The following is a 205,062-nucleotide window of genomic DNA, read 5'->3' on the forward strand; positions in this document are numbered from 1 at the left end:
TGCCTCCAAACTGATGGACTAATTGACTGATGAAATGGACAAAGCCATACAAAGTTCATGCATGAAAGAGCAAACTTCGCTTCTTAAGGATTGAGTTGGGCATTTTGGCCTTGGCCGTGTTTAAATTTGACCCGAGTGACAGTAGCTGTGACTCAGAGGCTGTATCCTTTGATGGGCCCATTTTAAGACCAACTGTGTCTCATGGAAGACTGCCCACTCAGAAAGCTGTTTCAAATGAAGCCAACAAGTCCATACTTCAATTCCTGGGCCACAAGGGCGCTTGGGGGCCTCACTTCCTTTTCACAAACCATGGAGGATGCACCCCACTGTCTGACACGGTCTAGCCTTTTCAGAGACTAGTTTCACGTAAGTTCGAGGAAGATTGCAATCTCTCAAGTGTCTAAACTCTTAAAAATTATTTAGTTTCAACACTGATGAAATTTCAAGTGATACAATTGTCAAAAAGTAGAAACATAAGAGGCACGTAAAGTTGTTGTGATCTCTGAAATAATAGAATAAGATACATCATGCAAGTTAGTTATTGAGTTTGTTAGTTAGCCTGCTAACAAGGCTACATTGCATGACACACTAGCAGGGGCAGGGACATGTGGTAACACCAATGAGAAATCCTCCTTGAGTTCAGATAAAATTGAATACAATTATTTGTATAAGTGTATTACCAAAAAATTCCATGTAAAAATGTGGGTGGCTGCGTGTTCTTGTCAGGTGACTCAAATGACCTGAACTGAGTTGCAAGAATTTTGCAAATGTAGCTAATAAATCAACACATTAAACACTGATTTCAGTATGTTTCTTTAATAATGAGAGTTAAAACATCTGATCTTTGGCCAACCATTTGTGCCACAATGAGCAATTCCCAAGGCAATTGTGACCAAACAAACTGACCAAAGTGAAGTTGATTAATCCCAAATGTGGGACAAATTGATCGTATGAATTTGTAGTTTCAGGCTGCACGGTGGTGCAACGGTTAGCGCTGCAGCCTCACAGCAAGAAGGTCACCGGTTCAAATCCCCACCTCGGCCGGTGGGTCTTTCTGTGTGGAGTTTGCATGTTCTCCCCGTGCATGCGTGGGTTCTCTCCGGGTACTCCGGCTTCCTCCCACAGTCCAAAAACATGCTTACCAGGTTAATTGGTCACACCAAATTGTCCCTAGGTGTGAGTGTGTGCGTGCATGGTTGTCTGTCTATGTGTCAGCCCTGCGATTGACTGGCGGCCAGTCCAGGGTGTACCCTGCCTCTCGCCCAATGATTGCTGGGATAGGCTCCAGCCACCCGCGACCCTACACAGGATAAGCGGTATAGAAAATGGATGGATGGATGGAATTTGTAGTTTCCCCAAACTCTGTGACACTACCTGTCTTGTTGTGGGAAAGTGGTTAAAAAGAAGCTGTCAAGTGAATCGGATTATCATTTGACTCCATTTATTGATTGTATTTGCTTGCTAGCTAGCTAGCTAGTGCACAAAATCAGCATGACTGACTTCTCTTTCCATTTGAGTGAAGCTCAACCCTGTTTGCTAACAACAGACTGGATTGATGTTTAAGGGGAAACCCTGGCAAGATTTGCGTCTGGTAAACTCATGATTGGAGTAACTTATTTGTAACTTATTTGTTCAAATTTAGTAAGTTAAAAGAAAACATTTTGACCTTCGAATAATCTTATTCCAATCTGGTGTGAGCACATATTAGACCAAATTGTCTCTTGCAGTGTAGTTGCTTTGCACACAACAAAAGACACATCCTTTATAGCCTGTGCGGCATCGCTAGCGCTCGCAGTAACACTAGTTATCAGCTCATCCAATGCTTGAAAATTGTTAAATTAGCATGCTACTTTTGGCAAATAATTAAAATGGATTTTATCAAACAGACAAAATAATGTGTAACAGTTAGCTGCTCAGGCTCACATCAGGTTTATAGCATTTGCTTTACTTGTCAGTCATCAGTTTTCCTGAGCAGTCAGAGAAGAATTTCAACTTTTGATGTATCTTTTCTGTGTACATCCCTCAGAAAACTCAAAGAAAGTTGCCTTTTAATAAAGTTCCTCTGATTCATTATTTATAATATCATAAGCCTTTATTTAATTTGCAACAGTGCAGTCAGTGCATTCACTTATGCAGAAATGTGATAATAAAATTTCACATGCTCCAAGGAGCTGTGGCAAACTTAATATGAAGTGACATTTTGCTTTGCTGGGACAATCATCATGGTAAATACCAGAAGAATATACTGTACTTCCTAATGAGTTTATCTCCAAAGAGCCGTGTCTGATACAAAACTAATCTCTGACTAATTTCCTCTGAGCACTTCACTTAATATGGCACCCTAAAGTTATTATTCCTGAATTTAATTTTGCCTTTTTGAATGTGTGCACTTTGATTTTTAAGGATGTGTGCGTGCAACTGAGTTCACTTTCTCCATCCAGGGTCACAGCAGGCAAACACGCCTGAGTGTTGCTGACCTGTGACTAACTGAATCACACAAATAGATTTAATGTGCTTCCCATCGCTCAGGTTTCACTATTACTCATACCAAAGCTGCTCCTCGGAGACGTCTTGCCGGGCAGGGCTCAGAGGTTAGGAGGGAGAGTGCGTTTAAGGAGAAACGGGGGGAACAATAAAACAAAGCTGTTTAAAAAAAAAAAAAAAAATCTACAACTTCTTTGAGATATTGTCAAGAACAAAAGATCTGCAAATACCATGCAAAAAATTAATAATGATAAATAAACGAATTAATCCAACACAAGTCTGCCATGCAGCTTCTGTCTTCCAAACCAGCCAAGCAAATGCAACACTCTTATAAATAGGATTATCAGGGATTTTCACAGGATTAGTGTTTACTAAAGCTCCTCAAAGCACCAAATTCAGTTTGATTAAATGCACCCAACGCTTAAAAGTGATTGGATTAAAGACTCGATGTCCTGTTCTCATCGATACTTTTATGTCATGAAACTATAAAGATTTTAGTGTAACATCAGACTATATTAGCAGCAAACTGACAAACACAGAACTCAAATGAAAAAGCCACTTGTTGGTGGAGAGGAAAACAGAGCTAAAAGAAGTTTTGGACTCACCTGTATACTATACATCAGCACAACCCTCATATCCCAAACTTTAAATAAGATTAGACAAAATTAGATAAGTTGCTAAAAAGTGCAATCAAACATAGAAAAGATAAAGATAAACTAATTTTTTTCTAAATATAGAAATGTCATGGCTGTATCCCTTAAAAATGTATCTGTATAAAACATGAAGGAACATTTGTTTAATGTAGGAAGTGATGTGAACAACCCCAGTCTGGATAGTAATGTTTTTGTTGTTTACACTTTAAACTGGATTTCTGCAAACATATAAGTGGAATTAAACAGCGCTCTGGGACATGTTGAAAATTTAATATGAAAGTGTAGCTTCCCATGTTTTATATTCAAAAAGAATGATCAATCTTTCTGATTTCAAATCTACCATAAATTTAAACTTAATCTCCATATGGTAATATTCAATTCTACTGAGCATCAAACAAATTGGAACCCTTTATTATTGGCTTCACTTTTAAAAACACACCACATCCATTATGTATAATTTGGGCCCTTGTGAAATGTAGCATGTTTTGATATTATCGACCAAAGTTTTAAATATTTTTTGTTATGACATACCAAAATATCTGTCATTTGAAATTAATAATCCAGCATTACAGGGATTAGAGCATGGATAAGTAAACTGTTTTTTTTTAACTGAGTTTTAAGACACACAGATAAATGTTCAGAAGGTTCTTCGGTAGAATAAGAGACGTTTTAGAACATACAAGAGAGAAAACAACAAGAAAACAAAACCAGAACAAGATTTAAACAAAGCTGTACAACAAGTTACAGATGGAAGAAACACAAGTTTATGTTTGAGGTAGTTATCATGTGTGCTTTAGAGGGGCTATAGAAGGATAAAAGAAAGAGATAGGATCATAAATAATTACAAGTGCACATATGAAACTTCTTTTTAGGTGTGTTCAAATGCTTGCATGTCAAATATTTGGAATAAAGCTTGTCTCACCTCTTTGGTTATAAGACAGGAAGTCTGGTTAACTGGGTCAGAAGAGTCTACATTTGGATCTGGACACCAGAAACAGGATTTTGTTTGGTATCCGCAGTTGGACTTTTGTAAAGGTTGTCGGGTCGTAAGTACTGTGCTTGACTGCTCTCTGACTTGAACCTGATGACCGTGGATGAGTTAGCTTCAGGTCATGTTTCCAGAAAAGAACAACAAAAAACAAAATCAGGAGTAAGTGTATGTAAGAGAGAGCGACAGGGGGGCTGATGGAAAGGTTGTGTTCCTGGGTGAATTAGGAATGTGTGTGTGTATGTGTGTGCCTGGCAGACAGCAGGTGTGGCCTCTATCACCGGCTCCTGACCCCGCCCACCTGTCCAGGGAATTGCCTGGCCGCCGTCGCATAGCAACCTCTTTGCTGTCTCCACGCAGACTCGGAGCTGTGAGGTTGTTGTTTTCCTAACCTGTGAGTGCACATGTTAAGAGAGTGTGTTCACTGAGGGAGCAGCGTGGAGGGCAAAACAAGACAAAGCCTTGAGTCAAAATTCAAAAAAGTTGTTACCTTTTTCTGCTAAGGTCCGCTTCAAACAGAACTTCCTTATTCTCATGTTTTATGGGAAGCAGCATTAGTAATAAAGCAGTTCGTTATACAATATTTGAGGCAAAGGCCTTTGTGTTTTATGCTAATAGCAGCTTTAAAAAATCTCCCTTGGCTCCTTTTCTCATCATGTTTCCTTCAAAATCAAAAAAAGACAAACTTTCCTCATTTTTTGCAAACTCCTCCATCTTTCTCCATCTTTGCTTTTTCTGCATACTCTTCTTGATGCTGACATCAGACATAAAATAAGGTTGCAAGCATTTGGCAAGCAGCCGAAGCCACGTGACGTGATACAATACGATGAGGCATCTGTCAAATCTGTCTTGTGCCTGAGAAGTTTTAATGTCGCCGTCACATCCTCTCATATTTTTCCGTAAGTTGCAAGACAAACAAATTAATGCGTATACTGCTGAGCCCTGGAATGAACTCCGAAAGCTGCATTTATGCAGAAATCTTGCATTCTCCTGTATTTTCCTCTTCCTCTTCCCTCACGGGCCCCAGACAACGGTTCATTTATACATCCTGTCGAGGCAAGTGTGTTACCCCGGCAACAAATTATATCAAGTTTAAAGTTTAATCAGCATCTCCCCTGCTAAGTGTCTTCTTGGCAGAAATAGGAAATGTGTTTTATTTCCGAGTAAGCTGACACCATTTCTTTTGGAAATGTCAAATCTGACTGTTTGATGAAAAGATGAAACAAACAGAGAAAAAGTATCTTTTCAGGAGGCGTGGAGTTGCAGGAATCAGCTGGAATTAAGGTCCTATGCTGATAGTTTTAGGAGTCAGTGCTTTCATGGGAAGGCAGTGCTTTCATGGGAAAAACTTAGTGCTGATACTACCTTTGTTGACGAGTTGGTGTGTGTATCGTGTGGCATGTAAATCATGAGTATTATGTTGTAAATTACCAGAGTGCATAAACGATACTGTGAGATAATGCTGATTTTCACAGCATATTTGTAGAGGCTGTATTTATCTGTGTTTTTTGTTCATTTTTATTTGTCAGATATATGAAACCACATAGGGTATTAATGTACAGAAAATAAGAAGGTTGTTCCCAAAAGAATCCAGAAGCCACTAGGTATGTACAAAAGGATGCCGCCTTTCAAATGCAGATTTAAATGCTCAAGAAACATTAAATTTAAGCAAATATCTGCTAATATATTGAAATTGTAAAAACAAAAAGAAAGAAAGAAAGAAAGAAAGAAAGAAAGAAAGAAAGAAAGAAAGAAAGAAAGAAAGAAAGAAAAGAAAAGAAAAGAAAAAACAACAACGAAAAATGACCCAACAGCAAGTCCATACTGGCACCCTTATCACCTTTTTCTTTAAAAAACAAAAACAAAAAAAGAGAGTGTAAAAAAAGAAAGAAAAGAAAAAGACAGGGTTCCAGTTTATCACATAGGAAAAACAATACTTTTCCTAGATCAGTCTACGGCTAACTGCCAATACGATTAGCCTAAATGAGCCAATCTCAAAGACACTTCCTCCAGTCTCCTATCTATGCTAGGGGTCTGGTTTTGCTTAATATTTAGTTACAAAGCAGGCATATGAAGTTAGAACAAGAGAAGCGAGCTGGCTGTGCTCATTAGAAGTAAAATCAATTCCTGCAAATGTTTAACAAATGATATTTCAAATTAAAATGAACTTGATTTTCTAAGATTTAGCTTCTGTGTAAAAGGGAGAAAGCTTAGCAAACCATTAACCTCTGTTTTTAGTTTTTGGCCAAGTGTATCACCTGTTAGCTTCACCCAATGACAAACGACCAAACAAAGTGAAGCCAATGTTCATCTTTATTTCATAAATGGTGATTGTCAGTCAAAGATAAAGGTTTGTAGGCCACCACCACATAAAGAACCTATCTCTTTCTTACACCAAAGTCTCCTCCTTGGTGAGAGTCGGGGTGGTTGTGCCTCGTTGACTCAGTGAGAGCAAAGTGATGTCGAATGTGTGTGATATGATGTCTCACTCTGGACAGGGGCAGCCTGAGTCCTCTCTGCGCACTGACTGATCACATTACTATTAGTGAAAGCTATTCTGTCAGGAGGAGAAGTTATGGCCCAGCGAAGGAGGCCTGAGGGTGAAACAGGCATCCAATGACAGGACGAAGGCTTCAGGGGGGATCCAAGGTGATTGGACATGAAGGGTTGTAGCTGTCCTGTTCAATATTTGGTTTAACTTGTAGAATCTTGTTTCCCATCCACATAGTAAAGTGTCGCTGTTTTTATCAGATGGGTACTTAAATTCAAAACTGAATTTATTCACCAAGGTAGGAAGGAAACTCATGTCATCTTGGACCATTAACCACCCTTTAGCTGGTGTTAGCTAAGGCTAACATTGGACTAATCCCTGTACCAGTTTTGTTAAGGTTATATGAGCTTTCACCCACTCACTAGATTTTATTTCCTTTCGAGGAAGTGGCTGAATTTTTGCTGTAGAGAGGTGACGAATCTATGAGTTTTTAAACAGACAATATTTTTATGACCTACAACCTGGCAAGCAGCAAACATTAACAGCATCTGAGCTTTCCACCCAGAGACTGACGTCAGAGGGAAACAGCCACTGTACCAATATGGCCACTGGTGAAAGGGCAGAAAATATCGCCTTTGCAGCAACACTCTCTAACAGATGGCCCTGCTGAATGTTTCCTCCTGCTATCTGAGTTATAAAACGCACTTTCTGGCTCACATGTATCAACTCTGCCCAGACCTCGTGATCTACGGCTTTATCCTTTGACATTTACCAGGCTGCCCTGTAGGCTTGAGCTTAATTCACGTTAATATATCAAGATTCTGGCTTCATCTAATATCAAGACACTAACATTATTCACTGATAGTGACAGCACATCCCTGTCCATGTATCATTTGACATCTGGATGTTTCCAGATGTCCATATTGGAGCAGGAAAACAAATTTACTCTAGCAGGAAAGAGGGCTCTGGTCATTAAATCAAAGTCCAGATGGTTTCCAGTCTCGTATAATTGAAGAAGAGTCTCTGTGATTGAATTAGGATGTCAGATGTATTATATGTGGATCATCAACATACAAGACCATAACAATGGTTTTAAAGGTCAGTAAACTTTAAAGGACTAGACAGATTTGTCTACCAGTTTTATTTATCAATACGTTAAATATTACCATCTAGAGGAGTCAGTGATCATGCTTAATTCATGCTTAATTCAGGCTTTGTTGGCTGCTCTGAGCTACATGCTAATATTAGCATGTTGTTACTGTAATACTGACTGTACAAAAAGTTAGTACTCTTAAGTTTGGTGTGTACAACTCAAGTTGGACATGTAAGCATTATGACAACTGCAGTATTAGAATACAGAGGTATTAAGTTTTTGTTTGAAGTCGAAACACTGGACCAAAAATTTGTAACTTGATCACTCTGCAAAACTGAGTGTCAGACAATAATGACGGGTCACAAATGGGAGATTACTACTTTGCCCCAAAGAATAAGCTACAAGGGTTAATAAACACAATATCAAAAGTTTTAGTTTTTGCCACATTCACAAGGATACATAGCAGTGAGACATCTATATCCTAACTGATTGCTGTGCTAATTCGCATGGAAATTTGAGCTATATCACAGGATAAGTCAGACAGAAATGAACTCAAGAGAATTTCAAGAATCACCAAAGTATCTTCTAGGAACTATGAACTTCTGTGCAAGGTCTCATCAAAAAAGATCCTAAAGTTAATGAGGTATCACCAGTAAAAGAAATGTCGCCATCTATTGAGCTATACTGCTAGCATGGCACAAACACAACGCTAACATTAATTTTCACTGCTTCCACTTAGTTAAGTTTTCTACTTGATGTACTTGCTTCTCCAATGAACACAAAGCCTCAAAAAATGAATCTATCCAATGAACTGAATGTTGACAACTTCTCTTTGGAGAGAGCGCCATGTTTGATAGGCGTGTGAACTCTATCTGACCGTGGATAAGCTGATGCACCCGGCAATGTCGCCTGATGTGGCCTTGCCAGATTTCTGTCGGTTTGATCAGCCTCACTGCTCAGTGATTCACAGACGCAGGGCATATTCCAGGCCCCTGTCTGACGTAGGCCACATCTTTGAAAGGCAAAAGAGGGGAACAAACATCTTTAGAAGTGAAGGATCTGAGGGATGCACCAGAAAGAGAAAGAGGGGGAATAGCGAGGGGGTTGTTGTTGAGAGGAGAGCTGGAGAGGTCGGACATGAAAGACAACAGAAGAGACGGTGTGTAATAGAGATAAAACAGGTGGATCTGGCAAGAGGTGTCCTTTTATCAAACAGTGGTACTTTACCCCAAGAACAACAGGTCAAGTCAACAAAACATGCCTGTCAACATTTTCCTCCTTCCTTCACAAACACTTCAAACTGTCTGATGCTAAATATAAAGCTACAGGCATCAGTGAGTTAGCTTGGCTTACTACAGCAGAAAGACACATGGTAGACTTGGCTTTTGTTGACCTCTACTTTTCCAGCTAAATTAAGCTGGAAAAGTGAATCCAGCTAAATTAAGCTAAATTAACTTAACTGTTGTAGCTTTAATCTAGCAACCTGTCCTGTAGGTTCAAGTCACATGATCCAAAAATCAAAAAACTAATCTAATCTAACAGTAAATGTGTTAATTTCCTATCTTATGGCTAAGCTAACTGGTAGCTGGTTGTAGCTCTTGGTATCAGAATATCAAAGCAAAATTTTCCTTTGGCTCTTTTTGACAAAAATGTTAAAATATGAAAATTAGATGGTGCTACTCTCACTATCTAACTTGTGAGACTAATCCTAATAACTTGTCTTGTTTTTTTTGTCCCTGTATGCTAAGCTGCTCACTAACTCTTGGAGTTGTAATTAGCATATTTATCTGAGTATTGACAATATTTCTGTCTAAATGTTTGCATTGAGCAACCATACTGTATTCATTAAACTTTCTGTAAGACTTTCCCAGAATAAAGAATTTTATCATTATTTTCTTTTTCAATGCAATTTTTTATTGTGATTGGAAAAATCAAATACAGCTAGTTAAGAGAAATTTTTGAAAATAACTCAAGGTATGCCTTAAGCCCACAAGCTGTTCAGTGCAACAGGTGTCCATGCGAATATTAGGCACTGAGTAAATGTAAGACATCATCACACCTCACTCATCCAAACAAGATCTGATCCACCTGATCTCTGAGGTGTCAGACGTTGAGCTGGTGTCTCAAAATATAATTCTAGCGCATTTCATTTTGTGACTCATCAGGTGGGAGCAGCTGGTTTGAAGTTGCAGCTGGAGAGTCACCCCTTGGAGGACACCTGTTCTCTATCCATGACCTGGATGTAAACACAAACACAAAAGCAAGTACACAGTTTTTCCAACTAACTTCATCAACTTAAATCCAGTATGTCAATTTTTCTTTCCCTTGTGGAATTCTAATACTTTTTTAGATAAGGAAATGTTAAAAAGATAAAAATAAAAAGAGATAAAAGATTACCGTGGGGATGCTACAGTTTGGCTCTCTACCTCCCTCTGCTGACATTTCACCCATTGCTTAAAAGAACACCTGGACCAATCCACATATGACAGACGAAAAGATCATACTACTCCAAATACCAAACTTCTATCAAAAAATGTCAATATAACACCGACTGTCTCTACTTTGACCTTGATACCCCGCTACATTACAATGCTCCTGGGTTTCTCACCGCTGTGGAGGCTGTTAACAGGAGCCCAGCTTGGCTCAAGTTAAGGAACATGGCTCCATCTTGTGGTTGTAAGCTGTTACTTCACAACTTTTCTGGCATATATATGTTTCAAGGTTGACAGATCATATTTATTGTATCTTATTATAACTGCTAATAGAAAGAAAAAGACAAATAAACTGCCAGACTATACAAGTATAAGTTTTAAAGAAAAATCAACTCACAACACTTCGTTTGTACTTATATTTAATATTTAGACATGGGGCAACAGCCATTTTTACAGCACAATTTGCATAATTTATCAATACCTCCTGTATACAATCACGAAACCATGACAGTAGATTTTTTTCTGTTTACTTACAAGTGAAAAACCAGACAGGTTTTACAAGCATAATCTTTGTACAGTCAGCATACATCTTTAATAATTTTATTTTCCCTCTATAACATTTTGTTCTATATCTTTCTCTACCTCGTTCTTATTTTTTTCTTTAATAATATCTGGACACAAAAATAGTATGAACCACCAACGAAACATGCAACATCCAGTGTGAGCACATTTAAATTCTCCTGCAACTGCTCGAGTTGTTACGATAGATTCAGTGTAGTTAGACTCTGGTAAACCTTTTAGTGTTTGGTGTAAAGGGTCAGGTACATGTGGGAGACAGACGTACGCTCGTTCCTCGGTCTATCCACTGTACATTGATCGAGAGGAAAAACAAACGTCTGCTTACTTCTATGACACACCTTCTTTTTTGTCTGCTAAAAGACCTATTGCTCCCCACACCTCAGTATAAAAAAGCTATGTATTTACAAGGTTGGAATAAGAGAGATGGCATCTTTCAGTGTGTGTTTCTGTGTGACCGTGTGTGTGGGTGTGTGTGTGTGAGCGTGAGATTTTAAAGTTTCTAGACAGACGACACTTAAAAGAAGAGATAGTGACATGCATGGACTTGGTATGAGGATGCTTCACGAACAAGCACATGGGAATAAGAATGAAGCAAATTAAATTCACTCACTACAGTTCAGGTAACATCCACTGGTTACGACGCTGTCTAGTTTGGTCATTTTTTTCCACAAAGGGTGCATAAAAGGGTGGGGCAGGAAGGTGTGTTCTTTTAGTGAAGTTGGGGATGTGTGGATTTTAATTTTTTATGTATGTTCGTGCAAGGGCGAAGAAGTTAGTTCTCTGAGTTTCAGGCCCTCTAAACGTTGTAAACAAGCACTACTTTGTGTAAAAAAGCAAAAGTTCTTTTTTATGTACAACTGATATGTACTGTAAACAAATATAATACAACATATGAAATAGTCTCACAAGCAATAAATTAAGAGACATAAAGCAGTACAAAATAACAAGGTAAAATTAAAGACTGGAAAAAAACACAGCAGTGCATTGAAACTTTCTTGGATATCTGGCGAGTCAATCTGCAGTCACCAACGTTGTTCAGTAGATGTTGCATAGAAATCCTTCAGGTGTTTTGTGTAATTTCTTTGCCTATTTGACCCCCATACAAGCACACAGGATGCCCTCACATAAGACAAAACAGGTTTAAAAGACACAAATGTTGAATATGAGGTGGACGCAACGAATATGAGGGAAATAAACTTAGTAGCTTAGTAGCATTGTTGCATCTTCAGATTCTAACATATATCTTTGTCACATTAAGTCACTCTGATCTCATCAACCCTCTCTTAATATCTCATCTTGTTGGCGGTTTTACATTCTAAGTAGGAAAAAAGTGCATAATACGACAAAAGCACATGCTGGGGGGGCGAAACGCACTATGGGGACAAAATGCGTTGTGGGGACGAAACAAGCTGTGGGGACGAAACGAGCTGTGGGGACGAAACGAGCTGTGGGGACGAAATGAGATGTGCTTCAAAGAAAATCAAAGATCTCACATGGTGAACATGTCACATTCTATCGGGGCATTGTGGGTAAATAAAACTCTATGTCACAATCATCAAGACTCGATTGTCAGTGTAAAGATATCTATATATTTATCTCTATATAATCAATATCCAGCTATGACACTTCACTATATACAATGTGAACCTTAGGGGTGAGTATTTTTTCATGTGCAGATCATGTGGCACTGCATTCCAGACAGGTAAACTCATGCGCACCATAAATAGCGTCTAATTCATATATATTAATAAAATCTTTATCATCATTTTATATAAGTATTTTGGAGAAAAAAATGAAGTGAATGAATAATGCTAAGCAGGATTTTTCTCTTCCTCAAACTGTTAGGTAGTTCATTACAAAAAATATGCTTGGTTTGAGTTTGATTTCATGTATGTAAATAATAAAGGAGGAGTGAAATGATAAATTTCTTTGTTTTTTTTTCTAAATACAAAAATAAATAAGAGGTCTTCAAAATTTCTCTCCCAAAATGCTTTGTGAATTAATAAAACTCTGTAATAAACTGATGAGTCAAATCTGTCATGGATAAAACATCTAAATAAGTAAATAAGAATCTACAAAGTGTGTCCATTCCCTGTACGATTGAATTTTTCTTTTGTGTGTGAGCTTTGTTTGTTTATCTGTGTGTGTATGTTTGAGTGTATGTGTGAACAAAGTGTGTAATACCTGGTTGATTCCATGCGTCATCTCTGAAATCAGCACCTATGCTCCCCTCAGCCTCGCCCTCTCCTCTATACACCTCACTTCCTGTAAACTTGTATTTATTTCCTGTAAACACACAACTACTTTCCCTAGACTTTCAGCGTGACAGAAATCATCATCAAACCTGTCCTTTCAAAATAAAAGCCACCTTCAAACTCTCACTACATCCAAGGCCTGAAATAAAGACTGAAGAAAGAGCTTTTTTGCCCCAAAGCCCATTGAGAGTGGATCAGTTTTACAGATTTTGACCCCAAATATCTCCAGATCTGCATTCTCTCTCTCTTTTTTCTTTTCGTTTTTTTGAATCGAGTCTCTTCTTCTATGAGTGGATCTGGGCAGTGCTGGCGAGCAGCTTGTGCCAGCTCACCACTCGCTTACGTAAGTCGACTTTGTCAAGCCACACGTAGGCCTCCCCGATCAGGGTCTTCTTCATGAACTTGCCTCCGTTGGACACAAGGAACAGCTGAAAGAGAACAGAGAGAAACTCTTACAGGGCAAAGACTTGAAAAGAAATCCGAAATACTGGGCTGGAGACCATTATTAGCTGACTGCAGCCAGGCAAATACTTGGGTCTGATTAGTAAAAACCTTAGAGCAGTATTGTTTCATTTTCTATGGCAAAGTGATGCTAGTATCAAGGAGTCTGCTCCTTTCCCTCTATTTTTGTCAAACTGGTGTTTTGGAAAACATATATTTTAGCATAATAAATACAAAGTGGTTTAAAAATCTGCAACATTGTTATTTTACATCCATGTTTAAAGATGCTATGAGGAGGATCTGTTTGAATTGCACTCCCTCGCCACCTTGTGGCCCGGAGTCTCCGCGCACTGTCGTAAATTACTTTCAGTAAGGCAAGTGTTTGTTTTGGAATGAAATGGAGATCAGATCAAAAAAAAAAATCATTGTTCCAGACAACTATTTAGTGGAAACGACACAACAAGGTAAGGGACTTATCAGTGCAGTTACGTAGCGTTACAGCAGCCGGCTATATGTTAGCAACATATGTAGCCCAGTGCTCCGAAGTATCTGTAGGCTAACATGACAACAAGTAAACACTGTCAGTTTGTAAGTAGTTTAGTACCCGTTTATATCTAGCGCGGCTGGCAGTCCGGTGCTCTAAGACATGTCTGTAATGTGTAACATTAGTGAATCCTGGTTAGCAGTCATCTACCAAGCAGAACTATCGTAACGTCACTCCTTACTTTATAGATAGACTCTCAGTTTTGAACAGACAACTGCAGAATATATTGGTTCTGATAATCTCATTTTAAATTGTGGATTACAATCACGCATGTATCTAGCAGGAAACCTTTGTCAAGATTACTTTCAAACTTCTCACAGCCCCTTGAAAACAGGGAAAAACCCAGTACCCCTCTTCAATAAGCACCAATAACACTTTATTATACCTTTGTTTTTTTGCCAAATTTGCAGGAAAAATGTTCTGCTAACTGTACTCCACACTTTCTTCAACACAAACCCTTTCCTACCTCAGCTTTTTGTTGTATTTTGGGGGGTTATTAAAAATCTTATGAGATTACACCAATAAAATCCTTTCAAAGGCCTCCCACTTTAATCTTATTAAGTGTTGAGTGGGTGTTAATGGATTGAATTTGTGAATATAAAACTGAAACTAGCTTCCTTGTATTTGTATTCACAAACAAAAATATCAACAAGGTTGGTGTCAGATTTCTCTAGATGTTGGATTTCCTCAGTTGAACACACTCTAATTTGCAAACACTGAGTCAAGTTGTGTTTTCAGGCGTATTGGAAAGAGGTTTTTTTAAAAGCTTTTCTGTTCCTTTTGAGGATATTGAGCAATGAGAAGTGAATTCTAAAAATCTGGCTGATAGTTCTTGTTACGGCTGTGTATATGGATATTTTTATTCTTACCTGGATAGCGTGTCCTGTTGGATTCATGCAGAAGCGGAAGGTCTCATTAAAAGATGGTTCTCGGTCATGACGACACACTCTGGTCTTCTTCTTGATGATCCTTTTCTGAGTGGCAATGTTCACCACGTAGAGCTTCACATACAGATCTGTAAAAACACACACACTTGTGTTATGCTGACACTAAACATCTGTCAAGCACACTCTTGCTGAAATGGTTGATGATTAAAAATCTAAATTGAATTTCCTCCAATACATTTCTAATATAAGACTCATGATTTATGAAGCTGGGAGGATTTTTAGTTGTGTTTCCACATCCTGCCACCAGAGGGGGTAAGACTTGCACTATAACTCCAGGGATTTTTGGACGCCAAGTCTTTGAGCATGTGAGAAATGTCTAAAGACACGTGCAAACATCAAAAACAGGCTGAGAAACAGACACAGATGTACAAACTAATGCTGTGTTATGTTGTCATTCTTTAGAGAAGCTATACGCCTTGGAAATCTGTGTGTGCAGAGCCCATCTGGAGAGAAATGCAAATCACACAAGTGGCAGGCAGCTTGTGTATGAGGGTGTAAATATTATGAGAGACGACGAGGTGGGTGGAAATCTACATTTCACCATAAGATGGAAAGTATGATTCTGCTATGCATGAGGTTGACATGACTGGAAAGTGAACACAGAATGTAATTTATATAGTTTGTTTTTCTGTAAATCCATAAATCTCTTAGTAAACATGATAGAATCTGTCAGACTCTTGCCATTTCATCTGTCTTTAAAAAACACTTTGAGCATCTATCTGTCATTTTTGTCACTTTGTGTTTTGTTGCACATCTACAGAACATAACTGGAGTGCTAGTGTTAACTTGTCAGATTGTTCTTGAGAGAAAAATCAGACAAGTTGTGCCCTCTCTGGACATGTGGTTGGAGAGATTGTGGCCTTATTTCACATTGGAATCGCAAACTTTTAACTTGCACTGCTGTTCCCATTGTTGATGCTGTTGAGGTTCCTGCAGAACCCAGACTGTGTGGGCTGACCGAGGTCAACTGGCATCATTGTTCCTCTATAGAGCTTATTTCAACTGTTCTGCAGTTCTTACCTAGTAGGCCCGACTGTAGGGATGATGAGGACCTTCAGGAACCCTAAGGATTATCATCATTTATTCCACTTCTTTAACCCCAAATGACGTGCCCTCAGCATGCTCCAAAACTCATCAAACTGCCCAAAATTTGAGGGCCCATTCATCCTCAATTGTGGCTTTAATTTTATTACCTCCATCAAGGAGGTTGTGTTTTTGGGAGAGAATGCCTGTCTGTTAATTTGTCTGTCTGTGAACAACATAACTCAAAAAGTAACCAACGGACCTTGATGAAATTTTCAGGAAATGTCCAAAATGGGATAAAGAAGAACTGATTACATTTTGGAGGTGATCCAGATCACTGTCTGGATCCATGAATTTTTCTTAAGGATTCTTTCTCATCTCAAGACAGAGCCGTTTTCACCATATTGTATATAACTCCACGATAAATGGTCAGACTGCTTTGTAAATCAATACAAGACAAGGTCACCATAATTTCTGACAGATGCAAAAGTACGATCCAGATCCTGGCAATATTCTGGACACTAAGATCCAGAATATGAAACACGTACTGGGTCAAACCTGCAACTAACACTAAATTGTGGCAGACAATCTGCTAAAAGGGAGTATAACATTAAAGTAGAACTCAAGTGTTGCATGATGATCACAATATGCTTGAGTGCTTTTCTAGTTCCGTATTTATTCCTTTTTTATTTGAACTTTCTGCTAACTGTACCATTTTGTGGGCAACATGTTACGACTGAATTTCCTCCTTGGATAAATAAAGCATTTTTGAGTTATGCTGTCTGCTTCTTTCCAAGACAATGCCAGCTTTTAGCAACTGATCGTGACTTCTGAGACACTGCATCTAGAAAATCTCTACAGCAATTTTCGGCATGTCAGATGGGCTTTTTTTGTTTTCTTGCAACAATAAGTGTGTGGGCTTTTCCAAGCTGTCAAACAAAAGGCAACACCCAGTGTGATGTCTTTGATACTGATGTTTGTGGGGTACTTCAGTGAAAAGAACAACACATTACCTGGCAGATGGTCTGGAGACTTGAACTTGTAGGTGATGTTACGACACTGAAGAATCTCCAGGACCAGGTGCTCACCCTCTGTCTTCACCTCCTTCTTCAGAGCAATCTTTATCTCCCCCATCACTTGGGATTTACCTAAAAAGTCACATTACGTCATTTTACACATTCAAACACTGGGTTTGGTTTGTTTCAAGTTACAAAAGCATAAGTATGTACATCAAGACTACAGATGATCTGCATTTCCTGCACAAAAGGACTTCACTTCCTCTCAGTGTCTCTTTAAGTCTCTTCTTGTTTGTGATAAAGAATTCTTTTGTACATCACTGCCCTCTGCTGGACACTAAAGGTACCATGTTAACTCCATTACCCCCCTTGAGAATAATTTTACTCCCATGGTAAGTATTTTTCAAACAAAGCCTGCAGGCAATCACACTTATTTCACAAAGACGAGAGGAAATTATGAGGAGCTCAGCCTGACTTCTCGTTTCCTTAGAAACTGAGAGAAAATAACAGTCGTGGAAAGCTGGGTCAACAACACCGCTGCGCTGGTTCAAGTGTTTGTCTGATTATAACTCAGAGAGAAACACAGTCAACCAAAAAGCCAGAGGACAAAAGAGAGCAGATGATATAGAGAGGAAGATCAACTGCAGGTAAGAACAAACGTGCTAACAGGTACATCTGTGTTTGTACGAAGCTCCAGTCTCACACTTTGACTGTGATATCAGAACGCAGGTTTTTCTAGCTTTCTATGATCATTTTTGCACCTTGCATTAGTCATTGTCACTTATGACTCATAACTTCACCAAGAGGATGAAAAATTGAGAAAAACTAACAGAGAGAGATGGATAAATATAACCTTTAAGTTATTCTTAAAAGAACAAATTCACGTGGCTGCCATTTCCCTGTGAAATCATGTGGGAAGTGTGGGAAGCTAAATGCTACCACGTCATGCTGTGCGGTCCCAGGTTTCAAAGTCTAAAAGCCAGCAATTTATATCTTTCAGCTGAAGGTAAAACTTAATGCATGTAATTAAGCTAGCAAGCTAACGTTAGCTGTGTTACTTTTTCTTTAACATCACTGATATTTGAGGTCACTGGAGCATTAATACAAGCATACATTAGCTGCTAGTTAGCCAAAAGTTCAATGTTTTAAGTACTGTAGAGGTAGATATTAGTGGTTCTCTGTACAATATTATTTACCTCATCCACATCCATACATCCTTTTTTGACTCTTTTGAGTGTTGTTGCATTTTTTTTTTGTAAATTTGTGGGCTGTTTTCCAAGGAAAGTGATGTTACAAAGTAAGATTTTGCCTTTAGCTAAATCTTTTTTACAATGCACAAACATCCTGACCTGAAATCTCATCAGAAAAGTTAGGTTTGGATCTGATCTTATGTGACACACTTAGGTGATGAAAATTTCATAGAAATTTTAAGTATAACATAAAGCAACTAGCTTCAAATGTTAAACAGAAGCAACTATTAAAAAGAAATCCACAGAACAAACAAATAAAAACCTAAACACAAACGTTTTAACTGTGTTTCACTGTCTTAAGAATTACTGTTGCTTTTGTGTTTCTATCTCAGTCAAACAGACCAATACTGGGAGTTTGTGATAAAATTGCCCAAAAAGTTTTTAAGTTTTAAATCTTTAAGATTTTGAAAGTGATTTTCTTTATCCCTGAAGCACCAAAAATGAATGAATTAGTAAACAAAGTGTGTTACCTTTTTATGTGTAATTCTTATAGCGATCAAGCTAAGAACATGTGATTCGACTACTTTCAGTGTGCTGTCAATCTGACCTTCCATGTCACCGTGTCCCATCGATGATTTCACGTCTGTGCCGTTGGGGATCTTTCCACTAAAAAAACAGGGAACAAATTTTTTTTAAATACAGATAGGAAACTGAAAAAACTGAAATCCAAGCAAATGTTTCCATCTTTAATTCAACTGACGAGTCCAAAAAAAATGTCTTGTTACAAGACCTCAATTGCGTGACAAGACCTACCAATGGGGTAAGAAAAAAACTATTTATTTAGCTTCTTGCTTTAATATCTTGACAAAAGACATTGTTCTTCCTCAAATTAAAGCTGATAAGGCATTTTTGTTTAAAATAAGAAGCAAACACCTGTTTAGATTTTAGTTGATGCAGTGTTATCTGGGGTTACAAAGAGGTGGAGAATTTCCAGTATAGTTCAGGAATGTTTCCTGAACATTTCCATGGGAATTTAAGCTTGAAAATAATGGGAATTTTCTAGGGGGTTTTGCCTTTAGCTTATATCAGTTTTTCTGGAAAATTCTAGGGAAATTTTGGCTCATAAATCCTAGAAATTTTCAGGGTTTTATCTTATTATCAACTTGATTTAGAAATATTGCGTTAGACATGTTTGCATGTGTGTCAGTTAATATCTAAACACATTTATGACCAGGTCAATGCAGTTAATATAAATTCCCAAAAGTTCTCGATGAAAGTTTCTGACTTTGAAAATTCCAGGAATTTTGCAACCCAAGTCTTAACAGTAGTTAATAGTATGTAGCATGTAGTTTTTTGTTTTTCTGGAGAGATCCTTTAACGTTCAAAACCAAGCTCAGGTATTTAATAACCCGACTCACAATCGTGGCACCTGGAAGATAGCACTGTCCACCTCATTCATCTCTCCCTCTTCATCCAACAGGCTGTAGGCGCTGCCGCTCAGGCCGCTGTCTAAAGAGGCAGCGGTGACCGGGGCATCACTGGATCTGTAGCCGGACCGCGCTGTGCAGAAATCAACCACACACATCACGACAAAGAGACAGGAAGAAAAATTGCACAGTTGCCTGGTGCAAAAATATAAAAAACCAGAGGCAAGAAGCATTCATTTATATCTGCGGCAACTATAATCCATCATCATCAACTTGAAATAATTAATGTCACAGTTAAAAGGAGAGACTACTGAGAGCACACAAGACTGGTTTACGATGAAAAGCACAGAAACGCTTGCAAGAAGCATGTGAAGACTTTCTCTCAGACGAAGACCAGACAGATTGAACTCACATGTAAAGCTTTAACAGGAGACAGACAAATAAATCCAGAGATATATCACATAGATATGTTGATGCAAACTAAACAAGAGGCACGTAGACAGTTAGTTACCTAAATGACCTGTTAGGTTTAACATATTCAGTTTTAGTTTAGTCACAGAGTGTGTTTTTTTCTTATCAGGATGAGTTTAGAGGATGTTTTTAGTGTAGTTTTTTTAAAAGTGGTTTAATTCAGTTTTTTTTTTAGATCTTATTCTTTGAAAAAACATGTTTAAAAAAGATTACATTTAACCTTTAATTTCCAAACAGCTGATAGGGATGTGTGGTTGAGTATGAATGATGTGAGATGCATTGATGTGGTGCAGAAACAGGATTCATTACAGCACGTCTTTTCTCTCCAAGCCTCTCAACACGCTCCATCTTTGCAGAAGCTCACTAGCACCAGTCTGATGAAGCCACACGGGAGTCATGACACAGCAGAAGTGAATCACATGACACTCTGCGACAGTCATTTCCTGGTATTAGTGAGCCGTGTTGGTTGGCCGTTAAGAAAATCGTGTTTCGCTGCATGAATCTGTGGTAATGTGGGTGCAACTTTCTTTCAGCTTGTGAGACTCTTTCTCTTTCCTGCAGGTGTGCGTTAGTAGGATCGCATCCTCTCTTTCTTTCACTCTCTCTTTCTCTCTTCGCTCCATCTGTGCTTCAGTCACACGACAGAGAGGGGGGACTCTCTCACCTCCGATGCTCTGCGGCCTCTCTTCTGACACGGCTTTCCTGAGGGTCAGGTGTCTGCCGTCTGCTCTGCTCCCTTTGGCCGACACGAACGACGACGATGGCAGGGCCGGCAGCCAATCGGACTGCGCTCTCTGAATGGTGAGCACGCCCACTACGCTGTGTCTCTGGTGCCTCAGAGAGAGGCGGCCTCTTTGGCCTGAGGGGTGTTTGGTTTTTTTGTTTTGTTTCGCAGGTCACATGTCAGGGGGGGAGTTTTAAAAAAGATGGAAGGAGGGAGGGGAGGAGCAAGATGGAGATTCAGAGAGTGGTTTGTCTTCATCATGGCAACCAGCTTGACTGTCAATCACATGCAGCCACAGTGTGCAGTGCACATTGGTGTGCAGCATCTACTGAGGTGCATTGTGGGTCCGGTAGTTTAAATCAAAAAAAAAAAAAAGGGGAGGGGAGGGTTAGTGGACTGCATGCACAGCCATCTCAGTGAGGAGCTTCAGTAAAGCTGGTAGTTGTTGTTTTTTTTAAACTTAAAAAAAAAATTAAATTAAAAAAAGGAAAAAGGGATAAAAATAAAAAATCAAAAGGGGTTGCAACTTTCTTCTGTTTCAGAATCTAGGTAGGAAAATCTCTTCTTCCTGCTGAACTTTAAGTCGACTCATCAAAACACATTTATATTTCTAAAGCGTTCTCTTCTGATTTCATAGAACTGTGTTCTCTAAAACAGTTGACATATTTTGCTGATTTCTTCCTTTAGGATTAAATTAAAACATATTGTTTTTTTGTTTCGGTTTTACTTTTTTCACAGCCTGTCATTCATCGTCTCATCTTTCATCAAACAAATGTATTTACGCTACAACTTACAACAGCAGCACCTCACTGTAAACAAAGTTAAAGCTTCTTTTCTGGAAATGGCTACATATTGTGGATATTATGTCACCTTTTGATTTTTTTATGTCTGGCTGTTAAGGTTTTTTTGCTTATTAGAGGTTTTTCTTTAAGCAACCATTTTTCTTCTTTGGACTGAGTGTAAAGCTCGGAGTGATAGAGGTCAAAGACAGTGAGCTACAGTACAGGTGGGATGCTGCATTTCACATTACTGACTCCATACAGAAGAGAAGCGGTGAGAGCTTGACGCACTGTGAGTACATACAGGGAGGTTAAAACAGGCGAGGGGGAACCGAGAATAGAAAAGGAAACTGAAAGTTAGAAAAAATAAATCACTGAACAGAAGGTAGAACAGATGAAAGTGAGGAGGCCATGCTGCGTGGGCTTTATTTGCGTCTTGGTTTACTTGGCTGGAGGCGTTGCTGCGGCTGCGGCTGCTGTGCCTGCTGCGGGGCATCGCCCGCCGCTATGGCAGCGCCTCGGCCGCTTCCAGTGCCGCCGTCCTGTTGGTGCTGTTGGCGTGCTGCGCTTTTGCTGGAGCGTGAAGCGCCGTGCGAGCGAGAGTGTTGGCTGTGTCCGTGGCTGTGGCTTTGGCTTTGGCTCTGGCCCTCGGACGAGGAAGGCTTCGATGTGCCGGGGCTACTGTGAGATTTCTCGATAGTGGGGACCTGCGTGTCTAAAACAACCAAATTACAACAAAAAAAGCTAATTAAACTAGCTTATGTGCTTTAAAAAGCTGTGGCTTTTTGGCAATTGCCTAATTAACACTATTATATTAAATTTGAAAGTTATTACTCTAAGTTAGGGGAGCATTCAAAGCCTTCCACGGCCATGTTGCCCTCTGTGTTAGGGAGGAGAGAGGGAAGCTAAGGCTAGGCCTCTGAGCTGGGTGACAACATGGCAACCAAGAAAACAGACCATGGGAAAGCAAAAAAGCATGAAGCTTAAGCTGTGACTGGTATGCAAAAAATGTGAATAAAGAGGTGCTGGGTTAAAGAAAGATTGCAGAAAGAGAAACAGGTTGACAGAAGTAGAGACAGAGAAGTTTGAAGGAAGATGAGAGGAGTAGAGACAGGAAGAGAAGAAGAAGAAGAAGGGGAACAGAAATGGTGGAAGCAGCAGACGTGTGTTAGTGGGTGAAAATCAAGCGGGTGAGGGGATTTCATTGTGTCCTACCCTTGGCAGGATCAGGAAAGATCCCGTGGCTCCGGCTCTTGATGACAGAAGATTTCGGGGAGTCCTGATTGTCGTGTGAGGAGGCCGCCGTTTTGGGGGAGGAGTGCTGGGAGGAGGGTTTGGAGGTGTGTCGACCCTGGCCTGAGTGGGAGCGCCTGTGGTGGTCGCCTTCGCTCTGCTCCTTCAGGGGGAGCCAGCGCGGGATGTTGTCCAGCTGGGCTGTGTTTGACAGATCTATGAGGACCTGAAGGAAAACACAGAAGCTTAACAGGCATGTGAATTAAAAAACAAAATGTTAGCATCTGAAAAAAGAAGGTTAAAATAGCTTTACCTCTCCTAGGAAATCATTGGATGAACACTTGTCGTAGTCCCACACACTCACTTCCAGCGTCTTCTTCCTCAGCTAAACAACACACAGACACACACAGACACACACACACACACACACACAGGTGAAGAGCCAGTGCATCCTCACAGAGGCCTATTTGTTGAAGTGTGTAATCAGTTTTTCCCAAAGGAAACATATGATCTGGGTTGAAAATGGGAGCAGACAGCTTACAGAGCAGACAACAGAAGTCCAGGAATTGGTTCTGAATGATTTGAAGCCAATGACTCTAAATTAGGATCTGAAATGATATAATTAAATCCCAATGGCATATCCCATCTGCTCTGCTGAAACCAATGGACGGAAGCTTGGCAGCTGCCAGCACTGAAAAGGCAATATTTTCTTTATTGGACCACTTCATCATAACACACTGTTAGTTTCTTTCTCTTTGCCTGAAATAAGTTGATTCATGTGAAGTTACAGAGCCAGCGCTTCTGAATTTACTGAGTTATTAACGCTCCAAACAACAAACGACAAAGATTTCATCAGGAATGTGACCTGAGTTTAATGACAGTGGTTCAAATGCTGCTTCCTTGTCTGATCAAACTGTCACATGAAATATCCTATTGAATTTAATGTATGACATTGTAGGATATGGAATCTTAGTTAATAAAATACTTTCAGTTGTTTTCAGCCTGGATATAAACATTGTTTGTATCAGAGAGTTAAGGCCTGTCTGAGGTTCTCAGAGTCCAAGTTGGTATCTGAAACTTTCTTTCCATTATGATGTACTATGTCTTTATGCATCTTATAACCGGTATATTAATTTTATTTTTATATACTCATGTACAGGGCTTGACATTAACTTTTTTGCTCACTAGCCACTGTGGCTAGTGGTTTCCCAGAGTAACTAGCCACTCATGATTTTAACTAGCCACAATTTTGTTGTTGGATAATAATGTTTAACATAAATAAAGTGGATGATGACATGGTAAAGTTTACTTGATATAGATTTACAACCATTTTAAATGTAAATGACCCCTTTTCACTCTCAAATAAAGACTACATAAATCAGGTATTCAGCTCTGAAACGGTTGTGCTCCTTAACTATGAAAATATGAAGACTATTGAGACAAACTAATAAAAGGAGAAGTTAATAATTGCATTCAATTAAAGTTATTAAGGTTGAAGATTAATTGAAAAGATGAAAACTAAACTGAAAAATTAACTAGAAATACTGTCTGCTTAAATATTTATTTACATCAGTAAATTTTCATCAATAAATTAAGTACCATATGTTCTGGACTAAGTCACTCTGGAGTATAATCATACATTTTTTGAAGTCGTATCAGTCAAAAAAATGTGTCATGAAGACAAAAACAACATATACAAGTCACACTGCACTATAAGTTTCAATTATTTAGAATGATTTGGTTTGTTGACAGTATTTCCAGAGTGAATTGTTTACGCATAACTTTAAAAAATGTTATTAGGAGCTTTAAATATTGTTCCTTCACACCTCATATCTGTGACAAGTTTCTCCTCTCTACGTGCACTTCTCGGCGCCCATCCAGATGCCATTTCAGAAAACTACAATTGAATAATTCAACCAAAGTGGCTAGTAGGAGTGACGGTGTTACCCGCCACAGCTGAAATTCACCCGCATTTGGCGGGTTGGCGGGTGTTAATGTCAAGCCCTGCTCATGTTGTCTCAGTGTATCATATTGTTAGTTACCCTGCAATTATTACCCCTACTGTTAACCATGTGGTAGATAAGTTTGCACGCCAGACCTGTGATAAATACATGTAACACTTCATACCTGCTCAAGGAGGATGTTTTTATAGATAACAGTCTGGTTCCACTCTGGGTTGACACTCTTCCCAGCATGTTTGGACTTTCTCTTGTTTTCAGCACTGTGGGAAAAACATTACAACAAGATATACTTGGTTAACGTATTGCACAAGCCTGGCAGCTTAATGGACCACCATCGTGTGGCAAATACGATATGGTGGAGTTTAAGGCACGATGAAGGACGAGGATGTCCGTGATGCACATTGTTTGGTATTAACAATGTATTAGCCTACGTGCATGGGCGGCAGGGTGCAATGTCAGGGAGAGCTGCAAAAAAGTCCATTTTTGTTGACATTGAGTTGTTTAGATTTGGGGATTCATAAACAAATGAAACTTTAAGCCAGTATGAAAAAAAATATTTCTGATCAAATTTATATTTGGCTTAAAGCCAATTTGACATGCTTTTACTTAAAGAGGGGGTATTGTACCATCCAGTATTGATGCATGGATATAAAATAACAATGCTGGATGTATGTACTAAATGTGTGTAGATCTTCAAACTGCTAAGCTGCTCAAACAGTCGATTCTAAATACAGCACAAGATCTTAATGCGTCTTGCTGAAATGATGAGGCCTCAAACACAAAGATATGCCAATAGTTCTCCCTTGACTGGCCTCCAGAGGGCTGGCCAATCAGAGGGAAGGGGCTTTATAGAACAGGGAGCCTTAAAGAGACAGCAACTAATACAAAGCGTTTCAGACAGAGGCTGAAATAAAGGTTTTCTAAAACAGAGAAAAGTTGGGTCTATTCTGGCTGTTAATCATGTAAAGCTACTCTCAGGAAACCAGTAAGGCCATCATATAAAAGAGCACAATACCATCTCTTTAATAACATAAAATAGATAGGACTGTAGTGTCAAAAAAGTTCTAATAAGCCAATTTTAACTCAGAAAATGGGCTGTTCTGACATTGCTGGCTCTGTATTTCACTTGTTTAAAAGGTCAAATTTGTAATGTAGTGGCAGACTCAATGAAACAGACAAAATGGATGTTTTTTGCATCGTTAGATTAAATATTATAGGCTGAAAGTTAGTATTAAAGAGTTTTTTTGGTACAGACAATACTGCATGATGGAATGGGTTTGGCCTGTAGAGCAGATAATGAGAGTGTGTAAAGAACGTGGTGGGAAATCAGGAGTACACTGAGATGTTAGGGGCACGATATCGCACATCACTGAGGGATTTTAATCACAAAACAAGAACAAACTAAAGGATGCCGGGCTTAATGTTTGGATTTCAAATTACAATGGTTTAGAACAAAAACAGACCATCTCTCAAAGAAACACAACAGTTAGCTGGGGGAATGTGAACTGTCAGCACAGGGGACTACATGTTTACATGGGAAGAAATGGAAGATGTTATTATTTGGGGGTTTATCTCTCTAAAATGCAATGTGACAAGACTACACCTTAGGGTGAGTGGAACATCATGAGAGTATGGGGACCAAGGGGAGTGCACAGTTTAAGGGGGTTAGTGGAACTGACTTAACAATAAGCCACCAGTCAATTAAAAACAACCTGGACGTTTTGACACCTTCACCAACCAAATTCAACCAAAACAAAGTGCCGAAGTGGGCAAGTCACATACCTGGCATTCTGGACAACCATGACCTGACTGAGGGGGTCCAGCATGCATTAAATATAAAGAACAACATACAGAAACAATAGTCAGAGGGGGAGTGGGGGGTCAAAGAGAGTCTGTGGACTGTGAGTGTGTGTGTGGGGAGGGGGAGGTAGTTCACTCTTGGTCAGTTTGGTGTGGGTTTTACAGGTTGTGTGGTCAGATAAAGGGGCCAAAGTCGGGAGCTGTGGTGTGCTGCAGCGGTGAACTGAACTGTGCTGTAGTGTCTCATGAGTAGCATGTTTGTGCTGAGAGGGCTTTCAGGTGATGTGACGCATCTTTTGGCAACCGTTGAAGAGCTGCAAATGACCACGGCTCACTGGTTCAGCAGTAGTAATCCTGATAAGAATGATCCAAATGTTGAAGGTCAGTTTGCTGGACCCAAATTCAGATAAGTGCTTTTTAACCCTAAAGGTTTATGTTTAAAATATCATACAGCGATATGTGGTCACTTATTTGATAGGGACAAAATCCCTTCCTTTACAACCCCAAAATTTAGCTCATGAATGACACAAAAAGGTTTAAACATTAATATCTATGTTTTTTGTTAAACCAATTCAAAAGCTTTACAACATTCATTCCTGTGATCCAGCTCTCCCTTCAGATCAGGGTTATACTAATATAGAAACTGGACATTATTCTCATCATACATAAAAGCTTTTAATAACACTAACTTAAGATTTGTTCAGTCAGGAAACAAGATTGCATTATCTGTATTCATCAAAATTAATAACCCAAATGTCTTTTGGACAGCCTGATTTCAAGTTCCAATTAAATCCATTAGCTTTATCAGTTAGCTTGCTAAAAATGCTTTAGCACTTAGTTTACTTCGAAACAACTGAGTTAAGCTAAACAGGTTTGAAAATACAACAGCCTTTGTACACAGAACCTAACCTTGTTTGTGCTAACATTGTTTATTAGCTAGCTAACGTTTAACTTTTAATAGCACCAATGCTATCAATAAAAAAAACTGTGTTAGCGTTCTACCACATTAAGTTATGTTTGGTCACGTTTAACCATGTTACATTAATTCACGTTCAGTTAAGCAACGTTATGTTAAGCCCAGGTATACTAAGCCAGGTCACCTTAAGTCATGTCAAGTTATATTCCAAAAAAATAGCTTAAGTAATGTCACATTAAGTTAAATGGTATCATGTTAAATAAGTTCATTTAGGATTTGTTTAATTAAGTTAGCTCACACTTAGTCATGTTACATTGCTTCACCTTAGGTCAAGCCAAGTCATGTCAAGTCACGTCAAGTCACGTCAAGTCACATTACCAAAGTTAGCTTACATCATGTCATGTTAGTCTAGTAAAATTAGTTGTGTTAAAATTAGTTACTTCAATTGTATTTGTGTTAATTTACATTAATTCGTGTTACATTAAGTCATGTTACGTTAAGTCAAGTCACATTACGTTACATTACATTACATTATGTGACATTACACTACATTACGTTACATTACATTATGTAACACTGCATATGTTCAGTAATGTAACATTGAGTTATATTATATAAGCTGTTAAGATTTATTTTATAGAATCCGGAGAAGTAAGTGTTATTTATTGTGTGCCGATTTTAACTTTCTCAGCCAGCTGTACGTTATACTACAGGTCTCCTGCATTGTTGCCATTAGATCTGTGATGCATCTGAAAAGCCACTGCATAGAGCACAGCCAGTGTTCTGATAGCTGTAAGCATGTCATTTATACACATGTAGCATATACGCGAGTATCTGCTCACATGTTCTTGTGTGCTTGTCTTGGTTAATGTGCTCAGCTCACCTAAAGCTGTGTAAAACCCACAGTGGTGTTTGAATCGTGTGATAAACTGAGAGCCTGTGAGATTGGCTGCTGGAGAGCCCACAGCTGCATTTTATTGCTTTTATCTAAATGATCCCAGGGAAAAAAACCCTTCTCTCTCACGAGAGAGCTCATACAGCGGTGAAGGTGGAGGAGTCAATTGCATTACAGCACAATCACAGAGAGAAGGGAGCCCTGGCTTACAAAGGAGTGTAGATTGTATTGCAAGTAAATATGAGTACTATTGATTTTGACTGCACTCACACGTACGGTAAAAGATCCATCAACAGGGACAAGAGCAACATAACAAGTACATGAGCAACTTCATATCATTTACATAATGTTTACGTTGTTCAGGGGCAGGGAAGAGATCCTAAAGTGCCTGGACATATGTTTTAAAACATCTGATGGATGTGCTGTGGAACTTTAGCCAAAGAAAGGCCATGTGCTGCACATTGAAAGATGTCATGATAAGCCAAAATCAATTATAAATCAATTTTAAAATGAAAGAAAATAAGGTTTGAGCTTCCAGGAGCGGCTGCCTTTTTGCCTGGATGTCAATGGAAAAACTGAACACTATCCCTTTACCTCTGTCTCTAAAAGCGCCAACAAAAAAAACAAAAAACAATAAAACAACTATATGTACACCTCCTCCCTCTTATCCCATTTTGTACTCTTTTGTTCTAATCTGACCCTGTTCCCATTTGAGCTATTCAAAGTGTGCACCCAGTGTTTGGAGCACACCCTTGACTCACCCTCTCCCAGGTAGGAGATACACCTTAACAAATGGGTCAGAGTAGCCATTGTTGTCCCGTGGGGCAAGGTTTCTGGCCTGCAGGACGTGAACAATCAAGTTGCCGAGCTGCTTGTCATAATGGATTTGAAGCTGGAGAAAAAAAGGGAAAAAACATTTTTATCATGATGGGTTCAAATGCATTTGAGATAATGCAAGAATTCTTATTGCACAACAATAAGAAAAAAGATATTTTACATTACGGTGCCTAACGTAACGTAAAGTATTACATTATGTTGCATCAAGTTACCTTTCATTACCTTACATCATGTTATGTAACCTTACCACAAAGGTACATATTGTTACTTTATGTCATGTTATGTCATATTATACTTCGATATGGTGCAATACATACAGAAAATATAATAAGGTACGTTACTTTATGTTATGTTACTATTCATCAGGTAACATTACATTATGTTACTTTACGTCAGTTATTTTATGTCACCCTGTGTTACCCTATGTTAAGCTACGCTACATTTGACTATGTTATGTTACCGTACTTTACACAATGATACTTTGTGTAACTATTTACTTATTAATACTTTACTTAATACTTTACATAACAATAATCAATGTTGCTTTACATAACAATACTTAATGTTGCTTTACGTTAAAATATTAAAGTAAGGTAACGTTTTACTACTTAACGTTACTGTATGAAATGAACATTATGTATCCTGTCACCTTGTGTTTCAGTTCAAAAATATGCTAAGCTTGGCTTGACTATAGCACAACAAGATATGATAAGGTTATAGGTGTTGGCTTCATGGTACAATTTTCACGCAAGTTTCTTTTTAAGACATACACAACCAAGAGCATATTCTTGCACAACATAGGCTCAGATAGCCAGGATATGATTTCATTAACAGGGCATAGTAAGAAGAACTTGTCTGTTTTTCCTGCACTACACCTCCCTACCTACCTTCTTGTTTCAATAACAAAAAGCTTATTTTGATGCAGTAAAAAAGTTCTTCTGCTAGTCTCTGACAATATAAGAGTAAGTGTAGACAGCCCAAGTTAAACATGAATACATAGAGAAATAGAGCGTTGAGTTGATGTAACTTTGTCTGTGTCATCCCTCTCTCTCTCATAGAGTCAGAGTTTAACACTTAAAAGAGAGTCTGTTCTAAACTTTTATATCAGAAATATCCACATTCACAGAGGTCACTGTCAGGTTTCACAGACCTGTATCTCTCCAGAGATTGGATGGGATGGGGTCTTGGTTCCCTCTGCAGCCTGTAGAGAGATAAAAGCAACATGTTTATGCAGGCGGCTAGCTGTAGGAGGTCCTTTTTATAACTGGTGGGTGTTCATGCTGTACAATATGTACTGTGCGGAGCTGTGCTTAGGAGAAATGAAGCTAAAATAGAAATTAAACTCTCTGAACTTATACATCAGTGCATGTGTTGGAACATGAAGATTGCAGAATGAAGTGGAGGTGTTTTACCTCACTAGTACTTCCACAACCATTGGCTAAATATAGAATTGATAATGAAGAAATGATTCTACATGTGGCTGCACAAATGGTACAGGGAACAAGCTGAACCTGGTAAAAAAAAAAAAAAAGGGAAAAAATGAGATCCTTTGGACTCACCTTGCTGCTGTGGCGTTTCTTGCTGACGGAGGGGGATCCTGGCTGTCCAGGACTGGAGGTGGCTGAGGTGGTGGCGGGTAAGCCAGAGGAGGTGGAGGAGGGAGCCTGCTGCTGGGACACTTTCTGCAGCTCAGCTGCCAGCTGCTTGGGGTCCACACCTGGAGACCTGGGCGGTCTGTCACCTAGAGTGGATGAGTCACATCATGGTCATTGTTGCCTTTATATATGTTTATAGCACATATCACACATTGGTGTAGATATCACTTCTATGGTTTTGCATATCTTTGACTGAAACCATTATGTTTAGCTTTTTTCTCTTTGCTTTTAGAGCTGTGTTTTTAGCCCTGTTTCTGCAAGTGCCTCTATAGCATCCACTCAATAAATGCATGAACACACAAAGGAAGCTGTATTTTGGGGCACTTATACTCAGGCTTTAAAGAGTGGTGCTTCTTTAGAGAACAATCGACTGTTCCCAGTGTTATTCAGATAGAGAGGAAAAATAGGCCACAAGTAATGCACAGACTGAACGGGGGAATAAAGAGAATTGTAGATGAAAATGATATTAGAGGAGGGAAAAATAGCAGAAAAACAGGAGTTAATTTAGAAAATCTGACTGCAGAGAGAAGATGACGGGAAAGTGGGGAGGGTTGCAGTTGCAGAAGTTCACCTTTGCTGTGCTCCTGGAAATCCAGGTGCTCTGTGCCTTCAGATTCAGCCAGCATGTTGAGATCACTGAAAGACAGGAAGACAATTATGTTGTATAGTTACACAAAGGAAGGACAAAAAGAGAACAAAACATGGATTGTGAACAGGCAAATGTGGAAAAGTGAGAAGGTTTCAAGATCACTTATAAAGTCCTCACAGTGCCTTTAATTAAAAATATTAGAAAGATATAATCTGGTCATTTTTAAATAAATTTGTGATGAAGGACACTAGGTGATTTAACTCATGACAGTGCCAGGAACAAGTAGAGAGGAGCATTTGATGATATAGAGATAGGAAATTTGAAGATTAGATTATGGAGAGATGGCAATAAGATAAATCACAGAAATGAAAGATCTAACAGAGAAACAGAGAGTCACTCACAGTCTGACACACACTTCTGCTTCATTACACGGCTGTCCAACAAGTCCTTGCACTTCTTCGTAGGTTTTCCCCGTCAGTATAACACCGTTCCACTCCAGGACTTGCATTCCTGCAAAGAGAATCACAAACTTGCAGAGTTGCACACAAACACAACTGAGGAAATGATCAGCAGAGAATGTCATTTCTTCCAAACATCAAACCCAAAGCAAATGAAAGAGAGCTGCTGGGATTTATGGGATTTAGGGGGGATACATTTTGACCAAATCACTGCTCTTTGTTTCAGGGAAAAACATGTTCTGGTTCTTTGCACTCAAAGTGAATCAGACAGAGAGCCAAAACTAGAGACATGAACGTTTGTGACAGCCTCAGCGACAGCTGTGCGACAAAGCTGCTTGTGGAGAAATCAGGCACAAAACTGGGTTAAAATTAACTTACGAATAGAATCGTGTTATTTCTATGACACATCTTTAATATGGAAGACATTTTGAAAAGATGCCCTGTGAAAAGAACCAGTGTGAAAAGAGGACCCAATAAGATGTTGATGATGCATTAAAAGCTCAGCACAGCACTGCAAGCTCACTGCAAACACACCCTGCACGCTGGCAGGACTTACACCGATTGAAACAGCTCATCAGGAGGGTCCTCTGTTTGCGACGATACTCTCGAGCTGCAAGGGAAGCTACTGTATTATCACACTCCTCGTGTTCATCACATCTTGCCCACTCAGTGACTTGTAATCACGTTGAGTTTTGAGCACAGTCATGAAAAAAAAAAAACAGACACACTTTGTTTCTGCCAATCTGTGACGGAAAGCCCGTCAAACCTGACAACATCCCTCCACGTTCACACCACGGAGGCTAAGACACCATGTTCCCACTGCAAAGACCGAAGCACTGCTCAGCCATTCTGCTAAGTGTTGATGACGGGGTTATTGGTGTTATTATGGGTGCGTTTTCCTCCAACTGAACAACACCAGAGATGCATTTTGACATGATGTCTTTAGCAATCATTTGCAGCTTCAGCCTGGTATTGAAAGGGTTTGACACTGACGCTGGCCTATAAGTAGCATTTATCCTAATCTTTTCATTTGAATACTTCTTTAACTGCCTACTACAAAAGTAGAAAAACAGTGACGCAACTGGCATCAATGTAAAAGGATTAAAAAAAAGAGTATAGAAAGAGAAACAAGCGAGAACAGAGAGTACAAAAAGATTTGCCAGCCCTCACCAACACACATCTCACAGCAGACAGATGGTTAGCACACTACGCAGATCTAAACCAGGCATTTTTTTCTCTTTCCCTATTTCATCATCTATACATCACCAGAGTGGCAGCTTCGAAAAGGCTCAGGCCACGGCTTCACACAATGTCCGACACTCTCGGTGTGGCTCAACACAGAGATTAAAAGGGACTCTGAGTAGACAGATGGACTGGGAGGGTGAGTGGGTTAAATGTTCCCAGACTCCCCCTTGTGAAATCAATAACACCTCATGAAATGTGTTCCTGTTAATATACCACACACAGCAATTTATCCTGAGGATGTGTCAGAGAGAGGTGTATAAGAGTGAAAGCACAGGCCATATATCTTAAGGTTAGCCTGTAATCCAAGCAAGGTGATGTGGAGAAGGATCTAGTAGTAGCTATTTAAGGTTAAGCTACTGTGGGGTGAAAGACAGGTGCAAATATTCAATAAAAAGCATTTACATCCTCTTTCTACTTTTTCCACATATTAAATATTTAACTATGAGGAAATAAAGTCTAATGTTTGGATGATAGGCTCCTTTTTTCCCTTTTTTTCTTTTAGTTGTTGTCACCTTTTTATGCAGTGAATCAAATGGAAAAGTAATAACTTTTCTTTCTTTTTGTTTTTTTTATTAAGAAATCCAAATTTCAATTGTAATGGATAAAAAAGGGTTAAAAATGCTCATTGGCAGGCTTGGTCATGACAAATTTCAAACAAGGGGCAAAATTAGTGTTTTTAACAGAGCTAGCATCCCCCTGTCTGCAGCGTATGCTAAAACTAGCTAACTAGCAAGCCAAGCCTACTCCAAAGTTAACCTGTTCGTCGATTTTAAAGCTAATTTAGCATTCAAGTCTGTTTCAAAATACAGTTCTTTTATTCTGTACACAGTTTTTATCTGTTTTATCTCCCTCTACCATGATTAAACACTACTAGGACAACAGATAGCTTACCTTCTAGGATCTTTCCGGTTTGTTCCGCAGCTCCACCAGGCAGGACTTTGGCAACATATGCTCCAATATCTCCATTACTCCCAGGGACCTCTTTCCCTCCAACTACACGGATACCCAGACCATTTCCTGTTCAGGACCATAAAAATGCCTGGTGAGGGGCTTTTTAAGTATTTTGCTGCCTGAAACATGAACAGTGAGATTTTTTTAAAGTCAACTCAGAGGTAAATGCACAGTGAAAGGAGAAAAATTATGAAAGTAATGCACTAAAAACCTAGATACACGCACTCAAACCTATTAATTATGGCATTGAGTTAGGTCTTAAATAATATTATTGATGTGTGACAACAAAAATGTCCCACTATAGCAGCTACAGCAAGAGATAATGAACAAGTACAAGCTAATGTTATGTTGTGCTTCTATTAGCAAGCTAGCTATCAAACATACGCTACAAAGAGTGTAGATTCTTCTTAACTGCAACCTTTATCTTAAAAAAGAAACAAAACTTTTTTTTAAACTAGCAACTTGACTACTTTTATTACTTTTAGTTTTAACCAAATGAAAAACTAAAAGCCTTTGTAAAAACATTTACCACCAAAGGGAGCTAGCTTAGCAGAGTAGCCATATAGTCTATTTCTTTAAGCCTGAGTAAAATTTGAATTTAAAGCTTCAATTTTTTTTCTAAATGAATGCACATAGTTTTGGTTTCAAAACATATCATAAAAAGATACAGAGGTAGTAGCATGAGAGAGTTAGCTCATGCTAATTTCCTGTATCTGTGGACAATAAAAAGTTTGTTAAAACCATTTGTGATGGTTTTATGGTACTGCAGTGGACACTTTGCCTAAATATGCATAAAAAAATAGTCTCAACCCCTCATAGTTACTGCTCTCTGCCTTTGGTATTACACGATTTTAAGATAAATGTAAACTTGTTAAGTGATCATCCACATAAAACACTGGAGCAATTATCAGTCTCCATGGGTAACACATAAAAAGCATTACCCTGACCAATCATCTTCACTTTTTAAAGTATAAAACTCATTACAATGGTTACACATGAGAGAACAAAATGATTGAAGCAAAAAGATTTGGTTCACAACTTGGTCCTAATCAACAAAAGGCTTCCTTTGTAGGCTGTTTGTTAATTACATCAGATCATCCTGAGTGTGAGAGATACGCCATTTTGAGCATGGCAATGACTGATGAGCGTGGAGAGGAGCCAAATCAAAGGAGGGAGCCAGGAAATGAAATGTCTGCCTGCTTTGAGCCTGGAGGAATGGTGTGATGGAACGTAAAGGCTCGGGAAGTGACTTGTGAGTTTCTTGAGATCTGGCATGAATATAAAGTAAATAACATGCATGAAGCAGAAAAGTCATGCTCTGTGGAGGCATGCACTGTAAACCTGATGAGACATTGTGATGAAGTTTAATGTGTGCATTTTAGTTGTACTTACTTCTTCCTTTTTAAAAGAATGTGAATCTATTATAAGATTTAATTTTCAAACAGTGTCTAAGCTGTAAACAGCGCATATTAGATGCAGTCAGTAAGCAATTGGGTCAATAAATCTAATGCATGCATCACAGTCAATAACACATTAGCTTTTAAAACATGCCTCTTCTGAAGCATATCATTTCCTCTCTTACTGCATGCAGCTGATGTTGAATGGAAAAACTGCATTAGACTGTGGAACTTACCTGAGACACTGCGGTCTTTGAGATCCCGCTGCAGTTTGACCCTGAGGTGAGGGAAGGGGTAATATGGGCCTTTTCCCTGTGGCCCATACACAATGGTGAGATGTCATGTATGTTCAAGGTAAATGGGAAAAGGTTAAGCATGGATTCTTTGCAACAAGGACATATATGAGAGATTTAAGATTACTGCGTTAACATGTGGGCATACATACCACATAAATGTCCAGGTGATTGACAGTGGGTGCATGCATTTCATTACTGAATGGTACATGTCAGTAGTTTGCTAGTGTCTGCATTTACGCTACAGTGTATGTGTGTGTTTGCTTTTTTCATGTTTCACCTGTCTCTTCTCATGTCCGTTCTCTGAGCGTCCATCTCTAGGCTTGTCAAACCAGTCTGTCTCTTCTCGCCGGAGGTGGTAGGCTTCAAGGATAAAGAGAGGTACTACTTAAGATCAAGAAGAAGAACCTAAACCCTTTCCTCTTACCATAAAGGAGTGGGATTTTCAGTGTACAAGATGCATGCTCTAAAAAAAAAATTCTTCAAGAAAATTCTATCCTACTAAGTGATTAGGACTAAAATATGAGTAAAGAAAGTGCCAAGAGAAGTATTGAAAGCTTCAACTTGTTGTGAAATCAGAGAGGATGCCAAGCAGCATGTTTTCACATGTATAGTAAAACAGAAAAAAAAGTGGTTTGTGGGTAAATTAAAAAAATATTAGCATATTAGCAGGGGGTAAACCAAATTTTATGAATATAAATGTTGGGTATATGTGTTTTAAAATAAGTCTTGAATCACAATTATGAGAAAATGTAATGTGTTTCTTTTGAATAATACAGTACAAAATGTAACTTTTAAAAATATGAGATGATAACCCAAAAAGTTGAAAATTGGTGTGATTTCAATTTGGAATGTCATTCAAATTTTAAATTTAGCCCAACATTTTGCCTTCATGTTATGGTGATGTAAATTTCACTAGTTGTGCAGGTTAATACGTTAGCTTATGAATAGCTAAAGAACTGAACTAATACTCTACCATTGGTTGCATCGTCTCTGTTCAGAGCCATCAGGGAATCACTTAGAGCTAGAATCAAGGCACATGGATTTACATCGCAAAGTGATTGGTTCCATATCAATGTAACATGTAGTTATGCAGGGATCTTCACAAGTTGAAAGCACAAAGACCAACAATGATAGTTATCAAAAACTTAGTAAAAGTAACACTTTTCTATCTCTATTAATGAAGCCCTGTTTCCTTCCTGGGTACTAAACAGATGGCTGTATTTCATCAAAACGTGAATTTATGCAGTATACTAAGGTTTCTATGGGACAAAATATAAATTCAACATATGCTGCTTAAAAATAAATCAAATGATTACTGGCTGTTATCAATCAAAACATGTCCAAAAGCTTCAAAAGAGGAAACTGTTGGATGTCAAACTTTAAGCAATAAAATCAAAATGTCACGTAGGGATTAGACATTGTTAAGTACAAATTACAAAAGCTGTGTCATCCTTTTGATGACAGCTTAAGTACCATGCTTTCAGTAACAGAACAGAATTTAAAAAAAAACAAAAAAAACAAATGAAAGCCTAATATTTGCTCAGGGAAAAGCATGCCCTGCTGATGTTATGTGTTTGTGTCAAATAAGTCAAGTTAGTGACAGCTTTAGAAAATGCAGCATAAACACACTAAGTGGAAGGATTCATTGGCGTGAATATATTCCATGCAACATAAAGTCAAACATGCATCACAGTACAAACAAGCAAGTATGAAGACAAGATATGCAAGTTCAAGTTTTATATTTATTAAACACACACTTCTCAACCAAATATCATGCAATTTAAATGTACAATAAAAGCCCACTACATGCTGACAGAAGAATGTGTTCAGCTTTTTCTATAGCTGTAATTTGGATTAAGTAATTAAACTGTAGTAAATAAATAATTAAATTGTAGTAAATAAATACAACCACAAACATATTTATATTCTTAAATATACCATAGAAGAACCAACATGATCCACTATCCGCGTAACACATCTACAACTGTAGAATCCAAATAGTTTGAGAATACTACACATTGTATGTGGATGAGGCACTTTTACAGTGTATCATTCAGTGCTCTTAATCTGATCTAAATTTCAAGGGATAATTAAGCAACATATGCCTAAGTCTTGTATGCTTAACAAGCAGAATCTATAAAAGTTCAAAACAAAAGAAAAGTCCAAAGACATCATGCTCTAAACAAAATGGAGACGGCCAAAAGTAAGCATTTGCTATCTCTGTGAGGAAACCTCCTACATACTGACAGTACCACGGTGTCATGCAGGAAAGTAATTTGATTGAATATTATACAAGACCAGGAGTGCGAACAGAAACAGAAACACAAGCATGCAGAAAGGTATACATGCACACTATGTCTGAGCTAACTGACCAAATGCACAGTCACCAAGAAACAAATGAAGATACATTAACGACAATTGAAGTTAAATAAGACCAGGAAGTACAAATGATACATGCAGACATTCGACAAACACGGTAGTGAAGCGTCATGGACAGAAGAACTATATTCAAGCAAGAAAATCCATAACTAGACAAAGTCATAGATAAAACATAAAGAAGGAACAGAGAGGAAATATGCCAGGTCCGTTTTTTACCTTCACTATCTGACATGGTGCCCTGAAGGTCATCCAGAAGCACATACCCCCTACCCCTGGTTGGCTCTTCCCTGACATGTTGCTGTTGCTGGGAATCCTGCAAGGACAGACAGGAACCAAACTGGTCCCTTGAATCAGCTGAGATTGGCGGCAGAGGACCTGCTGATGCACGAGCCATGCCCATAGGTTGCCCAACAGGGCTCAATGGACTCTCTTCTTCAGAGTTTTGGGCCACTATTGGTATCCTGCCACGCCCACTTTGGACAATGGGAAGGCTTGTTGGTTTGGTGCGACCAGAAGGGGTCTGATAGCTTGTTACATCTCCAGATGCTTCACCGTCTCCTTTAAGCCGAAGTGACGAGCTGGAAGGGTCCCTTTTGATAGACAAGTCCAGGCCATAACAAGATGTGGGTCTAGATGAAGGTCTTGAGCGACTACCACTGGGATAGGCAGAGTCTAACCCCAAACTCTGACCCAAATTTAAAGACCCAGCCAAATTGGCACCCAAGGTAGAACCAAGATATTTCTGTTGCTCAGCAATATTCTTACGGAGGCCAAAGGTGATCTCGTCCTGCATCAGCCGGCTGGATCTTGGGGATGCACTTGTAGACCCAAGATAGCTTGTATAGTCTGTATCCAGTCCTCTGCTGTCAGTAATAGAAGAGTACTTTGAGGAGATCTTCGGGTCTACCAGTGGAGCTTTATGTTTTTGGTACAGCATTGAAGCTGGAAGTTGTTTAGCTGCCTGCTTCTCCAAGGTAAGACGGCTGATGCTGTACTTGTCTGTCTTTGGATAGTGTCTTTGGGAATAACTTGATATGCCAGAGCTAGGGGTATAGTAGTGCTGGGACAGACCCGTCAGTTGTTCTAAGTTTTCTGTCCCCCCTGTGCTTCTTCTAAACTCCTGCTTTAGCTGTTGCTTCAGGAGTTTTAATTCATAGGGCTCCTCCATTGTATCCTCTTCATCAGGGGTCTTTCCATAAGTGTGGAGTCTAGAGGTTGACCCAAGATAGTCAGTTGACCCTAGATCTGCAGCACTCCGGCGCAACAGCTTTTCTGCCTTGGCTAGTTCCCTCTCAGCAAGACTATACGATGAGGAAAGGCCTGTGGAGCCCTTGGCCAGATCTGCAGCATCTTCTAGCAACATGTAACTCCGAGGTGTGTGGTGATCGACATCTGAGTAGTAGGAATCAGAAACAGCTGACATGGGGCTACGAGCCATACTTCCAACTTCCAAGGCTCTGAGATCAAGGTGGTTTCCATATTTGTCATACTTGACTCCCAAATAGGCTGATGATGTGGGGTCAGGCTGGCGGCTAATGACATCGTACTTAGTTGCATCTAGCTCTGAAAGGAGGGCTGCTTGTCTAGCAGCCTTTTGCTGCAACAGGAGCATCTGGTGGTAACTCTGCTGCTGAGAGCTTGTGAGCGAAGGGACAGAGGAATAGAGAGAATGGGACTGGTAGGACTGGGGAGTCTGGTAGAGAGACTGCTGGTATTGGCTTTGAGGGTATTGGTACTGGGAGTATTTCCCATATTCATGCTTTGTTTGAGGTGGAACAAAATCATCCAGTTCGGACTGAGGAGCTGTCCTGGGACGTTCAAGACCGTGATCTTCAATATCTTCATCCTCACCATCTCCAAGCCCACCTCTACTTTCTCGGATGTTACTAACCTCACTGTCTGACATGTAGTCTCTGTCCTCTGCAACGCTCTGTAAGTAGGCCCTTTCCCTTTTCTCACGTTCAATCAAGAGGGCATCTTTCCTACGATTTATACCCATCTCCAAGTACCTGAGCTTGGCATCAATCTCTTTTTCCTCCTCATCTAGCTCTGCCTGTCTTTTGCGGAGCTTAGAAGACTCACGCTCCACAAGGTCTAGCTCACGATCAATGTCTTGTAGGATTTTGGCACGTGCCATGTTGGAATTGCGGCACATTCTTCGGCGGGCAGAACCAGTGGGGTATGCCGTTTGGCCACTGGTTGTTGACTCATCTTCTGATGGAGGATTGGGTAGAGTCCTCTTCACCTTCTTTTGAGTTCCTGTTGGTGTGCTGCCTGATCCTTTTCCCTGTGGCAAAAGTAAAATGAAAATTATTAATATTACAGTAACTCAAACTGCTTTCTAGAACTCCGAACTCCTTTTTTTTTCAAATTTCGTTTAGATGACATATTCTCTTTTTAAGGAACAACTCTCTCTTAAAATTACTGATTAGCCTTCAAAGTCAGTGCCAGTGTTATTTCTTATTTTAATGGAAGTAAAGGTATTGTTATAAAGTACTTACGGTGTAGCTATCCCCATGCTGGGTGCCAGATGTTGCTCTCTCTTCGCCTGTTGGACTCATGGGCTTAGGGTCAGACATGGATCTCTGCATTGCTTTTGGCCCCCTAGGACTTGATGGAGATGCATGAGATGGATCCCCACTTCCTCTTAGCTTTTGTGGGCTTGTATCACCAAGTGATTTATCATAGGACACAAACTCCATGGATTTGCTTGGAGATATACAGGGGGATATGGGTGAATAAAGCACTTTGGGAGACTTTGGAGGGGCTTGAAGTGTGGAGGATTCAACTTTAAGATTTGGAGAGTGACTTATTTCTAGAGGGTTGGGTCGTCTCTTTGGTGAAGTCCTTTCAGAGTCCGACAACTCCATCCTTGAGTCCATTATTATGTTCCCTTCTGAATCTGTTTGAATCGATATCTCAGTGTGAGCTTGAAGAGACATGTCTGACTGCCCACCCCTGTCACCCCTGGCAGTGCGTGGCCGGCTTTGTCGACTTCTGCTTTGAGCCTCCCATTCATCTTGATCCTCATCATCAGTCTGCACACAACTGTCAACACTTTTTTTGGCACTTCGCTTTTTTCTCCCTGCTGTGTAAGCTTTACTGACTGCTTCATCCTCTTCATCCGTCTGGCACCCACTATCAGTGATCTTTCTGGCCAGCACTGTGCCATCAGGTCCTATGACAATTGCCTCCTGCACACCATGCCCCGGAATGTCCCCACCTGGGTACATCTGACGAAGCTTCTGCTCTTCTAGTTGCAGGCGCAGCTGTTCTTGGAGTCTCTGAATCTGCTCAAGCTGATGCTGCTGCTGGGCAAAAGTTTCTTTCTGCATCATAAGATGAGCCTGTCTTTCCTCTTCCTGTTGGGTCAGGATCTGCTGCTTCATGGCCTGTAGTTCCTCTAGTTCCTTCTGTACTAAAAGCTGTTCTTGTTCACGGAACCGCTGAATCTCATGACGCTCCCACTCTAATTCCTCGGCTAGGCGCTGCTGTTTGAGTTTTTCCATCTCTAGCCTCTCTCGCTCTGCCATGTACTGGCCATCCCCTGGAACCATGGGAGAGGATAGAGCCTCTAGTGAAGCAGCTATAGCCTCTAGGGATGCATCAGTGTAGGTATCAAGGGATAAGGATGCTGTTGCTGTGTTGACAGCAGGAGCAGTAGTAACCCCTCTGGATATTTCCAGATTTAGTGGGGCATCCCCGATCTCCTCTGTTTCAGTTGTGGAGATGGTTGACAAGAAACTGTGAGACCGTGTAAGAGGCAAGTTTTGGAGATTTGACAAAGACGGCATGGTGTCGCTGGTGTGCATACCTGACAGTGTGTTGTATGAAGTACTAAAGATTGATCCAGGTTGAGTGGTAATAGCATATGTAGAAGGTATTGGTGCACATACAGAGGAATAGACCACCCCATTTGATGATCTCAACACACTGCTTGTACCAAAGAGTGTACCAACAGCCGTCGTGACTCTGGCTTGGGAATAGGGTGGGATTGTCATTCCAGCGTAAGTCCCTTTCTTTGAGTAGTCAACAGCTTCACCTGTAAGAAGTCAAAAATATCATTTGAGTCCAGTGATTCAGACTGATTAGGGTTGAAGTAAGCCATGCCATATCCAAATCATGAAAAAAGGTGAAAAAAGGAAAAAAAAAAATCTTCAATGTTGATAAGTGTAACAAGCATACACAAGTTGTACAGTAATAGCATGCAGGCACATGCAAAAAAGTGATAAAAAATCAAATGTCCATGCAAAACAAAAAACCAATGCCAAAAAACATACAAACTTAGCCATGAATGAGTGGAGGCAGTTCAAAGTGACATTTAAGTGACAGGTCTGCGATGTCACTCCACTGACCTGCATCAGAAATCTTTGCAGAGGTAAGATCTACTGCACCCTCTGTTGTGCCACTGAAATTATAGCTGTTCTTACTCTTGTAGAAGAACAAGCCAGCTTCAGCTAGGTTAGTGTCTGACATTGATGGTTTAATCCCGCCGAACCCTCTCATGCCATAAGATGATCTGTCGTACTGGTAGTGATCATCACGATATCCAAAACGGTCTTCAGGCAGAGGTGTGGTTGGTTGCTGGGTGGTGCAGCTTCCTGCAAACGGCAGCTTATACACAACATCACAACACACAGCTCGTTTTCCTGCAGTCAGATCCACTGGTTTGCCATCATCATCTGTTACAACAGCTGTTGCCACTTCTGAAGAAGAAGCATCCACTGACACCACCGTATTGAATGGTTTGGTTGTGCTAAGGTCAACAGCTCCTGCCACCGTGGGTGTGCCCACATTAAGTCCATTGGCAACACAGCCTGCAATAGAGGTAGGGGCGATGGTCACAGGAGTTGGCTGGAAAGTCCCTCCACCTGTGCTTGATCCAACTGAGAGATTGATAGGGATCTCTGTAGAAGCATTAGTTAAGGGCTGAGAATCAATTGGCCGATAAATGATTTGAGAGACAGGCTCAAATGCCTTGTTCTTAGTTAACTGCAGGGGCACTGAAGATACTTGAGCAGTGTCTCCATTATCACACTGCTGTATCGTAGCAGAACAGGTCACAATGGTGATGCTATCAGTCACTATAGAGACAGTGGATGATTCTGCACTGAGGTTGACCACAGATGGCTGCACTGCACTGTTCTGACGGCTGACATCAGCAGCCAAGGACTGACGTCTTGAGTCTGGGCCAGCAGACAGGTCAACACCTTTCATGTCAGACTCTGGATCTGCTTTCATAGTCCTCAGATCTACCACCTCAGATGGTTGGAAAGTCTGTCCATTCTGTGTTGACACTTGAGGTTTGGGTTTTTCCATTGAGATTGGTACCCCAGTTGCCCTTGGAGCTGGCACTGGTGGTGGTGTCTTTTCGTGAACAACAGAGACCGTGGTCCTTTGAACCTCTGTGGTGACCACCTGAGAGATAAGGTTAGGCATAACCCCAGTAGGCTGTGCTGAGGCAGATATAGCTTCAATTATGTGACAAGAACTGGACACATGTTTCTCTGGACCACAAATCTCTTGGCTCTCAATGGATTCTGTGACACGTGTGTATGCCAGAGGCACTCTGGTTGTCTGAGGAGGGGTTGTTGGTTGATGCTGTGGGTATGATTGTGGTTGGGGCTGTGGTTGTTGATAGCTTTGGGGCTGACCATGATGTGCAGGGGATGCTGGGCCAGGGCTTGTAGGAGCTTGAGTTGAGATAGTGTCCACTGGAGAGCTGGGCTGAGATGGCAGTGTGATAACCACATATGTGTCACGAAGATTGCTGGCATATCTTGGAGAAGACGGAGACTTTGGTGAGGGTTGAAACGGCTTAGTCTCAGTAGAAGGACTCAGATTTAGAGCTACATCACAGGGCCCAGTGGGAAGTGCAGTAGGTCTTGTTAAATGAGGGGCATGGGCAGGTGAAGAAGGCTGTGAGCCGGGCTTTGGAGCAATTGGTGGTTTCACAACATGTCCTGGTCCAGTAGGCTTTGGGGGAACAGGAGGAGGGACGTGAGGTTTATACATGGGTGTGACAACTTGTCTTGTAGGTGGTCCTGCAGCTGTGGTTACTGGCACCATCTCTGGCTTGACTGAAGTTGCTGAAGCCTGAGGTGGAAGAGGAACTGGAGGTTTCCTGGGAAAAACTGTGGGCTTTGGTGGGGTGGGAGGAGGCAGTGGTGGTGCATTAGATACTTCAGATTTTTCCTGAGAATTAGCCCTACGCAGGATGCTTGGCTTTGGGGGCACAGGTGGGGCAGTTGACACTACACTAGGAATACTGGGTGTATACTGGGGGACTGTAGGTAAGGGTGAAACACTGGCAATCACATGGGCTGATGTCTTTGGAAGTTCACCAGATAAGTCAACAACATCATCCTGGGATGCCTCGACTGTGGTCTTCAGTGGCTGATCTGATAAGTTCAAAGGAGGCGTCACAGGCTCAGTTTCTGAAGCCCCTGTAGTGTCTGATACTTCACTTATCCCCTCTTCTCTTTTAACAACACTCTCATCATCAGAAGACAACTCTCCTGATGAGCATTGTGTCACCCTTAAATCTGGGATGGGGTGCAGTGCCCGTCGAGATGCAGCTGCATCCACTTCTGGCCCCAGCTGAGTTGGACTTGTTCCAGGAGTCAGCACCCTTTTCATAAGTTCTTCATAAGCAGTTTCAGCATCCAATAACGGCTTCCCATCTTTATCTAATGTGACTGTACTGCTCTCTGTGAAGGTCCTCTCAGCAGGTTGCAAAATGATTGCTGGGTTGGTGGTATCCTTTTTAGGTTGCATTTTTTGATATTCCTGCTCAAGCTTTTGGAATTCTTTTCTTTTCTTTATCATGTCTTCATAAACTTCATCTGGAGATCTCAGCTTTTTTGGCTGAGCAGGAACAACAATCTTCTCTTGCTCCCCCTGATCAGCTGTTGAGTTGTCAATAAGTGATGTATAGGCATAATCTTCAATTAGCATTCCTCCATAAAGAGTTTCTTTTTCAGGTTGAGGCTCCCCTTTTTCAACTGTCGGAGACGTAGCCCTTAGCATGATTTCCTCATAAGCCTCATCAGCAGATTTCAGAGTCTTTTTCTGTAAATTATCAGTGTTCTGATCCTCTGTTGGGGAGTGGAGAGACACTGATGTTGGCAGTTGATAGGTTTTCTGAACTGCTGCTATCTTTGCAGCATGAATTTCAAACCCTTCAGGGTCTGATTCAATACTTGGAGAGAAATCAGAGCAGGATGATCGTCTGATCTCCTCCATTTCAGCTTCTTGTCTCAGTTCTTCAGTCGGTGAAGCATCTTCGATGGGGGACAGGTTGCTTGGCGGTGTCTTTTGGTGATCTCGCCTTCTCTGGGCTCGGATCTCATCTTTGTCTTTCTTTGATTTCTTTCCAGAGCCTTTCTGCTTTTCTTGCTCCCTTAAGAGCTCCTCTTCTTCTCTTAACTCATCTTCTTCAGAAGAGTCTTCAATAGTTGGAAGCGTCTGTCCGGGCTGTCTGTGTTTGGCTTTCCTGTGTTGTTTACCTTCACCAGAACGAATGTGGCTGGGACTACTGTCGCTATCCTCATCAAGTGATGACAGGGATGTTGGGGATGTCCCTGGAGTGAAGCTTGATGCGTGAAGACTTGATGACCCCTCACCTCTGGATCGATCATCAGGAGAGTCTGTGAGGCTTTCGATTTCTGCGTCTCCATCAACATTTGGTATTTGTATTGGGCTGCTTACAGTGTTCAGCTCCATAGTTTGGAATTTGCGAGCTGCAGTACCAGTTTCCTGCTCTTCTCCTTGCGTCTCTGGCCCTTTCTCTCTTTCTTCATCAGGTTTATCCAATGATCCACTGATTTGCTTTTGTTCTTCATCATCTGGACTGATGGTGCTTTTCTTGGTAAGTCTTCTGACTTTTCCTGATGTACTTCTCTCTACTGTCTCAGTTTTTTTCTGTTCCATCTGTTTTTTCTCATCCTCTCTAATCTTTCGCCGAATTACATTTTCCTCGTCAGATGGGGAAGCATCCTCATTCTCACTCATTTCCATTATTTGTTTTCGGATAAACTCCTCATCATCCCCTGACATGGGGCTCTCTTTCCCAATGCTCTCACTGCTCTCATCCAGAGAATCTGCTCTGGTTTCCATGGGTACAAGGAGCTTTTTCTTAGTTGGACCTTTGGTATTCTTTTCAGAGAGTTCTCTGTCATCCTCAGAGCTAGGTGAGTCAGGTGAGAGAGGCAGGACCTCTAATTTGCGCCTGGTTTTGAGGGTGTCTGTTAGTTTCTCCTCTGCTTCTTCTGGTTTGGTGCTTGCTTGGGCCTCGAGGATTGGAAGGACGGTGCTTTCCAGCTTGGCTAGGTCTGATGGGCTGGTGAGACTCCCCTCCACGGCAGCCTTTCCAGTGTCTTTCAAGGTCTCCAAAACTTTCACCTGTGGGTGCAAATGAGACAGTGAGTATTTTGGTAAGAGTTTTATTTTGTTGTAACAATTAAGAGTACTGAGAAATTAGAGCCATGTAGTAGATGATGAATTTAGATACCTTTAAATGATTTATAGATCACTACTGAAGCTAAGAGTTTACAACATTGACTACAACTCATGCTATGAGCTACAGTCACCTCAGCAGCAGCATCATCATCAGTGGGCTTTTCCAAAGGCAGACCTTTGGCCTCCTCTTTTCCCTCCACATCTAGAGTTTCTTGCTTTTGTTCAGTGTCCTGCTCACCGACTACAGAGACTGGGGTTTCAGGTTTTTCTACAGGAGCAGAAACTACCGACACAGATACACCTTCTTTTTCAGAAGCTGTTTCTGATACTTCAACCGTATCTAGTGGTGGCTTCTTCTCTACATTGTCATTTTTCTCACTGACAGTGTTTGTATCTTTCTTTTCGTCAGCAACAGGTTGGGACTCTTTCTCCTCAGATACTCCTTGTTCTTTGCTCTCTGCGACCTCCTCCTGTTGCTTCTCATCACTGCCTGCCAGAGCTGTCTCGCCCTTCATCTCAGGGTGATTTTCAGCTGTATCGTTTGTCTTTTGTGAGCAAACCATCCCCTCATCCTGGATGATTTCCCCATCAGTGGCTTTATCTCCCCTTTGTGTCTCACTAATGATTTCTGGGGGTGACATCATTCCTGCATTTTCCATCCACTCCTTACCACTGACCTTTCCTTTTTCCTCTAAATCAGGAGTAGCCTTTTTCTGTGATTCATCATCATCTGCTAGTGTCTCCTTTTCTCCCTCCTGTGCTTTATCCTCTGCTGCAACAGGTTTCTCTGTTTCCTCTGACTTTTCAGGCAATGATGTTGTCTCAACTAAGCTTTCCTGAGCAAGTGTTTCTGTTTGTTCTTTTTGAATCTGTATCTCCTCTTTTGGGATTTCCTCAGCGACAGCTGGCTCTCCGGCTGCTTGTGATTTTTTCTCCTCTATCCCAGTACAAACAGTCTCTGTCTCAGTCGAGGTGAGGGCTGCACTTGATTCTGCCTGATTAACCTGCTCCTCCAGAGGTTTCTGGTCATTTGCCTTCTCAGCTGTTTTCTGTTCAGCTCCCTCTTTTTCAGTTTGTACCTCAACAATCTTCTGTGAATTAACATCCTTTTCCGAGGCTTTGCCATCTAATGATACACCCTCAGTCCCTGCCTTTTCCTCATCTTTTTCCTTGCCAAGAGCTTTCTCTTCTACACATGCATCTTCAGGTGTAGTTTTTTGTGTTTCTAACTCATCTGATTTCCCCTCATCAACTCGCTCAGGTACTTCCTGCTTAGCATTTTGCCCTTCAAGAATAACATCTTCAGATACTTGAGTCTCAACAGCATTCTCCTGTTTTGTTTCCTCTTCAACAGGAAGACCAGGAGAGGACTTATCTGATTGGTCAGGAGGAGTAGTCATCATCACCTCCCCTTCATCGATTTTATTGGGCTGACTTTTGTCCTCTGGAGGAGCGGACTCCGCCTCTTTTTCCTCAACTTTACTCGCCTCACATTTCTCCTCTAAAGCAACACTAAGCCCCTCCTCTTTTTCCTCAACTTTATCATCCTGACTTTTTACCTCTGGTGGAGAAGACTCCTCTTTTTCCCCAACTTTACTCGCCTCACATTTCCCTTCAGAGACAGGACCAAGCCCCTCCTCTTTTTCTTGAATATTTTTGTCCTGACTTTCCGCCACCAAAACACTAGGCTCCTCCTTTTTTTCTTCAATTTTATGAACCTGACTTCCCTCGTCTGAGGGAGTAAGCTCTGCCTCTTTTTCCTGAACTTTATGGACCTGACTCTGCTCATCTGAAGGAGTAGGCTCTGCCTCTTTTTCTTCAACTTTATGGACCTGACTTCCCTCCTCTGAGGGAGAAGTCTCTGCCACTTTTTCTTCAATTTTATGGACCTGACTTCCCTCCTCTGAGGGAGAAGGCTTTGCCTCTTTTTCCTCATCTTTATGGACCTGACTCCCCTCATCTGAAGGAGCAGGCCCTTCCTCCTTTTCTGTGACTTTACCACCCTGGCCTTCACCCTCTGATGCTAAGACAGGAGATTTGTTTTCTGACTCTTCTGCAGGTTTTTCAGATTCAACACGATTTTCCTGGTTTGGTTGTAGTTCTTGTTTTTCATTGTCAGGTTTAGAGACCTCTGCATTGTCCAAAGGCACTGCATTTTCTGCAACTTTATCTGATTGAGGAGGCAGAGGAGCTCCTTCCTCTGACGGCAGCTTCTCTGTTATTGGTTCTTGTTCTACTTTAACCTCTTCTGCAACTTCATCCTTAACTTCAGGCTCTGCACTGCTCTCCCCAGGTTTTGTATCAACGTCTGTTTGCTCCTCATTCAGAGCCTTAACTTCTGCATTTGATTGAGTAGTTTGAGGTTCATCAGTCTGAGGTGGCTTACTCTGCTCAAGTTCTACCTCTTCTATCTTTCCCTCCTTAATATCCTCATCTACTTTTTGATCAAGTGCAGCGGGGACCTCCTGTGATAATGACTCTGGGCTCTTGGCAGACTCTTGCTCAGTTGAATTTGTTGTCACTTCTGGAAGCTTCTCTGGAGCTGACTCTTTTTCTTCATTATCTGTTTTGGGAGCTGCAGCTTCACTCTGTGGATTTGGCTCTGATTCTGCCTCAGCAGGGGCTGTTGTCTTGTCTAAACCTGTATTAGTCTGGAGAGTTTCCTCCTCAGCCTCCACGGGGAGAGAAAGGTTCTCTGTCACATTCTCAGAGCTGCTCTGCTGCTCTTGCTCTGCTGGGATTTCAGTGACAGGTGAACTCTGTTCTTGTTGGTTGACATTAGACGGCTCTGAATCAGGGAGAGAAGGCTCCTCTGCCCTTTTCTCAGAGTCATTTTGCTGCTGCTCGGCTGCTGGGATTTCACTCTGTGTTTGTTGATCAGCATCAAATTGCTCTGTCTCAGGGTGAGGACCATCCTCTCCTATTTTCTCTGAGCTGTTCAGTTGTTGCTCGACTGCAGGGACACCGTCTGCTACACTCTCTGAAATCGGAGCTTGTTGCTCGGGATGAATTACAGGCTCTGACTCTGCTTCAGCTGCTAGTGACTGTGTTTGTTCCTCTGACTGTGGTGTTTCCTGAGGAGGAGTTTCAGTAGCAGGGGCATCATGATCTGGGGGAATGAGTGCACTATCAGGTGTGGGGGTGGTTGCAGGTTCTACCTTGGTCTCAGGAGCAGGTGGGGCTGGGTCAGCTGCTTCTACTACAGGTTTGCTATCTATAGCAGCAGGGGCAGGGGTGGGGGAGGGATCAGGTGGTTGCTTCTTTGGGGACGCCATTGCTGGAGGTGGGAGGTCTCCCAGCTGACCCGACATGGCTCTTTGGGTCTGGCAGTTGAGGCAAAGCCATTCTTTCTGCAAGACAAGGGGAAACACAAATCTTTAGTTATTAATACAGAAACTATTGTCCACTTATCATAACACTTTAAAAACGCAAATAATGAGAACTAAAAAACAGTACCTGAGTACAAAGTCAGTTATGTGATACAACATGTTTTTTCATATTATAAATGTCACTGACAAGGCACTAGTGTAGATTTTTCCATTTCATGAAAGCTTTCGCATTTACAGGACTGAAGAGTTAGACCTATGAATAATGCATGGTAATGGGACGGGTTTACAAATGCGTGTCAGAGAGGGTTTGGTGGCCTGGGCAGACTTTTCATGTTGAAGACTTTATATAAAGACAGTGTAAAATGTGTTTTTTTGTTACTTTGAGACATGATTGCACAAGTAAATGCTCTAAATATGATCAAATCATGCAACTGGTGTACCACTTGCAAGATTAGTAATAATGATGATTATGAAGATTAATGTACGAGCATTATTTTCCTTCACACTTGGTCATTTTGTGTTAACTACACTTCATTGTATGTAAATTAATTTTCATTTTATTCATTTATATAAAGTTGTGTCAAACTAGCCTAGCCCTCATGTCAGTTCTTTGGCATATTCTTGGTTTTTGATTGTTTGAAAAGTTGTTAATTTATAGAGAATCAAGAGCTATTTTTGGACCTTCAAAATACTTTTGTAAAGGAAGAAAGCATTAATGCTTGGTACCAGAAAAATGGGCATATAAAACTGCCGTGACTGTACACTGTACACTGAGCTGTTTCAATTTATATAACAGAAAAGCCTCAAAGCTAGGCTATTTTGCCGCTTTGTATTCTAGGTACAACCTTACAAGGACCATGATGAGAAGTACTCAGGCTGAAGGCCCTGTAGGGCGCTGGAGGGATTTTTTAAGAGCTGCATCTATCATTTGAGTCGAGTAACGAGAATTTCATTGCTTTAGGTCAAAACAGAACAGAAGAAACCAATATGTTGAGATTTCAGGGAATAAATGAAGCTGTAATCTCCTTTAATACACTCTCATATTCAAGTTGTGGACAACAAGCCAAACAAACATAAGCATTCATCTTTCTCACACGCCCCGGGCAGGAACACAAATACAGCAGCTGTCAGAAGAGGTGAGAGTCAGCATGTTTTGAACCCGACGTAAAAACCTTATTTCAGATCACACCGAGTGCTCGAACATTCCTCTGTGACCCCTTTCTTGTGAACGTCTCCGCCTGGCTTAGCAGCGGGGTTTAAGCTCAAAATCGGGTTTCAGAGAGGATCGCAGCCTGCATATTAAACCGTGAAGCAGACAAGCCACTTCTCTTCAAGCACAAAGAAAAAGAAGGAGACAGGAGGAGGATGGGAGAAGACGATTGAGGGAATGTCGCAGCAGCAGTGAAGTCAGGGTAAATAAGGCATGAGCTGGCCTGTTTCAGACTGTGCCGACACAGAGGGGGCCTACTTTTAGAGAGGGAACGACAGACCTGCATACGTATCTCTGTGGCATGTACCCAACCATAAAGAGGCATGAAAAATGTTTTGACAGTATGAATATTTTAAAGTGTTTATAAATTCAAGACTCACGAGACAAAAGAAATAGTGAGGAAACAGAAAATTTTAGGGAAAGAAGGCAGCAGACACGGATGCCAGGTTTCCTTCAGAAGTGCAGGTTGGCTGACGTTAGTGAGTTATATTCCCAGCTTGACAGAAATCCACTTAATCCACAGACATGATGATGGGTGCAGTACAGATGCCAGAATTCTGTGTGTTTATGTGCACGGAGAAGCACGCCTTATCTACATGACCCCTCGCGGTCCATTCAGTCAGGCTGGGTAGACTTGAGATAGGAGTTGCGCCAGTGTGACGGCTCCATCAGTTAAAGCAGAAGGAGTAGGCCCTGAGAGCTCGAGAGATGGGCGCAGATATGAAAAAGCTGCGAACACACTCAATCAGACAGCCAGTCATCACTGACATTATCGACATATCAAACACACCCACTTAAAGCTTTTACCACCCCATCAAAATCACTTGATCAGTGTGTAAAATTCTCACTTTTTGAGTCAAGGCAGACATGTTAATCTAATTCTCTACTGCTTAGCTGCCACGTCCAATGTACTGACATGTTGATCACCCTAAAAGATTATTGAGTCATTAAGAGTCCTCCTGGCTTCATTTAGCAGCACGAAGCAACTTTAGCAGCTCTGACATCAACAGCCAGAAACTAATTTCAGAAGTCTGTACACAGTGAGCCCGTGTTTATCTCCCCAGGTAGCCTGGAGTATTTTATGCCTCAGCAAAAAGCTGAAGCCAAAGATGCCGTGCCAGTTGATACAGCATGTTCTCTCTGTCATTGCTGTAAAGCATTGTTTAACAAGGCTCTTAGACGAGTGACTTTGTTGACTATCAATCAATAATACTGTCAATAAGTCTCCACTTGCTATCGCTTCCAGCATACAAATTAAGTCTGATTTCTCTGTGCAGGCGTACTTTTCAGACTTCTAACAAACAAAACAAGCACTCAGGCCCTCAAAAATACTAAACTACCAAAGCTCTGCAAGCGCCTCATACTGAGATGTCTTGGTAACCTCTCATAAAATTGGCATCATACAGATGTCCTATATCTTTTCACTGATGCTCGCTCTGCTCTGTGTGCATAAGGGTCTTTCTGATGTTCTCCCTGCATTTGCTTCTTACGAATGCACACCACAGATTCTCCTTTTAGGCAGTGTCATATTGTCACTGATCCCCACTTTGTTCCCCAGCCTGGGAGACTTTGATGATACTCTCCCTGCCTTTGCTTTATATGTACATCTTCATGCCAGCTTTCTGTTTCATGCTGTGTCTGAGTCTACCAAGTGTCCTATGTATTGTCAGTGATGCTCACATAGTTCTGTACCCATGAAAGTCTTTGCTGATGTTCTCCCTGCCACAGATTTTCACATCTGGACATCTTAACTCCAGCTCCTCCTCCCTTTGATGCTCATCTTGTTATGTACTCCGGGAGGTACGGCTCTCCCTTCCTTAACTTCCACACATGAAAAAGAGTTAACGTGCGCTCTCCCCACCTCAGGCTTTTGCACATGGAAGGGCAGGGAGTGCTCAGAACAGAGCCAATTATAACCAATAGCACACAGATAAATTATTTAACGTGACTGGTCTTGGCTGAAGTGTTTGGAGTAGTTTCTTATTGACACAAATTTGAAATATCTGAGTACAGTTTGTCAGACAAGAAAGGGTCTAGGAAGAAAGGAAACACTTCTACAGTCAAGCAATGTGATATGCAGTTTGTGCTCCAGATGCACTAAAATAATTTCCACAAAAATAAAAAATAAAAAAGCTAAATTCATTTTTCTGACAAACCAACTGGTAGCTGTTAGCTTTTCTAGCCAAAATAAGTCTTTTAACCTTACTGTTTTTGCTTAGTTTGGCCCTCTGTTCTGGTTCACAGGTTTTTCTTTTCTACTAAATTGAAAAATCCACTTAATAGATGCTGGGAAATTTCAGTCTGTGTGGAAAAGGATGGATTAAACTGTCAGAAGATTGACTTAACCATATATAAAGCTCCTCTAATGGCCCTGCTAAAATGAATAAACAGATTAATTGGCAATGACGATCATTATTTATATCCCTGTTTATTACGAGGACTGATCCATCAGAGAGGATACTCGAGGAATCTCATTTATTATGTGAATGAACACTAACAAGACAGGTATATTTTTAAATAAAATCTTAGTGCTACAAGCCTTCAAATAACCGCATCCTGCCTGTGTGCCTTTCTGTCTGCTGTGATGAGTTCTGGGAACAGGAGTGTGGATGATTCATAAAAGCAAGGGGGAGTCACTCGCTCACATTTCCATCTTACAAGGACGTTTTCTACCAGCACATGTGCACGGATACCAAACAGGTGACACATATCAACACCCACAGAGATGAGTCTGTGACGGTGTTGATGACATACACACACTCAGATGAAAGGCATGAAATACCTCAGAAAGAAATGTCAACTTGCTCTCTCCTCCCACGTAATATTTCTCAGACAAGTACAAACCAAACGTGAATGATTAAAGACACATAGGGTGTTTTTTACGACTTATCTTTCATCTCTCAGCTTCCCATCCTATCAAACTACCTCCAAGGACACATAAAGAAGACAAACTCAAACCCACAGATAGCCGGATATTGTAACCATGTTGGTTATTGTTTCCAACAGGGAGTTGGAGCATTGTGAAGGTCGGTACGATTCTTTGATTAAGACGAGGGATCCTGTGAGGGTTTTAGTCGTCTAAATTTAGTCGGTGCCTGGCACTGAGAGTGGGAGAAGTAGATGATCTGAAGGATGGGACAGATGGATGAAAACACATGAAATGATGGAGAAGGTACAGGTGGACGGTGTTTGAGGATAATAAAGTGTAAGGATGAGGAAAGGGGACGAAAACAGAGATAGGGAGAATGACGTAGCGTGGGAATGGGTGAAGCAGTAGAAGTTAAAGAGCTTAATGGTCATTGGAGGTGACTCAACACCTCTTCTTGCCAACAAGCTTAACATTATCACCCTTCAGATCTGTGAATCAATTGCCAGGAACTCAGGAAAAGCTGCAGTTCCTGTTAGCTGCCAAGAAGGACCTAAAGATGTTACAGCACTTTTAGAATCAAGTGGTAAAGCTGCACTAAGTCTACTCAAACATTTGTATGCAGAGCCGTTATTACGCAAGGATTTTCCCTGGGAGGCTTTCGGTCAATGGTTCGACATGGAAATGAAAGAACAGTCTAGCTAGCTGTCTTTGGAGCTTTTGAGTCCTGTTGGCTAAAACTTTGTAAATATTTGTTAAACATCCATTAGTGAAACAGGGCCATTTTTACTAATGGTGGAAAAATATTAATTAGCAATATACACAAGCCAGGTAGCTCCACTACCATTCACCATGTTAATCGCTGTTTATGCAGAGCACACATGCACAATTCAAATTTGGGGGATAGGGGTTTGCCAGGCAGTTTCCTGTACATATGATGCTATGCACCTACCTTGATTTCATGGTACAGTTAGGTAATTGGCCAAGTTTTGGCAGTTGTGTATGCAGCTAACACTGAAGATTGCCAGTTAGCATGGTTACTCTAAACTCCAAAGCACCAGTTGCACTCGAACAGTCACAAATGTGCCAGAATTTAGTAGAACATGAGTCTGCGTTGGAGTATCGCTTCTGACAACCGACCTTCAGAACAACCGACTTTAAGAACAACCGACTTTAAGAACAACCGACCTTCAGAACAACCTGAAATTTTTATGTTACTAAATGTTTTAATCCAGAGTTTAAAGGACACAAACTCATCTAAATGTTGCTTTCATCATAATGTGTGCACATCCGTATGATGATGCAGGTTGTAAAAGGGTCTATATTCAACACGTTTCTTTCCTTATTTACATATTCTCCACCAAAAACACCCCGTCTGTTCAACGAAAACCAGAAAACTCATATTTCCCTTGATTTTATTGTGGTTGGCAACCAGCATAAATAACCACTACAACCCCCCTATTATTAAATAGTTAAACAGCATTAATGAAAATAAAATATAAGGCCTGTTAAAAGTCTTTTAATTGCAGCTCTATTCATAGACTGGTGTCCTTTATGCAGCACTGCTGGAGTCAACCTCTTGTGTTAAAGCTTTAGCTTCGTCTAAAGTGAGGCAGTCATTGCCCTTTTCTCATTGATGAGCATTGCTGAGTGGCCAACTTAATTATAATGCACTTGACTCCAAGACAAACATAACAGCATCAGCTCCTTCGCAAGCCAAAAAAGATCTTTGTCCTAATAACTGTCCCGCTGTTGTAAATGTTCCCATCTCAGGGTCCAATGCACTGCATGCACTCCCTCCCAGTGATCCATGCTCGTGTGTTGATGTAAGTCTCATTTGAATCATGAAACTAAATGGTATGTGAGCCTTGATAGCCTTGAGGTTAGAAAACTGGGCTTCAGACCAGGAGATTGTTGGTTTCGATCCAGAAATAGGCAACAACATTTGAGGAGGTGAATTAACAGAATTCTGCTCACAAAAGGCCTCAGAGAAGAGTATATTTAACCCTTGGCTGCTTAGTAACAAGAGGACTAAGCTACCATTAGATCATTGACAGGAATGTGTGTGTGTGTGGTGAAACTAAGCTTGAATGAATGTTGATGATCCAATTCTGTGTAAAAAACGTTCCTGTTCTCCCTTGACAAGTGTCAGGCTATTTGGCTCCGTTGTGAATTGATATTCCCCAGCCACGTGAGTGACAAAGTGCCAGAGGGAGAAGAAAAGGTGTGTGTTTATGTGTGTGTACAAGACCCGGTTTTTAAATTGGATGTGACATAGGGGAAGAGGTGTGAGACAGCGGCTGTATGCGCTCCGAGCCAAGGGATTAAGGAGAGATGTTTATTTCGGGGTATTTTCTGACCACATCCATGTTTATCAGCACATCTGTTGCCATTTCTTACACCTATGTTCGAAGAGATGTTTCAACAGTTAAAAGTTTTTATAAAGTATCTTCTGATCAGATTTTTAAACTTTAACTATTCAATTTTTCCACACAAGAGAAGCAAAGACACTGGTTCAAAGAATCACAAATTCTTCTTGTCCAACTCCACTAACAAATTACAGAAATACTTTTTCACCTTACAGACTAACACAAAATCGATGCACCCACAGAACTCAGACAATGCCAGGTTCAAATCCAGGCCACTTTCCATACTAAAAATATCTCGTATGTGTGAACATACATCAGATGTTCGTCGCTGACAGTAAACTGTGCCTATAGGTGCTGTTAATGTGACTCACAGGCGTGACTCACAAGTGCAATAACAAACCACAACGGTCAGGTTGTCATCGTCTGCACTGCTTTGGGCAGCAAAGGCTAGCACTCAGATCCTTTTTGGCATCCCTTCCTCTCCTTCCTTGTCTTGACTCCACTGTTTGACTTCCTATTTTTTTTTGACGAAGGATCCGGTCTCTTCTGTTCTGGGTCTGTTTGTTTCTCACTTCACAGCTGTTTGGGGTTTTTTCAGACGTTGCTGTAGGTTAGAAAGTGTTTTTGTACACCCACTCTTCCCACATATAGAAGTATATAAATAAAAAGGGGAAGCTTGTGACTAGGATCTTCTCTATGTGTCTTAAAGAGGCGTGTGAGGAATATCTGTTTTGCATTGATTGCAGTGACTTATGAGGCCAGAATTGGTGAAAACATGACTCTCGCCAAGGGATGCTTTTGTTTTGGGGAGCAGTTCTTTTTAACACTACTTTTCTTCATTCTTCTTCAAGATAACATATTGCAGGATGCAAAGCAATAAGGTGATTTATCTATAAACAGTTACGTACTGCTACTGTCTGAAATTTGACAAAAAGCAAACTTTGGAAACTCAGGTTGTAGCATGGTTTAGCACAAAGCTATATTTACTCACAACCCGGTGCTTCAAGGCATGTCCATAACTTGTAAATGAATCCTGGTTATGTCTTACCAGAACTCATCTACCAACTCCAACCTCACCAAAAAGAGCTAACGTAACCTAACTCTTCATTTTATTGACAGACTCTCAAGTTTGAACAGACCACTGCAGAATAACTGCTGACTGTGAGTTGGAATGGACATTATCACAAACAGATTAACCCGTGTTTTAGCCCATGCTCTATCAAACTCCTGTTTAGCTTTCTGTCCTTTTTCTTTTTGACAGTACAGTTCCAGTGCCCGCTGATGCCACAAAATTAATCATCTAAGGGACTTTCGGTCTACATGCCATAATTGGATTTATGTGATCCAGGAATATCTGAGCTGACCACGGATACTGAGAAAAAGCATTTAGAAATAACCAATTTTGGCTCATAAAAAGTCCTCTCAGAGCCTTTAAAAAGGACTAAAAATACAAAAAATGCTAATCTACTCTCCTCATAGATGTTTCCCAATGTGCAGAAATGTTTCAACTAGTTGGACCCATTACTTAATACAGGCGCCACACTTGGCCGCACCCATTCAACAGTGGTTTTCAGGGAGGAAATAAGCGTTGCACACTTGCTTTTAACTCACATCATTGACTCTCCTGACAGCGCTAAAGCCCGTGTCAACTATGAGAGAGAGCAGCCACGGTCGGGATGTAAATACAACAGCCTGTGCTAACTAGATGAAGCCGGTGCCAGAATGTTTGTGTTTTCAAGTGTCTGCGTGTCCTTGCCTCTCCGTCTCCCCAGGCCTTGAAGCTGGCACACATGATGCTCTTGGCTCTCTTCCTCCAACCTTCTGGGCACTAGCTTTGCTCTGTGGCTAAAATGTGGCCCTTGCTAAGCATTCAAGCACCAGTAAATTAGAAATGGGATAATTGGCAATCATTGTGGAGTGGAGCCCAAGGGTGAGCTGAGTAAAAAGGAAGAGACAAGGCTGTTTGCTGAGCCTGAGGACAGCTCATTTCAGTCGTGACAATGACAAAGCACTTGTCATAACTTCATCACGTGAAGTGTAAACAAAACTGTAACCTTAAAGGCTGTGTGTGCATTCACTCATGCAAAATGTTAATATTAAAAGCACAGTTTAGTCAAATGTATGCTCAGGTATTTTCCCTGCCAAATCAAGTGAAATCCTCCTCCAAGAGACAAGCCAAGCACACAACAACACCTAAATGTCTAAAAATAGTATCCATCTCGAGCCTTCTGAGGTGGCCGTGGGGGGGACTCTGTGGGTTGCCTGGTGTGGCAGAAATACCCTTTTTAAAAAGCAGAAAATGTGAAAGAGAAAACACAAAAGAGATGAGAAAAGAAGAGAGAGATAAAGAGAGAGCGGCCCTGCAGTCGCTTGTGTTCTCCCCTTTGTGCATGGGACTATTTTTGTACACTCCAGCCTCCAGGGCGAGTGATGCCGAGGCTGTGAGGCAACTGGACTGTATGGGCCAGAAACAGACTAACCTGAGTCTCAACAAACAGACAACAAATTAGATATTACAAAAGTAATTGAACTAGATGCAGGATGTGAATAATTAAATAATTATGCAAGGATGAATGCAAACAGTATGCTCATATTTTACTAGATTATACTAACGGCTGTTTGTGTACACACTGTGTTCATGTGTGTTGTAAATGGCCATAGAGCAAGGCTTTATCTGCCAGTGCAGACTCTGGAGGGTTTAGACTGCGAGTGAGTATTGTTATTCCAAGGGCACAACTACAGAATAACAATGAGGCAGGAGGACATAGGAAGCACCATGACTTGAGCATGTGTTAGCATCTCAAGCCCTACAGACAGGAGGATATGCAGAACTCCCAACAAAAATGTGGCGGCACAAATATATGTAGCTACATTTGGCTTTGTAAGGTGCAAAAGCATAGATAACTCCTTGGACTACATAATGTAGCCAGATGACAATATTAAACAAACAAAATTTTAAGGAGCCCTTTAAATTATCTATCTTTTTACTTAATCTTTTACTTTCTTACTTTATCTTATTACTTAAAATGCTTTTTGTAAAATGGGAGTGCAGGCGCTCTGATGGATTTTAAAGTGTAAATAAGAAATGACCAATAGTCTAGCACCATACGTTTGACCAACTAAAGCTAGCTTGAACTATATACTCTCCTATTGGCCAGATTTACTATCGTTAAGAAGTAACAACCTGTTACATTTGCTATATCTAAAACCACGTAGTAGCTAACACTTCTGCACTCCGACAAAAATATTACCGAACCATAACACAGACACAAATCCAGAAAAAAACATTTTCCAAAAGAAAAAAGTGCTGTTTTTTTTCTCTATTTGGTGCTATTCCTGTTTATCAAACAAATAGCTAGCTAAACAAGCTAGCTGAGATTTGTTGGTTAGATAAATTAATGGACTTTACGGTGATAACAAAATGTATAACATTCAGAATCCAACAGCTAGTCTCATTCAGTAAGGCCCCTTCCATTATGCTAAATGTGAGCTAACAGAGTTAGCTTAATTTTTACCATCTTATGTTAATGCAACAGGAAAAATGAGCACAGAAACCATAAGAAAAGCTTGTTAAAGTGCTAAGGGGTACTTTATGTTCTACTTTAATAAGAATTTTACTCTGTTTTTGGTCTCTTTATAATTGACCACAACACTATACATGACAGGATCAAAGCCTGGAGGATGTCAATTGAGCATCATATAATACTAAGCTTCAAACAGGGAAAAATGCAGCAGTGACTCTGAATGTGATAGAGATATTTATTTAAAAAATGAGACATAGGGTTTTTTGTGAAATAAGTTTTTCAGGGTCTACCTTCCTGCTTGGATTCTTTGAGTCTTGCTTGTTAGGAAAGTGATGCTTCTCCCATTTTACGTAAGACTTCTCCGCCAAGCACACTCATTACTGATAAGGCCAACATGACATGGAGCCTGAGCTACAGTAACATTTCTGAGCAGCACTAGGCACAGACACACATTTACAGACTTTCCCTACATCAAAGTGGGAACGAAACTGAGAAAAGCAAAGGGGTGGCACCACCAAGGGAGAGTCTGGCACGGAGACAGGGAGGTGTTTAAAAGGAGGATAAGCAACAAAAAAAAAACACTGGCATTAAGTGAGTCCCCTCTGGGCCTTATAAATACAGAGAGATTAAAGGGAAAAGAAAATGAAGACAGAGAAATGAAGGAATGAAAGAGACATTCTGGGAAAGGGTGGCCCAGAAAGATGCAGGGCCGTGACAGAGAGGAATGGAGAAAGAAAGAGGAAATCCTGAAGACACCCAAGTCTAGAAAGACATGGCAGGCTTCCTGTTGCCCTTTTAATCCTTTTAGGAAGAGGAGATTACGTCTACTTTCACACACGTGGTGATACGGTGTGCTTACACTCAGCCTCTTGTATTTAAATGTAATGAAGAACTTCTTTGGAATGATCCTAAAAAACTGCCTCGTGTGCACACAAATTCACAGATATTCAAAGTCATTGACAAGCCTTTCAGAATAAAAGCTTACACCAGACTACATCAAACCTTACTCATTGCTTATAAAACATGCTGTTCAAGCTTGCACAAACACACATCCCCTCAGGTACACACGCTCTGACCCACTCCCGTACGTCAGCAAATGAACCCCTACTGACATTATGACAGCAAATGACACAGAAGCGAGGCACGGTACGTGGGGGATGGATGACTCAACCCAGGTGTTGTGTTCGTGTCTTCAATTCTACAAGGTGCTGCTGCTTCAGATTCAACTAATAATCCAGTGCAAATTCAGTTTTATTTGTTCTTGGTACAAGAGCCTAAAAATGATTCATTACTCTTGTGTCACTATTTTGCTGAATCATGCTTTAAAACAAAACGAAGCTGACTGTTCTGGCTTTGAGACAAAATGGTATTTCAAAGATGAAAATATTCAATTAGAATATTTCAGGCTTCAGCAACCATCTATTTTAGTATGATTACTTTTTTAATTAAATGCTAAACAAAAACTTGGAGATGTTACAAGAACATTAGTTTTAGATTCTACTGTAAACAAATGGCAGCCATCTTTGATGCTAAAGTGGCAGGGGACTTTATTGCTAACAGCGTCCAACTTGCATTAGGATATAAAAGAGCCAAAATACTATCCTGACTTCAGCTTTGTCTTGATTAAAAAAGATTGTATTGTGTAAATTTTACATTTTTATGACAGTACATGGGCAAAGATGATGATATTAGCATAGATACAACTATCAGCAGTCTTTAGCTTTTAGAGATATTCATGTTTTTGGTAAAACTTTCAATCTTGCAAAGTACACAGGAGCTAGCCTGGAGTGTAAGTCTTAGGATTAAAAACAGCTAGCCTAGCTCAGTGATGAAACATATTACCTGGCACACCCATTATAACTAGAGGAGAACATCAAATATGGTCTGTTAGGTGTAAAGTTATTTCACAGAGTCATGGAGTGGTCCTTTTTTATACTACCAAGCTAAGCTAAGCTAAGCTAAAACTACCATTATAGCCTTGCTGCATGTTTATCAGACAAAAAATGATTAAAACAGCCTTCTGTGCTGTACATAATACACATCAAGCTAGAGTTAAAAGTTAACGTATCTTAGCATATAGCCTAGCAACTGAGGCTATATGCTATATATGCTATAAGAAAAACGTGAGATATTTAATATTACCTCCAGTTCTGTTCAATATAGTTGGAGCTTTAACGAAGGAAAGGAAATAAAACTGCTACAAAGTCTCTCTTACAAACATGTAAAATCATGTTTTAACAATGCATCCTAATTCACAAAAACATCTATTAGGGCTGTTTACTGTATATTTCTTTTGTGCATATAAAAAATGCCAATAAAAATAATGAGGAAAAATTAGGGCTGTTTTGGGCTAACAAGTGCAAATGCATTGCACCAAGTGATGGAAAAAATCTTATTTTATCTGTTATATAGCTTTATAATGTAAGCTAGGCTCAGTTGGCTAAGCTAACCCACCAGTAGTTGTAGCCTTGCTGTATGTTTGATAAAAACAAAAATGGTTTGATTTTCTCTTCAAATTCTCCAACAGGAAACTATTATTTGTATTTTACCAGTAAATATGTTAAACTGATGTGTCAGTAAAGTATGTTTACATTTTGATAAAGTAAATATCTGTAAATGATAGGTCTACACTTCCTGTGTATAGATCCTCACTCAGTCCTGAGGGCATCAGCGAGCCAGAAATACACAGCAAATTACTTAAGACACACTTAAACCACCGGCTAACACGTGAAGCCTAAATAGACTGTAGATTGACAAACACGTGCCCTGATTCGCATGACCATGTTAACAGGATACAATCAACACTGCAATGTAGGTGACCCACGAGTTCAGCCAATCTTTCCATGCATGACTTTGATTTCTAACCAATGATACAGATAATAACTTTGCATGGGATTTCATGTAAGGATATCATGTAAAATCTATTACAAACCCTGCATCCTAAAGTACCTGTTGGCATTCATCACTGTAAAATACTGATTCTTCACTAAAGTGCACCATCTGCTCTGTTGATGTGGACATAAATTTGTGGCGATGCTTCTAAATGAGACAAGACACCAGGAATTGTAAAATGCCAGAAATTATTCCCAATAACTCAGGAGAAAAACACGCTGGAGGTGTTTGTTTTCTACCTCATTATTAGGCAAGCTAAGCCTGTGAATGAACAAAATCTGATCCATACAAACACTTTTTAAGAAAACTTTCAATACAAAGAACTGCGGGCACTCTGTCCATGAAACACGTTGACACACAAGTAACAGGCAGACTATCACGTTTCAGAGTCAAGTGTCAATTGTTTGAAGTGCTTTTCAAAGATGAGACATCCATTTCAACAACCTAATTTATCTTGACATTTCTGGCTGCCCTCTTCTCTAAAGAAAGCCTGATAGTAATGAGTCTGACATTTTAAAACACAGCATAACCTGACCACATCCATTCATTGGTGGTAAAACATGCGTGGATGTCTTTACAGCGTGTTTAGAGGAATGTAATGCATGCTAAGATCTATAGCATCATATCTTCTCTTCAGAGCACTGTGCAGGATGCTGCTCCCTAAAATCAGAGTAAAAAACTGGCACTGCTGATGATTCTGCTGTGACCCATTTCAGTGAAGCATGTAGAGGACGTGTGAGTTCTATTTATATGCAACAGAATGCATATGAGGTGTTTTTAAAGAGCAGGGAGCTTTAAAGGAGGTAAAATAAGGTTTCTTACCTCTCCTAAATGAGGAGTTGGGTTAAATCCACACTGGTTACACACTTTCTTCTTACACTCGGTGCAAAGGCAGAAGTTGGGCGTGTCTGCAGAACCCACGTTCAGATCCACATTACAGAGAGGACAGTTTTCCTTGGTGGTCGAGGCTGGTGCAGGTGCTGGTTCTTTGTCCTTCTTCTCCACTGACAATGATCTGGGAGGTTTCTTCAATCTGGCTGGAGGGGTGTCAGGAGCAGAGTCTGAATCAGGAGGAGACCCGGGAGGAGAGAAGGGCGAGTCAGGTGGTGATCCAGGGTCAGAATCTGGAGGGGAACCTGGTCCAGAGTCCGCCGCCTTCTCCTCCTCTCCTGTAACGATATTAGTGGCTGAAGTTAAGAGTGAGGACCCAAAGCTGAACATCTGAGAAGCAGCTGCGGGAGGTTTCGCAGCTTCCGTCAGTCCCCCGAAACCTCCAAATAACTTTCCAGCGACTGACTCCTCCTGCTTTGGTGCAGCCTGAGCTTGAGGTTTCGAGGAGTCCATCAAACCACCTAACCCTCCAAAGAACCCTCCGGCAGCTTGGGTGGCAGCAGCAGGAGGTTTAGCCACATCTGTTAAACCTCCAAGACTGATACCTCCTAACCCCCCAAAGAAGCTGGACTCCTGTTTGGGTTTAGCTGGAGACTGCTGGGGAGTGGACTTCTGCTGTATTGGGCGACCAGTCTTTGGGTCAATTTTAGGTGAGCCCCCCATCGAGGAGCCAGGGGAAGAAGGTCCAGGAGAGGTAGCACCTGGAGATTTCTGCCTTGGCGTGGTCGGAGGCGTCAACCCTTGGTCGGTGGTGCTTTGCTGCTTTATCAGCAGCTTACCAGGCTTGCCCGGCGCCTGTCTCTGGGGGGAGGGTGGGGCTGAGCCCTGTTTGGGTTTCATCATGCTGGGGGGATCCATACCTCCCATTGCTCGCTGCATCTGGCAGTTCAGACACAGCCACTCTTTACCCTGTGCAGAAAACAAGTGATGGGTTAGGTTTGACTGGAACATATTTCCACACTGATATGAGCAGAGACATCAATAGCATGTGTAATTACAGTTTGAACACAGCCAGGGAGGCAGAACCAATTAAAGCTCTACTATAAACATTTTGTTTGGCGTAAAAACAGACAGAGGCATGGACATGACTAAGTGTTTCAAATGAGCTAAATCCTGTTTTACCAAACAAATTGCTCTTTTAAACATGAGAAAATTCAAATCCAGCAGTTTGCTAATCAGTCGAACAAGGAAACAGGACAGTTGTTATTAAATGTCTTAAAAATCAAATAAACAAACTGTTTTTCTCTACATGATTGTTTCATTCCAGCTATAAAGCTAAGTCTGCAGGCTAAAAGGATAATGGGCTATTCAACAAAATGGGAGCCTTTTATCACCAGAGCAATTTATAAATAAAATGCATGAAATCACTTTTACATGAAGTGTATTGTTGAGCAAAAAGTCGGTTTTTAACATAATTAAAAACTACCGGATAGTCCAAAATAATCACATCACCCAGCAACCTACATCTACATTTTACCATAAAACATGACAATTTAAACCCTTCCATCCATTATCTTTGCTGCTCTTCTCTTTTGGAGACTATCCCAGCTGAGATTGGGTGAGGAATGGGAGTCACCAGCCAATCACAAGGCTAACATGAAGAGACAGACAACCACACACACACTTTCACCTACAGGCAATTTAGAGTGACCAATCAATCTGATGAGCATGTTTTGAGACTGCAGGGGGACGCCTGAGTCCCTAAAGAGAACCTACACATTCAAGGGGAGATCATGCAAACTACAAACTGACCAGATATTACAACCAGGAACCTTCCTTGAATGAGACAACTGTGTTATCTGGAGCATCAGATCTTCCAGAATCAAAGTATTTTTGCAATCCAGACCATCTTTTCATCCAATCTATCACTTGAAACATCTTTTTATAAGAATTACATAATATTTTAGCACCCATGTTTCATTATTTTTTCTGTACATTTTATGTCATTGTGACCATCTCGAGAATATGTTCATGCTGTCATCTCAGACAATATGTGGCTACTTTTTAAGCATATCCCACCTTTCTGCGACAAACTAAGCCTTGCTACTAACAAAAGGAGTGAGCAATAGTAAACAGAAATGAGAGAATTTCAATCCAGATGACATGTCTGACATACCCCCCAAAAAATTAAGGAAATTTTCTAAAATTTCTTCTTAGAAAAAGACAGGAAAACAATATTATTTTTATTCTGGCTACAATGCTATGAATAATTTATTTTTAGAAAACGGTTTCAAGTTTTGCTGACAATTAGGATCACTGTAAACTTAAGTAAGTTAGTTTAAGTAGTCAGTTCAGACATCTGGAGACTGACATATTGTCTTTATGAGGGATGCATTAATATGATCCTGGTATTGGATATCCACCTCATTGGGTTAATCCACTGGGCAGATCCATTAGGCTCATCTATTCAACAGAAGTTTCCCAAATATCAATGTATCAACCTCATATTAAGGAATAGGGGACGTTACACTAACTCTGGATACAATCCAATTAGTATCAACATTGGCTGAAACCAAGCGCAGGTATCAGGATCAATATTAGTATCAGAACTTTCAAAGTGGATCTAGGACATGCTCACGGCTCATCTCTTAAATGCAAACTCTCTGGCCCATATTTTCAAAGTTAGCAGAGAAGCTATACCCTGACTTTTTCAATGCTTTGACATATTGTCCCTTAAAAAACGTTGTTACACAACAGAGGTCTTTGTTGGGTGTTAAAAAGGCCAGTGTTGATGTTTTGATTGCTATCTAGAGCAGAACAAATGACTATTTTTACTCTGATGCTAAAGCAGACATAGCTGTAACAGAAACAAGTGTTTACTATGAAGACATGTAACTCATGAATCAGAATTTAACGACTGTTGACATTTATCTATGCAGTAACGAATCCCAAAAGAAATCTTAAGCAGAAGGAACCAGTCACTACACTGTGCTGTAAGCAAGGCCCACCAGCGTTTGTGCTCCATGTGTGACGGAGCGTCCTGACTGGCTGGCACAGTATCTTCCTGTGGCCATGACATGAGTCACCTTGATCACCACATTCCCCGGGTCCATATGGTCCCTCTGTTCCTCAAATCATGTGCCACTTCTATGAGAGCTAGGCCCTCTGTCAGCCTCAGAGGATGGCAATATGCTGCTAATAGGGTATGATGGATCCAGATAAAAATACTTTAGAATTTGGTGTGATTCATGAAATGTTGCTTTTTTCTGTGTTTCACAAAATACCAACCTTCAGTAATCTGTTAAAATGTAGATCACATGCCTTTTTTTTAAACAAATTTCAGTTAATCAGCCTCTGGCCTTAGATATTTGGAATGTTTCATGAACCGAGTACACTGACAACTTAATATGTGACCTAAACATGGACTACCATGTGTTAAGACGTAAATATCAGCCCACCCAACAAGAGACCGGTAATTAATTTGAGTACTGGATATCTATCCCTCCAAAACAGCTATTAAAAATGCTGACATCAATCTTATTCTTCTGGAAATCAGAACAAAAATGAACTCTTGAAAACTTGAACAAAGAAATAAAATAAAAATTAAATTAACTGTCTTACCGCTGAGTCTGGGGGGCTGAACCCACATAGGCTGCAGACCTGGTTCTTACACTCCGTGCAGTTGCTGTAATTCGGTGGATCCTTAGACCCAACATTTAGTTGGGTGGTCTTACACAAAGGACATAAACCACCTCCAGGCTTCCCAGGCCCCTGCTGACCTGGAGGCCCTCCACTCTTAGCTGGCTCTCCAGGATGTGCCCCTGGTGGTCCCTGTTGTTTTGGTCCAGGTTGTCCAGGTCCTTGTTGAGGTGGGCCACCTTTTTGTTGGGGAGGTCCACCCTGTTTGGGGCCTTGACCTGGTGGACCTGGTGGACCTGGTGGACCTTGGCCAGGTTTGGGGCCCTGTTGCCCTGGAGGTCCTTGGCCTTGCCTTGGACCTTGTCCTGGGGGCCCTTGCCCAGGAGGACCCTGACCTTGCCTCGGTCCCTGCCCAGGAGGACCCTGACCTTGCCTGGGTCCCTGCCCAGGAGGCCCTTGGCCTGGTGGGCCCTGCCCTTGCCTTGGACCCTGTCCTGGAGGCCCTTGTCCAGGTGGACCCTGACCTTGCCTGGGTCCCTGCCCAGGGGGTCCTTGTCCTGGCTTTGGCCCTTGACCAGGAGGACCCTGACCCTGTTTCTGAGGTGGTCCTTGTTGTGGTCCCTTTGGTCCTGGCCCTTGCTGAGGGCCCTTCCCTGGAGGCTTCCCTCCTTGTTTAGGATCAGGTGCTCCTCCCTCCTCCTCATCTCCAAAGAGTCCAAACTTCGGCATGTTGACTGTGTCCCCCATGGAGGAAATGGAGGAGGAGACAGAGGACGTCATGGAGGACACAGCACTGAGGGGGTTGGCCCCACTGAGGAAACTGGAGCCAAACATACTGGAGGACTTGGTCTCTGGGTCTTTAGGCTCTTGCCGGAATCTGGATTCAAAAAGGCTGAGGGAGGAGGGGCTACGGCCTGGTGTGGGCTTGCCTGGTGGTCCCTGATTGAAGGCGTCTACAGTTCGACTCTTACTGAGACCTGCAGGGCCCCTGGAGGCCCCTACCTGCTTGGGACTCCGCTGGGCATCGGATTCTGATGGTCTGGAAAAGAAATACAAAGAAAAGAGACCCATTTTTGTTAGTCCTGCTGTTTTCAACAATGTTCAATGACTAAAGATTATCAAGCATATGATAAAAGCAATAGGCCTCTTATTAGCTTCTCTTTCTTACCACACTTTTCCTTTAATTTGTCAAATTTGTTTTATTTTGTGAAATACAGTTACTTTAAACCATGAAAATATACTTCAGTAGATCTACTCAAACCAGCAAACACAGTTGTAAGTCCATTGTGATCACGATAAACATAGGTGTATAGTTGTTACCAGAAATTAGAAAAAACATTTGACAAGTCTATTCAGATTGTGTGTGTAAATTAGTGTGGTAGAAATTCAGCTCACTGTGTAGTTTAAGTTATGTGTAGATTTTAAAATGCATTTGCCATTTTTCAGTTTTCCAGCTAATGCTAAGAATACTTCCCCTCTCCGGTGCCTCTACTGTAATAAAAGCAGAGACCATGGCATTAGCCCTTTGTAATCTCGGGCCCTTTTCAACACATCAGTGAGCAGAAAATGTGTGGCCAGCAGCCCTCGGGTCAAGCTGACAGGAGAGTGAATACCGCTGAATGACATGGAGTGTAGATCATTGAGATTGAGAGGGAAACGCTCGGCTCAGCGGGGGTAAGCTGAGACATCTTTGTTAGCTCAGGCTGAAAGCGGACAAACACAACCTACACACAGGAAAAAGTCAAGGGATCCTTGGGGAAATGCATCATGGGACTAATGGGCAGATATATTGGTTTAAGATAAATTACATTCCCGAGCAATTAAGTTTAATACAGAAATGATTACTACATCTGATTATGTTTTTTTTCCAATGAATGCTGGGTAATAAGAGCCTATAAGTAGAGGTGGTGTAGTGCTAATCCGCTGCAGCTTGATTTCAGCACCACGGACAGCGACTAGTCTGAGTATGACAGCAACAGAGGAAGAAATCTGACTTTAACATCTAAAAAAGAGAAAGCAGCAGAAGGGGAAGTCTATGTGTGATGACATTAACGCTGCTGTTCTATTTTTAGTCATATTAATATTGATGCACCCCTCCCCCTTCCCCCTGCTCTGATATAAATAACAATTCCACCCCAGATGGAGCCAATTATCTGTACAACACATTTTTTAAAACACATCATGAGCAATTTTGTTACAATAGAATTTCACAACATGGGCACTTTAAGTCGGATAGGACACTGTTTTCACTCGCAGCTCTGTAACATCTTGTATTTTCCTTCATTTAAAATACTAAATCTGATGTTTTATTTTTGGTTTTAAAGCAAGAGATTGGAAAAAGACTGATAGAGGTGGCGTAAATGTTGAGCAGGGTGTTGAAGGCGTCGTTCAAGGAAAAAAAAACACTAGGCATGACAGATTTTCTTACCCAGCAGGCATTTCGAAAATCTCGCACAAGTATTGGAGGTGTGTCTCTTACGCTCTGATCTCACACTGATGGTAACATTTCACCATTACTGGTCAATTTCAGGCATTCCTCTCTCAGAAAACCCACATTTTCAAAAGACTTACACGGGAAATAGCAGGTTGACAATGTTCATAGCTGCTCCTTATGAATTCAACACTCATGGCTAATAATAGAGCTGAATTAGAAAGATTTCAATCTCTTTCTGTCATGAGATCTTATTAATGATAATCCATTACAGAGAGCTATAAGGATGTATCCGCGTCTTGATGCGGTTGGCAGGATTAAAAAAATGGGCGTGAACGATCCACCTCAGAGCATCTTTCAAATGCTACTTCACACCACCACAACACATCCATCTAGCACCCCCCTCCTCACGTATCACTGCCTGGTTTCTGTGGGTGTTTAAAGAGCACTAGAGAATTAGAGGAGAAAAAATGCTGGTTAAATAGCCCTGCCTTCGTGCAGCTGCTGCGCCTCCAGGCTGCCTGCCTTGCGCCCTTGACATCGCAGCAGCGAGCTGCCTCCTCTGCTCCTCGCTGAGTTCATCCAGGTTGACCGGAGTCCCGTCGGAGACCCGCACGAAGCCGCCCTTCCCGTCCGGTGCCAGCCCCTCCGGCAGCCCAGACGGCGGCCCTTCGCCTCCTTCCAGGCTCGCTTCGTTCCCCATGATCGACCCCTCCCGTTCCCCCTTGTATTCGGATCAATTCACGATCCGAGACGTCTTTGCGCTTTTATGTCCAAAGTGTGCAGCGAACACGGTGTTCCTCGGTGTCTCGGAGCATCTTAGACGGTGGATGTTGTCAGGTTACTTCCCTTCCCGGTGTTGTCTCTCCATTTCCCTCGGTGCTCCTTGTTTTTCTGTGTCGCGCATCTCTGCAGCTGTACACCACCGCTACCACAGTTTTCCGTGAGGGGGTCTCTGTCTTAATGTTGCTCACAATCACACGGGAGGGTTTCCTGTGCCATTTCAAAATAAAACTACCTAACAGCTGACATTGACGCAAAAATATACACTAATTAGCCTAAATGGCGCGTGGCTGTTTCGAAGGAAAAAGTCAAATCTACGACACTTCTTTACCCCACAATAGCTTGACGTAAAAAGGAAATACGCCCGATAAATTGAACAATAATCGATTGGAATGGCTGGTTTCACGGCTTCGCCTCAAAAATTCCAATCCTCCAACATTCCTGTAAGACTCCCTCATTTTTAAGGCTCAGGTATCCGAACCAAACGTGTACTACTTCCGTTTGTGTCCTCATAAACTTTGCTGCATTGACGCAGGTTCTCCAGTAGCCTCGCTGTTTTTCCTCCCTTATTGCGCATGCTCCGCCCCTGACAGGTGATCAGACGACATCAGCAGAGGAATAAATGTTTTTAAAGGCGACTAACTCTGCTTAATGTTTCTTTGGAATGATTGTTTAAAGGTATGTTTTGAAGACATGTCAGGTCAGGCTCTTTCTGCATTTTGTCTGGTCTTTACTTAGCTTTTTAAGTTTTTTGCACAATTCCTCAAGGAAAAATTCAAGATACTGCTTGTAAAAATATAGATGTATGAACACACCCTTCACACATGTTGCTTTTATAGATTATGTAACTAGTTTTACTTCTGTTTATATTCTTTGTATATTCTTCTTTGTCCACCCTTCTTGTGTGAAGAAAAGATTGTTGGTATAAGAACCCTTACACTGAATAAAATGAGTGTGATACGGAAGCCAACTAATGAAAAGACAACACATCGCACCCACCAATGTAACAAAATGAAATATCATTACTGCAAAACCTGCTTGCAGCGTATACCGCAGTTATCCATCTGCACTGTACTTAAAATATGCACAATCAGTCTCCAGACCCAGCTTGTCGGATATTAAAATACGTCAGTTCAGCTGTATGTCAAGCAGATGTGTTGCAATACGACAGTGCTCGTGTTGTCTGCGGAGCTCTGGGGCAGATGTGTCCTATATGCACCCAGTTCACAGCTCTCAGTACCTGGGTACAGCTAGTGAGAAGGACTGGATGAATGTTGACCCTAAATTATCCCATCCCCTTTGACCTACTTCTTTTTCTTACACCATGGGAAAGATTGTGAGTAAAAGCATAAATGATCATGTGATACTGCTGGTCATCATGTAAACTAAATTAGATGTGATGACAGTTCCTGCTTGAGGGCTGTTAGATACCAATCTGTTCTGTGTGCATTTGCTGCTGCGTGTTGTAGTTCCCACCATAAAACTGTACTTCTTAATGCTTAACAAATATAGCAGATTTTTTTGAAAAAACAAAACAACATTCAGAAAACTAAATATATGTATTTTATCATGGATTTTTTTATGTAGTTAAATTAACAGTTCCCTGACAACAACTACTTTGACTCCTAAAATATGAAGCTGCTATCAATAAGCTTTGTATAAGGATGGCAAGTTGGATGGGAAAGCTATCTTACCTTTTCCAAAAGTTAATAGTTCGGTAAGAATAAAATCTGGTTTGTCAAAACTGTAGATCAAATGTTGTGACTATCTTTGAATATTTAAATATAAGACTACTGAAAACCTTCAGGGAAAAAAAAAGATGTGTTAAATTACTGGCCTTCAGTGTGAGGGTGCTTTGTTTTTTTCCCACTTTGGATGGAGACAGAGCAGCTGTTTGTTAGCTAAGCTAACTTATCTTTCTACTGGCCTTAGCTTGAATAAGGTTTAGCATTAGCTTATTGGCCAGTGTCTTAATCTGAACATTTAAAATCACATTTTCCTCATTCTTGCCTCAAACCCTTGGAGTGCAGATTCTGTTTAAAGCTGTCTCACTCTTCCCTCACAGCCTCCTTCTCCACCTCCTCTTCACCTTTGTGTATGTGTAAGAAGACATGACTCTTGGTCTCTGTCTACAGTGATAAACGATGGTAGCGTTGCCATTGCTCTGCTCCTCCTCTTCCTTGCACCGAGCACTGAAGCATGGCCTGATTGTCTACGCTGTGAGCCGGAAGCAGCCGCACATGCATGCGCCCTCTCCTTCTCTTTCTGTGTCTCACCCACACATTCACATCAACACACACTGACTGAAGCATCCAGTCATGCAACGCGAACGCATTCACCCAGACAGACAGACACACTGACTGACTGGCAGACTGTCATACAGACACAGGTGTAAACACAATTCAAACACAGGCCTAGAGACAAGCTTCCTCTGAGGCATGTGCCAGCCTCCACACACACAAAAAGACAGATGCAGACACACACCTGCGTACAGTGTAAATACACCAGTACAATGCTGTCAGGGCCCTTCAAGCATATTTCTGTTATTAGCTCAGAAAAATAGACTGTTTTCTGCAATTAAAAAGTTGCACAAAAAGTTCCAAAATAATGATGCATTCAATTACTTCATAAGTTTTTACTCAAAGTGTGTTTGACATTCAAAAGTAATGGTAGGTCCAAAAAAAACCTGACTTATGAAACGATTAATTCAGGTGGAAAAGTTAGCTTGTGTGAGATGTACAGATTTTTTTCTTGGTTTATTTGGGCTTTTTTTTTAATTTTAGAGTTTAACTTACCCAGATTTTGGACAAAATCTTAACTGTATGTGTTGGAAAAATGAAGCCAATGCTTAAGTGTGACAAAAAAAAAAACTGTAGTTCCATGAATGTCCACTTGAGGCTGGATCCAAAAGCCAAGGAAACCCCACAACAGCCCACACAAGTAAACCCATTTTAATAGCAGAATTTGTCGCATGTACAACCTGATACAAAACAAGAATAGAGTTGGTTCTGGTATGTTGTGGCCTCCGGGGGATGATAGGGGGCATGGCCAGCTAGCCCAACAAGCAGGCATGTTGTAACTCCCCAATTTTACCCTTTATGAGCAATTCAAGTGTCATTTTTTCCTTTTAATATTTTGGAAAAACACACCTCTTTGCAGATAAAACTTTGCTTTTCTTTCCACAGAAACAGTTTGCAGAAATGTCCCAACATCCCAACAGACCAGGACCAGTTGAATGTTCCTGTGTCTTCCATCTACTGAGGAAAACTATTAAAAAAAAACTAAGACCTTCATAGAGTTATTGAAGTTTTAACTGATGTTGCCTTAGTTTCATTTTGCACTAAAGTGAGAAAAAAATAACATGATCAGTTTCTTGTATAAAGACATTATTCGTATTTCAAGAAACTTGAAGAGTTATTTTTTCCTATTCCATTTCCTTAACATTTCAGGCATTATTATTGTCCTTTGATATCATGAGATAATGCATTTTCTAGACTTTTCAGATGAATGTGGCTCAAACTTAGTCTAATGAGACAATCTTTCTAAAATTATAGACACTTGTTTAAATTTCAGTCTTTGCAGTGTGCATGTTTTACAGTCTATGGTTTGAACTTCAGTGATGAATGGTTTTCATAAAGCTTGTTCTTTGTACCATTAGACAAGTACAAAAAATCCTTCAAAGGTAATGGAGCAGAAAATCCAGAGTAATTAAATACCAGGTTATAAAGAATGCTTTAAAATTGGATACCAGTAAGAAAAGAAGTAATTAGTACAAAAATACTTGTTACCCTCCATCTTCTGATGTTGCTTAGCCTCTCTTCTCACCATTTACTGTTTGTTTGAGACATATTTGTGCCAGTGTAACCTGAGTCCGGTAACCAGATAACACTCTCCGCTCTGTGTTCATTAAATTTGAATACAAGGCAGGGGTTAGGGGCAAAGACACTTAACAAAAGCATTACATTTACTCAGCATATTGACTTAAAACTCATCTTTAAAGTACTGAAACGGTCATCCTAAGCATTAAAGCCACAAGTTTGCAACCAAAACTTTTGAGGTGGATAAAAGCTTGTGTTCCTGTGTGATACGGTTAAGAACTTGTCCATAAACCCTTCCCTTTTAAAACCTTTTACCCCTTCTTCTTAGTATAATATAAGTGATTATTATTCCAGAAACAGACAAAAAAAGACTTACGTACCTTTATTTTTGATGTGCCAGAAAGTGTATCTTGTGTATCCTTGGGGTAGCTTCCAAGTGACGCTGTACCTGCAAGTGACGTTTAATTTCCTTCAGGACCAAGCTTTTCTCATCCCTATTAGCAACCTGGCATGCGTCTAATTCCCCCCCTCAACGCTGGTTTCTCCCGAACAGCAAGACACTAAGGACTAAAAATACTTTTAAAGTCGCAGCTTCCTTTCCTTTACTCTATCTTACTATCTAGTGTCTTCATGTAGGTGCACGGGCACGCTGGTAGGCGTGCTTGAGTGTACCTGCTGCTTACACACACACAGACGCACTGGCACACACACAAACCCAAGAGATCCCTCTAATCCTCTTTACCTCAGAGATAGGCCAATCACCACTGCTCCACGCCGTAAGCTGTGTTCCTTACACACACTGCATGACGTCCTGCTGTAACTTTCTGCTATATTAGACAGTAAAGTCTGGAAATCAAGTGGAAGAAAAACACAGCAAACAAGCAGAAAAATGGTCCAAAATCAATTATTCATGCTTTGCCAAACTACATTTCACCCTCAGAAAAGTCCTCAAATCTGCTCAAAAGAAGCCTGATAACACCACCATCTGTTAAATCCAGCAAACACAAACAACTGGAGTGGATTAGACGCCTCAAGGATGTCACAGAAAACATATATGATCTCTCTGCAGTGTGATGAATAGACTGAGTTTCTTTCTCACAGCTTCCTACTCTGAGTGTGAGTAATGCTCCTCGCTCCTTGGGGACACACAAAAGGCGTCTGATTCAGAGAGTTGACACAATGCCGCAGTTATACAAGTCTCTTTTCATTTGGTACGAATACAAGGCAGAAAATACAAAGCATCGAGAGAGCAAAGTCAAGGACGCATATTTTTGCAGTGATGTGACGAGAAGCCAGGATTCTGTGAAATGCTTTAAATTAAGGGTGTAAAACTTGCAGGCATGGGCTCATAGCTAAGTCACGTATTATGAGATTTGGTTGTCTAGAGGCTTAACCAGTACTTGTCCTCATGTGTATCTCTTTGTCATGACTGTTGGATTTAGAAAAGGTCATGTTGAGATCACAGCAGTCCAAACTACTGCTCAGAAATCCTGGGATTCAATATTTCAAAGGTTAAAGTTTTAATTTTAGAAAGTGAGAGTTCTGAGAGTCTTAGTGTTTGCAGGATGTACTCTGAGGAAGTTGTTTTGGTGCGTGGGTGATGGGCGTGGGAGGACTTAAACAGGTAACATGACCGTTAATTGGATTTACAGGCCAGCGTCTAGATCTCCAAAGCCATGAGTCCGGTGCCTGGTTGATGTGAAAGCAGCATGGTTTCATAGCAGGGCTGTGCGTCTCTCTGATCTGATGGCCTGATCCATATCTCAATATACAAGTACAAGAGAATAAAATGAAATGTGATATAGCTGCTGATTCAATGAGGTTCAAATTGATCATTTAATCTAAAATATGCCAGTGTTGGATTTTGCTGTTTCACCAAAGGAGATCTGTGGAGCTTTCTTTGCCTTTTCTGCAGGAAGCATATGGTTGCTCTAAAGTGCCATACAAAAGCAACTGACATCTATAAGCTTTAATACAAACCAAGAGAGAAATGAATGAAATGTGGCAGAGCAACAAACCGCAGTTCCTTGAGTGTCCACTTGAGGCTGGCTACAGAAGTACCAGATATGTCATACACCCACAATGTGCAATCTAAAATGTGCAATCTAACGTTGCGTACCCACCGAAAGAGCGAATTGAGTTGAGAGCGAATGTATTCGCGTGTCAAGTGAAATCGTGCCACGCTAGACACGTGAGTTTTGACGCTGGTACAAGTATGCAAAAAACGCTCACCGCTTGCCGCTGCTTCGTTGCACGAAAAGTCCGCCATCATCATGTCACCGTCGAACATGGCTCTGATCACCACCATCGCTGCTCTGTACCTGCTGTCGAGAAGTCAGCTGCGGGCTAGGCGCCGACGTCGGTACTGGATGCATGCTACCCTATGGAGACGGTGTGAGCTCGGTGAGTTCCACCGTCCCTTGCAGGAGCTGCGTCTGGACGACAGCCGGTTCCAGTGGTACTTCAGGCTGACTGTTGCCCAGTTTGAAGACCTTCTATCCAGGGTTGGTGCCAGGATCTCCCGCCTGGATACCAACTACAGGCGCTCCATTCCAGCTCTCATGTCTGGTTTAATCTTATGTACTTATTCTATGCCATAGCTGTGCCACAGTGGCCTACAACAGTGTCCACATTGCAGTGGAATACACCACCTAAACACTAGTTGGCAGTGCAATTTCTTTGCTAGTCATAAACTGAGTTTCTGTTATGCTCATATTGCAATTACTTAAAACAGGAAACAGAGGAAACATCAGTGGAGATGAATCAATGTGTGTGTGTGTGTGTGTGTGTGTGTGTGTGGGAGGGGGGTAATGAATATAGGGAACATGCTCTCGAGTGGACTAATAACAGGGCTTGCAGTCTGTGTGGTTACAACAAGAAGTCACATTCTTAACAAGCTGCACTCAAAGGCTTCAGCAGGTGCCTGAAGCATAGATTTAACACAGAGGCATCAATTAAGCTTTAGTCTTAATATGCTGCAGTTAAATTTGTTGTGTCAGGAAAACGTGTTTTTCCCTGCTGAATTTTATTGGCAGCATCATGATTGTTTAAATCAAAATTATGCGGCAGTTTATGTTTTGGTGTGCGTTGGTGTGAACAGGGTTGGTTGCATCATTGTGCTCATATCTGACTCCTGCCTGACATTTTCTTTATGCATGTAATTATCTCTGGAGAAATATGACATTTAAAAAAATCCATCAAAAGCATTGTATTGCCTCCTCATCTCCCACTCTCTCTCTCCCCACCTTCTACTTTCTTTTTTTTCTTTGTGAGTTGACATCAGCCAAGATCTTAACTCACACTCCTCCAGGGTCTGATGGGCTGATTCATCAATAGCGGGGCATGACTTGGATGAGTCCTTCAGAAGAAATAAAATGAAGCTCTGGGGTTAAAATATAATGACAAAGAAATGTGAGTTGAAATGCCAATCAAGTCAAGAGCACCCCCACAGTTCATAAAACATTCAACACACACACCTGTTGTCAAGGTAGTGCGTCAGTGGCAGTGACGTCATCTCTTTGCAACGAGGGGTTTTGTCCCCAGAGATCATGTCATCTTCACACAGATGAGTCACACAGAAGGTAAGTTAAAACCTCTGCACCTACATACAAACACACAAATATGAAGCTAACAAGGGGGTTATATAAATACTCCAAAGCCAACTGTCTCTTTAAGCCTCTGGGAAATACTCCAAATACAGCTTCAGCTTTAATTAAATCTTTCTGTTGGCTCGTTACGTTGCTAAAAGTAACGTTTGGACCATGAAAGCTTTGGCAGTCCTTGAACGTAACCCTGCAGCTCTGAGTGAATCAAGACTCTCTCCAGAGACGGACAGGAATAGGTCATTGATCACCTCATCAATCCCCAGCAATCAGTGAATGGAGAGTGTGTGAGGTCAAACGGCTGGGAGGTACTTGATATCTATCTACACACAGACACACACGCACACACACAGACACACACGCACACACACAGACACACACACACGAGTCTGGTTATAGTGCTGTGTGAGGTGCCTGCTTTTATGACTCCTAACCTTGTAGCTCAGTGTTGAGGAGGCGGGTTCCCAGACATAAATCATCAGAGCCTCTTAGAGGCAGACGGGGAAACAGCGCTCCTGAGGGTACTGTATTTACTTTAATTCATCAAGAATGATACAAGCATGGGAGTGACTGATCATAGTATGTGACAACTAAAGTACACTTAATACTGAGAAGCTTTTCTTTCATTCAAACTGAGAATGAGCTGAAATGTTGGAGCATAAAAATACTAGCATCTGGGTCAAATCATTGCTCAGTTATTACTAGGGCTGGGACGATATGCTATTATCAGGATTCGATTATGATTTTTAGGGTGCCGATTCAATTGAAATTGTGATTTTTCTAATTTTAGGATTTTTGCAATTTTTGGTTTCCTTAACACCCGACCATGTGAAAAAGTTAAATGATAATGATGATGTCTACAGACTGTATCAGGAGCCAAATTTTCCCTTAAAATGGCCATCACATGAGTCAGGAAAAAAATCATTTCACCCTCTGCTGAAGAAAAATGGTAACTTTTTCCAATCCAGTTTATAAACAAAGACTGAAAAAGAATTTAAATTTGAAAAATAGAAAAATCTTTTTTTTGTTTGTTTTAGTTTGACAAAAAAATCACAATTTTGATCTTGTCAAACAAAAAATCCTGAAATATCGATTCTCGATTTTTTCTTCAACCCCAAGTTATTACCCAACTGTGTAATATGCTGGATTCTAATTGGCTGGACGTGTGTCGTTTTTTCTTCAACTGAAATATTTCCATGGTAAAAGGACTCAGATTTTTTTTATATAGTGTCAAATGTCCACTAGGGGCTGGCTGCAGAAACACCAGAAACCACAAACACATCCCTCTAAAAAAAGAGGATATTTAATCTAAAAGTAAACATGTTTGTAGCCTTGTTTAAAAAAAATGTTGGTTTTTAAAGCTCGTTTCCATTAGCACACACTTTACAGGGTAAATTTTCATCATAAATTCTTGTTCTTAAAGTTAGTGAAGTTGGAAATTAGAAAAAGGCAGCTGGTAAGCTGGTACAATACAGCTGTTAGCTAAGAGGCTAAAGGCTCACCTTTTTGCCTGATTCTAAACAAGCTAGGTTGTGCTCAGCATTTTCAGTTTGGGCTTCAAAACGTCATATCAGAAACAAATGTGTGATGTCACAGAGTTTACAGTCTATTGTTTGCTATCAGTGAGGAGTTATTCAAAGCACCTAGAGAAACACATTTAGAGCCCACTCTAGTCACAGTCTTGATGTCATCCATCATCCAGGAGAGCTCGTCTGCATCAGGTCCCACCCACAGTTGTCATGGTTTCCAGGAGGCTGCCACTCACCTGCAGAGTTCACAGTTAGCAGATCACAGTGCGCACACGTACAGGGCTACATGTGGGAAAAAAAGAGGACAGGAGGTGAAAAAGATGGAAATTAAAGCAAAAATTCTGTTAAATCATCAAAATCTGTGCATTTAATGAAATGTGATTAATAAGAGGGTGAGGGGCAGCGAGTTCAGCAGCAGCAGCAACAGCAGTGTGCTGGTGTGTGTCGTCCTGCCAGTGACCTAAATCTCCTCCTCTTCTTCCTTGCCCACTGATTTTATTTCCCAGAATCCTTTGGGCTAGCTCCTGGGCAAGTAGCAATGAGTCAGAGCTTCTGCACAGAGCCGACTTTTAAGAGTCGTGAGGAGCTCTGGGTATGTAAACACATATATATTTCACCTTCACACACACACACACACACACACACACACACACAAACACACACGCACACACACTAATATATATTTAATATCAACTTCTGTATGTTGCCTGCAGTCTTTAGCAGCACATATTCACACATTGAAACACACTTGGCCATACTGTAAACAGTGGGATATATTTAATGAAATCATTTTGAGCCACTTATTTCTGATTTGTTCAAATAAGAATTTAACTTCGCACTACCTGACCCCTCAGAAGGTTAGAAAACACTCTGAAAACTGTCAAACTATGATCCTGTGTCTCACCACATTAACATCAAGTCTGCTGGCACAAAATCCAAAAGGTTAACTGAGGGTGGCTTGTCCATCCTGCAAGTTGACATCCACATTTCCTATCCCGATTACTATTGCTCCTGTGGAGTGGCTGTATGCTATTTTAATCTGAAACAGACTGCATCCTCATGTATACAGATTTTTCTAAAAACATGTTTTTTCATCAGAAGTGTTTGGATATTTTTCTGTCAGTACTATTTTCCTGAACTCTCAATTACTTAACTTACTTAACTAATCTGAATACTACAATCTCAAAAGTAAGTGGTCAAAAGGTCTGTTTAGTTTAAAACAGAAGTACATCGTCGGCGTACGTGTCCAGCATCTTCCTAAGCACACAAGAATTATGATCAGCATTCTTTAAACAATGTTCAGAGTCAAACTATTAACAATTTCATGTTAGTATTTTTGAGATATTTATTTGTCTTCATGCTGCAGTGTATGCTGAAGACCAATGAGGTCTCTTCCTTATCATATTGTTAACCTCGAAGTATTCAGCAAATTTGAATAATTGGTAATTAGTCATGTTGGCTGAAATACAAATTCCTATGTGCAAATTCAGAAACCGCAACTTTTTTTCAGTTCACAAAATGACTTTGAAACACCTTGGAAGGAGGTTGAAAAAAACTTTTTTTTCTCAAAGACCTCAAACTCTGTTTACATGTGGAAGAGACATTAAAATGGTGAAAGCAAACTATGGTTTCAAAAATATCCGCACACATGAGGAAATAGCAACACAAATGTAACTTCATTTCCTATGGGCTCAGTTCAGTAAAGGTTGTGACTATGAATGAACCTGTTAATAGTTAAGACTATTCAGACTACACTCATTCGAAATTAGCCCGAAGACGACACATCAAATGTTGACACTGAAAATTGTTTTCGACCAACAAAAACACATTTTTCAAATTTGATGCATTTTAGAGTGGTTGTTTTTGCAGAGTTGCAGCTTCATTTATAGTTATCATCTGGTTGAAAAGAAAAGGAGATAGAGATCAGTGTTAAGCCGAATTGATGAAATGCGTAATGGGATAACTCATGACACATTTAAATTGCTTAATGTACATGTTTACTGAAGCACCAAATGTTGGGGGGGAAGGAATACTGTTGCTGAAGTGACTGCTGTAAAAAACACCAAACATAAATGTAGCTTTGAGCTGCAGATATGAAAGAGAACAATACAAGAAAAAAAAAGACCTAAGACAGCTAAGAAGCTCCCCTGAAGCAGAGCAAACACTAATAAAACCCTCCAACATAATGGTCAAGACAAGCCCTTCCCACAGCTGAGGATTTCAAGATACACACACACACACGCATGCACACACACACTCAGGACATCCAAGGACAGTCACTATGGTAACAGGACCAGCAGATTCATAACATTGGTGTGAAGCTTGAGGGCCGGGAACATGATTACAGGCCTCTAATCACTTCAGCTGTACTGCACGCACACACACTCAAAGTTTGGGGACAGGGGGGATTGTGTGTGACTGTGAAAGGAAGCCATTTTTGTCCAAGTGTCACAACATGTTAAGATGTAACGGCTTTTAATCAGACCTCAGAACAAGCCTCTGAGGGGCTTTGAGGAGCTGGTGCATGGAAAGTTAGACAACAGTTACCTCTAGTGGAAATTTGGTGGAATTACACTTTCTTTTGTAGGCCACGGTTTAGTTGAATACATTTTTGACAGCTGAATGGAGAATTTGATATGTCACATATGAATTAATTTAAAAAAGAAAAGAAAAATGAAAAAGGACGTGGTACTAAGCTTCAAAATATACAAAACCACAGTCAACAGAGAGCTAACCGTCAGTTAGCAAGCAGGAATATGGAGATTGATACCTTTTTAGCTAGCAAACATGACCCTGTGAGCCATTGGCATGCACAGGCTTTTTAAAGGACAGAGGCAAACACGAAAAAAGGCACATACAGTACATTCCCGCCACTTTGGCACACATTTTTGCCTCACAACAAGAGGGTAGTTTGGTGTGTTTTGCCAACCAAAAGGTCACTTTAGCTCGTTTTTCAACAAGTGGAACAAAAAGGGGACACTGCCACTTACCACCACGGTGTTACGATATTGCTAGACGGGCAACAATGGACAGGTTGTGGTCTATGGTCACAGCAGTCAAGTCTGCGGGGGCTCCAGCAGAGGGCGCTGTCGTCACACACAAAACAGTCAGTCAACAGAAGCTGCCAGTATCACTGATTGTGTTAACGTAGTTAAAAATGCAAATAGCCTGACATTTTTGGCGAAGAGTGACAAAAGATTATTAATTATGGGAAGTGGAAGCATTAACACTGCTATATGCACGCTCAGTGGTACAGGGACATGATTTTAGAAACCAGTTACAGCTAAATTTATAAGTAACAACACCTGTGCTGTTCCTGACAGCCATGCCATGTGGTAATATCTGCAGAGGAAGAACTTAAAACATTATGTATCGTCCAAATTCATCTAATGAGTCAAAATAAGTCTGAAACACTTTGCTTTTGTCCAACAGAAAACATCAACAGGTATGTAACAAACTACCTCTGATAGAACTGTCAGTCTCTAGCACCAGTATCTGTAATGTACCCCTAGCCTGCTAAGCTAGGTAGCTACCTCTCTCAACTGAAATGGTTTAAATATGACAGAAATATTAGGCACAGCTGGATTAGTCAAAGTAGTGCTTAAACCTGCCTCATATAGGATGAAAAGTTGTTGTTAGCCTGAATAAAGCTGCCTGAAGAAGAGGGCTAAAGGTAGCTGCCAAAGCAAAAACACTAGCATACAGATTTAGCTTGGTTACAGGCCACATTCCTGTAAGATGTTACAACTTAAAACGTGGTCATATGTACTGAGGTTCTTTGTTTATGGTAAAATGTTTTTTTTTTTTTTCACTTGAAGAGAAAGGCAGTAGCAACTCAGACTAAGATTATGTCATGTGGTATCCAGCTAGCAGGGTGTCACGTTGGGCCTCCCTACCTGTGTCCTCTGGAAGCTTCCCCTGATGGCTTCATGCAACAGGCTGATCACAAGTAAGTGGTTTCTGTTTGTTCGAGTTTACACTAGGTACAATTTATCCTCAGTCAAGCGAAGTTGAGACGGAACCCCTGATCCCAAATTCACTTATATGCTCTTGGTTAAAATCAGTTTTATACTACACCCTTAGCTCTTCATAGTTTTGTCTTTGTTTAGGTAAGGTAACAAAAGGTAGGATAATCTTCTCTTTCCTAAAAAGCCAGTAGTTTCCTGAATATAGCATTACCTTTCATGGGGTGATCCTGCAGTTACAAAAATAGAGAGCTGGTTTCCCTGCATTGCTGCATTTTAATGGGCTGTGTCCGAGGTTTCTTTGATATCACATCCTGGGACTGTCAGGTGATGTATTTCCTTCATTTCTGTCTGGTGTGCTCATAAAACCTAGTCAGCTGGTTGTTATGGAGCAAAAATTAATTATAAACTCCATAAAAAAAGAGCCTCATTTCCTCCTTAGACCTTGTGGTAAAATCTTTCTTCCGTCACACTGCTTACAGGAGAGAAAGATGCGGAAATCATACATTGGACTATGTGGACAGTTTGAAAATAATGTGTTTTTAAAAAATCCTCTCAGCAACACAAGGAAGCAAAATGTGGAAGCTGATGCTTTAATCCAAACCATATCTTACCACCATCTTGCTGTCAATATATCACTGTTATGTCATAAAAAAACATTCATCTGAATGTGTTTCATAAACCTAGAAGCTTTAATGAGTTTTCACTGGGCAGAGTATAGAGTCATGTCTTTAATTGGAACTGACTTAATGACATCATTCTTAATTGAACACCAGCATTATATAAGGCCCTTAATTCTACAAAACAAATGTCATCCTCTGGCTTGTATTTTTGTCACTGCATCATACTGGAAAAACTTGGCAGAGCTCTCACTTTTCAAAAAGACAGGTGAAGTTATTCTTTATTCTACAAAGTGACTGTAGTGTAACTGAGAGATGTACTCCTCCACACCGAGAGAGGGTGTTCACGTACGGATATAGGGACCTTTCCACTGCAATCACCTCTTGTCTTGGCCAGAGAGTGAGGCAGTGAGTGAGCAGATGTATGGATGGGACTATCGAAGGAGGAATTTGATGAGCTATTGACCATGCAAGTGGAAAAGAAGCCCGTAATAAACAAATAAATCGGTTGGCAACAAGGGGGCTGTGAATGCAGATAACGGCACGACGCAACAGCCATCAGTGTGATTTACAGTCCAGTCGGCGCTGGTGGTCTCAGCGGCGGATTAATAACCAGTCATAAAGAAGAGAAGAGGGGGGCTGTGTTGCAGGAGGACGAGAGGGAAGGTACTGATAGAGGAAGGAAAAGAAAGGGGGAGTGTGTGGAAGAGAGTGGGGGCTACATAAAGCCAGAGCCGGGATCATGAGCTTCGCATTGCCGTACGGATCGCTGTCAGCCCGGCCGAGCCCCAGCAGACGGTCCTTGGACTGGGAACACGAGCGCCTAGCAGTGCGAAGGCTTTCCTCACCCAGGGGTCTTGATCTGCTCACTCCACCTCCTCCTCCTCGCCGGCCCTCAGCTATCCCCGGCTACCTGCTGCCACCGTACCAGGAGCAGGAGGAACAGCTCCACCAGCAGCAGCGACTTTCCTTGTCCATTGGCTCAGAGGCCTCCCTGGCTCCACCGGCACCTCCACCTGTGGGCACTGCCCCACCTTGTTGCCGCCCAGTGGGAGTCATGCACCTGCTGCGCCTGGGTCTTCTGGCCTTTAGCTGCCTCTTCTGGGCAGCCGGCTTAGCCATCTTCACCCTTGGAGTTTGGGCACAGATATCCTTGGCTGACTTCATGCTTCTGTCTGCCAATCGCTACCCAAATGCCCCTCTCATCCTCCTGTCCACCGGGGCGGCTGTCACCACCTGGGGGTTCCTGGGTTGCCTCGGTGTGGCTGCAAATCTACCCTGCGTCCTCAGGGCTTACGGGTTCTTTCAACTCGCAGCACTTGTTGCTGGTTTGGCAGCTGGACTCTCAGGTCTCTTCTACCGAGAAGACATTGCCGGGGGATTTCGCAGTGGTCTACAGCGAGCGGTGGCCGGCTACACTGAAGATGAAGGCCGTGCTGATGCATTAGACAGTCTGCAGAGAGCCCTGGAGTGTTGTGGAGCTGAAGGTTGGCGTGACTGGCTCACCTCGGACTGGGCTATCCAGCACATGAGCTTCTTGCCCACTGAGAACGGCAGCTCAGTGTCCTTACCAGACAGCTGCTGTGTGAAGCGCAAAGGCTGCAAGAACCGACCTCTTCTGCCTGATTACGTTGAAGAAGTAGAGGCTGCAGGAATCCATCCACACGGCTGCTTTCGTAAAGTCTTCAGCATGGTCAACGACAATGTCTTCCACATTGCTGCTACTGTGCTAGGATTGGCCTTTACCCAAATTGGAGGCATTGCTCTGGCTTGTCTGCTGGCCAACAAAATGGCACCAAGACAACGTCGGCGCGTGGTGGCACACTAGTGGTTAAGCTATATACATTAAGAGTTAAGTACTTGCAGATAATATGATTTGGAATTAACTTTGTTCTTAAAGAGTTACTAAGTTGCAAAGTTTGGTGTCTTATTTTTCTTGTCAGTTTTATGCATGGAAAGTGTACATTTACAGGCGTAAGAAGGATGTCAAGGCTTGGATGGGCATGACAGCTAGTTCTTTTAAAGATTAGATAAATTTGTACTAAAGAACTGTTTGACAAATACAAGGCTGAAACATGAGAGCTTTGAGTAAAACGTTTCAGACTTTTATTGAACAATTTGTCAGCAACTTTAATTAAAGAGTTTTAAAATCAGACTTCAAGCTAAGCTTAAGTTTGAAACTAAATTCTGAATGAAAATTATTTTCAGTTTATAGATTAATATACCAAAATTTAGAGACTAAACAATTTGATATCTATGGGGGCAATTTCAGACATCATATGATGATGAACAGGAATGTAACTGTTACAAATAATGCTCATCAACTTTGCAACTCTAGTTCTCTAACCTTGCCTGTCTTCTGCACAGTGTCCAGAATTGTTGATTGAGTTGAGCAGTTAAAGCTCCTGTGAGGGTTTTCTGATATCTTTTGACTTTGGCGCCCCCCTGTGGACAAACTGGAACCTGCCCTTCCGTACTGATTTTAACATACTTTTGTAATTTTTTTTTTTTTTTAATTGAATACTCAAAATACCAAAACTTAAATAATGACTGTTTGTTAAAAGTTAATTTAAATTTTGTTATCAACATCTACCCTCCTGCAGGAGCTTTAGGCTTTTAGTTTTAGGCTTCAAAATTACAAACTAGAAATACTTTATCTTGTCAGTTGTGTTCCCATTTGCTTTGGGAGCTTACAGAGAGGTCACAGTACTAATTTCAGATGTTTAAAAACACAGTGAAAATCCCCTTACAGGAGCTTTAAGTCTGTCTTCAAAAGTAAACTCTAAAAGTGGGCCCAGTCGGATCAGACGGCAAGACTGTGTATATATAAACAAGTGCAAGCAAGTACAATTCAACTTTTTTCTGATCTTTGATTATCCTTTGTTAAATAACTGTGTAAATATAATGCATGAGCCAATATGCTGCTATAAATAAAAAGAACTATAACCCATCAACACATGGAAAATGATCACTGAGACCCTTTTGAGTACCTCCTTCTGTAACCTCAACAATGTATGCACAGAAATGTTCACCAGCAGTTTTCCACTTCCCATGATTTAGTCTGCCTGTGTTCAGCAGATGTTCATATCTACATCACTGAGTCTTCCCATCACAAAGACTACTCCCTGCTATGATGGTGCTGTTAAAAAGAGCTTAATAATCTAATGCTGTATGTAGAACGTTTTGCTATTGATACACCTGGAAGGCTGTACAGTGTTCATTTGCGCTGTGTAGAGATGCTGTGAGATATTAACTGCTAAAATGATTTCTCCCAGGTGTCTTTGTGTTGCTTAAGTTTGTATATTCTGAAGCACAAGTTGTTTAAAATCAGTAAATGTGAAGGAAGAAAGATGCTAACATAGGCTGATAGACTGCAAGCATGAAATAACGAGTCTGGATAAAATGTGAATTTCATTCCCTCATCGTGAAACTGAAGCTGACTTAATAAAAAGCTCTGGGAAATAAGCAATTTGTTTGTTTTTGTTGGATATGGAGATGATTTTACTGTTATCTTATGTCAGAGTCCTGAATTTAAGCTAATGCTGATAGTCGATAAGCTAGCATGGCAACAAAGAGTAAAAGAAAACACCAAGCTTAGTTTCTTTACATGATAACTCTTCAATATTTTGGGAACTATTGTTTTTCAAGAGTTGTAGGTCAAATGTAATGCTGCCAGAGTAGGTGTTTGGTAAATTAAATGAGTTTATGCTTCACTTCATTTTGTAGTTATAGCATCATATTAGCCATAAAGAGATGCATTTTATTTACGCTTTAGCAAAATCACACTCTCTCTGAATGAACAGCTAATAGTACCAAAACTCACAGGAATTAACTTATAGTTTCTGAATTACAATCAAAGACATGAGATAATGCCATTGGCTAGTTGACAGCAGCTAGCAAACCTGCTCTATTTCTCATTTATGCATATCTTGATGCTTAGCTAAGCTAGCTTGCCTAAAATCTGGTGTACAGACATGGGACACCTCTTTATATCCAAAACAAGATCAATAAGTTATGTTTTCTGTAACCCTTCCTTTAATGAATTATTCTATTTTAAGATGATAGAATAATGATTGTGTTGAAAACTGAACAGATGACTCATTCAAAGCTACGTGCTTTTCCAGAAATTACATGTCACATTAAGTAATTTACTGTGTTTTCTGCCCATAACCATCAGTGCAAACAAGCCTGACGGAACTGTAAGATGGTTGTATACACTCATCTGTAATAAACAGAAAATCTTTGCTTTATTATTGGATATGATATTGATCAGACACAGGGAAATTGAATGTCAAGGTTGGCTGTCTTTGAATATTTCAAATACTGTAATGTAAAAACATGTTTGGATTCTGGTTTAAGTATAAAGCTTTCTTCTCTAAAGCAAAAATAAGAGCTGAACATTTCCCCAAACCTGACAGATGGAGTGTTCAAACCGTGTGCTGCATTTTAAAGACTGGTAGCAGCAGCTCTGGGTCTAAGTTTTATGATAAGGCCTGTGCTGGACGTCTGCCAGGGCGGTAAATCTTTGGCACTGGGATTGGTCGAGCCTCACTGGGACCTCTGGCCAAGTATTTCTAAGTTATAGCTACCTGAATGACATCTTATATCCACCACCTGAGACTACGGTGATTAAATCTGTCCTTGAGTGGAAGACGGCAGACACAGATATCACTTAGCTTAGCTTGATGGAGCACAGCAGCCTGTCATGGTATTGATTAGTTTATGGAGCAAAAAATCATCCTCGGCTCATATTGAATGATATGGAATGAAATATATTAGTCCTACTCTGGTGTGTATCAGTGTTAAAGATAGATAGGCTTTGGGGGCTTTGGCCTGTAAACAGCAACTACTACTTTCATGACCTTATTATTTTATTGATTAGCCTACATTGTGCTCCAGTGGATGCTTTCTGTCTGATTACACTGTCCTTGTTTAACCCATTTCGCCGGAGGTAGTTAAATCCCCAAAAGCTGTTTCAGTATGAGCAGTGGGAGATATAAAAGCAACACCTCAAGGGCGGAAAACCACCAGGGTCAAGTGACTCAGAATACCTGTGAAAACTATTTTTAGATGGGTGCTTTTATTGTGTAATATTATTGACTCAAACCTGCACTAATACTCACTACAAGGGGAACAAAACAGGGAACAACTGAAAACATTAGCTCTCTATGGTTCAAAAACACTTCCTCAATTTAAAGGGCAGATAGTTTTTTGGGGGGAAAAAAAAGGTAATTTCAAGTCACAACCTTGTAAGATAAAAAGAAAAGAAAGAATCACTTTGTTTAAAAATCACGGAATTAGCTCCATAAATCGACGAACCTCGATTAAAGGTTATGACAAATCCTTCAAAATAAGAGTTTGATAATTGGCAAAATAAAGGTTTTAATTAGTAAATAAATACGTTGTGTCCCTTTAATTGATCAGCTATTGTACTTCCTAATATAAACATGGCTTTAGGGTCTTTAGACTGATGGGTGTGTCTTTCAAGCCTCGCTGTACCTCTTGAATCTGATAGCAGATCCTCCTGTTTGGGTTTTGGCAAGCAGCGTTTAGAGGAATTTCACATCCCATTGTGTAAATGTGAAAAGCCTTGAGATAATTTCTGGAGATCTATTCCATAAGATTGGCTGTATTTTTTGTGGACAAGAATTTCCAGCGGACACGAGGAAAAATGTAAACCAGACTTTTTCACGTTGGTTTTGTTTGAGGAAACGCATCCAGGAGGAAAATATAGGCCTTTACCCCTTCTCTCCGCCTCTTTACGTCTGCCCTACATCTGTCTCCTTTTGGTCCCTTGTAGTCTGCACAGTAGCCTGTACTCTGCCCCACATTTTAATAAGCGATCCTCGCCACTGCCCGCTTGTCCGTTGCTGCGTAAGAGTCGACGCGCTGCGCTTGGAAATGTAGCTCTTTTTTTACGCACGATAAGGTTTCCAAAATGGACTTACGATCCGAACTTCTCAAGTCCATCTGGTACGCTTTCACATCGCTGGACGTGGAGAAGTGCGGAAAAGTGTCTAAGTCGCAGTTAAAGGTAAGCAGAGAAAGTGTTTTTATAGTGGGGGGATCAGGAAAGTGACTCAGACGGGCAGAAACTGATTCTAAAAGTGCTTCTTTTCTCTATTCAGTGTTATAATAGCTGAAAACAAACTCAAAACCATGTGGTGTTTTGGAATGCGGTGACATGCTTAATTGTGCCTTGAGAATCAACGTTATAATCACAGGAACTGTTCACACACAGACACCCTGTAATTCCATACATTTTAAATATAAGACTGCCTCTCTCAGACACGTAGCCAGGTCATTTAGGAGGTGAGAAAAGTCTCGTGCTAAAGCTCAAAGTCCAAAACTTTACTTTGTGGCCCAGTAACACATATAGTGACATAAGACTACCAGGATCCAAAATAACAGGCAAGATAGGAAGCAACAAACACATTATCCTGCTTTCCTCTCAGTGAGTGTTTCTTTCCAGTCATGTTGCCTCTTGTCCAGTTCATACATGCCTGACTGAGCTCCCACAGGAGAGAGAAGAATCCAGGGAAATAGCAGAAATCTGTCCTGACATGCTTTAAAGCCATCTGCTTGTGCAGGTGTTTGTGTGTGTGTGTGTGTAGATTTATGACAAAGTGTGGGGTGCAAAAAGGAATTGTTTATATATATTTACATTGATGTGTCCTTTTTGTTCTTCAGGTTCTTTCCCACAACCTGTACACAGTGCTGAACATCCCACATGACCCTGTGGCACTGGAGGAGCACTTCCAGGATGACGACGATGGGCCAGTGTCTAATCATGGCTACATGCCCTACCTCAACAAATATATATTGGACAAGGTACTGTGACTGACTGTCGCTCAGCTATTAGCATTTTAGAGAACCTTATTAAGATCTTTATAGTTGGCCAACAAATATGATTTTACATTTAAAACATAGATATGAATTTTGACAGGACTGATGTTTTGTGCTGTGTACAAACCTTTAATTATGAGTCACGAGTACAGTCATGGTCTCAAACATCTTCTTACAACTCCACTATAGTGCAAAATGAACCATTTGTCAAGTTAAACTTCTTATTAGCATAAGTAAATAAAAGAGAAGCTGTCTTGTTATGCGAGATGAATATGATCCTCCATTTGTCAACTTTTTAGCTTTATTTTTGGCCATTTCTCATCTAATTCTATTGCATTTTGCCACCTAATGAATACAAAAAACCTTGCATGTTACTTGTTTGTCCATTATGTGTTGCTGTAGAACAACAGCAGAACAAGATGGCAGCCTCCATGGATTTGAACCTACTCCTATTGTAGATACAAAACACTTATTCTAAGATGTCATTAAACAAGTTTTATATTCAAGTGATTGTATTGTAATTAAAAAGTACTTTTAAATACTTACATAATGCTACAATTTTGACAAGTCTGACAATTTAGAATTTGGACAGGGTGAGCAAAGCCAACTCAACAAAATGCTAATGGAAGCTAACATTTTTCACACAGTGTCAACAGGCAGTAGTGAAAATGTGACAGACTCCTTCACATGGATTTAACTAATGTTTTATGGGGTTTTGACCAATCAGAATCAAGTATCATGTGACACATGTTTCAAGTAAGTGGAGTGATTACAGGTGATAATATCAAGCTGAGGCAGTTGTATTTATCTGATTCTGAGCAAGCTGCTGTTAAAAAAACAAGTATTGCATATTATCCCGTGATGTAGTGCTAAATTGTTGTCCAGGAAACTATTCAAGAGCCAAAGAGTGATTTGTAAGTCAGTTAAAAACATACACTTTTCTACTGCTGTGAACAATCGAGAGAAAAAGAAGCGTATTCATCCACTGGTGAAAGTAGTGTTCAACAAATACATTGTTCTTTCAGTACGAAGGACATTTGACAACATTTATTTTAAGAAAAAGTATACATATTTCTGTAAGACAACTTTGATTACTCAGGTGTTGGGTATGAGAAGTCATACAGGACAGGGCTTGGTGGAGTGTTTTCACAGTAACATTCTGTCTGTTTCAGTCAGATTTTGATCAAGTGTCATGAAAAAAAATGCCATGAATGCGAGAATTTTCCTGTCTCTCAGGTCAAAGAAGGAATGTTCGACAAGGAGAAGTTTGACGACCTGTGCTGGATGATGACCCGGAAGAAGAACTTCAAGGGGGTACCAGAGGGGGCGCTGCTTTCTGAAAGAGACTGTTTCAAGCTTTTCTGCTTATTCAACCTCCTGTCTGAGGACCGCTACCCACTGGTGACGATACCAGAGGAGGTAAGAGATGTGGGAAACAGGAAACAAGGTGACAATTTAACTTCTGAGTTCTTTAAATGCGTGTGTGTGAGGACATTTACTCTTATGAACATAAAATACAAGAATTTTGATAACTAAAATGAAAATAACAGTCAGATTTTGAAAAAAAAAATCTTAATTTCTTCTCCGACATTCTTGGATCAAAAGAATAAATAATACAGCAATAAGCACAACGTTCTAATTTGATGCCTGCATTGATAAAAGAGACATGTTGTCGTCCTTATAGCCCGGATTTGTCCCACAAAATCCACATTTTTAACACTTTTTTCACAGCAGAGAAGAAGGCAAGTGCAAGTAAGTGAGTTAATGAGTCTCTTCCTTCCTGCACTTCCTCCATAATTCTTTTGGTTTCCTGACCATAGAGATAAAAATAAACTGCTTCGTGCTGTCAGTGGAGCAGAGTTCCTTCTCTTGTTAATGTGTTGCATGTTTCATACTGATATGTAAGTCATCACACCCAGTCTCAGAAACCAGAGTATAAATCTACTGATACTTTTTTAGTCAATATCCGTCTTTCTTTGGGATTTTTAACACTATTCGGTGTTTGAATCCTTTTCAGCTGGAGTATCTTCTCAAGAAAATCTTGACAGCGATGAGCCAGGAGTGGGATGAGAAGCCCTTGAAAGACATAATATCCCAGGATGCCACAGTGCGTGACGAGGGCATGTCTGTGTGGAGCTTCCTGGAGCACATGAGCGCAGGTCGGCTGCTGAGAGTCACCAGTGCTGAAGCCTTCAGTCTGAGTCTGGATGAGGTTTTTCTGGAGATGTATCACAACGTCCTGAAGAGGGTGAGTCTCTGTTCTCTCTTGTTAACTCCTGTAATGTTTTTTTTTTCTCTTGCCTTCAATTCTTCCCTTGTTTTCAGGGTTACATGTGGAAAAAGGGGCATGTACGGAGGAACTGGACCGAGCGTTGGTTTGTGCTGAAGCCTGCCTCCATGGCTTATTACGTCAGCGAGGACTTAAAAGACAAGAGAGGGGAGATCATACTGGATAAGAACTGTGTGGTAGAGGTTGGTGAGGAAATGAAATGTAAACACTGCATGTATCGTGAACAGTGCGTGTTGTAACCAGGCATCTTACAAACCTCTAATTATGAGGCTGAAACGTCTGAAACTTGTGTCGTCTCTTTGTTTTAGCCTATCCCTGACAGAGAGGGGAAACGCTGCATGTTCTGTGTGAAAACACACAATAAAACCTTTGAGATGAGCGCCTCAGACCAGAGACAGAAGGTGGAGTGGACTCAAGGTGTGTTGGTGTGTATAAATGTTCACATATAGTGCAGTGGTTTTTTTATATATTAAAGAAAAATAACTTCAGTCTTTGAGAGATGTTTTGATGAAAACTTTTAGGATTCATGTCTTTCTACTTTATGTGTCAAAAGTAAGATTTAAGTAGTGCTCTACTGTGAGAGCAGGGGCAATAATTTCACTCTATAAAAGTCTCAAACAAGAGCAGAGAGAAAATACGAGGGCATTTAATTCACTGAGACACTCCAGAAAACTTCAAACACACACAACTAATGACTAAAAGTTGAGTTTAGTCCTAATTGACTCAAGTTAGAAACTTGTTCAGAGGGAGCCCTAAAAGAAAGCCCTGAGGTTTATGTTACAAGTATGTTGTGTTACATTTAAGACTTTAGGAATCATACGCCTGAATTTAAGAAATGTATATTAATTTCATTACTAGGAAAGCACTCAGAGAGCGCAGACCTCAACCAAGCAGATTGTGATTCTCACGAAACACTTTAGTCTTACTTTAATGTTATACTCCCTTTCAGCAGACTGCCTGCTACAATTTGGTGTTAGATGCAGCTTTGTACGATAATTTGTTACCTAACAGTGTTGAAAATGATAATGACCCAGTACAAATTTCATATTCTGGATCTAAGTATCTAGAATATTGCCAGGATCTGGATCGTACTTTTACATTTGTCAGAAGTTATGGTGACCTTGTCTTGTATTGTTTTGCAAAGCAATCCGACCTTGCAGTTACAAACACATATGGTGAAAACAGCCCTACCTCACAATGTACAATGATACAGAATCCTTTAAACAAGTCCTGGATCCAGATGATGATCCAGATCACCTCCAAAATGCAATCAGTTCCGTCATATCTCATTTTTAAAATTTCCTGAAAATTTCACAAAGATCTGTTGTAGGTGAGTTAGTAACATCAGTGATACATCCCACAATGCAGCACTGTTAATAAAACTTGCTGTTTATCACCAAGGAAGGTCTCAACACAGTACATAACTGTGAAATGATACAGTAAAACTTTGTAGAATCCTGGTTAAAACAAAAAGTCCACAGTAATTTACTGCGCCCGTCTTAATTTTCCAGCAAAATTTAGAACCATAATATTAAACTGTGAACATAACAGATAACGCATACAAAGTGATAACACAGTAAAATTACATTGAAATGTCATAAAACTGGAATTAATACCAACAGATAGTCCTCACAGCATCTTTAAGATGGCTAAAAATTCATTATTCCTGAAGATTATAAAACAGGGTTTTGCTCACCCTGTCAGGATTCCAATGAACATATCCACCTGCTCACAATACCACAGCCCCTAATAACACAGCTAACATCAAGCATCTTGTGTCTACCTTATTAGAAATTTAAGTTCTTTTAGGTAATTATGAAGAGAAGAAGTCACACCAGATATTGAATTAACACTAGTGTGTGTTTATGTGTGCGTGTGTGTCTGTGTCTGTGTGTGTGTGACCTCCCCAGCTATTCAAACTGCGCTCCGTCTCCAGAGTGAAGGCAAAACCTCCCTCCACCAAGAGCTCAAACTCAAGAGGCGGGTCCACAGAGAACACAGCCAACGGGAGCGAATCAGGAGCTCCCGGAGCAGCTGCAGCAGCCGCAGCAGCCAATCAGATGACTTGAATATCCAAGAGCTGGAGAAGATGGAGAAGGACAAGGATAGACAGGATCTAGAGATTGAAAGCATCATACAGGTGAGAGGAACTCAGTGAGGGGATGATGAAAGTGAAATCAAGTGAAGGGAAGTTTTCATGTTGGGTGGTTCACGTCTTGCAGCACGCACGTGAACTGGAAACCAGGAGAAGGGAGGCTGAAGAAAGAGAGAGGAGGAAACAGAAAGAGGTGCAGATGGAGTTGGAAAGACAGCTGAAAGAAGCCGAGACGGTAAGACAAAGCTTTCCTGATTATTTACAGCTCCTGGAAGCAGATTCAGTGTCCAAACGAGAGAGGCTAATCTCTGAACACAGCACAAAACACTGGCCTTTTAAAACTCAACCTTTACAGAGTTTTTATGGTGGAGAAATGGTTCCTGGAAAAGGTGATTCAGGCATAGGTCAGTTCTTTCCACCCTAAATCATGTGTGTATGTGTGTGTTCATCCAGTTGAGAGACAGTATGCAGGCTGAGATGCAGGAGAAGGACAGAGAAGCCGAGCTGCAGAAGAAGAGGATCCACGAGTTGGAGCTGACGCAGCGGAAACTGGAAGCTGCTCTCCACATGGAGATCCAGGCTCGACTGGAGGAGGAGAGAGCCAGGCAGGAGCTGGAGAGGTAATACACACACAGACTATAAACCACATGTTTACAGTCTTGACACTGAGGTCACTTTTTTTTAGATTTTATTTGGAATAACATAAACTTACTGTCCAAGGTACAGTCATGATGACTTTTCATGTCATCCATCTTTTCAGTTTTCTTCGATACTATAAAAGAAACAAAAAATGTTTCAATGTTTAGAGGCATTAGAGGGAACTTTGATTTTCCACTTTCTATCACTCCCTAAACTTAGTTTCTTTAAGACTTAACCTCTTAAGACCCAACGTCCACATATGTGGATACTAAATTTCTGCCTCTCAGACCTATGATAGTTCTTTTTTTTATTTTGACCTTTTAGCCACGTTTAGGGACACTGCCCATATCACCTTTTGGTGAAATCCCAACATTACACCCATTGTAGTTAAAAAAAAACTAACATATTTAAGTAAAATAACACTACTAACAAAAAACTAATAGAGAACTTATAACATAAATAATCAAACTTCCCATACAAAGACCAAATTTTGCTATTATACTTATTAGATCTTACTTATCCCAAATAGCAAGGTTGATTAAAAATTTCACACCAGACAAAAGTTCAGGTCTTGAGAGGTTAAAGAGAAGGTAATGCAGAAGGTAATCCAACAGCACCAAGAACACTTGTTGCTGTTGGTTTTATTATTGTCTTGCTTGCGGATGAAGCCCTGTGTTCTGGAAAAGTGTTTGTTTTTTCCACTTTCACCCCTTAAGTTTTAGAGTAAATCAACCAAAAATTGTACACTTTAAGACAGCTCTTGGAAATGATTTGCTTGCAATGAGCTACAGCTCCTCCAGCAGCTACCAAAACCAAATGGTTGGATGTCTGATCAGGTGCAGTTAAATATGCAACAGTCAAACCAAATGCTTTCCCCGGGGTTGAGCTTGGTATCCTTAAGGTTGCAAAATGAAAACTCAAAATTAACATGTCTTTGTGTTGTTGTGTTTTTTTTTTTAAATCAAAACAAAGCAAAAATTAAAAGAATGGTTTTTGGAGGTGGGTTGGGCTGCACACCTGTGTGGTGGGTGGTCCAGGTTCCATCCTGAGCCCCTTTCCTCCATGTTGTTCCTTCACTCTGTATCAGTTTCCAGCACTTTTCATTGTCCTGTCCTTTAAGAGTGAAAGTGTAAAAGCCCAAAAAATAAAACTTTTCAAAGAAATTAGTGCTTAGCTGATTTTGATTGAGGGTTGCTGGTGTGGTCTTGTGGTTTGGTCTTGTGCCCAATTCGGTTATAGCCTTCAAGCAGTCTTTGATCTCTGTCCACTATCTAGTCTCCCCAAAATTAAGGGACAAAAAGTCAAACAATATATAATTTAGAACAAAACAACAACAAAACTCTTTTCATTAAAGCTCCAGTGAGGAACTTCTGATCTATGCTGCTTTTGGAGCCTTTTGTGAACAAAGCAGTATTTCAGCAACGGTTCCAGGTTTTGATCATTTTAGCAGTCAGTTAACAGTGGTTGTTGTTGATCATGCTTTTGGGCAAAGAGGCTCCAGTGTTATTTAATGTTTTTTTATTACCAGTCAGAAACTCCTCACAGTGCCCCTTAAGTTTGTTGGAACAGCATTTCCCATAATGATGTCAAATGATCTGGTTTACAAAAAGATTATTTTTTAACCTTTTTTTCACATTTTGGAGAAACTTAAATTATATACAATATTAGTTCTGCATAACCATTTTTTTTTTACTTTTTTTAAATGTAGAAAGAAATATAATGGACTACTTTTTACTACTTTGATACTTATGAAAACATTTTGACATAGGATGATCTTCTGACTTGACGCTGATTTTCTCTATGGTTTCTTAGCAGATTCATAAACATCTACTTGTAATTGTTTGATACAAAACTTCACTACAAAAGCGCAAGTTGAAGCTTATCTAAATCTTTTGGAGCAAATTTCTGCAACTGGATGCTTCCTTGGTTGGGATATCTGAGTTGCTTGAGATACTTCTAACTCTAACATTTATTTCCAGGTATTTACAAGGTGGCTGTAAAAATGGTTAAACTATGATTACAAGTTCTTTACTTTGAGTCAGCTCTTTCTTCTCCTCTTTTTTCTCCTCTCCAGGGCATTGCAGGTGGAAGAGGAGAAGCGCAAGCAGTTCAAGCTCCTCCAGGAGCAGCAGAGATCGCTGAAGAGCCTCAGCACCATACAGGAGGCTCCAGATGGCTGCACAGATGAGGACACCCCCTCAGCTCTTCACTCTGCCTCTCAGGAGCTGCAGGACCTGCGGGCATCACGCCAGAGGAGCCACCAGCGCCTGGAGGTAAGTCAGAGACTGTGAGCGTATAAGTACTTTAAATGTTCTCTGAAACCCCTCCTGATAAACCAACTGTGATTTTTATTTTTCTAGGAAGTACAAGAGAGGCTGAGGAACGCGAGTCAGCATGTGCGACACTGGAACGTCCAGCTGAACCGCCTGATGAAACCCCTCTCTCCTGGAGGTGCAGTGTTCTCTGAATCTAGCTTTTCTGGGTCTTAAAGGGACAGAGCAAGACACTGAACCCCAGATTTCTCCCTCCCTTGGTCAGACGTGTGTGATGACATTTGTTTGTTTTTGTTTTTGTTGTAGAACGTCTGGAGCACCGCCTATCATCAAAACACATGTGTCCCAAAAAGGAGGGCGCGCTGGCGAGTAATGAATTCATCTCGAAGTACAAGATAAGACCCGATCCAAACCTGCAAATACCTGAAGGTAACGAGGAGCAGCTGGAGGAGCAGTTGGAGGCTGTCAACCTGTCAGATGGATTGGACGACACGCTGGGAAAAGCCAACGGACGAATGTGATCTCCAGGGGATCAATCTTTGGAATCTACAAGTCCAGACCTTACAAAACAATATTTCTATTGGTTTGAAGCAGAGTGACAAGTGCTCTTTGTATTTATATGTTGAAATAAACACGGTGATGAAGAGTTTGGTGAAAAAAACTCATCTGGTAATTTCAACTGAGATTTACAATTTTGTACAATAAAAGTTTTATTGATTAATGGTAATTTTTTTTGGTGTCATCTATCTTAACTGTTCACGGGTGTTTCAAATTACATTTTCACTCTTCTACACTTTACTTTCATGGGGTTCTTTGACCATTTAAAGATTTCAAAACCAAATATACATATTTGGAAGTAATAAGTGAACCAAAAACAATGCAGGAATCAGTATTCTGGTTTTAAATTTTCAGAAAAAAATATGTGCAGAACTTTTATTTAAGGAAAAGGAGCAAAATATGACTAATTGTTGTATGAAGAAATAAAAACTGAAAAAAAAAAACCTATAAAAATTTTTTAACATCGTATGTAATGTTTATCATATAAAATATATGTTTTTAGAAAAAAAAATACTTCAAAAATAAAATATTACAGTAGTAATTTAGTAAAACTGTTTTTGTTGTATAATTTTAACGATTAAAAATGAAATATCACATCCTGTAAGTGACGTAGCACGTAAGACGTCATACTGACCAGGAAGAAGAAGTAATCATCACAAACAAGATGGCTGCGCCCGTAACTGTGTCATGCAGACAGTAGAGGAGCTTTTTATCAGGGATAAAATCCAGTTTCTGTCGGTGGATGATCATTTTCCGGGTGGATAATGGGTCTGTTTTGAATCCTGGAAACAAAACTACAATAGTGGTTCGCCATGTTGGCAGCAGCAGCCTCTAGATGGAAGGTCAGGTCCTCTTTGGTCTTTCTGGGCAGGAGACTTTTGACCACCCAGGATGAAACCCACCTCTCTCTCCCGGACAGCGAGCCGGAGCCCTCCAAGAATCTGAGACCCAGGAAGGACCCCAGCAGCTGCTCCGTGTTCCTCTTCCCCGGCCAGGGTAGCCAATTTGTGGGCATGGGGAGAGGACTCTTGAAATATCCGAATGTCAAAGAGATGTTCACGGTGGCTCAGAAAATCTTGGGGTACGATCTGCTGGGTCTGTGCCTGGATGGACCCGAGGAGGAGCTGATGAAGACGGTTCACTGTCAGCCGGCTGTGTTCGTCACCTCTCTGGCTGCGGTGGAGAGGCTCAACCACGTTAACCCAAAGGTACCTGCGTGAGTTATTGAGCACAAAACCTCTGATTAAAACCCACCCTTACCTTCTCCCGGGTTCATGTTTCCACTCTTCCATTCACAGGCCGTTGAAACATGTGTCGGTGCTGCAGGTTTCAGCGTTGGAGAATTTGCTGCCCTCGTTTTTTCTGGCGCGATGGACTTTTCAGAAGGTAAACAAACATGTTTTATTAACTTCTACATTACCATGACTTTCCTCTGTTAAAGCCAAGATGCCACACACACACACATCCCTCTTTTCCACAGCTCTGTATGCAGTTAAAGTTCGAGCAGAAGCCATGCAGAAAGCTTCAGAGCTGGTTCCTAGTGGGATGCTGTCAGTCATCGGGAGACCCCAGGCTCAGTATAAGTACGCCTGTCTGCAAGCTAAAGAGCACTGCAAGAGCCTAGGGATGGAGGAGCCGGTGTGCTCTGTGGCTAACTATCTGTTTCCTGATGGCAGAGTCTTTGCAGGACACCAGCAGGTATGACACTGCAAATGTACAGGTATATCTCAATAAAATCCAAAGTTGATAAAATAACAGTCATATTACTGTATATGAGTTTCTGAACTAATCAACTTTTCCACAATACTCTAACATATTGAGATGTACTTGTGTATTCCACATACACGCATGATTAACATTCTCTACAAAATGCAGGTAGACATGCTAAAATTGTGATAAAGCTGCTCTAGACTTATCTGTTTCACTCGGTTGTCCTCTCAGGCGTTAGATTTCCTTCAGCAAAACTCGAGACGCCTCCACTTTGTGAGGACCAAGCCCCTCCCTGTCAGCGGGGCGTTTCACACCGAGCTGATGCAGTCAGCTACTGAGCCTCTCCGAGAGGTGCTGAAACAGGTGCAGGTGAGTCAGATCTTACTTTTCTTGACTTGTTATTTATTGTAAGTAATATTACAAACTGAAAAAACAGGCAATAATAAGAGTTGCTGTTGCAGTGTGAAAAAAAATCGCTCTTTGATAGTTTCTAACCTCATGCAAAGTCTTTTATCCAGTTTCTTCTCAAAGGAAAGAGTTGAAAATTAAGTCTTTCTTCTGTAACCATGTTCAGATCCGTCGTCCTGAAATTAACGTCTACTCCAACGTTGATGGCAAACGCTACATGAACGAGAGCCACGTGCGCAGGCAGCTGGTGAAGCAGCTGGTGTCTCCGGTGAAGTGGGAGCAAACCCTGCACGAAATCTTTGAGCGGGCGCAGGGGACCAAGTTCCCTCACACCTACGAAGTCGGCCCGGGGCGACAGCTCGGTGCCACGCTGCAGAAGTGTAACAGGAAGGCCTATACGTTCTACACAGCTGTGGAAGTCACTGGTCACGAAGAGTGAGGTGTTCACTCTGTGATGATCTGTCAGCTCCTGTGGTTGCTTCTTAAGGTCCTTTTGTGTAAATAAACGTTTATTTTTATACATGAGACGACATCATTTCTTCATTAAAAGGTTTATTTGCATCACATGAAAAAGCATTTTCAAATCCGAAAACAGAAAGTCCAGCTCCCTTTTTAGTTATCAAACCAGGTCACATTTCATTTGTATAAAAATGTTGCCTCTTAAACCAGTAAGAAACTAATCTGCATACAAAAGACTGCAAACCAGCAACAGTCCGGTCATAAGAAACAGGCTTTTAAACATTAATACAACCGTGAACCAATATGTCACTGCTACAATAAGCTGGCCAACTCCTCAGGCAACACTGTAACACCAATTGCAAACATTTTAACGCCACAAATTTAGAACAATTTACTCCTGTTTCCAGTTAAATTCAATACCACTTTTAAAGATAGCAAAAAAAGAGAAGTCAAAGTAAACAGCAGGAATTAATCAGTAGAAATAATCAGTTGCAAACATTTTGTAAAAGGACCCTCTCATGGCCCTCTCCACTCCACACACAGTGCACCCAGAATGGTCACTGCAGCCACCAGTGCTGCTGTCACCAGTGCTCCTCTGGTCCAGCCAGTGCAGGTTACTGGTTTCAGACTGGAGACCTGCGACATCAACAAACAGGATTTGTTGAAAGTGTTTGTGGTTTGTGCTATTATTCCAGTTTATTCACTGATTTCTCCTCTGCACCTCTACAAAACCTCAATAACACAACAGAAAAGCAAATATTACCCATGCATCTGCTCTGAGGATGCCCTGCCCAGGCATTGAGCTCTCTATCCAGGCCTTCACAGCTGCAGACAGACCCTGGAAGCCTAGAATCTGGCTGTGGATATCCCTAAAAAAGAGCAACACAAGTTTTACAATGAGCCAAATAAAGACAGTAGAGATAAGCAGAGTAATATGAAGAAAAAGCATGTCAGTGGTTTTTTTTTTTTTGTACCGATAGATGGTCCTGGTCAGCGCCTGAACAGGTCTCAGCATGTGCAGAGGAGCTAGTGGCCAGTTTGGGTTTCTGCTGGCCCACTCCTGGTCCAGCTGGTCTCCAATTAAGGCCAACTGGTGGCCTACGACTCGTGCAGCTCTGTCGTTAATCCTGATATGACAAAAACAGAGCATTCTAACATAGATATCAGTAACGGACATTATTTCCCAGTACTCTGGTTTTCTGATTGTGTAAATACTGTTTTTAATGGATATATAAGTGTTATGCTGGGAGTGATTTATTTCCCGTACCACAAGCGCCCTCTGCTGGGCAAAATTGAATAGTTTAGTTGCCCTGTAATAAAAGCAAGTAAATTATTCTACACTGTTTTTTTGGTTTGTTTGTTTTGTTTTTTGTTTTTTTCTTTATGAAAACACTAGTAATCCTCGAGAGAACCTATATCATAATAAACAAACACAAACATTGAACATAAGTTAAAGTGACTGCATAGCACTTTTCTAGCAAGACCACAGCTACAATATTCATCTGTGTGGTATGGCAGAGCTATATCACAGTTAGAAAAATTATTGCTTTCTTAATTTTAATGTATTATTTGTCTTATTACTGCTTGAAAATTGGTTACAAAAGACCTGATATTTTTCTGTTACTATCCAAATTAACAATGTGTAGTGTCTCTGCCTGGTTCATTGCTAACGGTAAAATGGACAGGACAACGTATCATTGCATATCCACTTTTCTGCCCAAATGTGGCCACTTATGGATCAAGAAAAAGCAACATGGTGCTTGCAGTTTCTCTCTACAGTCAATTCCCCTCACCAAATGATTCAAGCCTCTTGTTTATTTGTTTTTTTTTGTTTGTTTGTTTGTTTGTTTTTAAGGGGAGAAGGAGTGACAGGAACTACTTCCTGGTACACAGTGTTTTGATGATGAACTTATGACACAGCATTAAAGGCCTTGAACTGTACCTGAAGTTCACACTGAACGCAGAGCTGGTCCCCGCCTCACCAGGTCCAGCCTGGAGGGAGACCGCACGACACAGCTGTCTTGTTTGTTCCACCATCTTGTTTACTGAAAAGAGAGCCAATATTATGCAAATCACTCATACTATCACACCTGAGAGAACACAGCTTTTTTAAATATGCAGAACTTATCCCATAACAGCCTTGAGGTTTGTGACTGTTTATAGGTCGTCTTTGTTGACCTCCTAACGTCTATAAATGTGCTGTGTAAATATGAGATCATGTGACCAGGATAGGTAGCGGCTGTTACCGGGGAGAACGTTCAAGTAGATAAAACAGGCTCTCCCAGGTAAGAAGAGATGACATCATCTGTTGGATTAAGTCCAACAATAGTAGCAAACACACTACTGTACGTCCCACCAAGAATGTTACCCCTCAGACCTAAACACATGACCATGTTTAGGAACAGTTTGTGCAAAACAGTGTACATATTATCTACCTGCATGACTGGATTTATGACTGGTTATTTTCAGTTTCATGCGAACAAACAGGTTCGTTGAATGCACCTGTCTCCAGACAGTTCCTGTTGTACCTGAGCTCATGTGCTATCATGCAAATGCTCTATTTCCATAACTCAAATCATCCAAACTGCCTAACAAAAGAAGTAAACATCATTCCCTCTTCGAACTTAGCTCTAACAATTTGTTTCTGAACAAATTCCCAGTAATTTTAATATTGAACAGGTGTAATTTCAAAGATTAATCTTTCAAGTATTTGTGCTAATTTGATGAGAATTTTCAAAATACAGCTTTTAATGCAAGAACTTTGATTTTTATAAACATTAGTTACACAATTATATGCTTAGGTTTACTTTTAGAGTATTAGTCATGTTAAAACTCTAAATCTTCAGCCATATTGTCATAATAAAAGATGAAGTCATTCCTCTCACTCAAAGCAAACAAAGGTCGTTTTGAAGATCACATATTGTTTTACATTGAGCCTCTGGATATGATATATCATTAACAACGCCTCAATGTATTTTTGGATTATTCAAAACACTTGTATTCTTTTGTTGTTTTTCTATGTAACATATTTAACAGATATAAATGCTGAAGCCCTGACGGATAGAACAGGTGCATAAACATTCAAAAGAGAAAGTAATAGCTCACCTTGTTTTAAGATTAATTCGGACGCCGCCCTGTAATAGAAATAAAGGCAACATGATTTAAATGCTTTTGAAATTTAAAATCATGAAAAATTTGGACGGTTTTTCCTGTACTTACAGCAGCGTCCTTTAATCCTGGTGCTCTCAGGTAACTGCCACAGACAAGATTGGACACGCCTTTACCTGCTGCTTCCAAGGGTTGACCACTAGGAGGCGGAAACAGCCATACTCTGTCAGTTTTTAACATTTTTTTTTTTTTTTTTTTTTTTAAGCTGTGATTTAAATATAAGACTACCTTAAAGCAAACAGTTTTAGTTTCACTAAACTTTTGTTTATTTTTTTATTTATTTTTTTCTATCTTTCTGAGGGTTCATGATTTTTTTCCCTTTATTTTTCACTGTTAATTATATTTTCAAAACACTTACAGCAGTTTCTTATTCTGTGGGGGGGGGGGGGGGGGGGGGGGGCAACTTTTTGGTCGTATTCTAAATATCATACTCACGTACAGTAATAGTATTGATTTATGTACAAAAAAATACGAGACAACCATAACGCAAACCTTTTGTAGTATGGTTATGGTTTCAATGAACTGAGTTTTGGGTGCCCTATTTATGAACTAGAATTGTCTTTAATTGACTGTCTTCTATTGACAGGTTTGTTTGTTTTTTTCTTATGGATAACATATTCAATTTAGGTGTTTGTTATGTAGATATGTATTCTATGTACAGTCCTGCACTGACCCCTGCCGGTACCCTTTAACATCCCAGAATGAGATCACTGCGTCCCTCGTTGCTAGGTAATTTTCCCGGAAGGACCAAACTTAGAACGACGTCGTTTAATGTCTGAGACATTGCACGTTAATAATCTGAAGATATTTTAATTAGTTCGTATAAAAGGGTCGTCGAATGTTTATGTTTTAATGTTTTACAACCCGAGGCTTTTATTGTGAAGAGTATTTTGACCGTGGTGGGCGTTGTCAGTGTGTGCCGCTTCACGACGCCGGGATCAATAAATGTAGCTGTTAGCAATAAAACTGCTAACATGAAAGGAGTTTCTCATTGTTAGGTGAAGGTGTGGTCGCTGCAGACGGGCTGTCCTGCTGTCTTCCACCATGGATTTAGCCAGCCAGAAGACACTTTAGTGAAATTGCATCACTGTCAGGGTGATGTCCGCCCAGCCTCTGCAGCAGTACGGGGAGGATTCAGCAGCCTGCTAAACTGAGCCAGCCCGGCTAGCTGATGCTGATGACTGGCTATTTCCTGACATTGATTTGCAGGTCGGTGACTTGCCACGATGCATGGTGGCTGCATATCTTTTTCCTTACCTTTCATTGTTCTCATGGGGTTATTTATCTGCTTGTTTACCTTTTGCATTGTGCTCCACCCTAGTGGGAGGCACCATGGCCGGTAAGGTGAAGTGGGTGACAGATATTGAGAAATCTGTGCTCATCAACAACTTTGAGAAGAGAGAATGGGTGCAAGTCACAGAAAACGACGACTGGAATTTCTACTGGTAGGTGTCTGTCTTTGTTAGAGCTGCATCTTTGGATAAGATATCATGCAAACATCCTGTAAAGCATCCTGTTAAGGAGTGCTGCTCTTTGCTCGTGTTAAAGTACTAATATTATGGTCAAGTATACTAATGATCAACATGTCAACCTACTACAATCCAACTAAAAACATAAAAGTACTAGTAATTATAAAGAATGTCCATGCAGCCTGTTGGGATAAATTACGTTATCATTACATGTGTATCAGGGCATGGACACCAGTCCACCCCAGTGGTCGATCATGACTACATCTGCATGCTTTGCAGTTATGAAGTGTTGTCCAGGAGTTCCAAATGTAAGGATTTGATCCCTTTTCAAAGTTCACAACATAATTAATGATGTATTTTATCAGGATGTAGCTTGGATGTTGAAATATAGGATTATTTCAGTCTATGTGGGCGTAGCACAATTATTCAAATGAAAGCAGCTGAAAGGATTAGAATTTAAATCACTCTCAATCATCTGAAATGTTGCAGAACGGCAGCTGCTTTATTGTCAAGGTTCTTAGAAGCCAAAAGGGAATAAACCACAGGTCAGATTCTTATCAGTCATGAGTTATTGAACCAGTAAAATTAAAACATTGATTTACCTTCTATAACAGGTGAATTTAGTCCCTTTCTTGAAATCTCTACATAAAATTCTCTTATCTTGAAGTAATAAAGCTTGTTTACTACATGATAACAGCATCCTATTATCTTTTTAATCATTTTTTATTTCGGGGTTGCAGGGGGCTGGTGCCTATCCCAGCTGTCACTGGGCATAAAGCGGGGGTACACCCAGCGCAGATTGCCAGTCTATCACAGGGCTCACATGTAGAGACGGACAACCATTCATGACATATTGGTCATCAAATCTGAGTCACCAATAGACTGCATAGGTTTACCATGCAAACACCACACAGAAAGGCACCTGCCTGATAAGAAAAGTGTCATATTGATGAATATGGGACAGGATTTTTACTCACCAACAATCATTATTTACCAGTTCCGAAACCAGCCTGAGGCGGGCACTTAAGTTTTTACCACAGTGTCAACAGGCAGATGTGAAATGTGTCTGACCCCTTACGGTGAAATCACAGCATGTGAGATAACATGTTCACTTGGTCTCTGGCATCACTTTTGCTACTTATTATAACTATTGTGGGTTTTCAGCCAATCAGAATCAAGCATTTTAAACAGCTGGGATATGAAACTTGATTAAAAAAAACATATGTAAAGACCTTGAGGAAAAAAAGTTAAGTGTTTTTCTTTTGATGAAATTACTGAGTTTAATTCTGGCACCAGACTCCCTCGATCTACATAATGTATCCTCAGTGTTACTCCTGTGCAGGATGAGCATCCAGACCATCAGAAACGTGTTCAGCGTGGACACCGGCTACCGCCTGTCAGATGACCAGATGGTCAACCACTTCCCCAACCACTACGAGCTGACCAGGAAGGACCTCATGATCAAGAACATCAAACGTTACCGCAAGGAGCTGGAAAAGGAAAGCAGTCCGCTGGCAGAGAAAGACGAGAACGGGAAATACATTTATTTAGGTATTTGTCAAACACTTCACAAATCATCCAAAGTGAAATCTAAATTTGCTCATCGTGTTTTATATTCTCTGCAGATTTCGTTCCTGTGACGTTCATGCTCCCGGCAGATTATAATCTTTTTGTGGAGGAGTTTCGTAAAAACCCGTCCAGCACTTGGATCATGAAGCCCTGTGGGAAGGCCCAGGGCAAAGGCATTTTTCTCATCAACAAACTGTCCCAGATCAAAAAGTGGTCCAGAGACAGCCGCACCTCCACGTGAGTCCTGGATCATGTCCTAACACACAGCCAAATCGCTGCCTGTGAGGGAGTTACTGAACACTTCAGCATGGTGCCACATTTTATGTTTCTTTTTTTAAAGAAGCAAAGAGCTGCTGCTATAGCTCTGTGCTACACTCAGTTATTGTAGAAGCACATTCTAGTTAACAGTACATTCCCCTATCTGAGGACAGTGAGAAATACTTCAGCTGTACTTTAAATCTGGGTTGTCATCTTCTTTCTTTTTGCCTCCAGCTTCGTGGCAGCAGCCAGTGGCAAGGAGGCCTACGTGATCTCACTCTACATCGATAACCCTCTGCTGATAGGAGGGAAGAAGTTTGACCTCCGTCTTTACGTCCTGGTGACCACATATCGGCCCCTGAAATGCTACATGTAAGCCCAAAATTTTGAAATGATCAATGTCAGTATGAGACGAATGAACGCTTTTTGCACTTCACTTTCCTGTGAAGAAAGTTTTGTTCGTGTTAAATTTTACTTCCCCTTCAGGAAAAAGGAAAAACATACTTCTGAAATGGAAAAAAAAATGTTTCTGCAGTTTTCTGTTTATCACTTGACACCCACCCCTCAACACCAGTTTGAAACACTAATAGTAAGAATATTAAAGTAGTCAGTCTTATCACTGCTAGTCTTGTTTGCTTTTGTTTTGTTGCTAATATAGAGACATGAGTATTAGTTTTAGTCTGTTTATTGTATCTAAAAATATCCTCACAGCAGCTTTAAACCTTGGTGATAATGCATTTAACCATCCTGACATTTAACAGTTCCCTGGTTTGATCCTTAGGTACAAGCTCGGCTTCTGTCGGTTCTGCACAGTGAAGTACACACCCAGCACCAGTGAACTGGACAACATGTTTGTTCACCTCACCAATGTGGCTATCCAAAAACACGGGGTGAGTGGAACTGTTAAGTGTGATAACTCAACAGTAATTGTTGTTATAACTTTGTGATATGCTGACTTATTTTGGATGTTAAAGGGTTATTCCACCAAATTTTGTTTGTTCCACCTGAAAAAAGGAACCCTGTGATACAGCAATTCAACACTAAAAAAGCTTATATGTTAGCCATTAGCATGAGTCAAGCTCTAAAAATACTGGACCCAAAGTTGCTGAGACGACTCTTGACTTTTTACATAACTTTTCCAAAACCAGTTTCCCTCCACTGACATCACTGATTTTTTTTTTAAAGATGATGTTTTGTTTCTCAAGGCGGTTTTGCAGCACAACAATTTCTCAGTACCAATTCAACTGTGTATTTTTGACACAGGATGACTACAACCACGTCCATGGAGGCAAGTGGACGGTCAGTAACCTCCGGTTGTATCTGGAGAGCACCAGAGGGAAGGAGGTGACCGGCAGACTGTTTGACCAGATCCACTGGATTGTTGTGCAGTCACTCAAGGCCGTAGCTGTGAGTCCACACACACATAAAATATTTATTTACTTACTTACTTTAAAGGACTCACAAATCACATATAGGTGTGTAATGGATTTTCAAGTCACACATGAATAAGAGCTGTTTTAGTACTCAGGAAGTCCACCAGAGGTCTCTGTTGCTTTAGGTTCACATGAGCAGGGCAATCATTAATTCTTTGTTTGTCTTTGTTTGTCTTTTGTTAGAGCTTGTTGACCTTGTTTTCCATGGGGCAGGGTCAGCTCCCTTCGATAGCTCAGTTGGTAGAGCGGAGGACTGTAGTGGTGTAATCAGGTATCCTTAGGTCGCTGGTTCAAATCCGGCTCGAAGGAAAGTCTTTTCAAACATCAAGCCTATGATAAAACAAGTGCAATGTGGTTTTCTAACCTCTAATCAAAAGAAACTGTTTTTATTTATTGAGAATGATATGAAATATGTGTGAACACTCATTTCAGATCAGCTTGTAAACAGTATAATCCTAATCCTTAATTCATAAACTCAGAACACACCACTTGTTTTTTTTTAACAGTATAAACGGCGTACATGTCAACTCTATAAATAAAATCAGCAGCAACTCATTTACCAGGACCAGTTAATGCATCAGCACCATGTTTTTACTTCATATCCTGACACAGAACTATGAAACAAGAACATTTAACCTCAAAAGAGATTAAGTTCAAAACATAAAGTAGGATGAATTAGAAATACCCAAGTCATTTGGATTATATCTATTGTGCTTTAAAATTCTTCGCACTGCGTTCACCTCAGTTAAAAACAACAACAACAAAGCAGACATGCTGATGTGCAGTGAAAGTTGTTCTTTACTTTGTTACTTTTCAGGTTGTGTTTTTTGCATTATGCTCTTGGTTTTAAACCCACAGCTGGAGAAACACCCTGACGTGAAAGGTGCATGCAAATACACACTTCTGTTTTTAATGCTGCTGTCTGACCGACTTCCCCTCTCAGGCCTTCACAGACTTTGTGAAATAAACACCTCACCCACAGGTGTATTTTTAGCCTGATAGCTTTTTTTTATCTTTTAATTATCTGTGTAAGGTGTTATGTCTTGAGATCAGGTGGTTATAGGGGTTGAGTATGATTCTGCTTATTGGCCAGTTAATTTGAGATGATGATTCGATGTGACGTGAGTAAACAAAGTGTCTTTAATATCGCGTTTATATTTGAGAATGAAACTGTTTTTCAGAGGTTTTGTCCAATCAGAATCAAGTGTTTAACGCTGCACAGCAATAATAACTTTAGGAGTCATCATCTTGTTATTATGATCTGTAATGTAGGTTAATTCCTCCTCCGCTAATCTACCCTCTTCTCTCTCCCAGCCCGTCATGAACAACGACAAACACTGTTTCGAGTGTTACGGGTATGACATCATCATCGATGACAAGCTGAAGCCGTGGCTCATAGAGGTGAGTAATTTGCCTCAGAGTTTGACTATGAATGACCCTGTGTGTTGTAATCCTGCCTCATTTTTGAAGTCCCACATCCAGCCAAGCCCAAAAAAATACTTACCATGCTTACACAGTGACTCCTCCTGTGTTTAGCAACTTTAAATGCCCTGGAGGTCGATCTTTGTGTGTTGAAATCAATGCTGAAGGTGTGTCAAATACAGCTCTTCAACTGAGCATGGGCAAAGGGAGATACAAACTCTTTCCTCAGAGATTCACGCCTCACTCATCAAGTTTTAATACTTTCTGCCACATTTAATTGCTGTGCAATGGCTTGCTTGGTTTTCTAGGCTAGGTCTGAACTATTTCTGCTAACAGACACCAATCCGATCTATTTTGGGTGATAGAGAATTGGTTGCAGGGCATGACTGGTCCACAGTGAGCAACTTTGTAGAATGTGTGCTACAAACGCAGTCAAGAACTGCCTCTACTTATTCCTGCCAGAATATCTGCAGTGATGTCTGTGAGCTCTCAACAGATATTATCTGCCTCTCTCAGGTCAACGCCTCTCCATCGCTCACCTCCAGCACCGCTAACGACCGCATCCTGAAGTACAACCTCATCAACGACACTCTCAACATCGTCATGCCCAATGGGGAGATCCCAGACTGCCGCTGGAACCGCAGCCCGCCCAGAGAGGCCTTGGGGAATTACCAAGTCCTGTGAGTGATGAAGAGATGCTCCACAGACGCCACATACTGTCACATAGATCCTACATTCCTCCATTTCTCATATCATGCCCTTCGATAGCTCAGTTGGTAGAGCGGAGGACTGTAGTGGTTGATCTGTGGTAATGTGGGAGTCACAGGAATCCTTAGGTCGCTGGTTCAAATCCGGCTTGAAGGACAGGCTTTTAAGTTAGGGGTGGAGGTGTAGTTGAACAAAAAAATCAAGGATTGAGTTTGAGATCTAGACATCTACCAGCAGCAAGAGCTAATTGCATACAAAAGTAGTCTCACAGCGCGATGGTTTACCTCAATATGTAGACACGAAAAAAATTTTTGGGCTCACTCTTAAATGAAGTGTTGGTGTTTGCCTCCTTGGGACCAACATATTTAGCCACATTACAGGACAGAAGCCCGGTAATTCAAGATTCTGCCTCCCATAGTACTTTTGAAAACCAGTTATCAAACTTTGCCTTGGGCTGCATGGGGCATCACCTTCGATAGCTCAGTTGGTAGAGCGGAGGACTGTAGTGGTTGATCCATGATCAAGTGGGCAGCACAGGAATCCTTAGGTCGCTGGTTCAAATCCGGCTCGAAGGAAAAGATTTTGACTCGGCGCTGTCGCAGGGTAGGCTATACTTTGGTGAACAAACATTTGTAAAAATGTAATTTCTTAAAAACAAAATCTCTCAACAGACAGAATGTATTGTTAGGAATTGGACTCTTGGTGACCCTCACAATAGGGGTAGTGGAGACCAGTGACCGCCTACTGTAGGATTACATGAAAACAACGATTCAAAAACAGACAAAAATGAACCAATACAGGCCTAAGATACTTACTTTAACTGACTTGTAGAAAAGTAGACTACCTATGCACATCTTGCTGTGTTTCCTGAATTACCTTTCCTGTTCTGGTACTGTCAGTACCCTGGTTTTGTCACAGAACAAACTGTTTCTGTTTGCATGGTTTTATATAAATGACACCAATATTTTGTTTATATTTTATGGTAATTCATAAAATACGCAAAAAAAAGTGAAAAGTTTTGGTTTTGAAGGCTGCTCTTTTGCAGATTTAGATATTTCTTGCTGTCTTGACACAAATGCCCGAGATAGAGAATAGCACCCAAAACAGGAGATAAGCTAATGTGATGGTAGCTACAAAATCCCTGCTGAGTGGACAAAATGTCTCTCCTTCGAGCCGGATTTGAACCAGCGACCTAAGGATTCCTGTGACCCACTCACTGCATGGAACACCCACTACAGTCCTCCGCTCTACCAACTGAGCTATCGAAGGGAGGGTGCAAGGGTCAGGAACTCATTGGCACCACATTCTAAACAGTGCTAGCATAATAGCGAGGGTAAGCACTCAGCATGGGTCTATTGTTTAGGTAAAACCCCTTTGTTTACATTCTGTGTCACTCATTCAAAAACAAAGAGCCAGCAGTTGCAGGAATCCCCTCTCCACCTGATTCCTCTGCCTCTAATCCCTTCAGGTATGACGAGGAGCAGGCGCAGAGCGAGAACGCCGAGCGTGAACTGCGGAGCCGCTCAGGTCAATCCCTTGGGTCGAAGGGTGGCAAGGGGAGTGCAGGCGTACGACCTGCTGCCGCAACCTGGAAGTGAGATGATACAGCTGACTCTGAAAGACTTCCTGTACATTTTTACAGAGGCCAAGAGTTTGGCACAGTGGTTAAAAAAAGAACCACAGACTCTTTTTATAGCCAAGTATTTGGAGGACTGGACCGTGGCTCTTCTTTACTCACTGAAGGTACAAGGGGTGAGAACTCTGCTCAGAACAGGAGGAAAATCAACATTGTGGAGTTTAAAGGCCTGAGTTTGAGGTTTGGTGGGTGAATGAGTAACTAAAAGTGTTACAATGCTTCAGTTGTTTGAAGGAGGGCTGCAACTAAAGAGAACAAGAAGATTCTTTGCTGGAAGCTTTAAGTGAAGAACTGCAACCTCACAAGTGAAAGCTCCCGTCATGACAAGGGGGATTTCAAGAACTTGAACTATGCATGATATCTGAGTCCTGACACTTTACCTTGACCCACCACAAAGGTGCTAGAGCGAAGGGAATCTCTGATAGAAAGTGATGATGGAAACAGAAATAAGAGATCAGCTCTGATACAAAGGGTATAAAGATATAGTTTACTGATATTTGAAGTACTAAATGTATTAAGAGTTTAATTACATTTTTTTACAAGTGCATTATTTGGATGTATGAGCAGATGGGGGGTTTCTTTGACATGATTGTAATAGGTGCTCATTGCACTTTATATCTTTGTTTTTGCTTTAATATGAATATCACGTTTGAGTTGGACCATATCTACTGCACATTAAAATGTTAAATAATATGTGTTGAGGATGAATGCAGCCTGAGCTTTTACTGTCTGTTTCCTGCAAATGCTGAAATATTCCAGAAGCTTTAAGATGGATCTATGTGAGGCTACATTCCTGCTTTGATCTGCGTGTCTTAAGTTGTTTTAGGACATGAAACACTTCTTTTGAGATCCCTCTTTAGATGAAATGTATCCTCCTTATTTATTGCTAGTTTTCTGTTTTCAATCTAATCTTTACAGTATGGAGTTCATTTTACAAAACAGTCAAGAGTAGAATGTGAAAAAAGTATGTTTTTAATATCAGGGAGCACCGGCCCTTTAAAAGTATCTTTCAACCCCAGGTCTTTCTCTGATATAATCAAACTAATATCTATTTACTGCTGTGCAGATCTAAATGTATCTTTCTTCAGATCATTTAGGCTTTCACACCAGTAAAAAAAAGAAAAAGGTTGTATGCATGTGGTTAAAGGCCTCTATTTCTGCAGGTACCCGAGTCTTTTTCAGTTCCTTTCATACTTTCAGTTGTTTTATTTGTTGTCATGTTATGTCATGCTTGATGTATTTGCATGAGTAAGCAAACAGCACCACTTTAGTTTGCAGATAATGTGCTTTATTTGCCCTCTCTGTGGTTTAACATTTACATTTATGTGACCTCTGAAATGATTAACCTTTGCATTTTTCGAACTTTGTTTTCAAAAAACATTTACTGCTTGGTTATTTTATTTTAATTACTCTATAAAATACCTTATACATGTGCTTAGTGAAAACATTTAACTCCTTCTTGTAGAACTTGAAGAGAATTAAAACGACCTCTCATTTGCCGCTGGACCCTGCATGGCTCTTTCTGAGGCCCATGCAGGGCCCTAGACCTCACAGTGGGAACCAGGACCTCCAGGTGCCTCAGTTCGAGAAACTTTTCAAGGGACATGACGTCAGGCAGCCGCGCCTCTCCCCGGTTTACGTAAAGCGGGACAGATTTTACTGCTACGACACAGGAAGTTACTATGTTTCAAAATAAGGTTTCGACACGTGTTTTAATCGTTGAAACTGACAAACTTGGGTGGAGTGATCTAGTTGTTTTGCCTATGATGCAACGAAATATTTAAAGCATAAAAACTTAATAAAAAGAGGTTTAACAAGCGCAATAAAAATGTGAGATAAAATAAAATAGTATAAATAATTAAAAAAATAAAACAACGTAATAAAAGTTGAGAAATTGTTCCAAATTGGAGCAAAAGATAAGAGTGCTCTGATAAGAAAAAGTCTCAATGATTTGTAGAAACTATTTACATTTTTTTACACGCACGGTCAGGTCAAATAATTATGAATGAATGACTTAAATAATTGGGATGTGCTCTGTTGAAATGTATAAAAGTCATACAATAAGATTATTGGTTGAATTGTTTAAACAACATTTTGAATAATCATTACACATCCAATTAATTAACAATCCTAATTCCCACGTTTTTAAGATCAAATATATCTTTAGACTTGTAAAGCACAAGCACACATAGAATCAGTTAAGTTGTCATAGATAAGGAGAAATTAGCTGTTTAAATTATTCAAAAACAGTTTTTCTACAGAAAACGGATCAAGTAAAATATCAGACTTTGAGACCAAGAGCGAAATGATTTTCTACCGCGTCATGTCTTATTTTGAAAATCTTAACCGGATGTTCTTCACTGTACTCAATGTAGCTGACAGCCGTGTCAGTCCATCGATAGTGCTGCTGCTGGGCAGAAAAACGGGTGAAAAGACGTGTTAACTAGAGAAATAACGCCTTAACATCACGGAAAACTTCAAGAGGCGTTTAACTTTGACAGGTGAGTTCAAACGAAGACTTCTACCTTTCACACAACAACTTTTTTTTCTAACGGGGCTGCGGCAAATTCGTTCACTAAGTAAGCTAAGCGCTAATGTTAAAGTGAAGTTACTCTTCGATAGAAAGGCGATGGAAGTTGTGCAAACCTCAAATTGTTTCCTTATAGTGGAACAAACACCAATGGCAGTGTTTGGGGTTTGAAGTGTGATTTAGAATCAAAGTTTAGCTTGCTCACTATTGACTGAATCTACATCACGGTGCTATCTGGTGTTTAAAGTCCTTAGACTCAAGGAAGCACACTTATGTCGTAGTTGGTTTGAAGAATTTACCTCTGGTTAGTGTCGTACTTTTATTTGTTGAGAATAATGAATGTTCATACTGTTTTTAACCCCGCAGGGGGAGACTATAGTGTTTCTTTGCATGGAGATAAAGGGCGGGGCAGGTTTCACAAGTAAAGATAACCCCTGGTCCTTCATATCATCCTGCTGTACATTGTATGCTTTAGCACTATTGCATAATTTTGCCTTTCCCAAGCAGAGAGGTGTCTGACTTTCTGCTGGCTGTCTGCTCATGCTCCATGCTCTCACCAGTCTGAGTTCAAATTTGCGCAGTGCCAGCCAGGTGCCAAGTCCAGTCTTCACTGCTGTAACTACATTTAACCCAGGTCACACACAGACACAGAAAGACGTTCCTCTTCAGAGACAGGTAGTCTGTGGATATCGATCATCTGCAGCCAGTCACTGTCAACATGACGTGATTAACCATGTGAAGCAGAGAACATGAGACTTCCTGAGCATGATTAATTGCTGTGATAATGTCATGAATCATTGGAAGTTATCAGTCATACAAACTGGAAAGCACAGTCTCTATCTGTGTGCTTTGTTAGGGGAGTGCTGTTGTTAGGGTAAAGCAGTAGTGAAAGCTCCTCTGGTTCCTCTTTTTTCTTTTTGGTGGGGGGCATGTGAACTGATTGCACCGTCACACAACAGAGCTAAACTTAGAGTGGGTATTCCAGTCCTAGCTGAAGACACTGCTTTCCATTTAGAGAGATCTATATAAGTAAGTTCATCAGGCTCTCAGAAATTGATACACGTGCTGCCAGTTGCCAGTTCCAGCTGCCCTATTCCAAAAATGGCATATTATTTCACACACTGATTAGGCCTGTCACGATAACAAATTTTGCTAGATGATAATTTTCCAAAATATTATTGCAGATAAACGATATTATTGTCAGTATTATTTTGATATTATTTTTTTTTTTCATAGATGTAATTATGATAAATGGGATAGTAAAGTGAGTACACCATATCAAAAGCAAGAAACTTTAATTTCTTAAGAGTATTTAACTGTAATTAAAAGGTCAGGATCTTTTAAATAAAATAAATTTAACAAAAAATATAATAAATTTAACAAACAAGAAAGAGAAAAAATAAAATGAAAATGAAATGGACTCTCTTTTAGAAAAAAAAATACATGTCAATGAAAATAATTAATACTTATCAAAAACAATAAAACATAGACCCTGTCTCTAAAGAAGAAAAAAAAACAAAAAAAAAAACAACAACAATAAAGACTAAAGCCTAAATAAAAGGGAGTTTTTACAGTTCCTGAATTGTTTGTAACATGTACTTTTTCCCAGTCAATCCGTACTGTCTGTCAATTGTTTTTAACATTTCTGGTTTTCAACCGTACTGAAGGGCTGCATTTCTTTGGCAATGTAGCTGTCTTTTAGCGCCCACCATTTGGAGCTTTTATTTTTATTTACTTTGCCGACCAAAAGCCTCAGTAAGAGCTGATTGTCAAAGAACAAGGCTCCGCTGCACCTCCTTCTTCTTCTTCTTCGTCGCCACTATTTTCAAACAAATGCGACATATCAGCTCGTTGGTGTTCATGAGCTCACACTTCGTTCATTCTGATAAAAAAAAAAATATTCCCACACTGGGACTGTGGCAGGCAGGTTAAGAACCGTATCTTTCGTGCCATCACTCATATTAGCGTGTTTCCTCCTTACCCCTCAGGACGCTCGCTTCAGCTCTCTCCGTGTGTACGTGCGAGCAGCCCTGTCTTCACCCCAAAGATCGCATTTTTGACAGATGCTTACTCCGCTATAAACCCGCTAAATCCGCTATAGAACCTATGCACCCCGATGTTAGGAAAGATAGACGTAGTGAGCCATCTTCTCATTCAGCCTCTTTGGTCGAAAGGGAGGAGGAAAACAAACATGCATGCACGTGTCAGTTTATCGAGGCTGGCAAACTTACTGAGGACGTTATTATTTATCGTTCGGTTGATTGATTTATTGATTATCTTGACAGGCCTACACTGATGTGAACACTGCCAGAACTTTAAAGAATGACTTACAGCTGATATTTAGGGTTTGAATAGTGGTTGGCCAGCTCTTAATTTTGGCTTTTTATTAGCTGAATCATTGGTGGCATTTACTGTCCATAATGACAGATTTCTTTGTTCAAATATGATTATGTCTCTCCAGAAAGCTAGAAAGCTAGGCCTCTTACACCACAATTCAGTGCCTATGCACTGAAAGTATGATATTTTTGTCTCAGATTGTGGTCTCACCTTGCCTTACAGCTTTCAAGGCACAGCTCACATTTAAGCACCTTTCCCTGAAAATTCTGCAGGTTTTAAACGCATCACATGACAGAAGACCGTGCGTGCAGGACGGGGAGCTTCCACAGGAAAAAGCTCCCATCCATTACGTCAGGATCTCCTCTTCCCTGTCATGTAACGCTGAATTTCCCTCCATTATGTGCCTCTCCATGCTGCTGGCCTGTCCAGTGGAAAACGCCTGAAAGTGTGGAACAAATGCCATTGTTTCTGTCAGGCTGCAAGGCAGACTACAGCTGACCTGGTGTTGATGGCCTCATGGTTTCATTGTGTTGTGTTTTGGAGCCTCTTAGCTGCAGCGTGAAGCTGTGTTAGTGATCTCTAGAAGGCCTGGAAAAGGTGGCAGTGGAGAGAATCCACACTGGGTTCCTGTGAGATCAGCAGTCCTGTGCAGCTGTTGAGCTCACATGAGGAAGGAGGGCAGAGGTGATTGACTGACGGGGGGGAGAAGAAAAAAAAACAAAGTCATGACCTGCGATTGCCATGGAAACCTTTGACCTTGATCGCAGCTTGTTTGGGAGAGCTCAAGAAGAAAAAGACGCATTTCAGGATTTATCGCTGTCACACTGTGAAACTGCAATATCGCAGGATAGATCAGCTGCAGCCCCTGCCTGTGAAGATTGGCTGGCGTTTTATGCAACAAAGAGGGAAGTGGAAACTGATGAAAAAAAAAACACCCCTGGTCAGATTCGCAATTTTCATGTGATTAAGACATTAAGACGTTGACAAAGTAGAGCTCAAACTGAGTATTTTTAAGCATTATGCAATCACCTTCCTCTTTCAATCCCTATGATTAGCATTGTGTAAATGAATGGAGTGAGTCTAGTGTGCAGCCAGTTCTGCTCCATTTAGTTGTCCAGTTTGGAGTGTGACCATCAACTTGAATTTTAAGCTTTAACGCCAGGAGATTGGTATGTTTCCGGGTGTCCCAGCTTGATTTTCCAGCCACTTAACATTTCAGAGACAAGAATGCACGTGCCTGTCTGTCACGTATGACCTCATCTCCGTGTGAGTAGAAGCTCGCTTCATGTTTTCTTGGAAAAGAATGACTTCTTTCAAAACATTTCGCATCTTTATAGTGTTTCTTGCAGAATGTCTCCTCATGTAGGAGCTTTGTCTACAGCGATAAAATCCCCCCATCTAGGCCTGTCACGATAATCAATTAATCGATGAACCGCATGATAAATAAAAACGTCCTCGGTATGTTTGCCAGCCTCGATAAACTGACACGTGCATGCATGTTTGTTTTCCTCCTCTCTTTTGACCAAAGAGGCTGAATGAGAAGATGGCTCACTACATCAGGGTGCATAGGTTCTATAGCTGATTTGGCGGATTTATAGCGGAGTGAGCATCTGTCAAAAATGCGATCTTTAGGGTGAAGACAGGGCTGCTGGCGCGTACACACGGAGAGAGCTGAAGCGAGCGTCCTGAGGGGTAAGGAGGAAACACGCTAATATGAGTGATGGCACGAAAGATACGGTTCTTAAGCCGCCTGCCACAGTCCCAGTGTGGGAATATTTTGTTTTTTATCAGAATGAACAAAGCGTAAGTTCATGAACACCAACGAGCTGATATGTTGCATTTGTTTGAAAATAGTGGCGACGAAGAAGAAGAAGGGGAGGTGCAGCGGAGCCTTGTTATTAGACAATCCGCTCTTACTGAGGCTTTTGGTCTGCAAAGTAAATAGAAATAAAAGTGCCAAATGGGGAGCGCTCAAAGACAGCTACATTGCCAAAGAAATGCAGCCCTTCAATACGGTTGAAAGCCAGAAATGTTAAAAATGTTTGACAGACAGTACAGATTGACTGGGAAAAAGAACATGTTACAAACAATTCAGGAACTGTATAAACTCCCTTTTATTTAGGCTATAGTTTTTATTGTTGTTGTTTTTTTGAGTTTTGTTTTTTCTTTAGAGACAGGGTCTATGTTTTATTGTTTTTGATTAGTATTAATTATTTTGATTGACATGTATTTTTTCTCTAAAAGAGAGTCCATTTCATTTTCATATTTTTTCTCTTTCTTGTTTGTTAAATTTATCATATTTTTTGTTTAATTTATTTTATTTAAAAGATCCTGACCTTTTAATTACAGTTAAATACTCTTAAGAAATTAAAGTTTCTTGCTTTTGATATGGTGTACTCACTTTATTATCCCATTTATCATAATTACATCACTGAAGAAATGGAAAAAAAATCAAAATAATATTGACAATAATATTGTTTAGTTATCATAATTACAAAAAATTTGTTATCGTGACAGGCCTACACGTGCCCGTCAGTCACGTATGACCTCATCTCCGTGTGAGTAGAAGCTCGCTTTATGTTTTCTTGGAAAAGAATGAACTCCTTCTAAACATTTCACCATCTTTATAGTATTTCTTGCAGCATGTCTCCTCATGTAGGAGCTTTTTCTTCAGCGATAAAACCCCCCACCCTCCCACACACACATGCACACACACACAGGCACACACGTGGCTTTGAAAGGTCATCGGCCTCTCATGTGTGTGTTACTAAGACATGACTCAGGTCTTCTCATTTTCCAGCAGTGGAGTGGAGCACAGTTCATCTGCTTTTAATAACACACTCATCGATTTTTGCTAAGCCTCATTTGTGCTGATTTAAAAACGACTCGTGTGTTCATAAAAGTAGCTGTATTGGTGGAAACAATGTGGGATCTTGCGCAACATGCCAAGTTTCAGTTTCAGGCACTGAGGAATGCATTTGTTCTCTAACATGAGTGTTGTCAGCAACTGAATTCCAGTTGCTTATCAGTCTTTGGTGATACCAGTGTTGTCTTTGATTATGTAATCACTAAGAGGTTAAGAGCCCAAACTTTCTGCAGCCTTGATGAAATCATGTTTTTCTTGGCAGGGAATGCCGTCGCTTCAAATTCGACAAACACCCTCCTAAGTTCTCCGCATATTCTCATGTTTTTTTTCTTTTCCGCGTACACTGGTTGCATTTCTCCGAGTCCCTCTGTGGAGTGATGGAGTGAGTGGACTTCAGACCTGGACTTAGTCAACAGCATTGTTTACAGTTCTGGGTCAAGCCTGGTTCAATTGTTCAGCACAGCCCTCCACGTTGAAGAGAGCCAAGGGTGTGCAGACGCTTGTTCCTGTTTGCTGTTGATTACATCAGGTCTGTAATCGAGCTTTTGTGGTCAGAGAATTTCCACAGGCATTGTTGTGATGGTTTGTTTTGGTCCTCTTCCATACACCTGTATCCTCCTGTTTTCATTGTAATTTCAAATAAGAAACCCATAACTCGATCTAAAGACTAAAAACCAGCAGGGTCTTGAGTAAAACAGACATTTGATACAGCCTTGTACCTCCAGATGTATGACTACATTTGTCACTTCTTTGCTGCAAGCTTGTGTCAGTATGTCTTCAGGCTTGTTGCCATGTTTAGAACAGATATTTCTGTCTCGTCCCATGTGTCCCTCATGTCCCTCATGTTTCCTCTGTTACGCTGCAGCAGGGATTGTAGAATGAAGAATTTGAGCAGCTGGTAATGAAATCAAAGAAGAGACGAGAGGACAACATCCGGCTGAATGATGTAAAAAGAAATGGGCTTCATATTCAACCACGTGCAGCATTTATCTTTGAAACTCGTCACTTATCTCTGACAGCCTCTGCTTTTATGAATGAGTCCGCCCACTCAACACAGTCATTTTAATGGCAAGTGGAGACTCAGTGGTGCTGCTGTGGATGTGGACAGTGTGCATGTTGTGTGATGTCCTGATCACAAGTACAGTGCTACCATGACTTACGAGTTTCCTATCTAACAAGTTTTTCTAGACTTTTTTGCCACAGTGACCGCCACAGCAGCCTCCCAGCACCCTCCCAGCACCCTGTGATTCACTCATTTACTCTAAGCAGTTAGCTCTCTGTGAAAGCATCAGTGTTGTGCTCACATTTGTGCTTTCAAATCAAATCAAATCAAATCAAATCAAGTCAAATTTATAAAGTACTTTTCATACAAATAAATGTAGCACAAAGTGCTTAACTTGTCTAAAAACAATCCTTACCCATACCTACCCCCACCTAGACCCCCCGCTGATATTTCAGTTATTTTGCAAAACTCTCGGACTTCAATCAAAAGAAAAACCTAGAAAAAGATGGGACAGTGTGTGCAACTGGGTGTTTTAGTGACACATTCTTAAAGGGAGGATGAATAAGATCCAGTTTGTCAGTTCAGCCCTTCTTGTCCACCTCTGTCACCATCATTAAGTCGCCTGATCTGAGTTAATGCTGGACGTCATACTTTATAAAACCAGTTTACAGATTGATTTACGGATACAGATTGCAGTACAATCACCTGTATTGTTTTTAAATGCAATTATCTGTGAGTACAGTTTTCTTATTTAAGATAAGATAAGATACAGCTTGTTGGTGACTGCACACACACACCTTTGTTTGTCTGTTTGTTTTTTTGTTTTTGTTTTTTTGTTTTCTTGTCTGAACTGTTTATGTTTATTAATTAATAATTATCATTTTTTAATGAGGGTGTTTTCCTTCTCCTCCTTAAGGTTTTCTCTTGTCGACTATTATTTTCTATATCCTTTCTTGTCAGAGGGTTTTTTATTTTGCTGTACTATTAATATTATAACTATTGATTTGTGTTTTTTTTCCTTGGCTCTTATTCTGTTTTTTTTTCCTTCTTTCTTTTTTTTGTATGTTGTTGAAGTGGGTAGGGAACTGTTAAAAAAATTACATTTGTAGAAAAAAAGTTTTGTTTGTGATCATTGAAAACTTTAAATAATGTTGTGAAAAGAAAAAAAAAAGATAAGATAGGATACAACTTTATTGATCCCCAGAGAGGAAATTATTTTATATTATATTTTTAAAAACATGTAAAAAAGATATTGTGGTGTTTTTGGGGGGGCCCAGAACAGATTAATGGCATTTCAATTCATTTCAATGGGGAAAATTGATTTGACATACAATTGATTTTGAGTTACGAGCTCCGTCACGGAACACATTAAACTTGTAAATAAAGGTACCACTGTATCAGATCATTCATGTTCGCCGTCATTGAGAACACCTTGCTGCAGAATGCTAATGCATCAGTATAATGGTACTTATGGTACACTGATGTGGAACAGCAGCTGCGCTTGGCTTTATTAGAACACGAGCGCAGCCAGACACTTTGCAGTAATAATATCTGCTGTACAGCACCCTACGGTAACTCTACAGGGACATACAGTTTTGAAAATGGGCAATAAAAAAACACATGGGATGTCTGTTAGCTTAGCATTAGCAGCTCTGTGACTTCAGTGGCAGCAGTGTGGAAATATATCACACTAGTGACATTTCATTATGAGATGCTGCTGGTCCACATCAGTGTACTGTATGTTATATGGACACATTAGCGTTCGACAGCAATTTGTTCTTAATGATGGCTAACATTAATGATTGGATGAAAAGATCGTCTAAAATAACTATCACAAATCAGTTAAAGAATGCTCAGAACAGCTCTGATGGATGGAGATCCTTCAGATCAGGATCTCTCTAACTGGTGTATAATGTATGCTCTCCACTCACAGTTGTGGATATTATCAAGCCTCTCATTCATGAGGAAGTGGAGTAAAATCAAACATGTGCTTTCCTCTAGAAAAAGTCACCAACAGCATGTGTTTGTGCGCCTGTGTGTGTGTTTCACTGACCTGACTGTAAACTACAAACACAGTTAAAGGGAGAATTGTTCTCCAGCTAGCAGTGACCACAATACCACCCTCTGTCCAAGTGCTGCTCCCGGAGGGCACGGGCCACTGACCAATGTCCAACACACACACTCACACTCGCTGACACACACTCAGCACCGGCCCTCATCCTCTGGCGAAGCTGAAAGAGGCCCAGTGTGTTCACACTTGGCTCTAAAAATCGTCTCCTGTGATCTGATCAGCAGTGACCAGCTCTTAATTAGAGAGAGGTATTTGAACAGAGATAATAAATGTTTAATAACACTGTCACACCACCACTAACACCACTGCACTGGAATCCACTCAGCTTCTGAACTGACACTTCATTCCCCCAGAGAGAACAGTCCTGAGACACAGCTCTTTATTTTTCATCTGTTTGAGAAGTTTTAAACAACAACATATAGTTTTTTGTTTGTTGAGAAGAGTAAACACATTTCATGTTAGAATCATGGTGAGCTTTACAGAGGGATTTTCCAAGCGATAAGGATGGAATGATGGGAAGACAAATGGATCGATGGACTGATGTCTAGATGCTACGGATGTCCTGTTACAGATTTTTTGACTTTTTCACTATATGTTTTGCCGATACTGATCTGATACCAATACCTTTTTCTTATAAATCCTGTACTCTGTTGGGTAATTCTGTTTTAAATAACGAATCATATTTGTTGTATAACAGTGAGCCCTGTTGGTACCTCCTCGAGGAACACTCACTTTACAAATGTTGCAAGACGCAGTTTTACTATCATTTCTTTCCAAAGAGTAGTCCCAAGCAGTGGACATGTTTGCGACGTGGTTTGATTTACAGCAGTCGTAAAGCGTGACACGGCTGAAAACTGGATGGGTCCTGATCATGTAACAAAATCCGATGCTATCCAATCCTCCAAAAATAGCCATATTGGGCGCCGATACCGATCAGTGTGTCAGATTGGGACATCCCTAAAAGATGGATCGGTAAATAAATGGATAGTTAACTCAAATAACTGTTAGATAGATAGATAGATAGATAGATAGATAGATAGATAGATAGATAGATAGATAGATAGATAGATAGATAGATAGACGGACAGATAGATGGACGGACAGATAGATGGACGGACAGATAGATAGACAGATAGATAGATAGATAGATAGATAGATAGATAGATAGATAGATAGATAGATAGATGGATAGATGGATAGATTCGGATTAATAGATAGATTCAAAAAAGATGTATTGACACATGAATAGAAAGATGGATAGATGAATTGATTGACAGAGGGAAAGATGCATGAAAAAACAGATGAACGGATAGACTGAATGACAAAAAACAGATGGATTAATGGAGGAATTGATGGATTGATGGATGGATAGGTGGAAGGATAGATGTATAGAGGTCTGCATGAGTGATTGGACCAATGAAAGGGCTGATGGATGTGCAGATGGATAGATGTATGAATTAATGGATTGATGGATGGATGGAAAGAGAAAGAGATTGATGGATAGATGAATTGATTGACAGATTGATGAATAGATTGTCTCTTTGTTTCTCTCTTTGACAAACTTTTCTGGGGAAACTTCAGCGTGTTTCTGAAGCTGCTGTGACCTTCTGGTCTGACGTCTTTTCAGCAGCGTTGGTTTCAGACATCAGAAATAACTCAGTGTTAGTCAAGCTGCGTGCTGTCAGTCCTATTGTCTGCATCAGTATTAGTTTTATAACCTGACAAAACCACCTCCTCAGAGTTATAAATCCATCAACCAGTGAATATTTCATGTGAATTTAATTGATTGATTATTCATATTGATTCATCATGACGTGCTTATGCTCAGTCGACTTGAGATGTGCTTCCCAGACGACTCGCTCGATGACTTTCAGACGAGTTCTGTTGTCTGCGGTCTGCCTCAGCTGGATGTAACCACAGTCTGAATATAAAACGCTTCTTAAGAGATACTGGATCTGAACAGGGGCCAGTCAGAGCTGAGGAGAGAGGAGGACGAAGAGTGAAGAAGAGGATGGAGGAATAAAGAGGCTGTTGAGTCTGAAAATGATGGGCGTGAGGAGGGGAAGAGGGGGAGAGGAGGACAGAGGAGCGACTGTCGCGCCCGTTGAGAAGGAAGCGGAAGCTGCCTGCTGTGTGCTGCTTGACAGTTTCTTTTTCTATGTGTCAAAATCTCTCACACACACACACACACATTGTGTATTTTAATTGAGCTGGGACTCTGCGTACCGCCAGCGGTCACTGTGGTTTCAGTTTGGTTTGTGTGTCGAAAGGTCATAAAACGGATGAAAACAACCACTTTCTGCGAAAATTACCAAACCAGTTCACACACTTTCCCCTCCTTTTTTCATTTCTCTCTGCACCTCTCCTCTAAAGTTTCACCTTCTTATCAGCGTGACAGAGAAACTGAAATATCTAAGGAATGTTGTTGTGACTGATTGTGTTCTAACCTTAAGACAAGTCAAGGGAGTTAAAATCCTAATTTTTGTTGAAAACACAAAGAAATGAGCTGCTTTCTTCCTGTCCTCACTCAGGCCCTACACATCGAGTGTAACTCAGGGCTGCAGAGATGTCAGGCTCTTACGATGGCTCCATGATTGATGTCTCCAGTGACAGCTTCTGGGAGGTCAGTTCTAGTTAAGTGCGATCTTCGCTATAACTAATAAGTTTGTTGTATCCTCTGACGACGCCGTTTCTGTTTTCAGGTTGGGAACTACAAGCGAACAGTAAAACGCGTTGATGATGGCAACAGACTCTGTAATGATCTCATGAACTGTATCCACGAGCGTGCACGCATCGAAAAGTCGTACGCACAGCAACTCACAGAATGGGGGAAGAGATGGAGGCAACTCATAGAAAAAGGTAGATGATAAAAACTTTTACATTTAAAGTGAAGTAGCAGCTTTAATCTGGAAACATAACTGAGCATTGTCGACTGATTTTGTCCTCAGGCCCTCAGTACGGTACGTTGGAGCGGGCGTGGTCAGCGCTGTGCACCGAGGCAGAGAAGGTGAGCGAGCTCCACATGGAGGTGAAAGCAGCACTGATGGGAGAAGACTACGAGAAGCTGAAGAACTGGCAGAGGGACGCCTACCACAAACAGATGATCGGCGGCTTCAAAGAAACTAAAGAGGCTGACGACGGCTTCCGCAAGGCCCAGAAACCCTGGGCAAAGAAACTCAAAGAGGTCAGATTCTGGTTGCACTTTTTAGGTGACATGTTTTGAATCCACATGCAGCATATTTCTTAAACCCCAGCTGTTAATCTCACCCTTCAGTTCACATGAGTACAGAGCACTGACTCACTTCTGTTTTCCCTCCATGACTACCTGCTTACTGAATACAAACACTAGCCACAGAGTGCCGAGGTGGCAGACAGGCTCTGTATCCTGTAGTTCTTTGACTGCCAGTAGAAGGGAAGGAAACACCGGAGGCGGGATAAAAAGAAGCCTACAGGGTTACTGGTTCTTCTTGCTCCAAATTGGGTCTGTTTACTTCCTACGGCTGCCTTTATTTTAGCAGTCTAAGTGTAGTGGATTATTAGCGTCTGAATCAGATGTGCTGCCAAACACCAGTGTATTCCATACCAGCTTCCACAACGTGTTTACTTCATACCCTATTTTTAGTTTTGTAGATTTCTGTCACAGCCCAAAGGCTTCCTGTCTTTAGTATCTCCTTCCTGTGCTCTGTTTTCCAACCTCAAACATCAAATTTCCCAAATTTCTTGTTTTGATGTAAGAGGTTGTCTACCAGCTTCTGTGACTAGAGTGGCATCAAAAAAACAATCTGAATTCAAATGTTTTCTATAAAGTTATTGCATGTAAATTTATTATATGTAAACAAGTTCTGTTCACATGCCGTTGTCAGAAACCCAAAACAGCTTCATTCAGTGAAACATCAAATCACTTTCAAGTCTAAAGCATGAAAATGTTGGGGATCAAGCAGAAAAAACCCAACCGTGTGAACTGACAACGTTCAGCAGGATGCATCTGTCTCAAACTGTTTAATTTCATCATGGCAATCAAATGTATTATATCATCGTTAAATACTCGTCTATGAGGATATTTTGACACTCCATATAAAGTTTAATATCCACGAACATGTTCAGCTTAAGGTCTCCAGTTTGCAGCGTCACTCTTTACACTGTCACACCGGGAGCTTGATCAATCAGAAATGTGTATCTTGCAGATTCTGCACCCCTGTAGTCACTCACTTAGAGATAGACTGATATGGATTTTTCAGGGCCGATACCGATACCTATTGTTTGTAATCAAGGAGGCCGATATTTGAAGCGGATATTAATTTGCAGTCAAAGTGTAAATATTGGTGTCAAAATTTTGAGCAATACAAACTACACCACTTAACTTCATTCAAATACCTTTAAGCATGAGTTTATTAAACAGTTTCCAGGCTCAGCAGCATGTTTTATAAAGTTAAATGAAAACATAAAAAAATAAATAGGTAAAGTTTTCTACAGTTAATAAAGTTTTCCAAGATTTCAATGCAACTGCAATAACTGTGATAACTGCACTGCTGATTGGCTGTTACCCAAGCCATGGCTCTGCTTGTAACCAATCAGATGGTACTGTGGGTGGGACAGTGCTGGGGACTGAGCAGTGACTGCAGACTGCGGAGCGGCTCCATCAGAGCAGGAACAACACAGTTTTAAATTTGTTTCTTACTGGCTATCGGATTAAACTAAAGGCCGATATGCCTCAAAATGCCAAACATTGGCCCCGATAATCGTCTCGGCCGATAATTAGTCTACTCTCTAAATCCCTACTCTCATTAAGGCTGTTTCAGGGTCAAATTTATCACTTAGGAACTAAATTTTGACCCTAGTTCCTAAGGTTTAAAAGCAGATAGTTCAAGGGGAAATTCTCTCTGGTTAAAAAACGCAGATGACACGTCACATTCAGTTTGCGCTGTTGAGGGAAATACACCACTAGCTACAATGCTGAAGAACCACCTTGTGCCCTTATGCACTATTAATACACTGAAAAATTCTGAGTTTAAAGTTTCATTTGCTTACAAAAGGAACACAGAGTATGGTATGAGAACGCTGCGGCTGTCAGCCATGTAGCAGGAGGACAAGTGAAATCTGTACAATTCACATTGCTGCATGCAGGAGAAGAGGATTTTTGTCCTCCTACGAGACGCACAACCTCAGTAATGACTCAATATTTCTATTGCTTTATTTTTGCCCCAACATCACCAAACTTAAGAGTGTCCACATACAGGTATTTATTTACTAGGAGCAGCTGAACCTTGTGCAACCTCCATCCTCCTTGCACTCATTTCCTGTGTGTGCATTGTTACCAGGGGGGCGGTGACATCCTGGCCTTGTCATCAAGCAGCAGGGACAGTTTCGTAGCCACTGCAGCGATTTATTGATGGACCAGACAGACGAGGGCAAGTGGCAGAGGGCAGAGAGGAAATGAGGCTAATTAACTGGTCTAGAAAACGAGTTCCTGAAATGTGTGACACGGGCTGCACGTCAATAATAGGCAGATAGAGAGTGACTCACAGTCCTCAGCTCTTCTGTCTGACAGGGCATGGAAATTTAGTTTTGAGCACACTGAGGAGAGGCACACTCTGCTGCCTGATAAATTTGATTATAGAGTGCAGGCTGTTGTCTTTGGATTTTAAGTGGCGTCTACTTAGTGACATCATGGTTTGTTTAATGGGGACATGGCTGCTCTGGCTTTAGCCCAAGATACACCCTGCTCTACACAGGACGCTCCTTAAATAGAGCAATCGTGCTGCAGTTTGCTTCCCTAAATTCTTCTGTTCTTTCAACATAAACAGAAGAGGAGGGGTTACTTCCTGTTGTCATAAATGTATCACGTAAAAATTAATTTAAACCTCACAAGTTTTTAAATTAAAAACTGATTTGGATTGTTGAAAATATCACACTATGAGGTGGCAACATGAAGTCGTTCAAGGTCTTCAATGAAAAGAACTTCCTTTATCTGTATTTTCCTTTTACCGTTTGTATCCACAGGTGGAGACAATGAAGAAGTCTTACCACTCTGCGTGCAAAGAGGAGAAGCTGGCAGCCAGCAGGGAGACAAACAGCAAGCTGGAGAGCAACAACAACCCTGAAGCTCAAAAGAAGCTCCAGGAAAAGGTGGAGAAGTGTCAGCAGGAGGTGCAGAAGGTAGGGTTTCCTCTGGCTGACAACCTTACACTTCACCTCAGATTGAAGAGAGTTATTATTTGAGACTCATGGAGGTTGAATCTTTAAACTTCAGGATTTTTATGAATAAATTCTGAAAAGTTAGGCTTTATTTGAGCTACTTCCATCCTGTCTTTCTCTACCGATGAAGCCACACCCCTCAGTTTTGAGGTAGCTGGAGGGTTTCATACCTCACTGGATGAACGTTTTTACTGTGATGTAATTGTGACCTATTTTCTCCCAGACTAAAGAGCGCTATGAGAAATCCCTCGAAGAACTGGACAAAGTGACCCCACAGTACATGGAGAACATGGAGCAGGTGTTCGAGCAGTGGCAGCAGTTTGAAGACAAACGTATCCGCTTCTTCCGAGAGCTGCTGCTGGAGGTGAAACAGCACCTGGACCTCTCAACCAATCACAGGTCAGACAGGACACTATCACGCCAGTGGATTCATAATCTGTGAAAGATGCTTAAAGTGCAATGCTTTTTTTTTTGTAGATTCCAGACAATCTATCACACGCTGGAAGACACAATCTCTGCTACTGATGCTGAGGAGGACCTGAAGTGGTTCCGCTCCAATCAAGGGCCTGGCATGCCAATGAACTGGCCCCAGTTTGAGGTACTTAAACCTTTATTTATAGTACAAAAACCAGGCAAATAAAGGAGAAGAAGAGGCAAATATTCAGGAAGGAAGAAACCTTAAGAGTTTGGTGCGAAAGATGCTTGTCATTCCTGACATAAAGACACAAAATCACAACCTTTATCAAATTATCCATGCTCTGCAGCCTTTGCAAACTGTGAGAACAACCAGTTCCCAAGAATGAGGAAATTGTGTAATGATTCATCTGAAAAATGTCAAAGGAAAAACACAACAAAGCCAGCGCTGCTATAAATCTGTTGCAAGAAGCCAAAGAAGGAGTTATAGCTCAGTGTCATTCTTTGTCATTCTTTGTCATCCAAGTATGCGACGTGGCAGCAGGGCCAGAGGTGGCTCTGCCCTCACACTGACAGACGGAGAGGTGTATTTATGTCGCCCTCCAAACAGGAGGTTAAATAAGAACAAGAGGAGAGGAGGGCACAGAACGAACTGCATGTGCTTGCAGTGGAGCAATTTATAGTGCTTTTTTTTTCGTGCCTTTGCAGGCGTTGCTGCTTCTTCCACGTCCATCATTACATCATTAGCAGGCTGTTTTTCTCTCTCTGTTTTTGGAAGACTTTTAGAGGAAAGAAAAGTCTTAACTGTAACGAGATAACATCAAAAGAAAGAGCAGAGCACTTAGATATCCAAATGAAACTTGACCAAACTGGAAAAAAAGAACCACAGCACTAATTTTTAATGACACTACCCGCTCTCATTTCAGAGCGTCGCCTCTCACACACTAACAGTTTCAGTTTAGGATGTTTCATCTGAGTTAACCCTGTTCCACACGTGCTTCCCTTTCCCCATGTCTGACAGACTTTGGACTGGTCCCATCCTCGCTCCCATAAGAGAAGGTCCATTGTAGTGAGTTCTGCATGGGAGGCTGTTCTTTTCACAGCAGCCATGGGGAGAGATCCTGTTCTGTTTTTTTTTTCTCTTCACAATAACACCCTCACTCCTCGCTGCTTCCATTTGTCTGTGTGTGTGTTTGAAGTGGTTTTTAGTGTTTCATTCACAAAGAATATTAAGAAAGACAAAGAAACACATTGCTTCCTACTTCGCACAGTATGGTCCTGTTACCTCCTCACAACAGGATGTTTCAGATCTTTTCCTGGATGCCACAGTTACTAGAATATCTCTGAAAACACACTTCTGTCTTTCTCCTCTGTTCAACCTTTGAACTCTGACCCCTCAGTGGCCCTCTCACTCTTGATTCTGTCTGTGTGAACCCTGTGGTTTGTCACACGATGCCACGACGGCTTGGGTCGAAAGCCATGACCGAATTCACAGCCAACCATGTGGAAGCTTGAGAGGGCTGAGAGATCAGACAGGCTTTTTGGAAAGATCACACTTACACTAAGCTGCTGTGTCTCTTAAAAGTGTTTCCTTGTGGTGGCTCTCTGAGGTCAGAGAGTTTGAACACAGACTGTGTAAACCATGGACGTAATCTTCGTGATGTCACCCGTTGTTTTCTTAAGAGGTGTTATAAAGTTCAAAGATACTGAGCCTTAGGCAAAATTCGAACTCAACCTAGCTTTGTTGGAGTTTTTATGAGGTAAAGACCTGGGCTTTTATCATCTTTGCCGACAGAGCTTTCCCTCAAACTCACTGAAGTTTGTCTCACAACGGATTTGCTAACTCAATTGCAGGATCTGAACCGTTTTATGCGAAGCGTAGCCAGGGTGTAGAGCAGTTGTTGCGGTCTGTCGTGACCATTTTCTCGTGACTTGGGCTCCGAGGTTTAATCCTAAAACTAGAATAAGAAAAAAAGCCCATGCCTCAATGATGCCACAAATCTTGGAAATCTGGTTATAGATACCTGACACTACTTCAGGCTGTCTTCTTGTTACAGGGTGTCCGCGGGGTCTTAAAAAGTATTAAACGTTGATAAATCAATTGTGGGAAAATTAAGGCCCTTAAAAAGTATTAAAAAGTCCTAATTATGGTTTTCTGAGGTATTAAATTTCATTGGTGTTCAAGCTTTGACTCCAAAAGTATCCATGAATATTTCTTTTCCTCCTTGCAACTGTCCCCTGATTGTGCCGTTAAGCATTTGGCCAGTGAAGTTGTCAGCTATTGGACCTTGGCAAAATGGACATGCAAGATTTCACACAATGATCATGCAAGTCCATCTAGATTGCCACAGAGCCGCCTGCTTTCATGTCATCAATAACGTGCCAGTGGTGGACACAAGAAGCTATTGGACAGCAAATCACACAGTCTCAGGCACATTTCTCAAATTTTGATAGTGATGAAATAAGCATATACCCTGTGTTAATAAGATCAGCCTTTCTCTGATACAGGAAAAAACTTGTACAATTAATTACTTTAAAAATAACCAGTTGGGAAAAAATAAACGTAAAAAAATCTTTTTTTTCTCTTTAATTAGCTCAGTGTGTATGTGGTTAACGGTGTTTCTGCAGCCAGCCTCAAGTGGACACTCAGTGAACTGCAGCTATTAGCACATCCCTATCAGCTTTGCATTTCTAGACTGAGGCCGCCACTTTGATAAAGCCATAGCCTACCTGGCTGACAAGTTGAGCTAATTATGCATAATTATTGGCCTTAATGATACCAAAAACAGATGTGCAGTTGTTATGTTTGATTGTGAAGCCTCAAGTGGAGACTTGCCCCCCACTCAAGGGGGAACCTCATGGGGTGCAACCTAGACTGCTAGGCCATCTGTGCCCAATAAAGTCCAATTTTTTTCTAAAACACGTTGCATCTTGATTTTAAACCCTGTAAGGTTTCCAATTCTTGTGAGCTAAGACACCCCAAAAAGAGCCATGGTTAAAGATGGTGGAAAAGGTTGATTTTTTACTTTTTAAAATTTACTAAATGAACTTTTTTGGCTACCAAACTTAGGGGCTGATTGACTCCTGAAGCTAGAGCTTGGGAATAGTAGCTTCTATCACAGTAAGATTTGGGAAGATACTAGAAATTATGGTTTGAGAATCAAGCTCTGGCTCATAAAAAAAAGTAATGCCAGAAAAAAGCTTTTGGCAATATTAATGACAATGCCTTCTTACACCCCTTCTCTAAGAAGTACCGTCCAGTTTTCAGACAGTCTCTTTGGTTGTGCTCTGGTGGAGGTGAGACTGACCCTGGGTGCTGTATTTCTTCCAACAGGTGACGGACTCTGCACATGGCTGTGACTGTTCAAACACACATGCATGTACAGTTTTGAACTTCAGCGTCTTCAGCAGACCCTAAAGAGTGTTAAATGATATGAATTGAAGTGTGTGTGTGTTGCTGTGCTCCTTCCTGTCCCCCTCCACCACTACTGAGAGTTTGTTTTTAAACCACGCAGCCTCTAATGTGTGTATGTGTGTGTGTTCACCAGGACTGGTCCATAGATCTGAACAGAACCCTCAGCAGGCGAGAAAAGAAGAAGCCGTCCGAGGGCGTCACTCTGACGGGGATCAGTCAAACCGGGACAGATCAGCCTGTTGCGCCTGCAAAAACCAGCAGCAGGTAGATCCCTCATCCCACACAGACACTCACTCACTTACTTACTCTCCTTCATCCAAAGATAATCTGCACATGGTCGTAAAGCATTACATAAGTGGGGCACTGGGCGTGACGTTTGGTTGTTTCCAGGGGCAACGGTAAACATTTAGTCACAGTTTGCTGGGAAAGAATTCATCCCTGCGAGTCTGGAGTAGACTGGTACATAGTTGAGAGGGAGCCAACAAGTTTTGTGGAAATATTACTCACTGGAAAAGTTCAGAGTAGACTGGGAAGTCAAACACATGCACCTGGAGCTAAGAAACATGTTTTTATACCAGTTTTTGTCCTCTGGTGTAGAATGAGGTGATTTAACTTGACTTGTGTCTCAAAAACAGTCAAGGTTTAGAGCCTCACGATGTATAAGTAGGAGCTCTTAACCCCTTACTGCCTGAATTAATTAACAATTATAAAAATAGTTTTTTTGTGTGTGGATCTGATAAGATCTTTGGTGTGTGTTGAATATGAATCAATAGATAATAATGAGATACAAAAGTTATTTCAGTGGCATCAAGACCTGATATGGTATGTCTCAAATTTGTCACAACAGGCATCAAGGGGTTAATAACACTGTGTATTCTTACAAAGCCCTGATAAGATAAAAATCCCCCTCAGAAAAATGCAGCTTTAGTGTTGTGGCAACAGCAGTGAGGACGCTACAGCGACTCATGGAAACAACAGCAAACAGCTGATCAAGATTTGACTTCTCATGTGCTCACATGGCGACAAACCACACCAGAGAGTCGGATTAAGTTGCTGATACCAGTGCCCAGGTTGGCTCGAAAGAAGAGCTGCTTAATTGCTGGAGAAGTTGTAACTTAGATTTCAGGATGTGTTGGGTTTGCACAAATTAAAAGGAGTATAAAGAGGAGTTAACAAAGGGAATGTCAGGCACGGGAAGCATTTGACCTCCGAACTTTGGATAATTGACTGCAGTGGGACTGTCTCTCCCCCAAACAGCACTTACACTTCATTTTATGGGCGTGGCAGGGATCTTGAATCTTAATAACTGTGCAGACACACGGCTTAACTGCAAGAGTTTGGATTCTTTGATGGCAGATGTATCACTTTCCTTTATGAGGTCATAGTTTTATTATCAGATTTGCTTTTATTGACTGAAACCCTCCAAAGTTACATTACACTAGACTCCCAAAGGAGAAGTGTGTTTGCTGTAATCACTCTCAATCCAGGCTTAACTCAGAGGAGCATGGCATGACTACACAAACAAAGGCGTTTACATTTCTAGCTGCTGATGTTCATGGTCCTAATTCTCTGTAAACAGGGCGTAGAAATGCTGCACTTCCTCTGATACAGGTGGAGCGAAGCTGCAAGGGTTTGTTCGATGATGCGGAGAGTGAGAACAGCAGGAAGTAAAGCGGCTGCATGTGCTTTCTACAGACAGATTTTCTTCATTTGATGTTTTCAGAGATTCGTATCAATTCTAAACAATTTGATTTTAGCTGAAGCACTCAAGTCTGAAGAGTTCAAATTGTTTTTGTGTCTGTGTTTGGTCTAACAGAGCTGTTTTATGCTCTTACTGACGTCCCTCGTGCTTAAGTAGCCTGTCCTGTCCCAGAGTTTATGTCATAAAGCACTTCTTTGTGACACTGTTTACAATCAAACAAATTAAATTATTTATTTTTATAAAAAAAAGAAAAAGAAAGAAAGGGCTCCCAGGATTCTTAAGTCTGTTTTGCACTTTACCATTATCTATGTGTGCATGTCAACAAACCCATCTCTCACTGTGTCCCGTGTTGTCAGCCTGACTGTGCCTAAAACAGCACCAGTGGGCTCAAACCCCTTTGAGGATGATGATGATGACGAGGACGAGGAAGAAGAGGAAGCGCCCATTGAGCAGCAGACCACAGTCAACCACAACAGTGTGAATAAAGAGGAAATAAAAACGTTGGTGAACAGGAGAAAAAAATCAATCCTCCCTCGCCTTTTATTTCATTTCCATCTTTGTTTCGGGGGGCGTCGTTTTTGTGCTGCATTTCTCTTTTTCCCTCTCATTCACTCAGTTTCCTTCTTCCTCATAACCTTTTCCTTCCTCCCTCAGGTGGCCGGTTGTTGTCTTTTTTTTGCTCTGCATGGTCACTGGATTAGCCTCACACACATAGGCTGTGTGTCTGTCTGTCACCTAACAGTGCCATGTCTTGCAGAATTAAAAGTGGAGCGCATGGAGGCGCATGTTGTTTGGCTTAATGAAAAATGTCTTACAGCCAGATCTGAACAGATAAACTCCTGTAAAACTTTTTTTTTTGGCATCTTCTTTATTCCCATTTGGATTTGGTTAATTAAACACTTTAAAAGCAATAATTTACTTATCTTTTGATGGTGTTTACCAGCTCAAATATTTGAGCAATGAGCAGATCTGACTGTAAATCTATGTATCTGTGCAGGTGTGCGTTTGCTGTTTTTCACCATTTCCTCTCGTGTTTAGGTGGCGCCCTCTGCTGGCCATTCAGGCTTCAACCCAATCATGTATTCCCAACATTGATTCGTCTTGCTTGGTCTCATGTTGCGGTTTTTACCTTTCACATGTCATGTTGTTGTTTTATGTTGCCGTCCCTCAACGTTGTGTGCACTCCGCCTCGAAGCTCAGAGCAGCTTTCAAATCACTCGTCACGCTGCCTGAACTGAATGCTTGCTGTGTAGCGCTGATGCCACGTGTTGGCATGTTTTCTACTCATTTAGAAGTAGAACGATGTTTTCAGGAGAAATCACAATCCCTGGATTCAGAAATGCACTTCGGCCTTTATTTGATTGCTTGATCTTTGTTGTTATTTTCTAACTTTTACTCTTTGTTCCCTCTTTTTTCCCATCAATGTAAACACAAAAGCCATGAAATAAACCTGAAAAGGCATATTTCTAAGGAGATGTGTTTCGTTTGTCTGTTCAGTGCGAGCAGTGTAGAGAAGACTCCTGACTGGTCGGATGAAGACACAGGCGGTGCAAACCCTTTCTCCACTAACGGTGATGGGAATCCATTCGAAGATGAGCCAGCTTCTCCGACTGTATCTGTGCCTGTCAGAGCTCTTTATGACTACGAAGGACAGGAGCAGGATGAGCTGAGCTTTAAAGCAGGTAAGTGTCGCATTGTCATCAGCTAAACCAAAATACTGGATTTAAAGTTTTCAACTCATCCTCTTTTCTTTTTTTAAGGGGACGAATTCACTAAAATTGGTGAAGAAGACGACCAGGGTTGGTGCAAAGGCCGACTCAAGGACGGGACAACGGGTCTCTATCCTGCTAACTATGTCGAAGACATCCAGTAATCAATCATCACGTGAAGGAAGGAAGAAAGTGTTTTGGGAAATGACAGTGTGGCTGGAAAACTGCCTCACTTTAACTCTGTGTTGGTAAAGACTGGACTGCTGTGGGAGACAAACAGAAGAAGAGTCCAGATTATGATAAGGACCACTTTAGATATTCTCACTTGCCACAGACTGGCCCTCATTGAGACTTAGTTAAACATGAACTACAAGTTTCCACTTTCAGGTGAGGCACATCAGAAAAATGCTGTCAGTGTAAGAAATCGTATGTTACTTCAAATCCCATTTATGCTGTTACAGAATAAAAGATTTTCAAGTATATATTAGATAAGAATCGTAGAAATTTACGTGTGAAGTTATATTTTGTTAAAACACTGGGATGACGGCCTAACAACTCGTCTAGCAATGTTACATGCAGCCTTGTTATGCAAGCCACTATGGATCCATGAAGGGAGATGACCCTCTGTGCTGTGCCTGTCAGAATCTAAACTATAAATGTTTGAGCTTCTTGGACAAACAAGACCCTCAGATTGAGTAGGGTTTAACATGATTTTTCATTTCGTGCTTACATTGGTCTGCCATTATTTTCAGGGTTCTGTTAATAGTCTCAGTTCATTCACTGTTTTTGTTACTTTTTAAGGAGTAATGGCGACCATTAGAGCCGAATCCTGGCATAGTAATTTAGTCCACATTGGGTATCTTCCTTTAGTCACTGCCATTGAATGTATAACCACTGATTGTATTTCCTCACATTTTGATTGTTCACTTTTGCATTCACTGACGAAAAACCATCTCTGCTTTGTATTTTTTAGATCAGGCTATTTTTCATGCAACGTTGAAAGCTTCTCACAGAACTTTATGTCACTTGATCACCTCGTTTTCATCCTCTCAATTCTGAAATGTCAAAGTACGGGAGAATATTTTACTATCCGTTATAGCAATAAAAACCACGGCCAGGTATTGTCACATACATGCATGTAAATAGCCTGAAGACGTATTGAAGCAAATTGAAATCAGATTCTATGTAGTTGGATATTGATGATTGTTAATTTATGATGCCACAAGTGCTTTTATTCTACTCTTGTTAGAATGCTGTGACTGAAAATCAGTTTGTATAGTAACCGAATATTTTATGGCGAATATCTCTTGAATCTCTTATTTTGCTACCCTTGTAAATATGATTTTCTTTCCTCTTCAAAGAGGGCCATACTTAGTGAATTAATCAACAAATACCATGTGAATAATTCTTAAGAGCTATCACATCATTTTTTCAATCAACATTAATTTCATCAGGTTGCATGTCTTGCATCTCCAAATTCATAAAACGCCCCACAATGACAATAAAATCAATGAAAAATGCTAACGGATGCCTTTTACTGCAGCGCCACAGGAAGATTTTTGTTTTGCATTTTGTAACCTTGAGAAAAGGAGATGTCTTGCCATGTTTTCAGGGCATGCTGTCGTTGACACGCAGCAACAGATGTACTTGCACAGTGAGTTTGTAAATGTTGTCTCACAACATAATGAATAAATTTATTGGAAAACATTCAAGTTTTGTCTTTATGTTCTAGCTATCTGCTTTCATTATGTAACAAGAAGCTTATTCAAAATTGCAGTAGGCAGGACGTTTTAATGCCTTATTTATCTCATTAGTAAAGTTTGAGGATTTTATGGCGGTATATTTTGGTGATTTATTTGGTCTCACCAGTAGGTCCCTTACTCAAAGTGATGTCACATACAGTGAGATCTAAGTTTTTTTGTGTTAAACCCAAAAAGTTCATGTTGCTTGAACAGTAAAATCTCAAAAACTGTAAAAGATTTTTTAAAAATCAATACATATCAAAAGATGGAAATATTTGTGAATATCTAAAACCCAAGATGATTCATTTGTATCTCAAAATTAAAGCAGTTTTGGGCAGTAGTGCTGAAATCTTCCATTTATTTTGATAAGAAAATAATTCGTTAAAATGCTCAATATTTTAAAAAGTAAAAGGGTTATAAATTTGAAAAAAAAAAAAAAACGCACTCTTCATCTGAACATGCTTAACATTATAAAAGTTGAGTAAAAATCAGAAAAACACTGTGAAGACTGTGAAAGGTGCCCCAAAACCGCCTCCAACGTTAATGTTCTAATGGTGCGCATAAAAACTACACCACCCAGAATGCCTTGCTACAATAACATAACCACGGGTCGCTTTCATCCAATCAGAGCTCGTGTGTCACGTTCTCCAACTGACGTGTCGCACTGGGTTATTATTCAGGAAAAACACAGCTGTTTTTCCTGCTCCTCTTCTAACCGACAGGTATTACCCACGGACTGGACCATGTCAGAGCCCAGCAAGCAAGATATTTCAGCCATTTTCAAGCGACTTCGCTCTATCCCCACGAACAAGGTGAGGAATGAAACGGGACTACTGTGGGTGCTCTCTTTGACAAGGAAGTAAGCTGAACTAATGTTTGACACGTCGCACTGACTAACGCTAGTGCTAGTTCTAACCTAGCCTAATTTACCAATTAACTCAAACACAGTAGTACATAAAACAGAGGAATAGAAACATTGACACAACTTTTATGTCAAACAAACTCAATTTGTGACATCTCTGAAGAATTACGTTTTAGAAAATGACGCACTTTCTGGCCAGGTGGTTGACAGCCCTGCTAACCAGCTACAGTAGACAGCTGACATTAGCCATATTTGTTGAGAGCTTCATTTCTGTTTGTTTAAAACTTCTTCGACGCCCTTAGTCCACTTATATAAACGTATCACACCTGGACCTAAGCCAGTGCTGTAATATAAAGTGCAAAATTCATCCCACTATTCTGACAGCTGTTATATGGGAAGCATATTTCACATGTTATCATGAGTTTCATTCACTTTTATGTGGATTAAACCTGACAAGGAGCTCTGACTGTGTTCACTTTTACATTTGGTTGGAAGTTTTGATCTCAATAAAGAGGGAGTCAGGTTTTGACTTGAGTGTTATTTGTGTGATTACAACTTGAATGACTACATTAAAACAAATTTTGTTGTTTTTTTTAAATTCTGCTTTAGGTTTGCTTTGACTGCTCAGCCAAAAACCCAAGCTGGGCCAGCATCACCTATGGTGTTTTCCTGTGTATAGATTGCTCTGGGACACACAGGTCTCTTGGGGTGCACCTGTCCTTCATCAGGTATGTAAGGACTTATTTCTGTACTTATTGTTAAAATAACCAGTTTCTGAGTATCAGTATCAGTATTAGTATCAGCTGATACCAATGCCCAGGTCTTGTCCTCAGTAATTAGAAAAATAGACTGGTTCATCCCTTATCTTAGCAACCAATTTGCATCAACTTAAAATCACCTCTTGAAAACCCTGAATCAGGAGTCAAGAGCTACATTTGTCTCAGGGTCAACATTTTTTCAAGCAGACACTGTGAGGGCCAGTTTTTTTTTTCATGAAGCAAATAAAAAAAAATTGTATCCCCAAGTGAATTTTATTCAAAATGTATGTTAAATTTTTAGTATTCATCAGTTGACTCATAGTAACTGTTCTAGAGTTAGCCTCCAGGAGGCGATTTTGATATTTCAGGTTTCATATTTGTGAGACTGTCAAATTGTCCATCAGCGTTAAATTCAGTGTCACGGGCTGTAGAGAACAGCAGCAGGAGAAAGACCTTCTGAAAATATTCAAATCCTAGAAAATGTCACTCTCATAGAGCCTGAAGTAGTAAGTTGAATCAGAAAAGCTCAGCTGTGATGAAGAATGGACAGATAATTATAGTTTTATAGTGCCAACTTTTGGAACTGCTGCACCTGTGTGTCTCATCTGCAGCAAAACTCTTGCTGCTGCTAAAGAATTTATTCAGGCATCACCCCAACACAAAACATGTAAGCTTAGAGGAGTCAAATCCTGAACTGTCAGAGGCCCGTCAGTCAGAGTAAAATTTCAACTATGAAATCTTAATACCTAAAAGAAAACATCCTGATTTTGTGTTTCACAGATCCACAGAGCTGGATTTCAACTGGTCCTGGTTCCAGCTGAGGTGTATGCAAGTGGGAGGCAATTCCAATGCAGTCAGTACACAAAGAGCAATTAGCAGAACAAAGCAACCAACAGTGTGCACATTCAGTGTTTCTAAATTTGCTTATGTTTTTGCTCAGGTTGCATTTTTCAATCAACACGGCTGCACGTCCAACGCGGCAAACACCAAGTACAACAGCCGAGCTGCCCAGCTGTACAGAGACAAGATAAAAACTCTGGGGACGCAGGCCACCAGACGCCATGGCACAGAGGTAGTTTCTTAAATTTGTTTACAATTATTTGCATAAATTTTTAAGTCGTGCTCATTTTTCTGCTCGTCTTCTGTGCAGTTGTGGCTCGACAGTCAGGCTCCCCTCTCCCCGACATCGCCAGGCGATAAGCACGTTGATTTCTTCAGTCTGCACTCACAGGTAGAGAAGTATTCTGTCTTAGCACATGTGTTTTTCCTCTGTTTGACACCTGAGAAGTGTCAGGATTAGTGATTTCACCACCTGTGTTTGTGTGATGATGCTTCAGGCTGAACCTGACCTGAATCTGAACATGGCCAAGATGAGTCTCAGCTCCTCTGTGTCAGAGAGACCCTCAACCCCAGAGGAGGACAGAAATGGTATAAATTTACTCACCTGCTGTGTTTGTTGAACTACCACATGTGTTGCTCATGCGTTATTTATTGCAGGTAACTCAGAGGAGGGTCCCAGTGTGGATATGCTGAGTGTTTCTCCAAAAGCAAACCCAGGTAACAGATTTGGACCAAAAGATCTTGTTCCTTCTTAATCTGTGCTTATCCAAAGGAGATGTAACCTTTCTGTTTTCTGATCTCTCCAGATCTCCACTCCCTCCTCAAGAAAAAGCCAACTGCTGCCAAGAAAACAGTGCGTGTCTATCACATCCTTTTAAACCTGATTGCATTTCTATTCAAACATTTTACATTCATGGGTTTTACAAAACATGTCTGTATTTTAGCTGGCTTCAAAAAAAGGCGGTCTTGGCGCTCAGAAGGTTAGCGGTAAAAGTTTTTCCGAGCTTGAGAAGAAAGCTCAAGCTGCTGACAAACTCCGGGAGAAAGAGGAGAGCACTGCTGCTTTCAAGAGGAACTCTCAAACCGAGGAATCAATGTCAGTATCTGATTTTTTTTTTCTGTTAGCTGCTGTTTTCTACCTGCGGTTATGATTTTCAACTCTTTTGTTTTTGATTCTTTCCCTCAGCGCTCCATCCCTGCGACTGGCCTACAAGGATCTGGAGCAGCAGAGAAAAATGGAGGAGAAGAAGTTGAAGGGATTGGAGGGAAAGAAGAAAGAACAAGCGGAGAGACTGGGCATGGGGCTCGGCATCAGAGGGTATGATGATGATGATGATGATGAAGAGGAGACATTAACACTTTCCTCTTCTATGTTTCTTGCTCTCATCATCGTTCTGTTTCCTACACCTCTCTGCAGCGGAGTGTCTCACTCTGTGACGTCGGACATGCACATCATCCAGCAGGAGACTCCTGTGGGGGTCAAAAGCAACAAAGGGCGACGGTTTGTCGATGATGAGGATGAAGAAGGATCCTTCATCTCCCGGTTAGATGACAGAATTACACATTACATCCCACACACTGTTTCATCCCTTTACCTAACCTTCTGAATTTCCCTCTCTCAGGGTCTCGTCTCGTAATGATGAACCACCAGAGTTCTCTGATAACTTCTCCTCGAGGTGGGATGATAAAAATGAGGGAGGAGGCTGGATGAAGGAGAGCAAGAAGCCAGAGCCAGACTTTTACCTGACCTCTACAATGTCATCACTGGATGACAGGTACTTAGTGTTCTGTAACTGCTGCACTAAAACTCATGACTGGTTTGTTTTTTCTTTATGCATAAGTACAAAGTTCTCTGTAACAGGCTTGAAAGGAGCTGGAATTATCTGTTATCACATTTCTATTCATGGATATTTTAAAATAACAGTAAAATATGGGCTACGAGGTCTCAAGCAATAACATACATCAATCATTAAAATAAAACCAACATATGAACAAAGGAGCTATCAGCTGTTTGAGACTGGAAGACTAAAAATTCCCCTCTAAGACTTCCTCTTTTCAGAGTTTACAGCTTTTTCTTTGGGTGTTTCTTAACAGTTGTCACATCTCAGCATTGTTTTTTATCAGGCCCACATCTAGAAGAAAAGCAGAGCTCGCCCCAGAATCTGATGAAGCTCAGAAGAAGTATGGAGCTGATGTGAAATCCATCTCCTCAGACATGTTCTTTGGGAAACAGGATAACTCTGAGGTGTCTTACTCTCTCTATACATTAGCACGCATTTTTCCATCCATTGGGGTAGTTTAGTATGTTTTTTGAGCCAGGAGGGCACTTAAGCGTGTGTTGTGGCTCTAAAGTGGGCACTTTAGCGCACGTTTTTCAACAATTTAGCCTGCTTTCCACTCTGTGCCCACCACCGTTTAAAAGCATGACACTGACACGTTTTTTTATTGTATCTGGACTCTAATAAAAATTTCCATGTTAATCCTGATACCATAACTATTAGAACTGAAAACTGTTTTTCTAATCATGATGTAAGATAAGAAGAGAAAATACCTTCAATTCATCCCACAAGGGGAAATTTACAGATTTACAGTTGCAATACAGTACACTAAAAACTACAGTAAAATACTGCACATTCATAAAATATAGAGCTTTAATGTTAACAGGACCAAAAGTTACAGGTGATTATAAAGTATTTTTATCGAGTCTGTCTGTGACAGTATTTACATAAACTTGGAGGACAACTTCCTATTATAAGAAAAATAACAAACTATATGTTTTCTATGCTTCAGTACGAGGCCAAAACACGACTGGAAAGATTCTCTGGGAGCGCTTCTATAAGCTCAGCTGACCTCTTTGATGAGCAGAAGAAACAGACAGGTAACAAACACCTCCTACAATTGCACCAAATCTATTGAAGGGTTACTGTAATGGCCTGAATATGAGACCAATGCCCCTTTTCATGTTTTAGAAAAAAGTATTTTGAAGACCAAATCTTGTTTTCATGTAAAAAATAACAGTAATTGGAGAATAGCATGACATCACCACCTATCTCTTCCCACATTTCTTGCCCTGAAACTGTCCTTTCAATATCTCATAGTAGGGTCATTACGGTTATTTTGGGGGTATTTTAAAAGCCTCAATGTTTTCTTTCCTTCTTCTTAACTCTCTGTGTCTGTCTTTTATTCATAGCCAGCTCATACCGTCTGACCAACGTGTTGCCCAGCGCTCCTGACATGTCGCAGCTCAAACTGGGAGTGCGCTCAGTTGCGGGAAAACTCTCTGTCATGGCCAGTGGCGTAGTTAGCTCAATTCAGGTCAGTCATGAAAGAAGGCACTGCCATGGCAAAATAATATAAACAGAAGTTTTAAGTTTTAAAACTGTACTCTCCTTTTTTTCCAGGATCACTACAGCTCCTGACTCATGATGGGCGTAGTCTGTGGTTCGGCGCCCTCATACCTTACCGTCCTCTGTTTTCAGAGTCTGAGAAGTTTCCTATGAGTGGTTGTCACTCGTGAGTTTAACAAAAAAGAAGAATGATCAATCAGTGCTGTGGACAAATTTGTCCTAAAGTGTACCCCTGAAATAACCCTAAAGACATCTCTGTTTAGTTTTACATGAGACAATGTACATAAACCAGAAGGCACAATATTTCAGTACAGCTGTATTTCCCTGCTGGCACCTTAAAGGTAGATCTATGTGTATAATTTAGACATGAAGAATATTGAGTTTGCAGTTTATTACTTTGCTTTGCGGTCTTGGGGTTTATATATTTAGAAATGCTGTATGTAGCACAAGGTGTTTTGAAGGAGAGGTTTTCTTTTTGTAACGAGGTCAGAAGATCCTAAGCAGAGATAAATGAGTTGTGAGTCTTTAACTGTTCCTGTTTTTCTCATAGTACTCTGTGGTGCATTGTTTTTGTGTTTCAGACATTCCTGAGGGTTTGAAAGTGTCCTTTCTGTCCCCCAAAGTGCACTTATGTTTTCACTTTCACAGGACCAAAAGCTGATTAAGTGGCCTTGTGGGGACTGGATTTAGATTTATAAAGTGTACTGCCCCATTAGCATATAGCTTTCATTGTTTTTCAAACGGCTGTACTTTGCTTTTTATCATTATTTTCGTTTAGATGCATGGATTTATAACACTTACATTTGTTTAGCAAATAAAGCTAGCTTTTGGTAGCATTCAATAAGCTTAGTTTAGCTGCAAACATGTACAAACAGCTGCCCTTTATTTCCAAAAAGGACACATCCACTGACTAACTCTGTAGCCTGGTGTCCTGCTTAAGAAATTGAATTAAAAAAAAAAAAGTTACTCAAGGTCGATTTTGCTAGCCAGGACAGAGTTAGCTAGAGTTAGTCTTCATTGCCACAGACAGTATAATACTAAGATGTTTTTTCAGTGACATCAGCTTTTGGTGTCTGAAGAGGTTTTTTGAAAAACTGCATTGCACCCCCTATAAGACAGCTTCGTCTTTGCCCACAGTTGCACAAATTTATGCTGAAAAAAATGAAATCTGCTTCTGCACAGTTAACATAAAAAATAAGCTATTTAGCCTTTGGAGCCTGCCTCAAGTGGACACTCATGGAAATGCAGCTTTTTTTTTTTTAACATCTTCACATTTTCTTCATTTAACACGGCAGGTTCCACTATTTTACTGCCAATCTCAAGCTTTTATCCTAAGCTAATCAGACACGTAGCTTTGGTATAAAATACAGGCATTAGGAAGATATGAGGCGTTCAGAACACAGTTTCCATTAAAGGAGTTAATGGAAACTGGATTTAAAAGCACTAAAACATTATACAAATTAAGACTAGCTGCACTATGTGTCACATTCCGTTACTTTTCTCAATCCCATAATTTGGAGTTTAAGAGGTTATAATGATTATTGCAGTAAAGATGGTACCATGCCGAATTATTAATGGGGTGCCTTTGATGTTTTGCTTTAATTTGTTGCTACTTATTGTTGGAAATTTTGTTTACATGTCTGAGGTGACTTTCTTTGTTGTCATCTTTGGTGTTTAACTGGACAACAGGTTCGTTGAAGTCAGATAAAATGTTGTGGTTGGACCTCTCTGTAGCAATCAGGCCTCACTTTGAAACCGAATGTAAACAATCTGTTTGGAGCCTTTGAAGTGGCATTTGTTGTTGCTGGAATATACTGCCAAGTCTTTGATCAAGTCCAGTTTGGCAGAGCTGGAAATTTGGCATATGTAGCACTTGAAGTGGTGCTGAAGTTTGATAACAACTTTAAAGTGGCAGCGACCCTAAAACTGCTTCTTGAAATATTCAAACCGTGCATATTCCTGAGTGCTCTTAACACTTCTCAGGAGTCTGATAAAAGTTGTAAAACATAACACACTAAAAGAGGGCAAAGTAGATCCTTTAATGACCAAATGTTGTTTATTCCATCACTAAATGCCTTAGTCCAAAGAAGTCTTATTCATTTGCCCTTGTTGCTCTGAAGCGTGGAGTCATCTTGTTACCTTTTTGCACATAATTTGCTAGAAAATGCACGTGGCAGCTTTTGCTTGAATGTACTGAAATGCAATTGAACCTTTTGCCTCCAAAAATTTGTCCATGTTAGTTTTTAATTTTGTGAATCTTTGTATATGATTTGATCTGATTTGTTGATGTCTAGTATCATTAAATGTTACTTAAAAGAAAGCAGCTCATGTAATTGACAGGGCTCTGTTAGTTTATCGTATAAAAGAGATCATGCACAGTTGTTAAATATTAAAGGAAAAACTGAAGTGTTCACAAAAACTGTGAAGCTGAAACTTCAACAAAAAATGCTGTAAAAGACTTTGAAAAAGTTTTGACATATTTTGACACTTAAAATGTAAGTTAGATTTTGGAAACATGAGGAATAAATGGCTTATGCGTATGCTTGTTGTATTGTCATTTTGTTTCCTAAACTGTAAAAACTTGTGTTTTCCATATTGTAACTACAAGTGGTAGTTTATACAAAAGGTTGTTAAAATTTCAGACTTTCAGTTCATCTTTTTTGTCTTTCAGACTAGCAGTCCTAAATTTGAAGAAAAGGAAAATAAGGATATTTGTCAGTTCATAAAGATATGATGGAGGAGATTTTTGACAAGTTGTTTTTATAGTTTTGTGCGGCAACACTTTTTCAGAATAACCAATTACTTTCTGATGTTATCTTTCTCTGTGTCTCCACCTAAAAAAAAATCACATTCCTCAAGTAAATTAAGTAATTTATCTCATTAGATCAAGAAAAAGGTTGTTTTCACGAAATAATGAGAAATTTTTGTTTTAAGTTTCCTGCTGATCTAAAAAGAGAAGAGAAAATGAGACAAACGTTTCCATTATTTTAAGAAAAGTATTTGTTTTCTGGGGCTTACAAGAAAAGTAAGATGAGTTCTCGAGTAAAGAACTGAAATGAACTTATCTCAAAAATGCTGAGAAAATGAAATATATTTAATCATGACCTTTTAAGGCATCTGGCTATGGCAGTAATAGGCTTCCGTAATTACTGTTGATAAAGCCACATTCAGAGGGGGAAAAGCTGGCAGCCGCTTACGTGGCTGGCTGAAGCGTTCAGGGTGCTTCCAATGCTGTCGGAACTTTGAATATTCTGGACTGAGAACAAGTTGTACCTGCAGTAAATTGACCAGAAATATAAGCAAATGTATTCAAATCAGTGTGCGACTTACGAGGGAAAATAAGAACATCTACAGCATAAAGTCTTATTTTTTAATAATCAATTTTCAACAAGCTACTTCGCATGAAGTATTTGCATTTTCGAGCTGAAGAAGAGCACTGGAACGCCGCATTTTCCCAAGGGATAGTAGAGCCATTTAAGGATAGCGTAAAATACGACAAACGCAACATATTTGGCCATTTCTCTGTTTTCATTATGAACTTCTCTGTTGAAAAGCTCTTTTATTTTACTGTACATCGCCTTGGAAAGAAGTAAGACTCTTTTTTTATGAACTGTAAGGACATTTCATCGCAGTAAAAGTTGCGAAGAGAACCAGTGTGCGAAAATGTCTACTGAAGTGAAACAGAGGAAGAAATCTCAGAAACAACGTGATGAAGTGACAGAAACTTCAAACAACAAACATGAAGATAAACCGGTGAAGACAGAAGCTGAAAACAGCGCAGCAGCTCAGAAAACATCGTCATGTTTGGACATGAGGAGTTTAATGTGCTTACTGTCGCTTTCAGCGTGTGGAGCTTTGAGCTGGTGAGTCGAGTATTACAATTTGTGAGATGCTCTTTTTCATGTACTGTGTTCTTTTACTTAAGTTTCTTACTGTTTGTTTTCAGGATGGTGTTACAACAGAATGAGAGGTTCTCCCAGATTGAGGAAAAGTACAAGTTCTTACACGGAAAGACTTCGAGTTTGTTCGACATGGAGGAAGAAGTGCTGAAAGTTTCCAAAAAGGTGCGTTTATGGAACAGGTCTTGAACTGATTTCATGGATGGGGATTTGAAAACGTACACAAATATCACTGTTTCAATTCAGTTTTGTGGATAGCTTACAGGAAAGTATATTTAACTTATTGTCCATTGGTTTGCCTATCTGTAATTCTGATACAACGGATGCCTTTGGAGTTTATTGCCCACAGTATACCTGGGTCTGTGCCCTTTATGATAAGTGTTTTTTTGATATTCATGCTTCTGCTCCTAACATTTTCAATAATTTTATGGGCCATTCATTTTTTGTTTCGTTTTTCAACGTCAGACCTGAGTTAAAATTCTGTAAGAACAAAGTCTAAATTTTTAAAAACATAATTCTGAAAACAGAAATCAGGATTCTGACTTTTAGCTTAAGGTGTAAAGTAAAATTGGGACTTTAAATTCAGAGATGCGTGATTCAAGCCAAAATCATTTTTTTCTCTGAGTGACATTCTTCTAAATTTTTGTTCCCACACTTATTACTTTTTTCTTGGAAATCTGAGGGGGAAATTTGTTTTGATGCCAGACTACGGGGAAAAAATCCAATGTTTTTAAGTTACTGTACATTTCTTTAAATGTTCATTCAAAAATCAAATACAGCAGAGATGGCTAAGAAACAAACAATGGGGAAACCAATAAGTAATAGAACAGCAATTATGAAAAAAAATATATTGTGAAAACCAACCAACAAACAAAAAGAAAACATAGTAGATTACAGAGTTGTGTACCTTTTTGCCCAAAGCTATACCATTCAAAATTTCCTTTTTTATGTTAGCCTAGCCTCCAGTTCTTGTTTTCATTTGCTATTTAGCCCCTTCGGTACATTACAGTGACTTTTGCAAAACAAAAGTAGCTCATATACTTAATTACAAAGTCAAACTATGTTTGTGTTCTAACAATATGTAAAGTTGTTGATTTTTTTTGGGATTTGGCTGAAGTGATGTTCACTCTATGTTTAAACACAAGTGTAGTCCTAGAAGTCATTAGTATTTTATGTTCATTGAGTTTTGTGATTTTAGTAGTTCTTTAAATTTTTGACGTCTCCTTTTCTTTCTAAATTCTGGATATTTTTTCCTAATTGGCCAAATTAAGAAAATCCTTAAAAAGTGCAACAAACAACTTCCTTGTTTGTTTTTAACGCAAATTCCTTAAAAATATTTCTCATAAATCCGCAACTCGTCAGTTATGCATCACTCCTTCATCTGGAATACCCTCAGAGTGACCTCCATGAACAGTTTACAGTTCACTTCCACTCTATCCCAGCATGCTCTCTGTCCCCTGCTGTATCTATCATGTGTGCATGAGGATCTTAGAGCCCCCACAGAAACAGCCCTCCTGTTTTGTGTTGCGGCTGCAGCTTGCCGCCTCTGAGGATGACCTACAGGAGGCGCTCTCCACCGTCTCCTTGGCGACACGACTCCAGCAGGACATCTCCGCCCTCCACTCTGCTGTCATGGCGATGCAGGATGACGAGAACTCTGCCTCCCGCGACCTGCAGACGGTCAATGCCCACTTCCTCAATGTGACTGAGACGTGGCAGGAGCGCCTCGCTGTGATCTCCTCTGACCTCACCGCGCTCAAGGCTGAGTCCAGGGAGGCCCACGCTGGAGCCACAGATCGGGTGAACGAGGCTGAGCGGAGAGCCGGGACCCTGGAGGAGAGGCTGGAGGAGCTGGAGGATAGCACCAGGAGGAACGCTCGAGCTCTGGAGCGCACGGAGGAGGACGACGCCAAGCGGGCTCAGGATCAGCTGGACTGGAACACAAAGCGGATCCACAACCTGGAGGTGCAGATCAGCACTTTGAGTAAGAAGGAGGCGGAGCTTAGTACTCAGCTGGAGGAGCACATTCCAAAGGCGCAGGAGTGTGAGGAGCACCTGCCACAGGTTGAGGAGGCTGTACGCTCCATCCTGAGGCTGGGTGGCGATCTGAGCGCAGCAGAGAAGCGTCTAGAGGAGGTGACACTACAGGTGTTTGGGACTGAAGACAGCATGCTGAAAGCTCTGAGCGAAATCCTGGAGATCAGGCAGGAGCTGGACACACTGCAGGCTCAGAACAGCATCCTGAAGATGAAAAACGAGCTGTCCGTGGTCAAAGAGGCAGTGCGTGAGCTCACCATGGTGCTGAAGGAAAGTCGGGTTGAAAGCCAGCAAGATGCTCTGGAGGAAGGAGGCTGGAAAAACACTGAGGAGGAAGAGGAGGAGATACCATGGGAGGAGTGGGAAGAGGATGACGGTACAACTCAGCCTCCTTCTGACGACATCACTCAATGATGTCAACAAGGGACAAGGAGTGTCTCAGAAATCTGTGCCAGAGACAGTTACAGCTCAGTTTGAATGTTTTTCAAGATGTGCACCTCATTTTTCCTCCACAAACTGTGACTATCGTAGCTTTTGAGTCCTTAAAATCTGTATGAGCTAACGTCCATGTTCACCTTGCAAAATTAGAAAGCACAAAAAGCAAAGAATCAGAATTTCATGACGATAAATCACATCAATCAGCCATAACTTCATGATCACCTGTCCTATTATTGCATAGCTCCCCTTCTCGTCAACTCAGGGCCAAAACCACCCATACCTGATACCGAAACATTAGCAGCTGATCCTTTAATGGAGGAAGTTGTGGATTTGGCCTCCTTGAATCAGACTTGTTGACCAACATTTCATACAGATGCTCCATTGGATTAAAATCTGGAGATTAAGGCGATTAGTACTTGTTGTCATGGTCTTCCAGGCCACCTTATTCCATCACATCTTTAGTATTTACATTAAACATACAGTAATTACTCCAAAGCCAGTCATTTGCACTGAAACTGGTCTGCAGTAATTTGTGTCTGTCTTTATAAAACCTCATTAAACTCAACTAAGGAATCAATTGGTTGGTCAACAACAAAAAAATGTTGCCAATCTATTAAGATAACAGAAACTCCATAAATTTCTGCTCTGCTATTCATTCCTTCCTTTTTTTATTTGTACATTTGAAAATGTTTTTTTTGTCACCATCTCTCCATCAAAAATGCATTTTTATGACATCATCTTGTGCTCATGAAGTAGTAGTGTGCTAAAGAAAGCCTTAAAGTTTGAGATATAAGTATTAAAGAAAAGAAATTATTGAATGTGGAACAGTTTCATTCTTGAATTGTCAGTATTTTCTGTTGTAGAGGATTACTTTTGTCATAGTTGTATAGCTTGTTTTGTTTTTTGAACAATGCTTTATTTTGTCCTTTTTAAACATGTAAACTGTTTTACCACATATTTAATAAAACTAAATTTTTCTAAAAAAAAAGTTTTATTTTTTTTTGTTTTTCTATGGTTTCTTGTTAGTGTACTTTTAGCTTCTACAAAGAATTTTGAGTTGGTGACAATATTGGCGCCCCCTGTGGACAAAATTTATAAGTCATACAGAAGCTTTAACATGGAGCTTCTAGCACCAAATATTATTCCAAATAACTCACCAGAAATTTCATGTAATATGTAGATTCCCCTTAACACAAAGTCGTAGCTGTTTTTTCATCCGTGCACTCGCTGTATGTTCCCTTTCAGTGTGAGAACATCCAGCCGATGCTGGAAGATCTTGGGGTTCAGCGGGGGGCTCTACAGCCTCGTCTGGAGAGTTTGGAGCAGGACGTGAGCCGGCTGAAGGAGTGGTCCTCGGGTCTGAGTGAAAACCGAGCTCAGCTTCAGACGAGGCTGACGGTGCTGAGAGACGCTGTGGGACAGATTGAGGAGCGCACCTCGGCGATCACGAAGGACTTCAGCAACAAGGTGTGTCAGAAGTTATCTTCAGTTTTACACATACAGGTGACAAAATAAAACCAAAGGAACAAAAATTAGGAATTCAAAGTTTTTTCTTTTTTTTCATTTCCAAATAAGCATAGAAGATGTCAAAAATATCTCACAGTTGGTGTTAAATCTTGAGATGTGTCATTTTGCAAATTGGACCAACCTTACTTTTACTTCTTTCACTAGTTATCTGAAAAGGTTTTTTCCCCCTAGCAACAGAAAAAAAAGTATGTAGCACAAAATGTGTATCTAAAAAAATAACAGTCATCATCTTTAGATAAATATATAAATAAATAAATATTTTCGTCATTAATTCAATGGGATTTATCCACCTTTATACTATCATTTAAACCAAGTATTGTTCTTCTGTCATCCTCCTGTAGGTGGCGGCGGTGAGGACTGATGTGCGCAGGATGGATGGCCTGCAGTCAGAGCTGGAGTCTCTTCTCTCTAAGGTTGGAGAGCTGGAGGAAAAGACAACCCAGGTGGAGCGCAGCATGATCAAACGCATCGGGGACGTTCTGGCCAACAGCATCGACCGAGTCTCGAATCTCCGCTCTGCCTCTGAACGCAACTCTCAGGCCATAGACCAGCTCCGCAAGCGGGTCCCTGAACTCACCGCGGCTGATGCACAGATATCTGAGCGCCTCAGGGAGCTGGAGAGCGGCCGAGCTCGAGTGATCAGAGCGGTGACCTTTGCTTCTGACCTGAAACCAAAAGTGACCTCTATCAAAAGAGACTTTGGGGCGTTTGAGCCACAGGTGTCAGATTTGACTCTGCGTATTGGAAGACTGGCAGAGGATCTGAGCAAGAGAGAGCAGGAGATCGCTGAGCTCAGACAGACATTGGCTAACCTCACAGCAGTGGAGGGAGATTTAAGTTTAACATCGAAACAGGTGAATGAAATTTCTGAAATATCGGATGCACACTCATGAGACACATACAAGACTTTTTTTTAGCAGTTTATTCATTTTTTGAACCATGTTTGAAATTTTTCTGCAATAAAACTTTTATTCTGAAAACCAAACAATAAGTGTTATTGTGCAAGCTGGTGAGTATGATATTTCGGTTTGTTCAGGCCTCCTGTATATCTTTGTCCAGTAAGGTTTTATGATTGGTTGAAAATGTAGTTAATAATGATTCTAATTTCACGTTTTCACCTCAAGTTCCTAATTTTATCCAAAATTCTTTTGGTGTAAGTAGGCGTTTGAAAGGACACATCACAAAAATACAAATCAATGCGATATTTTGTGATTTGAAAGGTTTAAACTTTAACAGTGGAGAAAGTATGGAAGCTCTAAAATGTCATGTTATGTGATTTTTTTTCTTTTTCCATTTTCTGGAGACGTAAGTTTCTTTGATTTTTTTTAAAATAAATATTTATTTTTCTTGTGACCATTAAGAAAACAAACCTGCTTGCTTTCTCTAAAATATGATATTTTTCAGACAATCAAAAAATCAAATTAGTAGGTTGATTGCTATCATCCAGAAAATGGTGTCAAGCTGCCTTTTTGCTGCTGCCCATATGTTTGAGGTAGGTCATCCTATTTTTGTACGTCTTTTTGCTTTTTAAACCACAAAAAACATTAATTTAATACTTTGTCAACAGTTAATTGTATGATTATCTTAGGACATGTGAGAAAGACGAAAATAATCATAATAACTTGAAAAAACATGGTTTCTTTTCAAACAAATTAACTCTTTATCTTAAGAAACATTTAGAATTTTTCTTTACCTTGACCCTTTAGGGCTTCCATACAAAAGCTTCTTCAGTTAAGGGTTTGTAGCCAAACAGAGCCTCACAACAATGTGTAGTCTTTCAAATATCCTCCAGTAAAATAAATGTCAGTTTAACACAGTTGTGTACCTCAGGGTCTGTTTGGACACTAATGTGCAAAGCTAGGCTAAAGTAATCCCCCCTTTATTTTTTGGCTATGCTAAGTGACAACTGGTTTTGTAGCAATAACTCAACCTGAACATTTTTCTACTTCAAATAGAACGAAACTTTTTGTTAACATTGTTTGGACAAAAGCACCTCTTCACCTTTTGTAAAGACTTGAAATTCTAGTTTGTTGCCTTGTCAGAATAGCTTCTTGTTTCTGCTAAAGTGGTCACGCAGCAGAGAGACCTCAGGCATTTGGAAGGGAGACGCATTTCAACACAACACCTGGAGAGAGAAGCCAAACACTTCTACACCTAAGGGGAAAAATTACATGTTGTATGTCACTGTGAATACATTTGTTTTTATCAGTCAGTATCCTAACTTTTAACCTATTAAATATTGTGTTGTGTTTGAAATGTGACTCCTCAAACATCTCTTTCGCAAAATGTGAATGTAATTATAAAGCCATATATCACCCATTGTGTAACAGCTAAAGCAAAACAAAGCAACAAATCACACTGCAACTCCAATAATAAATTCCCACACAGTTCAGGGTCAACAAGAGTTTTATTCTCATTAAAAAAAAACAAAGTGAGTAAAAAAAGGAGTGCTCAACTAGAGCCTGTTATTGCATTTGGTGTGTTCAAGAACAGCATTTCAAACACAAAAAAAAATTAGAAAAACTACAGTGCAGAGTGAGATTGAATTCACAGATCAGCAGTCCAGCTCTGACTCACCTCCTCTTTTGCTACTAAAATGTGCAACATCAACCATCAAGTTTGAGATAAAATCTTCATGAAAACAGAGAAAAGTGAGGTACACACTATGCTAACGGCGGCCATTTTGCTTGACGTGATGCTTGGGTAAGTGGAAATTTCACTGCTTCAAACATTAACTTAAAAAAACACAGCCCTACTTTTCAAGATGAAACTGCATATCTGTTACCCCACCATTTTCATAAACGGCTAGTGTTAGCATCCTGCTACTTCCTGTTGAAACCTTTTGCAAGAAATCTATGCTTTCTTTCCTTATTGTGTAGTGCTAACAGTGGTGTTTTCAAATAGCTTTTTTCTAGTTCTCCATAGTTTGGAAGCAGCTAAATGCTAGCCGTTAACTAGCGAGTAGCTCGTTTGTAGCTATACAAAGAAGACCCAACACATTGAAGGCTAACACTTTGCCGTTTTTTGTATTCTTTGTCTTTTAATGCTGCTGTAACCTGAAATTTGAACAAAGGCTGCAAACTGTCCAGTCTTTTCAATTCCTGGCCGATACCCTGAAACAAAAAGTACAAAATTGTAACAGCTCTGAGCTCCCTGTTTGAGTAAATGTCCGCCATGATAAAACCGACCAATCGGCTCTCTTTGGTAATCATTACTGTTCATGTTTTGGTTTCTTGACGTCACACCTCTGGTTTAGATCCCTACTTTCCCTTCTTGGCCTGGGTTTTGGATAAACCTGCTAGTGTCTCTGTGGTGCTCTGAAGAGATTTCTGTAGCGCAGCAATTGCTTGATCGTGGCCTTCTAGCTTGGCCGCTTTAGCTTCCAAACTGGCCACCATGGTAGTCAAGCTCTGCAGCTGCTCTGGTTTGACTTTGCCGCTGTCCTCCAGAGCGACAATTCTCTTCTCAAGGTCGCTCACCTGTCCGCTCACACTTGGGTCCTGGGAAGTTTGCTTGTTCTGTTCATCACTTAGAGCAGCTACGCTGGACTTGACCTCCACCAAACTGTTCTGCAATGACTCCTTCTCCTGCTCCAGGCTGGATTTGACTTTCTCCAGTGCTTGTCCCTGTGCAGTCAGAGTGCTTTCATGACTGTCATATTTGCTGAGAAGTGATTCCATTCTTGTGCTAATGTCAGATACTGATGCTACAAGTGAATCTCCACTCTGCTCTGCTGCTTTGACTCGGACTTCCAAGTCATCTGTCGTTTTCTTGACCTGAGCAGCATTTTCGCTCGCCTCCTTCTCTACTTTACGGACAGCATCAACCACCTGCTCCACACTGCTCTCCAGGACCTCACTTTTGTCTTTCAGAGTCTGCACTTCGGCCTCTGCCGTGGACAAAGACAGCCTCAGACTCCCAACGTGCTCTTGTGTCACAGACCTGACTGATTCTACTTCCTGAGACAGAGAGCCGATTTCTGTGTTACGAGTTTGCAGCTCATCCCTGACTGCACCGATCTGCTGCCTGAGAGAATCTGCTGCTGCGTCTGAAGCCTCTGAGGCAGTTTTGATTTCAGCTACAGCAGTGACGATGGCAGAAAGCTCCTGCTTGATGAGTGAGGGGTCCTCCATGCCACCCAGACGGGCCTTGAGGTCTGCCAGCTGGCTCTGTGCTGAGCCCTGAGCCTCCGTGAATTCAGTGATGCTGGCTTTGATGGACTGACTCACCTCGGCCAGTCGCTCCTCTACAGTTTTCTCCAGAGATGAGAAGTCACGCTCTCTGGCCTCCTTCACCTCACTGATCCCATCAGAGAGATCCCTGAGTAGATTGTTCTGGAGCTTCTGAAGGGCCTCCTCCACTCTCCTTGTCTCTACCTCGCCCCTCTTCATCCGGGAGACAGCGCCTTCTAGCTCTACCCGTGTGATGCCGAGTGATGACTCCAGGCCGTCCACGACACTTTGTAGAGACTCAACCTGTATGACAAGACAGCAAATGACTCAACTTTAGGGTGCAATTTTGAATCAACCAACTTAACTTCTAAACTTTTATTATATCATCGCAAGAGTTGTTCTTTCAAGATGGATAGAATCAAGTAAACGCACAATTTTCCCGCTATACAGGTAGAGGCATAAGCAATCAATCACAGACAACATTTGAGTCAGATCACAAAGTAGATCACAGATAAACATCCCTAGATCTTTTTCTAAAGGAAACAGAACAAAGGAAAATAGACACTTAAAGCATCTCTTATGGCTAGTTTTTTAAATCTATTTTGAGTCAGGAAATTTTAGCTAAGCTATGCTTCTATTAGATTTAAGTAACGAGCAACCATCACTGGCACTGTTAAGAGTGTTGGGATGGGTAACTATGACATCTGAAACGATACGGTACCGATGCCTGGTGCCTGGCAATCAGTACCGGTACTCAACAGTACCAGTTTTCTGTACTTTTTTGTGTTTATGTAGTAAAAAAATTTCAATTTGTTTAATTATATATATATATATATATTTTTTTTTTCAATTGAACATATTAATTCTTCAATATATAACCCTGCAATGCTGTGTTCATGTCCAGCATGGAAAATTGCCGACTCTTCCACTCCCTCACAGTAACAAGGATGCATTTAGGTACCTAAACATGGTACCTTTTGGTTTTATGTGAAGTAAGTACCCATCCCTAACCAGGTTGTTACCTTTTCAGAGTTAAGCTAACCCTGGCCAAGGTATATTTCTCTTAAACAAATATAGCTAACATTAGCTCAATTGGTCAACTAGCCAAAATAGTGGCTACTAATTTTATCCACCAGTGGCTGTCGAATCAATTGAGTTTTTTTCAAACTAGTAGGTTTTTTTTATGTATCACTACTTTGATAATGAGTTTTTTTTGTTGTAAAAAAAATAGCACATGTCAATTCTACCATGATGTAAAGCTTGACAAATTTAGCTAGCAGACCAGACACTTAGCTATAGCATATCTAGCTCCACTTCAATAACAGATTACAAATATAATGCCACACCCTCTTCAGCAGTTCAGTGAACTCATGCTAGCTATTATGAAAAGTTCTTTAAGTGAGTTATTAAAGTAAAGTCATGTTGGTGCCAATGATTAGCTTGTCTTTGCACATCATTTACACATTTTCTATTGAAAATAAAATATGTAGGGTAAAATATATTAAGTTGGTTGTAATATTTGAAAAGTTATTGGAAAATCATGTTTGAATGATCATTCAAAGCTGTAATTTCAAGTTTGAATGTGACACAAGAGGACTAATTTAACAAAGTTATAGGTTGCTTCTATACATTTGCATAAGTAGAGGTGAGTCATCACTACTTGAGTGGAGGTATAGCAAAGCAGTTATCCTACATCCTGAGAGCAAGTTTGACCATTTACATGAAGTTTATTGATTTAAATATGTTAAGGACACACAGAAAAAGGGAAGTCAGGTTGAGATTGATTATTTGGTTTTAAGTGACCATCACTGAGCAGAGTAACCGTTTGCAAATAAAGAACTTAAACTACTCTTTTTCTTCAAAGGGAAATAATATTTACCTTTTTCATTACAGTCGATGTGTGTAAGTAAATAATAGTTTAGGACAGTGCAAACTAATCCTTGCCTGCCTTATCAGAACACTCAGGTAAACTCAATCACTCAAGTTTTCTCAAACAAAAGGAGATGCTTTAATTTAAAAAGCTGTGACTTAAGTATGCATAAAAATCTCCTTTAGTGTTATGGATGTTTGCTGTGTGAAAAAGCAAAGAAAGGTCTTGAATTTTATCTTGAGGGTCCACCAAACCTGCCCAACCCCCCACAGGAGGGCACAACCACAGAACACTACAAGAACTGTATGTATGCAGGGTTATGTAATATAACAAAACAAAGTGATACACAGGTTGCATCTATACAAAAAGAAGTATTTTTGCCTCACTCAGAGGTTTGCAGAAGAAAGTTTGTGATGACAATGTCAATCATCAAGCCTTACATGCATCCCCCCATTGATTCTCATCATTTTACACCTACCTGTTGAACCACACTCTCCATTTTGCTGCTCAGCTCTGCGCTCCGTCGTGCACTCTCTTCATGTTTTGCGCTCGTCTCCCTGACCTCCTCCACCACTTGTTGTAAATAAAAAGCAGCAAACCCTGCAGCTCCTATCAGTGCTAAATAAAACACAGTGGTGAAGACGAGCCCTATGCAACTCCCTGACCGTGGCCCCTGGGGTACGGGGCCACTCACCCCGTTACTGGCGCTGCTCTTCGGGCTTTTCTTCGACACATCCTCAGGACTGGATGCGGAGCTCTTCTCGCTCGAGCTGTTCTTGTTGCGGTTTTTCGCAGTCATGGTGAATGAGAGCTCGCTGATGTGTTTGTGATGAGAGGGGCAGAGAGTGAGTGAGGGCTGCTGCTGCTGTTTTCTTGCAGTCGTGGATGGAGAAGGTTTGCAGTCCAGGCCCCCTAGCCGGACCGGCAGCGTATCAGGGAGCGCGTCGTGTCTTTCCACGGGGGCTTTTCGCGCTGAGGTATGCGGATGGGGGCTGTCCCATGTAAAACTTCGTGCTTAGTGAGGGTCCACTTTAAATGACCAGGAAATGGCTTAATGGATGCAACTTTTGAAACTTTGATAACTTTTATTTCACGCAATAAGTCAAACTCATCATTGGACTTTGCACGAAACAAAACTGGAGTTTCTTGTGCGTCAAGGGTTCCGAGAACTTTTGCGCATTTAAAAAACAACGTGAAATCCTAATATAAATAAGCGGAAGGGGGAAATGTAATAGTGAAGCAGAGAGAGAAACATGATTTTATATATAAATGAAAAAAAAAAAAAACTTAAATGAACAATTACAACAAGGAAGGGGGCAAAACTTGCACCTAACTTGCAGCATTGACAAAAGTCTCTCACTGTCTTTTTTACTGATTCAAAACTAGTGTTTTCATTTTGTCCAGCCGGTAACAGATGGCGTGACACTTCCAGAAAAACTGATGCAAACTGTGTGCAAGCGGTTTATACCGGCTTAGATCGGCGCAGGGAGGGGCTGCTTATTCTTCTTCTTCTTCTTCTTCTCCATCTTGCTCCTCCTTTCATACGTGGCAGCAAAGTCTTCACAGCCCCGCAGGCAACAGTTAAAGACCAGTTCTACTTCTCCACGTGGAGAAACATCACAACCACAGCATCTGTAGTGACGATTGAATACAGCGTTAAAGTCGTTAAACAACAGTTTCAACTCTAAAAGAGGGATTTATCTTAATATATCATATTTAAAGCCTGATCCTGTTTATCAATTATACATTTTATTGATGCTATAATTGACGTTGCCATGATCTAGTATTCCATACATTAAGATACTGTATGTCGTCATTACGTCCCCTGACGTGTTTAGGGAAATGATGCATTTTCATGAATTTATGCTAAATCTTGACACTGTGTCAAAATGAATAGAAGTTGTCAGGCAAATCCTATTTTCAAGATTTTTTAAAATCATTTACATATATATTTATTAATTTTAAGTTATATTATTTATCTTTTTTTTCCCCCTTTTTTAACCTTGTGGAAACGCGCTTTCATAATATTCTCGCTGAAAAAAGGAAGACTAACAGAAATCCCTCTAAGAAAAGGAGTACTTGCCTTTAAAAAATAAATAAGAAAATAAGAAAATAATAATAATAATAATAATAATAATAATTAATAATAATAATAATAATAATAATAATAATAATAATAATAATAATAATAATACATGGTGGCAACGAGCTTCCATACTCTTTAAATAAAAAGAAATCCTTCTCTTTCTTTTTTCTCCTTTAACTTCTTTGTTTGAACACTAGAGGTCACTAAAGCAGGGTTTTATAGTGAGAGCAATCTGATGACACCTTGATGCCAAATACAGTAAACATTTTGCACTATGTCAAAACAATAAACTTAATGTCTAAATATAAAAAAGTTTGTATCAAAAAGCAACTGTAAAGTAATTTGAATGATTTAATATTAAAGTTAACAGTTTGTCTATCTATTGTTTTTTTTATTTTCTAAATGGGATTGTAAAGGGGCAACCCGTATCCTACAAGATGTAATGAGCCATATAATGGGGATTAAATCTCACTTGAGGGTTTTCAAATAACCAATTTTTTAAAAATATATATACAAAATAGTGGTTTGAGTACAAATAAACAGTTAAAACGGACTCAGTAAATGTGCAGGCATCACAATTGCTGTTGTGGTGCAGCACCTCTGTTTATAAAAAACACTAACAATTCTGGAGTCTTCAAAGTTAACTATTGTCATGGATTGTTTGTTGCTGAGCTGCTCAACAATATGTAGTCTTCATTGCCATAATTTTTGATTGCATATTTTCAATAGATGACAACACAGGAGTAAAGGCAAGACAGTGTAGCACCAGGGCTCTTCTACTATGGAGCCACACTGTTGTAATAACTGCAGAACACTGTTTGGCATTTTGTTGCTAAAATATGGAAGGTCATTAAGTCAGGTTATGGACAGTGTTTATACATGATTTTGAGCCAATGCAGTGATTTCAATTACAAGCATGTCCATTTTCAAATGTAGGGATCAAATGTGGATTTCTACCATCAAGTACTGGTTTTCAGCTTGATTTGTTTCATGTTGTGATTGATATTATGTGGGTGGTGAAATCTCCATACTCTCTTCAGTTTTATGCTGAGGTAATTTCTAAAGTCTGTGAATTATTTGCTCACTCAGTCTCTGACAAAATGGTAAACTTGTTCCATCTTTTGTGTTTTGTTGTCACTGCTGTCCAAACTATACCCTGACTTTAAATTTACTTTGACTATACATCTTTAATCGAGCAGTTAAAATTCTATACGTTTCCTTTGCAATTTTTTTAACTAATCAAAGGGTTTGGAGAATTTTAAAACCATAAAAGTCTGTTTAAATTCATATTTTTCACTGTATTGTAGTTTTTGTTCTCCATTACTACTTCATGACTCCCCAGGGGGGCGCTGCTGTCAATAAAATTGCACTTTGGGTTGTAGGGCTGTTTGTACTGTGAAGATAATCCGATATAGTTGTGTATTACTTTGTGACTGTCTTGAAATTAACAAATTGTAGCATGTTACCCATGCCATACGCAATTAATCACATAGCCAATCTAGAGACCCTAAGGACTACTATCGCTAAGTAAATTTTTGTCGTAAAAATTCCCAGCAGACCCTGAACGCACCATGACGCTCCGCCTAGACGCCGTGACAACAGACGCTGCTGGTCGGACGGGCCGTCCAGGTGTACGGGGAGAGATATCGCAGAGGTCTGGACCGTTTTGAAGCCTCATCATATCTGCATGAAATGGCCTAACGTGATATGCTTTGTCTACGAGTCCGTATGACCCTCGGACGTGTGAAATGCCGTCACCCCGCCCAACCGCTGCCTCATCTCCGTGGGAATGAAGCGGGAACACGGTTAAGATGAAGACTGACATAGGGGATAGAATTTGAGCTGTGTGTTTATACCTCGAGAGGGAGAAGCTAGCGACTGGGCTAGCCTACTAACCCGGACTAACCCTCGGATATCCCAAACGTGCGGACATGGCTGGGCTCATCAAGAAGCAGATCCTGAAGCATCTCTCCAGGTCAGTGTCTAGCATCGTTAGCAGACACAGGCTGGGACAGGGAGCGGAGAGGACGACGGAGCTGTCAAATAGACAGTTAGCTTTCACCAAATACCAATTTAATGTGTACCACCCACAGTGTGTTATTCACTTGACATGAGTGTTATCGTCTTTGCTTTGTGTTCGTTAAGTTAGATCATATTGTTAACACTGTCTGTCAGGCTGTCAGTTGATGTAACCCCACTGACCTGAGACGTGGCTAGCCGGCTAGCTGGCTAACAGCGGGTTAGCTGGTGAGGGCTAATCCCTGAGTACTCGTCTCAGCAGGTTGGACGAGTCGAGTGGGTGAGCCAGATTGTTTGAAACAACAATCTCAGCCTCCCCCTCAAGCCAAAGCAAACGTAATGTCACTATAAGCTGGTAAAAAGACTGGGTGCAACATAGATGATATAACTTAGGGGTAAATGGACTTTAATTTGACAAGAATACCTGGATAATTGTAAATGTGGTGCGTAGGCTTGCAGTGTCATGCGCAAAGACATACCCGAAGAGATCAGGTTTGTTTACTCTGCTATAAACTATGTGGTGTCTGTGACTCTTTGCCCTTCTTTAAAACAAACAACCAACAAAGCTATCAAACTAAGAATAAACAAACCTGGCACTGAAAGTCAAGCAGTAAGCTATTAAAGAGATGTGAGCCCAAAGATATGGAAGCCCTAAGTGGACATGCATCAATACAATATATTTACTGCATTCTCTTAAAATAATGAGTTTATTTCAACTATTCTCTCAAAATAAGACCTCAACTTATCCCTCGAGTTATCTGGAGACAAAAAAGTGTGTTTCCCTTTTTCGTATTAATTAACTTATTCTTAACAATAGACACCCCACCTCCCCCCTTCATGTAACAAGGTGTAGCTATTATATAGGAAAGCAACATTATCGCAAAATAAGGTAATGTCTCTATCAGATTTTTTTTTACCCTGATCTAATTTTTCTGATCTGAAACATGGTTTGACACTTGATCACACTCTGCCACATGTTGTGATCAGTTTATGCTAGCTTATGTGAATTATCGAGAAGAAATTGTCTTAAATCGATACAAATTAACTTAAAAATGCCTAGATCAAAAGCTGAGATTGGGATCAGAACGTCAAGAAGAATAAAAATAAAATACTTTGAGCCCTCAAGGAAACAAGTGGAAAAACTTTTTAATAAAATGAAATAAAACCATGGATGTATGTCAGCTTAGGGCTTCCGTACATAGAATGCCTAAGCTTGATAAACTTACAGTTGGGTAACAACACACCATATGAATATTCTCAGCAACACTGTCTTTTCTTGGAAACAGATGATTCTAATTTTTCTCCATGATGTGCTTAATGAAGCTACCACTTGCTCTGTGAAGCTCCATTTATTTTTACGTCTTGCTGTTAAGGGCAGCCTTCTTTGCATGCATTATTTATTCTTTCCACTGGACCTCAAGAGACTTTCAATGGACTACTTCCTTGTTTTGTTCCAGGGGGAACTGTGTTACGCTTACGCACTAACCTGGTAGCGACATATCTATCCATCACGTAGGAGAGTATAATAATGAGACGTGGACAGCAGAGGGTCTATGAACGACAGCTGTCTCTGTGAAAGCTCATCAGTTTGTAGGTGGACTGGTTTGTGGGATGATGAAGCACAAAGCTGACTCTGCTCACCGTTTTGTGATTAATAGTTAGTCATAAAAACTTTATTTTGCTCAGGATTGCATTGTCCTTTCACACTCTTACACAACACAGCAGCTTCAATTTGTCTGCTGCCTGTGATCAGCGTGCCCTTCCTCGTCCTGGTGTGTGTGTGTGTGTGTGTGTGTGTGTGTGTGTGTGTGTGTGTGTGTGTGTGTGTGTGTGTGTGTGTGTGTGTGTGTGCGCGTGCGTCTCTTTGTAGATGACTGTGCATGCCCCCAGCAGCATTAGCATCAACACTGATAGGAAATGACTTGAGGAATTGTGATGTCATCTGCCTTTTTGGATCAGTATCTGATCATCTGCTCATCTGATTGGTGCAGAAGCTGACTTGCCAGCCTATCAGGCGCTATGATAAGCAGTGATGTCATACTGATAGTGCTGACGTCTGGTGGCGTATAGGTTGCACTTTCAGCTATATTCCACACGCACTCATCTCGTGCTTACACAGCTACAGGTGATGTTTAGGGTGTCAACATGTCAACCCAGCCTCTGTAGCAGAGGACACACTGCTGCTGCTCAGTGTGTGTTTGTGTGTGTGTGTCTGGTATCCTCACAGTTCATTGACTCAGAAATCTGCAGTAGATGTTCCTCTTCTTGCAGAGACAAGTGCACTGAGGCATGCATGACATATTAAGCTAGTAGAGAGGGCCTTTTTGTGCACAAGAAGGATCATTGTGTTTGGCTGTCCAACAGCAAAGATGAGTCAACAGAGCTGATTGGTCGTCACGTTTATGTCCAGTTTAATTCCTTAACGTGACTCAGTGCTGTAGATTGAACTCAGGTAGCCCCTTGGGGTGATTTGAAGATGAGGAGTGTTTGTCTGGTTTAGATCATCGACAGGACCATGGCTCACAGCCAGACAGAGCTCCCATTACACACACACACACACACACACACACACACACACACACACACACACACACACACACACACACACACACACACACACACACACACACACACACACACACACACAGGTGGACACAGACGTGGCTTGACACAGTGAGGTTACATTCTGCCTACTTTGTTCACTCACAGAGAGAGATTTCACAGGATGGTGTGAGGTTGGGCTGAGCCGCAGAGCACAAACATTGAGCTGAGAGATTCTCTTTCAAACATCCGTAGCTGGTATCATGACGGGTAGGGATGGGTACCTAATGAGGTACTTTTATAGGTACCAACCGACTTCTGTCTATAGTACCGAGTACCAATCCACATAAAATTGAAAGATACCATGTTTAGGTACCTAAATGCATCCTTGTGACTGTAAGGGAGTGGAAGAGTAGGTGATTCAATGCTGGACACAAACACAGCATTGCAAGGTTCAATATTGAAGAAGAAATATATTAAACTGAAAAACTTTGAGATTTTATTATAATTTGACATTTTTACCAGGTAAACAAAAAAAGTACCGAAAATTGGTACCGCTGAGTACCGATACTGATTGCCAGGTACTGAGCATCGGTACTGTATTGCTTTGAATGTGAGAGGTACCCACCCCTAATAAGGGGAACATGAGGACTTGTGATGAGCGCCTTTTTAAATCCATCTTTCAATTAGATTTCCAAAAATGGTAAAGACAACGTTCCAAAGCTCAGGAGACACTTTTGGTTGTCTTAATTTGCCTGACATAGAGTTAATAAATAAAATATGTAATAATTACAATTTTCACACCACAGGATGCAACATTTACACTTAAAGGGCCAGATGCCACATACGAGGAAGGGCAGAAAAGTAGTAGCCTGACTAGCAAGGAGTTATGCTATAGCGATGGAATTTGGCATTAAATTCAATATTTTCTGACACTTGCAACATGGTTTACTTTCAGATTAACTGACGCTGATGAAGTATTTGAAGACTTTCAAAAGTAGAACCAGAGACATTTTGAGAATATGGATAAAATTTGGCACTGTGGTATGTTATCAGATATCTGTAGAAAAAGGGGTTAACCTCCAAGGACATGAACGCAACATGGTTGCTACTTGCTCCAGCTTTATCAACTGTGAAAAAGTGGGCAGCTGGATTCAAGAGGGGTAGGGAGAGCCCTGAAGATGACCCCAAGGTTCGGACGTCCTGCCACAGCAACAACCTCTCCAAAAAAAACATCAATCAAAAAATAAACAATGCCGCAAGTGTCAGAAAATGATGAATTTAATGTATGTCAAGTTTCATCTCTATGGCACAAATCCTTCCTAGTCAGGCTATGAAGTTTTCAGCCCACTCTTGTATCATGTGTTTTATCCCTTCAAATGATGAAAATGTGTTTACGAAGCAATAATTGGATGAAGACAATCCATCAAGAAACGTCAGTTGCCCTTAAATTCCATTCAGTCTGATCTTGCTAGAGCTTGTTTTTAATAGTGTCGCCTTTACACCCTCTATCGATGGCACATGAGCCCTCTAAACGTACCTCTTATAGTGAAAAGACCTTCACCTTTGTCCTACAAAGTTAATATGTACTAATTAATGTCACAAGTCCCGCCCAACACAGGAATGTCCTCTGTCAGAGGTGGACAGGACCGAAGATACTTTAAGTCCTTGAGAGATGTCTGCTTCCAGAAAAACTCTGAACTTGAACCATCCCCCTTAGTAAGAACTCATGACCCGAGAGATTAGCTTTATTGTCAGGCTGGTATGCAGGGTCCATTTTGTGGTTTAGCTGGAAAGTTGGATGACAGAGCCATGGTATTCTTACTTTCCTAATTTGTAACATTTAAATCAAGGAGTTTGTTTGCATCCATTCATGGGGAGTATGTTGTGTTTGACAGATGATGTTGCTTTATAGCAAACATCCTGTAATTGGAACCAGATTTAAAGGGTGTTTACCAAAATATTTAACAAGCAAGTGATTATTTCCTGAAAACTTTTAAAAAATTCTTTTCAAGTCAAGTTTTTATTTTTTATTTTTAATAGGGATGACCCAAAGTAGCTACTAGTATGTGGGCAAAAAATGTAAATTCTAGACTTACCGACATAAGCCTAGAATGGACATTATGTTCTATGGAAACACCGGCAAGGCGAAATTGTTCCTTATCGAAACTTCAGAAATATTGCTTTTATTTTGCAAAAAAAGTATAACGGAAACGCAGTTAGAGTCTGCAAACAAACAGTGTCATATTGCCTCCATAAGCACGGCTAACGCTAACAGAGCTAGCACCACCAGAGAGGAGCAGAGGGGCATTTGTGAGACACTGAACACTGAGATTTTTTGGTCATACCTAAAGAGACTTCTGGGACCTCTGTGAATATTGGCGTTTACTTGGAAGTTACACCCTTATGATTTCATCCTTTAATTGGTCGAGAATGTTACAGACCCATGACTTCAGGGAGACTGTTTTATTCTGAGGCGGCTGAGGTCGAGCAGCGAGGATCATAACCCAGCACTACAAATGCAACCTCCATTGTGTGCACTTACTTCTCCACCAGTCTTTACTCCTCGCTGTGGTGTGGGAGACGAGTCCATCTCGATCCTACTTCCACTCTCCACCCTGCAGTAGCTGCGTAATGATGCACCACAGCGATGAACTCCACTCATCCCAGAGTTTCTGCTCACTGCTGGTGGGAAGGCTATTACGGCATGAGTCATGACTGAGTGCCTGGCTGTGGGTGTCTCATCAATGTGGAGCTGTGAAACACTTCTCTGTCTGTTTTTCTGTGTGTGTGTGAGTGTGATGGAGGGCGACATTTGCTCAGGGTCCCTCCAGGCCCCGACGTCCTCTGCTGCCGTGTCGCAGAGGTCTCAGATTGTTTTCTCCTTCACTCCGACCTTTTGACTGTCTCCTCTGGGTCATGAATATTCCAGGACTCCGGTCTGCCAGTAGAAACTCCTCACTTTCGGCAGGTTGCCTGTTGGTGTTGTTGGATTGTTGCTCCCATTGACGTGTGTGGAGGTGGTTTTTGGAGGAGTTTAGATGTTTTTTTCTGGTGTGTGCAGGTTTTCTAGACCAGATATAACTCAAGTTCCAGTAATACGTGCTCCCAGATTATGCAGTCTTTCATAACATGTTTTTGTTTCAATATGTCAAATAGCTTCTCAAGTCTAAAAATCCATCAAGTCCTATGCGCCTTAACGTCCTTAAAAGGAAACTTTTAAACCCTTCGTCTCACTTTTCAATTTCCAGTTTCATGACTCAGTGAATTTTTGCTCCGCAGTGCCCTCACACCACCCAGCTGCTGAGATCCAAAGGAGAAATAAATCCGTTAAATCTCAGATGAAATCCCCGAATTCATTTTTTAGAGATCAACTGACTGAAGATATTCCACGTTTTGGTTGAAACAAGCCTGACATCGAAGTGTGGAAATCAGGAACTCTCGATCACATCACGTATTTGTAGCTGTGCAGCAAAGAAAAAAGGTGCGCTTTGAGCTCGGCTCTCAAAAAGTTGTGACATCTCAAGTGAGGAAGTGGTTGTTTTTCCCGCAGATAAGAACCTACAACTGAAAGATGCTGTAACCTTGGAGCACCTGAACGCTCTCATGGCACAAAAACCAATCCCATACGAAACAACAAAACTTTAAAACGAGTTAAAAGAGGAAGAAGCAGAAGTTCAGTGGAGTAGCTGAAGCATGAGTTGTTCCTGGGAAGTTAAAAACAGTCTAAATTTGTTTAAGGCTTGCAGTTGAAGAAAGTAGCATCCCAGCACAGAGCTGATTTGTTAACCAAATTTAAAGAGCGAAGGAAGACACCTCAAATAGAAGCTCATTTAAAGCTCCTGTGAGGAGGAAATAAGACAACTTGAAATACACACTGATGCCTCTATATGACCCAGAAAAGCAAACTAGACCAAAATGACAAGATGAAAATTTGTGTTCTTTGTTAATGTTGTTGCTTCTCTGCAAAAATTCAGATCAATTAACTTGTCAGAAAGTAAAAGAATAGTATTTTTTGTCAAAAAACACAACTTTAACCAATTAAAGAAGGCCCTGATATTGTGAATGAGGTTAGCCTTCAAGCAAGTGGACTGGAATCAGACCCAACCTTTGACCTCTTTCCTGCATGTCACTCCCAACTCTTGCCAAGTTTCCTACTTAATAAAAAGTATTTTTGGCCTCACAAGAGTCATAAATCATGCCAGGAAAGCTCACCTTTCCTTCTTTCAGGAACCAATTGAATTTTTTCGCTTGCCCAAATAGTAGAAGAGTTACGGTATTTTAAAGAGCCCTAAAATAAGAAGCTTTCATCAGTAATTGCCCGTGATTGGAACATTGTTGCACATGGGTTCCAAAGCAGAACCAGACTACCCTAGAAAATGCGCAAAAGCTTGTTTTCTCTTCTTTAAAGAGCACCTTGAATTTTTTCGTTGGCCCAAGTTGTTGAGGAGTTACGGTAATTGAAAGAGCATTGTGAAACAGTAGTGACAAAACTCTTGATGGCTTTTAAAGAGTTTAAGGCACAAATGGAGCAAGAAAAAACTGCTTTGATGAAAACAAAAAAAGAAAGATGAACAGCTTTGTCCACAGGGGGCGCCAAAATCAACACAAACTGAAAACTCCTTACAGGAACTTTATGTTTCTCATGCTTTTTTTTAGCTAAAGTTGAGTCTATGCAATCAGTCAGTTAAAACAATAGGCAAAATTGGCAGACATCATTGGCCTTTAATTCGATGTGCTTCACACGTAGATGTGCTTCACACATAGATGTGCTTTTTATTTTTAGGCTGTGTTGTTTTATAGTTTCCAGTTGATTTAGCAGCACGCCCACACTGCAGGCAGTCTGCCTCCAAACACCGCAGTGCTGCTGTCCTCAACGGGAGAGCAGCTGAGGAGAGAAAGCCAGTGAAAGTCCTTGAAAGCATCAATATTCGGTCACTTTTGATGATATTTGAGATGCTAAGAAGTTTATAAAACGAAATAAATGAGCTGCACTCACAGGGCGTCACTTTGTGCTTTAGTGTGAGATTTTCCCTGAGCAGAGTTGTCAGGCTTTATTTCTTCTGTGTATCAGCCTCATTACACCCTCCTGCCGACACTGAATGAGCTCGTGAAGGATTTAAAGCCTGATTTAAAAGTCACATTCTCCGTTTTTTTGTTTTTTTTTTTGTTGTCGAGCCAAGTCTGCTGCTTGGTCAAATGAGCAGAAGCAGGAAAGCCTCATTCTCACCCCCCCAGAGGAGCTCTGTTTCCAGTTTCTTTCATCTTAAGACGCTACTTTTTCTTCATTCTTCATTCTTTCTGTGCGTTGCTAAAACAAGCCAGTTGTCCAGCGTGAGTCAGTTGTGCCTGCTTTCTTCAGCCCGGCTCTCCTTTTCGTGGCACTGATGTCATCAGAGTGTGCCACAAATGCAGCGTCAGAGCAGGAAAAAGCTGACAGTCTCATCGCCTTAGCCTTTTTCCATTTCCGGAGGTGGTTTTTAGAAGAAGCTAAAAGATCAGATTACATTCCCAGACTTCTGGAAGTCAATTTTTATGGTTTTAATAATGGATTCAAATTGGTTGAAACTACCTCACCCGCCTGGAGCTCGTCCTAATCTCCTGTGGGCCTGGATTTGGTCCGGTGATCTCCACACTGCTGACTGGAATAAAGGCTGAAGAGATGAAAGGAAAACAAAAAAATGAGTGTGTGAACTCAATCCCCTCTTACTCCTGGAACCCCCGTGTTTGTAATGTAGCTTATTTAGCCTTGATGTTTGAATAGCTGACGAGCAGCGTATAGTTTGATCACTGTGTTTATTTATTTATGGCTTTAGAGGAAGGAAGGAGGAAGCAAGAAGTAACCCAGGGGAGACATAAGGAGTGAGAGGAGCTAGCTGGCTAGCTTGGTGATACTTGATCAGGAGCAGGGATGAATATTTCACTGGGCACACGGCGAGAAAAACACTCCTGTGACTGTGTTTTTCAGCTTCTTGGTGTGTTGGTGCTGATTAAAGCACCTGTCGCTGATATATCACCTTAGCTATAAGTGTGAGAAGGTGTTTCGTGTCTTATTCTTTATTTCCCCCTGCTTGGAGTTTCTGTTGGTGATGCCTGCCACTCCTGAATAATTCACACACATGTTTGAATTGGAGGAGAATCTGCCAGGAGAAGGTGTTGATGGGAAATAAGTAAGAATTGGACAGACTGAATCAGTCAAGGCGTGGGCAGTTGGATCACATATAACAGACGGATTCAGTCCGTGAACACCTTGCTGTTTCTCCTCAATCTTGACAATCAAAACGTGGACTGTGAAAACAAAGGCTTGTCGGAGAAGAACAATATTCGGTTACTGAGTGACTCCATAATGACACATCACTAGTATGCGATATTTGACATGAAACTTACTGCACAAAATCGCAACCGTCCAGCACAACTTTGAAGTGGTTCACTCCACTTTCCTGGATCCTCTTTCCTGTACAGTCTAAAGGAAAACATTGTACAATTTTCTCCACTAACGTATTAAATACCTTTAATAACTTTGCAGCTCAAATATTACACTATAAAATCATCAACTAGAAAAGTACTCAGAGAGCGCAACTCTTTAGTCCTACTTTAATGTTATACTCCCTTTCAGCAGACTGTCTGTTACAATTTGGTGTTAGTCGCAGGTTTGTACGATAATTTGTTACCTGACAGTGTTGAAAATTATGATGACCTAGTACATATTTCATATTCTGGATCTTAGTGTCCAGAATATTGCCAGGATCTGGATTATACTTTTACATCTGTCAGAAATTATGGTGACCTTGTCTTGTATTGTTTACCAAAGCAATCCAAACATTTATCGTAGAGTTATATACACATATGGTGAAAACGGCCCTATCTCACAATGATAAAGAATTCTTTAAAAAAGTCCTGGATCCAGATCACCTCCAGAATCTAATCACTTCTTCTTTATCCCATGTTGAACATTTCCTGAAAATTTCATCAAGATCCGTTGCTTACTTTTTGACTTATGTTGCTCACAGACAAACGGACGGACAAACTCTCCCAAAAACATCACCTCCTTAGCGGAGGCAAATATGTTACAACCAGAGCTATCAAACAATTTTTACAATTTTGTGCCTCTGGAAAGGATTGGAAACCACACATAAGTAAAGATATCGCAGGTTGGAGCAGAACTTGGTTGTCCATTAGAGGACTACAATCCTTGTACATGGGGCGCATGCCTTAACCATTAGGCCAACCAGCTTTCCAGCTTTGTAAGGCCCATGATGTTTATTGTTTTGGGGATGAATGACTTCTAAAACACATTTTTGGTTACAAAAGGGACACCATAGCACTTCCCTAAGCCCAAAGACTCAGCAGAATTAGCTTTGTGCTAAGTTGAGTTGAGACAGATGTTTTTGTGGTTTTCCCACTATATTATCAATCATAAATAAAATCCTAGAGAGTTTGTTTTTACTCCTACAGTTAAAGTGACCATGCCAGGCAAGAAAGTGGAAGATTAAGACACTCAGTTGTAGATTTGGACACCAAGGCCTCTGGGATTTCTAAAGGACATAAAGTCGCTGAGAGCATTCCAAAGAAGCTAAGCAGGCAGCCCAAAACTGTGCCAAGATATTTAGTTTGCATCCCATGTACAGAGGCTGTAGCCTACCATAGCAATTGCTGGTTTGACTCCCTGCCACGACTCTTCACTGCATGTCCACCACTGCTCTTTGTTTCCTATCTCTCTTCAGCTGACCTATGAATTAAAGCCCAAAAAGTGCCCCAAAATTAGCATAAAAATTAAAATCAATAGCAGTGACCTGTGTGTTTTAGAGGTCATCTCTTTTACTGTAACTTAAACATAATAAATTGGCTGAAATAATTCATTATGATACAGATTTTTAAAAGTTTGAACATGAAGTGTTAAAGAAATGCTAACTTGTACCACTGTAAAAGGGATGCTAATTAAATAAGAGTGAATATCAGTGCTGCTTTCCACTAAATACATGGTCTTCCACAGTAGCTGTAAACATCTGTTGGTCTTCATTATTTCACAACATCCCCTCAAGAAGTGCTCTGCAGGCTTTATGATGCAGTTACTTGCTAACACTAGCCTAATTGGGTGAGCCTGTATGCTTAGCTTGTGGTGGTCGCTCAAACTTTAAGTAATTTTGTGATTTTTTTCACTTCTGTTGTACACAAAGTGCATGTCACTTCTAGCGATGCTGTTTGTTCTGTCACAGTAGTTGTGGGTAGCAGAAAGACACTGCAGCCCCTTTATTAAGGTGTGTGGTAAGGGACAAATAGCATGCAATTGAGAAAAATGTAAAGAGCATCACTACATTTTGCAACATTTCACAAGAAGCAGTGGTTAGGAGAAACATTTCATGAGCAGGCTGAAACGTGTTCCAGACTCTGCTGCAACTGAGCTGTGTTTGCGAGGAGAGATGCACAGAGACAAACAAGACTACTCTGTCTGTCTGAAACCTCCCGTTGTGATTAGCCATATAAATCAGCAATTTTTTATAAATTTCAGGACAGAGTTCCTGAAAAATTCTGGAAATTGTCAGGCTTGTGTGTCTGTGAATAAAGACGTAAGATAAGGAGCCACAAACAAACATTTGGAAAGCTGAGACCTGTAACACACTGTTATAGCAGGAGGGAGCTCCTGATCTCAGCTTTCAAGATCTTGCATCAGTTTTCTTGTGAGTGTATGCCATTGTTTATACCCCTAAGTAGGCTACACATTGTTCTAGTATCACTGCTGAAAATCAGATCTCAGATTACCACTAATGCCCAGAGATTTTGACTAATTTCCCAGCACTTTAATGAGTTAATACACTGAGGACTGCGTCCAAGTTAGCCTCTGTGAGTACTGTGCGTTAGCTGTGTTACTCTGAGCTTTGATCCGGCCCTATTTACAGATAACGTTCTGTTAAGTGTACGTCAGATTAGCTTGGTAACGAGATTAAGCCTGCCTGTGCTGGACTGGATGGTGTGTTTAAAAGTGAGTGAGTCTGCAGTGTTTTTTACACCTCTGTGAAATCAATGCTCTCCAAGTTTTTCAGGAATTCTGCTCTGCTGAGAAACACAGGTCAATAAAGCGCGAGGCCCCTCTGCTAATGGATAACTAATAACCAAACTGTGAAAAGACTCAGGTCATTGACATTGAGTTTGTGTGTGTAAGTCTGTTTACTAAAGGTAAAGAGTGAAAAGACTAAACACACAGAATCACTACAACATACAGAGACGCCGAGGTTATGTCAATATTGAATTATGGCTTGAATAAGAATAGAAGGCAGTTGCTACATTTAGCATGGTTTGATCCATTCATTAACTGCATCAGATTGTTTTGTGCAGATATCTGGGCAGAACCTAGTTTGGACCTAATCTGGACGTCTTGTCCGAACCCAATTCAAATGTTATTCCGATGTCTAGTCTGAACCATAGACTGTAAAAAAAAATGGACGTCCGCTTGCTCGGCTCGAAGTGAGGTTTCCACAAAAACTGCTCCCCCTGGTGACTGGCTGCACTATAGGTTGAAAAATCTGGCTTTCCAGCCATTCCAGATGGGCTGTGGTCAAACTTTAAAAAATTAATACTCCTCGTAGAAATGTTTCTCACGTCCGATTGCTGTGGTGATTTGAAGATATCATTTGGCTGTCTTGTATCCAAGTTCTCTTTTTTTCTGAAAAGTTTTGTTTTCATTATTTGTACGAGGTTAAAAATGAGGCTTTATGTAACGTTTAACGATGATTGACAGCTGCCGTTCTCGTGTGTTTTTTTCTGGGGGCTGTAAAATATGTCGGGAGGTAGAGTCAAGAAGTGATTAGAGTCGCCAAAGAAAAATAATTATTATTTTTGTCACCCAGCTCAACTCAGATTCTCCCAGAATCCCTCATCGTCTCTACTGCACAGACTGGCTGCACAACTGCTGCCAATGGCTGCGCCTGTGACGGGGGTATTTTGGCTTCAAAACCCTGCAATGATAAATGGCGGAGGCACGCTGTCCACTCTATATACAGTCTATGGTCTGAACCCAATCTGAACCTAATTTGGACGTCCGGTCTGTCTTGCGTGTTCAGTGTTGCAAGCTGCATACAATGGTTTTGTTGTCTTTATTTCACAAACTGATTGCTCTCTAGTCTACTGCTTTCAGTGGTTATTAGTGTAGAATATGAAACTTTTTAAAGTTAGAATCATAGCATGGGAAGGCTCTGTCTCTGTTGGGAGCAGGTGAGTAGCCGTGTTACTACCGTAAACTTGAGAAGTATTTGAAAAAATAATCAGTTGGAACAAGACTTGAAATAGGCCACGCCCCCTATCATTGGGGTTGGAAAATTAGGTGGTAAATCAAGCCTGATATTGACTAAAGTGTGGCCAACTTTACAGCTCCTGTGGAAAGCTTGCTTGCTTGTGTTGATTCTGGCGCCCCCTGTACTCAGAGAAGCAAAACTGCTTTCTTTTCTGATCAAACCAAAACTCTCACCTTGTTGGAGCAAGTTTTTGCTGTTGTAAATTTAAAAAATGGCTGTTTCCAAATGACACCTAACCCCTGACAATGGTTATGGATGTAAAAATTTACCTTAAAGAAAACATCTTTTTTTTTCTGATGGTCTTGTTTACTTTTTAGAGTCAAATCTAAATATAGCTGGACTTTTCAGTCTTGTCTTAAAAAAAAAAAAAAAAAAAACTCCTGACAGGAGCTTTAAGGTCAAACTATGGTAACAAAGAAAAGCAGTCGATGAAAATGCTCAGGCTGAATGTAGTCATACATTTCCATCCTTGTTGCTAAGGAAAGTAGATGTCAGCAGAAGTTTCTAACAGTAAATTACAGGCTTTTTTTGAGTCTGCTATTAAGAGGATGCAAGTTTGGGTTTTAAGTATGACTTATTCAAAACGCAGTGGTTTGTACTGGGTAAAAAATGACCCTTGTATAAACAATGCTGCCAGTTATGCATGGAAGCTCGATTTTAAAACATGAAATACAAAAACTAATGAGTGTGTTTTGATTTGGAAAGCAGCCCCTCTATTCTCATCCCGAACACAAAGCAACAGTCGGGGGTTTGTTCGGCCGGCCTGTCACTCTGCCAGGAGCCTGTTTCTATAAATATCCCCAGGCTCATAGCTGCATTTTGTGTCCTTCCATCTGTGTCTTGTAGGTTTGCTAAAAATCTGTCCCCAGACAAGATCAACCTGAGCACGCTGAAGGGGGAGGGCCAGCTGACCAACCTGGAGCTGGACGAGGAGGTTCTCCAGAGCCTGCTAGACCTGCCCACGTGGCTCGCCATCAACCGCGTGGGCTGCAACAAGGCCGCTATCAGGGTGAGACACACTGTGATGTGGACGCTTTGTCTTATTTAAGCAAAAAATCTCATCTGCCCATGAGGCTAATATTAGCCTGTTAGCATGGCTTAGCATAGAGGCTGGAGCAGCTATCCTGGCTAACATGTTACAGTAACTGGTTATTACCCTGCCACTTTAGCAGCTGCTAAAAGACAAATTTCTTTACTTTCTGATAGAGTCAGGCTCATTCTTTTCGATCCTTTCAACTCACACAGATATGATAACAGAGGTAAAAATCACAAAACATTCTCAAAAAATATCACTATGTCGTCCTGAAAATGATGTATAAAACTGTTTTGGATTGTTTTATCCTCTTATATTGAACATAAAGTACAAAAACGCAGTGTTTATCTTCTAAACTTGTACCAAAGAGCTAATGCATGGTTACAAAAATAAAGTAGAATCCTATTTTACATGACTCATAATGAATTGCTCAGACTCTGGCAGTCGTCAGATGGCCCTGATGTGTAAGAGCAGCCTCAGACACACCCTGGGAACAGTTAATGGAGCAGCTTCGTGACTGGACTTTTATACCATCCAAGGTCCATGTTCCACCTCCTCTCTTCCTCCTCCACCTCCTTGATTTTCTCTTCCGTCTTCCTCTTCGGTGGTCTTTCATCCTTCATTCCAACCCTTCCTGTATTGCTCCTATACAATCTTCAGACATTATTTACTTTGTGTCATTGACTGCATGTGTCACACTGCGGTATAATACCTGTATTGTTACAGTAAGTGTGTGTGATTTCTCAGGCTCTGGCTTTGAGCCTGTTGCAGTGTTTAAAGTCTGGTGACAACTGTTAAAAAAGAGAACAGAGATTTGTATCTCACTTCCTCTCATGGTGGATCCCCATCTCTGCTGCAGAGAAGCCAAACTGCCTCTTCTAGCCAACCTATTTACATAAAGAAAAGTTGCTTTATTGATTTCCCACAAGATCAAATGCCCGCTTTGATGACTCAAACTGTGACAGGCCTGAGCTCCACAGAAAAAAGGTGAATTAGATACTCCTTAATTTAATCATGTTTGTGAATCCTGAACACTTCATGTTCGATGATGTCTCAAAGATTGGCTGGCTTTCGAGGACAAAAACTGCAAGTGACCCGAAGCATTTAATTTCTTCAGTCATTCAATGCACACTTGAATCAAAAAGCCACACGTTAAGATTTAACTGAGCTGACATATCAGCTGCCTCGCTTGTTTGTGATGTAGTTATCAGAGTTCGGTTTCCTTTTGAACAATCAGGTAGACTTTTTATTAGTGGGGATATTGTGAAGCTGTGAAGCTAAGCTGCTATCTTTTCATTCACAGATACCATGGACCAAATTGAAGACTCACCCAATCTCTTTGGTAAGTTTGAACAACCACACCGTCTAATCACATTTTGCACAACTAATACCAAAAGATGCCACAATCTTTTTTTTAGTCTTCAGCAATATCATCCAGTTTAAGTGTTACAGAGAGTTAATGAACAGAGCAAAGCACGCGCCAGACAACTGTTAGATCTAAACTGATTTCAAAATTGTCAGACACCACAAGCATGAAGACAATTCAGACCGACTTCTGGCATTACACTCTGTGGATCACTCCGTAAGACTGCTGCAGCACACACTTAAAGTTTTGGGTTAAGGCCATGTCCACGTGTAGCTGGGTATTTGGGGATATATTTTTATACGTTTATGCTCTTCATCCACACAAAACCTCAGCTTTGCGTCACCAAAAAGGATGTTTTCTAAAAACTCTAGTCAAAGTGTAGATTTTGGAAAACTTTGGTTTCAAAACCAACAAGGAGGGGATATTCGTTTGTTGTGGAAATACCTGGCTATGTGTGGAAGATTCCATGGATATGATGATTCAAAGAAGCTTCAGACTTCAAAAGCCAAACAAACATGGGGGGCAATCAGCAGCGCCAATAACAAGGAAAGAATTTGGGTAAATAATGCCTCAAGCTTCTTTACGTTTGCTTGTAAGCTGTGCCATCCAGCTAACAGCACTTCCCAGTCTGCCCTTCTCATTGGTTATTACGGATATTCTGTCAGAGGCATGTAGTGACAATCCCAGATCAAGGAGGATCTGACGTCACACTGACTCCAAGCTTTTAGGACATATAGTCAGTTATGATGAGCCCCTAACCAGTTCACATCCCCCAAATCACCCAAGGTGGTAAATCAGGCCCTATTGAGACTGCATTCTCCGTCTCCAGCTTAATCATGATGGCAATCTAAAGAAACCTCAAGAGCAATCTTTTCAAGCTTGTGTGGAGCTTTATCAAGCTTCTCCAGCAGCTCATTCTGCACCTGCCTCTTCAGTCTGGCTCTTGTAGGAGAGCGTCTTGGCCTCTGAGGTGTCTATTTTTCACCCCGTGAACAGTAAGTTTCGTAAAGACTGTGTCATGGCAACAAGCTTCTCCGTCATAATGCCACGTTACTGAGCAGGGTGCAGGTGTCAGGCTGATTGACTGCCAGGCTGGTCCCAGTCCCCTGGTAGCTGTAGGTCCCAGTTCACATCTCTTATTATTTCCACAACAGAACCTAGAGGAAGAAGTAGAGAACAGGCTGATGGTGGTAAACATGTAAATAAAAACACATAACCAGGAGCAAATGTCTAAACCAAAAGCCGTCCTGATGTTTGGTCTTTGATTGGATTGCAGACCCTGGATAAAGTAGTGATGGAGATGAGCACCTGTGATGAGCCTCGTCCCCCTAATGGCCCGTCTCCCATAGCAACAGCATCAGGGCAAAGGTAAGAGTGTCTCCTGTTTGTCTCATCTCCTGAAACAGCATCTGGCTGATTAATCCTTCAGTCCTCCTGGCTAAACCACGTCTGGGAAAAATCTTTGGTGCATAACCTTTCCTTTGCCTGTGTCCGTTCATCTGTTGGTCTCATGCAGCGAGTACGGCTTTGCAGAGAAGGTGGTCGAAGGGATGTCCCTTTCCATCAACTCCATCGTCATCAGGATCAGCGCCAAGGCCTTCAACGCCTCCTTTGAGCTCTCACAGCTGCAGGTCTACAGTGTTAACACCAGCTGGAGCATTGGCGACCTGCGCTTCACCCGCATCCAGGACCCTCAGAGGGGAGAGGTCAGGATGTTAATCATCTTTATACTTAAATCATAATGTCACTAAAAGCTTTGATAACCAGTTTCATCTTTGCTTTTGGGTTCAGATTCTGACGTTTAAGGAGATCAGCTGGCAGATGATTCGCATCGAGGCAGACGCCATACAGAGCGCCGAGCATGAGATGCTGAGTGCTCCGATTCGGCTCATCACGAATCAGTCGAAGATCAGAGTCACGCTGAAGAGACGGGTTAGAAAACACACTAACACATGAAAATAATGAAGCAGACTTGACAATGAAGCAACTCTAATTACCAAACACTTGTGTGCTTTGTTTGTATAGATTTGTGTGATGTGTGCTTCAAGTGCTCTTTTAAAGTCAGGAAAACACAGTTAGCTTCTATAAATTAACCTACAAGCATCGTGTTACATTAAGAGCAGCTCTCAGGCTACCTCCCCTTGCATAATGCATGCTCACACCGAACGACTCTGTCTGACACAGATTAAGGACTGCAACGTGGTGGCCTCCAAGCTGATCCTGATCCTGGACGACCTGCTCTGGGTGCTGACTGACTCCCAGCTCAAAGCCATGGTGCAGTACGCCAAGTCTCTGAGCGAGGCCATGGAGAAGTCAGCGCAGCAGAGGAAGAGCATGGCTACAGAAGACCAGGTGCACACACACAGACACACACACAGACACACACACAGAAAAACATGAATCTTGATTCCTCTCCAGTTTCCCTCCTCCCCTCCTCGCCTCTCCATGCCCTCATTTCACCCTCTGTGGATGCACAATGTCATGGTCTGATAGTTTGTCCTTGTGTGCATGAATATCATGTCTGCCCCTCTCTGTGCCACTCTGTCTCTGCCATATGGCGTCTATCTGCCTCTACTCACTGTGTCTCTCTTTAAAGCTGTAATTTTCTCTCAATCTGCTTTATTTTTCTGCTTTTCTAACAGATACGTTTAAATTATGTACACCCATTCATCCCCCACACGTCACCATGCATTCCCTTTCAGTGTACAGTGGTTTGCTGTAGTTTGAGCTCACACACCACCTGCTGGAAGATTTGAGAATTACAAGATCCAGATTGTCATTATTAAGCATGAACATTTTTTTGACTCAAATTTGGAAAGAACACAAAATAATTAGCACTAATTAAATATTAGAAGGCTTGATAAAATCATGAAATGAACACAACACAAGCACCAAATTCTGATTCAACATTAATCATGCTTCCCATATTCTCTTGTGTGTGTGTATTTCTGTCGACCAGGTGTCCTCTGCACCCCCAACAGCCCAGCAGGTGCGAACCCAGCAGGCGTCCACAGCAGCCGACCAGAGTGCAACGATGGCCAAGCTGTTCAGCGCCTACGACGTGTGCGAGACGTCCCACCACCTCCAGATCACACACCTCGACCTGCACATCTGCGACGACATCCATGCCAAGGACAAAGGTGCGCAGATTCACATGCATGTGTGTCACACAGGCACAGAGGTCTTTCTCTGAGATGTGACAAAAAGAAGAATCTACTCTTTTCTTTCTCACGTTTCTGCTTTTACATTTTTTTGTAAAGCAACAGAGCAAAGCCCACAATTGTTCAGCAAAACAAAGCATCAAATTGACATTTTTCCTGTTGTTCTTCTGTGTGCAGTGATCAACAAGAGGGTAACAGGAGGTGCGATGCAGCTTTCCTTTAGCTCCATCACTCTGGACTACTATCCGTTCCACAGAGCAGGTTTGTATTCTGCTGTAAACTCAGCTCTCCCCTAAACACTAATAGTAAAACATAGTAGTAGTAAAACTACATACAATCAGATGAGGATAGTTGAGTGTGCACTTTAGAGGTGCCGCGATTAGTCGACATAAACGACTGTGTCGACTGTAAAAATTCATCAACGCAAATTTTGATAGTCGACGTGTCGTATTATTGCTTTCATGGATGTTGTCATATCTTGAAATGAAATACCAGGTGGTAAATGCTCATCTGTAACATGAGGAGGAGATTCTGCATCTCCGGCTTTGGACAGCCTGACAGCTCCCGGTTTTTAGCGCCCGATAGAGTCTTCATGAGAGTCTTCTTCACTCTGTTTTAAACAGTTTTTCAGGATCTGGTTTACAATCTAGTGTCAAAACTCCCCTAACTTTTTAAAAGTGAGGCAATTGATCCGAAGGAGCTCATTCATGCTCACAATGCACTGGTAACTCTCTGCGCAGAGAAGGAGGGGCAGTGTGCGCATGAGCGAAGTAGCGCATGTAGAGAAACAAAACTAAGTGCGTTGTCATGGAGAGCTGGAAGAGACAGGGTCATACAGAGAGCAAAGCAAGCCCCAATGAGCAAATAAACATTAGAAAATAAGCCCAAAGTCACTGCCAACCAATACCGCGAACAACAACTTCATTTGCTCACATGACACAGGGCTGACCAATCAGAGGTGAGAACCTAACTCTGGAAAAATGCAGTGAAAATGCGACACACAGGTTGAATTATAAAGGTCTGCACATTTTTGAGGCCAAATTAGGTTGAAGTACAAAATAATTGTGATTAAACGACTTATCTAACAAATACCCAACAGATTTGTTGCCTTAAAAGATAAATGTTAGTTGCAGCCCTAGTGCACTTTGTGGTATGGCACATGTGAAATGATAGCCAATCAGGAAGCAGGATGCCTGAAGAGGGAAGCAAAACAAATGCAACAAACATATGTCATTAGACTTAATATGAGCCACACTTACCAGACAAGCCCTGAACAAAGTCTCATTTCAAGATATTACAAGACAAAATATTATGCCTGAATTTCTTTGTACATTTGACATCAAGTGATGTCTAAACTTTTTCTTGCACTATGTCTCCTCCACAGGTGACAGCTGTGCTCACTGGATGCACTACAGCGAGGCCACAAAGACGAGAGAAGGCTGGGCACGGAGCCTGCTTGATGAATTCAAATCAAATGTGGAAATGTTAAAAAGCGCAGTCCGTGACCAGCAAGGCCCGCCCCCTGCTCACAGCTCCCCTCAACACAGTAAGCAATCACACACAGAAATGTGCTACAAAGTGAGGTGTTTCTTGATGTGTTTGAGGTGTTGTATTATTTCCTGGCTGCACACACACAACACATCATCCCTGTGGGTTTTCTGTCCTCCAGTGTCCCATTGGGACGATGTGTATGGGCCTCTAGGAAGTCAGGAGAGATCAGGAGAAGGAGTAGGGCTTAGGGAGGCAGAGAGAGGACTTCTAGAGTGGAGCTCACACAGACAGTCTTCAGCCCAGTGCTGCTGGTGCTTAGAGCCAGGTACCACGGTGTGTGCGCACAGCTGGGTGCGGTGATACACACCTATTTGTGAGACAGACAGGTTCCTAATCATAGAACTGAGCACTCCCTCTGTTTATCCCCTTTTCTTTTCATTCTGCTTCATTTTGATCCCTCTTTTTCTCGATCCTCCTTCTCCTTTCCATCTTTCTCTGCAGATAAGATCAACACCTCATCCAGCGTCTCCTTCAGTCCTCCTCCTACGCAAAGCCCGAAGACGCAGCTTATGTCCAGCTCTGTGGTTCTGAGGATGGCTGACTTTAGCATCTACCAGGTCTCTATAGACTCACTCTGCCTTACACGCCTTCAGTTATGGACTCACTGAGGCTACAAACATCTGTACTGCAGACTTTAAGTTTCTGTCTGTCTGTGTTTTCAGGTGTCGACAGCAGACCAGCGCCGCTCAAGCCCTAAAACCATGATCTCCTGCAATAAGAAGTCTTTATACCTGCCTCCAGAGATGCCGGCCATTCATGTGGAGTTCACAGAGTATTACTTTCCTGATGGAAAAGACTATCCCAGTAAGACTTCTGTCACATTTACTGATGTAACTGAAAGTAGCAGCTCATTTAAAGCTTTCTCCTTCTTTTGTTGTTTGGCTGTGCATTGACTGCATTGTGGCTGAGGCAGCATCGATTTTCTGAATGCTCAGAATGAGAAATCACCCACTCAATTTATGTTATTACTCTCACTATTAAGAAGCCTTTTTTCAATCAGTTAGAAGCCAATATTTTCTTTTTTTCTAATGCATCTCCTTCACACTCCTCCTCCAGTCCCGTGTCCTAACCTCTACGCCCAGCTCAACGCCCTGCAGCTGGTCCTGGACCCTCGCAGCCTGGTGTGGATCAACCTTTTCGCCCTGGACCTCAGGCAGAGTCTGGAGCAGTTCATGGAGATCTACAAGCTCAGTGACTCGCAGAAACCAGACGATCACGTCGATATCAAAGTCGACGGCCTCATGCTCAAGGTGAGGAGGGCTGCAGAGGCATTAATAAAAACTGTGTTTTCTGGTGCTAATGCAGATTTTCCTTTCTTTGTGCAGCTGGTGATTCCCACTGATCGAGACGCCTCTTCTCCTGTTGACCTGCCTCGATCCATTTCAGTGCAGACCTCTGAAATGGTCGCCACAAACACCCGACACCCGTCCAACTGCACCCGCTCCCACCTCGAGGCACTGCTTCAAGCCTTCGAGGAGGAGCCCTTCTTCTCCCCTTCTTACACCTCATTCCCTCGCTCCACCTCGTCCTTACCCCTTCTGCACCCCGTCTTCCAGCGCCATGCGCACGAACAAGACACCAAGCTCCACGACATCTACCGCGGCCTTGTCGTGCCGACAATGGGCACAGATGCACTCAAAATCCCAGCCGCTACAGACTTCTGGGCGCTGCACTTTGCCCAGTTCTGGGTGGACTATGAAGGAACGCGAGGAGGCAAAGGACGGCCGCAGCCTTTTGTGGACTCTTTCCCTCTCACCGTGTGGGCGTGTCAGCCGGCGAAGATCGTGCAGCTCCAGGAGAAGCTCAGAGGGGGAGCAGGTCTGTCGAGGAGCACGTCTGGAGAGGCTGTGGCTCGTCTCCAGAGGAAACGTTTGTTAAAGGAGTATTACAGCAGTGATAGTGCTCAGACATCAACTCACAACGATACAACCCCGGCTAGTAATGGACTCCATAAACCTCACTCTCTGGACAGTCTGCCTTCCTCCTCCTCTTCCTCTTTGTCTTCAGCTAGTAAAAGTGCAAATGTGCAAATTTTGGTGCATGTGCAGAAGCATTTAAGTGCTCAGGTAAGTTTTTAAAAAGGGATTCTTTACATGTGTGGTATCAAAACCCATACACTAGCCCAACATCACTGTGTCATGTGTCGTGTTTGTCCAGGTGAGCCACCGGCAGTATGTCTTTCTGATGCAACTCCAGCGCAGCATCAAAGCCTTGCAGCAGACCCTACAGCAGGATCTGGAGCAGATGGGCTCCAAAAAGGACCGTAAAGACCCCTCCCAACGCTCCACAGACCACCAACCCTTCACCGCCTGCCTCGCCCTCCTCCTCAAAAGCGCCGAAGTCTCTCTCCTCCTGAAGCCTGTCTCTCAACCGGAGGGTTCAGGGTCTCCTTTGGGCTCCGAGCTCTCCCCATCAGAGAGCCGCGGCACCCTGGAGCCTGGGAGCGACGCAGGAGAGGGCGCGGAGAAGAGCAGGCGGGGGAGTGAAGGAGTCGGATCAGGGTCTGAAGGCGGAGCAGTAAAAAGTGCGTGCAACACTGTGGATCAGCTGCTTTGTGATGAAAGCTCAGAGGGACCTTCTCCACTCATCCCTACAGCTCCATCCGCCACGCGTCCAGAGTCAAACCACAAAGGTTTACTTGATGATAGGACTACAGCTAAGAACTCTGGAAGGTGGAGTTCAGAGGAAGGGGGGGAAGCGGTTGTTGATGGATTGGCTGGGGGTGAGGATGGGGGGGCTGAAAAAACCCAGACAGGTGATTCTCTGCTGGACCCACTGAGCAGCAAAGAGTGGAACGACACACCAGCATCCGGAAAGATGCCTCAGTCCATATCCAGGTATCCTCTTTATTATTATTATAATTACACTGTTATTATACTGTTATTACACTGTTATTACAACTAAAAACAGAATCAATGTCTTAACTTAATTTAGCTCCTTTGAGGAACTGAAACTTGAGGTATAACTTGAGAGAAGAGTTAGATCCTTATTATTTTTTGAGAAACAGGACTTATAATGTACTGGAGATCATCTGCAAAGAGATCTATTATCCTGCTTTGCCTGCAGGAGGCACCATAAGACCACTAATGAAAAGACCCTCGCAGGAGCTTCAAGTCAGTAACACAAAGCATTAAGAGGATTGAGGCATGCAAGATTTAAAAAAAAATCATTCATTTTAGAAGCATTGGAGTCACCAAGCCTTAATTTCTGTATTCCTAAATCCATTTTGTGACAGATTTAATTTCAGATATTGTTTGCCCTTACTCGGTCCCAAATCAAATTAGTTACATCTTAGCTAATCAAATAAGCTACATTTATGAGCTCTACCTACATACAGAACAGGTTTTACTGTAGAATTGATTGTGCTATTACAATTAAAAACTGGAAAATGTCAATAAGATATAATTGTTGACGTTTTACCTTTCACATGTGGCTTTTCAATGGACGCTGCCATTGTTGTGTGACGTACGATAAAGTAATCTCTATAGAGCTGGGGTAGATTTTTTTTATTCTCTGAGTTTCTGAGTTAGAGCTTTGGCTTCAGTGGCTGTTCCAGTGCATTTTTTCAAGACAAAAGTTGTAAAATCCTGACCTCTGAGTTGCTATGATTGCAGCATAAAGCCTCAGTGCAATGGGTGCACACTTGAAGTAACAATGCTCAATTTTTTAAATAAGAAAATGTTTAAACTTTATGGATTTTTGACAGTTCTACCTCATTAATTCCCCATTTATATCTGATAATTAACATTTTTTAACTTATATTTTTCTCATTAAGCCTTGTCAAAAAAAACCCCAACATATTTATAATGATGTTTATTGCAGCTCCAGCAAGCAGCTAATATAAAAATCAAATAACCATCTTGTCCAAACTTTAATCATCAAGCGCTAGAGAGATTTGTAGTCCTTTAAAGATTACTCATAAAAAGCATTTCCAACGTCTGTTTTTTTACTGTGCTTCACATTTTATGAGCTTTTCTTTCTCTCTCTAATTAAATCTGTTTCCTCCCGAACACAAGAGCCGTGTCCAACCACTCATGACTGTTTGTGCGTGTAAATGTCCACTCCTGTCTTTGATGTTCCAGCCCTGAGCTGTAACTTTTCTCTCCCTGTGTCCTCCATCTTTTCTCTGTCAGTCTTCATCCTTTCTTCACTTATTGCTGTGAATGCAGTAATGCATTCACAGCATATGTTCTTCTGTGTCAAAAAAATTTATTCTTCTTCTTCTTCTTCTTCTTCTTCCGCCCGCTTTTTTGGACCGCTAAAACTTCTACAAACTTCAACCGATTTTCACCGTTCAAACTTCAAAACGTGTGTTTCAGTGGGGACAAGGGGGCTATGACTCTTCAGAAACTTTTCACAAATACTTTCCGAGATATTCAACAATTTACGAAATTTCGGTCCCATAGAGATGAATGCGGAATTTTCAAAATTTCCTCCCTTCAGGACATTTTTTCAGCCTGCTTCAAACCCTTCTCATTCAGTCATACATTCAGCTACAAACTCCATTCAAACTTCAAAATATTCAGCTATCTTTTGGCTCCATTCAGTGGGTTTCAAATGTTTCCTAGCATTCATAGTTTCTTCACAATGACCCTTCAAAGGTCATGATGCATTTCAGCTCTTCAAGCCATTTAACATTGGTGTGTATTGGACGGAATGTTTCAGCTCAGAGTGGGAGATTCAAACGACAGAGCAGGGAGAGGGGGAAACAAGACCTGAGAAACTTCTGGGTAAACTGCTCTCTTGGCCACATTTTTTAAGCTATCAACACAAATAAGCCTTCAGCATGTAAGTAGTCTTGTCCTGCTTCTGACAAAGTGGTTTTTAAAGCAAAAGGATGGAGCACTTTTTCACAAAATGGCCAACTGTCGGGCAAAGTCAGCTCCGGCACCCATGTACTCCAATGTTAATTCCTGAGGGATTTTCTCAGAGATCAGTCAAATTTCCCTCATCTATCTAACGCTGTCATGGGCCTATTTCTGCATCTTTAGACATGAAATTAACACAGACAGCTTCCTCAGGGTCTCAGGATTCCTACGGTGTGATCACTTTTCTTATCGGCCCTTTGGTTTTGTCACAGTTGCAGGCAGTTTGACACCCTGATTTCAGTGGAAATGTGTTGGGAATCAACAGACTCCACCAGCTCTCTGATGGCAGTTGGTAAACAATGATCACCATGGCAACACCTGGCTTCAGATGGGCCTCAGCTGACAGGCTTACATGATTAAAAACTCACACACTGGACAAGCAGGATTTCATTTTAACAGCGTTTCAGAGATTAGACTTGCATTTTGCCTCAGTCAGGTCATTATTTCCATAAATGTTCTTTAAAATTTAATTCATTGTTTCAAATTTTAAACAGATGCAGCCATTTCAACTTTAAATTCATTTATCCACTTAACTGATTCATCCATTAATTTCCTTTCATCCAGGAGTTCATGGCAGGTTAATTTAGCATTCTGCATTAGCAGTTGAGTGCCAGCTTTTCATGAATTATTTCAACCATTTTCAGACATAAATTCAGTCATTCATGTTTAGCATTCTGATTTTGCAGTTGAGCACAAGCTTTTCAAGACTTTATTCAAATGATATCAGACATAACTTTAGCCATTCTTGTTCAGAATTTTGCTTTAGCAGTTCAGCGCAAGCATTTTAAGACTTCATTCAGCCATTTTCAGACAAACCTTCAGTCATTAATGTTCAGCATTCTGCATTAGCAGTTGAGCGCAAGCTTTTCAAGACTTTTTCAACCATTTTCAGACATATCTTCAGTCATTCAGGTTCAGCTTTCGTGGCATTAGCAGTTCAGCGCAAGCTGCTTCAGCATTCTGCATTCACAGCGCAATTTCTTCAGAAATTGCTTTTCTAGTTAACACTTCCTTTTCTGCCTCCTGACCTTAGCTTTGACCCATGTGAGGTGTGTGTGTGTGTGTGTTTTCTCTCTACCAAGGAAAGGAAGTTTGTCTGTGGTTTCTGATCTCCTCAGCTGCTCAAACTCCAGCAGATCCACCTCCCTTTATTCCATGTCCAACATGTAAGGCACTGGATCTGTGTCTCGCTGTATTTCTGTGTGAATGTGTGTGACTGGGTCTTTTATTCCTAGTGGGAAAAGTGTGGATGTGAACTCATGTAGGCATGTTTCTGCATGTGTGCACGACTCTCTCGTCACTGTCTGTCTTATACCTGTGTGTGTGTTTAATGAGTCCTGTGTGTGGCGTCCACCTGTTGGTCATGAAAGATGAAGAGATTCGTGTTTGCGTCAGTTCTTTTTTCTAATTTCAGCCTTGTGTTCTCAGTCTGTGTTTGGAGCCACTTTGATTTTGTCTGGCGTGATTTTTCGTGAGATCGTTTCTGGCGCTTGGGAGGGTAGCACACTTGGATCTGACATGACCTTAAACGACACCACACAAAGGAGCAAAGCCATATATAATTCAGGAGACATGGAGTAAACGCTGTCAGCTTTCTGGGAGCACAGCAGACCAAAACTCAGTCAGATGTTACAAAATAAAAGCTGTATTTTCTTTTTTGTTATTGTCTGTACAAATTTAAAAATAAACACCAAACATCAGTATAACAGCATGCCACCAAACCAATTTATAATATAGATTCTTAAGTCTTAATTTGATCTCCCATGCATTCCTTTTCCTGTTCCCCCCTTTGTGTTTTAGTGGTCGTCTGATGCGAGACCGCTCCCAGTCCAGTTTCTCTGTGTCCTACAAGAACATGAAGAAAAGCCCGTCCCTACAGTCGCTGGACAACATCTCCATAGACAGCTACCTGCTGGAGGACGCGGACACGTGCAGCCTGTTGGAGCGAGGTAAAGCTAACTGTGATACTGAATTAAAGAGGGCTGAGTTTAACTCGATTTTATCAGATGGAGAATTCTGTGTTTGATAGAGAGGAAATCTTTCCGTCTCCTGGGTTACTAAAAATAAATACTGAAATAATCCTTTTATGACTTGTTATTGAAGGTTAATACATAATTTTTCTGGCAAGTCAAGATCACTCTTTTTATACAGCAACCAATGATTAGACCTAGTATTATGAATTATTGTTGAGTAAAATGAGCATAAGTTGCATTAAAGAGATGATGCTTACTATTTTATAAACATTGAAAAAAAATTACAATGCCGGATGAAGTGGGAAGCCTAAAAGTGACAGCAGCTGAAATGAAGAGTTTTAGTATAAAGCCCTTTGCACACCAGACACATATTTTTTGTGCAAATGTTTTTGCACATTATTTATTTTTTCAAACCTACTGTTTTTCTATGCAAGCTTTCACTCCAGCAACGTTCTTTCACTGAGCGAAATTGTGGCTTTTGTTTTTTCAGAGCCAAGATAATTTTCCTAAGTTTTGCGAGTACACATCCGACCAATCAAAACGCTTGTTGTTGACAAGTCATATACCAAAACATTCAACACTAATAGTGTTTGTGTCCCAGCATCTGGTTCTTTACCACAAAAGACATAAAAACTATAAAGACAATGATTACAAAGACATCGGGTGAAGACCAATAGCTGCGGATATTGAACATATATATTAAAAAAAAAAAAAAAAAACTGAGTAAGAAAAATAGGGATTACTTTTGGCTGAAAATCATGTGGAGCTACCACAGGGGTACCAGAGGGACAGTATCAGGCCTTAAGAAAAACACAATACCCCCTCTTTAAAGAAAAATAGTTTTCTCACCTTTCTGATATCAAATAAGTAAGTCGGTCCACAATTTCTTGCCCAAGTTCTTCGGCTGTTTTCCATCTTGAGCGGACATTAATTTACGTTTTCCAATTCTGGAACTAATTTTTCCAATGTGTCCAACAACACATGAATGTAGAAAAAACAGAGAAGCAATAAAGGCGGAAACTAATATAATAAACTTTTTAAAGATTAAATTCCACTTCATACAAAGAGTCCCCCCCCCCCTCTGGATTAAAAAACAATTGTAGGACCAGAAGCTCTTTCTGAAACTTGTTTCATTTCAAAAACACTACTGGAGAACCTGTCCAATCTGAACTAAATCACGAAATCAAATTTCTAATCTCTTTTCACGGAAACCATTTAATCTTCTCTTACATTCACAGATGGCTCTGTCACTCTTCTTTGAGTCCTCTTAGAGCATTAAAAATCATGTTATTGATTACATCACATCTTTTGGTAGGCAAATGCAGTGACCAGTAGGTGGCAGCACTGTGCTGATGTATCCTGTTGAGTTGTCTCTGCTTTATTAACTGTTACACTGATCCTAAAGTAATAGATGAATACTTTCATCTCTCTTTCAGATGATGTGTCCATCTCAGGCTTCAAGGATGCCATCAGTGAACAAAGTGCCACGGAGAGCACCACAGAGGCTGTGATTGGTCCAGAGCAGGAGGGAGGCGTGTCCCCTGACACTGTCAGTGCTACGTCGCAGAGCATCGATGATCCCACCAAAGACATAGTAAGACCCAAAAAAGAAACTACATGTGATGAAAATCAAAAAGTTGGTGTTGCCAGCTTTGATTCCCCAATCTTGTCCTCAGGTGTCAGTGCTGGTGCTGAAGGTACGGTCGGTGTGTGTCGCCATGGAGGCAGAGGGTGAGAGCACAGCTGTGGCTCTGGAGGTGGGGAAGGTCACACCGAGGCAGCTGGGGAACGTCAGCCTCAGGCAGTACCTGAGCAACCGCAGCCTGGGTAAGAAGATGTCTGAAAGCACGTTTCACTTTATCTCATCTCGATGTCTTGATTGAATCACGTTTCATGGTGTTACTAACATCATAACTGCAGAGTGTTTGACAACATGGGCTTACACACTGATCTCAAACAACAACAAAAATTACACCAAAATCAAAAACACCCTTATTGTTGTCAAAATGATCACAGGCTGATTCCTCTATAAACCATACATTGGCAAAGACTAAGCTATCAGAACAAGCTGCTCCTGATTTCATCTGTGAGCTGCCTGATTACATAAAACAAATCACCAAAATAGACTTTTGTAGGCAGCAGCCTTCTTCTTCTTTTGTTCCAACTAACGCTTGAGGATGAAAGTTAGGGGGCATTTCTTATTATTTAAACCATAAAGTAGGACAGCAACAAGATGCAACAGCTGGGAATGACTGCCTGTGCGTGTTTTTGCCGAATCCAAAATCCAGACACAAAAATAGATTTATTTTCCTCTCGTGAACAGTTTTTGGATTAATCTTTCATCCTATTGGGGCTGTTTTGACAGCAGGGAGTGAGAAGGAAACAGGATGGGAAAGAGAGGAAGGACATGTGAGAAAAGGTCTCAGAGCAGATTTGAGCCATCGGGATGCTCCACTCTTGTCTATGTTTAGTCACATTTTAACACAAGACAGGAAATTGAAACGTCAAGATGAGTAGGAAGCTAGCAGTTTCAAACAGAAAAACTAAGTGGAGTTTAGAGGAAAACTGATTAAGTGGTGTTTCAGACAAAGAAAAAGGAAGTTAAAAGAATTCAATTTTTTTTGTTTGGTGGGAAAAACAAGAGAATTACCGTAAAGTCCGGTGTATTTCTCGTTTTATACCTTTTTCAAAATCCTACAGCTAGTACTGGAAACTGTATCATTCAAAAATGTAGATTAACATTTGGACAGTCAGCATTCTCTGTCAAAGGGGAAAACTATGAAATTCATTATCAACTGAAATCAAATTGAACACAAATTTAAAATTCCTCACCGTTAAGGTCAAGTGCTGGCTGAAAGCAAAACAGAGCTGTAGCCATTTTTAGTGTGCCATGTTTTTTGTTTCCTGGAATTTCCGGGACTTTGTTGTTTTTTAGGTTGATGTGTTTTTTATTTTACTTTTATCCTCTTTTTTTGCCATTTTATTGCTGGTAAATACACATTTTATAATATATCTAGTTTTTTAAAGGCGAGAGTTGAAAATTAGCACTCACTATAAACTCTCTGTGCAGCACATCAGATTCATGCTTTGTTGTGAAATATGTCAAACTGCATCAACCCTATCAAATAAATAAATTCAAATTCAAAATTCAACTCCATTAGTGGTCTAGGTTCCTGCTCCATCCACTGGCCTGTCCTGGCCTGTAGAGATGCAGTCTCTGATTCTGCAGAAACATTTACACTAATGAAATGAAAAATACTTTATTTATTCCAAAGGGAAATTCAGGATGCAGACCAGACTAGCTTTTTCCTAGCTTCCACCCACATAAAACAAAACAGTGGTTTACTTTTTGGGTGAATACACCTCAGAGAGTGTTTGTTGAATTGAGAAGACTCTTAAATTTAGGTTGAGACCAGCTGAGGTGATGATGGGAATCAGTCACAAGCTGTATAGACGAAGCCAAACTGTCTTCCTACTGTGATCCTAAAAGAAGGAGGACACAGAAACAGTATTTTATACAACTTTAATGCTAACCTTTAAAAAAGGGGCTTCAGATTGGATAATTTTGGAAACCCAACCCTGTGCGTTGCCTTACAAATGCCCAAGAAGCGGGTTGACAGTTTCAAGTGTTTTATACATGAGCTAACCTTGTACATTTAATAACTTCAAAAATAACGAGCTGGAAAAATACTCCTCCTCTGTACAGTGTGTGCTGACACCAAAATAAGCTGTTCAGACTCAAGCCGGCTGTGAACCTGTTTATTTTTACGACAAAACCAACCTTTTTCAGCTTGCCGTTTGTGTGGTTTCAGGTGTTCCTGCTGCCAGATTCACATAATGTTAAAGGAGTTCAGATTTAAGCACTTCAGCTCAGATTTAATGTTTTTAAACTAAGAGTTTCTGCTTGGTACGGGGCTATTTTTGTTCACACAAAGCCTTAGTCAACAAAAATCAAACTGTATGCCATGCACTAGTGAAACCTCTATTACAGACTTTATGGTAATTGTAGGTTGAATATTTTTCTCAGGGGCTTTTTTTGTTAGATAGAACAAAACATTTAGACACCACACTGGCCTCTGTGATTTTTTTTACTGGAAAAAAAAATCCACCGTGAAACTAAAAGTCTGCAGCAAACACTCACACTTACACACTAACACACACACAAACCCCCTCCTTTTATTTACCCTGCTCAACTCCCCCACAGGTATGGTGTGTTCAGTACCAATACCTGCTCAAAGCAGCCAAGGTAACTGCTGTGTGTTCACTCGCCATCTGTGACCTAACATGCATGCCTGCCTCAGTGTGTCTCTTTCTAACTGTGCGAGTGTGTAACAGATTGCAAGCGTGTGTGTGTTTTTTCTTCCTCCAGTTTGTCGTCTATCACATGTCATTTTTAGGATGTTTTTTTGCTTTGTGGCATCGTGTACTGCGGATACTCGCAGGTTTTCAGGAAGTGAGTGCATGAGTGTGACTGCTCATTTTTTCAGAAGGAGAGGGGTTGTCTTTTCTACCTTTGTGAGTGTGTGTGTGTGTGTGTGTGTGTGTAAAAGACAGAGAGGTTAAATTTGACAGTAATAGAGTGAGTGCTCCCATTATTTGCAACATTAGGCCCACAACTCAAAGTGTGTATGAGTGTGTGCCTGTGTGTCTGTGTGTGAGCCAGATTCAAATTAACTGCAGCTATTTGTGCAGGCTGGTGTTAACCCCTGATCTTCTCTTCCTCTGCTCAGCCTAATTTGCCCTCCATCCCTCCATCGCTCCACTGCAGCACACTTTGCAGTTTCACTCCACTGATTCAGGCAATGAGAGACACGCCAGCTTTACCCCTCACTACCTCTCCTCCTCTTCCTCCTCCTCCTATCTCACAAAAGACATCCCTTTTCCTCCTCCACCTTTCCTCCTCCAGCTCCCACTCCATCTCCTGCTAATCCTCTGTCATTTAACCCTCCTCTCCACCCAATCTTCTTCCCTTCCTTAGACCATCCTTTCTCCTCCTTCCCTGTCTTATCACAGTCACTCAGTCCTTTCCTTCTGGCTGCATTCCTCCTCCTCCTCTTCTCTTTTTTTCCTGAACCACTCCCATCTTTTTGCTTTGACCCCAGCTGTCCAGGATTCAGAGATAACTTGTCGTCTAATCTTAAAAAAAAAAAGGCGGTCACTTTTGTCTGAAATCTTTTCTGCTGATTCTCTAATTTCTCAGTGGTATTAACCCCTCTTGACTTCTCTCCACATTTAAAGGGATATGTCACATTTCTCACTGCCATAATGTTTCACCTTAAAGTCGTCATTTTTCATGTTTGCCAGCTGCAGTGTGTGCAACCTCTTCACCCCTTTCTGTGCATCTCCTCCTTCCCTCACTTTTTCACCTCTTTCCTGACTCAAATAATCTCACATTTTCTGATACCTAGAGTCAAATTCAGGTCGTTCAGGAATGAAAAACTGAAGTCTGGGACGCTTTGAAGTTCCCAGTTTCAGCATCTCAAAGCTTCTTTTTGTCTCATTCTTAAAAGAACGAGGAAATAGGAAAAAAAAGATTCAATGGTTAAAACTTCTCTTTGAATTCTTGATGCTTAGGTGGGAGTTTCCTCTCAACCCTCTAATCCCCAGTCCTTGAAATAATTAAACATCGCTGCAGCGAGGAGCCTGTGGGATCGTACAAAATCCTGACGCTCCTTCCAGCCCACCTTTTTCTTAATTCCTTCCTGCTCTTCTTTTCTTCTCCAGCTTGCTATGCTCTTTCTCTCCTGCTGTCTCCTCTTTCTAGTATTGTGCTTTCTCAGACATTTCAAACTTCACCATTGTTACACCCTGGCCTTAACATGCACCCTGTAAATGACGCAAAATCATGCATCTGTGTCAAAAAGACTTCACATTTAATCCTTAAAACCAGCTTCAACTGCTATAAAACGTTATAAAAACAATAAAGTATGTGATCATCTCCTCAAAGTATGTCGTCTGATGCAATATGGAGCTGTAGAGGCCTCCACCCACTCCTGCTGTGAGTTCATGATGGTCACCGTGAGACCAGGAGGAGGAAGAGGAGGCAGATTAAATGAATTAGACGTGCAGGTTAGGAAATCACAAATGACATTTGATGTGATACGTTTTTGTAAACGCTCTGGTGCGCGGATTAGTCATCACAAACGGTAAGGTTGAGGAAATGAGACGGTGAAAGGGGAATTTAAAACTTGGCTACATGTTGTTTTTAAGGCCAGCATTGATGTCGGTGTCTCGGAGATTGATAGACAACCATGTCCTGGCTGATCGCCGGTTTTCAAGCATTTACTTAGTATATGTGCAAAAAGGAACATTTGTAAAATTCCATTTTTTTGATTTCAGGTTTGCTTGTGCGGCTTACGCAACACATTTTTTAAGATTTTCACTGCATTGAATCATTTTTTTCCCCGTTTTGGCGCTGCAGGTACTTTTAACTCATTAGATCACATTTACGTGAAAAAAATATATCTGCGTTGAGGATCAGTTTCTAAATGATCACAGGATAAGGAATTGGAAATCTATTAAGAAGTCAAATACTGAGCTTCTTTTAGATTTGTTTTCAAAGACAGGACTAGCTACGTCTACATGATAAACCTTGGACCCTGGACTTTCACAATAAGCATTTGTTGCCATTTGCTGCTTCATCCCGTCTGAGAACATCTTCAAATGCGTTGCTACTCTCTAACTTGAAGCCTTCAAAGAATTCGGACTTGTGATCTCATGAATACAATCAGAGCGCTGACTGGGGCTGAACAATTTATCGTTTTCAGATCAAAATCGCAATTTTAGAAAATGCAAATTTGAGATCGCCAAAGCAGCAATTTTTTGCAGCACTCCTGACTGACTCAGGATCTGTTGTGTCAAGTATTATACACATTCTGTTTTACAAATTTGTAGACAATCTATATGTTAAAAGTGCTGGTAAGCAGGTCAACAACACAAAGCCTCTCTTTAGGAGTAGAAGTTGATGAAAACAGATTATTTATCATCACTATTGATGATTAAAAAATCGTGAATTGCAATACCTGCCAGAAAAATTAGATCTTTTCCTAAAATCGTTCAGCCCTACATGTGAATGTCCCAAAGCTTCATTTGAAGAAAATCGTGAATCGAATTGAAATCACAATATCTGCAAGAAAAATTGCAATTCAATCTTTTTTTAAAATCGTTCAGCCCTAGCGCTGACACACCACTTAACCAAACTGCAAACCAGATCTGAACAGGTCAATAAATTCCCAGGTCGACAGCTGTTTCTCTCATTTCCTAAGACCTGTGCCCGTACAGTGTCATTAACAAAGAACGCTGTCTATTAATGATGTCATTTTGTCGCAGAGGCAGCCCAGCTTTGCTAAGAAGTTTAGGTTCAAGTGAGGCAAGCCTTGACTGAAGGTGCAGACACATGGGCAATCTGTACTGTGCCCAACCTTATTCTTATTCAATCCTGAAGTCCGGTTCGTTTGGTCAGTTTGACCACAAGTGTACCGTGCTCAGGTACGGCACACTTGCAAGAGCAACAATGTGTATGCAACAAGGACATGACTAACAATTGGTGCAACTGCTACTCTTGACAACCATTTTAAATAATGGTGGGGGGGTAGAGGGCTACTGAAGGAATGGCGCTCCAGGGGGGCAATCCTGCTTGAGTACGGCACGGTACATATGGCTAGTAACCTACCGTGAACAAGTTACTGTAACCTAACACCTACACTAAAACAAACCAGCTCTTAGCCGTGAAGCATGGAGTAAACATGTTTTCCAAAACAAACATGTACAGCAGGCTTAGGTTTTAATTTAGGAGTTATCTTGAGGAGAAAAATTGGCCTTAAGGGTCAAAATGCGATTGAATTGAGTGGCATTAAAAAATGAAAATATGTGTTTCCTGTGTAAAACCAACAGAGGTTACATCGTGGTTACATCAGCCAGTTTTATTTTGCAAAATTGAACAATACCTCCATCAAAAATTCTGTACGCTAACGTTGATCCTGCAACACCGTAACGCTAATGATGCATGATGATTGGACTTCAGCTGTACTTCACGCTGGGTGTATTTCAACGTCAGGTATCAGTGTGTTTGGAACTTTAGTATCAATGCAGGCTTTCCATAGTCCTCGCAATAAAAGCTAACGCTAACTATCGCTATCTTCTCTTCCCTCATAGCTGGAGGAGAGCTCGACTCTGTGTCCACTCGGGGCCTCCACAGTCCAGAGGTGCGTGCTCGCCTGGAGAGCGGGCCCTGCGCCGCCGCTCACTCCCCACTGGCTGAGCGCAATGGCTTTTTGCAGCTGCGTCTCCATGGATACCAGGCAAATTTCTTGATGTCTACAATGCGCAACCTGGCTAACTTCCTGGAGGACGACTCTGCGCCGCAGGTGCTGCCCATGGAGATCAGTGTCAGGGATACACACATCAACCTAAAGGTGAGGGCCTTGGATGTTTGGGTTTTATTTTTCTGAGTTTATTCAGAATTTAAGTCGCAGCCTGAGGTTACCGAAGCAGATCTGTTTACTCGCATGGCTTCAGCAGGGTATTTGTCCCAGTTTGTCCAATTGTGTCGCAGTAATAGAGCTCATAAGTCAATGCCAAATTGTGCAGCAGCTTCTACAACCAAGCAAAATATCTTGAGCCATGGCCTAATTGGAATTTGGATTTAAACTGAATATTTAATGATATAGAAAGGCCTTCCTACGTCTCTCGGGATCCTCCCATATGAGTCGATTTCCTGTGGAACTGAAGCGGTAACCTGGGTGTATACAATTTTTCTTTCTCTCCATCTCACACTCATACACTTACACATATCTAACATCTGCTGTCTCATCTGCAGGACGACGGTCCTCGCGACAACCCGTCCGACTCGGAGCCCTCTCCGATAACGCTACACGTGGACAGCCTCATCATCCACAGGAACGACGACGGCTCCTTCTCTGTGGGAGGTACGAAACAAACACACGTTTTCATCTGCCAGATATCTCCACCTCCACTTGAGCGCTGATTCACTGCGGTTACATAACATGTCCTCTTCAATGCGTTTACGTCCACGCTCGGTACATCCACACCCACAAATTAACCTGTCTATTTTTTTCTCCACAGTGGACACAGCGGTGGATAACAAACCCAAGAAAGACGTAGTGATGATTGACAGCACTCTGAGCCCGGTCCCTGAGACTGTTGGTGGCATCTGCACAGTACCAAAGGCCACACAGACTCAAGCCCCGCCCACCAGCCCGCTTCCATCCAGCAAAGAAAAGGTGAAACACTTTGAAGGCATCTTGTGTGGGTATAGTGGAGAACAAGCATAACATGCAGCCTACAACAACTGCTTTTTACTAAAAGACAGAGAATTACAAGCTGCCACGCATGTTTTTTCTTTTTTCTTCTGCCGGTGTTTTCCTCCTACTAACACTAAATGCTGAACAAGTGAGACCTTTTTTTTGCAGATCATTTACAAGTGGAGCCAAATTCTGTTTTTCAGTCCATTGCAGCTCTGTGTTTGGCTTCCATATTGTTTGCAATGGAAGGAGTGTTTACAACTTAACGCACATTAAAGAATGAGAGTTTCATCTTAGTACCTCAAGAAATGTTGAATGAGCCATCACACCTTATTTTGGACGCCGTGTGTTGCACTTTTTTCTTCCAGTGAAATTATGAAACATCAGAGTTTGTCGAGCAGCCATGCTGTATATTAGACAACTTCATGTACTGGTGAGGCCCAAACAACGCCCAAAACAACAAACTTTGATTCTCTGCTACTACCACACCCTTTGATATCAACTCGAACTATTCATAGCTTTTGATCCTTAATGTGTCTTAAACATGTTGACCAAATTTGGAGTTTATTCAAACAAAAATGCAAAATGCGAAACTGAGCATAATCTTAAAATCTAAATTCAAATGGCTGACTCCCTGTTGAGTTTGAGGTGTTGTTGCAAGAGGCTTTTTTGTGGGTCTTTTTATACTTAGTATGCATACCAAATATCATACCAATACGTGTAAGTAACTTTTTTGAAAATTATCCAGGGGGCGCTGTTGAGCCACTTTGCCAAAGTTTTGAAAGTCACCCAAAAACGTTGCATTCATGTCTAGAAGTGATCTGTTGCAACATTTGCTGACATTTATGGTTTGGTTAGGCCATCAAGTTCATGCACAAGTAAGGCATCAAGAAGTAACGTAATACTGCTTTTGTCCTCTGGTCTAAATCGTAAATCATCACTGGGCTTCACTTTTTCGAACTAACAGGTGGCAAGTGTTTAAAAAGAGGAATCAGAGCATTTTCACTGTAAAATCTTGTGCCAACATAACTCAATTTGAAGTTTTCTGGTCATTTTGAGCCGACAGATTAAGCAGACATTTTTCCTCACTGATGCCTTTGGTTGTTTGTTTTCAGATGCTGATTGAGGAAAACGAATGTTTGAAATTGGAGCTGTCCCGAGCCAAGATGGCGCTGGCTGAGGCTCAGATGGAGAAAGACTCGCTGCTGCACCGCATGAAGAATCTCAAAGTCAACACCAGCTAGACTCGGATTCCTCTCTGTCTCTGTATCTTTGTCTCTTCACGCGAGCCAGCAAGCCTGTCATTCAGCTCTCTCTAGCCTGAGTCGATGGTTAGCAACTTCATCAAGGCAACGCCGACATGGGGAGGAAAGTAAAGGGCGTTTTCTTTCTCTCAGTTGGCTCCGTTTGTGCGCTTGTTTGTTAAACGAGCCGTCACGAGACTACAGACTTCACAATAATTCCTTCATAAAGCAATGCAGAGTCCATGTGATGACTCAGAAATATGTTTTTTTTGCAGTTTGTTGTCTGTTTTGTTTGCTCCACTTTGGACTGTGGGAGTTGACCCAATTGGAGCGAAGTTGAAAAAAAAAAAAAGGGAGGTGACATTCAGTGGGCCTGTGCGTGTGTGTGCGTGTGTGTGAGAAAAGACAGGATCTATATCCATGGTCGTGCCTACAGAAATCTCCTCCCACACTTTCCCTGTTGTGTAAGTTAAACCAGAAGCAGATCTTAGATGTTCGTTCAATCCTGTAGAGATGGAGAAACACTGAATGTCGTATCTTCAGAAGAATGTCTTAAAAAACAGACTAATTTTGCACTGCACTGAAATAGTAGAAATTTTAGTGCTTTCATATTCAGAGGGGGGGTGAGACAAATCATGGTCTCCATCCCCTCAGAGTGTGTACAGTGTATATTGTTTAAGAATGTGAACACATGAATATTTTCTTGAGAAACTTTGAACGCTTATGCAGTGTTTCAGTTGAATGTGTGTGTGTGTTTGTCGCAGCCAGAACAAGCATTTCATTACATATAGAGGATAAAGTTTCTATGTCAGTTTCACAGCTTTGTCAGCAAAATGCTTAACAGTTATGTCTGTTTCTCCTCCGCCTATTTTTCTATGTGTAAGAATTGACTTAAAATGTGCAGCACTTTTAAAAACAGGCACTGTATATAAACCTGGAACTGTGAGAGCTCATGATTGGGAAAATAAGGGCACGTTAAAGCTGCCTGGCTACGTAAATGTGTGTTTCTGTACATTTTTAATCTGAAATGTGTAATTTTTTTTCATGGACTACCATTGAACATATCTGCTGCTGTTTTATCCCTTGCACCTGCAGGTTGACTTCAGGGGAGGAGATGTTAAAAATGGCTACATTTGTTGGCTTCTGAACAGCACAAAAGACTACAAAAGAACATTTTGCGGTCATGCTCGGCAGTAATGTGGATTAATTCAGCTTCAGCTTGGCCAACTTCATTTTGGTACCTATTTTTAAAAATAAAAGTCCCCCTAGCTTCTGGTTAGGACATGAAACACAAATGCAGTAGGGAAACTTAACATGTCAGATGTAGGATGTAACATGTTTGTACGGGACTGTTGTTCGTGTAAAGGAATTTTTTTTTTTTAACTTTTGTTTTTCATCCATCATGAAAGCCCTCTTCCTGCGCTCTCTGGGAAACTTCCCCTTCTGAAATTCTGGGGAGAAAAGGTAAAACACAAGAAGTAATAAGTTGTATTTTGTCTGTCAAAGCTGCTGAATTCCTGGTAAAAAAAAATATAAATAAAAAAAGGGTATTCGATTTACACAGTGTCATCTTCGTATGTTTTTGCACAAATGTGAAATGATCCACTCTCATATTGATCATAATTTAACTGGTTTTTAATTTCACAAACAGAGAGAATACTAAACACCCATTTCTTTTTTCATTTTTATTTACATTTTTAATGAGCGCAATTTTGAAAAAAAATTACCTAATCGTTACAGCACAGTAAGCAATTATATATAAAAAATGTAGTCCATTCCAAAAGCTCATGTTATCTAATTTCTTTTGCTAAAACGCTCTGTTTGCATTTAATCTGATTAATTCAAGTGATGTATTTTAAACACATGTAATCTGATTGCTTCAGATGACATAGTCTGATTACATTTATTCATATTACTTGATCTCAAATTCTCAGATTACATGTAATCTGATTACTATAGGTTACATACTCTGTTTACATTTAATCTGAATACCTCAAGTGACACACTCTGTAATCTGGTTGCTTTAACGAACACTCTGATTAGCTAAAATATTCTGATTAATTATAAATGAATTCTTTTAGTAACGTACTTTGAGAATGTAATCCGATAAATTTAGGTGGCAGTCTGATTACATCTAATCTGATTGCTTTTGGTAAAGTGCTCTGATTACATGTTACCTGATTGATTAAGGTGACATATGTTAACTAAAAGTAGTCTGATTACATTGTGGTAGATACTCTAAAAACATGTAAACAGATGGTTAAAGAAGACAATTCTGAATACAAGTCATCCAAAGTTGTATGGTTTAGTTCTCTAATCATATGTAATCTATGCAACCTCTGACCTCTTTGTGCTCTGCGCCTTTAAAGATTGGGCTCCATAATCAGGAAGGACTCCGAAAGATGTCCAGGCCAACCATGGTCACCATATGAATCTGCTTCTGTTCACAGTATAAACACTAAAAAAATATAAACAGTAACGGCCAAACATGTTCATACATCAGTTGTAAGGTTTTCTATTCTGAATTAAAGCTAAAGAAAAAGGGTTTAAGTGGTGTCTGCTATAAATAGAGATCACTTACTTTCAAAATGTGAGTGCAGCCTTAAATGAGCTGAACCTCTGCAGGAGTCTGTTTGGACTGCGTGCACATAAATGGTCATGACATTTTATGGCTGGAGCAGCGCTGTGAGTCATAGAAGGGCATTAAGTGTGCGAGGGAGAAAGTTTGTGCTATGCTGCTTTGGACTTGAAAGCCTGTTAACAAACTGTAGCTTTACAAATCTGTGAGGATGGTGCGCAATCATTTCTGTGCTACATGTTTTATTATATGAACATGCCAGGGATAGAAGGGGAAATAGATGGATTGTGGGAAAAATAGAGACAGAGGGAGGGTGTGGGTTGTGTTTTGGCTCAACAGAAAGCCCAAAAATGGCGTCCAGCACCCAGCAGGCCTCAAACTGTCTCTGTTGATGCCTCACTGCAAATGTTACTTAATGAAGACTGGATACCATTTAGCTGGGTCTGTTCCCCAAATTAAGACTTTTACATTAGATAGATTCTAATGTAAAAGTCTGTTTAATTACACTTCCTTTGTTAACAAAACCAAAGGCAGATGTCTTACCAATTGTAATTTGATAATCATTTTGACTTCAGTTTCCTGGGGAAACTTCCGAAATGTGTTGATTTTGCCGCCCCCTGCAGGCGACGCTTTACAGTTCTTGCGCAGTGCATATGCAAAAATTGTTTTTTGATTTAAAAAAAGAAAAGAAAACTTCGCTTTTTAATCTGAATGTCTAATATGTCAATAAATCATATAAATCTTTGGTGCAGAAAATAGTGTAAATGCCAGTTTTTGGGTGCTGATTGTTGTCATGCCTGACACCTTCCCCACTGCAGGAGTGACAGAAAAAAAAAATCACAATAGAAAAATAAACTGTCCTTTCTCTGATTTTTTTTTTTCTTTTGGATTTCAATTGAAATCGTTTGTATTAACCTTAGTCTGTTTTACATACAGCTAAGCCTCAGAGAAGAGGGGCCTTTTTAATCAGCATTTAAAAAATGATTTAAAAAAAAAAAGAAAAAAACATTGTTCATTGAAATCACCAAAATCAGCTTGTGCCAGTGTTTGTCTGCCTGAAGTCAGACATTAGAGCTCCAGGTGAAAAACACATGAAGGTAGCATCCATCCAGATTCCAATTAGGCAGCAGAGTGAAGCCATCAGGCAGGTCCCAGCATGCACCATGGGTACTTTGGAGAGGAGGGGTTGTGTCTATTTCCCAGGCTGTCTGTGTGAAAACTGACTCACTTAAAAAAAAAAAAAAAATCAACCACTGACATTGTTTTCCATTCACAAAAGTTCTGCCTTGTAAAATAAAGGGCTATTCCAGTGATTAAATTCATTCATCTGCAGAAAGATGAAGAGTCTCCAGTGTGTGGGGGGAACTGTGCATGTGCAAGCTCGATAGTTTAAGTTAAAGCTTGAAATTTGGCAACAATGGGCGCTTCTGGTGGGTAAGTGAGACTTTTTTTTTTTTTTAAGAAACAAAGGCATCAACGCCTGTTGGTGTAGTAGCATTGTCATCCACACCCAGACTGTACAGGTCTTTACACAAAGTCAGACACATTAGCAGCGGAAGAAGGTAGTCTGTACCTTCAAAATAAAGGTACTATAAAGTATTTTGCCACTGCTTGCAACTTCAGATTTTCCTGTTTTATCAGGAGAAAACCTAGGGGCAGGACAAGTATCCAATTGTTGGGCAGAAAGAGAAAGCTTGTGAAGTATGTCATGGTAACTTAATTTAATTGCTTACGGCAATATACTCAGGCACAGCTCAACTTTTGGCCACAACAGCTAAAACGCTATTCATTACCACCTTACTGTTATAAAAACAAACAAACAAACAAACAAAAAAAATAGTGAGCAAAACAACCTTTAACAGACGAGAAGCAAATATCGCAGGAAAAAAAAACAGAAGTGTTTGATATATGATAAATTCTACGCATACATTTTTAGAGGATAGTGTTATACCAAATACAAACAAAGAAGTAAACAAGCTAGAGGAGGGTTGGGAGTCTCTGGGAAGATTTCCTTTATCAGGAATACACAGTTGTTTTCATGTGTTGATGTTTTGATTGTATCGTTTTTGGGAAGTGAAGCGTGGTTACCTCAACCAATCACAGAGCGCCCAGTGTGCAAGTAACTTTGTGTGTTGATGATCACGTGGAAGCTTATCAGAGCAGCTATGATGGTGGAGTGGCACAGAGGAATAAAGACACAAAAAAATTTGGAGAGCAGCTCTGGATGAAGCGTGACGCGCAGGTATGTGTCAAATAGCAGTAGTTAGCGTGTGCTAACATAAAGTCTAGTGCAGGTCTCTCGTGCCTAGGTGCTAGGTAAACGAAAGTGTAGATATAGTCAAGGTGGGATGCAGTGGGTGTGCGCTGGAGCTGGCACTGATCAAAGAAAGAGGAGCCC

The 205,062-nt window shown here is 40.8% G+C and overlaps 10 protein-coding genes, 1 long non-coding RNA gene and 4 other non-coding genes across 25 annotated transcripts; 11 read left to right on the forward strand and 4 right to left on the reverse strand.

Moving 5' to 3' along the window:
• Positions 1 to 12,877: 12,877 nt before the first annotated feature.
• Positions 12,878 to 70,967, reverse strand: pcloa (piccolo presynaptic cytomatrix protein a). 5 transcript variants are annotated; one of them, XM_074698245.1, is made up of 26 exons: positions 70,192 to 70,967; positions 67,252 to 68,308; positions 63,622 to 64,599; positions 49,768 to 49,959; positions 42,505 to 46,552; positions 40,651 to 42,191; positions 38,366 to 40,436; positions 36,744 to 36,791; positions 36,048 to 36,130; positions 35,711 to 35,786; positions 34,018 to 34,143; positions 31,825 to 31,933; positions 31,406 to 31,470; positions 30,739 to 30,920; positions 30,330 to 30,380; positions 29,104 to 29,234; positions 26,514 to 26,540; positions 24,898 to 24,991; positions 23,084 to 23,155; positions 22,753 to 22,996; positions 20,699 to 20,893; positions 19,555 to 19,696; positions 18,744 to 18,802; positions 16,944 to 17,078; positions 14,830 to 14,975; positions 12,878 to 13,403 (listed from the first exon to the last, which is right to left on the reverse strand). In XM_074698245.1, exons 1-26 carry the CDS (start codon positions 70,401 to 70,403, stop codon positions 13,260 to 13,262), a joined length of 12,228 nt encoding a protein of 4,075 aa, XP_074554346.1. In that variant the 5' UTR covers positions 70,404 to 70,967; the 3' UTR covers positions 12,878 to 13,259. The 5 variants fall into 5 exon arrangements, with proteins under 5 accessions (XP_074554346.1, XP_074554343.1, XP_074554345.1 ...); XM_074698242.1 differs by lacking the exon at positions 20,699 to 20,893 and adding an exon at positions 21,983 to 22,252; XM_074698244.1 differs by lacking the exons at positions 20,699 to 20,893; positions 36,744 to 36,791 and adding an exon at positions 21,983 to 22,252.
• Positions 70,968 to 84,382: 13,415 nt separating this feature from the next.
• On the forward strand, positions 84,383 to 87,452 carry LOC141810731 (tetraspanin-7-like). Its single transcript, XM_074698518.1, has one exon. The coding sequence runs from the start codon at positions 84,760 to 84,762 to the stop codon at positions 85,843 to 85,845; it is 1,086 nt and encodes a 361-aa protein (XP_074554619.1). The 5' UTR covers positions 84,383 to 84,759; the 3' UTR covers positions 85,846 to 87,452.
• A 2,094-nt stretch (positions 87,453 to 89,546) lies between these two features.
• Positions 89,547 to 98,780, forward strand: LOC141810569 (differentially expressed in FDCP 6 homolog). Its single transcript, XM_074698250.1, has 12 exons — positions 89,547 to 90,051; positions 90,708 to 90,848; positions 92,100 to 92,282; positions 92,881 to 93,111; positions 93,189 to 93,335; positions 93,462 to 93,570; positions 95,064 to 95,293; positions 95,376 to 95,483; positions 95,702 to 95,868; positions 97,962 to 98,160; positions 98,248 to 98,338; positions 98,467 to 98,780. The coding sequence occupies exons 1-12, from the start codon at positions 89,956 to 89,958 to the stop codon at positions 98,679 to 98,681; spliced, it is 1,917 nt and encodes a 638-aa protein (XP_074554351.1). The 5' UTR covers positions 89,547 to 89,955; the 3' UTR covers positions 98,682 to 98,780.
• Positions 98,781 to 99,342: 562 nt separating this feature from the next.
• mcat (malonyl CoA:ACP acyltransferase (mitochondrial)) lies at positions 99,343 to 101,351 on the forward strand. The gene is made up of 5 exons (XM_074698445.1): positions 99,343 to 99,926; positions 100,017 to 100,104; positions 100,199 to 100,416; positions 100,660 to 100,797; positions 101,003 to 101,351. Exons 1-5 carry the CDS (start codon positions 99,531 to 99,533, stop codon positions 101,273 to 101,275), a joined length of 1,113 nt encoding a protein of 370 aa, XP_074554546.1. The 5' UTR covers positions 99,343 to 99,530; the 3' UTR covers positions 101,276 to 101,351.
• Positions 101,352 to 102,302: 951 nt separating this feature from the next.
• On the reverse strand, positions 102,303 to 104,549 carry LOC141810412 (uncharacterized). The gene is made up of 4 exons (XR_012600094.1): positions 104,515 to 104,549; positions 104,401 to 104,429; positions 103,238 to 103,340; positions 102,303 to 102,422 (listed from the first exon to the last, which is right to left on the reverse strand). It is a non-coding gene; the product is annotated as an uncharacterized LOC141810412 (long non-coding RNA).
• A 648-nt stretch (positions 104,550 to 105,197) lies between these two features.
• ttll1 (tubulin tyrosine ligase-like family, member 1) lies at positions 105,198 to 114,584 on the forward strand. The gene is made up of 10 exons (XM_074698790.1): positions 105,198 to 105,672; positions 105,785 to 105,908; positions 107,275 to 107,483; positions 107,558 to 107,738; positions 107,994 to 108,131; positions 108,541 to 108,649; positions 109,023 to 109,166; positions 110,507 to 110,593; positions 111,131 to 111,294; positions 112,791 to 114,584. The coding sequence occupies exons 2-10, from the start codon at positions 105,796 to 105,798 to the stop codon at positions 112,918 to 112,920; spliced, it is 1,275 nt and encodes a 424-aa protein (XP_074554891.1). The 5' UTR covers positions 105,198 to 105,672; positions 105,785 to 105,795; the 3' UTR covers positions 112,921 to 114,584.
• Positions 109,415 to 109,501, forward strand: trnay-gua (transfer RNA tyrosine (anticodon GUA)). Its single transcript is given in 2 exon segments — positions 109,415 to 109,451; positions 109,466 to 109,501. It is a non-coding gene; the product is annotated as a tRNA-Tyr (tRNA).
• trnay-gua (transfer RNA tyrosine (anticodon GUA)) lies at positions 111,373 to 111,478 on the forward strand. The gene is made up of 2 exons: positions 111,373 to 111,409; positions 111,443 to 111,478. It is a non-coding gene; the product is annotated as a tRNA-Tyr (tRNA).
• Positions 111,792 to 111,897, forward strand: trnay-gua (transfer RNA tyrosine (anticodon GUA)). Its single transcript has 2 exons — positions 111,792 to 111,828; positions 111,862 to 111,897. It is a non-coding gene; the product is annotated as a tRNA-Tyr (tRNA).
• Positions 112,487 to 112,591, reverse strand: trnay-gua (transfer RNA tyrosine (anticodon GUA)). Its single transcript has 2 exons — positions 112,555 to 112,591; positions 112,487 to 112,522 (listed from the first exon to the last, which is right to left on the reverse strand). It is a non-coding gene; the product is annotated as a tRNA-Tyr (tRNA).
• A 735-nt stretch (positions 114,585 to 115,319) lies between the features above and the next one.
• pacsin2 (protein kinase C and casein kinase substrate in neurons 2) lies at positions 115,320 to 138,883 on the forward strand. Of its 4 annotated transcripts, XM_074698306.1 has the most exons (12): positions 115,320 to 115,459; positions 126,297 to 126,388; positions 126,468 to 126,624; positions 126,714 to 126,949; positions 129,766 to 129,921; positions 130,184 to 130,359; positions 130,438 to 130,558; positions 131,396 to 131,443; positions 133,923 to 134,053; positions 135,848 to 135,991; positions 136,989 to 137,173; positions 137,252 to 138,883. In XM_074698306.1, exons 2-12 carry the CDS (start codon positions 126,332 to 126,334, stop codon positions 137,362 to 137,364), a joined length of 1,524 nt encoding a protein of 507 aa, XP_074554407.1. In that variant the 5' UTR covers positions 115,320 to 115,459; positions 126,297 to 126,331; the 3' UTR covers positions 137,365 to 138,883. The 4 variants fall into 4 exon arrangements, with proteins under 4 accessions (XP_074554407.1, XP_074554409.1, XP_074554408.1 ...); XM_074698308.1 differs by lacking the exon at positions 135,848 to 135,991 and having other exon boundaries at positions 137,252 to 138,882; XM_074698307.1 differs by lacking the exon at positions 131,396 to 131,443 and having other exon boundaries at positions 137,252 to 138,882.
• Positions 138,884 to 139,587: 704 nt separating this feature from the next.
• Positions 139,588 to 147,283, forward strand: arfgap3 (ADP-ribosylation factor GTPase activating protein 3). Its single transcript, XM_074698629.1, has 16 exons — positions 139,588 to 139,754; positions 140,414 to 140,532; positions 141,343 to 141,415; positions 141,503 to 141,634; positions 141,713 to 141,793; positions 141,900 to 141,990; positions 142,060 to 142,119; positions 142,209 to 142,255; positions 142,347 to 142,498; positions 142,589 to 142,720; positions 142,820 to 142,945; positions 143,025 to 143,177; positions 143,527 to 143,647; positions 144,193 to 144,280; positions 144,593 to 144,717; positions 144,804 to 147,283. Exons 1-16 carry the CDS (start codon positions 139,686 to 139,688, stop codon positions 144,819 to 144,821), a joined length of 1,587 nt encoding a protein of 528 aa, XP_074554730.1. The 5' UTR covers positions 139,588 to 139,685; the 3' UTR covers positions 144,822 to 147,283.
• A 643-nt stretch (positions 147,284 to 147,926) lies between these two features.
• On the forward strand, positions 147,927 to 153,926 carry ikbip (IKBKB interacting protein). 2 transcript variants are annotated; one of them, XM_074697701.1, is made up of 4 exons: positions 147,943 to 148,612; positions 148,696 to 148,813; positions 152,369 to 152,590; positions 152,992 to 153,926. In XM_074697701.1, the coding sequence occupies exons 1-4, from the start codon at positions 148,413 to 148,415 to the stop codon at positions 153,541 to 153,543; spliced, it is 1,092 nt and encodes a 363-aa protein (XP_074553802.1). In that variant the 5' UTR covers positions 147,943 to 148,412; the 3' UTR covers positions 153,544 to 153,926. The 2 variants fall into 2 exon arrangements, with proteins under 2 accessions (XP_074553801.1, XP_074553802.1); XM_074697700.1 differs by lacking the exons at positions 152,369 to 152,590; positions 152,992 to 153,926 and adding an exon at positions 150,185 to 151,968 and having other exon boundaries at positions 147,927 to 148,612.
• A 1,119-nt stretch (positions 153,927 to 155,045) lies between these two features.
• Positions 155,046 to 159,805, reverse strand: ckap4 (cytoskeleton associated protein 4). Its single transcript, XM_074698375.1, has 2 exons — positions 159,171 to 159,805; positions 155,046 to 157,125 (listed from the first exon to the last, which is right to left on the reverse strand). The coding sequence occupies exons 1-2, from the start codon at positions 159,489 to 159,491 to the stop codon at positions 155,911 to 155,913; spliced, it is 1,536 nt and encodes a 511-aa protein (XP_074554476.1). The 5' UTR covers positions 159,492 to 159,805; the 3' UTR covers positions 155,046 to 155,910.
• A 2,567-nt stretch (positions 159,806 to 162,372) lies between these two features.
• Positions 162,373 to 201,628, forward strand: bltp3b (bridge-like lipid transfer protein family member 3B). Of its 3 annotated transcripts, XM_074697938.1 has the most exons (24): positions 162,373 to 162,753; positions 176,474 to 176,636; positions 177,964 to 178,002; positions 179,303 to 179,394; positions 179,543 to 179,732; positions 179,818 to 179,958; positions 180,211 to 180,378; positions 180,986 to 181,166; positions 181,365 to 181,448; positions 182,572 to 182,733; positions 183,180 to 183,295; positions 183,401 to 183,542; positions 183,795 to 183,988; positions 184,064 to 184,804; positions 184,896 to 185,575; positions 188,689 to 188,772; positions 189,407 to 189,555; positions 191,016 to 191,173; positions 191,256 to 191,406; positions 193,784 to 193,825; positions 197,734 to 197,993; positions 198,398 to 198,506; positions 198,664 to 198,821; positions 199,958 to 201,628. In XM_074697938.1, exons 1-24 carry the CDS (start codon positions 162,710 to 162,712, stop codon positions 200,084 to 200,086), a joined length of 4,377 nt encoding a protein of 1,458 aa, XP_074554039.1. In that variant the 5' UTR covers positions 162,373 to 162,709; the 3' UTR covers positions 200,087 to 201,628. The 3 variants fall into 3 exon arrangements, with proteins under 3 accessions (XP_074554039.1, XP_074554040.1, XP_074554041.1); XM_074697939.1 differs by lacking the exon at positions 193,784 to 193,825; XM_074697940.1 differs by lacking the exon at positions 188,689 to 188,772.
• Positions 201,629 to 205,062: the final 3,434 nt, after the last annotated feature.

The sequence above is a fragment of the Halichoeres trimaculatus genome, unplaced genomic scaffold, assembly GCF_033239565.1.
Source record: "Halichoeres trimaculatus isolate MK-OKI-2021-1 unplaced genomic scaffold, fHalTri1.1 fHalTri1_scaffold_21, whole genome shotgun sequence".
NCBI lineage: Eukaryota > Metazoa > Chordata > Actinopteri > Labriformes > Labridae > Halichoeres > Halichoeres trimaculatus.

Excerpts from the sequence above, each read along its gene's own strand:
- pcloa (XM_074698242.1), bottom strand. The coding sequence starts at position 70,403 with ATGGGGAACGAAGCGAGCCTGGAAGGAGGCGAAGGGCCGCCGTCTGGG. Across the intron at positions 46,553-49,767 it reads CACCTGCTCCTGAGACCAAG|GTGAAAGTTTTGGAGACCTT; the intron begins GTAGAACCTGCA and ends TTGCACCCACAG. Across the intron at positions 34,144-35,710 it reads CAAAGACCGCAGTGTCTCAG|GAAATGGTCTGGGTATCCGT; the intron begins GTAAGTTCCACA and ends GGTCCTGAACAG.
- LOC141810731 (XM_074698518.1), top strand. The coding sequence starts at position 84,760 with ATGAGCTTCGCATTGCCGTACGGATCGCTGTCAGCCCGGCCGAGCCCC.
- LOC141810569 (XM_074698250.1), top strand. The coding sequence starts at position 89,956 with ATGGACTTACGATCCGAACTTCTCAAGTCCATCTGGTACGCTTTCACA. Across the intron at positions 92,283-92,880 it reads TGGTGACGATACCAGAGGAG|CTGGAGTATCTTCTCAAGAA; the intron begins GTAAGAGATGTG and ends AATCCTTTTCAG. Across the intron at positions 93,336-93,461 it reads ATAAGAACTGTGTGGTAGAG|CCTATCCCTGACAGAGAGGG; the intron begins GTTGGTGAGGAA and ends TCTTTGTTTTAG.
- mcat (XM_074698445.1), top strand. The coding sequence starts at position 99,531 with ATGTTGGCAGCAGCAGCCTCTAGATGGAAGGTCAGGTCCTCTTTGGTC. Across the intron at positions 99,927-100,016 it reads TCAACCACGTTAACCCAAAG|GCCGTTGAAACATGTGTCGG; the intron begins GTACCTGCGTGA and ends TTCCATTCACAG. Across the intron at positions 100,417-100,659 it reads TCTTTGCAGGACACCAGCAG|GCGTTAGATTTCCTTCAGCA; the intron begins GTATGACACTGC and ends TTGTCCTCTCAG.
- ttll1 (XM_074698790.1), top strand. The coding sequence starts at position 105,796 with ATGGCCGGTAAGGTGAAGTGGGTGACAGATATTGAGAAATCTGTGCTC. Across the intron at positions 105,909-107,274 it reads GACGACTGGAATTTCTACTG|GATGAGCATCCAGACCATCA; the intron begins GTAGGTGTCTGT and ends ACTCCTGTGCAG. Across the intron at positions 107,739-107,993 it reads AGAGACAGCCGCACCTCCAC|CTTCGTGGCAGCAGCCAGTG; the intron begins GTGAGTCCTGGA and ends TTTTGCCTCCAG.
- pacsin2 (XM_074698306.1), top strand. The coding sequence starts at position 126,332 with ATGTCAGGCTCTTACGATGGCTCCATGATTGATGTCTCCAGTGACAGC. Across the intron at positions 126,625-126,713 it reads GAGGCAACTCATAGAAAAAG|GCCCTCAGTACGGTACGTTG; the intron begins GTAGATGATAAA and ends TTTTGTCCTCAG. Across the intron at positions 131,444-133,922 it reads ATAAGAGAAGGTCCATTGTA|GACTGGTCCATAGATCTGAA; the intron begins GTGAGTTCTGCA and ends TGTGTTCACCAG.
- arfgap3 (XM_074698629.1), top strand. The coding sequence starts at position 139,686 with ATGTCAGAGCCCAGCAAGCAAGATATTTCAGCCATTTTCAAGCGACTT. Across the intron at positions 143,178-143,526 it reads ATGTCATCACTGGATGACAG|GCCCACATCTAGAAGAAAAG; the intron begins GTACTTAGTGTT and ends GTTTTTTATCAG. Across the intron at positions 143,648-144,192 it reads GGAAACAGGATAACTCTGAG|TACGAGGCCAAAACACGACT; the intron begins GTGTCTTACTCT and ends TCTATGCTTCAG.
- ikbip (XM_074697700.1), top strand. The coding sequence starts at position 148,413 with ATGTCTACTGAAGTGAAACAGAGGAAGAAATCTCAGAAACAACGTGAT. Across the intron at positions 148,613-148,695 it reads GCGTGTGGAGCTTTGAGCTG|GATGGTGTTACAACAGAATG; the intron begins GTGAGTCGAGTA and ends GTTTGTTTTCAG. Across the intron at positions 148,814-150,184 it reads TGCTGAAAGTTTCCAAAAAG|CTTGCCGCCTCTGAGGATGA; the intron begins GTGCGTTTATGG and ends TTGCGGCTGCAG.
- ckap4 (XM_074698375.1), bottom strand. The coding sequence starts at position 159,491 with ATGACTGCGAAAAACCGCAACAAGAACAGCTCGAGCGAGAAGAGCTCC. Across the intron at positions 157,126-159,170 it reads TGGAGAGTGTGGTTCAACAG|GTTGAGTCTCTACAAAGTGT; the intron begins GTAGGTGTAAAA and ends CTTGTCATACAG.
- bltp3b (XM_074697938.1), top strand. The coding sequence starts at position 162,710 with ATGGCTGGGCTCATCAAGAAGCAGATCCTGAAGCATCTCTCCAG. Across the intron at positions 180,379-180,985 it reads GCATGGCTACAGAAGACCAG|GTGTCCTCTGCACCCCCAAC; the intron begins GTGCACACACAC and ends TCTGTCGACCAG. Across the intron at positions 183,989-184,063 it reads TCGACGGCCTCATGCTCAAG|CTGGTGATTCCCACTGATCG; the intron begins GTGAGGAGGGCT and ends TTCTTTGTGCAG.